At 37.3% G+C, this 243,793-nt stretch overlaps 1 protein-coding gene and 1 long non-coding RNA gene across 3 annotated transcripts; one reads left to right on the plus strand and one right to left on the minus strand.

The window, feature by feature from the left end:
• Positions 1-24,194: 24,194 nt before the first annotated feature.
• On the plus strand, positions 24,195-28,209 carry LOC130831929 (uncharacterized). Its single transcript, XR_009048144.1, has 3 exons — positions 24,195-24,328; positions 27,275-27,382; positions 28,077-28,209. It is a non-coding gene; the product is annotated as an uncharacterized LOC130831929 (long non-coding RNA).
• A 434-nt stretch (positions 28,210-28,643) lies between these two features.
• On the minus strand, positions 28,644-240,972 carry COL21A1 (collagen type XXI alpha 1 chain). Of its 2 annotated transcripts, XM_057700407.1 has the most exons (30): positions 240,843-240,972; positions 178,838-178,963; positions 173,180-173,731; positions 146,373-146,541; positions 146,065-146,281; positions 142,907-143,080; positions 141,739-141,816; positions 140,045-140,053; positions 139,664-139,747; positions 132,275-132,337; positions 115,538-115,591; positions 115,393-115,446; positions 103,099-103,152; positions 102,656-102,711; positions 102,014-102,065; positions 101,836-101,889; positions 72,797-72,850; positions 49,284-49,328; positions 47,072-47,125; positions 45,418-45,471; positions 42,515-42,568; positions 40,843-40,914; positions 39,125-39,160; positions 36,048-36,092; positions 33,037-33,069; positions 32,298-32,444; positions 32,154-32,208; positions 31,448-31,648; positions 30,590-30,667; positions 28,644-28,831 (listed from the first exon to the last, which is right to left on the minus strand). In XM_057700407.1, exons 2-30 carry the CDS (start codon positions 178,923-178,925, stop codon positions 28,644-28,646), a joined length of 2,874 nt encoding a protein of 957 aa, XP_057556390.1. In that variant the 5' UTR covers positions 178,926-178,963; positions 240,843-240,972. The 2 variants fall into 2 exon arrangements, with proteins under 2 accessions (XP_057556390.1, XP_057556389.1); XM_057700406.1 differs by lacking the exons at positions 140,045-140,053; positions 141,739-141,816; positions 142,907-143,080; ... (3 more) ...; positions 178,838-178,963; positions 240,843-240,972 and having other exon boundaries at positions 132,283-132,337; positions 139,664-139,955.
• Between the last annotated feature and the right edge of the window lie 2,821 nt (positions 240,973-243,793).

Here is a 243,793-nt window from a genome sequence, read left to right on the forward strand (position 1 = left end):
AATGGCAAGAGACCAATGAGGAGGGATATAAAAGCTCTTAATTATTCTCCTCTTAAGTCTTAAATAGGTTGTTTCTCACATAAAGTCCTTGAGCTCACTAAGAGAAAGATAAGGCATCTTTTCTGGAGTTGTTCTGACTCTAAAATGCAGAATTTCTCCTCTCAAGGAAGATTAAATGGTAACTGATAGTATTTGTAGATTTTTGCACAAGGAAGAAAATTGTATACAGGTATTGACATCTTATTAAATCATTCTTTGTATACAGTTTTCAAAAAGTCCCTTTGGAAAAGATGGCTGGTTTTCATTAAAATCTATTCATTCTTTCTTCCACAGCAAGAAGGTTGTAGCTCGGCTCGTTGCCGGGCTGGAAAGACACTTCCCAGATGCCCTTGTGGTCTGCTCTGGCCATGGGCATCCATTCTTTCTGGTCTGGGTCTTATTTTAACCTTGCAAGTTCATGGTCTTTTCTCTACTCCTGTGAGCTGGAGTGGACACACCTGTGACCCAGTGTACACTGTGTGATGGGGACAGAGTCCTGTAGGAATAAGGCCCTGAATGACTCTGTGGAGCAGAGATTCCCCAACAACCTGGATTGTTTTTCTAAGTATTCTTATGTGAGAGAGGAATAAATTAATTTTTCTTTAAACTGGGGCATTTGGAAGCCAATTTGTTCTAGCAAATGAGATTTTGTATTATAAGATTTTCTGCAGGTATTTTTGTATGTATTGAGCAATATCATATATATGATAAAATAGTGACTACCCCTACACCCTTCACTCTTATAATCAATAAAACATTACCAATATATTTATGGTTCCTGTGTGCTCTTTACCAGTCAGAATTCTTCCTTTACCCAACCTCTGAAGTAACTATTAAGTAATCCTGAATTTGATGTTTATTATTATTATTTGATGTAATCTTAATAGTTTTACTAAATATGTCTGTTAAACAATATATAGATTTATTTGCATTTTATAATATTATGTAAACAGTGTTTTCATCAGCTGAGAATTTTAGTTGCAAATGTAAAAGAACCTACTCAGGTTCATTTAAGCAGACAGGAATTCAGGTTGAAAATTAAGTAGTTCAGATTCTTCCAGAACTCTCAAAAATGCAGAGTGTGAAACTACACAATCTAACCACATCACAAAACCTTCTTTAATGAAAACATCAATGCTTCTAATCAGCCTCTGTGATATTGTCGGTGTAAAGAAAATATTTTTTTGTGTTTCTGCATCATTTGGGCTTCCTGAATACATTTTGCTGAAAACTTGGAATCCTGGCATATGACGATGAGAGAATTCCTGAAAGATTGACCTAACCCTGAAGGTATGTGTTTACATTTCAGGAGAAAATGAGGCTCAGGACTTTGAAGACATCTGTGGGTCATAAAAAGTCAGAAAAATACACAAGGCTTATGCGGTCCCTGGAGAGATGTGTGTACATTCCAGAAGGTTACAGTGAGAAACTAGGGTCCTCCCCAAATCATCTCCACAGAGCAGATGTTTCTCTCCCTCCATTTAGGAGAGGAAAGGGAAGGCAGCTGTCCTGTGTATAAGGAGAGAGTCTACTCCACTCACCAATGGAGTGTCCAGCTGCTTTTGGAGGAGGATTTTCCATCTGGCTCCCATCATATCTTCTCATGGGTAAGGACTGAAGTGAGAAAGAATCACAGCTGTGTTAATGGTAAGGTAATAAATATGAAATCTGTCTCTGATCAAAAATACCTCATGTACACATTCAGAATTAATAAACATGAATATTAAAATCTCAGCAAGTGCCCGAGACTAGATTCTAGAAATTCCAATGCGACTTCCCACACAACACTGTACACAGCTGCTGTACTAACGTGATGCCTTAGGTTTAGTTATTGGGGAAACCTTCTTGATCAGAGACTTTGGTGTAGGAATTTTATTGGGAAAGACACTCAGGAACAGCACCTATGAGAGAGCGAGGGCAGTCACATCGGGCAGAGGGAGAAGTTGAACTGTAATAAAGTTGTAGCAGAAGCCTCCCTTAGGGAGCTCTGGACATTCCAAGTGGTCCCAGATTCAGATCAAGAGGTTAGACCCCTAGAATCAACCAGTCATTGCATACAAGCTGTCTCTCGGGAGGGGCATTTGGCTGCCCTCTGTGGCTAATTCCTGGAGACAGACTCAGCTGAGAACTATCAGCAGCGACATCCTGGCCACTTGTGTTACTGGGTCCAAGCTCGTACTGCTCATTGCACAAGAGGCCAATAAACTGAGAGATAAGTTGTTGGGGCAAAGAATAACAATTTTATTTGGAAAGCCAGCAGACCGAGAAGATGGTGGACTGGTGTCCCAAAGACCCATCTTGCCCAGGTTTGGAAGCTAGTCTCTTTTATCATGGGAGATGGGCCATTATGTATACTTCAAGCTATAGGCAGCATCACTTTAGTGATTAACTTGCAGCAAAAGCAATAGAATACAAAGGTTAAAGTAAAAGAAAGGGATGCAGGATGGAGTCAGATCTGTCTGTCCCTGTTAAACTTAGAGATGAGTGCCTTAGTCTTCAAGGATGGGATCTGATCACTTCTTCACACTGCTCACTTCTGAATCCAAGGCCTGCGTGAACGTGTCTGATGGGAGGAAACTTTCAGAAGTATGGTGGTCAGGAAAGGCGTACCTAAATCCAAGTGTGTATTCCATTAAACACAAAGTGCTTTCCTGTCTCTAATAGAAGATGTCATTATACTCAGCCTGCCATTTGTTGGCAGCCAGTCCTCCACGGTATGCGTAAGGCAGGGCAGAAGCAGCAGGGACAAGAGGGAGAGGGCTGGCGTCAGGGTTGGGTGCTGCTGCTGGAAACCTAGGCACTTCGCAGTGCCAGTGGCTTGGCCAGCTTTTACGGAGGAACATCTGTGTTGAGCAATGAAACCACCATGTTAGCAAATATTAATAATAATTTCAGATGGATGAGGAGAGCAGACACAGACATGACATAGGAAAATAAAATGAGGTTTAGGTATCTAGCAAAGTTGACTCATCTTACCATAGAAAGAAGTTAGTGCCATCAGAATATTGCCAAGAAATCAGTAACATTATCTGTTAATAGATTTTGGTATGAATTCCCATGATGTCCTAAAACAGTGAATAATTGCAGGCGAAAAATCTGATTGATAGTTGTGCCAAATTTCCTGAAAGCTCAAATGCTCCCCTTTATCCCAGTGTCATATATTTAAATCTGGAAAAGCTCTTCACATAGGCTAGTCTGGATATGTACCAGGAACTGCATCATCTGAGCCAGTCAGACTTCATTAGCGTGGGTGCTACACAGTATAAAACCTGATCATGGAAAAGAGCAGAGTTCATTTAGGGGGTTCATTGTCACCTTTTTCATTCATCACCTTTGGCCTCCCTGGTTCTCTCCCAAAATGAGAGCTAAGTGCCGGGGTCCAGCCCAGGCAGGATCCAGGGAGTCCCTTGGGAGGGGTAGAGTCGGCGAGAAAAAAAAAGAGACAGAGACAGGAGAGAGAGAGAGTGAGAGTGAGAGAGAGAGTGACTTTAATTTTTGCTCGGGTCTTATATATCTTACATCTTGCTTTGTGGATTTTTCCATTAGGGGCCCCATATCCCTCCCCCAAATGTCCCAATGACTCCGCCGGGGACCTGTCCTTAGTCAGGTGACGAGTCTTCTATGTAATCATCAGTTCTCATCAGTTCTTCACGTTCTTGTCCATAAACAATCGAACAATTTTTTTCCCCATGCTTAACATTACCATTCTTGTTTTAACCCTCCAGTGGTTACAAGGGGGAGGGGAACACAGGATAACAATCTCTAAGGGCAGGCCTCTCAGGCGCCCAGGCTTGAAGTGACAAACATTGTTAGCAGGTTAAGCTTAATTAGTGAGCTACATTCTCTATGCTACGTGACAGCAGACATACAGGACATGGACATAACATAGATACCCGTAATATTCCGTTCTTATAAGGGAAGGGTGCATGGGATATTTTATAGGCAACTTTGGTTTGACGGACCCTCACTTCAGAGGTTTGGGATAATTGTGATTGGGTGAGGCAGCATTCCTGATCACAATGCATGGCCCATTACGGCCGAATTGCCAGCATGGCCCAAGGGTGGGGATAATAAGTTTAAACATTCCTCCATTACCCGGGCCCCCTAAGGGTCTACATGTGATTTGTTTGTGGCCCATAGAATTTCCACAACACCAAGAAAGTGGGGGGTAGCCACCATTCTTGAAGGCAGCGTTGGCGCCCCTCACCCAGAGAGCTCATCATTCCTAGAAAGAGAAGTAAACAGAGGAAACTCATAGTGAAACTAAATCTCGGAGAACTCCGGTACTTCCAAGATGCCTGCTTTGCAGCTCTCCCGAACCGAAGATGCCTTCATCGGAATTCCCGCCTTGCAGGCCATTCCCGAAGTGCTCGGCCTTGCCTGAGCCTTTAGGCAATCCCCGGACGGCTCCCGGCAGCTAAGAAACAATGATTATTATTAAGAAGCAAAGATTATGTCTGAGCGTCATGGTACCAGAGCCTATTCCCGTTGACCTTGAAGTGGTACAGCTGTCTCTACAAGGGGAAAGCCAACTGTTTCTGGTTCAGTTTTTGAAATGATGCAGAGGAGGACGTATTTCCAGATCAATAGCTGCATATCAACTACCAGGGGCTGTGTCAATTTGCTCCAGTAAAATTCCGTCTTTGGTGGAACCCACACTTGATTAAGCTTACGTTCAAACCCTTATTCTCCAAGGCTCAAGTACAACAGGAAGTGAGCCTGTGATAAGGATAATCACACCTACCTGTTTCAAGTTTTAATAGAGCATCTAATCTCTAGGATTCCCCAGGGATTCAATATTCCTTCAGTTTATATTTTGGCAGGGAACTAGTATTCCAGTATTTACCACTTGACCCTGTGACAGTCTTCAAGCTATTTTGGAAATCTGCTGAATATACCTAGTCCAACAATATACTTAGGAAATGGGATGAATGATGGAAAGCTGTGTTTTCACATCTGACTGGTCCACTGGGACATGGTCCTGAGCCAAAATTCCATATATCACCTAAACTCTGCTCCCCTTTAGCCCATGATGACTGGTGAACCAAAAAGATGCTCTGGGTATTGGTGTCAGTTTTCTTTTGTTGATGTAACAAATGATCACACGTATTTAGATGCCTAAAACAATGCCAACTTATAATCTCACAGTTGAGTAGGGTAGAATTACGACAGGGGTCTCAGCAGGTAAAAATCAAGATGTCACTTCCAGGTTCTATTCAGTTGTTGGCAGAGTTGAGTCCCATGCACTTGTTGAACTGAGGTCCTCAGGTCCTCACTGGCTTTCACGCAGGGGTCATTCCCAGCTTCTAGAGGCCACCTACACTCTCTGGCTTATGACTCCCCTCATCTCCAATGCCAGCTATGGCTGATCAACCCTTCTTATACTTTGACTATCTCTGACTCCCCCTCTGAAGCAGCCCTCTCCTGTCTTCCTCTTGCGATGGTATCACAAGTGTACTTTCTCAAGGATGGCTGATCTTTTTTCACTACAGAAGCTCTGAGTTTTTTAACTAACTGTGGGCTGGGAAACTGGTAAGAGGCCAAGCCTACTTTATGTGGTTAAATGGAGTTAGACTATTGGAAAGTGGCACAATATAAACTTGGCTAAAATAAATCTCTAATTCTAATAAAGTTTTAACAGCAGTTTCCTATAATAAAGCAGTACCTAAAAAAGGTTTATAATTTGTAGTAATTTAAGTGAATTGCACACTTTGTCTTAAATGAGGGTTGTATGGCATCATATACAGAAAGATAAGACTATAAGCTATTTAAAATTTGGTGCATATGTATGTAATACTATATGGTGTGTGTGTGTGTGAGAGAGAGAGAGTACGTGTGTGTTACTGTATGAATAACAAGTAACAGGTACAACAGAGGACACAGAAAATGTGTTTAGTGTCATATGCAAAGTGAATAAAGTAATGACATATTTAAAATGTGCACATGTATTATTGTACTTCATGTAAAAAGGTAGTTTGGTTCACATAAAAGAACAACTAGTATTATTTGTATATTGACAAACCAAATATTATGGTAGTTAATGTTTATTAGAATACACATTTGGGAGTATACAGTAGATTTCTAAACTAAGCAAGAAATTTATTTCTCTATCTTGGAACATTCTAGCCATGAACAGTCCAAAGCTGGCATGAAGAATCTTTTTCACCAAGTCATCTGTTGGTCTGCTGCATATCGGGCCTGATCTACATATCGGCCTGATCTACATAGTCTGAGGACTTGCTGTTATGTCCACATTCCAAGAAATAGGAAAGAGGAAGGTGAGGGCAAGTTCTCCCCCTGTGTGAACACAACCTACAAAGAGCCCCATCACTTCTGAGCACACTCCAGGGGGCAGAGCTTGGTCACATGGCCACACAGAACCACAAGAAGGGCTGTGGAATATAGTGGACGCTGAGATCTGCATTTACGAAGCACCTGCTTCGTTACTATACTAAGCCCTTGATGTGGAGTTTTGTTTCTTTTCCTTTAATCTTCACAAGGAAGGTCCATATTACAATTGGTTTGTCTGGAGTCACAGAGTTGAAAAATTAGTACCAGCACTCAAGTTCCCTGATTCCTGGTTCTTTCCCCTGTTGCTCTAGCCCACATTGGTGGCAATGTGATACTTTTGGAGCCTAGAGCAGAAGGGGTGTATACACACACTATGGTGTAGCCTCAAGTACCAGGAAATCCAACATGAAATTACATGCTTGAAGCAGAACACCAGTTTAGATGTCTCTAGATTATTCCATTGAGAAGAATAATAAAAATGGAAGGCTCTTTGAGCTACAACTGATGTTCAGCCTGAAGATTTTTGCAACTAAATTCCACACAAGGGAATGAGCATCTCTAAGTTTCAGGACCAGCTGTTGACTGGATGATGTCAACTAAATCATCATGAAAATGCAATTGCGTGTTTTCAGTCTCTGTCTGGGGCTTTCTCTCCAACACAAGAGCCTTTAATAAACACCCTGCTGAGAATCTGAACCCAAAGATTTCCCTCCTCTGTGCCAATCAAGCTTCCCCTTAAGCAGCTCTTTCCATTGTTGATTAGTGAGACATTTATCAACAACAACAAATACTTTATTAGCATCATGATACAGAAAGAACAATGGTCCAGAAAGTCATTTGTGGAGAGCATGGTGCAGCTTAGGAGATGAATTAGGACAAAGATGACAGTTTATAAAAGTGATGTTGGATTTTGAAGACCTTTAAAAAAAAAAAGCCTTGAGCAACAGCAGTTTATTAAGCTTGCACCTTTCATAAGGACAGAAAATTTAGCCAAACATCAAGGGTCAAAAACTCACCCCGGAAAGCTCGGTAAAAGAGAAATAGAAAGCTCATGATTCTGAGTAGGAAAGCTGATGTTACAAACAGGTTCAGAAGCAAATCGTCCTGGTGACAGAGCTCTATCATCTTAGGTGCCTTTAAATGCAGAAACAGGTCATACTTCCCAGTGGCTCTTTTCTCTACTTTTAAAAAGAGAAGCGAGAAGAATGGAAAAGTGCTAGCAAGCTGGGACAAACTTCTTTCCAGGGAAGGAGCTGTCTCCCCTGACATATCATTGCACTTGGGTGGCCCTTACCTCCTGCAGCAGAAGGGAATGTATGTAACTAGAAGCAAAGACAAGATTTCTCCTGCTGTAGCTACTCATCATTCTACTTCATGGGAGCAATTCCTTCTTTTGCAATCCTTACTCCTCAAGTAGCAAAAGTGGTGAGCAGAGTTAGAAATTCAACCAGGGACATGAAGAGTTTGATCTGAGCACAAAAGCATGGAACATTTCACGCCCCCTGGCTCCTCCGAGTGTACTGGCCTCTCGTGCAAGAGGCAGAAACAGACTGAGGAGATTTTGTGGTCTCTAACACAAGATCCAAAAGTGTTTTTAAGAGGGGGGGAAATGGATAATTTTGTCATGAGCAAAACATGCTAGAAACCTTCAGATACACAAATGGCTACACAAAATCCTTGTGTATTGTGGTTTTACATTTTGAATTAAAATGTAAGTTCAGCATTCATCTTCAGAGAATGGACATGATCTATCCTTTCATGCCAAGTGCCCTTCAGCAGACAGCATGTGGACAAAGGGTGAAGTGGCTGAAGCTGAGGTGCTGTGACATTATCGAGATGTCTCTTATCCCAGTGTCTCCTTTCTTTTGAGGAAATAGGAGACCCCCTTTTCTCTCGATGACTAGATGAATCATTTTGTCTGGAAGAACTGTCTCCTCTCCTGGACAAACACAAAAGAAAGGCGGGGAGAGGGGCTGGGGAGGAAGCAGTGGGAGCGGGGCTGCCCCAGGGAAACACACTTGGTTAGTCTCTGCCACCTGGCCCCGGTGGGGGGTGTAGTGGCCAGAGGGCAGCCAGGGCCAGAGGGCCCCTCCTCTGGTCTCAAAGGCAACTCCTGGCAGCCTTAAAAAGCTTACATTCCTGGTTATTTTGGAGGCAATGCTTTTGAAGACTATGGCAATGTAGACACTCAAAGTGAACCTGGTTGAGGTTTGCACACCTGTCTTCTGCAGCAGGACATCCTCCTGGCTCTGCACCACGCATGAGCCGCTGTGGGGATTCCTGTCAGCTGTGCTGACAGCCCCGCCCATCTCCCCAGTTATCTTGTTGGGCTCCATGATGGGGATCTTCTTATTACGTGTGAAGTGTAGTGAGCACAGGTAGCCTCTGAAAACTCCTTTCTTTCAGCCCTCACCTGTCTCCCTCCCTCCCTTCCTTCCTGCCTTTCTTTCTCCTCCCTCCCTCCCTCCCTTCTTTTCTTCCTTTCTCCTTGCTTCTTCCCTCTCTCTCTCCTTCCCTTCCTTCTTTTCTTTCTCCTCCCTTCTTCCCTCCCTCCCTTCCTTCCTGCCCTTCTTCCTTTCTTTCACCTCCCTCCCTCCCCCTCGCTCCCTTCCTTTCTTCCTTTTTTCCTCCTTTGTTCCTTCTCCCCCACCCCATCATTGTCTCAGCATTCACGGTGTGAGGCTGGAGCATCTCTATTGGTCTCTGCTTTCAGGTTCACTCAGGTTCCTTCTGACAAACCTGATACATAGATTTCTGGGTTTAAACTTGAAGCTGAACTTGTTGAAGGAGCTCCCAACAGCCCCCTGCCAGGCTTGGCTGTTGTCAGAGGGAGAGAGTGGGGTCACACCACAGGGTAAATCCTGCTGGTCACTCACCTGTCTCAGCTGCCCTCAGTGAGGTCACTTCGGTGAGGTTACCCTTGGCAATATTCTTGAGAAGTCAGGGGCTGCCTACGAGGGTCTCCTCCTCAGCAGACATGGTAGCTGAGAGGCACTGCAGACTGTTGGACTTACTGTTGGCCTTGGAGTCACGTTTCCCAAGGTCATCTTAAAAGTTGAAAAAGCTGGTGAAAAACTTGGTCCAAATCACCTTGAAAGAAAATCACTTCCAAAGCCCACCTGATGAACTGATCTTCATAATGGAGTCAAAACAAAATGCACCAGCAAACTAAATTTAAAAAATGAGAAAAATGAAAATAAAAGATAAAGGAAGCAATTAGAAAAAGAATGAAGAAAAAAATAAAAAATAAAGAAGAAAAGAATAAAGTGAGGAGAAAAAAAGAGTAAAGGAAAAACACAAATAATAAAACAGACAAAAACCCCACCATACCAAGGAGGAGACAAGCTGACTTGAATCAAATTCCCTCAGGTCCCCAAAAACAGCTAGAAGGATCACACACTTAGGCCTAACCAGGGACTTAAACAGGAATTCCGTAACAATGGTCTAAAAAGGGCAGGAAGTGGACCTTTCAAGGCTGGGATAATCCACAGTGGTGTTCTCAAATTTTGGTCTCAAGGACACTTTATTCTTAAAAAATCAAGGATCTCAGATCTTTTGGTTTATGTGGGTTGTAGATATCAGTATCTCCTTTACTGGAATTCAAACTCGTAGGATGCTCAAGTGGGCTTTTCATTTCTAGGTTGAAAATCTGTAATAATAATTTTTGACTCTCAAAGAGCTCATGATATCTATACTTAAAATTTTCCATTTTTTTCTCTGTAAACTCTGAGTGATTGGTGTCAATGATGCTAACATTTCACTGGCATCATGATGCCATACAAGAATGTTCTGTTGCAGAAGGCACATGGTTTACATCCATAAAGCTGAGGGGAAGACAGCTTTCATCATAGTTTCATTTCTTATTTATAGATTTGCCCAGTTGCTTTGGAATAGATTACTCCTTTCCAAGAGCCAAAGAACTCACTATGTATGTACATTTCAGTGTCTTTAAATATAGAGTTTACAGCTGTGGGTCGGGAAAGCGAGTCTTCTACACTTTCTTCTTTAAATGAACCCTCCACCATGATCCATGTCCCTTTTATTCAGCATGGGTAGCAGGGTCATGGACATGGCACCATTACCTCAAGGGAGGGAACCAAGACGCTCCTACATGATTTTTTAACAACTGTTTATTGACATATAATCTAGACTCAGAAATGTGCACAAATCACCCATACAGCTTGATAGCTGTTCACACATTGAACTCCCTATACGACCAGCATCCAGATTAAGAAATAGAATGGTACCAGCTCCCCAGCTTCCCCCAGCCTCCTTATCAATCACATCCTCCCCAAGAGTAGCCACCATGCTGTTAACAGTATACATGCTTAGTTTTGCTTGTTTTTAAACTTTACACAAATAGAATCACACAGCATTAAGTTCTTTATGTCTGTTTCCTTTGCTCACTATTTTTGTGAGACTTATCTATGCTGTTTACTTGGCTATTCTCAATGCTGTGTAGTAGCCCATTTTGTGACCGTAACACAATTCATTTATCTGTTTAGTGGTTCCTGGGCATTTGAGTGGTTCTCAGTTTGAAGGTATTAAGGATAATATCACTGCTCTAAGCATTCTTGTCCAGCTCTTTCAGTCTGCACATCTATTCTTTTTTGTTGGATATACCTAGCAATGGAATCGCTAGTTTATAAGCATGCATATTTTTCATTTTAATAGATGTCGCAGCTTATACCAATTTAAACACCCAACACCGATGTGTGAGAGCTGTTTCCTGTCTAATATCTAGTATCGCCTGCTCTTCTAATTTTAGCTTTTCTATGTGTGTGTGTCCTGATGTAGCTTGTGGTTTTAACTTGCATTTCTCTAATGTCTAATGAAGCAGAGAATCTTTGCATGTTTTTATTGGCCATTTCCTTTCTGTGAAGGATCTGTTTACATCTCTTGCCCATTTATTGTGTTGGGTTGCCTGCCTTTTCTCCCCCTAGGTTTGGAAATGCTCTTTATAAACATTGCACGTGCACTCTTTGTTAGATATAACCTTGCATGCACTTCGTCCCCCACTCCCCCCACCTCCACCCTCACCCCCCGCCCCAGTGGCTCTCCGACACCACCTCCTACTATTTTACCCATTGCTTGCTCCTGTCCAGCCACTGGACTTCCTGTTTCTGGAATGTGATGGGCCCATGCCCACCTCAGGGCTCTGCACTAGCCCCTCCTTCTACCTGGAACGTTCTTCCCCAGAGATCCACATGGCTCCCTCCTTCAAATCTTTGCTTCAAGGTCACCTTCGGGAGGCCTCCCCTGATCTCCCTACTTGGTCTTGGAATACCTCTTACCCATCCTATCCATCACCCCCATTCATTGCCTTTTACTTTTTAAAAGGCTTTGTATTATGGAAATTTTCAAACATATACAAAATGAGAAGGAATAGTATAAATGGTCTCCCTCATGTATCTATTATCCAACATCAATAATTACAAACACTTATAATTCTTTTTAATTTTATCCATAAATACTTCAGTTTGCATTTTAAAATAGTACTTAAAAAAAATCAGACACCAGGACATTGCCAAATTTAACACATCAACAGTGTTGTGTAACACCAGTCTGTATTAAAGTTCCCCACTTGTCTCAAAGATGTTTTGTTTTAGTTAGGTTTTTGAATAAAGGTCCAAACAAGGTTTGAAAAAAGCAATCAATGAATACCTTTTTAACATTTATTCTAGCCTTCAAGCTCTACTCATAGTATCTTTTAAATTTTATTTCAAAATCCTGAGGAATTATATGCATTTCAGAGGAATTGTGAATACATGTTCTGGAAAAGCAGAAGCCAAAGTAAAAATTAGTTCCAAATATGATCTTTCTTCAATATCATGATTAGCCAGACTATTTATTGGAATGCAGAGCTACAGATGATGTGCCAAGACTCTCAATTCCTGAAAATCCAAGTAAAAAAATAGTTGTAATCCCCATAGTGGATAGCTTCAAAGTTCATACAAATGTGCGACAGTGTCAAAAATATGTCAATAAAAGTAATCAAATATGCTCTAATCCTCACATCAAGAAAGAGCAATATAATGAAGTTCACAACTGGGAAACACGACTATTTCAAAAAATTAACTTGCATGTATAAAAGATATGTATTAAGTTAAATTATTGTTCAAATTGAAGTTCTACAGTATGTGCAGCTATTCAAGGACTATTAAAACTAATAAAATGTTTATTGATATTGCCTTAGACTGCCTTAGAAGTAGATTTATGCAGGATTTTTAAAGATTATTTTGATATGGGCACAAGAGAGAGGCAGCAGAGATGAGAAGAAAGAAAATACATTGCACTGAGAACTAAGAGATCAAAGCATTGGCATACTCTCTATTTTTAACCAGATACCTTATATTCATGAAGTCGACAATTTTTGCCTCAGCGTCCTTCTCTAAAATGAGTTTAAAATACTCACCCTATTTGTTCATAGGTTGCAAGCTTTCTTTGTAAAGGAGACTTCTAACAATACCAATAACATTTTCCTCCCAAACATACCATCTTTTTGACAAGCTGTTTTCAACAAATACAAGTACTTTCTATCTTATTCCTTTCCTTTCCTTTTCTTTGCAAAAACTATAAACATGCACATTTAATTTTGAATTGAAAAGAAAAGCTTGCAAGGTGGAGTTTTCAGTACATGGTACGTTTGGTGGCTATAAACATTGAGGGAACCATGGCCTTCCACACGGGACTAAGGTCAGTCTTTCCAGCCATGGCTACATCCAAGTGGATTTCACCACTCTCTACACACACCAATTGAAATACAGTATTGTGAAGCTGCAGCAACTTTAGAGACACCCAGTGTCCTCATTTCAAAGTTCAGCCAACTCCCTTGCTCTTAACCGAAATCCACAAACAGAATGGTACTTCACTTGACTTTTGAAAGTACTTCCACATAAATGTTTCTCTCTCCCCTCTTTCTTTCAGTCAATTTTCTTTCTTCTCAGGACTTCCCTGGTGGTGCAGTGGATAAGAATCCACCTGCCAATGCAGGAGACACAGGTTCGATCCCTGGTCCAGGAAGATCCCATATGCCGCAGAGCAACTAAGCCTGTGTGCCACAACTACTGAGCCAGTGCTATAGAGCCCGTGAGTCATGACTACTGAGCCCAAGTACCACAACTACTGAAGCCCACGTGCCTAGAGCCTGTGCTCCACAACAAGAGAAGCCACTGCAATGAGAAGCCTGTGCACCGTAAGGAAGAGTAGCCCCCACTTGCCACAACTAGAGAAACCCATGCACAGCAATGAAGACCCAAAGCAGCCAAAAATAAGTAAATAAAAAATTAATTAATTAATTTAAAAAGTTTTCTCTCTTCTCCTAATACCTAAGAGAAATGAAAGCATCTCCATCCAGACTTGTAAATGAGCATTCATAGCAGTGTTACTCGGAATAGTCCCACACTGGAAAGAACCCAAATTTCTATAAACAGGTGAATGAATAATCAAAATGAAATGTAGTCATACAAAGGAATAGTATTCAGCAACAAAAACGGGAATAAACTATTGGTGGATACGGCGTCATGGATGAATCTCAGAAACATTATGCTTAATGAAAGAAGCTAGAAACAAAAAAGAATGTAGTGTATGATTCCACATATATGGAACTCTAGAAAAGAAAATTCTCAATCATCAGTATCAGAAAGCAGATCAGGGGTTAAGGAAGCTGGAAGAGGGGTAAATTATCTGGAGAAAGGCTCATGAAAAGGTTCTGGAGGTGATGCAAATGTTCTATTGTTTGACCGTGGTGATGGTTTCACAGGCGCAAACATTTGTCAAAACCTATCAAAATACACACGTAAAAACAGATGTATTTTATTGTATATAAATTATGCTTCAATAAAGGTTTTTTTAAAGTTAGCCTATATCTATTAAATATATACAGTAAATAAAATCAAGTTTTAGTTTACATTTTGGACTTAGGAAGAAAAGGAGAGAAAAGAGAAAGGCAGGAGCTTAAAAAATATAGAACACAGATCAGTTTTAGGCAGTTTTGAAATTGTGAAATGAAGGGGGGGAAATATTTATTTGATTTATGTATTTTTATTTGAAGCATCTTTTGTGTAATTGGAAATACAAAACCATTGCAATTATTTTTGCCCTCAGAATTTTCTTTCCCTTGGGTAATATTATATACAAATTTCATTTCATAGGCATTTATGCAGATTTTCATATAAATACATATATTTGGGAAACAATGTTTCTTTGCCAATTTCCAATACAGAAATTAGATAATACTAGGCATAAAAAGTTAAATGGTTGAATACTTTAATTTCCATGCCAAAAGACCAGAATCTCTAACATTCAACAAACTCTTCTAATTTCCTAAGCAGTTAGTCTTGTGGAATGTAGAATTTGGCACCAGAAAACCACATTATTCCACTGACAATTAGATAATGTGGTCATGTCCTTAGAAAGCACCAATATTAAATTAAACTTCAGAAAAAATAAAACTGGGAATTATGATTTTCCTTAACAGCATGTGTATTTTTTTTCCTATTATACACTCCCCCCCCACCTTTTTCCCCAAGCTGACTAATTTTCTAAGCAGTGTTCAATGTTTCCAAGGCATTTAATTAGCCTGAATGCTTAAAATTCTTCAAAGCCTTATTTTCCTATTGACTCTAAGACAATATGGGATTTGGGGATGTTAACAAAGACATCACAGTGCTTTTTGTTTTTCACGAGATTTCAAATGGAAAAAATATGTTTGAATACATTTTTTGTTATCTAGATACAGCAAGTTTGACTCAAATAATAAAAACCAGTTTCACCAGAAGCACAGAAGAAAGTATGTACTCTAATTTACTTCCAAGGAGTTATTTAATGAATGAATTGAATGAGTAAATGGTGAAATAGGAGACATAGTGGCAATTATCAACAACAATGAGGTTTGATTCCACAAAATCTTAGTCAAGTCAGATGGATTCTTTTCCAGGAAAAAATGTTATCACCTCTTCCAGGAACTGTGCAGCATTGCACACTTGCACTGTGGACAAGGACCATGGAAGCCACAATCTAGACCGCAGGCAGCTTGTTAAGTTAGTGCAAAAAGAGAATGGTTCCCTAGTTGGCTAGGGTAACAGGGGTGCTATCAGTGGTGTTGCTGGCATTAAAACAGCATGGATGAAAAACAGGAATTCTGTTCTATACATTCAGTTATACGATGGCAGGTTATTCCTAGGAAGCCTGTTTCATAAGCCCTCACCTCCTTGGGGTCACTGAGGACATGGTGGGTAGATTCTGGGAGTTTTCCATGATCTTAGAAGGACTGATACTGAAACAGAGCGGGACTCTGTGGGGCTGCTGGGCACAGAAGCCTTTCTGTGTCCCCTATTTCTTGTTTGTAGGGAATAGGCTTCATCATCCATGACCTTCCCTGAGTTCCAAAGGGCAGGTTCAAACAGCTGCTAATCAGGGAAGGGAGGGGATGCAGAGACAAGGGAGGAACAGCCAAGAAACAATAGTGCAGCCTTGGGGCAGGATCCTGGTTCCCCCTCAAGGGATACACAGAACAATATCTTTGAGCTCTTCTGCAGAAGTAAAACCCCCAACAAATGGAAGATGTTAACTACTTGATGAAGCCCTCTTCATTCCAGAGGGAAGGTCACAGTTTGATAACCTCAAGAACCACAGCTCATCGGGAGACCACTTGAGGCCAGATTAAAGGAATGCAGGCCCTGCACACACCCTGTTCCTTATTAGCAACCCTGACCCTGAACCACTGCTATTGAACGCCTCACCAAATTCCCCCAGGTTGGGACACACAGTTTTTGAGAGCACAAGCCCACTGTGGCCCCCTTTGCCTGGCAAATCAATAAAGCTATTCTTTTCTACTTCACCCAAAACTCTTTGATTTCTATTCGGCACTGATGCACAGAGGCCAAGTTTCCTGCTTCAATATGTTGATGGTCTTTTCCCCATCCCCTCTGATTCTGTCTTATCCTTTTATCCCCAGGGCCACCGGAATGGGTGTTTAATTAGCTTCTCTGCTTCCATTATTGCCTGGGTTCATCTATTCTCACTGCAACCAGAGTGATTTATCTGCAGTGCACACCTCTTCCTGCTATTTCCTCATTATAATCCTGCAAGATCCTTTGGTATCTGCTTTTTCCCTCTCCAGCTCATTTCCCATTCCCTATATCTCTACTCCCATCTTTTGCCACTCTCAACACCAGCTTTCCAAAGCCTAAAAATATAGAATGACTATCACTCCCATGGAGCTGTATTCTCTGGCTTAAAGGCAAGGCAGTAACCCTAGAATACCTGGTAGAACCCCAGCAAGGGAATTTTTTAAAGCTCTCCTGGTGATTCTAATGTATAGCCAGGGTTAAAAAAAATGCAAGAACTTAAACCCTTTGTTTTAGAGATTAAAAACAAATTCCGGAAAGTTACCAGATTTACCCAAGGTCACATATCACAGGCCTCTCTTTAACTTTTTTTTTTTTTTTTTTTGGTCAAAATGATTTATTTCAAAATTTCACTTTGAATTTCACTCTATAAGATCTATAGACACTTTTCAATTTTGATTTAATATTATTTTGAAATGACAACTGAACTGGGGACACGATGGAAAAACCCTGTTGCTGCCTGTCATTCTCCCTTATTCAGAATGACACTCCAGTCAGCTACTTCAAGTTGTCCTTTTGAAATCCATCTATTTACTCAAAATTTCTCTGTGAAAACCTACTTTGGGGAAGGCAGAACCCAGAAATAATTTAGTGAGTAGGAACAGTAACGTTTCTTATTTTAAATGTGTTATGTGGGGCAAAATAAAATTTTCCATGTAGATTTTAAGATAAAATTTCGTTAAAACCTTTGCAGCTCAATTTGTCTGGGTTTATTTCTGGTCTGTTTAAACTACTGACAGACTTTTTTTTAGAATAAATGTACTTATTTATTTATTTATTGGCTGTGTTGGATCTTTGTCGCTGCACACGGACTTTCTCTAGTTGTGGAGGGCGGGGGCTACTCTTCATTGTGGTGCATGGGCTACTCATTGGAGTGGCTTCTCTTGTTGCAGAGCATGGGCTCCAGGCGTGTGGGTTTCAGTAGTTGCAGCACGTGGACTCAATAGTTGTGGCCCAAGGGCTCTAGAGCATAGGCTCAGTAGTTGTGGCACACGAGCTTAGCTGCTCCACCTCATGTGGGAATCCTCCCGGACCAGGGCTCGAACCCATGTCCCCTGCATTGGCAGGCGGACTCTTAATCACTGCGCCATCAGGGAAGCCCCTGACAAACTTTTAACTTGAGTTTCCCTCTGTCTCCCCATCATACCTCACAGCCTTCGAAGATTAAGTTCTGGATGTTTTAGCCACAGAGCTGACAATTTGTTGTGTCAACAATTTACACCATGTACTGTACTAGATTATAGGATGTGTGGTTTGACTATTTACTGTAGTCTCTAGATGTTGATAAGGACAGTTTCCTGCCTCCCCCGCAGCACAACTCAGCTAAAGAGCAGCCAAAGGGCCGGATCTATGACTGAGGAGTCCCAGGCATGAGCTTCAAACCTCTCCCTGACAAGAAAGTCATCACTCTGAAGATATAGTCAAAGGTCTTTGCCACAGCACTTTAATTGGATAAACTAAATCATACCCAGGTAAAGTAGATAGGCAAGACATCAAAATATAAATGGCTTCATTAACTCTGGCTTAGGTGTTCAATTTATAAAAACCCTGTGATTTTTTTTTCTCCTTTGGAATGATTAAGTTTTAAGGATATAAATCTATCTATGCTTACAAAACTGAGGAGATGTTCAGGCTAAATATACACAGTGATAGTTTATATGGTTAATATAATGAGAAGTTCTCAGGGCTTGTTTCTGTGGATGTGGGTATGTATGTATTTTGCTGCCCTCTACTGGGGAAAAAAAGGATGATCTGCAGCTCCATCTCAATTGAAAATCTCATGATGATGGAAATGAAATAATTACCTGGTAAATTTCTAAGAAAAAAGGATAAAATACAGTTGATATAAATACAGGTAATAGAATAAAATACAGATAAAATACCCTAAGACTATAAACCCCAAGGGTTTGTTGACTTTCCCCCCTAAATTGTTCCCACTGTACGTTTTAGACCAGGATGAATCAAAATCTGGTCAAGAGAGCCTTTACTGAAAATTGTTTTTACCCTTAAGACTGAGAGTTTCATTCTTAATGGCAATGAATCAAATTAACTTTATCAGCACTAGTTGCACAATATAAAATGTTTTGAATAAGTTTTTTAAATATTTCATCTCAAAATTTGCTAATCCCATATTTTCTGTGTGCCTCTGGTAAATGATTGGATTTTATTCCATGGATTAATTTATTTTTTGTCTTATCTCATTGAATTCTCATAATCTTAATCCTTACTATTAGCTAAGTACTATTAATATTCCTCATTTAATATATGAAGAGACTTAGGCACAAAGAGATAAATACATTTTCTGAAGACTCCTACTAGAAAAAAAAATGTGGGAATTTGAACTACACTAAAAGGCGTTGTGTGTAAGATGCTTGTACACCATTATGGTCAAAATGTATTTGCAGGTCAAAATGATTCATCTATTCATTTTTTTTTTTTTTAACAAGGAAAATAGGATGTGTTTCTTTTTTTTTCTTTTAAGAACTTTTATTGAGATACAGTTAACAGACAATAAACTGCATGTATTTAGAGTGTACAATTTGGTATCCCAATCTCCCAATTCATCCCCCCCCAACCCTCCCTGCTTTCCCCACTTGGTGTCCATATGTTTGTTCTCTACATCTGCGTCTCTATTTCTGCCTTGCAAACTGGTTGATTTGTACCATTTTTCTATAGTCTGCATATAAGTGTTAATATACGATATTTGTTTTTCTCTTTCTGACTCACTTCACGCTGTATGACAGTCTCTAGGTTCATCCATGTCTCTACAGATGTGCCAGTTTCATTGCTTTTTGCAGCTGAGTAATATTCCATTGTATATATGTACCATATCTTTTTTATCCATTCATCTGTTGATGGACATTCAGGTTGGTTCCATGTCCTGGCTATTGTAAACAGTGCTGCAATGAACATTGGAGTGCATGTGTCTTTTTGAATTATGGTGTGCTCTGGGTATATGCAAGTGGGATTGCTGGGTCATATGGTGACTCTAGTTTTAGTTTTTCAAGGAACCTCCGTACTGTTCTCCATAGTGGCTGTATCAATTTACATTCCCACCAACAGTGCAAGAGCATTCCCTTTTCTCCACACCCTCTCCAGCATTTACTGTTTGTAGATTTTCTGATGAGGCCCATTCTAATGGGTATGAGGTGATACCTCATTGTCGTTTTGATTTGCATTTCTCTAATAATTAGTGACGTTGAGTAGCTTTTCATGTGCCTCTTGGGCATCTGTATGTCTTCTTTGGAGAAATGCCTATTTAGGTCTTCTGCCCATTTTTGGATTGGGTTGTTTTTTTGATATAGAGCTGGATGAAATGTTTATATGTTTTGGAGATTAATCCTTTGTCTGTTGATTCATTTGCAAAATTTTCTCCCATTCTGAGGGTTGTCTTTTCATCTTGCTTACACTTTCCTTTGCTGTGCAGAAGCTGTGAAGTTTCATTAGGTCCCACTTATTTATTTTTGTTTTTATTTCCATTACTCTAGGGGGTGGATCAAAAAAGATCTTGCTGTTATTTATGTCAAAGAGTGTTCTTCCTATGTTTTCCTCCAGGAGTTTTATAGTGTCTGGCCTTACATTTAGGTCTTTAATCCATTTTGAGTTTCTTTTTGTGTATGGTGTTAGGGAGTGTTCACATTTCATTCTTTTACATGTAGCTGTCCAGTTTTCCCAGCACCACTTATTGAAGAGGCTTCCTTTTCTCCATTGTATATCCTTGCCTCCTTTGTCATAGATTAGTTGACCATAGTTTATCTCTGGGCTTTCTATCCTGTTCCATTGATCTATATTTCTGTTTTTGTGCCAGTACCATAGTCTTGATCACTGTAGCTTTGTAGTATAGTCTGAAGTCAGGAAGTCTGATTCCACCAACTGTGTCTTTTCTTCTCAAGATTGCTTTGGCTATTCGGGGTCTTTTGTGTCTCCATACAAGTCGTAAAATTTCTTCTTCTAGTTCTGTAAGAAATGCCATTGGCAATTTGATGGGGATTGCATTGAATCTGTAAATTGCTTTGAGTAGTATAGTCATTTTCACAATGTTGATTCTTCCAATCCAAGAACATGGTATGTCCCTCCATCTGTTTGTGTCTTCTTTGATTTCTTTCATGAGTGTCTTATAGTTTTCTGAGTACAGGTCTTTTACCTCCTTGGTTAGGTTTTTTCCTAGGTATTTTATTCTTTTTGTTGCAGTGGTGAATGGGATTGTTTCCTTAATTTCTCTTTCTCATCTTTCATTATTAGTGTACAGAAATGCAAGAGATTTCTGTGTGTTAACTTTGTATCCTGCAACTTTACCAAATTCATTGATTAGCTGAAGTAGTTTTCTGGTGGCATCTTTAGGATTTTCTATGTATAGTATCATGTCATCTGCAAATGGTGACAGTTTGATTTCTTCTTTCCAAGTTTGGATTCCTTTTATTTCTTTTTCTTTTCTGATTGCTGAGGCAAGGGCTTCCAAGACTATGTGGAATAGTAGTGGCGAGAGTGGACATTCTTGTCTTCTTCCTGATCATAAAAGGATTGCTTCTGGTTTTTCACCATTGAGAATGATGTTTGCTGTGGGTTTGTCATATATGGCCTTTATTATGTTGAGGTAGGTTCCCTCTATGCCCACCTTCTGGAGAGTTTTTATCATAAATGGGTGTTGAATTTTGTCAAAAGCTTTTTCTGCATCTATTGAGATGATCTTGTGGTTTTTATCCTTCAATTTGTTAATATGGTGTATCACATTGATTGATTTGCATATATTGAAGAATTCTTGCATTCCAGGGATAAACCCTACTTGATCATGGTGTATGATCCTTTTAATGTGTTGTTGGATTCTGTTTGATAGTATTTTGTTGAGGAATTTTGCATCTAAATTCATCAGTGATATTGGTCTGTAGTTTTCTTTTTTTGTAGTATCTTTGTCTGGTTTTGGTATCAGGGTGATGGTGGTCTCATAGAATGAGTTTGGGAGTGTTCCTTCCTCTGCAATGTTTTGCAAGCTTGAGAAGGATGGGTGTTAGCTCTTCTCTAATTGTTTGGTAAAATTCACCTGTGAATCCATCTGGTCCTGGACTTTTGTTTGTTGGAAGATTTTTAATCACAGTTTCAATTTCATTACTTGTGATTGGTCTGTTCATATTTTCTATGTCTTCCTGATTCAGTCTTGGAAGGTTATCCCTTTCTAAGAATCTGTCCATTTCATCCAGGTTGTCCATTTTATTGGCATAGAGTTGCTTGTAGTAGACTCTTATGGTGTTTTTATTTCTGCAGTGTCCACTGTAACTTCTCCTGTTCAATTTCTAATTTTATTGATTTGAGTCCTCTCCCTCTTTTTCTTGATGAGTCTTGCTAGAGGTTTATCAATTTTATTTATCTTCTCAAAGAACCAGCTTTTTTATTTTTATGGATTTTTGCTATTGTTTTTTTGTTTCTATTTCATTTATTTCTGCTCTGATCTTTATGATTTCTTTGCATCTACTACCTTTGGATTTCGTTTGCTCTTCTTTCTCTAGTTTCTTTAGGTGTAAGGTTAGGTTGTTTATTTGGGATTTTTCTTGTTTCTTGAGGTAGGATTGTATCGCTATAAACTTCCCTCTTAGAACTGCCTTTGCTGCATCCCATAGGTTTTGAATAGCTGTGTTTTCATTGTCATTTTTCCCTAGGTATTTTTTGATTTCCTCTTTGATTTCTTCAGTGATCTCTTGGTTATTTAGTAGTGTATTGTTTAGCCTCCATATGTTTCTGTTTTTTACAGTTTTTTTCCTGTAATTGATTTCTAATCTCATAGTGTTGTGGTCAGAAAAGATGCTTGATATGATTTCAATTTTCTTGAATTTACCAAGGCTTGATTTATGACCCAAGATGTGATCTATCCTGGAGAATGTTCCATGTGCACTTGAGAAGAATCTGTAATCTGCTGTTTTTGGATGTAATGTCCTATAGATATCTATTAAATCAAGCTGATTTATTGTGTCATTTAAAGTTTGTGTTTCCTTATTAATTTTCTGTGTGGGTGATCTGTCCTTTAGTGTAAGTGGGGTGTTAAAATCCCCCACTATTATTGTGTTACTGTTGATTTCCTCTTTTATAGTTGTTAGCATTTGCTTTATTTATTGAGGTGCTCCTATATTGGGTGCATATATATTTATAATTGTTATCTCTTCTTCTTGGATTGATCCCTTGATCTTTATGTAGTGTCTTTTCTTTTCTCTTGTAACATTTTTTATTTTAAAGTCTATTTTATCTGATATAGTATCACTACTCCAGCTTTCTTTTGATTTCCATTTGCATGGAATATCTTTTTCCATCCCCTCACTTTCAGTCTGTATGTGTCCCTAGGTCTGAAGTGGCTCTCTTGTAGACAGCATATATATGGTTCTTGTTTTCATATCCATTCAGCCAGTCTGTGTCTTTTGGTTGGTGCATTTAGTCCATTTACATTCAAGGTAATTATCAGTATGTATGTTCCTATTATCATTTTCTTAATTGTTTTGGGTTTGTTTTTGTAAGTCTTTTCTTCTCTTGTGTTTCCCACTTAGAGGAGTTCCTTTAGCATTTGTTGTAGGGCTGGTTTGGTGGTGCTGAATTCTCTTAGCTGTTGCTGGTCTGTAAAGCTTTTGATTTCTCCGTCGAATCTGAATGAGATCCTTGCTGGGTAGAGTATTCTTGGTTGCAGGTTCTTCCCTTTCATCACTTGAAATATATCATGCCACTCCCTTCTGGCTTGCAGAGTTTCTGCTGACAAATCAGCTGTTAACCTGATGGTAGTTCCCTTGTATGTTATTTGTTATTTTTCTCTTGTTGCTTTTAATAACTTTTCTCTGTCTTTAATTTTTGTCAGTTTGACTACTATATGTCTTGGCATGTTTCTCCTTGGGTTTATCCTGCTTGGAACTCTCTGCACTTCCTGGACTTGGGTAGCTATTTCTTTTCCCATGTTAGGGAAGTTTTCAACTATAATCTCTTCCACTATTTTCTTGGGTCCTTTCTCTCTCTCTTCTCCTTCTGGGACCCCTATAATGCGAATGTTTGGTGTGTTTAATGTTGTCCCAGAGGTCTCTTAGGTTGTCTTCAGTTCTTTTCATTCTTTTTTCTTTATTCTTTTCCGCATCAGTGATTATCACCATTCTGTCTTCCAGGTCACTTATTCGCCCTTCTGCCTCAGTTAATCTGCTATTGGTTCCTTCTAGTGTATTTTTCATTTCAATTATTGTGTTGCATATCTCTGTTTGTTTGTTCTTTAATTCTTCCAGGTCTTTGGTAAACTTTTCTTGCAACTTTTCGATCTTTGCATCCAGTCTTTTTTCAAAGTCCTGGATCATCTTCACCATCATTATTCTGAATTCTTTTTCTGGGTGGTTGCCTATCTCCTCTTCATTTAGTTGTTTTTCTGGGGTTTTATTCTGTCCCTTCATCTGGTACAAAGTCTTTTGCCTTTTTATTTTCTTTGTCTTTCTGTGGCTGTGGTTTTCAGTTCCACAAAATGAAATACTGCTGATACTGCTTGATACTGCTGTCTGCCCTCTTGTAGAGGAAGCTATCTAAGAGGCTCATGCATGTTTCCTAATGGGAGGGATGATGGTGGGTAGGGCTTGGTGGGTGGAGCTCAGTAAAGCTTTAATCCTATTTGGTGGGTGGAGCTCAGTAAAACTTTAATCTGCTTGTCTGCCAATGGGTGGGGCTGTGTTCCCACCCTGGTGGTTGTTCGGCCTGAGGCTACTCAGCCCTGGTGCTTACAGGCTCTTTGGTAGGGCTAATGGAGGCCTCTGGAAGGGCTCACGCCAATGAGCACTTCCCAGAACCCCTGCCACCAGTGCCTCTGTCTACTTGGTGAGCCACAGCTGCCTCCCACCTCTGCAGGCAACCTCCAATACCAGCAGGTAGGTCTGGTTCAGTCTCGTATGGGGTCACTGCTCCTTTTTCCCTGGGTCCTGGTGAGCATACTTTTTTGTGTGCCCTCCAAGAGTGGAGTCTCTGTTTCCCCCAGTCCTGTGGAGGTCCTGCAATCAAATAATGCTGGTTTTCAAAGTCTGATTCTCTAGGGATTCCTCCTCCCGTTGCTGGACTCCCAGGTTGGGAAGCCTGACATGAGGTTCAGAACCCTCACTTTAGTGGGTGAACTTCTGTGGTATAACTGTTCTCCAGCTTGTGAATCACCCACCCAGAACTTAAGGGATTTGATTTTAATGTGATTGCATCCCTCCTACCATCTCATTGTGGCTTCTCCTTTGTCTCTGGATGTGGGGAGCCTTTTCTGGTGAGTTCCAGTGCCTTTCTGTTGATGATTGTTCAGCAGTTAGTTGTAATTCTGGTGCTCTTGCAAGAGGGAGTGAGTGCACGTCCTCCTACTCTGCCATCTTGATCTGCCTCACCTACCCATTCTTAAACATCATTGTTTGATGAGTTTGTCTCAAATTTGTACAAGGCAAAAATATGTTAGGACATAACAATTGCCATGATAAATTACAGAAATATTTCATCTTGAGATACTAATTTTAAAAGCACATACTGAAAGTAAATATAATTTATATTCCCTAATGATGCCCCTGTGCACTGGTGCCAAACCGAATCTCAGGGACAGAGTTTTGGGTGAAGTAGAAAAGAATAGCTTTATTACTTTGCCAGGCAAAGGGGGACACAGTTGGCTCCTGCCTTGGAAAACTGTGTGTCCCAACCTGAGAGGATTTGGTGAGGAGTTTTATAGCAATGATTCAAGGGTAGGGTTACTGATAAGATCAGGGTGTGTTCAGGGCCTGCTCTCCTTTAATTTCATCTCAGGTGATCTCCTAATATTTTTGAGTTTCTCTAGTGCCCTTAATCTGGCCTCAGGTGGTTTCTTGGTTGTTCCTCTCCTGTCTCTGCAGCCCCTCCCTTCCCTGATAGCAATTGTTTAAATCTGCCCTTTGGGACTCAGGGAAGGGCATGGAGGCTGGAGGCTGTTCCCTACAAACAACAAACAGGGAACACAGAAAGGCTTCCCTGCCCAGGCGCCCCACAGGGTCCTGCTCAGTTTCACTAGGTTTGGTTCTCATTTCTCTAGACCTTTTCTAATCCCCCAGACTTTGCTCATTTTCATTCCCTTGACATGACTTGGTGGCCTGCTAATGCCTTCTGGCCTTTCAAATCTCAGTTTATAACTATTGCTTTAGGGAAGCTTTCCCCATCTGTTTTATGACTTGTGCTCCCACTCAAAACACCATACATGGGGTGGTTTACACAACAGAAATGGATTTGCTCTTAGTTCTAAAGGCTGGAAGTCCAAGATCAGTGTGGGTGATCTTCCTGGCTCTTTTTTTTTAATGCAACTTTTAAAAATTGAAGTATAGATGATTTACAATTTTGTGTTAGTTTCAGGTGCACAGCAAAGTGATTCAGGTATACATATACACAGCTATTCTTTTTCAGATTCTTTTCCATTATAGGTTATTACAAGATATTGAATATAGTCCCTTATACTATACAGTAAGTCCTTGTTGGTTATCTATTTTATATACATTTGTATGTGTATAGGTTACTCCCAAACTCCTAATTTATCCCTTTCCCCACCTTTCCACTTTGGTAACCAAAAGTTTATTTTCTATGTTTGTGAATCTATTTCTGTTTTGGAATAAGTTCATTTGTACTACTTTTGTCTTTCTCTGTCTGGCTTACTTCACTTAGTAGGATCATTCCTGGCTCTCAAATCATCACCTTATCACTGTGTGCTCACGCGGCCTTTCCTCATATGTGTGTATGTGGAGAGAGACAGATTTCCCTCTTCCACCTTTTATAAGGCCACCAATCATATAGAATTTGTATCCTTACAACCTTATTTAAACTTAATCACAGTCTAAAAGCCCTACCTCCAAATAGGGCCCCAAGGGGGTTAAGGCTTCAATATATGAATTTAGTCCACAGTATCACCCTATAGCAATCACTTGTTTTCCTACCTGTGCCTTAGACATGAGTGTCCTCAGGCCAGACCACAGGACTATGTCACCATTGTATCCCAGTCCTGGGCATTACATGGCCATGTGAAACCAAGTAGGACCCTGTGGGGCTCCTGGGCATGGAAGCCTTTCTGCCCCGCACCCCCCACCCCCTTTTTTGTAGGGAATAGGCTTCAGCATCCATGACCTTCCGAGTTCCAAAGGGTAGGTTCAAACAGTTGCTAATCAGGGAAGTGAGGAATGCAAAGACATGGGAGGAGCAGTCAAGAAACAATGCTGTAGCTATGGGGCAGGGTCCTGGTTCCTCCTCAAGGGATACACATAACAATATCTTTGAGCTCTTTACAGAACTAAAACCCCCAATAAATGGAAGATGTGGCATTCTTCATTCCCGAGAAGATCACCTGAGGCCACATTAAAGGAACCAGAGAAGCTCATCAAGAGATAACCTGAGGCCAGATTAAAAGAATACAGACCCTGCACACACCCTGATCCTTAGCAACCCTGCCCTTGAACCTTTGCTATAAAAACTCCTTACCAAATCCTCCCAGGTTGGGACACACAGTTTTCCAAGGCAGGAGCTAGCTGTGTCCCCTTTTGCCTGGCAAAGCAATAAATCTATTCTTTTCTACTTTACCCAAAACTCTGTCCCTGAGATTCGATTTGGCACCAGTGCATAGAGGCAAGTTCTCAGCATCACATGTGCTCAAAGCTGATTGAATGGACAAGGAGCAGAAGGAAGTTCCTACTCTACCAGTTCACCAGGTCTACCAGGAAATGCTGTAATTAGCAGGGGGAGGAGGTTGGTCAGGTCTAACAGATATCTGGGGCTTTGCTGGAGACAGAACATCAAAATAAGCCTTAAGCTAATTCAGCTGCTGACTGTATGGGCTTCAGTTCCCTCCAAGGCTCTCATCAAAGTCACGGAAAGACACATCATCAATTAAGCTAAACTCTGATTACCAGCCATTTCTGGGCCAGGAAGCAGGTGCTGTACCTGTCCAGGTGAGTAGCACACAACCCAATTTCTAAGTTCTTATTTTATATGAATCAGTGATTTTAAAAATAGGTAAATAATTTAATAAATTATACCCATTGAATAAATGACCATGTCAAATGGATTATATATTCAACAATCAGTTAAAATTAAGTATTAAAAAAAGATGCTGCATTCAGGTCTGTACAAAACTTTATTGTACTTTGAATAACAAGCATGTAACAAAATTTAGAGCATGATAAAGGATGGAATATTTCAAATTATGTTCCTTACAAAAGCATGAAGTACAGTACACAAAGACTGTTTATAATATTTTAAAGTCTGCTAAAAATATCAAGACATCCTAGGATCTATGGAGTTACCTTTCCTGTCAACTAGAGCATTGATTCGCATAAGCTTTGCTACAATAAAAGTTAACATATATGAACATACACATATAATAAATGAAATGGAAAATGAAGGCATGCAACAAACATTCCAATTACTAAGCAAGCATGAAGAAGAGAGTCTTTTCAGTATTTCTGAACTTATGATTCCTTTGAACATATCAACCAGGCCCAGTAAAACTTTTTTTCCGGGATGTTTTTAATGGTACGTATTTAGACCTTTCCCAATGTAATCAATACTCTTTCTTAGCATCATCATTTATTGAATCATTTGAGAATTTGCAAATGGAATAAGAAACACATTAATCTCTTTCAGAGGTGATATTCAAAACACTGAACAACCAACAGTCCATCACCCCGGTCTGGTAAGCACAGACATTGGAGTAAGTGCTGATGTGGCAACACAGTCTGTTCCCAAGCTGAATATCAGCCCTGATCTCATTACCCCTGGCCAGAGGCACGTTGGGCTAATGTAGAAGCATAAGCTATGAGCTATGAAGCATGAAATTCACACAGACAAGAAGTTGAACTCAAATACTCTGCTGCATGGAGGCTGAATGTGAAATTTTTCACAGTGACTGAAATTGACTGGCTGACAGGCAATGGTGGTTTTTTATATTCGATTTTGATTAAAATGAATGGACTTAGAAGAAACCCTTGAGATTTAGTTAATGCTACTAATCAAAAGGCTCTGAAGAATTGAGGAGCCTTTAAAATCAGTATACGTGACCTTTTCTATATTTTTCCGTAAAGAAAAAAACAATAATAAAAACACCGAGGTACTTGAGTTTCTTTTCAAGGGATTACTGTTGTTATCTTCCTGAGATGCAAAGACCACAAAAGAAGAGCACCATGCCTAGACTGCTGAGTGAGGCATCAGACACTAATAGTTTGGTCCTTTTCTAAAGGGATCTCTTCCGACAATGACACTAAAACACAGGGATGGATCACAGATGCCTGGAGGTCCTGGCTGCCCTTGGATTCCGGGTTTTCCGTGGTCTCCGTCTTTGCCGGGGAGACCTGGGTCTCCTGGAGGACCTTCTTTGCTTATTCCAGGGGGGCCTTCTGGACCTAGGATGGGACATTAGCAATATATGAACAGAGGAGTTTATTTTTGGCTCTGACACAGCTGAATCTGCAAAACATGTAAACTGGTAAAAAGACTCCCTTGAAAATTTTACATGTTTGCACTGTTGTAAAAAGAGGAGATATCCTCTTGGTAAATCTATATACCTTCCATTTTAAAAAGAACTATCCAAAAGTAATTTTTGTAAAACTGGGCCAAGCTATGTTAATGCAGTAATCATGTTGCTGATAAAGACACAGAGCTAACATTCTAATATTTCAATTTGTGGATTGTCCAAACCATTTCTGCCTCTCCGCTTATCTTTTGTCAATATTATTATAAATTAGTAGGTAATATATCAGTAACTTGAAACTCTAATAAAGTCACTTTTGTGCCATATTTGTAGTCAAAATGACTATTTCTGTTTTATATATATATATATACACACACATACATATATATTTGTTTCCACATTGAAATACATTGGTCATTACCATAGTAATCAATACACAAAGGTATTATGACACTAATTTGTGAACCATAACTTAGTTCAATTAGCATGTTCAAAGAAAAAAAATTAACTCAAGATATTGGCCTAAAGAACTACAATCTGTCATACAGAGTGAAGTAAGTCAGAAAGAGAAGGACAAATATTGTATGCTAACTCACATATACGGAATCTAAAAATGGTACTGATGAACTCAGTGACAAGAACAAGGACGCAGATACAGAGAATGGACTGGAGAACTCGAGGTATGGGAGGGGGCGGGGGGTGAAGGGGAAACTGAGACGAAGCGAGAGAGTAGCACAGACATGTATATACTACCAACTGTAAAATAGATAGTCAGTGGGAAGTTGTTGTATAACAAAGGGAGTCCAACTCGAGGATGGAAGATGCCTTAGAGGACTGGGGCAGGGAGAGTGGGGGGGACTCGGGGTGGGGGGGAGTCAAGGAAGGGAGGGAATATGGGGATATGTGTATAAAAACAGATGATTGAACTTGGTGTACCCTCCCCCCCCCAAAAAAAACCAAAATAGGCCAAAATATGACCCAAAATAACAAAAGCAAAATATTTAGGTTTGGGGATGGAGCAGAGTGGACTAGGCACTTTCTACCACTAATACTTCCTGATACCACTACTAATAAACATTTATTCAGCACTTAACTACAATTGTAGGTATTGTTCAAAGTGCTTTACACATAAAGTATTAAATCATTTGATCTACCCAAAAGCTTCCAGCAGTAATAACATCTAAAATAATAATGACAGTACACATGTATTGAAAACATAACTTTGTCAGGCACTGTTCTGAAAGCACAACGTGTATTAATTCATTTAATCTTCCAACAATGTCATGATGCAAAAGACATCTCATCACTATTTTACAAATGAGGAAACTGAGGCATGGAGAAGTTAACGCAGCTAGCAGAGGTTGGCTTACGAGTCCACCTCAGCATTATTCTGCTTCCCTGAGAATCATAAAGATTAAACAGTGATATACACTAGATAAGCCTGGGTGACTGAAACCATCTGAGAACTATTCTAAGGAGTGGTATTCGAAGGCATCTAAATGATAAGTGAGAGAGAATCCTGAATGATTCATGAATATAATATAGGATAAAATTTCTAGTAGTTAGAGTTCAATGCGTTGAATATGAATCACTCAAAAAAGTCTTGATTTCAAATCTTTAGACAGATATTTATGATGATTTTCTTAAAGCAAAATGTGCAGCAACACTTATGAGTATCACCAGTTCATACCTTGGGGACCAGGAGGACCTTGTGTTCCAGGGTACCCAAGCCCTTGGCTCCCCTTTGCCCCATTTCGTCCTGGTAGGCCTGCAGAGTGTCAGAGAGGGGAGTAAGCTTACTTTTCCCATAAAATCACTTCCTGCTAGATTGTTTCTTTCAAAGCTGTTAATACACACATTAAAAAATAGCCTGCCACCTACTTATTATTATTAACGGGACACAGAATTTTTTAAGCAAAAATTTCTAAAATGATCAGCGGTCTAGAAAAACTTAATAAAGAATAAATATTAAGAAAGGAAAATGGTTTGAAATTATTAGCCCTTTCTGTTACTCATCGTTGTTCTTTTATTACTTTGATGAAACATCTAAATTGTTCCCATAATATTAAAAGGAAAGAATTATCAGCCAACATTTCACAGAAACATTCAAAAGCACAGAGCAGTAAGTTGTGGGCTATTAGGAAGTTTGGTTGCAAAACATTTTTCTTATAGAAATTTATACAAAACAATTTTGAATACTGTTACAGAAGTTACCAAAGTCAAAATAAAGGAAATGATGTCTGTGATGTTCTATGTAAGGACTTTATTAGACTCAAGCAAAATTTCTAAGTGCATTGTCAACATTTTCTGATTTACAAGTTCACATGCTTCATAACCTTGACCTCTCTCTCTTGACTTTAGAATATTCTTTCAAGAAATAGAATAATTGTTCTTTAACTCAGTTGACAAATTATTTAAAGACAGAGATAGAATTTTTTTTTCTTTGAGAAAACAAACACGAACTCTTGCCAGTTAAATCAGATTTGGATGTGAATACAAAAAATACTCTTTTCTGTTGTTTATTTGCTTACGCATACAAACTAAGTACCTTTTAATCCTTTGGCACCTGGGCGTCCCGGAGCTCCCATTAATCCAGGAACACCATCTCTTCCTGGCAAACCAGGGAATCCTCGGGGACCTTCTGGGCCCATGGGACCAGGTGGCCCAGGAATACCAGGGGAGCCGTGCTGGGACTGGCAGTGATCACAGCTTTGAATTCTTCCACTTTGAAGTAAGACAGGTAGCTGGGCTTAAAAGCAAAGAAACCCCATCCCTTATGTTTAAATGGTGAATGGGCATTAATAATCCCTCACATTTTTTAAAATTTACAGATGCATATCTCTTGGCCAATAATTTCACTTCTAGAAATGTAACTATGGAAATATCCATTGCTCTGTGCAATAATTTTATTGTGGCAACTGCTTCCAGTAAGGGAAAAAAGGAAGTGCCCCTCTAAAAGAAACTGGTAAATTAAATTATAGACATCATATTATGAATAAAATTACCAGAATTGTGTCAGAAAAGAAAATTTAATCAACGGTGAAATAATGACAACTTGCTTTGTTAAAAAGATTACAAAGGGTACATAAAATATTTTATCTGTATAAAATATTTATCTAAAAAAAAGAAACAGAGGTTGATAAATGTCCTCTATTTTCTTCTTTATCTTACTTATATCTTTTATAGTTTCTACAAAGGATTTGTATTACGTTTGAAATTTGAAAGTTATTAAAATCTCTATGTTGGAGACTTACCTCTTAATACATCAGTGCAAACTTGTCGAATAAACTGTTCTGAGAATTCTCTCCCCTGCATCAAATTATTAACGGTTATAACATGGACGTACCAAGTAAAAAACAATGGAAATATGAAAACTGGGAAAGAAGCAGAATACATACGGGCTTCCCATCCAGTCCTGGGGGTCCCTGAGGACCTGCTTCCCCGGGTTGCCCCTGGGGACCCGCAGGCCCCATCAGACCATCCACTCCAGATTCTCCTTTGGGTCCAGTGGCACCTCTGGCACCAGGCTCTCCCTTTTCACCTCTCTAAAAACAAAAGAAATCTTCAAAAGTTCCATTTATATATTTCAGGAGGTATAACTGCATCATAAAAGTCTTAAGGATATGGATATGAAAATATACAAACGTATATCTAAGTTACATAGGAATCTGCTGGGAAATACTGTAATTGATCAGGAAGGAAATTTTGTATTGTATTGCACTGTCATTTATCCATCCATCCGACCATCCATCCAACCCTACACATAACCACTACTTAGTATGTATATTGATTAAGCAGTATTCACAGTGCCAGAGATACAACGGTGAACGTGACACAGTCCTGTCCCCAAGGAGTTTAAATCCTAGAGAGATAGATGTAAAAATACACAATATTCTTCACTGAAAAACATGCAGAAAAACTTAGCTCCTAATTTAGAAGACAAATCAATTTTACTGGCAAATATGTAACATTTCATACTTAATTCAATGAATCTACGTATTCCGAAAATCTCTATTTAGGAATTACTAAAGAACACGAAAGATATTTCTTGCTTGTGATGTCAATAGCTAGATTTATACAGTATTGAAAATCAAGCCATGAGGACTGAAAGACAGCATAACACATGAAGAAACATACCTCTCCTTTTGTACCATGATGGCCTTGAATTCCCTTTGAAAATTAACAGGGAAAAAATAAAAAAATAAATAAATGTGCAAGCTACAGTACTAGGAATATGGCATGCACCCTTTACCACACATTTAATCAAACTTTAATTTTCAGTTTGGAAGATAGTGATAGAAATAGTGACAAAATTACACATACAAGAGACTTTTTTTTTGCCTTTTTAAAGGAGACTAATGACTAGGAAATATGCTAACTGGATAATACAAAAAGGTTTATTTGCATAACTATTTCATTCTCTATATGAATATTTTCATATGCTGCAGGTCAAATATGTAGGTTAGAATGGCATTCTATCTGAATTCTTTTAAAATTCTATTCTGAATTTAAAATACATTACTATTTTAAGGAAAGTTAAAACTCAAATCAGGGAGTATAGCTAATATTTCATAGTAACTATAAGTGGAGCATAGCCTTTACAAATTGTGAATCACTGTTGTACACCTGTAACTTCTATAATATTCTACGTCAGCTATACTTCAGTAAAGAACTCAAATCAGTAAGATAAGGTATATTCATTCTTTTATTCTGTGATTGAGTATTCTGTTTTTTTCAAGTTTATATTCTTAAAATTAAATCTTGTTTCAGTACTAATGATAAAAGATTGGTTACTGAATTATCACTCGGCTGATAATTCAGAGATTGGAAAAGCAGCATGATGTCCAATGTGGGATTTTTTTCTCCCAGTGATATAAACACTGGGAGCCCACACATGAATCTCTCACCATCACAATGATGGGATACATCTCGATGGTTCTATTAAATTATTCCCAGTCATCTTTTACACAGTCATTCCAATGACATATATTATAGATGATGAGAACTTTCAGGGAAGGCACTAAAATTCTCCATTGTTGAAATGCATTGCACACTCAGGCTCTAAAATTACCCAATATCAGTTTAGAACAAAGGGTATAGCTTTCACAATACACAGGTAGGATTTCATTAATCAACTTTATTATTTTTTATTGAGGTATGGTTGATCAGTAATAACTTTAAAATTAAAAATTGCTGTCCTGCAATTAACTATGAAGTATAACATTTCAATATGAAATTTAGTGTATAACAATGAAGTTTCAGGATTTATTTTTATTTATTCTAGGTTCCTTCAACACATGAGACAAAAGGGAAGAAAAAATTAGGTAAAATCAGTGCGTAGCACAGAGAAAGGTAGATTTTTCAAAATGTGAGCATAAAAACCCTAAGTTTTAGTTTTCATACAAAAATCAATCAGTGAGTAAAACACTCTCTGTAAGGCCATTCTTTAAGTATGGAGCTTTCTGAAGAAATGCAGGCGTTTCTACCATACAGAATCTTACAACTGGATCCAGGGGAAGAGGAAAGATAAAATAGCAAGCTCTCAGGACTAGAACCAAATTAGAGCTAAAACTGAAAACAGCTGTCATCTGAGAGTCCACTAAGATGATCTCATGAGAGAAATATCGTTTGGACCCCATTCACAACACAAAGGCCAAAAAAATCACACACGTGCAGCCCTTGGTAGGATGACAGGTAACTAGGACTTTGTTTACTTGGAGAGGTTGGGACAACTACCCAGCTGCTGAGAGGTAACAGCTGCCCTGCTCCCCCACCCCACCCCCATTCTCCCTGTAGACTCAGTTGGGAAATGCAGCTTCCAACCCACACCCAGGACAGAAGCTTTCTAGGGAACCCAAATACTCCCTTGGGGGGGCAGACTTGCTCTTTTCCTTGAGATGTGAGATGTGAAAAAAAAAAAAAGTTAGGGGAAGCTTGCAGGGAGTGTCGTCTGTCAACCAGTGAGCTAGCCAAGTTGTGAACTCAAAATCCAAAGGAAATATCCTTCTATCAGAGAGTTACTGTGAGCAACAATTTGGGGTAAAAAGACTGGGTTGTGGAGGGTGATGGATGAAGGGGTGAGGGTCCTCCTATGAGAAGAGCTGTTTAAAGATGCTGTGTGATTAACTCAGGGGAACAGAGCAGGTTGGAGGGGAATAGGGACAGAGCTGGTTGTCATCCAGTGGTGTGAGTGGGGTGAAAGGGCACGAAAATGAAAAGGCCTTTTTATTGCACATAAATATATATACTCAGGCAAACTCTGTCCATTTCTCCTTTCAGTGACTCTTACTCTGATGTTCACCTTCTAGGTTCTCAACTTCTTGACATGTAACAGTCACCCTCCATCTTAGACAATCTTGGACCCACATGCTTTCAAAGAACCCCCCTCTCCCCCACCCCAGTTTCTCCCATTCCTCCAAATGAGGGACCCAGAGACCCCTGTCCTTGAAGACGTCACCTCACAGTTTTATCCCCCACCTCCACAGTCAGTGTAATCACTGAATCTTTCTCCCACCCACACTCCCTAATCAGTGGGGTGCTTTTATTTGTCCAGTTTGGCTCTGACTGAACCTATAGGCCACGTGGCAATCTCACCAAAACATGGCTTCATGAGGAGAGTTTAGTCAAGGAAGAAGCAAGGCAATCTTATTATGTATCTATTCCACAACATAGTTCCTCAAGATAGCATTGTAATACATCCCTACGGTAGTAAATGATATCTTTGAACAAACTAGAGGGAAACAAGGACACTCCTTCACGATGTGTGGCCTCAACTGCCCACATTTCAAGAAGAAAATCAAAACTGCACAGCAGGTACAGAGATGCTGCCACGTACGGCTGCCTTGGGCCAATACTCTTCCCAGAAATGTGTGGAACTGTTGACCTTTAGCCATTTATTTGGTCAGAAAAAAAGCACTGAAAATCAAGTTTCACAGCCACCGAGAGGGTCAGCATGGGAAAATGAAAATAAAATTCAGACAATTAAAGCAAGCTGTGATCACCATCACGGCGAGCACTGTCTTCCTTGTGCACTTAGAATGCATGCTACCTCTCCCTCTCTCCCCACCCATGTTTATGTGCAAGTAACCCTCTCTTGCTATTGTTCCTTATGTGATTCATTATTTCATTTTCCGTAAAAAACAAAATACCTGTGGCCCTGGAATCCCTGGTCTTCCATTTTCTCCCTTTTGACCCTTTAAAATTGAATAAATGTTATTCATTAGTTTGTACACATATGACACAATCGCATATACAACACAAACCATGTACTGTGCTGTCAGCTAGAAGAAAGGTCACAAGAGTAGTGATGCAAATATGTGAAATGGGGTAAGAGAAGAAAAAAAGAAGTGAGAGGAGAGTCAACTAAATCCTACAGTTAAAATGGACAGAGACAGGAACAAACTACTGACTTTGGGGAACATGTAAATAACGTAGACAGTTGAGGATGTTCTGCTGAGTTCATGGTCATGGCATGAAAATCATTTAAAAATCCAGTGGCTGTGGTCATTTTCTTAATTTCAATGACATTATTTATGTTCGATGTTGACTGCACACATGTGAGGGCAAGAAGAACACTTTAAAGACTTTTTTTTAATTAAAAATATACTGTAAAATACATTTTGAATGAAGATCTTTAAATTAGAGAACAGATTAATAAAGATATAAACACATTTGTCCATTCAATTAATATTTTGGGATATCCACCCTGTATAAGACATTGATTGGGCCAGACCCTGATCGGGTCACTACTATTTCGTCCCTATGTTGAAGAGGATAATTAGCAGTTTCCAGGAAAACATACACCTAGATATACAATCAATTAAAGATCTAGTGACTGAAATTTTAAATCCCTGCTACCCAGCCATTTGTTCATCTACTTACTTACATGAATGAATTCCCTATTTGCTGTAGAGACACTGCTGCAGTGTCCCTATGTTGCCTTCAAGTTCTTTACTGTTTGGTGCAAAAGCTAAGCAATTAATCTCTTTAATAAGCAGTTAAATTCTAAACTTCAAAGTGGCTAAGATATGAAATCCTAACTGTTCTCAACACAAAAATGAACTAACATGACATAGTAAAGGTGTTAGCTAACCCTACAGCAGTAATCATTGCAATATATAAATTGCACCTTGTGCACCTTAAACTTACACAATGTTATATGTTAATTACATCACCTTAAACATGTATACCTTAAACTTACACCTTGTACACCTTAAGCTTACACAGTTATATGTTAATTATATCAATAAAAATATATTCAGTTAAATTTTATTGGAATTCTATTAAAAAAGAATGATGAAAACACTGTCTGATAAGGATGCAGTATATAATTATCAATATATATCTGGCAAGGATACTATTGGGACATAGGGTAGGACTCTGATAAAGAGGGTAGGAAAAATGACTCCACCTTGAGTGCAGCCCTCAGGGATATGCAAGTGGTACCCAACGGGAAAAGACAGCAGGATGTGACGGGAGATCAGACACAGGACAGAGGCGAGTAATTTCTTCTGGCTGACACAGCAGGGCAGGAGCGGATAATGGTGGGCCGAGTGGCAAAGAGATAAGACTAAAGCAGAAGATTCAGTACAACCAGGAGGCATTTTATGGGCCAGACTTTATCTTGAAATGTGTGTGGAACATCACTGAAGGATTCCTAAGCAGTCGTGTAGCTTATTTATTTATTTATTTATTTATGTTATTGGCTGTGTTGGGTCTTTTTTTGCTGTGCATGGGCTTTCTTTAGTTGTGGTGAGTGGGGGCTACTCTTCGTTGCGGTGCGCGGGCTCCTCATTGCTGTGGCTCCTCTTGCTGACGAGCACAGGCTCTAGGCACGTGGGCTTCAGTAGTTGCAGCACACAGGCTCAATAGTTGTGACTCACGGGCTCTAAAGGGCAGGCTCAATAGTTGTGGCACACGGGCTTAGTTGCTCCTCAGCATGTGGGATCTTCCTGGAGCAGGGATCGAACCCGTGTCCCCTGCATTGGCAGGTGGATTCTTAACCACTGTGCCACCTAGGAAGCCCTAGCTTAGTTTGTTGATGCTGGTAAAAGTGTGAGGGAGGGATGGATTAGACTCAAGGAGACCAGTTAAAATCATACTACAGTCACCCAGGACCCAGGACAAGAAATGATCAGGACAGTGGGATGGGGAGAAGGGGCTTAGTTCAAATTTCATTGTCTGAAACTGTTCAGACTGTGGCCTTAGCAGATTTTGACTGTATTATAACCTAAATTCAAGTTTCCTCACTCACCACCAGACATTCTAGAGCTTTCAAAATTCTGCAAAATTTTGCAAAGTGGTTCATATAGCAAAACTCAGCCACTATAGCTGAGCTTTTGTGGGTTTTGTTTTTTTTTTTTTTTTTTTGCAGCACCACACAGCATGTAGGGATCTTAGTTTCCCGACCAGGGATAGAACCCATTGCCCCTGCATTAGGAGGGCAGATTCTTAATCACTGGACCACCAGGGAAGTCCCTATAGATGAGCTTTGTAATCTTAAGGACATCGTTAAAGTACTGTCTGGACACTAGATTTGTTATTGATGGTTGGAAAAGTCTTATATTTCTAGAACTTAAAAGACTGAAAGACCAACAGTTACAGTTTATTCCTGATTCGTGTGTCACTGATTTAGCCAGGGGCGCCCTACTCATGGGTCAGGGTTCAGTTAATGAAAAAACCCTTTGAGGGACACTTGGACTGAGGTGAAACTGTCCTTATCTCCCAAATGTAGCACGTTTCTCCTCTTTGCCTTTGTTGCTAAGATACCCCAAACCAAATGTCCTTCTAAATCACCCTAGATTTCCTCAGCCTGATCTAATTTTCTGGTATAATTCTCCTTCTGTTTATTAGCTTGAACATGTTTTATATGTAGTGTTAACAGTATCTTATCAAATTTGTGCAATAAGCCATGTGAGAGCATTTGTGTAAACCATCACACCATAAAATATATACATAAATAGATGTTACATGTGATAAAATCCGCGTATTTATTTTGTCGAATCACTTGGTTCCCAAGTTTCCTACAACAGTGATGTGAAGAATGTTAAAGTTAGCTTTGATGTGTTTTGAGAAGTTTAGTAAAAGGAGAAAGCTGAGATTTAACAGATACTGATGGTGAAACAGGAAGGAGCTGGACAAGCCATGTAAGAATTAAAAAAGAACAAAGCCCTGATTTTATTGCCAAGCCCAAAATAAATATATAAACAAAAAGCCAGTAACATACCTGAATGCCCTTTTCACCTTGATTTCCTTTGTCCCCCTGCAAAAAGGCAGTTTTACTATGTATCATAATGTAATATATTCTGTATCCTTTCAAATAAACATGTTTTTCTTTCGCCAAGAAAAATACATGGTCTCATGCAAATTCCACAAGTGCCTTATATACAGAAGCTGACTCCGACGTGATATTTGGGAAGAGAGTAAAACCACATTATGTCAAAATGATGTTTTAAATGAATACTTTCTTGTGCTCTGACGTTCAAAGGAAATTTACTACAATTTCTATTTTGTAAGGAAGAAGGAAACTTCTCTATATTGATCACAATCTGAGGTTAAACAAAGAGAGGACTTATTTTGACAAATCTTGTTTTATGAAATCAAACTGAAAAGTCTACTATTAAGCTGATAGTGGCCGCAAATTTATGGGAAACAATGAAATAAAACAATGCTGAAATAATATTTTAGAAAACATATGCTTCAAAAATTAACTTTTGGGGGAAAATTCATATTCCATAACATTGTTTCCTGGAATTTCTCAGCTAGAAGAGATGTGTGAAACCAACCCGTTCACTGTCTTTGTTCCTACAATGAATCCACAGATCAGGAAAGGTAAGCATTTGCCCAAAGTAGAACCTGGACACTGTTTCCAAATTTCCTTTCGATCATGTCATCTAAACTTAAAGAGTAGAGTTTTGTGTTTACAGCGAATAACATACAGATTTTCTTTTAACTGGCAGGTTTCTGAACAAGGAAATTCTCTAAATCCAAACATATTCACAGTAGATTTACTTAATTTTCACTGAGGGTCTAACACTTAATGGCTGTTGTGAGTGAGGGTCATTCCTGTGTCAGCAAGTACTGCCCCCTGCTCATCAGAGCAAAAAGGATCACACTAGGTACAGCAATCTAGGGGCTGAGCAGAAATACATGAGGGATAGAAAAATGAAATGGTAGAAAAACTGAAACAGCAAGGGATACAAAGACTGAGACATAGGAGTTTGTATCCTTTCCAGAGCAAAAGCCGACATATTCACTTTTAACCTGAAATGTATGTATCTGCAGGGGCATGGAGTACTCTGACAGGTGGGCAGTCAGTTCTTGCTCAGAACCTTCAAGCCAACAATAATATTTGTACAGACACAACTCACAGCTCCTTTACTTAATAGGAGAGAGGGAGAACCCAAAGCGATACTGTTTTATCTTACCAAAACATTTTATATGAGTATAAATGCTTTGTATTTTAAATTCCTCAAATTGATTTTAACTGAACTGTTATGTAATATAATTATTTCATAGATAGGAACGTCATGGTCAAGCTCTCTGGTTGGTTGTAATTTTTATTATTTCAGACTTTTCCCCAGTTTTGATAAGAGTGATATTCATATTTTGGTAAGAATGCCTCACATTGAATACTTTTCCTAAAAAATTCTTGACTCACCTGGACTGACCACAGAACAATCTGAATTTTCTGGATATTATTTAATTGTACATTTATATTGTTTGATCTGTTTCTTCGAAGGTCATCTAGGAGATAGTACCCATGTGGGGACATGAAAGATGCCACAGCTCTTAGCATGGAGTTGAACACATTATATGTACATCAAATACGTAGGTCAGCCCATCACTGAATCCATAACTGGTCCTTCTATGCTACTTGCACAAAAGGAACACTTACATGGTAATAGCTGATTAACATTGAGTCAGATGCCCTAAATATCATACCTTTTTCCCTTGAATTCCAGGTAAACCCAGGTATCCCGGTTCTCCTGGGGGACCCACTGCTCCTGGTTCTCCCTAAGTAACACAGAATTCACATGAAGAGCACAGGTTTACTGCTTGGGAAAAACCCCACTGTTTTTATCTCTGCATACATCTCTAATTTAAAACTGATAGTTAAAAATTTTGTTGACATTTAGAGTTATTACTATAGAAATAGTAAAGAATGAAAAGTTCACTGAAGTCCCAGCTAAACTTATATTTTTTATCTTTGCTAGTTAAGAAATTCTGAGATCATATCATATTTTAAAATTTGATAAACATTTGGTATTTTTTATTATATTTATAATGTCAACAATAAATAATAAAGTAGTGAAAATAATAAACACAGGTATATCTCTTTGTATTTACTAATATTTTTCCTTCCTCCTTGAAATTGCTTTTTCTCATAATCATTCTTTTAAAAAACTTAGTTTGTTGTTGCAAAGCTAGTAAGTAAATAGAAGTAATAAAATTACTGAAAATCTCATTACCCACTTTTTATTTGGTTATACATTTTCCCCCCGTCTCTCACAAACACATACACAACTTAGATACTAAAAGGTGCTATGCATGCATAAGTTTATAATATACTTTTTGCTTCAAAATATATTAATATTGTAAGTTCTTTATGCCATTATATGTTTTTAAAACTTTTAAATTACCGAATGGTATTCAACTATGCCGATTTACCATATTTAATAAAATTTCTATTGTTAAACATTAACTTTCACAATTTTTATTTTTATAAACAATATTGGGGTGAACATCCTTGTAGTTAGATATGCACATTTATGATTTTTACTTTATATATGTGGAATATTATTTTCTTAGACATAAATTCCCGAGCTGTTTTCCGGACAACTTAACTGAATTTCTCTACTGCCTGTCATGTCACAGGGATTATTTCCTTTCTTTTAAAAGTCTTAAACAAGAAAGACTTACAATGTGAAAGCACATGATGATGTATCAACAATATTTACGTTAAAATTGTAAGAAATCAGACGTACTCCTAAATATGACTCATGGTGTTTTGGTTTTGCTTTCTTTGTTTTACCATTAGTCCCAAACTCTGTCATATTAACTAAAGACAACTCTATTCTGTGGAAACTAAGTTCTGTTCTCTTTGCTCACTGTGCACTATTGAATATTACTCTAGATTTTTAAAGGCTAGAAGAGAATTGAAAAACGGATTGAAATAAACATCAACTATTTGGTTTGGAGGAAACTGGTAAAGGCAACTATGACTCCCAGACTGAAAACAGAATTCCATCAATCAGCGAACAAAGAAACGGCACCACCAGGGGAGACACACACTCATTCAGTCACATAAGAGTGTGATAGTCTCTGGACCAGAGAAGATGTTCATATTAGCATCCAACTTTTACCAATTCTAGACAAACCAAACCAAAGCATATTTCATGCCTTTATTACCCAAACTATGATAAAATATCCAAAAAGAAGAAATGAAATTGGCCCACATTCACCACTGGCTTTCAGGTATCCTAATTTTATGATAATAGGTAACCCTTCATTTGATGTATCTTTTAAGGATACAAACGTTAATCTCATCAAACAATGAGAGGAACTCATACTTCTTTGAAAACATTTCTAAATGCACCAAAAACAAATTAATTACCTTGAGCCCAGAAGCTCCAGGCAGCCCTTGAAGTCCAGGTTCACCTTTACTTCCCTGTCAATGCATCAAAACCATTTGAATGTTTTTGAATTTAGTCACAGTATATCTGATACAGACACCTAAGAGAATATATTTTAAACAATTTTTACATTTTCAATTTTCCAACTGTTTGAAACATAGAATCTATACCTTAAGGCTGCTTATTAAGAAAAGCTCTTTTAAGCAAGGAAGTGAGTCTGCATGTTTTATGAAGCTCACTATAAGCCTGTTTGAAGCTGGCAGCTCCAACTAAAAAGAGAAATTCCAATCTTTAGGGACTGGCACTAATTAGCTAGGTCTCTGCTGCACAGGCCAGACCCACATATTTTAATAGCATCCTCTAGGTTGGAAATCTTCTCTTTCTCTGTTTTGCTTTCTTTGTACAATTCATTTTCAATATGCAACTGAAAAAAAAGAAAATTAGCCTCAAATGCACTTTTGAGTGGCTTTTGGAAGAAGCATGACTCAGAAGATGCTTAGTTTGTGTTCTTTTTCAGGATTCCCATGCAATGCTTGCTAACAGACAATTGGAAAGCACGGAAAGCACAACCAAGTTGTCAGAGCAAAGAATGTAACATAGGAAAAGAGGACTGGTTATAAAAAGAGAGAACCTGCCTCCTGGATCACCAGGAGAGACTGTCAGTGGTGGTTCTGGCTTTCAAATATACTTGGACACCTGAAATTACAACCCAGTCAATGTCTGGCAAAAACCTGTAATTAAAGAGGTTGGTGTGACACCTGGGACGGGGCGGGGGGCGATGATCACCCAGAGCCAGGTCAGGGCTCACTGATCAGCAAAGGGAACCACCTTCATTCTCAGCTCACGTTAAGAATCACGTGAACATAATACTTGGACTTAATTCAAGTATTTAGCACATTACAGCATGATTAGACCATAGAACAATGATTCCTTAAATTTTCTAATTTTACAAATGATTAAGCTGAAACTCACAGAGGTGACATGACCTGCTGAAAGCTACATGACTTGATTATGTGAATATACCCTGGTGTCATTTAGATAATATTTTATAAAACTGGAATATATGCTAGACTTATAAATGGTTCAATGGCTATTTTAAAAAGAGGTATTATTATCTAAATTGGAAGTTTTCTAAAGATCTACCACAGAATTTCAGCCTCATCCCTGCCTTGCATAATAGCTTTTTTTGTCCTACTCTTGAACTTATACCAAGGCATGGTTCACAGATATATTAGCTGACAAAACCAGAGGGATAAGGTAATAATATAGAGGCAAGTAAATATGGCCCATGGGCTAAGTCAGCTCATTGCCTGTTTTTGTAAATAAACTTTTACAAGAACATGGGCACATTCACACAGTGGCTGCTTGTGCATTCCAATAGCAGAGTTGAGTGGCTGCAACAGAAACTATTTGGACCTCAAAGACTAAAACATGCCCTGTCTCGTCCCTGGCAGAAAAACTTTCTAAGGCCTGAGGTAATATACTGCGTGAAAAGACGCTGAAATACTTCATTGAAAAGATTAACATTTAAGAGGTATAATTTTAACACCTTGAATCTATTTTTAACAAAATAGTTGTAGAAGGACAAGATGAGGGAAATCAAACTTTACAGTAATTCATGTAAAATCAAACAAACTGTGATGTTAGAATCAGCCACTCGACTCTCCAGCCACACCAGCAGACCTACCCAAGTGGTGGATGCCACACGTATACTGTTCTAAAATCTTGTATGGAAAATCCAGCAGGTTTCATCGACCTCCAGCTCAGTGTGAGCCAATGATGCTAAGTGGCTAATTTAAAAAGCTGATAAAATCTTAGGCTGCGTTCTTAAGAATTAGACCATCCAGAACATCATGGGAGAGTCCACTGTACCCCAGTTATTTAAGGAGCATACAACTACTCTATTTTTCTTACCAAATGACCTTGCGACATGATAGAGACCCTCCACCTGGCAAGTGCACTCTTACTACCGCTAGGACTCACCATGTTCCAAGGACCCACAGGATCCACCCCTGGTCAGAGGGCAGCTACTTTTCCCTAATCACTGGGCTCCCATGACATTTTATCCTATCTCTTTCTCTAGGTACTTTAGAAATTAAAAGTAGAATAGATTAGGCCATCTCCTCATTTTGTATGCCAGGATCTATTTCCCTGGTCTAGTTAAAGGTTGAATGCTTCCAAAACAGCAATTTCATCACTTCCTTTTGGAAGGCTATCCTAGAATCTACTTATTAAATAGCCGAGAATAGTTTCTTGAGTTGATCCAGAAGGCACAATCTGATCCTCTAGTAAACCAAGAAAGAAATTCTCTTACACATGACTCTGTATACCTAGAATGTGGTCGAATCATAGTACTCAAAGAGTTCCAGTTCTACCTTAAGAATAACCTCACCAGACACCTAAATATATTGTCAGGCTTGCCTTACTTTTTGCAAATGTGAAAGTTAAGATAACGTGCCATCTTATCCACAGTCCCGAGGGAGGATAAAACTCATGACAACGTATTTTACAAATAAAAGTTCCATTCCACTAAATAAAATACCAAGAAGAGGACTTGCAAGTTGTTAAAGTTACCCTCAATCGTCACTACAGATGGTGGGTTGGGTACAGAGCCCCTGGTATTCCTCAGTCCCCTGAGCTGCCAGTAAGGGAAGAGGGCTGAGTCTTGCGGGATCGTGGACCCTTTCCAGCTTAAACCAGGCCTGCTTCACATTCCTGTGTTTTATATGCTTAGTTTTTGCCTAAGATTTCATCCCTATAAGTGCTTGTTCAGAGAATTCAAATCACATTCAAAATAAAATCTATGTACTTAAAACTTTGGCTGAAGTACCTAAATGGTCATTTTGCACAAAGCTCTCAATGTTGTTAATTTCATCTTCTTTACCTTAGATCCTGGGGCTCCAGGCTGGCCTGGTGAGCCATCGCTTCCCATCAAACCCTATATTTTAAGTGGGAATTACAAGAGCAATTTAGAGAATAATATTTTTTAAATATTCAATCAATTTTCAACTTACACATTACCATAATAATCAATCCACTAAAGGATAATGCAATACATGGGAAACTTCCCTACATATATCCATATAAAGGGTAATAAAGAATCAAACTATGCAAGATAACATGAAGGTCGGCAAAGCCCTTATAATTTGGTTGCTTAAATCACCTACAAATAGCAAAAATTGCTAGAGAGCTAGTAAGAGATAAATGTAAAGAAAAGTTTCTTTTTTCTACGCTCTTACTTTCTTCCTTTTTCATGAGAGCCAAGAATTAGATTTCTTCATAGATGTTATTTTGGTCAATTTTACTTACATTTCTATTTTCTTGAATAATGTTTTTAAAGAGTTAAAATCTAATAAATTCTCTGAATCTAATAATGTCCATTCAAGTTACAAATGGCTATATTTTTACTAATCATATGATTCAAAATAAGACACTGATAACTACTCTAGCAACAAGGAACTAATTTAATTTAGATTCCATTTAAATACTATTACACATATTAAACACATTTGCTTTCTCTTAATCACAGCAAAGGAAATGTGATGTGCAAAAAAAATCTTCAATTAGTATCAGAAAACAGAATCTCAATACAGTCACACTGAAATTAGCTTGTCATCACTACTATGCTTTGCTATCAGTTTAGGATTTATTACAACTATAAAATGTAAAGTATACTAGTTATAGCATAGTGTTTGAAATCTTAGAAATATTAGATATAGATATTCTTGAAGTTCAATGAAGTTCTATTCAATGCCTTCATTTTCTGGAGGCTAACTTAAATACTGGTAAATAATCAAGCTTAACTTAACATTTCAACAAAAAAATAATTTGGTCATGATGACAGAAGTTGAGGAAGAATATTCCATTCAAGTCTTTCACCAAGATTTTATCAAATCTTTTCACTGGGTAAAATATCTGCTTTTTTCACTTACATAATTAAATGAAAAGTCATAAACTGTCAATTTTTGTTTTTACTTAAAGAAAAAGCTATTACAGGCAATTTGATTCGTAAGTTAAAATACACACCACTTCTAGTGATAACTTTTAGAAATTTCTTATGGAGTTTTATACACCATAGGATTGTCACAATTTCTAATATCAAACTCAAATGTCCCTTTACTCCCAAAACTTCACTAATGTACGATCTTCCTATACTACCTGTTCTGAATATATTCTCCCTCATTAGTGTAATAAATTTGTAAATTTTCTAAAAAATTAAAAAAGAATATTTATTGAGTTTTAGACCTTCTCATGGTACTTGGTGTTTTTTTCTTTTAATAAATAGCTAGAGTATTTGTTTTCTGGTTTATTTACAGTAAGTGTTCTTAACCTTTACTTGGGTAGCCAACTTTTTGAGAATCTGAAGAAATCTAGACTCGTCTAGAAAAATGGACATAATCTTTTTCACATAAATGGATGGAATTTGTGGTCCCCAAAAATCTCATTGCTGAATTCCCCCCCCCCACCCAGTTTTGTGAACTTCAGAATAAAAACTCCTGGTACATAATAACAATATTTCAATAATGACATTAACATACAGGTATCCCTGGAGCTCCTTTTTTTCCTAGTGGTCCTGGAGGCCCAATTTCTCCCTAAAAATCAAATAGAGATCAAGATTGAAGTTGTAAATTATTAATTCATCTTTAGAAATTTCCTACCAAAGCATTATGGAATGAAAACTCAATACCAATCAACCCAGCATGTCTGCCTTTTCTTCCTCTACTACAAGACAGAAGCAATGCAAGGTAAAAAATCAGGAATCTAACACCTTAATGACCTGGGCCTAGGGTCTGTGGAATTACTAAGGGAAATATTTTCATTAGGAAATCAGGAATGGTACTGTTATTCTTTCAGAGGAAGACCTAGCAATTCACACAAAGTTGGTGAGGTGAGACAACAGAAGGAAAAAAATCAAGTGAAAAAAATTTCTTATTTATCATAATTGAAGAGCTACGGTAGTAAGCACAAATTAAGAAAAATTAGGACACAGTATAACAGCATTTAGACTTTAAATTTGGGGATTGTGGCTGACCTAATGTTCCAAGGAATTCTCTGATTCCAGACAAAAACCCTGGAAAGAACATCCTCTTTGAGAAGCAGGGGAAGTCTTAAAAGATCCTTCATTTTAATAAAATATACTCTGGGTTAGGATTGCAATTATGAGGATTTGGAAGCGAGCAGAAACTGCGCCAGAGGTAGAGCTGCAGGAATCAAGTGGGCTGGAGGTGTCTGAGGGGACATGCTTAGCTTTTAGGAAACTGAACACTGGGCCAGCCACAGGGAGAGGGCAGGAGTCTTTAATACCTACAATGGCTCAGGACTCTCAAAGGGCACTGAAATGGTACCCAGGGCTACCAGCAGGAGGCTTTCCATGCCCCAGTTAGGCTGACAGGACACCCACTAACTAAGATGAAGCAATGAGCTCCTCATCAACAGTTAAGACAGGAGAGGCAGAAGCCACCAGACTGAGCGTCAAGAAGAATAACAATGAACCACAGCTGTTAGTATGGCTAGAAACAGAATTTAGAACTATATGTGAAATCTTCACAAATGGAAGAACGGAATCATGAAAGACTATTAGGACTGAAGACAGAGCAAGAGACTATCAAGAATAGAAAGATGTTATAACACAGGCAACTATATTTAATATCTTATAATAACTTATAAGGGAAAAGAATCTGAAAAAAATATGTGTGTGTGTGTATATCTGAATCACTTTGCTGTACACCTGAAACTAACACAGTGTTGTAAATCTTCAATTAAAAAAAGAATAAAAAAAGTTATTAAAATCTGAAATTCTGGAAATGAAAAATATGATTAGATTTTTTTAAAAAATCAATTAATTGTTTAAACAGCAGATTAGACAATGGAAGAATAAATAGACTGGAAAATATATCCAAAAAATTTAACCAGAATTTAAGAATCAAGGATATGAAAGTAAGCAATTTAGAGATGTAGAGGACAAAATTAGAATGAATAAAATATGTCTAATTAGAATTCCAGAAGGAGGGAACAGCAGAGGATGAAGAGAGGTAACATGGAGATTAACAGCTCATGTCTACCAGAGGTAATGGAAATAATTCCACAGAGCCACAAAGCAAACTAAATTCCCTCCCAGATGAATAAAGAGAAATCCATATCTAGATACATCATGGGGAGTTTTAAGAACACTAAAAACAAATAAAATACCGAAAAGAATCCCAAAAGAAGGAACAGATCATGTACAAAAGAATGATGATTAGAACAAGAGAAGATTTTTCATAGCTAACCATGGAAGCCAGGAGATGACAGTAGAAAATCTTCAGTGTATCAAGAAGAAATAATCATCAACCGTGAATTACATACCCTACAAAATCCTCTCTCAAAAAACAACAGTAAAATAAAGATATTGGTAATTAAATAAAAACTGATAGTTTATAACCAAGATATTCGTACTACAGGAATTTCTAAACATATAGTTCAGGAAGTAGTAAAATTATCCCAAAAGGATGGTCTAAGGGCACAAGATATAAAGCAATCAAGTAAAATAGAAAGCACATACATAAATCCAAATTTATACTATCTGTATAAGACAACAACAAAAACTAATTGCAAGGTCAAAATAATAGCTACTGAAATTATATCATTTTTGCACTATTACCTGTTGCCATGAATATGGTAAAATGTATTCTATGTGAAGAGACATCACTACTTTGCCCTTTTCATAATCAGATTCCAGGCCCAAATCTTTCAACTTTCATTAGTACTTACTTTTTGTCCCATTAATCCTTGGTTTCCAGGAAATCCTGGGATTCCCTAAAAAGAAATAAAGTGGATTTTTAATTTACAAAATTTAGATGGTATCAATAAAGAAGAAAAGGCCACAACTGGAGTTTTAACTTGTACAGCATGCAAATCATCAAACATATCTCTTAACTATATGAAACCACTACTAATATTAATCAGATTTTGGAAAAGAAAAAATTTATGAGATTTAATATTTTAGGAACATCTACTGATATTTAAAGTTCTAAATACAGGCTTTAAAAAAAAAAGAAGCTATGAGAATATTAACCTTGGCTTGTTTATTCAGACCAATGTAAGTGATAAAATAAGAAAGATATATCATTTGAACACTTTCTTATGTTACTTATAATGATTAATGCAAAAAAACTGTTAAATCATAGGAGTTCAGATTCAGTACAACAGTTCGAAAGGCCCTCACAGTCTCACAACCATAACTGAAAACTAATGAAACTAAATAATTTCCTCCAAACTGAGCCTTGAAACACCCAGGAACCTAATTCCTTGTATGAGACACAGCAATCTTTCTTCTAATGATTCTGTTGCTGATAAAATCGTGGAGCACATGCAGACCATTTTGCAGCGAGACAAAAAGAAAGAAATAAAGAGAACTCTTTCACACGGCTCAATCCCAATGTATGAATTTTCTAGCAAGATTCAGAGAAAATTAATGCTAATTGCCTGAATTTGAGAATAATGTGAGCACATTTAATAACAGGAAAGCAGTTCTATTGTCATTCAATGCATTTTCCAAAATGATCATTTATCACCCCAAACAAACAGTGATGGTACTAATTAATTTTTATTTCATATTCATTTTTTCTTAGTTCCTATTTTGATGACACTTTGATTGAAATAATAATATTTGTTTTTATATATATATGTATTGACTTGGCAGAAAAGGGAATTTGAAAGGCAGGTAAAATGGTCCACCAGTATTTCTTTGAAGCCCTCTGCATCTTCAGGACTTTCAAAGAACAGAAGTGGTCCTCAGTATATCAGGGCAATGAGATCAATTATCTTCTACTACAGGGAGACTCTGCCATTGTTTTAATTTTCACATCTTGACTATTAATACAATACTGGTCCATGTGGTAGCCACAATTATGGTACAAGATACAGCACAAATTCTAGTTTTAAGATCCAAAGTTAAATCATAAATTAGAATTCAGTTTGATCCTATTTGGCTCAATTCAGTTTGCCTTGGTACTACCTCCTTTGCAGTGAAAACTTGTATGAGAGCAATGACCACCAACAAGGGACTAGCATACTGGTTGCTTTATAAACATACTAACTAGAGAATAACATAGAATCATATAAAAATTTAAATAACATCATAAAACATGAGCACAGTGTACCCTATCAGCACTCTAAACATAAAGCAAGAGTAACTAATTGAATTATGAGAATAAAGAAAATGGAGTGATATGAATGGTATCCTTTCTAAGGCAGAAAATGCATAGTTTCAACACAAGCAATTTAAAGTCAATATTAATCAAAATAAAGGCTTCCATTTCAATAGACCAAGACTTACCATGAAACCACCCAGAACCAATTCCCATTCAAATACACACACAAACTCACCATATTGATTAAGTTCTGAATTTAAATGAAATTCAAATAAAATCTGTCTGTAAAATCTTATCAGATGCAAGGTGGGCAAACATTGCTCTGCAGCTGTGTCGATGCCAAGTCGCCTGGCCCCAAGAATTCCTAAAGAGATCCTGCAACTGCCCCAATACTGTCAGACCTGAGAAGCTGAATTTTGTGCTGCACAGAACCTTTGTTACTTAAGGTTTCACCCCTATTCAAGTCTCTATGCTCTTAGACAATTTATATTAGTAGGAATTAGTTACTCCTGTTTCTGCAGCCAATCCCACAGTCAGCAAAGCTATATTCTCACTGTGGGGGAAAACAAAATTATGCCCAAGCAGCGCCCTTGTCCCCAGGAGGTCTTGAGAGTCCCCACTCAACCCAGGTCACTCCTTAGATTTGATCTAATACCTCTTATGTGAATAATTCTAATTCTGAGCATGGTCTGCATTAGGACATAGCCACAAACCTTACATTATTTCAACATATCAGATATTGAGAGTATTTAGGGGATTTCAGATCAGGAAAAAAAATAGATTCCTTTTCCTATTGCTTGCCTTCATAAGTTAGTAAAATATGAATACATGTCATAGATATGAAAAGAAGTCATAATATCTTCTAGGTCCAACTATACCAAGAATTATTTACTTTACAAATACCAAGCAAAAGATACATAAAACTAATAATATTAAAAAATAAAATGTAAAACTGATTTAGAATAGCAATTCTTGGCAAAACTAATATAATACCATGAGCATGCATGGAATAAAAACTGTTGAGAGAGAGGTTCACCAGAAGAACTGAAATCACTTGGAGCTATATTAGTTAATAAAATTCTCCTAGACAATATTTCCCTGGGCTCCCAATATGTTCACTGAAATTAACTAAACTTTGCCAATTTTACATTAGTAGAAATATTATTCAAAACCATTTGAAGGTTACCAGTTTGTTGATCCAAAAGTATTTAGTAACAATTACTTCATTGGGTAAATGTTTTTCCAAGCAAACTTATTTTATATTTCATTTTCAGCCTGTGTGGTTTTGGGTTCAGGCAACTGTGAACTGTATAAGTAAAGACAGAAGCAAGAATTTTATTTGGTGAGAATAAAGGGGCATCTTTCCTCCACTTCTGTGATTTCAGTTTGGGTTTGAGGAAGAGCAGAAAATCAAATGGAAAATCCTGTGTAATGCTGTGGTGAAAGAATGTTGACATGAAAAAATGTTCTAGAAGCTTCTCTGTAACCATTAAACCATTGCTATATAATGAAAAAAGTCATTAAAAATAGAAATGCATAATTTAGAGGAAAGGGTTTGGCCCCTATTTCCTACAGACCACTTTATAATGAAGGAAATGTGTCCATGATGCATTACTTTAAAAAGATAGGATATCACTTTATACTTTTCCACATGCAATGGAATGATTTTCTCCTGAAATTAGAGCATTTTGGGTCAAATCTGCTGTAAAGTCTTGCAATAATTTCAATGTATGAAAAATGAATCTAATCAATCATATTTTTAAATCAAAAATTTCAACCTTTCTACACAGTTGTAGAGATATTTGATATACAGTTGTCAAAATATTATAACCATATTATGCTTTCTTCTATTATATCAAGAAGTGATTTGATATAATAGGAGATGCAATGAATACAAAACACATATGTTGCATTTGTTACATTCACTGCATTTCTAAAGATGCAATGAATACAAAACACATATGTTGAAAGTATCATTCTTATTAGCTACAAAGATTACAATGATTATTAATCAAGAGCATAGTAGAGGCAGTTAAAAGTTTAGATGCTGGAGTCAGCTAGCCAATTATCTCGTGCTGATCGACTCCAGGACAGTGATTTAAACTGACATCTCAGTTCCCCATCTTATACATGGGGAAGAATAACAGAACTTGGTTCTAGAGTTGGTACATTATAGGAACTAGCTCTCGCAAGCACTTAGCTTAGTGCTGGGACTAAAATGAACAAATTTTCATGACTTTTCATAACTCCTTCCTGAACTTTGAAAGTCACAAAATAGATGAAGTCAATTCTTTCCCATGTTTCAAAATGTGTCCTCCTCCATTTTGAGGATTCTTTTTTTTAATGTCTTTCCACCTTGTCTTTGTCTAACTCATTTCCCCAAGTTTACACTGTGTTCAAGATGACTCAGGCAATCTAAGGCTTCCCACTAGGGGGTGCCAACAGGTTTGCATTGCCCCTCATTCATTGACTTTGCCTTTTCATGTTTGGCTGACTTTGATTATAGAAAATTCTACAATGGGGTTCCAGATCAAGATGGAAGATTAGGAAGATCCTGAGCTCACCTCCTCTCACGGACACACCAAAACCACAACTACATATGGAACAAGCATCTCTGAGAACAACCTGAAGACTAGCAGGCAGACCTTCTCCAACTAAGAACAAAAAGAAAAGGCCATATGTTGAGGGGCAGAGCAGCAGTCTAGTTAGAACCCACATCCCCAGTGTAAAGACCCACAAGCAGGAGGGGTGTCACAGCTGGAGAGGAGCCCCTGGGGAGTGAGGGATGTGAGCCCCATGTCAGGCTTCCCAGCCTGAGGCCCTGCACTGGAAAGATGAACCCCATAATGTCTGGCTTTGAAAGCCAGCAGGGTTACACTCACTCTAAATTCCAGCACAGATGCAGCAGCTTAAAAAGTACCTGGGTCATAGGAGAAGGAGATTCACTGACTAATTTTAGGGCAGGTGCTGGAGGGACAGGGATCTGGTAGAACTTACTCTAGAGACAGAAGCGCTGACAGGCATCATTCCTTTCTTACTCTCCTCTTACCTAGGTGGCCTGGTGGTGGTGGGCCCCACTTCTATCATTCTCTACCAACCTACCTAACACTATGCATCCCAGCCCAGCATTCCCCAGAGGCCCTGCCCAGCCTGGCTCCTTTAAAGGAGCTCCTGTCTCATCCTACCCAGCAGACTGCCCCAGCATCCCTCCAAAGCATCCCTGCTTCAGGGGGCCAGCCCTGCACACCAGGGTGCCTGCAGCAATCGTAGCCCAATCACAATAAGAAGGCACATGTGACCCACACAGGGGATACACTAGGAGCACCTGGCTCTGGTGAACAGAGGGGGCTGAACCGTTGGGCCCCACAGGACATCTTGTACATAAGACCACTCTTTCAAGACTGGGAGATGTGGCTGTTCTACCTAATATATAGAAACAGACATAGAGATTGAGGCAAAATGAAGAGATGAAGGAATACCTTCTACATGAAAGAACAAGACAAAACCTCAGAAAAAGAACTAAATGAAATGGAGATAAGCAATTTACCAGATAAAGAGTTCAAAGTAACAGTCTTAAAGATGCTCACTGGCTCTGCAGAAGAATGACTGAACTCAGTGAGAACTTCAATAAAGAGATATAAAATATAAAAAAGAACCAATCAGAACTGAAGAATACAATAACTGAAATGAAAAATACACTAGAGGGAATCAAAAGCAGATTAGAGGATGCAGAAGGATGGATCAGTGATCAAGAAGACAAGGTAGTGGAAATCACTCAATAAGAACAGCAAAAAGAAAAAAACAAGCAAAAAAATGAGGATAGTTTAAGGGATCTTTGGGACAACATTACGCATACTAGCATTTGCATTACAGGGGTTCCAGAAGGAGAAGAGAGAGAGAAGGGGATATAGAATTATATTAAAAAAAAATAATGGCTGAAAATTTCCCTAACCTGGTGAAGGAAAGAGACATCGAAGTCCAACAAACACAGAGTTACAAACAAGATAAATCCAAAGACACATTATAATTAAAATGTCAAAAATTAAAGAGAGCATTGTAAAAGCAGCAAAAGAAAAGCAAATAATTACGTACAAGAGGAACTCCATAAGACTATCAGCTGATTTTACAACAGAAGCTTTACAGGTCAGAAGGGACTGGCACAATATATTCAAAATACTGAAAGGAAAAAACTTACTACCAAGAATATTCTACACTGCCAGGTTATCATTCAGAAATGAAGGTGAGAAAAGGGTTTTTCAGACAAATGAAAGCTAAAGGAGTTCATCACCACTAAACCAACCTGACGAGAAATGCTAAAGGGACTTCTTTAAATAGAAAAAAAAGAGGTTATCACTAGAAACAAGAAAATTATGAAAGAAAAAAAAACTCACTGTTAAAGGCAAACATATAGTAAAGGTAGTGGATCAACCAACTATAAAGCTAGTATGAAATGTAAATACAAAAGCAGTGAAATAATAATATCTAAAATAGTTAAGTGATACACAAAATAAAAAGATGTAAAATATGACATCAAAAACATGAAACATGGTGGGGGGAATAAAAATGTAGTGCTTTTTGAATCTGCTCCAACTTAAGCAACTATCAACTTTAAAACAGACGGCTATATCCATAGGTTGTTATATATGAACCTCATGGTAAATACAAATCAAAAACCTCCAAGAGATACACAAAAAAATAAAGAGAAATACAAACATAACACTAAAGAAAGCCATCAAATCAAAAGGAAAGAGACGAGAAGAAAGAGAGAAGAACTACTAAAACAACCTGAAAACGATTAACCAAATGGCAATAAGTATGCCTATCAATAATTACTTTAAATGAAATTGAGTTATTTGCAGTGAGGTGGATGGACCTAGAGTCTGTCATACAGAGTGAAGTGAGCCAGAAAGAGAAAAACAAATACCATATGCTAAAACATATATACGGAACCTTAAAAAATGGTACTGATGAACCCAGTGCAAGGCAAGAATAAAGATGCAGATGTAAAGAATGGAGCTGAGGACATGGCGGGTGGGAGGATGGGGGGGAGGGGAAGCTGGGATGAAGTGACAGAGTAGCTTTGATATATATACATTACCAAATGTAAAATAGCTAGTGGGAAGCTGCTGCATAACACAGGGAGATCAACTCCATGATTGGTGATGACTTAGAGGGGTGGGATAGAGAGGGTGGGAAGAAGTCACAGGAGGGAGGGGATGTGGGGATATATGCATAAATACAGCTGATTCACTCTGTTGTACAGCAGAAACTGGCACAATAGTGTAAAGCAATTATATTCCAATAAAGAGCTTAAAAAATAAAATAATTAATTTAAAAAAATGTAAATGAACTAATATTCCTATCAAAAGACACAAAGTGGCTGAATGGATTTAAAAAAAAACAAGACCCATTTATTTGCTACCCACAAGAGACTCACTTTAGATCTTAAAGACACACAGAGACTAAAAGTGAAGAGATAGAACAAAAAAAATTCCATGCACATGCAAACAAAGAGAAAGCTAGGGTACCAATACTTAGACAAAATAGAAGACTGTTAAAAGTAAGACTGTAATAAGAGACAAACAAGGGCATTGCATAATGATAAAGGGATCAACCCAATAAAAAGGATATAACATTTGTAAACATTTATACACTCAAATTAGGAGCACCTAAACACATAAAGCAAATACTAATAGACATGAAGGGAAATATTGACAGTAAAACAATAACAGTAGGGGACTTTAATATCCCACTTATATCAATGAGTAGATCATCCAGATAGAAAATAGTAAGGAAATTTTGCCCTCAATCAACACATTAGACCAAATGAGCCAAATATATACGGAATATTGCACTTCAAAACAACAGAATACACATTCTTTTCAAGTACACATAGAACATTCTCCAGGATAGATCACGTTAGGCCACAAGTCTCAATAAATTTAAGACAACAAATCATATTAAGCATCTTTTGCAACAACAATGGTATGGAACTAAAGATCAATTACAAGAGGAAAACTGGGAAAAACACAAACATATGGAGGCTAAATAACATGCTGGTAAACAACCAATGGATTAACAAAGAAATCAAAGAGGAAATCAAAAAATACCTGCAGTTAAATGAGAAATGGAAACACAACATTCCAAAATCTATGGGATGCAGCAAAAGCAGTTCTAAGAGGGAAGTTTATAGCGATACCAGCCTACCTCAGGAAATAAGAAAAATCTCGAATAAACAATCTAACCTTACATCTAAAGGAACTAAAAAAAGAACAAAGAAATCCCAATATTAGTAGAAAGAAGGAAATAATAAAGATTAGAGCAGAAATAAATAAAATATAGACAGCAAAAACAGTAGAAAAGATCAATAAAACTAAGAGCTCATTCTTTGAAAAGATCAACAAAATTGAATCTTTAGCCAGAATCAGCAAGAAAAAAAAAGAGAGAGAAAGAATCCAAATAAATAAGATCATAAATGAAAAAAAAAGTTAGAACTGACACAATGGAAATACAAGGATCATAAGAGATTACTACACACATTTATATGCCAAAAAATTGGACAACCGAGAAGAAATGGATAAAAACTTACAAACATACAGTCTTCTAAGACTGAATCAGAAATAAATAGAAAATATGAACAGACCACTCACTAGCAATGATATTGAATCAGTAACCCCAAAACTCCCAACAAACAAGAGTTCAGGACAAGAAGTCTTCACAGGTGAATTCTACAAAACATGTAAAGAAGAGTTAATACCTATCCTTCTGAAACTATCCCAAAGAAATTGAAGAGGAAGAAATATCTCCAAACTTATTCCAGAAGGACAGCATTACCCTGATACCAAAAGCAGATAAAAACACTTAAAAAAAGAAAATTATAGGCCATTATTTCTGATGAACATAGGTGCAAAAATCCTCAACAAAATATTAGTAGACTGAATTCACCAATATATTAAAAGGATCACACACCATGATCAAGTGGGATTTATCCCTGGGATACAGGATGCTTCAATATCTGCAAATCAATCAATGTGATACACCACATGAACAAAACAAAGGATAAGAATCATGTGATCATCTCAGTAGCTGCAGAAAAAGCATTTGACAAAATCCCACATTTTTTGTGATAAAAACTCTCTACAAAGTGGTTATAGAGGGAACATATCTTAACATAAGAAAGGCCATATATGACAAAACCCACAGGTAATATCATACTCAAAGTGAAAAGCTAAAAGCTTTTCCTGTAAGATCAGGAAGAAGACAAGGATGCCCAATCCCTCCACTTTTTTTCAATATCGTACTGGAATTCCAATTAGGTAAGAAAAAGACATTAAAGTATCCAAATTAGAAGAGAAGTAAAACTGTCACTATTTGCAGGTGACATACTATATAGAAAACCCTAAATCTCCACTGCAGGAAAAAAATAGCATTGCAGAAAAAAAATTGCAGAAAAACAATTGAAAAACAATTGCAGATGACATACGATATATAGAAAACCCTAAATCTCCATTGAAAAACTCATCAATGAATTCAATAAAGTTGCAGGATACAAAATTACTATACAGTTACCTTGAGGAACACAGGCTTAAACTGCACAGGTACACTTATATGAAGATTTTTTTCAGTAGTAAGTATTACATGATCTGCAGTTGGCCGAATCCAAGGATGCAGAACTCGGATATGGATACAACAGAACTGAGTATGTGGAGGGCCAACTAAAAGTTATATGCAGATTTGTGACTGCATAGAGTGTTGGTGCTTCTAATTCCTTCATTATTTAATGGTCAACTGTACAGAAATCTGTTGCCTTTCTTTACACTAATAATGAACTAGCAGAAACAGAAATTAAGAAAACAATCCCATTTACAATTGCATCAAAAATAATAACATACTTAGGAATAATTGTAATCAAGGAAGTGAAAGACCTGTACTCTGGAAACTGTAAGGCATTAGGGAAGTAAATTGAAGATGACATAAATAAATGGAAAGATACACCATGTTCATGGATTAGAAGAATAAATATTGTTAAAATGTCCATACTATCCAAAGAAATCTATAGATTCAATGGAATCTTTAAGAAAATACCAAAAAGCATTTTTCACAGAACTGAAACAAATAATCCTAAAATTTACAGGGAACTACAAAGAGCCAAAACAATCTTCGTAAAGAAGAACAAAGCTGGAGGTATCCTGCTCCCTGATTTCAAACTATAATAGAAAGCTATGGTATTGTGTGCTACTGGCACAAAAACAGACCCATAGATCAGTGGAACAGAACAGAGAGCCCAGAAATAAACCCACACTTACACAGTCAATTAATTTACAACTAAGAAGCCAAGAATATAGTGGGGAAAAGAAAGCCGCCTCAATAATTGATGTTTCAAAAATTGTACAACTACATGCAAAATAATCAAACTGGACTACTTCCTTATACCATAAATTCAAAATGGATTAAAGCCTTAAATGTAAGACCTGAAACTATAAAACTCCTAGAAGAAAACAAAGGCAATAGGCTCTTTCGCATTGGTCTTAGCAAAAAAAAATTTTTTTTTTGGATCTGTTTCCTCAAGTAAGGGCAACAGAAGCAAAAATAAACAAATTAGACTATATCAAACTAAAAAGCTTTTGCACAGAGGGAAACCATCAACAAAATAAAAATGTCACCTACTGAATGGGAGAAGATATTTGCAAATTACATATCTGATAAGGGGTTAATATCCAAAATATACAAAGAACTCATACAACTCAACCTCAAGAAAGCAAATAATCAAATTGAAAAACTGGAAGAGGAACTGAATAGACATGTTTCCAAGAAGACCAACAGACACATGAAAAGATGTTCAACATCACTAAACAACAGAGAAATGCAAATCAAAATCAATGAGATATCACTTCACACCTGTCAGAATGGCTATTACCTAAAAGACAAAGATAACAACTGTTGGTGAGGATGTGGAGAAAAGGGAACCTTTGTACACTGTTGGTGGGAACGTAAATTGCTGCACCTACCATGGAGAACAGTATGGAGTTTCCTCAAAAAACTAAAAATAGATTACCATATGAATGGTAAAAATAGAATACCTGCAATTCCATTTCTGGGTATTTATCCAAAGAAAACAAAAACACTAATTTGAAAAGATATATGCAGCCCTATGTTCACAGCAGCATTATTTACAATCAGCCAAGATGTAGAAGCAACCTAAGTGCCCATCAATAGATGAATGGATAAAGAAGTTGTAGCATGTTTATACAAAGGAATATTACTCAGCTACAAGCAAAGAATGGGATCTTGCCATTTGCAACAACATGGGTGGACCTGGAGAAGATTATGCAAAAGTGAAATGTCAGACAAAGACAAATATTATATGACTTCACTTCTACTTAGAATCTTAAAACAAATGAACAAACTAAACAAAACAAAAAGTCTCATAGAGACAGAGAAGAAAGCAGTGGTCAGTAGAGGGGAGAGGTGGAGTCCTGAGCAAAATAGGTGAAGGGGATTAAGGGGTCCAAACTTTGAGTTATAAAATAAATAAACCACAGGGATGTGGCAATGTATTGTACAGCACAGGGAATACAGCCAATAATGTTATAGTAACTTGGCATGGTGACACATGGTTACTAGACTTATTCTGGTTATCAACTCATAATGTACATAAATGTCTAATAGTGATATAGTACAGTGATACTGTATACCTGAAACTAATGTAATATTCCATGTCAACTATATGTCATTTTTTAAAGGGGAAAAAACACTACAATGACTTTTGCTTTTTAAACATTTAAAGTATATTTCACTACTATTTTTTCAGAAAGAAATAAGGCTAAAAGCGTCAAACATGTTAGCATTTGAAGTCCACAATGTTTACTAATTTTTTTAAAATTCCACACTGACAGATCATCATGAATGATGTACAAAAGATTATTTTGTGGTAAGATTAAAGGGAAGTAATTCACAATCATAGCTGCCAAACCTAAAAGAAACCAATATAAAAGTACTTGCAATAAACCCTTAATAAGGAAATTACCAGTTTTACTACTCCCTTTAATAATTTAATACAATTTTACTACTCCCTTTCATCTTTAAGGGAAAAAAAGTAATCTAAGTAGAAATGGGTGCATTTATGCTCCTCAACCTACAGACCCGGACTCACATGAGACTGGACCCAAATTACCCAAAGATAAATAATTTCAATAGAAAATGCCTTGGTAAATATATTTGATCTACTTGTGTTTATAGACACCAGAAAATACCACCGGTTTGACATAATAAGTTACAGAAGGAGACCAGGACTGTCATAGGAAGGAAGACTATCTGAGAGCCCATGCAAAGTTGCTTCATGTTACCTGCATTTCTCTTCTGCACCTAAAGTCATCTCCACGTTCTTTTTTTTTTCTTTTAAAATTTTTATTGGAGTATAGTTGATTTACAATGTTGTGTTAATTTCAGGTGTACAGGAAAGTGAATCGGTTATACATGTATATATATCCATTCTTTTTCAGATTCTTTTCCCATTTAGGTTATTACAGAATATTGAGTAGAGTTCCCTGTGCTATACAGTAGGTCCTTATTAGTTATATATTTTATATATAGCAGTGTATAAATGTTAATCCCAATCTCCTAATTTTTTAAAAGCCAAGAAGATATTCTAATCAATTTTGCTGTTATAAAAGTATCATTTTTTCAAGAAAAGAAAAAAATAAAGATGTTTAGCAAATTAAAATAACATAACTGAAAACCTAGAGGATGTGGGAAGAGGACTGAGACAGCCAGGGACAGAATCTGCACTGCCACACCGTGGGAAAGTCACATAACTGCCCTGAACCCCCAAATCTGGGGAAGTAACCTGCCCTTCTACCAAGATCATGCACATGACGTACATTAGTGAGTTAAAGGAACATATGCATGTAGATGTATATAAAACTGAAAACTAATTCCACTTGAAAGAAAAAGATCCAAAATCATACCAGAGTTGTTCTAAAGTGATCTCTGATCCTCTGAAACCCTAAAAAAGTGCAGACTATACTTTTCGGTCCATGGAATGTTACTCTATAAATCAAGACAAATTGTGGTGAATCTCTCCTTAAGGAGAAAACTGAAAATGGGTGTTTCAAAGATCTTTCTGGCTGACTCAGTGGCTAAGTAGAGGCTGTTCACCACTTTTCAGAGACGTCTGAAAATTGTATTGCTTTTTGCAATTTCACATATAAGTCATCAAACAAAAACATTTGAAAACACCAAATCAAAGGTGAAGCTAGTCTAATGAAGAAAACATAAATTTTTAACCTTAGTTAATTTATAAGGTAAGAAGTAAATAACCAGTTATTTGAAAATTGTATCTAATTTGCTATCTTCTATGTTTCTTAATTATAACCTCATATTTTTGAGATATTATGTCTATACTGTTACATCTAAGTCACTGTATTTTTCATTATGTAACGCAGTTCATTGTGAATCTTTTTGTTTATATAATGCATATTTCCACTTTTCCTATTGAAAAATAATGAGATGATAGATTAATTAACAGTTACTAAAGAAAAAAAAATTTAAGGAAATCACATTACTTTTCTCTTAACCCATGACAAATTACTACAACGCACATTTATTATCTTACAGTTTTGTAGGTCCCAAGCCCAGCACAGAGCTAAATTCAAGGAGTCGGCAAAGCTGCATGGCTTTCTGGAGTCTCTGGGAAGAATCCATTTCCTGTCCATTCAGGTTACTGGCAGAATTTAATTCCTTGCAGTTGAAGGGACCGAAATCTCTGTTTTCTCGATGGCTGCAAGCAGAGCGCCATTCCCAGCTTCTGGAGGCCTCCACATCCCTCCATCTTCAACATCAGCAACAGCCAATCAGGTCCTTCTCAAGTTGTATGTTTCTGACTCATTCCTCATTCACCTTCTTCCACTTTTAATTATTCATGAATAGTTTGGGCCCTTAGATAATCGAAGATAATATCCTCATCTCAAGGTCATTAACTTTAATTATATCTGCACAGTTCATTTACCATATAGGGTAACATATTTATATGCTCCAGGGCTCCAGGGATTATGATATGGATATCTTGTGGGGGGGTCATTATTTTCCCTACCACAGAAATATTATCTGATATCCTAGGATCACATAATTTCCATGTTATTTAAACTTATCCAGGGCATTAAAAAAGATGGAGCTCATTGAAATCCAAATTATGAGGCCATCATAACCCCAATAACAAAACCAGTCAAGAATAATACCTAAAAAAGAAATCTACAAACTAATTTGTTAATACAAATGCAAATGGATTTACTATAATGTTAGGAAATCAAATAGAGCAGCACATGAGACAAAGTAAAGCATGATTAAACAGGGCTTGTTTCAGGATGCAATGAGTGTTCAACATTAAGAAATATATCCAATTAATACATTGTGTTCATGCAAGTTACTGTATTAATAGCTTAGAGGAAGAACAATACACAATCTTCTCAAAAGATACTAAAAATGCATTTTGTAAAACTTATCATACATTATTTAGTAAAAACTTTCTAGCATTAGAATTTTGTAAACCTGAATCTGAGTCAATCAGAAACCACTTGTAAACATCATACTTGATTAAACACTAGACATTCACTTGCAGGAATACATCCTTCCCAAAAATACTGCATAAATTTTTTATGCAATAAAACCTTAACCCTAACCTTAAAAGAAGAAAAATTTGGGGGCTGATTGCAGCCTCAGACAGGGAAAACAAACATAACATCAATAGGAAAGGTTAGATGAAATGGCTCCATGCTACAAACAAAATGAGATTGATTTTATATTCTCTTTTATAACCAGATACAGTAGAATGTCCATAATATTGTGAATTTAAAGTTTCAATGGACACAATTTTTATTTTAAAAATGTGTGTTTTGCTTAAGTATTTTTAAAAAATGTTTCAAATTTACTTCTAATCTTTTTTCATTGTATATACAAAGAAAAAGTTTAGGAAGAATCTCTTTGAGTAACAGTTACCGTCTTTGGGGAAGGGACTAATATTTGGGTAAGTGAAGGCAGGTTTTCAAACTAACAACACAACTTCTTTATTTTTTGCCCATTTAAGAGCAGTTAAATAAATAAGAATGTATAATAAATAATATAAATAATGAATAAAAAGAATAAATATAACTGACAAAATATAATTAAAATATACAATAAATAATAGTTAACCTGTGAAGTTTTTATATTTCAAAAAATTCTCAGAAAAAATTCTAAAATTTTTTTCTCACGCTTGAGTCATCCAAGAAACTACAGTATTGTAAAACATCAGTCCTTCAAGTTTTTTATGGCTGTAGCTATTATTTGCTTACCAAAAAAATAACAAAAAATCCTAAAACAACAAGCAAGAAATACACTGCAAACTGGAAGCCTCTTAACATGACACAAGCTTGTGACCTCACAGAGTAGTAACACACTTGCTTAGTTTTCATGCTCTGGGAGGTTATTTCCATGGACAGTTTTTCACACAGTTGCTAAGGATACACTGTTAGACAAAGGCATCGATATTTCTTAGGAAAGGACAACACTGTGTTTAAGAAGCAATTTCTTTGATAAAAAGGCTAGGAATTTGGCATTTGACAAGATTAGGCTTAGCAGGGAGCATGCCCCATTTCCCTACAGTAAGAGCAGTTAACTTTTCCAAAATAAAAATGTTAATATACCAGATATAAAGATTGTTTTATCTTTACATACTACAGGCATCTTTAAAGTAAATTTCCAGGAAAACTGATAGCCTAAAAATTTCATGTAAAATTGAAGATATAATAAAACAAATTTAAATGACTGAATTTCCTATCTTTGTAAGGTTTTATCTCTCTTCATATAAACAAGTTTAGTCACATTCAATTGCATATAGATGCATCTTTGTTGTACAAGACAGAATTGTGATTTCATCAAAAATTAATAAAGTATTATAAATATACCAAGAGAACTGAATCTATTCGGAAATATAATTTCTTAGTCTTGTTTATGGCAATATTAAAGTTTATTTAGCCAGAGGAAGGCATTAAAGCACATATGACCTAAAAGGATAATAAGATGTCATGATTCCATTTTCCTCTACCAATGTCACTAAAAAGTTCTCCTCAAGTAGGTGACTTCTGTCTTTGTACTACCTCCACACCCCTCTTTTTTGATCACTCTGTAACATAGCTTCTATTTCACTAGCTATCAAACTTTACATCAGACCCACACAGGGAAGCCATAAACGATGCAATTTCCTGGGATTCAGCCCCTGATTCTGACTCATTAGGATGGGGATGGGCCCAGGAAAATGAATTTTAATAGCTGCCTCTGGTGATTCTGGCTAAGGTTCTCTGGATCACAGAGCTCTCTCTATTTTTTTTTAAGACTCTTGAAAATTATTTGTGTTGAGGGTTAAGCTGGGATGGTTATCAAGAAGTTTTCTTATTTGATTTATAATTTTCTACCAGTTGAATTTTCATATAATCCATGTAAGCCTCTGGTTAAAAACTACTACAGATCATTTCCCTATCAGTCTTTAAACCTTTATCAAAAATCTTAATACTTTGCTTTTCATGATTAACCTCACTTGTCTTTAATGGCTTTTAAGAGTCTTAAACCACTGTAGGATTTTGATATACACCTCTGTATAGTAAGTTTCTTGAGTGAATTTTCTATTTCCCCAACTGGAGAATAAATGTCCCATCCAAAACCACGTGGTACAATGTTGTACATTCTATGATTGCTCAGCAAATATTAGCACTTGACTACACACCTCAATAAGAATCTGCAACAATTTTAAAACTCTCTACTGGGGGTTTCAATCCATTTTTGAGATATATTCTTCAGAAGTTCTTCACATTTCACCTAAATCCACCAATTAAGCGCCTTCTTTTAATGTAGAAAGCAGAAAGGAAGAAAATTCTATCACAACAAAGAAATTCCTCATAGTTCTTAGAACAAATAAGTCATCATTAAACTCCTTTACCCTGGTTTAATTTTAATTTTAGTTCATCAAATTACTCTTTATACTTCATTTGCAAAAAATATTTTCATTGAAAAAGCCTACTTCCTATGTTTTAATTAAGTTACTAAAGGAAATTTATATTCTAATAACTTGTGTTGATAACTTCCATGGGATTAAATTCATTGTGAACCATTAGAGTCGTACAGGACTTCTGGAATGTATTCATAAATACTAGTCTACTCAGGATTAATATAATCTTTTGTTAAAATATACCAAGCTTTTTTTCTGCAACCCCCAAAGTGTGTATCTTTGACAAAAGCATTTCAAAGCCATAATCTTTCAAAGAAACAAAATTAAAGCTGAGCAACACACTTAACTATGACTTAACTATTTCTATTTCAAACAACGGAACACTTCAGTATTCAAAGTTACAAAAATCATTTTATAAACTAAGTATCTAGAACTATTGGCAATCAGTTACCTAATTATTATTAGTATTATGCTACCCTGATTCTCAAAAATGAAAATGCATTTTGATATAAACAAAAATTTTCAAGTGCTTTCTCAGAAATCCCTCATCTGTGTGTTTACATCCCTTAAACACACCCAGAATATCACTGATTTTCTGGTGCCAACTTTCAAAGGCATCAAACATTTGTGTAATGTTCAGTGTGGTACACACTCAAGCATTTTGAAAATATTTTTTAAACAAAAACCAAGAAAGAGATCTTTAGAATGAGACAATCTAGTTACCAAAGGTGCATTCATTCAATTCATATAAAAATACAGTTTCCACACTCATGAAAGTAGATGGAATGAAAAACTTTCTCATTTCATCTACTAACATAGCCATCTATATAGCTCATGAACCAAGTATTAAAAGAAAATATGCCTTGTCTTGAACAACACTGAATTCTGTATTTTCATGCTTTGAAAATGGAGAACGTATTTGGACTAATTCAAGAATATCATAAAATGACCTTATACCAAAGGTTTTTAGTGAGAGTATGCAAAAAACCACCCCTGGCCCTCATATGACTACAGAATATAATTTTAAAGTCAAAGTCCTAAACGCTTGAAATCTAGACTCGATATCTCATGCCAGTGGTGGTGTAAGTTTCCTCTCACCCACTCTCTTCAAAACAGAGATGGGCATCATCAGTCCCCACGGCAGCCGGCGGGAACACAGAGCCCCTGGAAGCAACAACGATGTTCTGTTGACTCGGAAGGTATGTCACTCGTTCTGAGAATTAATCACGCATCATTACACATGCTCCATTGAATGAATTCCTCTTATCATTTCAGGGGTCAATAAAGCCTCTTTCAAATTACAGAGAAATGAATAAAGAAGAAGATTCATGTGAGTATTCTTTCAATGCTTATTAATGGTCTTACAATGATCATAGTTAAAAAGATTTCTTCAGAGTAACAGTAAGGAAAATGATCAGTACCATGGGCACAGAGCTTCTAAATTTAAAATCCACGATGTTGCTTTATAAAGTCGTTCGATGGTGGTCTAGTTTTACTATGTCAATAAAATCATTCACAACAGAAAAGAAACAGATCCATAAGTAAACCTAGTGGGATCTGATTAATTTGTAAGCATAATGGGCCACAGTTTCTTAGCAGGGTTAAAGAAAAAGATATAATGTTTTTGCAGTCATGCCCATGCCAATTCCATGCTTTGGGAGGCCAAAAAGTTGTAGATATTGCTTACAAACGTAGTCACTCTTGTAGATAACCTGGACACTTACATTTTTTAATTTAAAATGCATTCTAAGGGTTATCCTCAATCAGGTTTTAAAACATAACCCCGGAACCAGCATTATGACAATAATAAATACAACTGAATTTTCCAAATTTTCTTGGTTGTTAAATGTGGGCTACCTTCACACTAAGTGCCATGTGAAATTCTTAACAGCAGATATCAGGTTAAGGTTCTTTCACTCAACACATACAGAGGATGTGCCCCTCCTGCTTCCTGAAAGAGGAGTGGGAAAAAAAATCTTACAATTATGTACCAACTTTAAAAAGCTTGCCATACAATTGCAATTCAAATAAGAACAACATCACAATTAGTGGGAGTTTTTCCTCTTACTTTCTCCTCAATCTCAATAAAAAATATAGTCTAGTGGGTAAATAACGACACCTCCACGAAGCTAGTATAATGAAGTGGATTATTCCACTTGGGAAACCACCACAGCAATTCAACATTAACTTCCCCCAAGGATTTTACGCCTTTGACCTCTATGAATAAAATGGCATGTCACATAATTGCACCATAGAAAAGGTAATTAAACAAAAGACCTACTTGTCTCTTAAGTAAATGACAACTTGAATGGCCTCAGCAGTTAACACCCACCACAAAGTCAAGCATAAGATGTGGTTTAGCAAGAATTTGAAAGGCATGAGGAAAAGGAAACAAAAGCCTCTATGAGTCATTGTCCTCAAATACAGTACAGTGATCCCCACATCTTCATCCCTGGAAAAATGATACAGCAAAAGTGTCCAGAATAAAATGACTTAGGGCATCCTTAACTAAGAAAGATGGGCTCACCTCTGTAGTTCCAGAAAATGTGGCATCCTTTCTTTCATCTTCGTGGGGCTCCAGGGATCTTGGCTTAAAGAGTAGCACCCAAGTCCTGCCTACAAGCCTGCACCATAAGTCATCGCGCCCCATGCATGATCAGAGAACTAGGGATCTGATGCATCAGATGCCTGAGAAGAAATGCTACACTAAACACAGGACATCACTGGGCTGCGACCAGCACCGAACAGCCATGATGAACAGCAGGGGAAATGATGACAGTTCAGGTAACTTGGTCAACAACCATGGCAAGTAGCTGATCAGCGTGATAATTTGGTCTTAAAGCTGATTTGGTAAAACAATGAATGTGTCCAGTTATTGTTTTTCAGCTATGAGTAAATGTGGCATGCTGCTGCTCCTGCACTGCCCTGACTCCCTGCCCACCTAGCTGCACAAAGTGAAATTGGAATGATTTCCCAAGAAGTTAGGAAAACACATCTCCAACAACAAAAGATTCTTTGAAGCAATCTGATGGTTCTGCACTCCTTGGCACAAAAATGGAAATGCAGTCTGACAAGCTTAATATGTTTGGAAAACAAAGAAACACAGCACAACGCTCAACAGCCAGGCCTTAATTTTTTAATAATGTATTACAAAAATAATAACATGCTCACGGGAGAAAGTAAAACACAGACAAGCAAAAATGGAACATAACAGACATCAAAAAACTACATGGGGGGAAATAAGCAAAGTAACCAAAACATGATTAAACCACACATTTGCCATGTAGATAGAGCCTTCCTTATGCACACATATTCATAGAGTGTTATATTTTTACACTATGGTTTACATACATAATACATTAAGTATCAGACATTTAACGTGTTCCAATTTTGCAATATGATGAACAGTACAGAGAAGACATATGGGCTAAAAGTTACTAAAGAGAATAATACAAAGATGTAGAAAAATATGAAGTGGACAAAGGAAATTCTGCAAAACACGTGAGAGTTTAGCAAAATGGATGAATCAGAAAATAGTAGTGATTGAGGAGTCTCGCTTTTAACCAAATTGTCATTTAAACCTGCTTATCTACTTGCTTTAAGCCCAAATGTTCTTGATCACTACACATGCAACTAAGAGTTTGGTATGTACCAGTATGGACTCACAGGCTTTTTACATAGATTCATTACATAAATGATTGTTAAAGATAAGACTAGATGAGAAGCAGTCTCCCATTGCTGCCGTAAAAATTTATCAGAAACGTGGTAGCTTAAAGCAACAGAATGTTATTCTCTCACAGTTCTGGAGGCCGGAGATCTGTACTCCCCCCCAGGGCTCTGGGGGAGAATGCATCCCTTGCCTTTTCTGCCTTCTGCCAGCATTCCTTGACTTGCAGCCACATCACTCCAATCTCACTGCCTCCTCTGAGAACATCAATTCTGCTTTTAAGGCCTTTCAACTGATTAGATCAGCCTCCCTTCAGATAAATCAGGACAATATCCCCAAGATCCTTAATTCAATCACACCTGCAAAGACCCTATGTTCAAATATGAAAACGTTTATACATTTTAGTTATTAGCATCTGATATCTTGGTGGGGGGAGCACTTTCAACCTACTACACCTAGTAGTCTCAGAAATTCTAAAATTGTCTTGAATCTGACCCACAATTTTTTTTTAAGCTCTTTATTGGCATATAATTGCTTTAAACTCTTGTACCAGTTTATGAGGTACACCAAAGTCAATCAGCTGTATTTATACACATATCCCCATATCCCCTCCCTCCTGCGACTCCCCCCCCCCCACCATCCCCATCCCGGCCCTCCAAGGCATCACCCATCATCGAATTGATCTCCCTTTGTTATACAGCAACTTCCCACTGGCTATCTATTTTACAGTTGGTAGTATATATATGTCTATGCTACTCTCTCACTTCATCCCAGCTTCCCCTTCGCCCCCCTGCCCCCCCAACCCCATGTCCTCTGGTCCATTCTCTGCATCTGCATCCTTAAACTTGTCCTGTCACTGGGTTCATCAGTACCTTTTTTTTTTTTTTTTTTTTTTTTTAGATTCCATGTATATGAGTTAGCATACAATATTTGTTTTTCTCTTTCTGGCTTACTTCACTCTGTATGACAGACTCTAAGTCTATCCTCCTCATGACATATAGCTCCATTTCATTCCTTTTTATGGCTGAGTAATATTCTGTTGTATATATGTGCCACATCTTCTTTATCCATTCATCTGTTGATGGACATTTAGGTTGCTTCCATGTCCTGGCTGTTGTAAATAGTGCTGCAATAAACATTACGGTACATGTGTCTTTTTGGATTATGGTTTTCTTATTGGAACTATATTGGTCCCCATGTTTCCAGGTCTATTCTAAGTATGCAAAGCATAGGCCTCTTATTTAAATGCCTTTGCTATTGTCCCATGTGAAAATATCATAGGATCACCTCTCCAGCTGAAATTAATTCTTCTTGCTCTATTTCTTGTTTATCGTTTGGTCTTCCTCTGCCTCCATTCACGCAGTATGACACTGAGAGTCATCCTTTTTCATGTTACCCATTTCATGTTACACATTCAATTGATCCCTGAGCTCTGCTGATGCTTTTTTAGTTCATTTCAAATCAGTCCCACTCTCCCCCTCCTGACTCTGAATGTTCTTGCCTTAGTTGGAGGTGGAGCTGGCAGGGCTCAGCTGGCCTGCTGCTGGGCTCTGTCCTCCACCTCTGCCCCCCTTTACCCATTCTCTATTCTGCTGTCAAGTGACCTTTCTAAAACTTTCTAAATCTGAACACCTCGCCTCCCTGTGTAAAACCTTTTAATGGCTCCAGTTACTCTCAGATTTAAGTCCAAATAGCAAACACATACAAGGCCCTTCTTGATCTGGCCTCTACCTATCCCTGCAACTTCATCTAGTATTTCTATCCCATCCCCTCCATCTGTCCTAAGCAGTTTGAACTCACGTCAGTTTTTCCAAAGTATCATGATTTCTTTTATTTCTATGTTTTAGAGGCCAAACAACTAGACAACTCCTATTTACACTCCAGAATCTGGCCAAAAGAACATCTTGTTTAAGAATGTATCCTTACACTCTTTAAATAGGTAAATTTTATATGGTAATATGTGAATCATATTTGAACAAATGGTTATTAAAAAAGAAGAATGCATCCTTTTCAATGATGTCCCAAAACTCACTTAGCATCATATACATCTCCTACAACTTTCTAAGCACCCCCCCCAAACCCCACACATCCCTCCATCACATTTATACAGCGTTTTTATCTATTGGCTCATCTGACTCCTTGAGGGCAGGACCAGGACAAATTCATCTTCATTTTCTCCTCAACTGATACAATGTCTGGCACAAAGCAGACAGTAAATGCTTGTTGAATGAATGACTAAAAGATTATAATCCTTAAACACAGTGATACATGGTTGAAATAAATTCTAATAAATCCAGTAAGTGTTAGAACCAAATTTATCACCTGGATTGAAGTTAACTGGGTATCATTTGTCACTTACAAAGTAAATTACCCTAAGGACTAAATTACTCTTAGGATTGACCAATACCAGCCTTTAAATTTCAAAGCATAAGCATGTGCGCATGATTGTACTTTAAAGCAATATAATCATATCCCAATGAAATACATCCTTTGTCCTCAAGTTTGAATTCCAAGAGTTAGTGTTCATATTTATCAGTCTGCATGCAGGAATGAATTACCATCTGGCTCCTATAAGCTGTGCTTAATTAGCTTTAAAGCATTTTTCTAAAAGCATCTGTCCTTCCAACTTAAGTACCACTAATTTTCTTGGCTGGCACATTATAGAACAAATAAAGTAAACATATCCTTTTTAGTGGGGCCAAAGCATTCAGTACAAATACTCAAAACCAGCATCCACACGCAACACAAGAGTCTTCATTTCTCTGCATTACCAAATACATAAACTTTCTTTTTTTTTTCCTGTTTTCAAAGCTTTTTCAAATGGTAAAGATCAATCTTCATGAGATATATTACTAACAAGTTTTCATCAATTGTCAAAATAACAGAATAACATAATGCTATATGTTCTTAATTGGAAGAGAATACAGACCAGAAGAATTATATCCAGATAACACAGGCAAACTTTAGGTACTTAATCTACTAATTACTTTCCTAACAAAGCACATCTTCTGGCACAGCAAACCTGGCTTCCTCTCCACCATTCAGCAGGAAAGACAGAAGAGTCAGAGAAAAAGGAATAAAGGATCATTTCTTGCCTTCTCTGAGCTGATGGGATGGGGTGGGAGAGAGTATGAAGTCTCACTCAGTACTCCCAGTTTTCTATCTGCTGGCTCAGGAGAGACTGCATCTAAACAACCTCCACTATCCCACTGCCATGATTCCTTGTCTCAGCACCTTGCTCGTCTCTTTGTAGAACTTTATAATTTAGACTCACTCATATAAATTTCCTGCCAGCAAAACTCTTCCCAGTAGAAGAGGACTGAATATTTTAACATTTTACAGTATTCCAAAAAGAACTTCTACAACATCCAAGCCTGGAAGTCACTGAACAAGCACAGGGCATCTGGGAGGAGACTTTAAATAGTCAAAGGATTTCATGGCAGGAGAAGAACCTCATCTTTTATAACTGAATCGAGAAGGTACTCACAGGCTCTCCCCGTGATCCATCCTGCCCCGGAGCACCTGGAGGTCCTGCTTCTCCCTTTTAATGATAAAAAGAAACAGAGAAGTGAGAGAGTAGCATTGACATATATACACTACCGAACGTAAAATAGATAGCTGGTGGGAAGCTGCTGCATAACATAGGGAGATCAACATGATGACAGAGGGCTGGGATAGGGAAGGTGGGAAGGAGTCCCAGGAGGGAGGGGATAGGGCTATATATGTATAAATACAGCTGATTCACTTTGTTGTACAGCAAAAACTGGCACAACAGTGTAAAGCAATTATATTCCAATAAAGAGCCTAAAAAAAAAAAGAAATAGAGAATTCCATTTGCAGGTAGGCTCACTAAAATAATAATATGTGACATTACATATTAAAGCACATTAGATACAAACAAAAATAAAAATGACTTCTGGATTTTTTTTTCTTTTTTTTTAATTGAAGTACAGTTGATTTACAATGTTGTGTTAGTTTCAGGTGTACAGCAAGGTGATTCATATATATATATTCATATATTTTTTTTTCAGGTTCTTTTCCATTATAGTTTATTACAAGATATTGAATATAGTTCCTTGTGTTATATCATAGGTCCTTGTTGTCTGAATTATTGATATCAACTTTTCCTGACATCAAATACCTCATTCTGAAATTCATAAGGTGACTATATAAATATGAAACCTACATGACAGCAGATAATTGAGTTGTTATAAAATAACTAGAGTACTTGTATACTCATTCTTATAAGAATAGGATTATTCTTATCGTTAAAGTAAATGTGACTTATCACATTTATATCAGTCTTTTTTCATATTTATTTTTATTTTTACTTTAAAATTTTTCACCCTGTTAGACGTAATGTGACCTTGCCTCTCAGGAGTTGTAACTTAAAATCAAAACAAAACTTTCATTAAGAATGCAGCTATTCATTCTTTGCACTTTAATCCAGTATCTATTTAAAAGAAACATCTAAAATGTGTATTTTAGATAGCTGTTAAAATTATAATAGTTTTCAGTTATATATCTTTACATTATTCTGCTCAAATTATTTAGGCACCTTATTTTACACCCACTTTTTGGCATGCTGTAAATTTTTTCCAAGTGAATCAATTGCTAGCATGTAAAAAAAGTATCTGACACTATGCTTAATAAAACAATAAGTATTAGTTGAATTTAGTCTTAAAATGTGTAAGATCCACAGATCAATACAGCTATTAAACTGCCTGGACAAAAATAAAGGGCAGCTGGGGAGAGTCCCTTGAAATAGACATACACACACACCCTCAAACATTTAGAATTTTTGAAACCTATCAGTCATCAAGAGCCATGATGTTGTGTGTCTGTTCAGCAAAGTATTACATCTTAACAAGCAAAGTTCTCTATAAACAATTATACCACACTTATATCATACCAAAGAGAACATTTCATCCTACAGCAGAGCAAGAGAGAAAGTAAAACAAAAATGAAAATATTTTTCTTGTAAATCATTCAAATACCTGAGTCAAAATAAGTCTAAGGGGGAAAATGTCTCAGAATACACGTACTGAAGCATATGCCAACACCATTTTCCATAGTTTCATACTCTAATGAACTGCCTAAATTGTACAAAATGAACCACAGAGGGAAGAACCAATAACTCTTGGCTAACACAATCAGGCCTTAGGGAAAAATCTAAGCATATCACATTATATAAACACTACCTCCCCACTTTTATGAATTGTTACATTTCATTAGCACAGTGAAATACCAGTTAAAGCCAAATATTTCATCTGCTCCAACTGTATTTACAAACACCAGATGACAGTTGAGGATAGAATGGAAAAGGGATAATGTTTTCCTGTAAATTAACCAAACTAGAGGGCAAGGAGGTCCAGCTGACCCAATGGTTCTACAGAAAAGCTTATGAAAATATCAGAGAAACAGAGATGGATGTTAGAGTCACAAAAGCCACAAGTTAAAAAGCCTGAACGATTAGAGAAAAGGGCTGTCAGGTCCTAACACTAGAGGGAAATTAAACATTAACAATCCCGAACTTGACACTCACAGCAACAGCCAGAGTAAGCAGCTCTGGGCAGGAAAAAGCTCTTTGCAGGAAAGAGCTTTCTACAGGGGCACCTCTGTCTTGACACTAACCTTACACCAGGCACCCCCGTGGTCTACTCATCTCTGGCCCTAGCACACCTTTCAAATCTTTTGATCACACAATACTTTGCCTAACTTGCTGGTTCTTTCCATAGATCAAAGAAATAGAAATGAAAAATAAGTAATTAACAAATGACCAGAACTCTTCCCTAGCTTCCCATTCAGTAATCTTGCAAACAAACTATGTGAACAAGATAGGATCTAAAGAAAGATCACAAGGAGCCTACAAGCCTGCACTCAAGCCTGCACGCAGTGGGGGACCGCAACCACTCTGACCCCCTATCCCAGTGATTAACTGAGATTACTTCCTGTTTCCCTATAAAAGCTTTCATGGCCGAGCAGAATCTTCGGAGGTGGTTTTTGGTGGGGGGACACTGAGTCCACCATCTCCTCAGGTTGCCGGCATTCTGATTAAAGGCAACTATCCTCTCTACCAACATTTTATGAGTATTGATTTTGTAAGCAGTGAGCAGTGGGACCGATTTGATACCATCAGGTGGAACCACCCATGTCAGTGGTTCTCAGGGATGGTCCCCACCCCAGCCAGATCAGTTTCGCCACACTTGGGAACTTCAAAACACAAAATTTCAGGCCTTGTTGCAGACCTACTGAGTCAGAAACTCTAGATGGTGGGGCCCAGAAATTTCTCTGAACAGCTAATTCTGATGATTTGAGAACCATGGCAGAGCTGGAAGTCATTAGGTCACTTAACTTCTCTCACCTCCAGGTAGTGTCATATGTGACTGCCATACTTAAGCAAATCTATAGTTTAGATCATCTGTATATAAATTAAAGGTGGAAGGAGAGTTGTCCAACAGCGGAAACAACTAATTTGGGATTACGCGACTACTTCGGTTGGTAAAAATCTCTCCTTTTACTTTTCTGACATTAACCTAGTCTTAATATGTTATTCTAATTAGGAAGTTTCTAAAAAAAGGAACCATCAGCAACATATATCAATAATGAAGTTCCACAATTATTTGAGAATTTCATTTCTTCTTATTCTGCTCCTTGTTAGGAGAGATCATCAGAATGATACAGAATCATATGAATAAAACAGCATCTACTCTTTATAATGTACAGCAGTGATTCCCCAACTCTAGCTGCATCAGAATCACCTGGAGGGTCTGGTAAACTGCAGATGGTGGACCCCACTCCAGAGTTTCTAATTCAATAGTCCTGGGGTGAACTCCAAGAATTCACATTTCTAACAAGTTTTCAGGAGGTGCTGATACTGCTGGTCTTGCAACCACAGTTTGAGAACCACTGTTCTAGCCCAGATCTCATGAAAGAGACTCCATACCCTTTCTGCCCTCACCCACCCCTCTGCATGTGAACCACAGTGGCTTTGTATGGCTTTACATTTGCCACTGAGTTTTACAATAGCCAGATTGTTCAGTAGGTGTCTCTATGTAGGAACTGTTTTCCTGGCTCGCACATTCTTTAAAGGTAAGAAACACAATCCTATATGAGATTTTTTTAAATCATCCAGAATACTTAAAATGGTGCTGAACACAATATATGACTATATGTAAAACTACATGTTCCCTGCTTTACAGCCACTGGAGCACATCAAGGAAGGAGGAATGGATGATTTATTCTTAATAAATTGCATATGCTGTTGTAAGATTATGCAGTGTAATTATGACAAGATAATGGCCAGTAATCTTTGCCTAGGAATGTTCTCTTCATTCTTTTAATAATGTTTCATTGGGACCTGAAAGGATGATTTTTACTTAGTCATTTTCCATAAAATTATCCAATGTGATACACAACTAGTGTATGAAATTCAGTACTGTAACCAGAATTTAATCTGATCACTTGATTGCTTTCATGACCTGGAGATCCTGGTATAGACCAATATGTCTGGCTGGTGGAAAAAAAAAAAAAGGCATATAGCATGTCTCGACCTCTAATTTACCATTTTGCTATTCTATTATTAATTCTGTCTTGATATAAGATAATTGAGAAAATGTCATGTTAAACATTATTCCTCAATCCAGTCTCTGCAGCTAATGTCAAAGATGATTTATTCCACAGCAAACCAGTTATTTTTAAAAAACAAATTTAACCAGAAACAGAAATGTGAAACTTGCATTGCATGTGTATTTCCTTTCATGTGGTGGTCCTTGGTACTTACCCACAAAAAAATAAAAGGACGGAGAGTAATTTAGTTTGTGGCCATTGCAGTTCTCAAAATCTGGTGGAAGGTGTGTGACCATTAAAATATAACTGAATTTGGAAAAAGATCCTTACTTTGTTATTAAACACTTTAATTGACTTTGATCTTACTGCATGGTTTACTCTTAGTATGTAAACAAATCTCTAGCATGCCAGAGAATATATTGAAGATGTAAGACTGGAGAAGCTTGTCCTGGCTGACCAAATAAACAGACAAGAAGTTTGGAAAGCAGCATGCATAAAGGGGATCACACAAACCAGGCCTGGAATTCAGGCCCTGCCTTCTATCTGACTGCACTTTGGGGTAAATTCTTTAATCACGCTTTATCTGATCTTAATGTCAAAATGACACTGATATTCCCAACTTCATAGGGTTTTGTTTTTTGTTTGTTTTTTGTTGTTATTGTTGTTGTTGTTTTAGGAAAACAAAATAAGAGCCTTTGTGGAAGTGCCTTGCATAGCTCTAGAAGCAGAAGGAGAGATCCAGAAAGTTAGCTACTCTGCTGCCAGCAAAGAGTGGGAGTTTTAACAGTTCTTTACTCTTAACGATTTGTTTCAGGATACACTAAATTCAAATAATATGTTATTTTTTAATTTGTACCCCTATGGTTTGGCATAATAATTTAGGCAGAGCGAATTATTTTTTAACTGCTTGAAACAACACACATTGATTATTTCATAGTTTCTGGGGCCAGAAGTCTGGGCATGGATTTACTGAGTTCTCTGTGTAGGGTCTTATGGTAATTAGGAGGTCTGCTGCGCTGTGTTCTCATCTCTCAGACGCTTGACTACAGAAGTGTCTTCGTCCACATTCACTCATTTTATTGGCAGAATTCATTTCATTGCCACAGATGGCTACTTACTTCATCAAGCCAACAAGGAAATTCCCTACATCAAGCAGGCTCTAAGGGGAGCCTTTCATAATGTAACATCATTATAGGAGTGACATCTGTTGATTAGAAGCAAGTCATAGGTCCTGGGCACACTCAAAGGTAGGGAATTATAAAAAGGCTGGAGCACCAGGAGGTGGTGGCCACTTTCAAGTCTGCCTAGCACAATTATTGTCACATATCCCTGTAAGGGTTGTACTACTTTTGCTTTGCTTCCAGCAATGTATGAAAGCACCTGTTTACTCAAAGCCTTGCCAAGCAGAATACTATCAAGTTTTTGAAATTTTGGCAATCTAATGGGTGGGTAATTGTATCTTGCCATGGTTTCAATTTGTATTTCTCTTATTGTGAGTGAAGTTAAACATCTTCATACATTTAAGAGCCATTTTACATCTATTTTGGTTTTGAGAATTATATATTTATGTCTTTTTCCCACTCATCTATTTATTTTTATTGAAATATAGATGATTTACAATATTATATTAGTTTCAAGTGTACAGCATAGTGATTCAATATTTTTATACTTTATACTCTCTTTAAAGTTATTACAAAATAACAGTTTTATTTCCCTGTGCTGTACAATATATCCTTGTTGCTTATCTACTTTATACAGAGTAGTTTGCATCTATTTATCCCCTATCCCTATCTTGCCCCTCCTGTCTTCCCTCTTCCCACTGGTAACCACCAGTTTGTTCTCTATGACTGTGAGTCTGTTTCCATTTTGTTATATAAATTCTTTTATTTTTTTAGATTCCACATAAAAGTGATAACATATAGTATTTGTCTTCCTCTGACTTATTTCACTAAGCATAATACCCTCTAGGTCCATCTACACTGTTGCAAATGGCAGAATTTCATTCTTTTTTATAACTAATATTCCATTGTATATATACACCACATCTTCTTTATCCACTTATCTGTTGATGGATACTTGGGTTGCTTCTATATCGTGGCTATTGTAAATAGTGCTGCTATGAACACTGGGGTGCATGTATCTTTCTGAATGAGTGTTTTCATTTGTTCAGATATATACCCAGGGGTGGAACTGCTGGGCCATATGGTAGTTATATTTTTAGGTTTTTGAGAAACCTCCATACTGTTTTCCAAAGTGGCTGCATCAATTTATATTCCCACCAACAATGTACAAGGGTTCCCTTTCCTCCAAATAATCTCCAACATTTGTTATTTGTGCTCTTTTTGATGATAGCCATTCTGACAGATATGAGATATCTCATTGTGATTTTGATCTGCATTTCTCTAATAGTGATGTTGAGCATCTTTTCATGTGCCTGTCATCCATCTGTATGTCTTCTTTGGAAAAATCTCTATTTAGACCTCCTGTCTATTTTTTAATTGTCTTTTTTTATATTGAGTTGTTTGAGCTGTTTTTGTATTTGAGATATTAACCTCTTGTGCATCATCATATCATTTGCAAATATTTTCTCTCATTCAATAGGTTGTATTTTCATTTTGTTGAGGGTTTCCTGTGCTGTGCAATAGCTTTTAAGTTTAATTAGTTCCCATTTGTTTAGTTTTGCTTTTATTTCTTTTGCCTTAGAAGACAGATCCAAAAAATATTGCTATGATTTATGTCAAAGAGAGTTCTGCCTATGCTCTCTTCTAGAAATTTTATGGTTTCAGGTCTTAAATTTAGGTCTTTAATCCATTTTGAGTTCATTCTGTATATGGTATTAGAGCATGGTCTAACTACATTCTTTTACATGTAGCTGTCTAGTTATCCCAGCACCACTTATTGAAGAGACTGTCTTTTCTCCATTTTAAATTCTTGATTCCTTTGACCATAAGAGTGTGGGTTTATTTCTGGGCTCTCAATTCTGTCCCATTGATCTATATGTCTGTTTCTGTGGCAGTGTCATGCAGTTTTGATTACTGCAGCTTTGTAGTGTAGTCTGAAGTCAGGAAGTGTGATACCTCCAGCTTTGTTCTTTTTTTCTCAAGATAACCTTGGCAATTCAAGGGATTTTGTGGTTCCATATAAATTTTAGGATTATTTGTTCTGCCTCTGTGAAAAATCTCATGGGTATTTTGATAGGGATTGCATTAAATTTGTATATTGCTTTGGGTAGTATGGATATTTTAACAATATTCATACTTCCAATCCAAGAACATGGAATATCTTTCCATTTCTTTGTGTCATCTTCAATTTCCTTCATCAATGTTTTATACTTTTCAGACTACAGTTCTTTAATCTCCTTGGTTAAGTTTATTCCTAGGTATTTTACTCTTTTTGGTGTAACTTTAAATGGGATTTTTGTTTGGTTTCTCTTTCTGTTAGTTCATTATTAGTACATAGAAAAGCAACAGGCTTTTTATGTGTCAATCCTGAATCCTGCAACTTTACTGAATTTATTTATTAGTTCTAATAGCTTTTTGGTGGAGACTTGTGGGTTTTCTCAATATAGTATCAAGTCATCTGGAAATAGTGACAGTTTTACTTCTTCCCTTCCAATTTGATTGTCTTTTCTTTCTTTGTTTTTCTGATTGCTGTGTCAAGGATTTCCAATACTATGTTGAATAGAAGTGGTGTGAGTGGATATCCTTTTCTTCTTCCTGATTTTAGCAGGAAGGCTTTCAGCTTTTCACTGTTAGTGTTATGTTGCCTGTGGGTTTGTCATAAAAGTCCTTTATTATGTTGAGATATAGTCTCTCTATACTCATGCTGATAAGAGGTTTGTTTTTTCTTTTTTAAACATGATGGATGTTGAATTTTTGTCAAATGCTTTTCTCCATCTATTGAGATGACCATATGATTTTTGTCTTTCCTTTTGTTAACATGGTGTAACTACATTGATTTATTTATATATGTTGAACCTTCCTGTGACCCTGGAATAAATCCAGTTTGACCATAGTGTATGATCTTTTTTATGTATTGTTGAATTCAGTTTGCTAATACTTTGCTGAGGATTTGTGCATCTACAATCATCAAAGATATTGGCCTGTAATTTTTTTTTCTTTTTTTTTTGTAGTGACTTTGTCTGATTTTGGCATCAGGGTAATAGGCTCATAGAATGAAGCTGGGAGTGTTACCTTCTCTTCAATTTTCTGGAATAGTTTGAGAAAGGTATGAATTCTTCTATATAGATTTGCTAAAATTTCCTTGGGAAGCCATCCAGTCCTGGGCTTTTGAGTGCTGGGAGTTTCTCTTTTTTTTTTTTTTTACAGATTCAATTTCACTTCTAGTGATCAGCCTGTCTGAATCATCTGCTTCTTGACTCAGTCTTGAGAGACTGTATGTTTTAGAAATTTGTCCATTTCTTCTATGTTGTCCAATTTGTTGGTGTATAATTGTTCATAGTATTGTCTTAGGATTTTTTGTATCTCTGTGGTATCAGTTTTACTTCTCCTTTCCTTTCTTATTTTGTTTATTTGGATCTTCTCCATGTTGGCAAGCCTGGCTAAAGATTTATCAATTCTCTTTATCTTTTCAAAAAACTAGGCCTTGTTTCCATTGATATTTTCTGGTATTTTTTTCTTTCTTTCTTCCTCTTTCTTTCTTTCTTTGTCTCTATTTCCTCTTGATGTTTTTTTATTTTCTTCTTTTTGCTGACATTGGGCTTTATTTGTTCTTCCTTTTCTTTTCCTTCTAGGTGGTAGATTAGGTTGTTCATTTGAGATCTTTTTTGCTTATTGAGGAAGGCCTAGATACCTATGAACTTCCCTCTTAGAACTGCTTTTGCTGCATCTCACATCTTTTGGAAAGTTTTGTTACCATGTTCATTTGTCTTGAGGTAAATATTTTCTGATTTTCTCTTTGATTTATTCATTGATCCATTGGGTTTTTAGTAGAAGATTGTTTAGTCTCTCTGTGTTTTTCCCATTTTTTTTAATGTAATTGATATCTTGTTTCACACTACTGCGGACAAAAAAAATTGTTTGATACAATTTCTATCCTCTTAAATTTGTTGAGATTTGTTTTGTGGCCTATCATGTGATCTATCCTGGAAAACATTCCATGTGCACATGAAAATACTGTATATTCTAATGTGTTTAGTTGAAATGTCCTATAGATATCTATTAAGTATAAGTGGTTTATGGTGTCACTTAAGACTAGTGTTGCCTTATTGATTTTCTGTCTGGATGATCTTACATTGATGCAATTGGTGTTAAAGTCCCCTAATATTGTAATATTGTCAATTTCTCCCTTTGTCTCTCTTAATATTTTCAGCTAAGAAAGAAATAAAAAGGCTCAGAAAGTGATAGTGGTAGAAGACAGTCAAAGAAGTTTCATCATGTCTATAACTGGAATCTGAAGATATAAACCAAAATAATGTAATAGAATGCCTATTTAAAATTATAATTGAAGAGAATAATCCAGAAATAAAAGTCCTGAATCTGCTTATTGAGAGGATTTTGGAAAACTGAAATTCTTAATTCTGAGACACAAATTATACTATTAAACTTTAAATATAAAGTATTTTTTTAACCCTATGGACTTCCATACAAAATACAAAGCCACTTACAAGGAAAAGACAATTAGGTTGGCCTCAGCAATGTACAGGACAACCACAGAGGAACATTTCAAAGAAATTCAAAGAAAAGCAGTGAAAAGCAGCAAGATAAGGGTTTAGGGTGATAATGGCAGTGACAAAACAATGACAGTCAGGCTATTATTCAAGTAACAAGAATATAGAAAAACATGTTAAAATACAAGATTTCAGAGAATACTGTATTCACAAGCCTTCCCAAGGAATATACCAGAGGAAAAGCTTCATCCAACCCAAATGATGTCTATGGGTTGGTGAAGGGGCTGGTGATGAACACTGCAAATTTGAAACAAAGGTGGGGAAAGAGTGGAAAAATAGTTTATAAATATTATATGATCTGACAAAGTAGAAGTATGATTAAACAAATAAGACAAAAGGAAAAGGGAAAGAAGAAAATAGAATAAATTGATTAACTGCCCCATAAATGATAGGGTGCCATTTGAAGTTAACAAAATAAATAATATTTGCCTAAGTAAGGCAAAAGGGGAAAAAGGAACTCTAAAATGTATTTTTGCAGCCTACTAAAGGTATTAGTATAAAGACCATTAGTAATTAACATTGCTATATAGTATATTTGAAAGTTGTTGAGAGTAGATCTTGAGTTCTCATCACAAGGAAAAATTTTTTTTTCTATTTTCTTGTATCTATATGGGTTGATGGATGTTCACCAAACTTATTGTGGTAAACATCTCACAATATGTAACTTATACAGTACTGTATGTCAATTATCTCAATAAAACTGTAAGAAAAAAAGAACACTGAGAAAAATATACAAATTTTCCTAAATCCCAAAGAAAATAAAAGCAAAAATGAAAAACAACAGATCACATTAAGAAAGAGGTATAGTATGAGGGTGAGTCAAAAATTATCTGCACTCTGGCTGTAGAATTTATTTTAATTACTTTTAGAAATGACAAATACATCATTTTTTGACATAATCCCCTTGCTTTTCAATACACTTTATCCATCTGTCAACAAGTTTTCATATTCCCTCATTAAAAGTTGTTTTAGGCTGAGCTGCAAGCCATGAATGCACTGCTGTCTTCACTTCTTCATCAAAAGTGAATCTTCATCCCATAGGGCTGCTTTCAGGGGACCAAAGAGGTGAAAGTCCAATGGAGCAAGATCAGGACTATAGAGAGGATGCTTTAACAACTCAAAATGAAATAATCCACAACAGACTTAGGTTTCAAAAAGTTTGTGTGAGATGGGTACCAAAACAACTCATGGAAGAGTGTAAGCAGAACTGTTTGGATATCTGCAAACAAAATTTAGACCAATACTCTAAGGAAGGTGAAAGTTTCTTAATGAGAATCATTACTGGTGATGAGACATGGCTTCATCACTACAAGCCTGAGTAAACAGAAGACTATGGAGCAGAATCATCCTCAATCATTAACCAAGAAAAAGTTCAAAAGTCAAACACCAGCTGGAAATTTGATGCGTACAGCTTTCTGGGATTCTCAAGGGCCAGTACTGGAACATAATCAGGAAAAAGGTTCAACAATCAACAGTGCTCATTATAGTGAGATGCTTACTGAAGAGCTGAAGTCTAAACTTCGGATTAAACACAGAGGACTGCTATCCAAGGGCATTGTGCTCTTTCATGACAATGCACATCAGCATGCTTCTGCCAACACTGTCGACACTCTACAAAAACTTCATTTTGAGATGTTAGAGCATCCTCCCTGATCTTGCTCTATCGGGTTTTCACCTGTTTGGTTCCCTGAAAGCAGCCCTACGAGAATGAAGAGTCACTTCTGATGAAGAAGTGAAGGCAACAGTGCATTCATGGTTCACAGCTCAGCCTAAAACATTTTTTAATGAGGGAATATGAAAGCTTATTGACTGACAGACAAAAATGTACTGAAAAGCAAGGAGATTATGTCAAAAAATTATGTATTTGTCTTTTCTAAAAGTAATTAAAATACATTCTACAGCCAGAGTGCGGATAGTTTTTGACTCACCCTCGTAAATACAGCATAATGCAAAAAGTAAGTATAACAAAATTATAACATAAGCATTACGACAGAGATAAGACCAGTCTTATCAGTCAATAATAAAAATATTTCAGATTGCTTTAGAAAGTAAAGACCAATTCTATGCTTGATAGAAGAAAAGCAACTAGAACAAAGTGATTCAAAAACTAAAGCTACACAACAGCAGGATGGGCAAAGATTCTGCAAACAAAACAAATAACCAGAAAAGAGAAATGTAAACCTGGTAAAGATAAGGCAGAATTCAAGCTAAAAATTATTGAAGAAGACAAAAATGACATATTATAATACTAAAGCCACAATTCAAAATGAAGATATAACAGCTACGAATACCTATACAACAAGTAACATAAAAACCCCCTTCAAGAAACAAAAGATAGAAGAAGAAATAGATGGAAATGCATTAAGAGGGACACTAACAAATCACACTCTGCCCAAAGCTTGTCAAACAAACCATAAATTAAGTGTATAGATTACCTAAAAAAGATAGTCAGTGAGGTAAATCTTAAAAATGTATACTGAGTTTCAACATCTCAAAATAGAGATCCACTTTCTCATATGCATAGGGAACATACCTGAAAATTGAATATATAATAGTTCAAAGAATAAAATTTAGTAAATCTCATAAAGAAGAAATTATACAAATAATATTCTCTGATGCAATGTAAGAAGACAAAAAATTGACAACAGAATCAAAATTAAAGGCCTTTCAACCTAAACTTTTTTTAACTTTTAAATAACTCTTGGAAAAAGAAAAAAAATTGCAAAAATTCTAAAAAATAATATTAATGGAAACACCACACATTAAAATCAAGGGGGTATAACTGAAGCAATAATCAAAAAAATTTATAATTTAAATACTAAGAGCAAAAAATAGTGAAAGGATGATATTAATAAATAAATTTAATTCCCAATTATGAAAGCTAGAAAAAAATATAAGAAAAAAAGAAAGAAGTAATATAGATAAAAAGTTAAAAAAACTGGAAATATCAATGAAGTTATTAATAATTAAATTACATGTTAGATCTTTAATAAAAACTAACATAGTAGAGAAACCAAAAGCTTACATGATCAAACAAACAAAATAGAGTAGAAAGGAAAAGCATAAATATTCAAAGCAACAACAGAATACTCACTGAAACAGAGAAAACTTTTAAAATATCATGAGAGGAATTTGCACAATTAGATAGAAGTCACCTGAAAAATCTGAATGGAATGGCTAATTTTCTAAGAAAATGAAGTTTACTATTATTGCTTAAGCAAAGCAATTTTCAGGTAAGAAATAAGAAGAAGTTATCAAGGAAAAAATTCAACAAAAAACACGAGGCCCAGATGAGGGAAAAATGCTATGGTGCTTGATTTCAACTTTAACTATCAATGAGTCATTATTACAAAATGTATAATATCAGGAATGAAAGACAGGACATTACAAATCCTACATCAAAAGGATAAGAATAATGCAATGTTAAAAACAAAATATGTCAACAAATTTGAAAATTAAATGAAATGGACTATATTCTTGAAAGGTACAAATAACCAAAACTTAATTGAGAAGAAAGAGAAACTCTAAATAGCCCAATATTTTGCAATGGAATTTAGTAATTGAAATCTTCACACCTACAAAGCCAGGTCCAAATGGCTTCACTGATGAATTTCACCAAATAAGGAAGAAATGATACCAATTCTATAAAAACGCTTTCAGAAAATAGAAGCCAGTATTATCTTGATATCAAAGCCATACAAAAATATCACAAGAAAACTACTGACCATATATCTCATGAACATAGACACAAAAGTCTTTAAAAAATATTTGCAAATGGAATCCAACAATATATCAGAAGAATAACATAAGATGAAAAATTGGGGTTTATTCCAATGATGCAAGGTTGATGTAACATACAAAAATCAATATTATACATCATATTAAGGAAATAAGGGAGGAAAACAATATAACCAACTCAATAAATGTAAACAAGGTTTTGATGAATTTCAACACTTAGTCATAATTAAAAAGAGGAAAAGCTCTCAAGAGACTAGTAATAAAAAGGAATTTCCTTAAACTAATATAGGGTTTCTATGTGAAACAAACAACTAACACTGGTGAAAGATTTAAGGTTCTCCACCTTGTCAGAAACAAGGCAAAAAAGTACATCCTCACCACTTCTGATTGAGTAGAATTAATTGAGTAGAATTGTATTTTGAAGGCTGGGTCATTGCAATAAAACTATTAAAGTCATATCAATATAAATTTCTTCTTCTATACCAACTTATATTGGTATAGAAGAAGAAAACTATCTTGATTTGCAGACAATGTGATCCTCTATGCAGAAAAGCTTACAGAATTTACAGAGTTATAGGAACTGATAAATGGATTTAGCAATATTATAGGATATATGATCAATCTGCCAAAACTAATTGTATTTTCATATGCTAGCAACAAACAAAAATAAATTAAAAATAAACTATCCATAAGAGTATAAAAAAATACCCAGGTGTTAATTTAGCAAAAGACATACAAGATGTGAATACTGAAAACCATATAACATTGCTGAGATAAATGAAAGAAAGGTTTAATTTAATATGTAAGTGGAGTGATACACCATGCTGATATTTCCCCATCTTGAATAGGGGCTGGATTTGTGGACTCACTTCCAAATAGAATGTGGAAAGGAAAAAGCAGTGGAGAAACCTGACAACTACATTTGGCCCTTGAACAACATGGGTTTGAAATGCAGGAGTCCACTCACGTGTGGATTTTTTTCAACAGTAAATACTGCAGAACCATGTGATCCCTGGTTGGGATCCACGGACTCAGATCCATGCATACTGAGGAACCTCATATACAGAGGGCCAACTATAAATTATACTAGGGTTTTCCACCATGGGGAGGGTCAGTGGCTCTGACTTCTGTTCATGGGTCAACTGTAATACCATAACTAAGAGACCAAGGTTAACATGCCAGTGATCAAACATGTGGATAGTATGTACTCTCTTATTAGAGATGAGATGCACTCACCTTTGTGTTATCCTTCTCCACCACCCCCAAAATAATTCCAGTCTACTCAGATAAACCCAAACTGACTGGACATTCTACAAAAGACCTTGTGCTCCGCAAAAAAATAGCAAAGTCATAAAAATGAAGAAAAGACTGATAAATCATCACAGATTAGAGGAGACTGAAGAGGCATGCCAAAAAAAAAAAAAAAAATGCGATGTGGTGTATCCTGGATTGGCCCCTGGAGCAGCAAAAGGTCATTAGTGGAAAAATTAATGAAATCCAAATAAAGTATGGAGTTCCATCTATAGCAACTTGACAATACTGATTTCTTAGTTTTGACAAATGCATCATAGTAATATAAGATGTTAACATCAAGAGAAAGTGGGTAAGGTGTATAGGAAACTTCTCTGTACTATTTATCTACAACTTTTCTATAAATCTAAAAGTATTCCAAGCTAAAAAAGTTTCTTTAGCTTCAGAAGGCTTTCTTTGTAAGAAAATTTCAAGGTGATACTAAAGCTTATAAGAAATTTATATGGACCTAGACTATCTATTACAATTTTAAAAAGAAAAACAAATTTAGATACGTACACTACCTAATTCCAAGACTTATTTTAAAGCTATGGTAATCAAGACAGTGTGTTGCTGACAAAAAGACAGAGGTAAACATGGGTAGAACAGAACCAAGTGTCCAAAAATAGGTTCACACATATATTAATTGATACTTGGCAAAAATGCTCATGTAATTCAATGGGAAATGACAGTCTCTGAAATAAATGGTGCTGGAACAACCAGACCTCCAAAAGGGGGGTGGGGGGGAAGAACCTTAACTTTTACCTTACACCATTCACAGAAATTAAAATCATCAAAATGGATCATAGAGCTAAATTTGTAAGGTAATATAATACAATTTTAGAAAATATGATGTTCTATATATGCATTTAGAAAATCTGAAAATATTTTCTTTTAGAGGAAAAGATAGGAGAAAATCTCTGCCCCTAAGTTAGATAAAGATTAAATAGAATACAAAACACATGAATCAAAAAATATTTTAAGAAGTTAGGCTTCATTCAGATTGAAAACTTCTTCCCATCAAAAGATACCATTAAGAAAATGAAAGGCAACCCAAAGGTCAGGAGACAATACTCACAAATATGCATCTGCTAAAGGACCTATATCCAGAATATACAAAGAATTATTACAACTCATTAATAAGAAGACAAACAATCCAAAGTTTTTTAAAAATGGTCAAATGTTTTGAAAAGATACTTCACAAAAGAAGATATACAAATGGCCAACAAGCCCATAAAAAGATGTCAACACTGTCAGTTGTCAGAAAAATGGAAACTAAAACCACATGAGATACCATTATGTACCAACAAAAATAGCTAAAATAGAAAATATTACGTGTCGGCAGGATGTGGTAAAACTGGAATTCTCTTGAATTGCCGATGGCAATAGAGAAGAATGCAACCACTTTAGAAAGATAGTTTGGAATTTTCTTAGGAACTTAAATATACACTCACCATATAATCCAGCAATTCTCTAGGTATCAACCCAAGAGAAATGAAAACATGTCCAACTCAGATGTGTAAAAGAATATTCATATCAACATTATTTAGAGTCCCTTTTGAGAGAGCACCAGAATCACAACTAACTGCTGAACAACCACTGATAGGAAGGCACTGGAACTCACCAAAAAAGATAACCCACATCTAAAGAAAAAGGAGAAGCTGCATTGAGATGGTAGGAGGGGTGCAATTGTGATAAAATCAAATCCCATAACTGCTGGGTGGGCGAATCACAAACTGGAGAACAATTATACCACAGAAGTTCACCCACTGGAATGAGTGTTCTGAGCCCCACATCAGGCTTCCCAACCTGGGGGCCTAGCAACAGGAAGAGGAATCCCCAGAGAATCAGATTTTGAAGGCCAGCAGGATTTGATTGCAGGACTTACACAGGACTGGGGGGAAAAGACACTTCACTCTTGGTGGGTACACACAAAGTAGTGTGTGCACCAGGACCCAGGGGAAGGAGCAGTGACCCCACAGAAAACTGAACTAGACCTACCTGCTAATGTTGTAGGGTCTCCTGCAGAGGCAGGGGGTGGCTGTGGCTCATCGTGGGGATAAGGACATTGGCAGGAGAAGTTCTGAGAAGTACTCATCAGTGTGAGCCCTCCTGGAGTCTGCCATTAGCCCCACCAAAGAGCCTGTAAGCTCCAGTGCTGGGTTGTGCCATGCCAAACAACCAATAGGGAGGGAACTCAGCCCCACCCATTGGCAGACAAGTGGATTAAAGTTTTACTGAACTCTGCTCATCAGAGCAACACCCAGCTCTACCCACCACCAGTCCCTTCCATCAAGAAGCCTGTGCAAGCCTCTTAGATAGCCTCATCCACCAGAGGACAGAAAGCAGTAACAACAAAAACTATAATCCTGCAGCTCATGGAACGAAAATGACAGCCACAGAAAGATAGACAAAATGAAAAGGCAGAGGACTTTGTACCAAATGAAGGAACAAGATAAAACCCCAGAAAAACAACTAAATGAAGTGGAGATAGGCAACCTTCCAAAAAAGGATTCAGAATAATGATGGTGAAGATGATCCAGGACCTCAGAAAAAGACTGGATGCAAAGATCAAAAAGATGCAAGAAATGTTTAACAAAGACCTAGAAGAATTAAAGAACAAACAAACAGAGATAAGCAATATAATAATTGAAATGAAAAATATACTAGAAGGAATCAACAGCAGAATAACTGAGGCAGAAGAACAGATAAGTGGTGGAAATCATTGCCATGGGACAAAATAAAGAAAAAAAAAATGAAAACAAATGAAGAGAGCCTAAGAGACAACAGTAAATGCACCAACATTCATATTACATGGGTCCCAGAAGAAGGAAAGAGAAAGGACCTGAGAAAATATTTAAAGAGATTATATTCAAAAACACCCTGGACATGGGAAAGGAAATAACCACTCAAATTCAGGAAGTGCAGAGAGTCCCAGGCAGGAGAAACCCAAGGAGAAACATGCCAAGACACATAGTAATCAAACTGATAAAAATAAAAGACAGAGAAAAATTATTAAAAGCAACAAGGGAAAAATGACAAATAATATACAAGGGAACTCCCATAAGGGTAACAGCTGATTTCTCAGCAGAAACTCTGCAAGCCAGAAGGGAGTGGCATGATATATTTAAAGGGATGAAATGGAAGAACCTACAACTAAGAATACTCTACCCAGCAAGGATCTCATTCAGATTCGACAAAGAAAGCAAAAGCTTTACCGACCAGCAACAGCTAGGAGAATTCAGCACTACCAAACCAGCCCTACAATGAACGCTAAAGGAACTCCTTTAAGTGGGACATACAAGAGAAGAAAAGGACCTACAAAAACAAAAACAAAACAATTAAGAAAATGGTAATAGGAACATACATATCGATAATTACCTTGAATGTAAATGGATTAAATGCTATAACCAAAAGACAGACTGGTTGAATGGATACAAAAACAAGACGTATATATGCTGTCTACAAGAGACCTGCTTCAGACCTAGGGACACACGCAAAATGAAAGTGAGGGGATGGAAAAAGATATTCCATGCAGATGGAAATCAAAAGGAAGCTGGAGTAGCAATACTCATATCAGATAAAATAGACTTTAAAATAAAGAATGCTGCAAGGGACAAGGAAGGACACTACGTAATGATCAAAGGATCAATCCAAGAAGAAGATATAACAATTATAAATATATATGCACCCAATATAGGATCACCTCAATACATAAGGCAAATGCTAACAACTATAAAAGAGGAAATCAACAGTAACACAATAATACTGGGGGACTTTAACCCCTTGCTTATACCCATGGACAGATCATCCACACAGAAAATTAATAAGGAAACACAAGCTTTAAATGACAAAATAGACCAGATACATTTAATTGATACTTAAAGGACATTCCATCCAAAAACCGAACATTACACTTTCTTATCAAGGGCACACAGAACATTCTCTAGGATAGATCACATCTTGGGTCACAAATCAAGCCTTGGTAAATTTAATAAAATTGAAATCATATCAAGCATCTTTTCCAACCACAACACTATGAGATTAGAAATCAATTACAGAAAAAAAAGTGTAAAAAACACAAACACATAGAGGTTAAATAATACAGTACTAAATAACCAAGAGATCACTGAAGAAATCAAAGAGGAAATCAAAAAATACCTACAGACAAATGACAATGAAAACACAATGATCCAAAACCTATGGGATACAGCAAAAGCAGTTCTAAGAGGGAAGTTTACAGCAATACAATCCTATCTCAAGAAATAAGAAAAATGCCAAATAAACAATCTCACTTTACACCTAAAGAAACTAGAGAAAGAAAAACAAACAAAACCCAAAGTTAGCAGAAGGATAGAAATCATAAAGATCAGAGCAGAAATAAATGAAATAGAGACAAAGAAAACAATAGCAAAAATCACTAAAATTAAAAGCTCATTCTTTGAGAAGATAAAAAAAAATGATAAACCTTTAGCCAGACTCATCAAGAAAAAGAGGGAGAGGACTCAAATCAATACAATTAGAAATGAAACAGGAGAAGTTACAATGAACACCACAGAAATAAAAGGTATCATAAGAGACTACTACAAGCAACTATATGCCAATAAAATGGACAACCTGGATGAAACAGACAGATTCTTAGACTGCTGTAAGCTTCCAAGACTGAATCAGGAAGAAATAGGAAATATGAACAGACCAATCACAAGAAATGAAATTGAAACTGTGATTAAAAATCTTCCAACAAACAAAAGTCCAGGACCAGATGGCTTCACAGGTGAATTCTATCAAACATTTAGAAAACAGCTAACACCCATCCTTCTCAAAGTCTTCCAAAAAATTGCAGAGGAAGGAACACTCCCAAACTCTTTCTATGAGGCCAACATCACCCTGATACCAAAACCAGACAAAGATACTACAAAAAAAGAAAACTACAGACCAATATCACTGATGGATTTAGATGCAAAATCCTCAACAAAATACTAGCAAACAGAATCCAACAACACATTAAAAGGATCATCCACCATGATCAAGTGGGGTTTATCCCTAGAATGCAAGGACTCTTCAATATACGCAAATCAATCAATGTGATACATCATATTAACAAATTGAAGGATAAAAACCACAAGATCATCTCAATAGATGCCGAAAAAGCATTTGACAAAATTCAACACCCACTTATGATAAAAACTCTCCAGAAGGTGGGCACAGAGGGAACCTACCTCAACATAATAAAGGCCATATATGACAAACACACAGCCAACATCATTCTCAATGGTGAAAAACTGGAAGCATTCCCTCTAAGATCAGGAACAAGACAAGGATGTCCACTCTCTCCACTACTATTCAACATAGTTTTGGGAGTCCTTACCACAGCAATCAGAGAAGAAAAAGAAATAAAAGGAATCCAAATTGGAAAAGATGAATTAAATTGTAACTCTTTGCAGATGACATGATACTATACATAGAAAATCCTAAAGATGCCACCAGAAAACTATTTGAGCTAATCAATGAATTTGGTAAAGTTGCAAGATACAAAATTAACACACAGAAATCTCTTGTATTCATGTATACTAACAACAAAAGATCAGAAAGAGAAATTAAGGAAACAATCCCATTCACCATTGCAACAAAAAGAATAAAATACCTAGGAATAAACCTAACCAAGGAGGTAAAAGACCTGCACTCAGAAAACTATAAGACATTCATGAAAGAAATCAAAGACGACACAGACAGATGGAGGGATATACCATGTTCTTGGATTGGAAGAATCAACATTGTGAAAATGACTATACTACTCAAAGCAATCTACAGATTCAGTGCAATTCCTATCAAATTACCCATGGCATTTCTTACAGAACTAGAACAAAAAAATCCTAAACTTTGTATGGAGACACAAAAGACCCTGAATAGCCAAAGCAATCTTGAGGGGAAAAAATTGAGCTGGAGGAATCAGACTCCCTGATTTCAGACTATACTACAAAGCTACGGTAATCAAGACAATATGGTACTGGCACAAAAACAGAAATATAGATCAATGGAACAGGATAGAAAACCCAGAGATAAACTATGGTCAACTAATCTATGACAAAGGAGGCAAGGATATACAATGGAGAACAGACAGCCTCTTCAATAAGTGATGCTGGGAAAACTGGACAGCTAAATGTAAAAGAATGAAATGTGAACACTCCCTAACACCATACACAAAAAGAAACTCAAAATGGATTAAAGACCTAAATATAAGGCCAGACACTATAAAACTCTTAGAGGAAGACATAGGAAGAACTCTCTGACATAAATCACAGCAAGAGCCTTTTTGAACCACCTCCTACAGTGACACAAATAAAAACAAAAATAAACAAGTAGGACCTAATGAAAAAAGCTTTTGCACAGCAAAGGAAAGTATAAATAAGATGAAAAAACAACCCTCAGAATGGGAGAAAATATTTGCAAATGAATCAACAGACAAAGAATTTATCTCTGAATTATATAAACAGTTCATGCAGCTCAATATCAAAAAAACAAACAATGCACTCAAAAAATGAGTGGAAGACCTAAATAGGCATTTCTCCAAAGAAGATATACAGGTGGCCAAGAGGCACATGAAAAGCTGCTCAACATCACTAATTATTAGAGAAATGTAAATCAAAATTACCGTGAGGTATCACCTCACACCAGTTAGAGTGGGCATCATCTGAAAATCTACAAACAATAAATGCTGCAGAGTGTGTGGAAAAAAGGGAACTCTCTTGCACTGTTGGTGGGAATGTAAATTGGTACAGTCACTATGAAGAACAGTATAGAGGTTCCTTAAAAAACTAAAAATAGAACCACCATATGATGCAGCAATCCCAGTACTGGGTATACATGCAGAGAAGATCATAATTCAAAAAGACACATGCACCCCAATGTTCACTGCAGCACTATTTACAATAGCCAGGTCATGGAAGCAACCTAAATGTCCATCCACAGAGGAATGGATAAAGAAGATGTGGAACATATATACAATGGAATATTACTCAGCAATAAAAAGGAACGAAATTAGGTCATTTGTAGAGACATGGATGGACCTAGAGACTGTCACATAGAGTGAAGTCAGAAATGGAAAAACAAATATCATACATTAATGCATATATGCAGAATCTAGAAAAATGGTACAGATCAACCAGTTTCCATGGCAGAAACAGAGACACAGATGTAGAGAACAAACATATGGACACCAAGAGGGAAAGCACGATTGGGGGGGGGGGACGTTGGGGTGGGATGAATTGGGAGATTGGGATTGCCGTATATGCATTACTAATAAGAAAAAAATCAAATTGTATATTTTAAACATATGCAGTTTTTGTATGTCAATTATATTTCAATAAAATTCTTTAAAAAATGCGAGTCATATTGTATCACTCCTCAATTTTAAGTGAAAGTGAAAGCATTTACAATAAATGGCCTATAAACTATGGAAAAAGCCATTATTCATAAATGACAAATATAGGAAAGAATTCAAATATTCGTCAGCTGATGAATGAAAAAAACTAAGTCTCATATATCCATATGACTAAATATAGTGTGATTATATTTAATTGACATTGTGAGAATGGTAAAACTGTAATGACAGAAAATAGAGTCTCCAAAATTGCATGAGAGAACTCCTTTGGATTAATGAATCAATTAATCAGTCCCCATTCCTCCCTCTCCCTCACCATTTCCCTCAGCAAAAACCTCTTTACCCTCTCTCTACATATAATATATATATAAATATTTATTTTGATATATATGATGTATAAATATACATTTATATATTGACATATATACTATAAATAATATAAATACACACATACCTACACACATACACATATCCTACTGGTTTTGTTTTCTGGAGCAACCCTGACTAATACACAACCAAATGCAATGCACAAATCTTGATTGTATCAGGTAAAAAAAAATAGCTATTTAAGACACTTTTTAAACAATTAGAAAAATTTGAATATGGGCTCATATTAGAAAATAATATTGTACTGATATTAAATCTCTTGGGCATCACAATGGAATTAAAGTATTCTGAAGAGATACAAGATAAGTGTTTAGGAAGGAAATGTACAGTGTCTCATTTACTTTCCAGTGGCTCAACAAAAAAAAAATTATAGAAATAAATGTTCATAAATTTATCTGGTTTAATTTTCTGTAGGACTGAAAAATTCCAAAACAAAAAGCTGAGTGGGAGGAAGAAAATAGATTTTAATAAGGTCAGAGAAAATTAGGTATGATTCATTATTCAAAGATTCCAAAAAGGAAATATAAACTGTATACTATTCAGACCAAAGAATATTATTTACCAAAAAGAAATGAGTTATCAAGTCATGAAAAGACATGGAGGAATCTTAAACACATATTACTAAGTAAAAGAAGCCAAACTGAGAAGATTATATACTGTATGATTCCAACTGTATGACATTCTGGAAAAGGAAAAACTATAGGGATAGTAAAAAAGATCAGTGGTTGTCAGAGGTTGGGGGAAGGGAAATATAAACAAGCAGAGAACAGAGAATTTTTAGGGCAGTGAAATTAATCTGTACAATACTATAGTGGTGGATACAAGTCATTATACATTTGACCAAACCAATAGAATGTACAATACTAAGCATGAACCCTAATATAAACTATGGACTTTGAGTGATAATGATGTGTCAATGTAAGTTCACCAATTGTTTTTAAAAAAAAAAGGCACCACTCTGGTGAGGGAAGTCAATTGTAGGGAAATCTATAATGGGGAGGAGATAGGAGGTACATGGGAACACTCTGTACTTTCTGATTAGTTTTGCTGTGAACCTAAAACTACTCTAAAAAATAAACTCTACTTTTTTAATTAAATAGATTTTTTTAAAAATTGTTAATCACTCCAGTAAAAAATTACAAATAGACGAGAAGGAATTCATCTAATTGTATTAGGAGATACACACTAGTTAGAAAATAAGGGACATAACCAAGGTTAAATATGAAGGGTAGAATGAAAGCATCAAGAAAGCAAATATCAAGAATGAACTAACCTCAAAATATTAAACATAGTTATGTGCTGCAGCCATTCCACTACTAGAAATACACTTATGAGAAATGGAAACACAAGTCCACACAAAAACTTGTACATAAATGTTCATAAAGCACTATACATAAAAGCCAAAAATTATGAACAACCCAAACATCCATCAACTGATGAATGAATAAAATACATATATTCATACAATAAAATATTACCAGCAATAAAAAGGAGCAAAGTACTAACATAAGCCAAAACATAGATGAACCTCAAAAATGTTATGGCAGGCCAAAAGACCACATATTGTATGATTCAATTTATATGAAATGTCCAGAGTGGGCAAATCCATGGGGACAGGAAGTAGGTTAGAGGTTGAGTAGGGCTGGGAGGAAATAGGAAGTGATCGCTAATGGGTACATGGTTTCCTTTCAAGGTGATGAAAATGTTCTAAAATTAGATTGCAGTGATGATTAACTCTGTAAACATATTAGAAACCATTGAATTGTACACATTAAATGGGTAAATATATGATGTGTGACTTATCAATAAGCTGTTAAAAAAGTGTGAACTGAGGTTTACATTTGTGGGTATGTGCATGCCAGTGTGCCACATAGATTAACATCAGAAAGGGCAAAGGAACGAGAAAAACAAGAACAAATTAAACCCATGTTAGCAGAAGGAAGAAGATAATTACAGCAAAAATAAATGAGACAGAGAATAGAAAAACAACTGAAAAAATAAGACAAAGCTAGAGTTTATTTTTTGAAAAGAAATGGACTAACCCTTAGTCACACTAATTAAGGAAAAGGAAAAGACTCAAAATAAGAAACAAAAGGGAAGACATAACAATTGATGCCACAGAAACTTTTTAAAAGATCAAAGGGACTACTGTGAATAATTATTTCCCAACAAATTGCACAAATTAGAAGGAACAGATAAATTCCTAGAAACAATCTACCAAAACTGAATTAAGAAGAAATAGAAAGCTGAATAGACCAATCAAATAAAGGAGATGAAGTAATAAAAAACCTCTCAATAAAGTCCCAGGACCAGATGATTTTACAGCAAATTTTATCAAACATTTAAAGAATGAATACCAATCCTTCTTAAAATCTTCCAAAAAATGGAAGAAGACAGAACACTTCCAAACTCATTTTATTAGGCCAATACCAGCTACAGCCTGACAAAACACTACAAGAAAACCACAGGCCAATATCCTTGATGATCATACATGCAAAACTTCTCAACGAATATAAGCAAACTGAATTCAACAGCACATTAAGGGACTTCCCTGGTGGCACAGTGGTTAAGAAACCACCTGCCAAAACAGGGGACACAGATTCAATCCCTGATCTGGGAAAACCCCACATGCCACAGAGCAACAAAGCTCGTATGCCACAACTACTGAGCCTGCTCTCTAGAGCCCATGCTCCACAACAAGGGAAGCCACCACAGAGAGAAGCCTGAACACCACAATGAAGAGCAGCCCCCACTAGTGGCAACTAGAGAAAGCCCACGTGCAGCAACAAAGACCCAACGTAGCCACAAATAAATAAATAAATAAAATAAAAATTTATTTTAAAAAAAACCCAGCACATTAAAAGGATCATACATTATGATCAAGTGGGATTTATGGGATGCAAAAATGGTTCAGTATATGCAAATCAATGTGATATACCACATCAATAGAATGAAGATAAAAATCACATGATCACTTCCATAGATGCAGATATAGCACTCGACAAAACCCTTTCATGATAAAAGAAACTTACCTCAACACAATAAAGACCACAGATATGTGAAAAGCCCACAGCTAATATCATAGTCAATGATGAAAACCTGAAGGCTTTTCCTCTAAAGATCAGGAACAAGGCAAAGATGCCCAGTCACCACTTCTATTCAATGTAGTACTGGAAGCACCAGCCAGAGCAATAATGCAAGAAAAATAAATTAAAAACATCCAAATTGGAAAGGAAGAAGTAAAACTGTCTCTGTTTGTAGACAACATGATCTTACATGTGGAAAACACTGAAGACTCCACAAAAACTGTTAAAATTAGTAAATAAATTCAGTGAAGTTGTAGGATACAAAATCAACATACAGAAATCAGTTGCATTTTATATACTAACAATGAACTATCCAAAAAGGAAATTAAGAAAATAATCCTATCTATAATAGCATCAAAAATCATAAAATACTTAGGAATAAACTAAACCAAGGAGGTGAAAGACCTGTACACTGAAAACTACAAAACACTGATGAAAGAAATTGAAGGCACAAATAAATCCCTCGTTCATGGATTGGAACACTTTATATTGTTAAAAGGTTTATACTACCCAAAATGACCTACAGATTCAATGCAATCCCTAACAAAATCCCAATGGCATTTTTCTATATAAATAGAAAAAAAAATCCTAATATTCATATGTTCAAACATTGAACTAAAAGCACAGATGACAAAAGCACAGTAGACAAACTGAAAAGCTCCTGCACAACAAAGGAAACCATCAACAAAATGAAAAGATAAGGCAACCTACTGACTGGAAGAAAATATGTGCAAACCATATATCTGATAAAGAGTTAATATAAAAATATATAAGGAACTCCTAAAACTCAATAAAAAACCCAAATAATCCATTTAAAAATGGGCAAAGGAATTGAATAGTCACTTCTCCAAGAAGACACACAAATGACCAGCAAGTATATGAAAAGGTACTCAATATCACTAATCATCAGGAAAATGCAAAATCAAAACCACAATGAGATATTACGTCTTACTCGTTAGGGGCTATCATCAAAATTATCTACCCATCTATCTGTCTGCCTATCTATCTATCTATCTATCTATCTATCTATCTATCTATCATCTATCTACCTATATTTTTCTGTATGTGTGTGTGTGTGTGTGTGTGTGTTGGTGAGAATTTGAAAAAAATGGAACCCTTGTACACTGTTGTGGGGATGTAAACTGGTGCAGCCAGTATGGAAAACAGTATGGAGGTTCCTCAAAAAATTAAAAATAGAACTATCATAGTATCCAACAATATCACTTCTGGGTATATACCAAAAAGAGTGGAAATCTTGAAGAGATATCCAAACTCCTGTGTTGACTGCAGCATTATTCACAATAGCCAAGGTATGAAAGAAACTTAAATGTCCATTGACAGATAAATGAATAAAGAAAATGTAAGATATATAGACACAGATATACACATATAGAGGAATACTTTTCAGCCTCAAGAAAGAAGGAAATCTTTCCATTTTCAACAACATGGATGAAGCTGCAGGACATATGCTAAATGAAATAAGCCAGATGCAAAACAATAAACATTACATGATCCCACTTTCATGAGGAATCTGAAATAGTCAAACTCATAGAAGCAGGAGCAGGGGAAGGGAGAAACAAGGAAATATTGGTCAAAGGATACAAAGTTTCAATTACACAAAATGAATAAGTCCTAGAAATCTACTATACAGTACAGCTTAGTGCCTACAGATAACAATACTGCATTGTAAACTTTAAAATTTGCTAAGAGGGTAGATCTTATGTTGTGTTTGTATCACAAAAAAAAATAATAATAAGAGAGAGGAAGGAAATTTTTGGAGGGGACAGATATGTTTATGGCATTGATTATGCTGATGATTCACTGTATATATTTACGTACAAACTCACAAAATTTCCTACATTAAATATGTACAGCTTTCTGAGTGTCAATCATACCTCAATAAAGTGTTTTCTTTTTTAAAAAGCTCAAAAAGGTATCTTAAGGCTATGTTCAAATCAAAAATAGGCAATAAACTAATTCCTCATCAAACACATTCTTTTATCTTACTCTATCTCTACCATACCATTCTAAGTAGGTAACCTTTACTCCCTTTTTGAAATGGAGAAAACGGAAGATCAAAGAATTTGGCAATGATATATAGCTAGTTAGAAAAAGTCATTGAGAGGTGGAACTCCAACTTGCTTCTATTCTCTAAACGCTACCACCCCAGAAAGTATAATCTCATTGCCTGGGTCACAAGGCCTTTTGATAACAGAAGACAAAGAAAAATTAAACTAGATGAATCCCTAATCGGCAGGTAAGGAGAAGAATCTGTGTTCTCTAACATCAAGAAACTAGGTTATAAACTCCATGAGAGTTTTGTTCTCTTCTATATGTTCAGCACCAAATATATATTAATTAATATCTGTTTAATCAACAAACAAGCAGGAAATAAAATACAAAACCAGTGACATATAATTAACAACACATGAGTGAGCTCTTAAAAATGGGCCTCCATATTTTACATTCAGGAAGCACTATCTATAATCTTTAAGGAATCATTGATATTTGGAGAACTTTCATAACCTTTAAGTGAAAAAATGGACAATGTTTCCAAAGGAAGAGAAAACATCTACAGACTAAGAAAATTTGGACTGAATTTCTGAGCAAGTTTGGCCCTCAAAGTGTTGACTATTAGGAAACATGATGACATTTCTAAATCTAATGTTTGACCAAGTAGTCTCACTGGCTGATAGATTTACACAAATTCTCTCCTTGGGGATCAAAAAAAAAAAAGAAAGAAAAGAAAAGACAAACAACAAAACAAACAAACAAAAAACTTACAGTAGGACAATGATGTGGATTGTTGGCTCATTCCAGATACACTGACTGAATACATATATATGCCTGGTGTCTTTTTATTTAATAAGCCATGCTATAGAAAACCTGTTTCTATTTGATAATTGACCAAAAAAAGTTTCTTTATGTAAGAATAAGATGGTGCTAACCCACCATCATAGAGCACGTGCTTTTGAGTTTTTTCAGGATTGATGAGTGATTGGCACTTTGCTGCTCTTCTTGCTCTAATTCTCCCATATTCAGACCACACAAGTTGTCAGGGTTAAGGTTGAAATTGTTAGGGTTAACGGTTCAGTCCCTACTCTCTGAAAACAAAACAGCTAAGTACCTCTGCCTCTAATCCACCAAACAAACCCATCTGAGTGGCTCATCAAAGAAGCTCAACCTTCTAATATCCTGGGATTTTATTTCCAACACAGAAGAATTCATGATAGAGTCAAAATAAATTTAGTATCATTTTAAAATTACTCCAAAACAACTTTTACCTCATTCATTTTATACCAGTCATATGTACAAAATGTCTAATATCTGTACATTTTTCTCATGTTCACTCCCAAGTTACAAAAAACTTTTTTTTTTGTAAATACCTTGTAACCAGGGCTACCCATTAATCCATCCTTTCCATGTCTTCCTGGTTCTCCCTGAAAAAATAAATACAAGTATTTTAATATGTTTTTTGCAGTAATTTTTCTTTTTAAAAGAAGATAATATAGCATACATTTTATTTAAAGTAAAATACTTAAGAACTTTTCCTATCACACTCACAGCACGTCCAGGAAGGCCAGGAAAACCAGCATTCCCCTTTTCACCTTTTGCACCCTGTATTAAAAACAAACACTTAAAAATAATACTTACAATAATAAGGCTTTAAAATTCTAACTTGAACTTAAGCAGGAAAGTAAGCTAACTTCCTTACGTAGTGACAGAATTCATAGAACCACAGCTTGTGTTGGCCCTGCAGCTTTCAGCAAAGCATTATTTTACCAGGACACAACATGACATTGAGGATAAAATGGATGCAGAATTATTACAAGCACCTAAAAACAGAAACCACTACTTGGCAAAAGTAAAAAGCAATGCACGTCTTAAATGTACAGACTGTACATTTCCTTCAATGTGAAAAAATAGGATTCTCAACGGATGCACTGTTTAACAGCTACCACTTCCAAGGGATCTCCGTAAATATTTTTAAAGTTCAGAAGGCTCAATAACGCAAAGTATCCTTATAGAATACCATGCATAACAGTCAACAGTTATTTTTCCATTTTTTCATTGTTCTGAATAAATCCCCTGAGAAAGGTAAATAAAGCTAATTGCTATATCAGTGGGCTGGGACTGAAACTCAAATGTTCTATTTCCATTATATTGAAAGTACAATATGGATACTTTGTTTTGGGATCTATACTTCCCTTTTTGCCATAAAATCCAGGTGATCCTGTATCTCCTTTGGGGCCCATTTCACCCTAAAAGATAAAAATATAAATCCTGAATTTTGGAGAAATATTAATATTTCTCTTATAGATTAAAGAAAAAACACCACCAATTATAAACAACATAGTTTAATATGCCAACATCAAAATAAAAGAGAAATAAAATTACTTAAGGTTTATAGTTAAGAGAATTTCTATATAAAGTTACTCATCAATTTTTACATACTACAAGATTTATGGCTGAAAATTTTAAAGGAAATTTGTAAATGCTTTATATAAATTATGATATTAATCTTAACCCAGTCATTTAATAACTTTATATATCAGCATTTATTTATAACCCATTTATAACCTAAAGTACTTTCAATTTGAAATAAAATATGGCATTGTTTAATTTTAAGAAGAACAGATTTCTTCAACCTTTGATCCTGGCATTCCATAAAGCCCAGGAAAACCAGGAAGTCCACGGTCACCCTGAAAATAAAACAAATTAATTAAAGAAAACACATTTCAGCCTAAAAAATATCAACATATATTATTCCACCTCATTCTTGTCAAAATTCATTTGAATTAAATCTGCAAACTGTGACATGCACATCTACATTAAAACCCTACCTCTATGAAAGACCAATTCTCATTTATCAGGGTTTCATTTACGATTGGAGAAGGAAAGTATTTTGGGCCAGGGAAATATCATCAGCAATTCGGACCCCTTAGAGATCAGCCGTCTCTTCTCAAAATATTGAGGCTCTTAAAGTGGCAAGGCCTAGGAGTTAGTAGGAATGATTGAGTGCTAAGACTTCCTGGAGAGAGCCATCCTCTGAGATCCCAGCTCAGTGAGGACAGACCCTGAGCTGAAAGTCTCAAAACACTCTAGGATTCTGTGGAGATTTTTTTCCAATTGCTGATCTTAGGAAATTGTTCACAGTAAGTATCTATTCAGGTGAGTTTATGAAGCGGAAAGGCCATCTCTCCAAAAGAGGAGAGATGAAGAAAATCACAACAGCTTGATATTTAGTGGACATCGTTTTAAGACATTTCTGTGGGACATACTGGGTACTGTTGCCTTAGCTTCAAAAATCTTAATTGTCAAGACACAGTTAAGAGAAGCCCAATGGCTGGCATGGCAAGATTTGGGTTGATTTACTTTTATTTAGGCAAATTAAGACACTACATAAAAATAATTCATGATCTTCTTAGCTTGTCTGGTAGGGAAAGAAGAGGATGGGACCAGTTATCTATGATGGATGTGATTCTTAAAAATCTTAATTTTAATGAAGATATTTATGCACATGTTTTAAAGAGTGACACAGGTATTCAAGGCATAGAACCCTTTAAAAGCAACTCTTTTCACTCTAAACTTCTGTGTCTCTGTGAGATCAAATCACCAAACCACATGGTTATATTACTACTCCATTTTCAGTTTCCAGCACTATCTAATAAAGGTAAGAGAACTACCTATGCTAACTCAGGTTGAAATGAGATGAACAGTTGAAGGCCAGATCGACTAAGATACACTCTTGATAAGATGGAACTTAGCTGGGCAATGAGTACTTGATAAAAGTAGAGAAGAAAGGGGCAAAGCAGGATTCCCTTTAAAGATGAACCAAGTCCCAGCTAAGATTTCACTTCTTGGGCTACAGGTTACAGAAGACATCACCTTCAAACTTTATTTTCCTGGAGATAAGACATAAACTCATCTCAGATAAAGTGAATAGACCGGGATCATTAACCCACATTGGGACCAAAAAAATATAAAATCTGGACAAAACTACCCTCAAGGGCATAAGCAAGATTTTTAAGTTAGCATCCATGTTAAGTTACAGCAATGAAATGGGAGAGGGGCAGAGAAATTTAGCAAAATGCTTGGGGAATACTTATATCTACAAAATACAAAATACAAGAAAGTATGACCCAAACACAATATACTCAGTCAAGTTGTGTCCAAGGTTTAAAAGTCATGGGTAGCAAAGAAGTGGTAAATTTTAGCCAACATCTACCTACAACAGGCACATAACATGAAAGACAAATGCTCTTGTGTTGGCCATTGAGCCACTGAATCATCAGTTACTGCAGTACAGCTTAGCCTAAGTTAATTAATATAAAAATTAGTATACTAGGAAAAAAGAGGCTGCCAAACAATAATATTAAAAAAATACACATGACAATGGCTTTGGGGCTGGGTAGTGGGCAGTGAAAAACAATTTTTGGAGGTTAAAATTATAGTGATTCATGTAATGCAGTGGTGAACATTTGATAAAAAAAAAAAACTTTGCTTTTAATAAACTGCAAAAGCAAGTAATGCATCCAATAAACATAGCTAGAGAACTGAGAAAACAGAATGTTGGTATGAATCGATTGGTACTGGCTGTATGTGACAAGGTAAGTATAAAAGAGATGAGCTTAGAAAAGAATTAGCCAGTTTGCAAGTCACAGTTAGAAGGAACAGACCAAGTCCCAAAATACTGGGATTGGGAAGAATTACACCTTTTTTCCCTCATCTCTAACAGGTAAATAATGAAACTGGAGAAGGCCTTTAAAAGAAGTTCAGTCATGACTCAGCCTCTGGGAAGGACCAAATCAAGACTGTGGCCATAAACACCATTCTAAAATTCTCTAAATCAGTTAAGGTGGGTCCAAAACTTTCTCTCAAGCTGGACATAGTGGCTCAAGAAAAAGAAATTATTAGTTATTAGTAACTAATTAATCAATGTAGAAAGGGCCATGACTAAAACAGGACTGTGGATGATGCTACTGGCTGGAATCAAAAGTCAAAGATACAAAATTACAACTATGTATTTGCTGTTGAAATAATTTTTCTACCAAAAGAGCCACAAACCTGGACTAAAAGAGATTGTGACCGTTTGAAACTTAAAAGCAAATTTGCCCAGTATCACCACTATTTGTGATGTGTTCCTAGTCAGTTTTGACTAGTCTGTGAATTTAGACAAAATATAAAAATGAGAGGCAAAGCCTAGAAGGAAAAAAACAAATTATCTTATGATTATACATCTTATATGCCAATATACCTAATACCCTGAAATAATGAATAAATCAGTTACTGTCTTAAAAATTAATATACAAAAATAGTTTTTCTTTGTATAAAAAATAACCAATATAAATATATACTAAAGAAAAAGTTCCACTTATAAGAACAAAAGAGACAAAAAAAAAGTCCTACATATAATCGTAGCTAATGTTGAGAACCAATATAAAATAAAATATTAATATTATTCCATTGAGCTTTAAGTTTGAAATAAGAAGGAATCATAATCTTGACTAGGAAAATTCAGTATTGAAATTATGTCAGTGCTTTGAAAATTAATCCATATATTCAAAGGAATCCTAAATAAAACATAAACAGGAATTTCTAAAAAACTGAAGAAAAGATACTGAGCTTTATCTGGAAAAATAAGCATGCAAGAATAGCCAGGAAAATTTTGATCATAAAGAATAATGAGGAAGGACTAGGCCTGCCAGTATTAAATCATATTATGAAGTGACAATAATTAAAACATTTTTGCAGTGGAGAAGATGTAGACAGATAAATGGAACAGAATGGAAAGCCAAAAACACCGGACCCAAATGAGAATGGAAATTTAGTGATAATGATGGTTTTTCAAATAAACAGAGAAAAAAGTGCAACTTCATAAATACTGTTGTAGCAACTGGCTATCCTTTTAGCAAAAGAAAGGAAAAAATAAGAATACTCATCTAACTTTACTCCAAATATCAAAAAATTTTAAGATTAAAATATAAAATAATAAAAATTCAAATCATGAGGAACTTTATTCAAAATGTTGGAATGCTGACCCTCTCTAACAGATACAAACATAGGAGAAAAGAAGTAAAACTTTATATACATGTAAATATTTAAAATTTCTGTATGGCTAGAATTCTAAAAACCAAATCAAAACACGTAATATAAGCCAGGAAAAATATTTTCACACAATTTACAACATGCATATAAAAATCAATTTTTAAAAAGATGAACAGCCAAGTAGGGAAGAAAAAGGATATGAATAAAAAGCAAATTACAGAGAAGTAACAATATTTCCAAAAATCACATGACAAGGTACTTTACCTTAATCACTAACAAAGGATTGCAAATCAAACCAGTACCATTTTTAACATATATTGATGAAAATCAGAAACTTTAATGAAATTCAGTGCTGATAAGAGTGTGAGGAAAGATATTTCACAGACTTGTTGGGGGAGGACACACTTTCTGGAAGGTAAATAGGAAATCTGCATCAAAGTTTAATTATGAACTTAACCCTTTGATTCTCTAATCAATTCTACTTCTGGGAAATTTTCCTATGGATATACTCAGAAAAATGTACTGAGAAATATACACAAAGATGTTCATTACAGTCTTATTGATAATAGACATACACACACACACCCACACACACGCACACACACACACACACACACAGAGTATAGTAAGGAACCACAGCCTCCCCAGGTTAGAGGTTTCTTAAATTGGATAAGAACAGCCCCTTTAAGTCTGTAGCTGTGATTAACTTTCTGTTTACAGTTTCCTTCATGAAGCTTTTTTGAATTTCCAACTTTCCTCTAAACTCCTAGGGAGTTTTATTCAACTCTCATGTTTGGCACTTAACATTTGCTCTCTTAGGATAGTTACTTTGTATGTGTTGTGTGCTTTATTAGACCCCAATCTCTTTGAGAAAAAACCCATTCTTGATGTATTCCTATTTTGTCTTAGTAGACATGATTATTTTTTATAATATTCAGATTCTCTCTACTTCTAAGCAAATGGGGGAATCAGACTTTCCTGACACTTAAAGTTAGTGCAATTTACAAAATTTGCTCTGGCTAATTAAAGATGAATGAAAGTGGTTTATGAGCCACTGTTTGATTCTCCAGGGACCTGCTACTGTAATTAGTTACAATCTAGAGGGTGAAACTTCTGCTAGCCTGAGTCTGCTAATAAGTGTGAAGTTTGATGAGCAATAAATCTTTTTTTGTTTTCAGGCATCAGCATTTGGGACTTGCCTGTTATTGCAACATAACCTACTCTATCCTAGCTGATGCCTTGCCTGTGATTAATGATAATTCACTGAATATGCAAATACTTTCATTTTCTAAACTATAGTAAACACTCTCAAGTCCTCCAAGAAAATTCCAATAAAAAATTATTTCAAGGAGTCACACTCTTGATTCCCACTGAGTTTACAAGAGATTAGAATCAAAGAGAATCCAAGATTTGCAATAAGATGGTTCTATTTTCCCCAGGTCTTCTCCAAAGCTTCCTGACTGGTAAGAAGCCTTTGATGAGCCTGTCAGTCTCACAGGTTGATCTAGAGTCCCAGTCTCCAAAGTTACATCAAGGTTATTTATTTGAGTAGCAAAAGATTATGAAAATTAATGTTTTAAAAATCTCATTCTTTCAAAATTTCTCAATGTGTCTGTGTTTTCAGTGCACATAGATCTTTATTCAGTAGCATAGCACATAATTCATACATATACATTGGACTACATGCCCCAAAGACTTTCACTGCAAAGATTTTGCAGTTTAAAAGTTTGATGATCTATGATCTAGAGTGAACTATCCCTGCTCCTTTGAGAGAGATTTTTTTTCTTTCTTAAAGCCTTTATTTTTGAGACATGGAGGAAACATTTTACAGGTACACATGGAAAAGTAAGACCATGAATCCACTCTCATGGCAAATCAGTGCAAACTATCAGTCATCCATCTAGCCTCCTCCTCCCTCCCCTCCTCTCCCTCCTTCTTCTCCTTCCCCCTCCTCTTCCCCCCTCTCCTTTCCCTCTGTTCCCTCTTCCCTTCCCCTCTCCTCCCCCTCCTCAGCTGCTCATAGGCATCAGGCTTTCTCAAGGGTGCAGACAATAGAGCAAAAGAGGAACAAAACACAGAAAAATACTGTGAAAAATACAAAGCACAGAAAAATACTGTGAAAAGAAAGCCAGAGTGAGATCCAGACATTTTATTTCAATCCCTGATCCTTGAGTAACTTTAGGCAGACGATTGAAGTTCCTCATTTCTCAGTTTTGAAACTGTACAATAGGGATCATTCACTTTACAATTAATGTAAAACGGGCCGAGTATGACTTTACTAACCTCACAGGACCTTTTTGTGAGGATGGCATGTGATAAGGAATGCACGTGGATAATATCCACGCGAGATATGTCTAAAAATAAAACAGAAAAATGTACACACAACAGTAAACTCCTTGAGCACCCAACATATCAACAGCCTTACACATCTTCCTGTTCCTTCTCCTCTATAAAAACGAACACTAAGTAAGTGTCACACAGGCACAGGCCACAATGACCTCCTGGGAAATGTTTACATCTACTAAAATGTTCCCTAACAGGTGATGGGCCTTCCTCTTGGGTTTGGGCATCACCGTTAGACTACTCAGGTCTAGGGAAAAAGTCAGTTCCCAAGCTCCTACCATATGGTCCCTGTCACAGTTTATCATGACCATAAAACAGAGCACGCCCAAACTGCAGAAGAGAAATGAGGCCAAGAAAAGATGAAGTGTCCTGTAAAAAAATCAATAAAAGTTGTAAATTTCTCAATGATGCCAGTAGAGAAAAAGGAAACAGGACAGAAAGCAGCAGAGCAGCCAAGAAATGAGGCAGGACATAGAATGAATGGTTCCTCACGGAGATGCTGAATCCATTGTAGGGCCCTAAAAGGAAAGAAGGTGAAAGATCAGGAAACAATCAAGACTTTGCAAAAACATCCGCAGAAGTAGTAAAAACCTGAGCACACAGAGGGCAGCACCACATGGACAGACGGGAGGGATGCTCAACCCAGCCAGACCTTAGAGAACATTTTGGGAAGGCCCTGCTGCTTTGGAAGAAAAGCCTCTGAGGAAAAGAGGTAGGAAAGAAGGAAACTGTGGTACCACTCCTTCCATAAAAAGGGAGGAAAGTTTTCTGAAAAATCCTTCTTGTAACAACTTCATGATTTCTCCAGATTCAGATGAAACAAAATATTTTATTAGAAAAAAAAGAGGTGCAGGGACTTCCCTGGTGGTGCAGTGGTTAAGACTCCACCTGCTAATCCACCTGGTCTGGGAAGATCCCACATGCCACGGAGCAACTAAGCCTGTGTGCCACAACTACTGAGCCCACATGCCACAACTACTGAAGCCTGTATGCCTAGAGTCTGTGCTCTGCAACAAGAGAAGCCACCTCAATGAGAAGCCCACGCACCACAATAAAGAGTAGCCCCTGCTCACCACAACTAGAGAAAGCTCGCACGCAGCAACAAAGACCCAATGCAGCCCAAAAAAAGTGTGTAGATATTTATTTAATAATATTTTAAAATTTATTAGATGAATTATACCATTAATTATACCAATATATCAATTATTACCATGCTTATCACCAATATGTATATATATTTGACACATACATTTATACTCATATATACATTTATATTTAATAATATTGCAATAATAAACTCTATTAAGGGAGGAGAGGAAGGGCTTGAAACCAGGACTCCACAACATCTAGAGAACGGAGAGAAGAGAAGACAACAATTAAGTCATGAAAAGGGAACCAGTGAAGGCAAGAGAAAACCTAGGAACATGTGGTCCCAGAAGCCAGGAGAAGAAATATTTCCAAAAAGGGAATAGTCAATTGAGTCCAGTGCTGCAGAGACACAGACCAAGATGAAGAGATGGACTGAAAATATCCACTAGTGACTTTTAAAGACAGGAGACACTGGTGATCTAAACAGCAGAAGGTTGGGATGGACGTCCTGCTGGAAGGGGTTCAAGAGAGAAAGAGGAGTGAGAACGTGCAGAGACTAAAGGCAAACTTTTTTCAAGTACTTATACTGTGATGGGAAACAGAGAAACAGGGTGGGTGGCTAAAGGAAGCTCGGTGGTGGGTTTAGTTTGGCTTCAGATGGGTCATCCCTTGGGCTATTGGGAAAATTTAATTAAAAAAGAAAAAACTAGTCATATGATCCAGCAATCTCACCCCTGGGAATGTATCTGGATAAAACTATAATTCAAAAAAGGTACATGCACCCCTATGTTCAAAGCAGCACTATTTTCAATAGCCAAGCATGGAAGCAACCTAACTGTCCATCAACAGATGAATGGATAAAGAAGATGTGGCTCATACATACAATGGAATACTACTCAGCCATAAAAAAGAATGAAATGATGCCATCTGCAGCAACATGGATGCAACTACAGAGTATCATACTCAGCGAAGTAAGTCAGAAAGAGAAAGACAAATATCATATGACATCACTTATATGTGGAATCTGAAATATGACACAAATGAACTTACCTATGAAACAGAAACAAACTCACAGATATAGAGAGCAGACTTGTGGTTGCCAAGGGGGGTGAGGCAGGAATGGATTGGGAGTTCGGGATTAGCAGATGCAAACTATTATATATAGGATGGATAAACAACAAGGTCCTACTGTAGAGCACAGGGAACTATATCCAATATCCTGTGATAAACCATAATGGAAAAGAATATCGACAAGAATGTCTGTATATTTATATATGCATGTATAACGGAGTCACTTTGCTGTACAGCAAAAATTAACACAACATTGTAAATTAACTATATTTCAATAAAATAAATTTTAAAGAAAGAAAGAAAAAACTAGTGACACGGAAGAAAAGGGCTCATGAATAACACGAAGTAATGGAGAAGGATGAGACCTAGAGCACAGAGGAGGGCTGGACATTACCCATGGACAATTCATCCACATTAACAGGAGAAAGGGTGGAATACAGCTACACACACACGAAGAGGGTAAATGGGGTGGGAAGAGGTCTAGGGAATTCCTGTCTGGTTGCTTCATAAGGGGCACTTCAACACTGAGAGAAACAACAGGGGATAAACTAAGGATATTTCCCAAACATTTACAAGTCGCCATCCTCACCATCACTAATTTACAGTGTTTAATTTTGGCCAAGCACACACATGCATGATCTAATTTAGTCTTCATAACAAGGCTATGAAGAAATACTTAGAGTCCCACTTTCTAGATTTGGGAAAAAGCATTTTTAAAGAGACAAGCAGGACTAGAAAGGTTAAGAAGTCTGAAATCAGGGCACAGCCTGGAACATGTCACTGCACACACACACACACACACACACCCCATGTTTGGGCCACGGTGCTATCAGAAAGCTACATGGGTAGATTACTGTGCCTACGTGAGAAATAAGAGAAAGGTGGTCGCTTTTCTAAGCTAGTTTTGTTTCTCCCTCTTATGTCACTACTGGCTTTGTTTTAATTTTTTAAACTTTGTTTTTTGTCTTCAGGAATACTGAAAGAAATAAAGCCACAAGCATGTTAAACTTTAACGTATTATTCCCTAATAACCCTTTTCAGCTTGGTCCTTTACTACTGTTCTCTCAACATATATATTGGAGTTCCTTGATTATGACCGACTAGGTAATAGATATTGCTGTGACATCACTTCAGCTTGCCTTTCAAAGTGCAGATAATGGGGTTTATTCACTTAAGAAAGGCTCCCTCATCACATGATACTCTGTCCTGGATGCTGAGAGCAATGGGACAGTGAGATCTCAAAAGCACAATTCAAATGTTCAACGCTCTAACGAAGAAACTAAACAAAATGTATAATTGGTTTTATAAGGATACCTTAGATAGAATTAACATATTTTATTTCTTAAACCCAGAGAAAGCAAGTGATGAGTCTGTACAAAGTCTGGCTAGATTAAAACAAATTATTAGTACTTCCTGTGTCTCCAGAATTGCATTGCCATAGAAAGTTTCACATTCAATTAGAAAACCCATAAATATATAGCAGTTAACCAACCCAGCTTAGTGTAAGTTTTAACGAAGTACATTTTTCCACACAATTTAAATATACTAGGTTTCCTTAAAGCTTGAGGAAGTGCTCTGAGTAAAGTATTTCTTAGAGTCCAAAGAATATCTTTAAAGCATGTTATAAATGTTACCAATTGAAGACCGTTTGGTGGATAAGGGGTCCTTTAATTTTGTAGATTCAGGGGGAAAAAAAACCCATGCAAAATCTATACACATTCTATTTTCTGATAGGTGAGGAAGAAATGTTACAGTCAGCCAGAAACTGCATATAATTTTAATTATCTTCAGTGGAAACTCCTATGAGAGTTTTCAGTGGAAATCCACAAAATGGAAATTATTCTGGGAAAATATCCTAATAGAGAACAGTACCGTGTTGAGCAATTCCCCAAAGGCCATGGGTGATGCCTGGAAAAAATGCCCTGAGCGACCACAAGCCATCCCAAGGGTATGTTTTCAACCTTCCCATTTCTGGAAGTAACAAACTGTATTCTAGAGGAACAACCAAGGAAAAGCCTTTAACTAACTCACTAAATTATTGTAGCTCTAGATAAACAAGTTCCTGAAGCCACAAGGAATGTACGGAGGGAATTTAGGGGCAGTATGTGGTGATTTTAGGTCCACAATGACCACGTCAATCAGAGCTGATGGCCGAACAATGAACTTCAGAAAACAACACTGAATGAAATCACTACCGGACTGAAAACAAAGAACTTTACATAAACATACATCTTATTCATCTTATCTTCTTCAATAGAATGTATGGCTTTGTAAAAGTCACCCACTTCTATTTCAAACATAGTGAAATGACCCAAAACAATAGAGCAGTTACCTTAAGATGTGACTAACAAAATTATTGTTCTTTTTTTAAAATTTTTATTTTATTGAAGTATAGTTATTTACAATGTTGTGTTAGTTTCTGATGTACAGCAAAGTGATTTTATATATACATAAAATAAATTCTTTTTCATATTCTTTTCAATTACGGTTTATCATAGGATAGTAAATATAGTTCCCTGTGTTATACAGTAGGACTTGTTTATCCAGCCAATACATAATACTTTGCATCTGCTAATCCCAAATTCCCAATCCATCCCTCTCCATCCTGGCAACCACAAGTCTGTTCTCTATGTCTGTGAGTCTGCTTCTGTTTCGTGGGTTATTGTTCTTTGTTTTTAAATAAGGTATTTTTCTCCAATTTTAAGATAAACAAATAAAAAGCCTTCTTCTTATATTTGGTCTCTAAAACCCAAGTCAACGCAAAAAATAAATAAATGTATTCAGTCATCGATTCCCAAATACACTTATTCACACATGCATACTTTTACATATTTACCTCCATCCCCACATCAGGCTACTTGTGAGAATGTTAAAGAAACAGCCAGTGAGCTGCCTGGCATGTGGCATCCTAGGAACAGGTAGCCACACCTTCCCAGTGGAATCCCCTGTTCTCCTAGAGAAGGTCAGAGGTCTCTCTCATGATACCCCCAGAGCACACAAGTATAAGGCATCCCCATTCCTGTGGGCTTGGCCTGCTCTCCAGCACCTCTTAAGGTGTATCTCCATCATTTTAAATAGGCAGAGATTGCCAGTGGCTAAAAAGATTCAGAGTCCCAGGACCACTGAGGAGACAAGAGGATTTTGTACCACCTCTTCCAGAATTCTATCAATTGCTGCTGTTGTTCTGCCTTTCCTGACTCTCCCCACATTATAGAACTGCCCTGATCTATTCCATCTTCTCTGTTTCTTTTCCAGCCACTAACCCTCCTGTTTGCTCTAACATTTCTTGCTCATGACACATGCCAGCCCACCTCATGCAACATCCCAACCACAACCTCGCTCCTTGATAAACAAAACAGAACAAAAAAAAAAAAAATAGACATTTATTCAAGGAAAACCCTGTACCAGGAAACAAACTAAGTATTTTTCATATATTATTTCATTTAATCCTTACAATAAACCTATAAAGGAATCCCCATGGAGTCAATGAAGAAAATAAGATCCAAAGACATCAATTCATGTGCCAAGATCAAACAGCTTGAAAGCAGCAGACCCATCATGAGATCTGCCAAGGGTCCATCCAGAGATGGTACTTGAGCAGCTACAATTTTCTATAACCAGCATGGGCAACCATAAAAACATAAAACAGATGAAGTTTAGATCAGTGTTTCTCAGGTGTGCATGCCACACACACTATTTTTAAAAGGCAATCATTTTGCAAGGATTGTAGCTAGAAAATTAGTGCAGGTTTTTATCAGGAACAAATAGCAGAAGGCCTTCAAAGAACTTTGAAATAAGACTGTGCTTTAGGAATTAAGCTAACAAATCATCATGGGGATCGGAGCAAATTCCAGTGGGCATCTTGGATGTGGACCAGCTACTAACTGGATCCAGGACCGGATCCCTGGGGAGGTACTGAAATATTGAACATATTTAAAGAACATGGCAAATCTCAGAGCTGTAAAAAAAGGAAAGTCAGACAAATGTTGTCTGTACCCATTGAATCCCTGCAGGAGAAAGAAGTCCAGTAAGGCTAAGACAGGTTTCTGCCGTGGAGATGGACACATGGCTGTCTGCGGCTAACACGGGAACACACTCCATTCACATTCTCTTCCCTCTAAGAAGGTAGGTCCCTGAAGAGCTTAATCACAGAAGAGAACATGGTGCCAGGGCAATGCCAATACCTGTGCCATCTGACAGTGATAACCACTTTGATCTAGTGATAAAAGCCTCCTGTGAGCTTGATCAGCCAAGGGTCACGGACGTATTTCCGAGCTGACATCTTAGAATTCACCACAATGAACACTACTGAATGGGAGTCATCACAGATTGCATCCTCTGTCTTTGAGTGACTAAAACAACCAAACACACCTTTGTTCGTGTGTATTTACCTTTTCTCCATCTCTCCCTGGTTCTCCTTTGTAACCTGGCAGTCCTCGTACTCCCTAAATTAACCACAAAATAAAATTCTGTTAGTGATGTGTTTTGGTTCACTAGAAGTGACATTTCTAAAATACGTATACACAGATTACATACTTGTATTCCTGGGGATCCTGGAACACCTGGTGACCCTGCCATTCCCTGATATCCCTGAAGAAGAATAAACAAGAGATAATTAATATTTCCTCATATTCTCCTGGAGCGGCCCTCCATTGTAGAGTTCACTCCTTCTCAGGTTTCTCACACCTACAACTTCACTTCGTGACTGTTTAAGAAACCAAAATAACAAAGTGGCAAAATGCTTAACAAGGAATTCACATCATTCAGTTCTTTAGGAAGAAAAGTCTTAAATACCTCTAGTTCAATAAAATTATCCAAAAATGCTTTGATTAAAAGGACGGCTCTGGGCGGGAAACACAGAGCCAGCGTTCACAGGCCTGGAGAAATGTTCTGCACATTAGAAACATATTCAATGTATTCAAAAGAAAAACATCTAGGATTGGAGAATTAAACAAATTTAATACACTTTTTAAACTACCTGATAATAGCCATCTGAGTTAATCTCTGGAATAAATTACACCTGGATGGGTGTTATCTTTCAAGGTAAGTCTATAACAGCCTCTGGGTTGCCCATTTTAGAAAGTTTCTCCCCCGAACACGGCTGTGACATTTCCCCCCACCTCCCAAGGCTGAGCCGTCTGCTGAGGTCGCTTTCATCTCCACTGCTTTCTACACCTCCCTCCAGAATCTGGAGCTTCGGTAAAACAGCACAACTTTTTCAGACAGGGGCAAACTATTCAATCTTCACTCAGCACATGGCAACTAAACTCCAAAACAAACCTGCAGGCCCTCAGCATTCATCTAGATTTCCCAGGGTCAATGTCAGGTTGACTTGGACCACTTGGCACCTGCAAACATTTACCTCTCTTATTCACATCCCATCTTTCTTGGATCTTACTGTTTGGGTACAGTTGTCTGTTGTTAAATCTCATTAATGTTTCCAAAAACATCTTCATTCTTAAATCTAAAAGCTTCATTTCCATGTAGCTAGTCATGGGTGTCTGCGTAGATCTTTGTATTCACCTACTCACTTGTCAATACATTTTCAGCTGTAATTTCAGAAACATCAGAATTTCCTGCTTTTCCAGTCCCATTTAAAAATATTCCTTTTACTATTCTTTGCTAGCTCTACTAACAATAATAGCAACAATAATGGTTGTCTCAGAAAGAGCAGTCCTAGATTACTGTTTTTCTCCTTTTACATGCACTTGCATTTCTCATTTTGTAAAATGCTCTCAGCTACTCCCAGAATGAGGATGACTATATAATTTCTACCAACCATCAGCCATTCCCCATTCAGTTGCTCACAGAATGTATCATTATGTTTTCTCCAGTACTCCTCAAACTCAAATGTTTCTCTTGAGTTCACTGGCCCCATCCTTAAACATTCTACTTCACTGTGAACAAGTCTCATAACCAACCTATTCATACTGCATACAAAACAACCTGCAATTTTCAAACCCATCATCTGCTCTATGGGCAGGCAGTGTCTCTTTGTCACTGGATTATGCCTCCTTGAGATGAGGGACCAGGTATCATTTATTTCTATACCTCTAGCACCGAACAGAGCATCTGCCACATATTTTGTTAATCAAACGTTGGAAGAATTCGCCTCCAAGTCATCCACACTGCATGCAATTGTGAAAAAAAAATCTATTTTCCCAAGAAACCATGTTTATTTGAGCTGCTTTCAGTAGCAAACTGAAACTGTTAGTAATACCATGTGGTTCACGTTCTCAGGATCAATGAGAAGAGAGAAGAAAGTCAATCTACACAGTTTGTCCAGGCTGGTATCTCTGCCAGTCTAGTTATCACTGAATCTCCTTCCCTCAATCACTCTGGGATCAGATGGGCCTAGAATTGTATTTCAGCTGTCACTGCTAGCAGATGCCTACACAGAACCAGGTTACTTATAAATGCCACCACCTAGGATGTTCTTTAGATCCTTCAAAACCCTGTGTGCACCCTCTGGATAGTCTGACATGACTTACAACGTTATTGTAATTGGAATAAATAATGGTACCAATGATTTATATAGTACTTATCATGTTCCAGACTACATACTTCATATATGTTAATTCACTTAATCCTCACAGCCACCCTTTAGTATATTGGGTTGGCCAAAAGTTTGTTCAGCTTTTTCCATAAGATGTTACGTAAAAACCCGAACAAATTTTTTGGCTAACCCAATAGGTTCCACATTATCCCCACTTTCAGATGAGGAAACTGCAAACTTGCCAAAAGTTGCATAACTAGTAAGTCGAAAGAGCAGGTGGAAATACCCTCTTATTGGAAAATGCTTCACGGCACATCTGATCTTAGGATTCTAGAACAATTCATCAGATTCAAGGAAGTCCATTTCCCAGACTAGTTTTAAACTGCTTAGAATTCTGAAGACCCAGAGGAAAGGAATGTTCATAACATTCCTCAAAAGAAAATTACCATTGGGCTTCCTAGGTGGCGCAGTGGTTAAGAATCCAGCTGCCAATGTAGAGGACACAGGTTCGATCCCTGCTCTAGGAAGATCCCACATGCCGCGGAGCAACTAAGCCCATGCGCCACAACTATTGAGCCTGCACTCTAGAGCCCGTGAGCCACAACTATTGAGCCCAATGTGCTGCAATTACTGAAGCCCACATGCCTAGAGCCCGTGCTTGGCAACAAGAGAAGCCACGGCAATGAGGAGTCAGCACAGCACAACGAAGAGTAGCCCCCGCTCACCGCAACTAAAGAAAGCACGCACACAGCAAAAAAAAAAAAAGAAGAAAGAAAAGTTACCATGGAGACTATGTATCAAGATCGTTGGTCATCAGCAAAGTTCACATCTAATGAATTATTTGCTTTCATGTTTTTTTCAAAAGTTAAGCCAAATGTCATATCTGCTTTATTACTTTTTTTAGAAAGTTAATCTTTTGTGGAAGATCAAAAGCTGCCAGCCATCTCTCCCTTTCGAAGAAGTGAATGTGTTGCATTTGTTACAGAGGACACATCATATTTTAATGGATTAACGCAACATGGAGATGCCCCAGACAATGTTCCCAGCTCACCTCTGACTCATAATGTGACCTCAGGCAGACTCCTCACATCCCCAGATCCTGGGAGGCAACACAGTGAAGTGGAAAGACAATGAATTTTGAAATTGGAAAAGACCTGAGGCTGAATTTTTGTTCCTCCCTTGATTTTCTGTGGGACTTGGGCTGTCATTTTGCCTAGCTAAGCCTCAGTTTCTCACCGTAAACCAGGATAATAATACCCACTTTGCTTCCGAGAAGAAACAAATGGACTCACAGGTGAAAAAGTCTGGCAGGTGTTAGGAACTCAGTGAAGATGAGCTTCTTTCTTTTCTTCAGAGTTAGTGACCATTGTACAGAGCCATGAGAACACTTCTGCAGAACAGTATTCTGTGGTCTTTAACGGCCAGCATTAGAGCATGAAGAATGGCATGGCCGGGCATCACATCATGACTTAACCTTTCTTCAGCAGGCATACAGATCTAATGCTGAACGTGTAAACAAGGCCTCTGTATTTTTTAATGGCCCTGTTTGCTTTGTCTTTAGAAGAATTGAAATACAGGAGTAATCAACGCTTCCCACAATATAAGAACCAGCTTGTTGTTGTTTTCTTAACATACAATGAGATGCATTCTTGAAAATTTAGTTGCACCAAGAAATTCAAAGATTATTTTAGAAGCTAGAGGAAGCATGATTAGCAACAAAATGAAGAAAAACCAAAACCACATCCAAGCTGGGAGATCCCAGGGCAAATCACCAGAAGAAATTGGATGAAATTCAGAGAAACAAATTTTGGACTAAAAATCAGGAAAATAAAGGTTAACAGGGAGGGATATTACAACAGAACACTTTCCGAGAGAAGCAAGAAATAAAATGTTGGTTGACTCATAGCGGGGTACATTAAAACAAGAAAAATGCCCTGAAACAGGAAAAATGATAAGCTTTTTATATAGCTTACTGAGTTTTTCTTTTTCTGAATATACAAGTGTCTGTGTTTTCTTGTAGAACTGTAACTTCCACATGATCATGGATCAATTAATACTGTTCAACATTAATTTTGCCATTTTGCAATTATTAGCAGGTCCAAATACCCACCCTACCCTCAATTGCAAGATTTCTGTGAGTATGTAAGTCTTTTCCACGTTCATACAAAGTCTCTTTGTAAATGAGTCATTTTTAGGAAAAAAATATTCTCACTGCCAAATTGTAGGGTTGAAGAATACAGAATCAATTTACTTTCTTCCATGATTCAGAGTTCCGATGCTCCAGGAAAGATGTATAGCTTTGAAAAGGAAATTAAGAAAATAAAATCATCAAATATGCAAGGGTCACAATCTCTTCTGAGCCCAATTCTAACCATACCATAAAATATTCTGCCGATCTAAATGTATAGATTTGTTTCCGTAGTAAGGATAGAGTCACTGGTTTCCTTTAAATATTCTAAACTTAAAAATGAGAATGAAATCTAGAGAAACCTCTTTGGATGTCACTCTTCTTTTTAAAATGTAAGAATATGATTTAAATTTTATGCTATTACATACTTTTCTTCAATGTTCCCCAGGTTCCAACAGAGTCTCTTAGGTATCCAGCCAGGGTAACTAGGTAACCAAAATCAAGTGTATGCTTTTAATGGGCACTGTGGATTCTTCTAGGCATTGGCAGAGTTTATAACTCTACGCAACTAAATTCTAAGAATATTAATAAATCTGTCTTTCCAGGTATATCTACTATAGAAACTAGTTTGTTTGTCACCTAACTATGAGTCAAGGATTTTATATGCTTTAACTGATTGCTCAAATTACTTGAGTAATAGATCACATGAATATTTGTAAAATTTCACCTGCCCTGAGATCTGAAAGAACTGTGATGCTATGGAGGGCAAAGGCTAGGCAGTCAGAGGAAGCTTCCGGGAGAGATAGGCTCAAAGGAACAGTCAACGAAGCACAGTGCAGCAGCAGGAGTCCTTCAAGGTGCCCTGCGGTGTGATGGCATGAGCCACGTTTGTGGAGAAGAAAGAAGAGAGAGAGCACGAGGAAGCCGTCTGCAAAACAGGATGGAAATGGGAGGATGAAGGCTACTTGCACAGCATTGTGGGTCTGAGGAAGGGCTTTGATCTCTATCCAAGCCACTCAACCAGGAGGTCACACAATCAGACTTGAGCTTTGTGAAGCTCACTTGGAGGATAGATTAGAGAGGGTAGGAAAAGCATGAAGACGAAGTGGGAGAGTCCTGCAGGGGAGAGAATGAGAAGTAGAACCTGAATCTGCTTGCGGTATTTAGTCTAACCTGATGGTGGGTAACAGGAGGTGAGGAGTTTGGAGCTGTGGAATGATGCCCAGGCTGCTGGCTTGTGCAGCTGGATGGCTGATGCTACCACTGACTGAGAGACAGAGGCTCTGGAGGAAAATACAGTTTAACTGGTTATCAAATATGAAGTAGTACAAACATTTGAAACACATTTTTATGGACTATTATAAACATTTAAAAAAAGAAATTAAATGACAGATCCAGAAAGAAAACCTAGAGATTGAAAAGGTTATTTCATTTAGGTAGTCACTTTCTTTTATAGTCCACCTACTTCCAGAAGTATTTTTAGTAGGTTAGTGGGTAGCATTGAAGGGCATAGAATCAATGGAGCTTTTTAACAAGGGGCAGAAGGGAATAAAGATTGCAAAGAGGCACAGGAGAACGTTTTAGGGGAACAGAAACATTCTATAATCTTGATTGAAGTGCTGATTGCACAGGTGTATACATTTGTCGGGACTTGGGTACATTTTGTATTTTATTATAAATAAACTGTATCTCAATAAAACTGACATAAAAAAGAAGCTATATGCTTCTGTGGAATAAAAAACAGAATTTCTACTTCAAATGAAAGCAAACTATATTTACTATATGGATCCTCTTTGACTTACAATGGGGTTACATCTGGAAAAACATATCTTAAGTTGAAAATATAAGTCGAAAATGCACTGAATACACCTAACCTACTGAATACCATGGCTAAGCCCAGCCTGCCTTAAACATGCTCAGAACACTGCCGTTAGCCTACAGTTGGACAAAATCATCATGCTGCATGTCGCTAGCCCAGGAAAAGATCAAAATTCAAAATCTGAAGTACAATTTCTGCTTAATGCATATTGCTTTTGCACCATCTTTTAAAAAAAGCTGAAAAATTGTTAACTCAAAACATCCAAAGGTGGGGCAGGAGGCAGCATCCGTAAATGAAATTTAATCTAAATCTAATTCTCCCTACCTTAGGTAAAGGGATGGGTGATGACTATAAAACAACATCATCCACTTTCCCATAATAATTTTCCTTGAGCTAATAAGCACATGAAAGAAAAATACTGCCTTCCTTTGACAAGTAATCTCTGCAGATACAGCTCTGTTCTCAGATTCACAGATTCAATTAAACTTAGGAAAATTGCCTTATTCCCTGAGTGAGGTTACATTCAAAGTTATACTAAGTTTATTTCAAAAGGAGAATGCACAGCTTTTTAAGGTACCTGATATCATCTTAGTAATTCTTATTTCCCACCCTAAATATCTACAGTTATGCTTTCTGTTCAAAGGGCAATGACCAATAAATAGCTAACCTCATTCCCTCTCTTGCTGTCCTGCTATCTTTTTTTCTTTTTTAAGATCTTTATTGGAATATAATTGCTTTACACTTTTGTACCAGCTTTTGAGGTACACCAAAGTGAATCAGCTGTATTTATACATATACCCCCATATATACCCCCATATCCCCTCCATCCCGCGACTCCCTCCCACCGTCCCTGTCCTGGCCCTCTAAGACGTCACCCATCATCGAGTTGATCTTCCTTTGTTATACAGCAACTTCCCACTAGCTATCTATTTTACACTTGGGAGTGTATATATGTCTATGCTACTCTCACTTCGTCCCAGCTTCCCCTTCGCCCCCCACCCCCCAACCCTGTGTCCTCCAGTCCATTCTCTGCATCTGCATCCTTATTCTTGCCCTGTCACTGGGTTCATAAGTACCTTTTTTTTTTTTTTTTTGAGATTCCGTATATATGAGTTAGCATACAATATTTGTTTTTCTCTTTCTGGCTTACTTCATTCTGTATGACAGTCTCTAGGTCTATCCACCTCATTACATATAGCTCCATTTCATTCCTTTTTATGGCTGAGTAATATTCCATTGTATATATGTGCCACATCTTCTTTATCCATTCATCTGTTGATGGGCATTTAGGTTGCTTCCATGCCTGGCTATTGTAAATAGTGCTGCAATGAACATTATGGTACATGTTTCTTTTTGGATTATGGTTTTCTCTGGGTATATGCCCAGGAGTGGGATTACTGGATCATATGGTAGTTCTAATTTTAGTTTTTTAAGGAACCTCCAAACTGTTTTCCATAGGGGCTGTACCAACTTACATTCCCACCAACAGTGCAGGAGAGTTCCCTTTTCTCCACACCCTCTCCAGCATTTATTGTTTCTAGATTTTTTGATGATGGCCATTCTGACCAGGGTGAGGTGATACCTCATTGTGGCTTTGACTTGCATTTCTCTGATGATGAGTGATGTTGAGCATCTTTTCATGTGTTTGTTGGCCATCTGCATGTCTTCTTTGGAGAAATGTCTATTTAGGTCTTCCACCCATTTGTGGATTGGGTTATTTGTTTTTTTGGTATTAAGCTGTATGAGCTGCTTGTATATTTTGGTGATTAATCCTTTGTCCATTGTTTCATTGGCAAGTATTTTCTCCCATTCTGAGGGTTGTCTTCTTGTCTTGTTTATGGTTTCTTTCACTGTGCAAAGGCTTTTAAGTTTCCTTAGGTCCCATTTGTTTATTCTTGATTTTATTTCCATTCTTCTAGGAGGTGGGTCAAAAAGGATGTTGCTTTGATGGATGTCATAGAGTGTTCTGCCTATGTTTTTCTCTAGGAGTTTTATAGTGTCTGGCCTTACATGTAGGTCTTTAATCCATCTGGAGTGTATTTTTGTGTATGGTGTTAGGAAGTGTTCTAATTTCATTCTTTTACATGTAGAATTTCATTCTTTTACATGTGTCTGGCCTTACATGTAGGTCTTTAATCCATTTGGCGTGTATTTTTGTGTATGGTGTTAGGAAATGTTTTAATTTCATTCTTTTCCCAGCACCATTTATTGAAGAGGCTGTCTTTTCTCCATTGTATATTCCTGCCTCTTTGTCAAAGAGAAGGTGCCCATATGTGCTTGGGTTTACCTCTGGGTTCTCTATTCTGTTCCACTGATCTTCCTTTCTATTTTTGTGCCGGTACCATACTGTCTTGATCACTGTGGCCTTGTAGTATTGTTTGAAGTCAGGAAGCCTAATTCCACCAACTCCGTCTTTCCTTCTCAACATTGCTTTGGCTATTCGGGGTCTTTTGTGTTTCCATACAAATCATAAGATTTCTTGTTCCAGTTCTGTGAAAAATGCCATTGGTAATTTGATAGGGATTGCGTTGAATCTGTAAATTGCTTTGAGTGGTATAGTCGTTTTCACAATGTTGATTCTTCCATTCCAAGAACATGGTATGTCCCTCCATCTGTTTGTATCGTCTTTGATTTCTTTCATCAGTGTCTTCCAGTTTTCTGCATACAGGTCTTTTTCCTCCTTAGGCAGGTTTATTTCTAGGTATTTTATTATTTTTGTTGCAATGGTAAATGGGACAGTTTCCTTAATTTCTCTTTCTGCTCTTCTGTTGTTAGTGTATAGGAATGCAAGAGATTTCTGCGCATTAATTTTATATCCTGCTACTTTACTAAATTCATCGATTAGTGCTATGTCCTGCTATCTTTTTTCATAGTACTTCCCACCATCTGATATTACTTACTTATTATTCTTTAACTGTGAATTTATTATCTGTCTCTCCCCAATGGAATGTGAGCTTCAAAACAGCAGGATATTTTTTTCTGTTTTGTTGACTGCTATATTCCCTTAGCCTAGAAGAACACCCAACAAATATCTAGTATGTGAGAGATTGAATGAAAGAATAAATAAATAAGCAAACATATAAATATTGAGTCTAACCAGTCACCACTACCTAGGGCTCTAAAAATAACAGTAGAAACTGCATTCACGCAGATTACAATCAAAAGAAGGCACAATGTAGGCATGAATGGACCTTTAAAATCACAAGCGCTAGATGCACCACCAAACAATTGCTTGAATAATTTAATTAAATATAAAAATAGCATTCATATATATTATATATAATGATTATGCACACATTATCGTGAATGTATATACTACCTATAATATATAAAATATAATGTAATGTATTTAAGAGACGTATGAGATAAACATGGAAAAATCCACATATGAGATTTACATAAGGGGAGTGTCGAAGAGAAATGAAGTAGCTAATCCATTAAGCTTTGTCTGCAAAACTTTATAGAAGAGATGAGTTTTAAGTAACATTTTATTAGAGAAAAGGAAGATAAACTGCCCAAGCAGTGGACACTTTATTTGAGGCAAATGGTCCACATTTTAGTTTATCAGTGAGACTTTTATGAGGTGTTAAGCACGTGTGTGTGTGTGTGTGTGTGTGTGTGTGTGTGTGTGTGTGTGTGTGTAATGGCAGGAGGAGACAGTGAGACCTTAAGCTTTTTTGGTAAGGAACCCAGACTGAGGACAAGTGAGAGTTCAGGTAGAAACTGTTCTCTCTAGAAGGATGTTTCATATACTTCACAATGATGCTGCTTCTTTTCATTCTTTTCCAAGCTACATCATAGCCATCCCTTTGGCCTGTATCCTAATGTATCCCATTTTCTAGGTCCTTCATCTTCATGGTACTTGGCCCCCAACCCCCCACAGCTCTTAAAAGATTGAGTCCACAACTGGCACCGTATTCAGTTCAGAATCTGAAAAGAGGAAAACATGAAAAGTTTGTCTCCTGGGTCCTATTGTTCTATTACTAATTATTTGCCCCCCCATTAAGCTTACTCTGCAAGCCTCGTTTTCCTCCTTTTCTTCCTATTCTCTACCACCATTCTGGAGGATTTTAGAATATGAGAAGAGCATCTTTGCTCGAATTACACCTGAAGCTCAGAACTCCCTTCTGCCCCCCACCCTGGCTGCCTTCTGAGTTTACTCTCTTCTGAAGGAATTCCAGATCCTATGTACCCCTAAAGTGTAGTATTCCAAACCAAATCCAATAATCCTAAAGCAGAACTGTATCTTCCTTAATACAGACATCACATATTACTAACAAAACCAAAACTGCATTAACCTTTGAGGCCACACATTATACATGTTAATTCCTCTTTTGACAAGGTTAAATTTAAATACCATCTCCCAGACAAATATTCCGGTTGAATTTCAGTTTGTTAGAATGGCCATTCTCCAAGTTCACCAGAGCTTTTTGGATCTTCATGTCACCCCAAATGCCAAAATAAATTCCCCAAATGAAATCAAGAATCAAAAATTCTTGAAAATCATATTAGGTCAATGAACATAGAGTATTGAATGCTCAAAGAAAGAACCCTGGAAGAAACAGCAAGAGAAAATATTTAATTTGGGGAAATTTTACTTTTCTAAAAATTGAAACCAAATAAAGGGAACTATTGACAACATCTATAACAAAGGAGTGTAAGAAGTGCATTACTGTATAGGAAGAGCGTTAATCGAGGTGCAAAATACGAGAAAGGACAGTTCACAAAGAGAACTCCCTCTGAATGCCAGACATCTATGCCCAATCACCCACTTACAACTTCTACTTGAACATCTAACCTAAAAATCTGATCTATGCAAAAGCAAACTCCTGACTCCCCTTCCCCAATTTTCTCTACCACAGCTCACTGGAATTGCCCTTAACTGCTCTCTTGCGAACTCACATCTGAGACATCAGCAAATCCTGGGGGCTCTAACTTCAAAATATCCCTGGAACATAGGCAGTTCCCTTCCCCTTGCTCCTACCATCCTGACACCAGTCGTTCTCGTCTCATTCCTGTGTTATGTCAAGAGCCTCCTGTCTCATCTCCCTGCTTTTTCCCTCATTGCCCTAACATCTATTTTCAACTCAGAAGTCAGAGTCATTTCTTTTACAACTAAGTTATATCACATCACACCTTTATTCAAGACCCTCCTGTGGCTCCTGAGTCCACTCTAACTGAAATCAAAGTCAAGTGGTCACAAGGTCCTGAAGGCTCTAGGAGACCTCTCCTTCCTCCTGCATACCTTACACCTTCATCTCGAGTACCTGCCCCACTCCCCTATGTGTAGTTTGAGAAGGTCCTGTAACTCTGAAATTCCCCACCTATGCTGACTACCACTTCTGCAAGGTTTAACCTCCTGCAGAAAGCAGGCCCCTTCTGGTATCTCTGACCATCCAGGGGCACAGTGAGGGCACTATGGGGGGATGGAGGGGGGCACTGCATCACTGAGGTTGACCTGTTGACTAGTACCCTCTTGTCTGTTGGAAATAGTGCATGATCAGTCTTCCTGAGGCAGTTCTTAAAGTCAATATGGAAAATCATCTCCAGGATTCTGAAGTTTGGTCTAGCTCACCTTTCTCTCTTAGCAAATATGACTTTAATGAAATCTTAAAAAATCAGCATTGGAAAGAATCTTCTTATTTTCCAGATGAAAAATCTGAGGCCCATGAAAGCAAAACAACTTTCAAAAGCAAAGCAGAGGGCAAAACAGCTCTAGATCTCTCCAAGTAGCTAGGGCTTTGAGTTCAGGGAAGAACAATTCCCTCAGGAAGAGTAATTAATGACACCAAAGAAGAGACAGAAATGAGCACCATAAAAACACAAACTTCAACAAAATCATAAAATAGTCCTATTATGTTTCCATAAATGGCCTTCTTTAAAAATAAAATAAATGTCAGCAGTGCAGTGCCCTTAATAGCTGTACTGTTCCAAACTACCTAACAGGATATATAAATATTTCCTCTACCTCTCTTTTGATAATGATAAAATAGTAAAATAGTAATATGCTCAGACACTGTGCTGAGAGAAGTTATTTAACTGATAGAGAAATTAGAAAGCAGTGGAAGGATTTGAAAATAGCTCCTTAATTTTGGTTGAAAGCATTTTCCTTATGAAAATTAGTATTTCTCCAGAGTGGAATAATTTCCTATTTAAAGCTTCAGTTGACTTGGCCTGGTTATGTGAAAAAGATTCAAATTGCTGATTGAGGGGGGTTGCACAGAACCAAATCCAAACAAAGCAGAATTCCCTTCAAATTGTTGCATCCAAGTTTCCTTGGCCAGATGGCTTCAATCACCAGCCAGAGGCCCCACCCACACAGCCCCACTCCCGCTGTGCTGGCCCTGGACACATGCTAATGACCCTCAGCTGTTCTGGCTCCCAGGCTCACATTCTCTTCCTGCCTGGCCACCCAATCTCATATCTCCTGCAGAGGGAAAAAGGGGGAAAGGGAGATATTTAAGATAAAAAAACATCCCTTTGGGTAAACAGGACTGGGGGTTGTGTATCGGTTTCCCATTGCTGCTGTAACAAATTACCCCAAACAGAGTGACTTAACACAGCACATACTTATGTTTCTGGAGGTCAGGAGTCCATAATGGGTCTTAGGGAGCTAAATTCTTGGTGTCGCTGGGGCTGCATTCCTTCCAGAAGCTCCAGGGGAGAATCTGTTCCTTCCTTTTCCCAGCTTCTAGAAGCTGCCTGCATTCCTTGGCTTACGGCTGCTCCCTCTGATCTCTGTTTCCATCACCCACTGTATCTCCTCCTCTGACTGATACTCCTGCCTCCCTCTTATCAGAATCCTTATGATGACACTGGGCCACTCAGATTAACCAAGAAAACATCTGCATCTCAAAGCCCCTTTTGCTATGTAAGGTACCATATTCACAGGGCTGGGAGTTAGGATGTGGACATTATTCTGTCTACTACAGTCGGTTTCTTCTTTCTCTAACATCAGATATTACCTAATACCATCTAACATCTAATGTCAGATACTACAGAGCTATATATATACATACACACACACACACACACACACACACAAATACAAATATACATGTACTGAATGAGATGAGACAATAGGCCTATTATAGCTTAAATGAGAGTCACAGAGTATAATATCCATGATGACTGTATCAGGCTAATTATAACTAATTCCCAGTACTTCATTTGTGGCAAAAAGGCCAACTAGAGCTGATAGCCTGCAGATGATACTTACCTCTCAATATTGCCCAGGACTTTGCAGCACTAAAAAGACAAAAGCCTAAATAACTTGTCAGCTCTGACAGGGGAGCTCTGTGTCATCATGAGAGGACAGCAGGTGACACGTCGGCATGTGAAGTGTCTCTGCTTTGGAGTTGAGACAGCACTGCAGCTGTCAGCAACAGAGAGAGCATGTCCCATGGGAGGGGTATCCAGGCAGAAGGCTCATCTTCATAAAACCCATCCCCCACAGTGTGACCAGGGAAGAACAGAGGGATGAAGGGGTTGAAGTGAGGGGATGCACCAAGGTCACATGACACCTGCAGTTATCACGAGAAAGGGATGGGTTATAAGAGAAAAGACAAGCTGAGTGCTGGCACATAATGGGAGTTGAGGATAACGGCAAAAGGGGGAGATGTTAGGTTTGGAATCTATTCATTTCATCAACTCAAATAGAATGAGTCTGATGATAAACTTCTCATCCTTGCACCTAGCAATTTCTGTATTTATCGGCTTGGCCCTCTAACTCCCATTTGAAGGTTTAACTGCCCAGACTCTTACCCACACTTTTCCTCTTTGACTGGAACCAATGCCCTTCTACCTACACAAGGATTTTCTTCCTGCAAATATCCCTTATCTCCCAAATCACTGAATTTTCCCTTTATGCCTCATTTTCATCATAAAAACATGCTCTAACATCTCCTATTGTTTCAAAAACCACTTTATCCCACATCCTCCCCCATACTACTGCTCCAGCTCTCTGTTCCCTATTACATCCCTCAGAAGCATCTTTATTCCCTGTCACCATTTTATCTCCCACTGTCTCTCTTGAACCCATTTTTCAAGCCCGCTTTTCCCAGAAACCCCATTTATCAAGGTCCTCAATGATGTCTATCAAGCAAATCCAACAGTCTAGGCACAGACCTCATTTTTATCAACCTCATGGCAACAGGGACACAACAAATGGCTCCCTTCTTCAAATGTGTTGTGCACTTGGCTTCTGGGATGCCACACCCTAGCTGTGTTCCTCGTACTTCGCTGACCATTCTTTCTCAATTTCCTCATTTGGATCCCCCTCCTCTGTTTCCCTGTAACAGAGCCATAAGCTCAGCCCCCTGCCCCCTTCTCCTCTCCCGTTATCTGTACTTCCTCCCTGAATGATCTCATTGGCTCTGGTAGGCTCAGATACATCCACATGCTACAGAGTTCTGTGTGTTTTCATTCTCCAACACATTCCTGACTCAAGATTCCTGTCTGTAATATCCTAGGAGACACCTTCAGCAGGTCCACAAATGCATTCTCAATGTCCCCTCAAAAAACTCACATCTCCGCCCGTGTCGCCCAGCTCAGGAAATGGCACCTCCATTCACCCTGCTGGTCAAGCTAAGATCCTCTGAGGCTTCCCTGGCTCTTTCTCTCTTTCTCACATCTAACTCGACAGTGATTCTGCTCAGCTTCACATTAAAAAATACTCCAGACTCTGACCACTTCTTCCCTCCTTCCAGCACATCACCTTAATCCAGGTCACCCTTACTTCTCACTCAGAACCTTGAAATAACCTCTCCATGGTCTCCTGCTCCCACTCTTGGCCCATGTGAATGAAAAATGCGCCCTGTCATATCAGTAAACAAAGGATGTTGCAGGCTTCAAGCCATCACATTACAGCCGCCCAGAGCGTGAGCCCTGAGGGAACTCAGGATGGAAACAGGATGCTGGCCATCAAACCATCTGTCACTGCAGCCACCCTGGACAGTGCATCCTGAGGAAACTCAGGATGAGAAAGCACAGGATACTGGCCCCAGATAGCTGAGGTACATATCAAAGCAATGACTTCAAGGAGCCCAGACTCTTGCATCCTCCCATACATAGAAACACACTAAACTCCTTGAGATGTCTGGTTTTCTTTAATGAATGGTCATTTTTAGATGTTTGGACTACCTGGTCTTTGTTGCAAAACCCCCTATATATCCTGGCTCCTCCCTTACCTCTTTGGAGCTGTTCCTCAGAGCTGTCTGAGAGGCTGCCTCCCAGGGTGAAGTCTCAGAAAGTCCGCCAAATAAAATGTAATTCTCAACTTTTAGGTTGTGCTTATTTTTTTTTTTTTTAGTTGATATCTATATAATCTGATCTCCACAGAATATTTGTTTTTATCTTTCTAAATAGTGAGTCAGACCACGTCACTTCCTTTCTCCAGGCCCCCACCTGGACCCATCATTCTCAGAGTGAATCCCGGCGGGTCGGTTCAGCAGCAGCACCACTACCATCTCCTGGCAGCCCCTCAGCTCCAAGCTGGACACCACTTTGTCACCTCTTCAGGCGCTCCTCTTTGACATCTCTCTCAGAGAGGCTCACCGGCATATTCAACCCCTTTCCCATGCAACACGGATGTGAAAGGCACCAGCACATCACCACTTCAAAAGCTGGCTGTATTTTTTTGTATTCCATTTGTCAGCAAACCTCTCTCAGGGACCGAACAAGTTCCTTTCTATTCTGATGCTTTGGGTGTTGGTGGTTTAACAGGAGGCCCGTGGTTCTTTTGTGCCTTGAAAACTATGGATGCACGGTACAAACCTTCCCATGCTTCGTGGCAAGAGTTAACATCTTGTGATAAAGTCTTCCAGGAGATACCATTTTTGGCAACAATTACTTAACATTCAAAAGCTATTTCCTCATGTTTATTTACTGTGATAAGCATGCTGACAGGTGACTTACCTGTAAAAATTTGCCTATGTTGCTTTAAAGTGGTTTTGCTTTATGTTTCCTTAATTCATAAATATCCCTAAAGTCGTCTTGAACCTTAAAGGATATTTGTTTAAGTCAGATTATAGGTATACTGCAGCGCATATATTCTTAGGAAAATAACATCACCTTTAAAAAGATTTTTAACTCAAAAACTTTAAGAAATGAATTAAAAAAAAAAAGGATTTCTGAGCCCACATATTCATTGATATTGAGAACTCACTGGGCAATTTTTTAATGTAGCAAAGATGTATGCAGTTGTGAAGAAGGCAACTAGAACACTAATTCTACTGACCAGGCTAACCTTAACGTTGCCCTCAGCTTGACTACACGTTAGATGGCCTTCTTCCCAACTCTAGGCCTCTGATCTCGCTTTTCTTATAGTATTTACTTTACAAAACTGATAATCAATCGTAAATATTTCTCTGCCCCTTTGAGACGTAAATCTTTTAAAAAGCTTCTTGCCAGTTTTACAACACAGGTCTTTCTCCAGGATGTGAGATCCACCCCACGGAAGTGGAACCATTAAGGAAACCGCACCCCATCATCCATTATGGAAACAGAGGAGAGGAGCCTAACATGGACAGGTGCCAATTAGTAACCACAGCTGGGCTAACCAGGAGGAAAACGCTTGCCGTGCTCAGGAATAACTCCATTTGCTCCATCCCATTGATCAATCTCCCCTCAAAGTCCTCCAGTACTTCTCTCCCAGCTCACCCAGCGCTCAGGAGCCCTCCCTCCCCGTTTCAGCTGCGTGGAGTTGACCCTCTCTCCCCTAGTACAACAGTTTTGAATAAAATCTTCCCTGCCTGTTGAACTTCGCCCAGTGCAATGTTACATTGACCCTACAATCCCAGTACTGGAGATGACTAAGCTTTCAGTACTCACAGGCTTACCATCTTGACCAGGTTGTCCAGGGTAGCCAGGGTTTCCAGGCTGTCCGGGGTCACCCTAGAGAGGAAAAAAGTTCTCAGTCCAAAACAACCAACCACATTGATTCAGCCAGAGCCCATCAAGGTTCAAAGCCAATTCCATTATTTGCAGCTTTTTGCATACTGAAAAACAAACAACTAATATCCCAAAATAGGGTTTTAAAAATGATACCATATCTACCTTAAAAATTAAAGGCTTTTTATTATGTAAAACTTTCAGGGATTTAATTCTGTGAGCACAACGGATTTAACAAGGGAAGTACTTTTCACTGATGTAAAACGTCAATATTTACAGGAGACATTTTGAGAATTCTGAACAAACTGTACAATGTCATGGCAACTATGATTTCAATGACAGTAGTATCTCACTCAGAAATCTAAAGATTTAAGTCTATTCTAGATGTTACACTACAGATATCCATGACCTATGATATAATAATTCAATTTATAATAATTTATAATTTTGACTTATAGGTCAAATCTAAAATATGACACCAGTGAACTTATCTATGAAACAGAAAGACTCACAGACATACAGAACAGATTTGTGCTTGCCAGGGGGAAGGGGGGTGGGGGAGGGATGGATTGGGAGTTTGGGATTAGCAGATGCAAACTACTAGATATAGGATGGATAAACAACAAGGTCCTACTGTACAGCACAGGGAACTATATTCAATATCCTGTGGTAAACCATAATGGAAAAGAATATGAATATGTTTAATTGAATCGATGTGCTGTAGAGCAGTAATTAACACAAAATTGTAAATCAGCTATACCTCAAAAAAAAAAAAAAAACAAGAATAATCTCTACCCTAAAAAAAAGAATTTTTAAAAAAAACAGCCCATAGCTATGTGATCTTCCACGTGGGACTCAAGTTTAAAGCTGCACAATAGTTATTTCTTTCAATCCAGTCAGTGTGGCTCTGCCTATATTTATAATCTCATTTTAAAATAATGAAAACTCTAGATTAGAATATTTTCATGAAAGCGAGGCCCAAGCCAAACTACTCTGCCCAACCCCCAGAGTCCTTGAGGACACATCACACCTAAGAGATGACCTTTGTCCTCACAAGCCAGAGACCTTCAAGGAACGTTATTCCATACAGCCTGGCAACGAGCCCAGGCACATTCTGTGGAACTGTAGCATGTTGCCCAATGGTCACCACCCATGAAAAAAGGCAATGAAAGCAACATTTTTTGTGAAGTGAGGGTGTTTTATAATTTCATTCTAAGAAATGCTTCAAAAAATAATGAGGGAATTCCCTGGTGGTCCAGTGGTTAGGACTCTGCACTTTCACTGCCGAGAGCGTGGGTTCAATCCCTGGTGGGAGGACTAAGATCCCACAAGCTGCGGGGTACAGCCGAAATAATAATACTAACAATAATAATATCGTATTCATGTATTACGGAGTCCATGAGGTCCACGTGGGGAATCTCGCTGAAAAACATCACGTCTCAGCCATCAGTACTGGTAAATGACTACAGAGAGACAACTGATTTCAATTCAACAGTGCTTCATATCTACATCAAGAAATCATTCACACGTACCACAGTGATTATACATTAACTAAACATCAGTGCTAAGGGTACTTGCATGGAGCCAAATATGCTGGTCTGAAATTCTACTTCAGGCTACTGGCGAGAGAGGTTTGTTCCTGAAACATAACAGGAAAAATGGAAAGAACTGTGCGAACTCTATCAAGGAGCCAACGAAGAAAGGATGGGCTTTTCACTTATGACTGTCCAAGAGGTTTAGCATGTGGAAAGGCTGAGAAGAAGGGAAATGCCATTTTTAAAAGAGATAGAAAAAGAATAGCTGTAAATCCAAGGAGGAAAATAATGCAGGAACATGTAATTTCTCGCTGAAGAGGTACAATTTGTAATCCTAATCCAAAGACACCCATTGTCAGCCGGGCATTAGGGAGCAACAGTCCTGGTCTCTAGTGTTTTAGATTTTTTTCTTCTTATTTCGAGAGGTTCCACACTAATTTCTGGCCTCCCTACCATCTTTCTTCAACCATGTTCAGATTGGCCTCACTACCTTTCAACAAATTCCAACTCTTTTTTTTTTTTTCTTCCTGGGAGGACTTTCTTCCTTTTCCATTTGAGTCAATATAACAAAATTTCCAGTCACTACACCTTCCTTGTTACTGTATTTTCTCTTGATGTCTTTTTCTACTGAAATGCTACAGCAGCTCCCATGTCACTGATCACTTACTCATAACGAGAGTTTTCTCAAAATTTTCCCTCGATTGGTCTTCATTTACCATTTGGATTGAGAGTCCTTGAAAACATGGTCAACATTTTCTCCTTTTTTTGGACAATGCTGAGTACCAAGTAGAAAAGTTCAATAACTATTTGCTGATTATTTCCAATCAGATCTAGTCTCCTGGTTAATGATCTCTTTACTTGCAGGATATTAATTATCAGCAAAATCTGGGACATCAAAAGGATCTGAGAGGGTTTAATTTCTGGGATGATGAGGCTGAAATAAAGCTTTGGCACAAGAAGAAACGGGATTTGTGTTTTTATGCTGCATAAAAGTATAAAACATACTTAACAATAATATTTTAAATGAAGCAAATCTAAGTTTTCAAGGGAAAAATAAATCACCCACGAGATAAATCCAATGTGACTTCTTAAGGCACAGGTCAATAGCCCCAAGAGGGAAAATAATCTCTTTTTGTAGGATCTATTATTTCTGGTAGGTTTTACTGGTTATTTTGACTATTGTCCTACTGGTTTTTTTGCAAAACCTCAGGTAGGTTTGCTGTTGTTTCCATAAGATTGGAAGAATAAAGTAAAACCCTAACTGATTTTCAAAGAGAAGCCCAATTAAAATAAAAATTCAATTTCATTACTGGAATAAAATCTGACACCCAACTTTACTGATTGTTTATTACACGCTAAACACTGCTCTAAGAGACTTACATGCATTAAATTACTTAATCCTCATAATAACATCATGAAGCTGGTAATCTTTCTTGCAGGCCCTATTACTGCTGGTAGGTTTTACTGGTTATTTTGACTTTTGCCCTACTGGTTTATTTGCAAAAACTCAGATAGGTTTGCTGTTGTTTCCATAAAATCAGAAGAATAAAGTAAAACCCTGATTTTGGAAGAGAAGCCCAATTAGAATAAAAATTCAATTTTATTACTGTAATTAAAGCTGACACCCAACCATTACTGATTGTTTATTATAGGCTAAGCACTGCTGTATGAGATTTACATGTACTGAATTACTTAATCCTCATAATAACCCCATGAAGCAGGTAATTTTACTATTCCCATTTTATATATAAGAAAATGAGGCCCAGGAAGGTTAGGTAACTTGCCCAAGGTCACAAAGCAGCGATAGAGGTGAGAACTCAGCCAGTTCAGCTCCAGACTCCATGCTCCTAAACACTGCTCTCTCTGCCCACATTAAAATGCAGACACTGATCAGAACCCAACCCAGGGAGAGCTAGCAAATTTAACATGGAAAAAATTTTACAAATACATCAAATTAGACGCATGACCTATAATTACATAACTGTGACTAAATTCTCAATCTACTTTCTTCTAATTTAGTTGAAATATTTGCAATTTTTAAAAATACGTTTTCAGCTGAAAAGCCGCTCTTACTTATGATGAATTGATTTTGTGCCATGGGTCTGCTGAGCTGCTGACAGGAGTGGAAATATGGACTAAGTTAAAACATCCCTGCACACTGCCTCGCAAGTGTGCAAATATGAATAATTAAAGTGAGAGACAGTTGTGCTTGCAAAAGTAAGCTCATATTTTAAGTCGCTCATCTAAACCAAATGTTTCCTAGGCCCAAATCCCATGTTTTCAAGCTCTCTCCTCAAAACCCTTGAGCCTTCAGACTACCCACTGGCCTCCACAGAAGTATCTGACCTAAGACCTATTCCTTTCTCTAAAACCAACCTCTTACCCTCCCTCAAAACTCAAACACTCATTCTCTTCAGCTAGAAGGAATCCACTTAGTTTGGGAAAATTAACATAAAAATGTGAATGCCCAGTGGCTCCTGAAATTTTCAAAGGCTTTTGTATTTTAGACAGAGGCTACTTTGATAATCCAGAGGAATTTCTAATCAGTAGAATTATCAGGGTGAAACAAAGGGCAGCAATATAGTGGTAGAAAGAATGGTCTTTCAGAGAAAATAAGTTAAGAAATTGCTCCTTCCTAAAAAAAGGGGAAAAAAATGCTTTCTTTCCCCTTCTGCACTCACAGATCTAACATTTAAGATTAGATCAAATGTGGGGAGTTTGTCCCCAAAAATGTTCCTCCTGCTCTGAAGTGGGAGAAGAAGCTGCCATTGGAATGGATAGGTCTTTTGGAAGGAAGTTGTTTGTAAACTGGGGATGGCCTGGATCTTTCATATAGAACAAAGGCGTTCCACATTGGTTAATCAGGAGGAGGGGTGAATTTTATTTTATCAATGATTTCATAATTCATCAAATTTAAAAAATTACTATTAAGCGCTGTGCTAGACACTGGAATTCCAAAGGAGAATTTAATTTGTATTAACCTTCATTGTGAAGTGCTTGCATATAAAAATCTTTACCAGAGAGTCATTAATCACTCCCTTTGACATTAGGGACACAGAATGAATAAGCCAGCCTCATTCAGGGGCTCACAGCCCCGTGACAGATACATTTCTCTATACTTATTTAAGAGTTATTATGCCATAAAAAGTCCAACTATGAGATACCATAGTTAATTCAACCTGGTTTTGCAATAGGCATGTCATATTTGTTGGAAATTGAGAGAACTTGAAGCAGATGACTGACTTTATCTTAGAGTGAGCACTTACCCACCTATCCACACATGAATTTCTCCTCTGTTTCAATTTCATGACCCAACTCTCAGCTCCCAGAACCCGATTTCTGGCTAATGGGAAGACTAGATTCTCCTGCACAGGTAAGTCTGCTTGATGGAAATCTAAAACTTTTCAAACAGCATCTCACAAAAACAGCCAATACGTCTCAGTTGGATCTACAGTAAAATCACTTCATCTGTTTTAGTTCTGATTCTGTTGAACTAATTAAAACCGTATCAATTTTCCAGGCCAGAAATTCTCTAAAGGAAGAACAACTCAGAGTGTTGCTAGGGATTCTGTTTTTCACACACAGGTCCCCGATGTGGGTAAGGAACCACCTCCAGGGGAAAGAGCCCTAAAAGGATGGAAGAGTGTGTGTGTGTGTTCCTGTCCTCCTGCCAGATTTTCTGAAGAAAATGGAAAGCAGATTAAGAAGGCACGCCAACGTGAAGATTGGTGGAAAATTGAAGTTTCACTTAAAGTAGTAGGTGGCAATGGGGCTAGATGATGACTAAGAAGAGAGAATGAAAACGAGGAACACATGAAACTTCGAAATACTGAAAATCAGGAGCTTTACCAGATAAGACAAAGGGTGTCCTAAAAATCTGCTATAGAAACATACACGCATAAAAATTGGTGTCACTTCAAGATGCCTAGTGGATCACTAATGAAGAACCGGGAAACACCAGACACATTGGGTGCCCCCCATCCCAAAAAGTGGACAGCCCCTTAGAGCCCCTGGGGTGGCCTGAGGGGCTGGAAGGTCCCCCAGGCTTGGAGAGGTCCGATATCATGGGACTATGATGTCCACATTACATCTCCTGCAGATCAAATTATTTCTATGTATAACATACCAAGTTGAATAAGCTGTATAACTACTTTTCAAAAGACAGTCTGCTGGTAGTTCACACCATGCTGCCTTGGAAGGCAAATTCTCCCAGAAGCATCTTACAGGTATTTTTCCTTTGTATCAAGGCATCCTAAATAACATGGTTACTTTAATAGAAGAACACTTGCATTAACTTTCCTAAATACAATCTAAAAATTGTTCATAATAATAAGTTGATTAAAATAGATTGAAGTCAAATTCTAAGCCAAACAGATTTACTTTAAATGAAGTATTGAATGTATCCCTTTTTTTTTTAAGATTTTTTTTTTGATGTGGACCATTTTTTTTTTTATTGAATTTTTTACAATAATACTTCTGTTTTATGTTTTTGGTTCTTTGGGCCCAAGGCATGTGGAATCTTAGCTCCCCAACTGGGGAATGAACCCACACCCCTGTACTGGAAGGCAAAGTCTTAACCACCGGACTGCCAGGGAAGTCCCATCCTTTTATTTCTTAAAGTGCATTCCTTTCTTGATTTTAACAGCTAGGTTTGAAGTAGGTAATGAACTATCACCTAAAAATGGATGGGAAAACATGCACAAAAGAGGAAGAAGTCAATTCTCTAAGATCACCAGTCTAAAAGCTGAAAATTTTTTGTTGTGATGATTGAAACGCTCAGAAAATTCCATCTAAATGAACATCACAATTCATATTTAATAATATTTATTATGGTCACTTCACGTAATATATGATCAATACACGAAACATTCTTTCTGGCCAGGAAGTCATTGCTTTCAAGTTAGACACTATTTTTATCTAGATGATATTTTTAAATAATGTTAAATAAACAAGATTTATCTATAGTGGACAAACCACTTACTTCTTGGTATCTTAGGCTATGTCTAAGTGATGCCACAATCAGTATTAACTTACTTAAAAAAATTTAGTCATTCATATTTAATAACACAGAAACATATTCAGAACATCTTTTATGTAAAAAAATGACCAGTTATAAAATAGTATGCACATCATGGTTCCAATCATACACAAATGTGTACACAGATGAATATGTGTTTATATATATATACACACAAACAAATAATACATAAACACACACAAATAAATACGTAAATGCAACTGGGAGATATGCATGTATGAATATGACTAAAAGAATATACTTCCTAAAAGTAATTATTATATGATTAAGTAAAATAAATATATACATATACCCACACTTGCCTCTCTTTTTAAAATTGGACATCAAACACAACATTCAAACCAATTTTAAATTTTTTACTTCATTTTTCTATCTGAAAATCATTTTGACAGAATAAGCATTTAGACATTTAAGAATTTAGAAAATATCTTCACAAATGCCCTTTCTTCATTTTTTATTGAGTTGTAAGGAGGTATCATTCTGGTGATACAGTAGCGGTATTAGGGGAAAAACAAACAGACAAACAAGCAAACTAATAATGCTCCCTCACTTTATTGTGGTATCAGTTTTAGGTTCAAAGGCAATTACAGACTAGACTACACCTTTCTTGAAAAAAATCACTAAACTTGCGTTTTAAACTCTTCTAAGGTATTAGGCAGACATTTCACAACAAAGTCAATGGTAATAAGGAGTTTTGTGTCTGTTCAACTCTTGTTCGTGTGTTTTAACAAAAGTAGCATGTTAGGATTTACTCACTTTGGGGCCTTGTAGTCCTGGTTTCCCCGGAGGACAAACACAGGGAGCTGCCGTTGAACCTACATCACTGGGACCATTGAGACACTAAAAGACAAAAATGGAGATAACCACACGGCAAGACACATACATACGTGCACATATGCATGTGTGTCTGTATGTGTGTGTGAAATGGTAAAGATATCTTACATTTACTTTCTGATTTTATTTAGCGCAATCCAATAAGAAATTCAGAATCACCGAAAAAGCTATGAATACTAGATACACTCAAACTACATAAAAGTGGGTTCTGTTTATCTAGCATACTTACAATTGATGGAAGGAAGCTAAACAGTCCCACCATGTAAATATTACCTTAAGGAGAATAATAGTATCCAGGCCTACCTCACCATTCTGAAAGAAAAAGAACAACAAATGTGTTTTAAGACATGCTTTTAATTAAATTTCTCAATTATCTCCCTAATTTACAGATATTTCCTTGTCCAGGGTAGAGATAAATGAAGTAGCAAAACCAGCAAGAGCTAAAATATTTGCTTGCAACTGTCTTAAAAAATTACCTATTTGTGTTATTCCTACATTTAAAATAGGATAAAGGAAGGAAACTAGCAATGATGGAGAATGCACTTGGTATTAGCGGTCACACAGGAACAAAAATACCTCAAGGTGGGGTTTATATGCTCTCTTGAGTTTTCTGGGAATCACTTGAGAACCAGAGGAAAAGCCAACACAGAATCTAAGCAAGTCACAAACTGCATGCATTCAATTTACGTGATTTACTTTAGGAAAGCTTCTCACTAAGCAAGCTGTTTCTTACTGAATGACACACAGTTTTAAAATAGGTTAATAATCTTTCCAAACAATAACAGATTAGATCAGAAAATGAGAAGGTAGGAATGAAGATAAAAAGAGTAAACAAGCCTGAAGAAGTCACACCTGAGAGCCATAAAAACACAGAAAGGTGGATGTGAGAACTCAGAATCTACAATCTCATGCTGTGCTTCTATTATACCCAGGGTCATGGTCACGGCATAACGTCAATGGAGAAATACCAATACATCGAGTGTGTACACTGGACTCTCAAAACGCAACAACTTCTTAATGCTTTTAAGAGAGATTTATATTCCAAGTTATAAGTATATAAAAGTTACAGTGTTTAAATAATTACTTAAGTAGAAAACCCAGAATAAGTCATTTCTAGAAGCTTCCATCTTTGATTTTATCACAGATCCTTCAAATGTGCTGCTCTATGTCCCCAAATTTTCAAAACATGTGGATCCGTAAGTTAATCAGTTTGATAGAAAATGAGAAAATGATGACAGTGTGACTATACACACGAAAAGAACCACACAGGCCTCAAATGCGACTTGAACTCCACATTGTCAAAAAGTTTTACAACACTTTACCTTATTTGCACTAGCAACAATATACCGTTTCTTGACCAGGGGAAAAGGGATTGATCACACACACACACACACACACACTCATTCACATACGTATATGATCAGTCTATAACCTTTTAGCTTATAATCTTTTTCTTCCTAACACATTAATGAAAATAAATAAATAGGAAGTTGCTTATATCCTAGAATTATAAGAAAATCCTACTTGGGTAACAACAACAACAAAAAGAAAAATATGTCTTCATTGTGGTTTGAGAAAACATGCTTGTAAACAAGAAAATGAATAATTTTCCACTCTTCAGAATTGTGCCACGTGAGGTATTTCACCTACACATTTAATGAAGTATAGAAATGCATGGACATTCAGACAACGAATTCTATGTTTTTCCTAGAGCAGGTCTACCTCTGCTTTGCTTGAGTAGTGGAACAATCACAATCTGAGATGATAAAAAATACTTCCTGTGGTCTTCCATTTACACTTGTACAATCATACACTATAATTTTATTTCAACTATGAACCTCAAAATATGTTTTAATCAATGTCATTTTATTTGCATTGACAATGAAGAAACAAATTAACTCCATATGTTAAAGCTCACATATCATCTGCGTTTTATTTTGTTCTTGCTTTGAAAGTACTGAAGCAACCCTTGGGAAAAAATAATCCAGCCTACTCACAAATCCAGGAATTTCACATGCTGTCTCCCGGTTGTTCTGCTCTGGGTCACAGTAGATTCGTAACTTTTGGACATCAAACTAGAAACATAAAACCAAATGAGTTAAAGTTGAGGCCCAAGCAAACTGTTTTATAAAAGCAACTCAGATACACATGAGCAGCCACTGTAGTTAGCAATCACATAAGATATAGACCGAGGCACTTAGCTTTGATAACAATAAAAGCACAATAAACAATAAACATACAAAATTCGGATAATTAACATACAGTATAAAGATGTGACACAGCATAACTCCTAAGAAAAACTTCTCCCGCACCAAAAACAAATCTCTGATTTCTTCGGGAAACCCAGTGGAGCTTTTGTAGTATCCTTCTATTAAGAGCGCGTCTAGACAGCATTTCCTAGACCACTTAAAGGTTTTCCCAAGCTTTCTGTGTTTACCCTACATCTCGCCACATCCTGGATTGCACAGAGTGGGCTCAAGAAACGATATTTAGTTTCAGAGATTTACTTGTTGGCAGGGAGTGTTGTGTGATGAGTAAGCCCAGCACCTGTTACTCTTTAAATATTTACTACAATTTGACATGTGACGTTAATACACAGAGACCATATATATAATCACACATTTGAATGTGACACGGTCTTCCCTTAATAGAAATAGAGTAGGAAAGATATACCTTTTCAAATAAAGGATTTTTCAAGAAATGGCTATTTTTTATATACACACTTCTCAACCCGCACACAGATACTCTAGTTTAAAGAGATACCAAAAAAGTCACAGTTTTGTTTATAAAGAACCCTGACACACATTAATCTAATTTTATCCTCACAGCTGCAAAGAAATGTTTATAACCCCCACTTACAGCTCTAATCATATTCTCTTTTCCAAATTCATTATATAATCTATGCTTCTCCCGGGAAATATATAATTGATGTTTCCTAAGAACACAGCATTCTACCCTGCTCGCAGGGGAACAAATTTCTAAGAATTATTACATTAAGTTTGATTTTTCATTTTCATACACACATACAAACACAATTTCACTAACGAACTGACCAAATTTTCATTAAGCCTCTTAAAGGAATAAGTGAAACACAGTTAAATATCATAAATACTATCACCAAAGCTACACGTTATACAATGAGAAAAGCAGATCATTTTTATCCACCTGAACGGTTTCTTCTTTTCCAGAGTATTTTCCAATTTGGGTTTGCCCACTGATAAATATCCCTAAAACTGGATGTAAGGGCTTATTTTCAATTTGTTGATCGTCGATATATAGAGTTACATCTTGTTCAGTTACTAAGAGACGAATTTGATGCCAGCCTTCATCAAATAATGTCTGTAGGAAGAAAATACAGAAGATTCATGAATAGACTTCCAAACAATCTTTTCTTTGTTTCTATTCCTTTGTCATCAAGCGTAAATCCACACCACACACATTGGTTGTGTCATATCCTAACTCATCCTGACCCAAGCTGGGTCTCGAAGGCCACCCACCAATTATTTTCTTTCTTAGTTGCATTTCCATTTCACATCCCAAAGTAGCTGTACCAAAGTATTTACTGAAATGACTCCCTCAAGGTCACAGATAAGTTCCTAATGTCCCAATCCAAGTGGCTTCTTTCATTCCTTCATCTTATTTACTTCATGGCAACTGTGGACCCTGTAACTAGTCCGTCCACCTGGATGGTCTCACTTAGCTTCTGTGATTCAAACCATCTTGATCACCTTCATTCCTTCTCCTCCAACTGTCCACTCTCTATCTCTTTGAGGACTCATCTTCCTCAACCTGCCCTTTAATGAGGGCATTCTCCACAGGTTTGTCCTTGACCTTTTCCATTCTCGCCTTGATGACCTCATCCATTCTGACAGGTCAGTTATGACTTTTATGGAATATCTCCTATATCCACATTGACAGCCTGGACCTCCTTCCCACATATGGTACCTATAATTCTAACATTGGCTAGAATAATTTTACCAGGAGTTTCACAATCAGTCTGACAGAGTATGTAACAAAGTGAACTTCAACTAACCCCTAAACTTTCTTCCTCTCCTGATTTCCCTGGGATAATAATATCCCCATTTTCTAAATCACACAAGTACCTTTACCTCCTTCCCCTTCCCTCATCCACCATAACACAACAAGTAGATGCAAAATTCTACCAAGGCTGTGTCTTAAACATGACCCAAATTCACTTCTCCAATGCCATTTTCATTGCCATAATTTAGGCTCATAGATGTCTTGCTTTATTTGAATAATTTTCAAACACATCACAATCCCTATCTGTTCCCTCTCCAAGCCAACCTTCTTACCTCTACTGGAACTAATCTTATTAATTTCTGTAGTTCCAGAACCTAGTCCAGTTCCAGGAAAAAGACAAAAGTATTCTTTACGAAAGAAGAAGGGAAAGGAGAGGAGAGAGCTACTTTAAATCATGGCATGCCTATGATCAAGACCTTTTGATGGAATCCCATCATCCACTGAATGAAATGCAAATCCCTTTGCGTGGTTCCCAGGTCCATGCAAATTGAGCATATACTTTGCTAGCTTTTGCTTTCATGTATCTTATATTCCAAACACAGGGGGCACCATGTTCTATTCTCTAAATAAAAACCCCGCATTTTACCACACACAACTACTCAATAATGAACCATTGACTTCCGTGTCCTTCTCTCTCTCCATCAAAATCCTGTACATCCTTCAAGGTCCATTTCAAAAACCATCTCATTTATGAAGACTGGCCCACATTTTGTATTAGAATCCACTTTTCCTTCCACACTCCAGTAACTTTTTGTACTACTATTAGATACCAGAAGCACTGAATATCCCATTATAAATAAATTCCTTGAAGATTAGAAACATGCCTTATTCATTTGTCATTTCTTACAGAACCTAGCACATTGCCTTTAATGAAAATGGTAGACAACAATTTTTTTAAAAAATTTATTCTGCTTACCAAATGAAGAAATGGCACAAATGCATAATTTCATGGACAGCCTTGTACATTTCCTAAATTATATAATGTACCATTTGACTATCATAATTACAGTAATAATCAAAATGTAATTGTTTTCATCATGGCATCTATATTCTGAACACATATGACTTGAAAAATACACTTTTAGTTTATGGATTTTATTAAATATATGTTCCTTTCGGGGATATAAACTGTCCTCAAAATAAATGTGAATTCTGTAACCCATTATCTACCTGCATTTAATGTTCTGACAAATATGACTTTATCTCAATATCCTGTAGGACACAGCAGTACAAAACAGACCAACACAGACTTTGAAATTGACCAGATCTAAATTAAATTCTTTATGTCACCACTTACTAGCTGTATTACTTGGAGGGAGAACTTAATATCCTTGAACTTTGGGTTTCTGTCTTTAAAATGAGAGCAATAGCTTCTTCCTTGAGTGATTATTATAATTAAATGTTCCTGGTACCTAAAAGCAGACACTCAAAAATATTAGTTCCCACACCCCTTAATCTCATAAGAATTAAAAAACAAATTTTCACTAAAAATAGAGTTGCCATATATGATCCATCAATCCCAGTCCTGGACATATATCCAGACAAAACTATGATTCAAAAAGATACATGCACCCCTATGTTCATAGCAGCACTATTTACAATAGCCTGGATGCAACCTAAATATCCATCGACAGATGAATGGATAAAGAAGATGTGGTGCATGTATACAACAGAATATTACTCAGTCATAAAAAAGAATGAAATAATGCCATTTGCAACAACATGGATGGACCTAGAGATTATTATACTAAGTGAACTAAGACAGAGAAAGACAAATGTCATATGATATTACTCATATGTGGAATTTAAATATGACACGAAGTTATCTACGAGACAAAAACAGACTCACAGACATAGAGAACAGACCTGTGGTTGCCAAGGAGAAAGTGGAGTGGAAGGAATGGACTGGGAGTTTGGGATTAGTAGATGCAAACTATTATATATAGAATGGATAAACAACAAGGTCCTACTGTATAGCACAGGGAACTGTAGTCAATATCCTGTGATAAACCATAATAGAAAAGAATATAAAAAAGAATGTATATTTATGTATAACTGAATCACTTTGCTGTACAGCAGAAATTAATACAATGTTGTAAATCAACTCTACTTCAATTAAAAAAGAAACAAATATTCTTCTTTGTTCCTTTTAGTCAGTGAAGCAAAATTAAAATATGAAATCAATATTTTTTCAGTCAGGTTACAGTTATGGCTCTCCTCCCCCAAAATACACCTGATGGTAATTCCCCATGAATACCATACTCACACCCAAGCATCTTTACCTTAACTCGAGGGTCAGCAAAAGTGACCACTTGTGAGCCGTTAATGAGGCTCGTTGTTGTAAATAATAATGTTTTATCCACTCCATTTAAGGTAACTGCTATTTGTGGCCTTCCATCAATGGTTAAAATTCTCCATAAATCCCACATTTTCTTGACCTTAAATCTCTGAGTGGAGACAAACACATATGATGGAGGAAGACCTTCTGGGAAAACATTGCTGGAAAAAGAAGAACGTATATGAGTTTAACGAATTCTCAACACATCTACAGACACATCAAGAAAATGTGGTATCAACACACAATGTTTACCTTGTGAATTCTGATAAATCAACTTTTGATGTCACTTCATATCCTTTTATCTTTGTTGGTGAAAGCTGAATTCTTTTCTTAGCCTTTTTCTTTACACCCAAGCCTAAAAGGATATCAAACCCCTTCTCATCACGAGCTGCCACTGGAATTCGTGTTGGACAGACAGATTCTATAGAGCAAAAGCAAAAGGGGTAAAAGTGGATTAATCGTGGGTTGCTTCAACAAAAGGAAAGTCAAGGGAGGACTATTAAAGAACATAGAATTATAAAATCTCTATATGACACAAAGGTATATAAATGTATTTCTGAGAAAACATGCGGGAGTGTTTTTGGTATTTGAGAATGAAATCTCAACTGTCTGCTTTCTCCCTAAAACAGGATGAACGAAAACAGAAATGTAAAAGGCACATTTGTTCCTGGATTGTTTTAAGGGCAACCATGCTGACATTCACACTTCACTATTTTGAATATGAGGCAACCTAACACCTGGCGGGTAGGAGAGGGTTGGAGCAGGATTCGTGATTCTCATCCAAGAATTGCTGGTAGTCACGCGCCCTTGGATAAAGCTCTTAAATTTCTTGGATCTAGGAGATGAACTCTGATTGCTTTCTTGCATTCCCAGCATTTGAGGGGTCAAAAAATGTGTTGTTCCTGATGTTCTTTCCAGTTCTAGCAGTTTATAATCCTACAGTTCAAAAATCTTAGTTTTCTCACTGTGGAAAAAACTTAACTTGTGGGTCTTTTTTGTTCATGGAAATTCTTCAAATGGGCCTATTATCTCATCTGTGATTAATCAGATTATATATTATATTAATCACATTTATAAATGAATAAAGACTTTTTCCTTAAGAAGAATCATTAAGGTTTGCATTATACAGTTATCTATATAAATTATAAAAGCATGATATGCTTTTCAATTATCTGGGAAACCAGTGTCTCAAATTATGTGGAAAATCTTGTAGAGTTGAAATGCTATTAAACTGTTATACTGTCGGAATGTTACAACATGTTCGGATTCTTCCAAGGCCGTCGTATAATATACACATTGAGCCTGATTGCTTATACTTTATAGAGCAGCTAAGAGAATAAAACAAGAACAAACTCCACTAAATGTACTTTAAGATAATCACTCTCTCACAAAACATTAAGAAGAGGGAAAAGTATCATATTTATAAAACAGTAAAAAGTAAGGAGATGAATTTTATTAGCCCAACAATACTGTCATAACTTGTACCATAGAATACTGGAAATTAAATAAAGGTTTGATATAAATAAAATTAGCTGCATTCCTGGGAAGGGAGGGGTATTTTCCTCTTCAGGTCTGAGGATGCTGAGTTTTGTCTGTTTGGTTTTTGCTGTTTAAGTAGCTTTATTGAGGTAAATTGATATACAATAAACTAAACACAAAGTTTACAATCTGATTAGTTTTGACATATATATATATATATATACACCTGTAAAACCATCACCACCAACAGGATAATGAACATAGGCATCACCCCCAAAAGTTTCCTCCTGTTCCCTGCTATCTCTGTCTGTGACCACTCACGACCCCACTCTTATCCCCATTTTCAGGCACCACTGATATGCCTTCTGTCACTACAAGTAAGTTTGAATATCATATAATTCTATAAAAATGGAAGTGTATTGTATGTACTCCTTTTTGTCTGGCTTTTTTCATTCAGCATGATTATTTTAGATTCACTCTGGTTGTGTGTTTCAGTAGTTCATTCTTTTTTTTGATGCTGATGAGTAGTCCATTGTACAGATATATCACAATTTATCTGTACACTTGTTGATGGACATTTGGATCATTAATACTGGAAATAAAATAAAGATTTGATATAAATAAAATTCGATGTATTTTCCTGGGAGGAGAAGGGTATTTTCATCTTCAGGTCTCAGAATGCTGTGTTTTGAAGGGACCTGTTCAATCACATTCTTCTTCCTCTGGGAAGCTTAGAGCTAACTGATGGGAAGGTACAGGAACTAGGAAAACTGAAGATGCTGGTTAGAGGTCTGATCCAGTGAGTCTGATGAGACTGTGCACTGTAATTAACCACCCCTGCCTGGCAGCCCAGCAGGGCTGATTCATTCCCTGCCCACCTCGGGAACAGGACCTGCCCTCTAAGCTCACACATGATGTAAAGAGGAAAACAGAACACCCGCTCCATAGACCTGCTGATCCAAAGGGAAGAAAGTCTAAGGCACTTTGCCAACTAGCACCAGCTGCTTTCATCAAACTCCCTTAACCAAAAATGCATTTTTCTCATCAGTGGTAAAGAGGGAAAGAAGGTGGGGAGAGATAAGAAAAGTCAATCTATATATTCATTGCAGCATTGCTTTTAATTTTGAAGAATGAGAATTAAAAAAACAAAAAACAAAAAGAGCCTGAGTCAAGAAAAAAGCCAATTCAGGTGAATTTTGAGTAGAAGACTGACAAATCGGACTTTGCTATTAAACCATCTTTGTATTTTGAAAGAATCCCTATTCTGACAAGTACTATTCCTTTACTACATTACTGGAGTAAATTTGCTAGTGTTTTATTTAGCAAACCTTTCAACCTCTACTTAAAACTGAGATTTGTTATAATTTTAAAACGTTGTAATATAAAGCCAAGATGACATTAAAAACAAAGCCAGTCTCACTGAAGTCCCTCCACATGAAAACATAAGAAGCAGAGAATAAGTGTCCCAATAACACTGTATGACAGAGTTGAAGTCATAAATCAGTAAATTAAATTAAATTCTTCCTGTCATTATGATGCAGGGTTTGTTTCTGACAGGGGGCAGGGTAACATAGAACAATATGAAGCCTCACTTCAAATGCACTTGATTTAAAACTGCAAAAGAAAGAAGTCCAGCTGAAAAGAAAATGTGTTAAACATTATGTCATAAGAATATTCAGATTTGAATTGCTCCTTTGATTTGCTTTACAAAAGATAAGTTATAAGATGTTAGACAAAGAGCTCCAACTGAAGACCAGAACCTGAGGTTTAGACCTCAGCCTCCTCTCTCTTAACCTCTCAGGAACCTCTGGCTTTCCGTCTGTGAAGTAAGAATAATGATCTCCTTCACAGGGTTTTTTGGAGGATCAAATGTGATGATGCATGTGAAAATGCTTTGTAACTTCAAAATAGCGTGCAAGTGCAGGGGATAAAGCAAGTATTGTGTTCATCTTTTTCCTATAACCAGATCTTTTGCACTGTATTCTAATCCCCAGAATTGTGTAGGAAACAGTGTGGCACGGTTCGTGAAATCAGGAATGTAAATTAATCATTGCAATACAGCCACATTTTCATTACCACTTAGCACATCTCATTAGGAGAAATGTACTTAAATAATTATATTTTCTTTTTATTCTTTTGGCTTTCAACTTTTTTAATTGTAAAATACACATAACATAAAATTTACCATTTTGACTATTTTTAAGTGTACAATTCATTGCCATTAACTACGTTGAAATGTTGTATAACTATCACCACTATTTCCAGAAAAGTTTCATTATTTACAAACAGAAACTTTGTACCCATTAGACAATAACTCCCCATTCCTCTCTCCTCTCAGCCCCTGGTACCCCCATATTTTTTTGAAGGAATCATTTTTCTTCCCAATTTGCTCACCTACAAGAACAATAAAATATCCTTACACATAGGAACTGAAAGGTAAAATGTAGTTAAGATGCTCAAATAGAGTTTGTATGTTTGCATATACCTAGCTATGGGAAACAGGTAAAAGAAAGTTTCCATATATAAAAAGTCACTTTGATTGCCAACCAACAATTTTTCCACAAATTTCTAGGGAAACAGAGATCAATAATTAACTTTCCTATTGTGTAGAATAAAAGAAATATATGTATAAGTATACAACCACATCCAGAGAGGGGAGTGGAAACTGGAAATAAAAACTGGAATTTGGAAGCTGTCATTTTAAGTACCAGGAAAATCAAATGCTAAGAGAGAGTCATTTGGGACTTGCTATAACACCTACAACAGGTAAGTAGAACAATCTAGATAAAGCAAGTTAGTTTAAAGGAGAGCATTCAGGAGCAAGGACCAAAAAAAACTTCAAAAGCCCTAAGTTCACAAATGGTTTCCTACACAGACTACACAGTTATAATTTTATTTTTACTCCAATATGTTCAGAGAGCATTCAGAAAAGGAACACTTTCTGGGGTGGAGCACAGATTACTCCACTTATTTTAAGCACTGGGGTCCAGTAATAATTGCTTTTCTGTTAAATCTCAGGGCTTAGTAGTATAAGTAATTCAGTCTTATCAGCATCATAAAAATGTGTTTTATTTAAAATCCTGCCATGGACAAGAACACAAAAACTGTGTATCTCTTGAGTCTAACCAGGGCAATCACATGTATCCAACTACACCTTTCTACTTATAAGTTAATATGATAGAGGGACTATCATATTAATTAATAATGAACACATTATTCCATATTATACCTAGCCTAGTTTATCAGTGCCTATTCAATCCAATTCTACATTTGAGACTGTTTGTAAGTCAGCCCTCTGCAGAAGTCACATATTTTACTGACAACTGGGGAATTTTATAAGGAGATTTGTGGTCAGAGGCCAAAAGTAATTTTAATGATCCAGACCCGACAGTCCAATAAAACACAGTTGTCTATGGTGCCCCTGGTACAGTTCAGGTCTATGCAAGCCAGCTTCTTTAAAATTTCCTGGACTGAACTTGGTTTTAATGTAAGGCAAACATGAGTACCGGTGCCAAGGATACACACCTCTCCTTGGTGTTCAATGGCAATTTAATACCTTTGTCTTTCTGAAGGTCTATTATATCACCATGAACTTTAACATCACGTGCAAGTTCATAAAAAAGGAGGCACATACACCGTAGTTTCACTTTAGTACTAAGATTGTGGTAACGTGGACTCCATCCCATCATATTGGAAATACAATAAAATAACAATAGCAAATCTGAAATAAATTATCCAAGCAGAAGTCCTCTTACTAAAGCCCAGCTTCACAAAATTTATTTTCTCATCACATGACTGAATGATCTCATTCTCTTTTAGCAGCAAGTAATCCCATTGTCTAGAAGTATAGGTTGATTTAGAGTCAACAGTCCTTCATCAGAGGAAGATGTCTGCCAAACACATGGTGGACAGACAGTGGGACAAAGTAAGCGTAGATTTTTATAACACTCCTTTCAGTGGTGAGTCAATGGGATCCGCAAACTTCAGTTAGCCTTAAGAACAACTTATGTACAAACCAGAAAAGTCAAAATGTTTTTCATCAGTAAGTAGCCTCACCAACATAGACTATATTATTTCTCAGCAGCAAGAAAAATATATAAGAAATGGAAATCCATCCTTGGCTTAGAAAATAGCTAAGAAGAATACAATTTTAAAGGCTTACAAAATTACAAAAATAACTTATCTGGTTTTGCCATTTTTCATTTTAAAAGCATTGATTATGTGGTGAAATATTTTTAAGTTATTCTTGCCTCTGACCAAATACCATAGATGGAGAAAGGTAGTGTGTTTTGCCTTTACAAATATCTAGACAATAGTCTGTGTCCAATTCCTGTAACTCATTCTTTGCTCTTTTTCTTTTTCATTTTTAATTTGAATGGGAAGAACTTTTGTCAGCTATTACAGTTATTTATCATTTTAACATATAAACTCTATTTTTTTAAACAAACATCCATGCATCTTAACATGTCCCTTTGCTGGTCTAATATCTAGCACACTGATATTAACATTCATTAAATGCAGTCTCTCTCCTCTCACACCGACAAGGCTGGCCTTTGTAATCAATAGGATATTGTAGAAATGGTGGGGTGTGGTTTCCAAGTCTAGCCCATGAAAGACGCTGCAGCCCCTCCTTGCTCTCTTGCACCACTCACTTTGGGGGAAGCCAGCTGCAGTGTTGCAAGGATGCTCCAGCAGCTCCTTGGAGACGTCCATGTGGCCAGGAACTGAGGCCTCCTGCCAACAGCCAGCACTGACACGCCAACCTTGTGAGTGGGTCATCTTAAAAGCAGACCCTCCAGCCCCAGTCATGCTTTCAGCTGCCTGCTGCCCTAGCTGACATCTTGACTGCAACTCATTGGGAGAACCTGAGTCAGACCATTCAGCCCAGCTTCACCCATGCCCCTGATCCACAGGAACTGTATGAGATAATAAATGTTACTATTCTTTAAATTGCAAAAAAATAATAATAATAATGACAAAATAATATAAAATAAGGTCTCTATCACCAAGGTTGGAGTAAGTCATTTAGCCTAAAATCACGCTTTAAGAAAGTGATGTTGACAAAGTCAGGAACCAAACCCAGATCTGGTTCTGACTCCAGAGATTGGGCTGGACCACCATATTCATATGGCTTCAGGTTTATAGAAAAAACTATCAAATGCTTTACTTTAATAGACATTGTGCTTACCGAATTTTTCTAAACGTTTTTACTAAGATACAACCTACATGCAGTAAAATGACTTAATCTCCAGTATACCATTGCCCAATTGGCACGCATGCCTACACTCACATAGCTAGCACTGCGACAAGACATAGGACTCTGTCTCCACCTTGAAAGCAGCCTCACGATCCTTCACAGCGGATAACCACCACCACCAGAAGCCACCGCAGTTATGATTTCTGTACCCATTGATAAGTCTAGTTTTGTCTGTCCTTGAACTTAATATAAATGAACCATGCGGTATCTTTTTTTTAAATCTGACTTTTCTGACTCAACATGATGCCTGTGAATTTATCCATGATTTAGCACATAACAGTGATGTGGTTTTGGTTGATGGTATTGCTGTGTAGTATTCTACTGTATGAATTACCCTATGATGTACTTATCCGTTTTCCTGTGGGCAATCATTTGAGTTGTTTCCAGTTTGGGTCTATTTTAAATAAAACTTCTATGAACATTCCTGAATAGCCTTTTCGTGAACATAATGAACTTGTTTCTCATAGTTAAAAACCTAGGATAGAATTGCTATTTCAAAGGATAGCAGTACATTTGCCCTAACAGATAATGTCAAAGACTTTTCCAAAGTGGTTGTACCAATTTTCACTCCTACAGGCATGCCAACTGTCATTTAAAAAGGATGCAGCTGTTATGAGCATAAGATACATAATTAGATGATAGCTATTATACATAATATTTTAGAGCAAGAGAAAGCATGGGAGTATGAGCTATTTATACAAGCTTTAAACATTCCTATGAAAATTATTCTGAATGTTTTCTTGTTCATTCCTTTCCTAGAAATAATTAACTTATACAGCTGCATCTAGATCCAATCATAAAGACTGAGAGCAACGTCTGTATGCTATAATTTGTATATTTTCTGAATCATGCCATGGTCATCCTACTTTTTCCAATTTAATACCCATACATCGCTTTTCACATAAAATATAAACAGATCATATTTCTTTATTTGAAACATAGCTCTAGCTTCTCTAATGAAATGAATGGAAAATTCATATTTTTGGATATACTACAAGCCCTTGACAATGTAGGTTGTCACCAATTCAGATTAGATTTAAATTCTTCTAATCTACAGATAGAATACAAAGCTATTCCCCTGAATATTCAATGAGGTTATGAACTATTATATTCCTTCATATCCCACCTGCCAAACTTCACCCCACCTCCCACCTCTCATTTTTCCGCGTCCCATCTCTATAGTCAGAAATTCAAGCATATGTGTACCAATAGTGGATAGGCAGAAGAGAAGGAAATGAGTTCCATGTGAGAGCAGAGAAATTAATTACATACGTGTTATGAAATCATGGAAGCTAAAATACTAACTAGCTCCAAAAACAACTCAGTTGTCCTGGCCATGGCTCCTGATATGTGTACTTTCACCTTTTGTGTCTTCTATTGAAATGCAAGTGAAACTGAGTAGGGTAGAGTAATATACCAGGCCGTTATTACAAAGTATAATACGACTTAGATAATCAAATTATCCAGCAATCTCCAAGCAAAGAACCATGCAAAATATGAGTAATTTTCAATGAGAGAAAAAGAAATTCAGGAGAAGTCCTGAACATCATTCCAAGTTACAGTGTATCATGGTGTGGAAAGCACTGGAGGGGAAAAAGCCCCAAAGTTTTTTGGGATGAAAGACACCAAAGTTACACGCAGGCAAGTGGTCTCTCTCTTATCTATCTATGTATCTCTATCTCTATCTCTTTATTTCTCTATCTCTCAAAGTAGATATGGCTATATTTGCACAGCTAATTGCCTCTGACCTCTGGTCCCTCTTGGGTCAACACCATACACTCTTTTAAGAAATAGATAAGTTTCCTGCTTCATTCAAATAAGTGAAGATGGTAGAAAATGGAACAGTGAGAATATACAGGCAGTTTTCTAGGGCCTGCTCTTTTAACTACCCTCACCTGTGCACAGGCAAGTTCAGCTCACCAGAATCAAAATATGGCTCTTGAAACCCAGTCATTAAAGCCACAAGCTGTTGGAAGCCCTTGAAGACACCTAAGGAAGGTATCTTCCAAAGCATAAGGGGGAGTTACTTTCTTTTCCTTCCTCATTCTGTTGCACCAAGCCCACACTTGGTTGACTCATAAAAAGAATAGAAGAGAAGAGTGATGTCAGCAAGATGGCAGAATAGAAAGTCCCAACCCACATTCCACCACTGAAACGCTGATTGGACCAAGATACCTCTGTGAGATTCCAGTTAGGAAGCTAAAGTTTCCCACGTGAGCACAAAGCCAAGAAGAGCCTCACTGAAACAGGTAATTAAGAATAATTTCAGGAGAGAAGAATCAAGATGGCAGAGTAGGAGGACATGTGCTCACTCCCTCTTGCAAGAGCACCAGAATTACAACTAACTGCTGAACAATCATTGACAGAAAGACACTGGAACTATCCAGACAAAAACCACCCCACATCCAGAGACAAAGGAGAAGCCGCAATGGGATGGGAGGAGGGGCGCAATCGCATTAAAATCGAATCCCATAAATGCTGGGTGGGTGACTCACAAGCTGGAGAACAGTTATACCACAGAAGTCCTGAGGGTTCTGAGCCCCACATCAGGCTTCCTAACCTGGTGGTCCAGCAACGGGAGGAGGAATCCCCAGAGAATCAGACTTTGAAAGCCAGCGGGATTTGATTGCAGGACCTCCACAGGACTGGTGGAAACGGAGACTCCACTCTTGGAGGGCACACAAAAAAGTGTGCTCACCAAGACCCAGGGGGTAGGAGCAGTGGCCCCATAGGAGACTGAACCAGACCTACCTGCTGGTGTTGGAGGGTTGCCTGCAGAGGTGGGGGGCAGCTGTGGCTCACCGAGGAGACAGGGGCACTGGCAGCAAGGGTTCTGAGAAGTGCTCATTGGCAGGAGCCCTTCCAGAGTCCACCATTAGCTCCACCAAAAAGCCTGTAGGCTCCAAGGCTGGGTCGCCTCAGGCCAAACAACCAACAGGGTGGGAACACAGCCCCACCCATTAGCAGACAAGCAGATTAAAGTGTCACTGAGCTCCACCCACCAATTCTGATAAAAGTTTTAATGAGCTCCATCCACCCAGCCCAACCCACCATCAGTCCCACCCATCAGGAAGCACCCACAAGCCTCCTAGATAGCTTCCTCCACAAGAGGGCAGACAGCAGAATCAAGCCATATCAGCACTATTTCATCTTCTGGAATTGAAAATCACAGCCACAGAAAGACAGAGAAAATTAAAAGGCAAAAGACTTTGTACCAGATGAAGGGACAACATAACACACCAGAAACACAACTAAATGAAGAGGAGATAGGCACTCTTCCATAAAAAGAATTCAGAATAATGATGGTGAAGATGATCCATGACTTTGAAAAAAGATTTGATACAAAGATTGAAAAGTTGCAAGAAAAGTTTACCAAAGACCTAGAAGAATTAAAGAACAAACAAACAGAGATATGCAACACAATAACTGAAATGAAAAATACACTAGAAGGAACCAATAGCAGATTAACTGAGGCAGAAGGAAGAATAAGTGACCTGGAAGACAGAATGGTGATAATCACCGATGCGGAAAAGAATAACAAAAAAAGAATGAAAAGAACTGAAGACAGCCTAAGAGACTCTGGGACAATGTTAAACGCACCAACATTCGCATTATAGGGGTCCCAGAAGGAGAAGAGAGAGAGAAAGGACCTGAGAAAATACTGGAATAGATTATAGTTGAAAACATCCCTAACATGGGAAAGGAAATAGCTACCCAAGTCCAGGAAGCACAGAGAGTCCCAGGCAGGAGAAACCTAAGGAGAAACATGCCAAGACATATAGTAGTCAAATTGACAAAAACTGAAGACAGAGAAAAGTTATTAAAAAGAACAATAGAAAAACGACAAATAACATACAAGGGAACTACCATCAGGTTAACAGTTGATTTCTCAGCAGAAACTTTACAAGCCAGAAGTGAGTGGCACGATATATTTCAAGTGATGACCGAGAAGAACGTACAACCAAGAATACTCTACCCAGCAAGGATCTCATTCAGATTCGACGGAGAAATCAAAAGCTTTACAGACAAGCAACAGCTAAGAGAATTCAGCACCACCAAACCAGCCTTACAACAAATGCTAAAGGAACTTCTCTAAGCGGAAAACATATGAGAAGAAAAGGACCTACAGAAACAACAACAAAACAATTAAGAAAATGGTAATAGGAACACACATATCGAAAATCACCTTGAAGGTAAATGGACTAAATGCACCAACCAAAAGACACAGACTGGCTGAATGGATACAAAAACAAGACCCATATATATGCTGTCTACAAGAGACCCACTTCAGACCTAGGGACACATACAGACTGAAAGTGAGGGGATGGAAAGAGATATTCCATGCAAATGGAAATCAAAAGAAAGCTGGAGTAGTGATACTTATATCAGATAAAATAGACTTTAAAATAAAAAATGTTACAAGAGACAAGAAAGGACACTACATAAAGATTGAGGGATCAATCCAAGAAGAAGAGATAACAATCATAAATATCTATGCCCCCAATATAGGAGCACCTCAATAAATAAGGCAAATGCTAACAACTATGAAAGAGGAAATCGACAGTAACACAATCATAGTGGGGGATTTTAACACCCCACTTACACCAATGGACAGATCATCCACACAGAAAATTAATAAGAAAACACAAGCTTTAAATGACACAATAAATCAGCTGGATTTAAAAGATATCTATAGGACATTACATCCAAAAACAGCACATTACACATTCTTCTCAAGTTCACATGGGACATTCTTCAGGATAGATCACATCTTGGGTCATAAATCAAGCCTTGGTAAATTCAAGAAAATTGAAATCATATCAAGCATCTTTTCTGACCACAATGCTATGAGATTAGAAATCAATTACAGGAAAAAAAATGTAAAAAACACAAACACATGGAGGCTAAACAATATGCTACTAAATAACCAACAGATCACTGAAGAAATCAAAGAGGAAATCAAAAAATACCTAGAGACAAATGACAATGAAAACACAATGATCCAAAACCTATGGGATGCAGCAAAGGCAGTTCTAAGAGGGAAGTTTAGAGCAATACAATCCTACCTCAAGAAACAAGAAAAATCCCAAATAAACAATCTAAACTTACACCTAAAGAAACTATACAAAGAAGAGCAAACAAAACCCAAAGGTAGTAGATGCAGAGAAATCATAAAGATCAGAGCAGAAATAAATGAAATAGAGAAAAAGAAAACAATAGCAAAATCAATCAAACTAAAAGCTGGTTCTTTGAGAAGATAAATAAAACCAGTAAACCTCTAGCAAGACTCATCAAGAAAAAGAGGGAGAGGACTCAAATCAATACAATTAGAAATGAAACAGGAGAAGCTACAACGAACACCGCAGAAATAAAAAGCACCATAAGACATTACTACAAGCAACTCTATGCCAATAAAATGGACAACCTGGATGAAACGGACAGATTCTTAGAAAAGTATAACCTTCCAAGACTGAATCAGGAAGAAATAGAAAATATGAACAGACCAATCACAAGTAATGAAATTGAAACTGTGATTAAAAATCTTCCAACAAACGAAAGTCCAGGACCAGATGGATTCACAGGTGAATTTTATCAAACAATTAGAGAAGAGCTAACACCTATCCTTCTCAAGCGCTTGCAAAACATTGCAGAGGAAGGAACACTCCCAAACTCATTTTATGAAGCCACCATCACCCTGATACCAAAACCAGACAAAGATACTACAAAAAAAGAAAACTACAGACCAATATCACGGATGAATTTAGAGGCAAAATTCCTCAACAAAATACTAGCCAACAGAATCCAACAACACATTAAAAGGATCATCCACCATGATCAAGTGGGGTTTATCCCTGGAATGTGAGGATTCTTCAATATATGCAAATCAATCAATGAGATACACCACATTAACAAACTGAAGGATAAAAACCACATGATCATCTCAATAGATGCAGAAAAAGCTTTTGACAAAATTCAACACCCATTTATGATAAAAACTCTCCAGAAGGTGGGCACAGAGGGAACCTACCTCAACATAATAAAGGCCATATATGACAAACCCACAGCAAACATCATTCTCGATGGTGAAAAACTGCAAGCATTCCCTCTAAGAACAGGAAAAAGACAAGAATGTCCACTCTCGCCACTACTATTCAACATAGTTTTGGAAGTCCTTGCCACAGCAATCAGAGAAGAAAAAGAAATCAAAGGAATCCAAATTGGAAAAGAAGAAGTAAAACTGTCACTGTTTGCAGATGACATGATACTATACATAGAAAATCCTAAAGATGCCACCAGAAAACTACTCAACCTAATCAATGAATTTGGTAAAGTTGCATGATACAAAATTAACACACAGAAATCTCTTGCATTTCTATACACCAACAATGAAAGATCAGAAAGAGAAATTAAGGAAACAATCCCATTCACCACTGAAACTAAAAGAATAAAATACCTAGGAATAAACCTAACCAAGGAGGTAAAGGACCTGTACTCAGAAAACTATAAGACACTCATGAAAGAAATCAAAAAAGACACAAACAGATGGAGGGACATACCATGTTCTTGGATTGGAAGAATCAACATTGTGAAAATGACTATACTACTCAAAGCAATTTACAGATTCAATGCAATCCTGATCAAATTACCAATGGCATTTTTTACAGAACTAGAACAAGAAATTTTACGATTTGTATGGAAATGCAAAAGACCCTGAATAGCCAAAGCAATCTTGAGAAGGAAAGACAGAGTTGGGGGAATCAGGCTTCCTGACTTCAGGCTATACTATAAGGCTACAGTGATCAAGACAGTATGGTACTGGCACAAAAACAGAAATATAGATCAATGGAACAGGATAGAAAGCCCAGAGATAAACTATGGTCAACTAATCTATGACAAAGGAGGCAAGGATATACAATGGAGAAAAGGCAGCCTCTTCAATAAGTGGTGCTGGGAAAACTGGACAGCTACATGTAAAAGAATGAAATTAGAACACTTCCTAACACCATACACAAAAATAAACTAAAATGGATAAAAGACCTAAATGTAAGGCCAGACACTATAAAACTCCTGGAGGAAAACATAGGAAGAACACTCTTTGACATAAATAACAGCAAGATCGTTTTTGATCCACCCCCTAGAATAATGGAAATAAAAACAAAAATAAATAAGTGGGACCTAATGAAACTTTAAAGCTTCCGCACAGCAAAGGAAACTTTAAGCAAGATGAAAAGACAGAATGGGAGAAAATATTTGCAAATGAATCAACAGACAAAGGATTAATCTCCAAAATATATAAACAGTTTATCCAGCTCAATATCAAAAAAATAAACAACCCAATCAAAAAATGGGCAGAAGATCTAAATAGGCATTTCTCCAAAAAAGACATATGGATGGCCAAGAGGCACATGAAAAGCTGCTCAACATCACTAATTATTAGAGACATGCAAATCAAAACTACAATGAGGTATCACCTCACACCGGTTAGAATGGGCATCATCAGAAAATCTACAAACAGTAAATGCTGGAGAGGGTGTGGAGAAAAAGGAATGCTCTTGCACTGTTGGTGGGAATGTAAATTGATACAGCCACTATGGAAAACAGTATGGAGGTTCCTTGCAAAACTAAAAATATAACTACCACATGACCCAGGAATGCCACTGCTGGGCATATACCCAGAGAACACCATAATTCAAAAAGACACATGCACTCCAATGTTCATTGCAGCAATATTTACAATAGCCAGGTCATGGAAGCAACCTAAATGTCCATCAACAGATGAATGGATAAAGAAGATGTGGTACATACATACAATGGAACATTACTCAGCTCTAAAAAGCAATGAAACTGGGACATTTTTAGAGACATGGATGCACTTGGAGACTGTCATACAGAGTGAGGTGAGTCAGAAAGAGAAAAACAAATAATGTATATTAACACAAATATGTGGACTATAGAAAAATGGTACAAATCAACTGGTTTGCAAGGCAGAAATAGAGACACAGATGTAGAGAACAAACATATGGACACTGAGTGGGGAAAGCGGGGAGGGTTGTGGGGGGAATGAATTGAGAGACTGGGATACCAAATTGTACACTCTAAATATATGCAGTTTATTGTAAAAAAAATAAAAAGTTAGAAATAAGGCAAAAAAAAAAAAAGAATAATTTCACCTTACCCACACCAGTCCCTCTCCAAGCCAACTCAAATAAGTGCCAGGAGAGATGCCCTAGCTCATAATGCCTCCTTCAGGAGGGAAAAAGAAAAGTGGAGCTTGAGACACTGGTTTCTGTCTCACCTCATCTGCAGCACTGAAGGAACCAGAATCATTTGGATACCTGGGGACTGCTAAGAACAAATAAAAGTGGGAAGGTGGTTTCTTATGGCTGGCATGCCTCAGCATGATCAGGAGGAGACACACAACTTCAGACTTCTCCTTCAGGAAGATAAAAGAGTGGAGCATTCTAGATTTTCAAAGAGCTGCCTGAGGGAAAGATATTGGTCTTCCTGACTAATGGAGCTGACAGGGAACCAGCATACCTGGACACCTGGTGGCCACTGAGAACAAAGGAGAGTGGGGAAACTTGTGGCTACAGAACTAGAGAACTTTAAGTATTACAGACAGACACCAAAGGGAGTGAAAGATTATGAGCTCCTGAAAAAGAAGCCAGTCTCTGTAATTAATGAATTGCTCACACAATTCCAGGGAAATCACATCCCTCCAAAAAAGATTTCAGAATCTCTAGCCAGAGTGATTGCTGAGGGATTTCCCCTGTGCAAAGCCAGTTGATAAAGAATGAATTGCTGGAGAAAAGGATGGCAGCAAAGTAGAGGGATGTGGAATGCATCCCTCTCCACAGATGCATTGGGAATGCACCGAAGGACGCAATAATTCCCACAGAGAACCAGCTGAACAACAGCAGACTACCTCAGACACCAGAAAGGACTGCAAGGATCCTGACATAACCAGTAGGGAGGCATCTACGATGGCTCAAAGAGGGTGAAGCGGAGGAGCTGTGGCAGACGGGAGGGAGTGAGAAACATACAGAGGGTCCGCACCGCAGCTCATCGTTCCCGGACCAAGATGTCAATTCACAGCTGAACAGAGGGTCCGGGAGTGGGAGCGTGGGAACTGGAGAGCTGGTTCAGGGTGAGAAATATTGTTGCCACTAAGGTGACGGACCGAGAGGACAGGAGGGAAGAGGTCCACTGTGAGGAGTGCCCGCCCCTGAGAGCTGCCCGGCCATGATGGCGGCTGGATGCTGCAGGTTCACGGGCAGGGGAGAGGAACCGCGGGAATAGCCTCTCTTTCTCTTTCAGCGCCTGCAGCAGGTAGTGGAGAGACGCCCTGCAGGCCACCTAAGGCACTCAGGGATAACAAGGACCCTCACGCACTCAGGCGGGGCTAGATTAAAACCCCTTGGAATGCCTGCAGCAGGGAGGCTGCCGAGAAAAAGAAAAAAAAACAAAAACCCGAGAGAGGCCCAACTCTGAGACTTTCTGTTTACATCTGAGCCACTGGCGTCCCTCTGCAACAGGCACCCCCAAGCCCGACTGAAACAACAGTGCACCACTGCTCACTCACACCCAGGGGAAGGAGCCACTACTGTACCCTCTCCCTCCCCACACACCAACGCTTACAGACGAACAATAAAGGAAGCTCAGCTGGTCACAGAATAATGCAAAAAAACCCAAGGCGAGGAGAAGGACACTTATAGCTGAGACTCTAAGGAAACAGAAACATTAGTATCAATTCTATTGAACTGGTCCATTCTGGGATCAGTTCTGGATTTTTTTTTTCCGTTAAAAATTACGATCTTAGTCCTGAGGGATCTACAAGTTTTATAACATAATTTTTTAATGCTATTTTTTATTCTATTTTTATTTTTTTGCCTTTTTATATACTTTTATTTCTAGCTAAGTTTTTGGTAGTACGGACAATATATCTCTCATACTTTCCTTTCATCCCTATCTTTTATACATTTCTATTCCTTTCTTTTTATTTGCATATTTCCAATCACACTACGCTCTTCTGTTCCCCTTTCTTCCAGCCATTTTTAGTTTATTTTATCTTAACATACTTATAAGCAACACTATCGATCTGCTCAGACTCAGTGCTCTATTCTCCAGATGACGCACCACCTTGGGATTTAATATTAGGGTTTTGTCTTTATCTTAGTTCTTCGTACAATTGTCTAATTTCATTCTGAGAATCTCCATTCTGTCTGCTGGTACTCTAGCTCTTTTCTATATTTGATCCTAGCTTCCAAAATCTCCCTGGATTAGTGTGTGTATGTGTAAGGTATTATTTGTTTGTTTGCTTGCTTTTGCTTTTGTCTTTGATTTGTTCTGTTTCAGTTGTCAATTTCTGTTGGGTTTCTCTTTGAATATCTGATAGCATACTGGGGTTCTGTCAGGTCTTTCCAGAGCCTTATGTCCTAATGGATTCAGTAATTGTGTGTCTTATACACGTATGTATTTCCTAGACTTAGTATCTGTTTAACCCAACACTTGGACATTAGTCTGAGGCTTGGACAGTCTTCTATAAACACCTCTATCACCAGGACAAGCAACCCCAAAAGTCTGGACAACCATGAGAAAACAAAGAAACACCATGCAGGCAAAGGAGTAGGAAAAAACCCCACAAGACCAAATAAATGAGGAGGAAATAGGAAAAATGCCTGGAAAAGAATTCAGAGTAATAATAGTAAAAATGATACAAAATCTCGATAACAAAATAGAGAAAGTACAAGGAACAGTTCATAAGAACTCAGAAAAACAAACAGCAATGGATAACAAAATAACTGAAATTAAAAATATTCTAGTTGCTATAACCAGCAGAATGACTGAGGCAGAAGAACGAATAAGTGAGTTGGAAGATAGAATGGGGGAAATAACTGCCATAGAGCAGGAAAAAGAAAAAAGAATTAAAAGAATAGAAGACAGTCTCAGAGACCTCAGTGATAACCTTAAACGTACCAACATTTGAATTATAGGCATCCCAGAAGAAGAAGAAAAAAAGAAAGGGTCTGAGAAAATATTTGAGGAGGTTCTAGTGGAAAACTGCCCCAACATGGGAAAGGAAATAATTAACCAAGTCCATGAAGCGCAAAGAGTCCCATACAGAATAAACCCAAGGAGAAATACACCAAGGCACTTATTAATCAAACTAACAACAATTAAACACAAATAAAAAAATATTAAAAGCAGCAAGAGAAAAGCAACAAATAACATATAAGGGAAAACCCATAAGGATAACAGCTGACCTTTCTACAGAAACTCTGCAGGCCAGAAGGGAATGGTAGGATATACTGAAAGTCCTGAAAGAGAGAAATCTACAACCAAGAATACTCTACCCAGCAAGAATCTCATTCAGATTTGATGAAGAAATCAAAAGCTTTACAGACAAGCAACAGCTAAGAGAATTCAGCACCACCAAACCAGCCTTACAACAACTGCTAAAGGAATTTCTCTAAGTAGGAAACACAAGAAAAGGAAAACACCTACAAATACAAACCCAAAACAATTAAGAAAATGGTAATTGGAACACACATATCAATAACCACTTTAAATGTAAATGGATTAAATGCTCCAACCAAAAGACACAGCCTGGCTGAATGGATATGAAAACAAGACCCTTCTATATGCTGCCTACAAGAAACCCACTTCAGACCAAGGGATACATATAGACTGAAAGTAAAGGGATGGAAAAAGATGTTCCATGCAAATGGAAGTCAAAAGAAAGCTGGAGTAGCAATACTCATCTCAGACAAATTAGACTTAAAAGTAAAGACTATTACAAGAGACAAGGAAGGACACTACATAATGATCAAGGGATCCATTCAAGAAGAACATATCTCAATGGTAAATATCTATCTATGCCCCCAACATAGGAGCACCTCAATACATAAGGCAAATGCTAACAGCTATAAAAGGGGATATCGACAGTAACACAATAATAGTAGGAGACTTGAACACCCCACTTCCATCAATGGACAGATCATCCAAACAGAAAATAAATAAAGACACACAAGCTTTAAATGACACATTAGACCATCTCGACTTCATTGATATTTATAGGACATTCCATCCAAAAACGACAGAATACACTTTCTTCTCAAGTGCACACGGAACATTTTCCAGGATAGATCACATCTTGGGTCACAAATCAAACCTCGGCAAATTCAAGAAAATTGAAATCATATCAAGCATCTTCTCAGAACACAACACCATGAGACTAGATATCAATTACAGGAAAAAAACTGCAAAAAATACAAACACATGGAAGCTAAACAATTCACTCTTAAACAACCAAGAAATCACTGAAGAAATCAAAGAGGAAATCAAAAAATATCTGGAAACAAACAACAACGAAAACACAACAACCCAAAACCTATGGGATGCAGCAAAAGCAGTTCTAAGAGGGAAGTTTATAGCAATACAGTCCTACCTTAAGAAACAAGAAAATGATCGAATAAACAACCTAACTTTACACCTAAAACAATTAGAGAAAGAAGAACAAAACAACCCCAAAGTGAGCAGAAGGAAAGAAATCATAAAGATCAGAGCAGAAATAAATGAAAAAGAAAGGAAGGAAACAATAGCAAAAATTAATAAAACTAAAAGCTGGTTCTTTGAGAAGGTTAACAAAATTGATAAACCATTAGCCAGACTCATCAAGAAAAAAAGGGAGAAGATGCAAATCAACAGAATTAGAAATGAAAAAGGAGAAGTAACAACAGACACTGCAGAAATACAAACGATCATGAGAGACTACTACAAGCAACTATATGCCAAAAAAGTGGATAACCTGTAAGAAATGGATACATTCTTAGAAAAATACAATCTTCCAAGACTGAACCAGGAAGAAATAGAAACTATGAACAGACCAATCACAAGTACAGAAATTGAGGCAGTGATTAAAAATCTCCCAACACACAAAAGCCCAGGGCCAGATGGATTCACGGGTGAATTCTATCAAACATTTAGAGAAGAGCTAACACCTATCCTTCTCTAACTCTTCCAAAATATTGCAGAAGGCGGAACACTCCCAAACTCATTCTATGAGGCCACCATCACCCTGATCCCAAAACCAGGCAAAGATGTCACAAAAAAAGAAAATTACAGACCAAGATCACTGATGAATATAGATGCAAAAATCCTCAACAAAATACTAGGTAACAGAATCCAACAGCATATTAAAAAGATTATACACCATGATCAAGCGGGGTTTATCCCTGGGATGAAAGGAGTATTCAATATACGCAAATCAATGTGATACATCATATCAATAAATTGAAGGATAAAAATCATATGATAATCTCAATAGATGCAGAAAAAGCTCTTGACAAAGTTCAACATCCATTTATGAAAAAAGCTCTCCAGAAAATGGGCATAGAAGGAAATTACCTCAACATAATAACAGCCATATATGAGAAACCAAAGCCAACATCATTCTAAATGGGGAAAAACTGAAAGAATTCCCTCTAAGAACAGGAACAAGACAAGGGTGTCCACTCTCACCACTATTATTCAACATAGTTTTGGAAGTTTTAGCCACAGCAATCAGAGAAGAAAAAGAAATCAAAGGAATCCAAATTGGAAAAGAAGAAGTAAAATTGTCACTCTTTGCAGATGACATGATATTATATATAGAAAACCCTAAAGACTCTACCAGAAAACTGCTAGCACTCATTGATGAGTTTAGTAAAGTAGCAGGATACAAAATTAATGCACAGAAATCTCTTGCATTCCTATACACTAACAACAGAAGAGCAGAAAGAGAAATGAAGGAAACTCTCCCATTCACCATTGCAACCAAAAGAATAAAATACCTAGGAATAAACCTGCCTAAGGAGGCAAAAGATCTGTATGCAGAAAACTTTAAGACATTGATGAAAGAAATCAAAGATGACACAAACAGATGGAGGGACATACCATGTTCCTGGATTGGAAGAATCAACATCATGAAAATGTCTGTACTACCCAAAGCAATTTACAGATTCAGTGCAATCCTGATCAAATTACCAATGGCATTTTTCACAGAACTAGAGCAAGAAATCTTACGATTTGTATGGAAATGCAAAAGACCCTGAATAGCCAAAGCAAACTTGAGAAGGAAAAATGGAGTTGGTGGAATCAGGCTTCCTGACTTCAAACTATACCACAAGGCCATAGTGATCAAGACAGTATGGTACTGGCACAAAAATAGAAAGGAAGATCAATGGAATAGAATAGAGAACTCAGAAGTAAGCCCAAACACATATGGGCACCTTATCTTTGACAAAGGAGGCACGAGTATACAATGGAAAAAAGACAGCCTCTTCAATAAGTGGTGCTGGGAACATTGGACAGCAACATGTCAAAGAATGAAATTAGAACACTTCCTAACACCATACACAAAAATAAACTCCAAATGGATTAAAGACCTACATGTAAGGCCAGACACTATAAAACTCCTAGAGGAAAACATAGGCAGAACACTCTATGACATCCATCAAAGCAAGATCCTTTTGGACCCACCTCCTGGAATCATGGAAATAAAATCAAGAATAAACAAATGGGACCTAAGGAAACTTAAAAGCTTTTGCACAGCGAAAGAAACCATAAACAAGACTAAAAGGCAACCCTCGGAATGGGAAAAAATAGTTGCCTATGAAACAATGGACAAAGGATTAACCTCCAAAATGTACAAGCATCTCATGCAGCTTAATACCAAAAAAGCAAATAACCCAATCCACAAATGGGCAGAAGACCTAAATAGACATTTCTCCAAAGAAGACATACAGATGGCCAACACACACATGAAAAGATGCTCAACATCACTCATCATCAGAGAAATGCAAGTCAAAGCCACAATGAGGTATCACCTCACACCGATCAGAATGGCCATTATCACAAAATCTGGAAACAACAAATGTTGGAGAGGGTGTGGAGAAAAGGGAACTCTCTTGCACTGTTGGTGGGAATGTAAGTTGGTGCAGCCACTATGGAAAACAATTTGGAGGTTCCTTAAAAAACTACAAATAGAACTGCCATATGATCCTGTAATCCCACTACTGGGCATATACCCAAAGAAAACCATAATCCCAAAAGAAACATGTACCATAATGTTTATTGCAGCACTATTTACAATAGCCAGGACATGGAAGCAACCAAAATGCCCATCAACAAATGAGTGGATAAAGAAGATGTAGCATATATATACAATGGAATATTACTCAGCTATAAAAAGGGATGAGATGGAGTTATATGTAGTGAGGTGGATAGACCTAGAGTCTGTCATACAGAGTGAAGTAAGTCAGAAAGAGAAAGACAAATATTGTATGCTAACTCACATACACAGAATCTAAAAATGGTACTGATGAACTCAGTGACAAGAACAAGGATGCAGATGCAGAGAATGGACTGGAGAACTCGAGGTTTGGGAGGGGGTGGGGTGGTGAAGGGGAAGCTGAGACAAAGTGAGACAGTAGCACAGACATATATATACTACCAACTGTAAAACAGATAGCCAGTGGGAAGTTGTTGTATAACAAAGGGAGTCCAACTCGAGGATGGAAGATGCCTTAGAGGACTGGGATGGGGAGGGTGGGGGGACTCGAGGGAGGGTGGGGGGAGGCGAGGGAGGGAGGGAATACGGGGATATGCGTATAAAAACAGATGATTGAACTTGGTGTACCCCCCAAAAAATAATAAATAAACAAATAAAATTTTTAAAAAAACAATAAAAAAAAGGAATGAATTGCTCACACAATTTCAGAGATGACGCTTTTTTCAAATGTGTGAATCTTGAAATAAATTATGAGATACATGACCCAATGAAAGGAACAAAATAACTCTCCAAATACTGACTCTAAAGAAAAGGAAATATATCATCTGATAAAGAATTCAAAATAAACATCATAGGATGTTCTATGAGCTCAAGAAAATGATGCATGTACAAAATGCGAAAGAAAGAAAACACAAAGAATCAAACAAATTTTGGAGCAGAACACAATAATTGAACTGGAAAACTGACTACAGGGGTTCAAAATCAGCCTTGATCAAGTAGAAGAAAGAATCAGCAGACTTGAAGACAGGTCCTTTGAAATTATCCAGGCAGAGGAACAAAAATTTTAAATAATGACAAAGATTGAAGAAAGCCTAAGTGTCTTATGCCCACCATCAAGTAGACCAATATCTAGATTATGGGAGTGGCAGAAGAGAGAAAGAAACAAGCTTGTTTAAAGAAATAATAGCCAAAGACTTTTCAAATCTAGGAAACAAAATGGACATCCAGATTAAAGAACCCAAAGAAATCCACATCAATACTCGTTATAATCAAATTGTCAAAAATCATAGACAAAGGGAGAACTTTGAAAGCAGCAAGACAAAAGCATGTACTACGTACAGGGTAGCCCATGAGACAATCACCAGATTTCTGAGTAGAAATCTTGCAGGCCACAAGGCAACAGGATGATATATTCAAAGTGCTCAAAGAAAAAAAAAATATGCTAACCAAAAATACTATATCTGGCAAAACTGTCTTTCAATATAGAAAGAGAAATAAACACTTTCCCAGATTAAAAAAAAGCTGAGGGAGTTCATTAGACCTGCCTTACAAGAAATACTAAGGAAGTCCTTCAAATTGAAAGGAAAGGATATTAAACAGAAACACGGAAGCACTGGAAAGTATAAAACCTGCTAGTAAAAGTAAATATACAGACAAACTCAGAATACTGTAATACTGTAACAGTGGTATTTAAATCACTTTTAATCCTGATACAGAAGTTAAAAGACTAAAGCATAAACTATAACTGTGAAACTGTTTTAATGGGTACACAATATAAGATGATGTAATTTGTGGCATTGATAAAAAAGTGTAAAGGGGGCAGGAATAAGCAAAAATATAGACCCCTGAAAGTTATCAATTTAAAATAGATTGATATAACAATATGATGTTTTACATAACCCCCATGGTAACCACAAAGAAAATACCTATCGAAGAAATACAAAAGTAAATTTAAAAGGAAACAAAGCATGTCATTACAAACAAATCAATGAAACACAAAAGAAGACAGTAAGAGAGAAAAGAAAGACAAAAAAGCTGAGTCAGAAAACAATATTAAATCCTTCCCTGTCAGTAATTACTTCAGAGGGGTTTAATCAAGATGTGAGTTGATTAAAATCTCTAATAAAAGGCATAGAGTAACTAAATGGATTTTTTTTAAAAATCTATATTATCTACAAGAAATTTACTTTAGAATTAAGGACACACACAGGATAAAAGTAAAGGGATGGAAAAAGATACTCTATACAAATGCTAACCAAAAGAGAACAAAGGTGGTGATACTTACAGCAGACAAAATAGACTTTTAATTCAAAAACTGTCAAAAGAGACAAAGAAGGACAGTATATAATGAAAAATGGTCAGTTTGCCAGCAAAACATAACAATTATAAATACATATGCACTCAACATTACAGTGCCCAAATATATGAAGCAAACATTGACAAAACTGAAAGGATAAATAGACAGCAATACAATAATAGTAAGGGATTTCAATGCTCCACTTTTGATAATGGATAGAACATCCAGACAGAAGATCAAAAAAGAAACAGAGAACTTGAAAACACTATAGACCAAATGGATCTAACCCACATATATAGAACAACCCCCACCCAAGCAGAATACATATTCTTCTCAAGCACAAATGAAACTTCTCCAGGATACATAACATGTTAGGTCAAACAAACAAACAAACAAAAACAAAAACAAAAAACAAAAAAAAACAAGCCTTAACAAATTTAAGAAGATTTAAATCATACCAGGTATATTTTCCAACCAAAATGGAATGAAACTAGAAATTAATGCCAGGAAGAAAACTGGAAAATCCACAAATAAATGGAAATTAAGCAATATGCTCTTGGACAAATCATTAAGTCAAAGGGGACATTAAAAAATATCTTGAGACAAACAAAAAGTAAAACACAACATACCAAAACTTATGGGCTGCAGCAAAAGCAATACTAAGGAAATTCATAGCAATAAAAATGTACATTAAAAAATAATAAAGATCTCAAATAAACAGCCTAACTTTACAAGTCAAAGAACTAAAAAAGAACAAACTAAACCCAAAATAGAAGACTTTCAGATAAAGAAAGAAATCAGTGCCCATCACTTTTAGGTGGTCCTGAAATAAGGAATGTATTGCAGAATACACCTCCAAGGAAACAGTAGGCCCATGAAGATGAAATAGTCCACGTGGGAACAAAGAGGTGGATAAAATTTTGTCCATCATGGATCAACCACAGTAGAGTATAAAAGGCAACAATATTAAGAAATAGTAATTCTATACACTAAGCACCTCAACGTAGAAGTTAACTGTTTATCCAAAAAGAAAAAAGTGAATTTGTTAAATAATCAAACACAAATTACATGATTTGAAGCAGCTACAATACAGCTGCTTCAAATTAATGAATTGCTATTCATTAATTTAGTGCATTAATCATAATCTAGGACATTATGAAAAGTCAAGTGCAACAAAGCCCATATCTTCCACAAGTACAATTTTTAAAAGTACATTTTAAAAGATGTCTATTGTACAGTGAATACATGAACTGAAAAGACACAGACATTACTTACATTTTTTTGTGAGTGTGGATGAAGAAATATTTGGCAAGATTTCGAATTTGATTTCTTTTTTTACAGATCATACATTTCAGCTGAAAGAATTTTTACCCCTTTTCACACAGCTACTCTTTCATGTGTATTTTGAAATTTTTAAATAGAGACAATACATTTAACAAAATACAGATTTACAGAGGAAGTCTCGGAAGCAACTACTAAACAGACATATTTAATCAAATTTATACTTTAGGATTAAGAGAAATTTCACCATGAAAAGTCTATTTTAATAATGAAATATACCTACCCTCCAAAAGCAAAGAATTCTAATTAATGTAACAACATACTAAAAATGAAAATCCTTTTGACCTGTTCAACACAACAAAAGTCAACAGTCTTACTGTTAGAGATTCATAAAAACAATAACTGTAATGACCATTTGTACTTACTTGTTAGTGTCCTTTTTAAAGTTTTATTAAAGAAAATGTCTAATTTTCTGTGCTTATTTTTTCTTTCTTTTGAAGTAGTTTTTTTAAAAATTTCTATGCTTTTTAAAATAATCTAAAAAACCTTAAAATGTTTTTCTCTACTATAACCCCCAAAATATGAAGAAAATAAAGGAATTAATTTTTCTAAGCCACAATCATTTAGAAATTTTTCTATCAAATGTGAACCAACTTACTTGTGGATTTTTTTGTAGGTAAACTGAGAAAAAAGCATTTCCATCTACATAAACACTATTTTTAGGTATATGGTATGTTAAATGCCTATAATGTTAAAAATAAAAGATACGAATAAATTATCTCCCCCCAAAATAATGTGAACACAGCATTTCTATACCCTAACAGGATTAATGTTCACCAAAAACTGGAACTTCCCATACTGGGGACCCATCATACACATGAAGTCAGATTTTATGAAATGATATAAACATAATTAATAGACTGGTAAGTACTATATTTTCAAATGTTGCCTCATTGCTCGTGGGAGTTTAAGTTTTTCTCAAGTGGAATTTTTAACATTCTTCCAAAGTTTTAAAAATGTTAGTAATTTGACCCTTGTTTTCTGAAGAAATGATGAAAGAGTCCCATTCAGAATTAGGTACAGGAATATTCAGTTATTTGTATTAGGAAAACTTAGAAATAAACCAAACATACAAAAATGGAGAAATTATTAAATAGATTATCTTAAAAGAGTGTCTGCTATCATACTAATAGAGTATTAAAATTTTACACACAATAATAGAGCATAAATAATATGAAAACAGACTATGAAATTATATATATAATATCCTTATTTAGGCACATGAATAAACTCTCAGACACACTGAAATCAAAAAAGGAAAAGACTGCAATGAAAAAGACAGAAAAACTTGTTAATAAGAGTGATATGGTCATGTGTACTTTACATATATTTTTATTCTTTAGGTGTCTTTATTTTCTACCATCTCCGCAATAAACACATTGTAATTGAAAGGAAAACACAAAAAAATTACAAAACACTATATTTTCCAACTGTAGATTTTATAAGAAAACAATTGTTCCTAAAAACAAAATTTATCCAGAATAAATATAACATAAAAATGTGTGCTCATTTCAATTCTAACTTAAGTAATTTGACATTAAATATAACCATTTTCCCCAGTGCAAATGAACAAGTTATACCAAAATGTAAGAAAGCATCATCATTACTTGTTTCCACATAATATTAAGGCTTACCTTCGCAAAGTTTCTGCTTCATCACCTCCCTTATTTTGGATATTGCAATATAGTCTTCCACATAAAACACATACGTAGACGAAGGCTTGTTGGCAATAGCTCTAAGTTCTGCCTCTTCTGTTTCTGAACCAACACCAATGGCAAATAACGTTATTTTACTGTCTCTTGCTGCTTCTGCTGCATCCTTGACTTCATCTTGGGATTTACCATCCGTAAGGACTACTGCTATCTTAGTCAGAAATCGTGAAGACTTGGCAAAAAGGTAATCAAGGGCAAACTGGATGGCCTTTCCAGTCCTTGTGTTTCCTCCCAAGTAGTGTATGGACTCCATGGCTGCCATCAAATTCTCTCCAGATTCATGGCTCCCGAGCGGAATCTCCAGGACGGGGTAGTCACTATACTGAACCACTCCAACCTGAATAAACTTCGGTCCTATGTCAAAGTTTTTTGTGATATTGACAAGCCACTTTTTCACTATTTCAAAGTTTTCTGGGCCAACACTGTAAGAACCATCCAAGATGAAAACTAAATCTGTTGGAGCAGTACGACAACCTAAGTGAAAAGAGAAAACCATCAGAGTATATGTGTTACATAAAAAACAAAAATGGGAAGTTTTAAATGCATGAGTTTTTAATTAACCAGATGGGGGGAATCCTTTCACATGTATATACACAAAGTCACCACAATGTGTAGTTTAAATATCTTATAATTTTATATGTCAATTATACCTCAATAAAGCTGAATTTAAAAAGAAGATAACAATAACCAGTTCATAGGAGCTCTGTGAAGATTAAATAGGATATACCACTTAGCTTAAGAAAATTCTTTATAAATGAGGGCTATGATTTTTGTTGGTATTTTTGAATTGTCTTATTTTAAGTATTAATGATTCAGCTTTAAAAACAGGGAATAGGGACTTCCCTGGCGGTCCATTGGTTAAGACTTTGTGCTTCCACTGCAAGGGGCACAGGTTTGATCCCTGATTGGGGAACTAAGATCTCACGTGCTGCACAGTGCAGCCAAATAAATAAAAATAGAGAATAAAAAACAGAGCCATATATGAATATGATATCTAGATATCTCTTTGTAGGGGCATGGATTACTATAAGGCAGCATTTTATTGTATTCCTCCACCAAATAAATGAAAACACAAAAATTTAAATGCATGATTTTCAGCTATAGACTAACATCATTGTTTTGTTATCAATGAAATATGTTTCGTTTAATGCTACCCTGAAATATTTATAAAAATATGTATAAACCAATGAATGGGGGAGAGAAATTAAAAACAAACTTTCTGCCAGCTTCAGGGCTAAACTAGCCAGCAAAGATCCACATTCTTGTTGAGAAAATTTTGATGAACTGAGATTATGAAAGCAGCCACTCTTGCACTACACGCAAGATGAATGTTTAAAGGTCTGATCTCTCATCTTCAGCTAAAAATGTAGTCAAAACAATAGCTCCCGCAAAGTGAATCGATGATCAAGGGGATGAAGATATTCCTTTTTCTGTACAGATAAAGATTCTTGTTTCAAGATACCAGGAAACGTGTGATCAGCACATCTTAGAGTTCTACCAGGAAAAAAAAAAGACTATCTGTGGTGTAAGTTATACCCAGACAAGTTCTAAGCACGTGTGGAAAGAAAAACAAAAGCAAAAAATCTCTTTTGTAACCACTATGGAAAACAGTATGGAGGTTCCTCAAAAAACTAAAAGTAGAGTTGCCATATGATCCATAAATCCCACTCCTGGGCATATATCTGGACAAAACCCTAATTCAAAAAGATAATGCACCCCTAAGTTCATAGCAGCACTATTCACAATGGCGAAGACATGGAAACAACCTAAATGTCCATCAACAGATGAATTTGATAAAGAAGATGTAGTACAAAAAAAAAAAAAAAAGAAGAAGATGTGGTACATATGTACATATATTACTCAGCCATTAAAAAAGAATGAAATAATGCCATTTGCAGCAACATGGATGGACTTAGAGATCATCATACTAAGTGAAGTAAGTCAGAAGGAGAAAGACAAATACCATATGATATTATTTATATGTGGAATCTAAAATATGGCATAAATGAGCTTATCTACAAAACAAAAACAGACTCACAGACATAGAGAACAGACCTGTGGTTGCCAAGGGGGTAGGGTGGGGGAGGTAAGGATTGGGAGCCTGAGCTAAGCAAATGCAAACTATTATATACAGAATGGATAAACAACAAGGTCCTACGGCACTGCACAGAGAACTATAGTCAATATCCTGTGAAAAACCACAATGAAAAGAATATAAAAAAGAATGTATGCATATTTATAGTTGAATCACTTTGCTGTACCGCAGAAACTAACACAACGTTGTAAGTCAACTATACTTTAATTAAAAAAAAGTCTCCTTAACTCTCTTTTCCACAGTACACAACATGACTCTAACCCCATCTCACTCTTTCAGTATGTATATATTGAATACTTGCTCCATCCCTGATATCATGCTAGGTAGTGGCTTTAAACATACCTGAAATATCTCAAAAAGCTCCCAGCCTAGTTAAGATGGACAACTGGCTGGTTCAAGTACAAAGAATTATGAGAACACTGAGCAAGGGGTGGCCATCTAACTATGTAAAGTCAGGGGTGGTTTTGTGGGAAAGCTGAGATCGGAAAGCAGGGCTTTAACCAGGTTAAGAGGACAACATTCTAATCAGAGGGTGCAGCAAGCGCAAAGCTCCAGATGTGAGAGACAGGCTCAGCCCCAAACACAAACTGGTTTGTTTGGGTAATTCCAATGGTTTGGAAACTGCACTCCTTCTCGGGACTTGAACCCATGATCCCTGACTAGGAGGGGACTTGAAGCCACTGTCTTTTGATTAAAACCGCTCACCTGATGTCAGGACTTACTGAAGCTCAGGTTCCTTTGTCTAGTCACAGAAGGTATTCAGTGTGAGGCAAAGAGTGAGTTTATTAGCATAGGATTCTTGTGAGAGATTCAAGAGGGCAGGCAAGGGGGTGCAGCCTCAGCAACAAAGGGGGCTACATTTTTATAACCAAAGAAAAAGTGGGGAGGGGAGAAGACCACCTCCTTCCTCGTTCTTGGGCAGATGTCAAGACTCACATCACTAGTTCCTCCTTTGTCTCTATATGGTCTAACCAGGTCTAACTGTAATGGCACTATTTAAATCATCATGTATATTAGCAAAAGGGTGGTGACATACACTTAAATATGGTAATTCATCTCAGCTTTGGGTATAATGTCCCCTTCACCTAGCTTCTTTCCCTTTTCACCTTCTGTCTTGGTTACATGCAGAAATGCTACTCTGCAAGGACTATTAACTCCATGACTTCACATAATAAGATTCAGACCCCATATCTATTGTCTTGTATTTTAACTATCAGGGTTTGTGGCTTGAGTGTGCCTGGCATTTGGATGCAGCTGGTCTTCCTTCAAGGTAGGGTAGATTGTTGCTAGGTTACTGAATTCTTTTCTTGAGTAGTCATTAGCTTACAGCAGTCTCCCAAACTCCCTTAAAATTTCCTTTCTGTCTTTAATCCCCTAGTGGGATTTCTAAACTCACTCTTTAATTATCCTACTCTATCCCTATCAGTTTGAAGCGGCCAACAGAGAACATAGGAAGGAACAGCTGTACTTGCTGCCTTCTTCTCAAACTTCTGCACTGAAAGCAGCAAAAATACTGCTGTTTATGGCCCAGAGGACAGAGATCCCATGTCCTTGGAGATGATGAGTTAGAAGAGAATGAGCTGAGTCAAGGTAATGAGACAGCAAATTTTACATTCTGCGGTTTTACTCAGGTTAATGGTGTCCCTTAAGTAGTGTTTGGATGCCCAATGTTGCTTTTTTTTTTTTGGATGCCCAATTTAAAGTTATAATAAGGATGGTTTATTTTCTATATATGTTGCAAATAAGATACTATAATTGCAAAGAATAGTGTTAGAGAAAAAAATGGTGACAATTAGCATTTTTGCATCTCCTTGGAATAAATCAATCAATCAACCAATCTCTCCCTCTCTTCACCCCCCTCGCATCCTCCTTTCCTCTCCTTCCTTTCCATTCTTTTCCTTATCTTTGTTCACGTACATATCTGGGATGATGACAAAGCTTCCATGAAGAGGCTTCAATTTCACAGCTAACTCACCCATCACAGTAACCAGCAGAAGTAAACACTATTGTCAAGTGGACGCATATCACAGTCAAGAAGTTACACTCCCTACAAAAAATGGCCAAAATATGGATTTGTCTCGCAAATGTAACTGTGATTACGACACCACCCTAAGGTGCTATAGGGCAGGTGGTGTCGCAGTGCACGGGGTGTGAGGGACACTACTCCAACAACCTCTGTCCTGGTGACCACCGCCAGATGTCAGGGTAGGGACAGCAAAAAATGGGATTCTGCCCAGAGGCATATTTTCTAACCCAAGGGAATGCAGTTCTCCTGTTATTTTTGGGAGCTGAACAGGGATGACAGGGTTATGCTTTTATTAGGGTTTTGTGGGAGAGACAAAAGGACAGGAGGTTGTGTTTGCAGGACTCATCGAGGTTGCCCTTCCTCAATGCTATGAGGCTCATTATTGCTTGGACCTGTGAGTGTTTGTGTACCACTCGATTCAGTGGCTATAAACTCTTACAGGGTTATTCTTGGCCCTTTCTACCCCTTTCCAGAGCTATGGGGCATATATTTCATAACTGCAAGAGCAGTTAGCCAAGAGCATGGACACAAAAGCAAGTACTGCCAATTGTAAACCCCAGACGAAATACCACTCCAAGAGGCCTCCTTCTCAGAGAGGTGAATCACCGGTGTCATAGGAAAGGAATGCACTGAAGATGAAAAGCAGGGTCCAGATACTAGCTACAGCTCTAATCAGATGTATGACACTATGCAAGGCTCGTATATTTTATGACTCTCTTTTTCCCACTCAAAAAACAAAGAGTATCTACCCCATAGAGCACTTGAGTGGATTAAACTATAAAAGTGCTATGCAAACATTAAATATTATTGTTTTAATAAATTTGAAGCCAAGTTGAATCAAGCTGTCAAATCATCTGATTTAACTGTTAGAGAAACCATTTATAGTTAGGGGGTTTATGTTTATGAGTTTTAAAATACGAATATAAGCATACTTTTTAAAAGAAGCAGGATGTCTATAAAGGATGGCCTGGGTTGCAGAACTACAATTAACACAGCCTTCCTTCTCTCATGCAAGCTTTCCTACAGGCAATCAGAATAATAGTCACCACTCACTGAATGTCACTGTGCTGTCATTTACATGCCTTATCTTATTTACATGAATTATCTTACCTCTATGAGATAAACTCACAGGATGGTCCTGATAGCCACCCTGTGAGGGAGGTACTTTCTTTATCTCCATATTATGAAGCTTATATAAATGGCTGAACATGGACTCAATACCAATTGCTTATTCCAAAGCCTGATGGGTCAATAAAAAACTATTAACACATAATTTTCTCAAAATGACTTCTGATAGCTTTTCCTCCCAATTAAGGAGTAACATAGCAATATATTTATTTTAAGGAATCACAGCATCAAAGACAATCAGAATAAGATCCTTAAAGCCATTGCTAGAGCTCCTCTAATTTGATTTCCACAATGTGTTCATAACAAAAAAGACAATGCTGATAGTTCTTACTTGATCTTATTTCCCCATCTTCAGCTAATACAGAATTCTGAAGAAGCAGGACCAAAATCATCCAAAGAAATGTAATATGGAGAGCCATGTTTCTGTTTTTGTTCTAATATTTTGGCTTTAGGATTCCTAAAAAGAAAGAGAAAAAAAAAGTTACATATATTTTAGAAAAATAAGGCAAATACCTAACAATTATGTGTGAATTTTTAAATTGGAATACCCAGTTGAAGCACAGTTAATTTTTACTAACCTTAGAAGTAACTTATGTGTCCAAAATAGCCACATTTCAAATATATTAATCCAAGACAACAGTGAATGGGAGTTAAGGAAGAACATGGTAAGTTTTTTAATTCATAATCACCTTGGAAAAGCAAAACCTTTTCCAAAACTTTAAGCTTTGCTCAAAATATCTACCAGAATCCCCCCTTTTAGCATGGCCTGCAGAGCCCTATCACATTCTTTTATTATCTCAGTGGTAGCACACATCCTTCTTTTAAATGTGGATTTGCATTTAAGAAACACTCAAAGGGTAAAAAAATATCTATATGATAAAGCTGAATGATAGGATTTAATTTTTTTAATGGGCTGTATTTATAAACATTAAGATCTATCTTATTTAATTCATCAACACTCAGTTATGCAACTTTAATATGTGTTCGAAGTTAGTCCAAGGACTTTCCTGGTTAGAATGTGGAACGTCACCAAAGACTGTCACTCCCAACAATGAGAGCATGCCAGATAAACTATAAAACTATAGGCTTTTAAAACCCAGCAGAAAAGACAGGGTTTAAAGAAACCTAAAAGAGCTAAATTCCAAAAGTTATTAATACTCTATAGGACAGAAAAAGATTCAAAGCTGCTTTTGTCCCTAGCAGAAAGGGAACCCTCCTCAGGAGGAGGAAGAATTTGCTGCAGTACAGAAGAAACCAGTCAAAGCTGGAGTGAGAGATTAGGATCCTGAGGGACCCCATCCACAGGGCAAGGATGCTGCTAGCCAGCAGTTCTTCCCCAAAAGCCTTAAACGGATACACAGAACAGACAAGTAATACAGAGAAGATCGAAAGCAGTATAAAACAGTCTAGAGAGATCCTCCCCCTCCCTCCCCCTGTTCAAGTCCCCAGGCAATTCTCTAAATACAAATCCTTGTCTTGCTGAAGGTTAGGGGAGAAGCAGCAGAACTGAGAAAAGTCCCTCCAAGGCACTCCAGTCCTTCACTACAGTGGAGAGACAGATCTCAAAAAGCAGAAAGACGAAAAAAGGACAAGAGAGAAAAACAGAACTCAAATATAAAAAGCTAGAAATCATACTAACAAGCTGAGAGAAATCTCCCAAGGGTCTCCCAAAATATGAGAAGAAACAAAATTTTATATATGAGCAGAAGAAAAACACTCAGTATAAGCAGATCCAGAGATTATCTAAATATCAGAAATATCAAGCAGTTTTATAAAATGGCTATGATAAACATGTTAAAGGATCTAATGAATAAGATGGACAACAATATACAAAAATATGTGAAATTTCAAAAGAGGGATGGAAACTCTTAAAAAAAGATACAAGTGAAATGCTTTCAATGAAAATGTACATCAGAAAAGAATTCATGCAGTGAACATGCACATATCAGAGGGAAAGATCAGTAAACCTGAAGATAAGTCAATAGAAATTATCCAAAATGAAACCCAAAGACAGGATAAATAATAAAAGGATCAGAGCATCTGAAATCTGTGGGACAGTATCAAGTGGTCTTGATTTAGCTTCTCAGATGGAAAGGAGAAAGTGAATGAAGAAATATTTTTAAATATAATGGCCAAGAGTTTTCCAAATTGACAAAAGCTACTGACAATCAGATCAAACACACCCCAAGCAAAATACAAAGTTAAGTCACACCTAGGTACATTATAATCAGTTGAAAGTCAAAATAAAAGAGTAAATTTTTAAAACAAACCAGAGAAAAATGACACATGACATACGGAGGAACAACATTAATAATTTTAGATGGAAATTTCATGGTAATAAAATGGGCAATGGATCAGAAAGATACAAAAATCCTAAATGTGTAGATATCTAATAATAAAGCTTCAGAATACATGAAGAAAAATGGTGAAAAAAAAACTGAACAAAAGAAATAGACAAATACAAATCAAATTGTGAAATTTTAAACATCCACTTTTCAATGATTTTTGAATTCGACAAAAAAATCAGTAACAGTACACAGGTTAGAAAAACTTTATCAACGAACTTCACCTAGTTGACATTCATAGGGTGTGCCACCTAACAACAGCAGAATGTACATTCTTTTGTAATACATGTGAAAGTCACCAAAACAGGCCATATGCTGGAGAACAAACATGACTCAAATTCCAAAGAAATGAAATCATGCACATTATCTTCTTTGACCTAAATGGTATTAATTAGAAAAGGAAGAAAAACCCCAAATACTTGGAAATTAACCAATATACTTCTAAATAATTCATGATTTAAAAAAGAAATTCAGAGGGGAAATTTTATAATATCTCAACTAATAAATAATTGTTTTTTAAAAATCAAAATTTTATGATGCACTACTAAGAGACAAAGTTTGGCTTTAAAAGCATATTAGAAAAGAAGAAAAACAAAAAAACAATACCTACGCTTTCACTTTAAGAAACTAGAGAAACATGGCGGCATGGGTAGATGTGGAGATCGCATCTCCCCATAAATTGATAGGTTGCCGGAGGCCAGAGGGGGACCTGAGGCCCAAGCAGACTGCAGGAACCCCGGAGCAACCGGATAGGACTTGGGGGAAGTCAGGGGGGTGGGGAAGGGGAAGGTGGATGGGACAGGTGCCCCAGGGGGTGGCTGGGTGAGGGGGGAGGTTCCTGCCTGGAAAGACGGCAGGGGGCTGGGGAGATCTGAAACCGCAACTGGGTTTCTCCCACCCAGGAAGCCAGGTGGCCTGATGAGCTCCCTGGCTTGGGAGACTGCTGGACTCCCCAGTGGGGTCCTCCACCCTCCAAAGCCCCCTCCAGGCTGCCTGGGTCCTGGGGATGCAGGAAGGAGGGAAGAGGAGCAAGGAGGTAGAGAGGTGGACAGGTGGGGGGTGGGGGCTTTGAGATTGGGGGATGGGGAGAGGAGAGGGCACTTCGCCTGCCCTCTTGGCCGGGGAGGCCGACTGGGCTCCTGGGCCTGGTCCTTCCCTCTCTGGGCCCCCCTCGGGCTGGAGGGTCCTGGGCGTGTGGCAGGGAGGGGGACAGGGGGAGGGAGAGAGGCAGATGGTGGGGGTGGGAAGGGATCTCTCCAGGTCAGAAGAATAGGGGAGGTGCTGCTGGGTATTTCTTCTGGGCAGGTCCCCCACCTTCCAAGGCTCCTCCCGGGCGTTGGTCCTAGAAGTACAGGAGGGAAGCGGTGGGGGGAGAAGAAGAGAGGCGGAAGAGGGGAGGGACCCTCTGGGATCAGAGGATCAGGGGAGGAGCAGAAGGCATCTCCACTGCCCACTGGCACGGGAAGCCTGCTGGGCTCCCGGACCTGGTCTCCAACTCTCCAGGGTCCCCTCCCAGATGCGTTGGTCCCAGGGATGTTGGAGAGTGGCAGGGGAAGAGGAAGAGAGGCAGAATGCTGGTGGGACATTCCAGGAGCAGAGGACCAGGGGAGGTGCGGAGGACCTTTTCCCTGCCCACTTGGGCCCGGTGGGCCTGCTGGGCTCCCGAGTCTGGTCCCTTGGTCTCTCCAGCTGAGTGGGTTGTATAGGCATGGGAGGGAGGGAGGAGAGGAGAAGAGGAAGGGAGGTAGACAGTGGTGGGGGGGAACTTGCAGGACCAGAGGATCAGGGGAGAGGCTGCAGGAAATCGGGGAGGCCTGCTGTGCCCCCAGGCCTGGTCTTTGGTCCTCCAGGGGCCCCTCTAGGTCTCACTGGTCCTAGGGGTGTAGAAGGAAAGCAGGGGAGAAGAGGAGAGGCGAGCAGGGGAGGGGGGTCCTCTGGGATTGGAGGATCAAGGGAGGCGGAGAAAGTATTTCCCCTGCCCACTAGCTCTGGGAAGCCTGCTAGGCTCACGGACCTGGTCTTTCACACTCCAGGGCCCCTCCCAGCTGCTTGGGACCTAGGAGAGTGGGGGCGCGGAGGAGAGGAAGAGAGGCAGACAGGGACCCTATGAGACTGGAAGATATGGGGAAGTGCCACAGGCATTACCCAACCCCAGCTGGCCCTGGGAAGCCTATTGGGCTTCAGAGTCTGGTGTCCTGCCTTCCAGTGCCCCCTCCAGCTGTGAGGGTCTTAGGAGAATAGGAGAGGGGGTGAGGAAGAAGAGAACCCAAGGGGGAGCGGCCCTCTGAGATTGGAGGACAAGGGGAGGTGCCTAGCATTTCTCCCACTAACTCGGGCCCCGGGAACCTGGTAGGTATCTTGACCTGGCCCTTTGCCCCTAGGATCAGAGACATTCCTGGGCCCCTCTGCCTCATTGGGCCTAAGTCCCATTCCCCACCACCCCCAGGGCCTTTTCTAAGCGTAGGACCTGCCCGTTGCCTAAGCTCCCCCACCCCCCCACCACTGTCTAAGCCCCATCCCCACAGCCAAGGCCTTTTCTGGCTTTTTTTTCTTTTTTCTCACCTCCTCACTTAGACTATTGAAGTTGTTTTACCTTCCACTTGTTGCTCCATCTTTATTTTTTTTATTTTTTCTAACACATCTGTTAGTTTCCTATTATCATATTTCTTATCTTGCTATTGTTCTGCTGTTCTCCAACTTTTTTTTTTAAATATTTTTCATTTTCCTGCTCCACACAGCTTGTGGGATCTTGATTCACAAGCCCAGGGTCAGGCCTGAGCTCCTGAGGTGGGAGCTCTGAGTCCAAAACATTGGACTAACAGGGAAACCCAGTTCCCAGGGAATATTCTTCAGAGTGAGGTCTCTCAGAGGTTCTCACCTCAACACCAAAATCCAGCTATACTCAACAGCCTACAAACTCCAGTGCTTGAAACCTCAGGCCAAACACCCAGTGGGACAGGAACACAATTCTGCCCATCCAAAGTGGGGGGAATATGAGATGACAAAAGAATATGTCACAGGTGAAGGAACAAGGTAAAAATACACAAGACTAAATAAATGAAAAGGAAATAGGAAAAATTGCCTGAAAAAGAATTCAGAGTAATGAGAGTAAAGATGATCCAAAATCTCGATAACAAAATAGAGAAAATACAAGAAACAGTTAATAAGGACTCAGAAGAACTAAAGAGCAAACAGTAATAGATAACAAAATAACTGCAATTAAAAATACTCCAGGTGGTATAAACAGCAGAATAACTGAAGTAGAAGAACGAATAAGTGAGTTGGATGATAGAATGAGAGAAATAACTGCCATAGAGCAGGGAATAGGAAAAAACAATAAAAAGAATGGAAGACAGTCTCAGAGACCTTGGTGACAATATTATGCACACCAACATTTGAATCACAGGCATCCCAGAAGAAGAAGAAAAAAAGAAAGGGTCTGAGAAAATATTTGAAGAGGTTATAGTGGAAAACTGCCCCAACATGGGAAAGGAAATAATTAACCAAATCCAAGAAGCACAGAGAGTCCTTTACAGAATAAACCCAAGGAGAAATACACTGAGGCACATATTAATCAAACTAATGAAAATTAAACACAAAGAAAAACTATTAAAAGCAGCAAGAGAAAAGCAACAAATAACATGTAAGGAAAAACCCATAAGGATAACAGCGGATCTTTCTGCAGAAGCTCTGCAGGCCAGAAGGGAGTGGCAGGGTATATTGAAAGTCCTGAAAGAGAAAAATCTACAGCGCAGAATACTCTACCCAGCAAGAATCTCATTCAGATTCGATGGAGAAATCAAAAGCTTTACAGACAAGCAAAAGTGAAGAGAATTCAGCACCACCAAACCAGCCTTACAACAAGTGCTAAAGGAACTTTTCTAAGCAGGAAACACAAGAGAAGGAAAAGGCCTACAAAAACAAACCCAAAACAATTCAGAAAATGGTAATTGGAACACACATGTCAATACTCACCTTAAATGTAAATGGATTAAATGCTCCAACCAAAAGACACAGACTGGCTGAATGGATACAAAAACAAGACCCTTACATATGCTGTCTACAAGAAACCCACTTCAGACCAAGGGACACATATAGACCGAAAGTAAGGGCATGGAAAAAGATATTCCATGCAAATGGAAGTCAAAAGAAAGCTGGAGTAGCAATGCTCATATCAGACAAATTAGACTTGAAAGTAAAGACTATTACAAGAGACAAGGAAGGACACTATATAATGATCAAGGGATCCATCCAAGAAGAACGTATAACAGTTATAAATATCTATGCCCCCAACATAGGAGCACCTCAATACATAAGGCAAATGCTAACAGCCATAAAAGGAGAAATCGACAGTAACACAATAATAGTAGGAGACTTTAACACCCCACTTACATCAATGGACAGATCATCCAAACAGAAAATAAATAAGGACACACAAGCTTTAAATGACACACTACATCATCTCAACTTAATTGATATTTATAGGACATTCCATCCAAAAACTACAGAATACATTTTCTTCTCAAGTGCACATGGAACATTCTCCAGGATAGATCACATCTTGGGTCACAAATCAAGCCTCAGTAAATTCAAAAAAATTGAAATTTTATCAAGCATTTTCTCTGACCACAACGCCATGAGACTAAATATCAATTACATGAAAAAAACTGTAAAAAATACAAACACATGGAGGCTAGACAATATGCTATTAAACAGCCAAAAAATCACTGAAGAAATCAAAGAGGAAATCAAAAAATGCCTAGAAACAAATGACAATGAAAACACAATGACCCAAAACCTATAAGATGCAGCAAAAGCAGTTCTAAGAGGGAAGTTTATAGCCATACAATCCTACCTCAAGAAACAAGAAAAATCTTTAATAAACAACCTAAACTTACACCTAAAAAATTAGAGAAAGAAGAACAAAACAACCCCAAAGTGAGCAGAAGGAAAGAAATCATAAAGATCTGATCGGAAATAAACAAAAAAGAAATGAAGGAAACAATAGCAAAGATCAATAAAACTAAAAGCTGATTCTTTGAGAAGATAAACAAAATTGATAAACCTTCAGCCAGACTCATCAGGAAAAAAAGGGAGAAGATGCAAATCAACAGAAATAGAAATGAAAAAGGAGAAGTAACAACGGACACTGCAGAAATACAAAAGATCATGAGAGACTACTACAAGCAACTATATACCAATAAAGTGGATAACCTGGAAGAAATGGATAAATTCTTAGAAAAGTACAGTCTTCCAAAACTGAACCAGGAAGAAATAGAAAATATGAACAGACCAATCACAAGCATTGAAATTGAGGCTGTGATTAAAAATCTTCCAACAAACAAAAGCCCAGGGCCAGATGCATTCATAGGCCCATTCTATCAAACATTTAGAGAAGAGTTAACACCTATCCTTCTCAAACTCTTCCAAAATATAGCAGAAGGAGGAACACTCCTAAATTCATTCTACAAGGCCACCTTCACCCTGGTACCAAAACCAGGCAAAGATGTCACAAAAAAAGAAGATTACAGGCCAATATCACTGATGAATATAGATGCAAAAATTCTCAACAAAATTCTAGCTAACAGAATCCAACAGCACATTAAAAAGATCATACACCATGCTCAAGTGGGGTTTATCCCTGGAATGCAAGGATTCTTCAATATATGCAAATCAATCAACATGATACATCATATCAACAACTGAAGGATAAAAATCATATGATAATCTCAATAGACACAGAAAAAGCTTTTGACAAAATTCAACATCCATTTATGATCAAAACTCTCCAGAAAATGGGCATAGAAGGAAATTATGTCAAAATAATAAAAGCCATATACAAGAAACCAAAAGCCAACATCATTCTAAATGGTGAAAAACTGAAAGCATTCCCTCTAAGAACAGGAACAAGACAAGGGTGTCCACTCTCACCATTATTATTCAACATAGTTTTGGAAGTTTTAGCCACAGCAATCAGAGAAGAAAAAGAAATAAACGTAACCCCAAATTGGAAAAGAAGTAAAATTGTCACTCTTTACAGATGACATGATATTATACATAGAAAACCCTAAAGACTCTACCCGAAAACTTCTAGCTCTAATTGATGAATTTAGTAAAGTAGCAGGATACAAAATTAATGCACAGAAATCTCTTGCATTCCTATACACTAACAACGGAAGAGCAGAAAGAGAAATAAGGAAACTGTCCCATTTACCATTGCAATAAAAAGAATAAAATACCTAGGAATAAACCTGCCTAAGGAGGCAAAAGACCTGTACGCAGAAAACTATAAGACACTGATGAAAGAAATCAAAGACTACACAAACAGATGGAGTGACATACCATTTTCTTGGACTGGAAGAATCAACATTGTGAAAACGACTATACTACCCAAAGCAATTTATAGATTCAACGCAATCCCTGCTCTCCAAGTGTATCTATATAATAGCAACAAAATGGGGGGGGGGGGAGGGAGATGTAACATACTCAATAGCATCAAAGCATCATAAACTTAGAAATAAAGTGAATGAAAACTGTGAAAGACTTCTACACTAAAATATATAACATATTGTTGAGAGAAATTAAAGAAAGCAAATAAGCAATCTATATTCCTGGGTTAAAAGACTCAATACTGGTTACTTCTTCATCTTCCTCAAATTGATCTAAGGACTCAACCAATCAAAATCCCAGCAGATTCCTAAAAGAAACTGACAAACTTTTTCCAAAATTCTTATAAAATGCACATGATTTTGAATTAGAAGAACAGTCTTCAGTGAAGAACAATCTGAATAAAAAACAATCACGATTAAGAAGAACTAAGTGAGAGACTTTACACTATCTGATTTTGACTTACAGTCATCTAGCTACAGGAATCAAGAAAGTGTGTATTGGTGTAGGGATAAATATATAAAATGCAACACAATAGAGTTCAGGAATAGACCCATACTTACATGGTCAGTTGATTCGCAATAAAAGTGTCAGGGTAACTGAATAGGAAAGGACAGTCAGTAAGTTGTGCTGGAGCAACTGAATAAACAATAAAATGAGCCTTGACCCCATCTCATTCCATTTGCAAAAATTAGATGAAGCATAGGTCTAAATGTAAAAGCTGAAATTATAAGGCTTCTAGAAGAAAACATGAGACTATTTTCACAATCTTGGGATTAGGCAAATTTTCTTAGGACACAAAAACCACTATCAATTTTAAAAAATGGATACACATTAGATTTCACCAAAATTGTAAGATACCATTAAGAAAATAAGTCAATATTCACAATAAAAGACTTACAAAAAAAGGACTCGCATACAGACAATATATATTTTTTAAAACTCCTACAAATCGACAATAAACAAGAAAACAATCCAATTTTTTTAAATGATTAAAAGTCTTGAACAGACTTTTTAAATTCTTACTTAAAAAAATGCAGAAATGGCCAATAAGCATATTAAAGGGTTCTCATCATTAGTCTTCAGAGAAGTGTATGTTAAAACCACAAGATATCATTTCACACCCACTAAAATGGCTAAAATTAAAAGACTGACAATATCAAATGTTTATGAGGCTATGTGGAGAAATTGGAACTCATACATTTTTGGTAAGAGTGAAAAATGATGTAACCACTTCAGAGAAGTGTTAGGTTCAGTTTCTCACAAAATTAAACTATGACCGGCAATCCTTCTGCTAAGTACATAACCTAGGGAAATGAAAACACGTGCCAACAAAAAGACTTTAACAATGTTTATAGTAGTTTTATTCATAATAGTTCCAAACTAAAAATAACTCAAATGCTATCCACAGAAAAATGGATAAACAAGTTGTGTGGTTATATTCACACGATGGAACATAGCAACAAAAATAATAGTAATAATAATAAACATTTGTTATACCCAACAGCGTGAATAATTTTAAATACGTTCTGTTTAATGAAAAGAGCCAACCACAAGAGAATATACAGAGCATAATTGCAGGTATATGGAGTCCCATGATAGAAAACTAATCTGCAGTGTTAGAAATCAGGAAACGTTTGCCTTTGATGGGAGAAGTCGACTGGAACAATGGCACAAATAAACTTACTGGGTGTTAGAAATAGTCTACATTTGCAGTGATGATATTTGGGTGCATAAATTGGTCTAAGGCCATTAGGTTGAAGGCTTAAAAACTGTATAATTTGTTGTATATAATTTATATCTCCATGAAAAACAATAAGTCCAAAATCATCACTGTCATTTTCTATATTAGGCTGGCCTCTGGACAAAGCGCTATAAAGGTCAAAAGATGTCAGTAAGAAGCATTTTTGGTGAGTCATCACCAGGATGTACTGTTTTATGACAACAATGTGTACTAATAAATATCGACTAACTTCCTTCCCAAAAGCCTCAAAATTAAGTTATTCTGCTCCTCTACCAAAAATATCCTCATTATTTCTATGCAGTATCTAATTCCTTCAGACTCCTTGGGCCACAGTGAATTGTCTTATTGTATTATATTCTAGATTGACAACCATTAACATGGACGATGTGAAAAGGGCCTTAAATAAATACTGCCACCATGTTATTTCACCTTTGAAACAGAACTTGCATATTTCATAAATATACTTTACAGCTATTTAATTGTACATATGCTTACCATGAAGCATACAAGTTTTACCATTTACTTCAATCACCTGGGAGCTTGTTAAACATATGGATGCCTTAGCCCTACCCATTAGCTTCAAATTGCAGGGCAAGGAAGGGGCCAAACATTTATTTAAAATAAAATAAAGTAAAAAGCTTCCCATAGGCTAATGTCCACCAAAGCTCTACAAATTCTGGTATAAGGCAATGCAGAAATAAGAAAATAACAATAATAATAATAATAAAACCACCTCCTGTTCCCCTAGTAGAAAAGTAAGTTAGCAAGCCCAAATAGGAAAGCATACCTCAGAGAATCTCTAAAATCAAAAATTTCTAAAGATTGGCTACTCAAAGAGTAGTCAGGCAACTTTAGCATCCCCAATTCTTCAAATGTTAACATGCACACAAATCAGCTGGAAATTCATTAAATCCAGATTCTGATTCAGTAGGTTTGGTTTACCACATAAGATCCTTCATTTGCATGAAGGCCTCTAAGAAATATAGGAACATACACCATCTTTCAACATGGAAAATTCTGTTTTGGAAAAAATTAACTTTCTAATGCTACATAGATAATGAAAAAGGAAATTACTTTTAACAGAATATAGGAATGTAGGAATTTAAAACTGAGCTCACCTGCATATGTGGAATATACACTAGGCTAACTATTCACCAGGCAATCCAGGTTACAGATTTAACACTGCCCCAACCCACTATACTTTCATATCTTTCTTTTTTTTAATCTTTATTGGAGTATAATTGCTTTACAGTATTGTGTCAGTTTCTGCTGTACAACAAAGTGAATCAGCCACATGTATACATATATCCCCATATCCCCTCCCTCTTGAGCCTCCCTCCCAACCTCCTACCCCACCACTTTAGGTCTTCACAAAGCATTAAGCTGATCTCCCTGTGCTCTGTAGTAGCTTCTCACTAGCCATCTATTTTACAAACAACCCAATCCAAAAATGGGCAGAAGACCTAAAGAGACATTTCTCCAAGGAAGACATACAGATGGCCAACAGACACATGAAAAGATGCTCAACATCACTAATCATATCTTTCTTATAGTGTTTCTAGTGTTAAAAAAAAGAGATGAAAACGGTGATCTGTAATCTTCCTTTCAACTACAGAGTTGATAATCCATAGTCTGTAACCCCATAGGATTATTGTGATAAAGGAAATTTACAATGTACAACGCATGAGACAACACTGTGTCATTTAATCTTGGCAAGCATTGAGGAAAACAAGGCTGACTTAGAGGACACAGCTTGCCTCTAAGCCACAGCTGCACAACTCGCAGTCCGGTTCTCTCACTCCAGCACTCTTTCCACTCTATTCATTCAATGACAAATATGTATCAAGTGCCTATTATGTGAGATACTCTTTTAGGTGCTGGGAATTCAGATGTGACCAAACTAGGTAAGGAATCTGATTTCATGGAGTCTATGTGCCAGAGATTAAATATATGATTGAGTGAGATCATTTCAGATAGTGGTGGGTGCTATACAGTAATGAAAACAATAATGTATACCTTGGGCCAGGAGCAGAGGAAGAGCCATTTTAAATGTGGAGTTCAGAAAGGCATCTGAAAGGATGACCTGTGAGCTGACACTTGAAGGAATGTGCCCAGAACTGAGCACCAACTTTCCTTCTGTGGATGAAGCAAGTTTGCCTGTTCTAGGAACAGAAGGAAGATCAGTGAAGCAGGAGTGAGGGAGGAAGGGGAGGAATGGCAGGAGTTACAGGGAGGTAGCAGGACCCCATTAGGTATGTTACATTTTGAACTGTTTCCCTTAAATGCAAAGTGAATCCATGGAGGGTGTGAAGCACGTGTGCATCAGGATGAGGTTTTTACATTGAGTAGAGCATCCCACTTTCAAAATCAAAGAGCTCTCTAAAATTTAAGAACTTGTTAATCCGCAGAGAAATGAGATCAATTGATGATTATCCTCTTTTAATTTTCATCTCTCTTCCATTTCCTAAATTTATCTGTCATATCATATTCCACTGCCACTGTCGCTAATATTTTATTAAAATCTAAATAAATATTTATAAGTAAATTTCTGAGAACAGTGGATACAAATGAAAACAACTTCCTCCTCTCCTTGCAGTGAATGTGTCTTTCATTGGGTTCTGGCCAGAAAGGTGTGGGAATTCATGTGAGGAGCCACCAGGAATGCATAAAAGTTTTTAAAACAAGAGACTGTCAGGAAAAATGCCATCTCAAAATGTGGTTTCTGAGCTTGGTTATAAAACCTTCAAATAAATTTGAAGACTAAAAATAGTCCCCTCTTGAGACACTAACACTCATGCTTATTTATATGCTCTTTCTTTGAACTAAATTGTAAAAGAGGTAAAGGTGGGAAAACTGAAATCCTGGCCCCCACGTTTTTATAAACACACACACACACACCTCTATTGTGTTCTATATTTTTAACATTAAGGTGGTAAGAGGAAGCATCGATTGGAACGGATAGAATTGAGAAAGGCAAAATGCTGGCAAACCAGTGAAAGAATTAAGAGTGGGTTCATGTATATATGTATGTATGTAAAGTTTGGTTTGTTTCAGTGATCATTAAAACAATACAACTAAAGTTATAACTTTTGGACTTTTATAAATCAAATTATGCCCCCCCAAATATGTGATTAATCAATGCCACCTTGATTGTGTAAATAGTTTCTGGTTAACTAAACAACTGACATTTGTTGTCATATTTCTCTAAACAAAAATCTAGTATGGTAGGCAGACAGGTGATTATAAATCCCCATTTTATAGAAAGGATGCTAAAGGAGTCCAAGAAGCTATTATTTTACATTTCACAGAGTTTGCTTTCACACTGCAGAGTGGATGACTGCTTTCTTTGCTCCATTTAGAGTATATCACATAGCATCCGTTAAAGCTGCACAAGAAAATGAATGGCCGTAACTTGGTGGAATTATTGTAGTTTGGTGGAGATATTTAAAATCCCATCTGATCATAGCAGCTTCTAAATATTCAAGCAATGAAAGGATATATATGTCTGTGCAGTCATTCAAAATGAGACCAGTAAAAGATAGCCAAGGAACATGGAGTTCAGCATATTTTATTTGCCTATGCCAGCAAATCCACTAAAATCAGGCCATCAGATTCTGTTGGTAATTTTAAGCTGTGCTTATAAATGTAGCCCTTTTTCCTATCCCTAACTTCCTCTTATGTTAACATATGTTAACCTAATTTTTTTCTTAACTCAGCTCTGATTTTTACAATAAAGTATCAAAAAAGCAAAGACATCATTCCCAAAGGGAAAGTTAATAAAATTTTGAACATCTAACTCCAGTCAAATTGTTCTCCAACTTCCTAATCTTCCAGTTCTTCCATGATACACGAAAAAGAATGCTGGATAACAAATCATGCAATGTGAGTTCTGATCCTAGATGTACTTTGTTTGCCTGCTTAGAATATAAAATGTAAAGCATTTGCAAAGCTAAATAGCAATACAGAATAATAAATAGAAAATAAATGCACAGACAAAAGAGGAGCTGGGGTGAAAGAAAATGGGTGGAAATAAGCAATTAATGTTCAAGTGATATGAAGAAAATCATCGACAAACAATGCTAGCACCCCAATTATGGTTTCTAAATACCATTTCCCATCAAAAGAGATGAGGGCTGTTTAGGGAGAATAGCAGATTCCAGATCTGGGGGACATGAAGCATGAGACAGAGAAATCTTATTTTAAAAACAAGGAAAGTCTCAAAAGCCATTGGGATTAGATCAAAAGGACCCAAGAGCTAAGTTGAGGGGCTCCTACTAGCTAAAGATAAAACCATCTGATCATTAAAAATAATAATTACTACAATGGATTGACATACAACAATTTACTAAACCTATGAGTTCATGATGATAAATAAAAAAACAAAAACAAAAACCATAACCATTGGTCACCTTTGGAGGTTGCTAGGGTACAAATAAAGAAAAAGAATCAAGCATCCCACCTTTCCTACATGGATAATATTTCAGGGTAATAAAACAGTTAATGAGGCAACAGTTAATAAATGCCAGAAGAATATAATAGAATTAGAAAATCATATTTTGCAACCACTAATGAAATAATGGATGTAGGCAAGGATCACCAGTGCTGCCAATATGACTGGGTGAAAGGTCAGAGAGGAAATCAGGACAGATGCATTACCTGACTACACCTGAACCTACTCACCTACCTTAGCATCATTAAAGTAGAATAAAACATACATTCCTCCAGACGTGACCTAAAAGAAGCATATGTCCAACTGTGAATTATTTTTGGTCAATAAAAAGTAACACCTGAATCTACTTGATTCTCTGTATCTGCCCAATTATAAGAAATTCAGGCATGTATTAAATGACACCAAGAGGATGAAATCAGCAAAAGCGAAAACTTGTACAATTAATAGATGAGTGGCAAGAAAACGGAAGAAAAGGGACTTAAATGCAGTTGTGGACTTTGTTGGAATCCTGATTTAAACAACAAACTGTAGATATTTTTGACACAGAGAAAACTGAATATGAACTGGGTATTAGATGATACGCACCATTTAAAATAATTCATTGGGTGTGATAGAAGCATGGTGGTTTGTTTGCTTTAGCTTCTTAAGCATTTGGAGAAAAAAAGACATAAGTATAATAAAAGTATCAATACTTCCCACCCAGTGGGAAAAAAATATTTGTAACAGATATAATCAACAAAAATTGTATCCAGACACAAATTTTCTATTTTAAATGTTATAGTAAACCCAATTTGTTTTGTCTTTTTCTTACTTTAAACCTTTTTAATGGCCAGAGTTTACTAAAAAAATGTCACAAAATTCCTAAGAGAGCATGTGTGATAGTAATGCAAACACCAGCCATGGCAGGGAAGAAAGTAATATATTGAAATATTTACCTCCATTAAAAAAAAAAAACAAAAAAGAAACAAAAAACCTTCATCTGGTTTGCAGTGTTTCTACTTTAAACTAATTAACCAAATTGGGGGTGGGCGTTGGGAGGGCTGTAGCTTAAATGTATTGTGATATGCATAGTAATTAGTGCAATTATCTGCCCCTCCCCTTTAAAACAAATGTTATTTCAGTGGGTCATTCTCTGAAAATTCAAATTTATTTTTCTTCATTAAGTTGCCCCCCTCTCAGTTTCTAGTTTCAAATTAAATTAATTTAAAGCTGCCTGATTAATAAAATACCTCTACACTTTTATCACAACTCAATGAATGTTTATGCCCACATCAGCAATCCTAAGCACAGTGTTATATGAGTAGCTATTTTTCTGATTTTTCTAAGTTTGATGAATTTCAAAGATTGTGAAATGGTCAAGTGAACACTGGAGAAAAGGGTGGCACCAATTAAAATTTCCTGGAGAGTTTAAGAGACTTGGTTTAATCTGAATAATTTACTCCTAAATCTTTCTTGATTCTAAAAGAATTAATGCTAAGCATTTCATTAACATTCCTTATACTCACACTGTAGCTATGATACACTAGAGGGTTTCCTGGAAATGCTTTATGGTAACTTGGGGCCTCATATAATTGATATGTACCATGTACTTAGGTTCATTTTTAAAGGTTTAGATCATTATTCTTCTATTTTGAATTATCATGGCTTTGTGACTGCTGTTGAGAGTTAACCACTGACATTATTTAATATTAATTGCTAGTCAGAAACAGAGCCCCTCACAAAATAATAAGATTTCTATAATGAATATGAACCACTTAAGTGATTTTACACTATAGTTTTGCTACAAATACAATAAATGATCCTACTCTGAGCTATTCTAGGTTTACAGGGGAAATTCTAGTTTTGTCAGACAAATAACACATTGACAAAGACAACATTTAAGTACAATATGATTATAATTACTTCTCTGAACTTGTAACTTTTCCCTTTCAAGAAAAAAAAAACTAATCATGGAAAATAAAAATGCATGGCACTTAGCATGGAACCCAAGAGAAGACACAGGGAAAAACTAAAATTTAAAGTCATTGACAAGGAAACAAAATATCACCAAGGAAAAGGCACACACAAAAAAATAGGCAAAGGATAAATACAAAGCATCATTATCATCTAATTTTACACTGTACTTAAAGTTCTTAGTGATCTCTAAGGATATTTTGTACAAAGATGTTAAATGCATGGTTTCCATAGTTAGATATTTCTACAATAGCTTATCAAAGCATGAGAAAACAAAGTATATATACTCAAACATTATGAGAATTATATTTAACCATTAATGATGCATATCTATCTGCCACAAATCAATGAGTGAAAGTATTATGTGGCTTAAAACTACTAGAATGGGTGTTGGAAGACAATATTTAGCCTGATTCTGCTAGCATAAGAATTTAAGCAAGAGAGAAACAAACAAACAAACAAAATCAGCTGGGACTGCTCTCTGGGACTTGGTTTCCTTTCTATAAAAAGAAAATGATTGACCAATCTGAAATTCTGTGAATCTGTGGCAATCAGCAAAATCAATTTACATGTATTCTTTTGTGTATAATTATACCACGGCATTGCAGCTTTTTAAAAAAACAAATCATGGACATTTCAGAAACAAGTATCAGAGCCAAGATAGTATATTCCAGTGGGTAAAATACAAATATGCCATGCTGATTAGAATCTGTTTAAAGTTCACCATGTAGTAAATAGTGCTTTCATTTACAATTATTCATGACTACTCTCAATCACCTCATCGTTCCTTGCCTGAGCTCCTCCCAACCAATAACATCTCCTACTTCACTAATGGTTTCCTGTGTAGAAGAATCATCTGTTCAACTAGAACGTGTACTCGTCAATGCAGGGCTGGTATTCAAACCCTGATCCACCAAACACCAGCTTGGGCATGCTCTCAAACCTACCTTAGTCAGTTTGTTCATCTGAAACAAGAAACAGCCCTTCTAGGACTACTGTAAAGATTAAATGATATAGTAAAATTCTGACTCATGTGAGGTTAGTGAGTCGCAAGCACTTTACATTTCACTCTTTACCCTCCCTAGATTCCTAATTACAAACACGAAAGTATTTTACACGTCTTTTGTATCCTGCAGAGCCCTCAACAATGCTAAGTTCCCAGAAGGCACTGAAATATTTGTTGCGTCATTGACTCGATAAGAATGTATTGAGAATAAACTTGTGTCAGGCTTTGAGGTAGGCATGGGGAGAAAGTAAAAATGAAGAAGGTTACAGCTCTTTCACTAGAGATTTCTAAATCAGCTAGATACCAAATAAGGATATTAGAAGTATGAAGTAATTCTCCCATAACTTGGAACAATTGTAACTAGAGGTTGACCAAAGTATTTAAAAATACAAGACAAAAATAACAAAAATGCATGTTAATACCTAAATAGGAAAGCTTTTAGGCTATGGCCATTGTTTATCTCCCTAGATGAAAGTCCCCTGGAGTTAAAGTCTAATGGACAAAATGTGAATTTTTGTCTAATTGGAAACCTGTTTTCTTTTTCTTGGAGCGGGACTCACAGGAAAAACATTGCAGAGATTCAAGTTCCATGATAAAGGAGAAAAAACAAAATGGGTTTTCATAGATGGATGAAATCATGTTTCCATAGAAACCCAGAACTAGTTTGTTACAGCCCAACTTAAGTTGGCAATTTTGGCTAATTTCAACTATAAATATAAACGTGGCAACTTAAAACACTTTACCCCATCTTATCATGAATATAATTTTCAAATGACAGTTAAATACATGGAAAGCATCTCACTGCATTTAAGACATATTTTGAAATTTCTTTAATCATTACCAACTTCACCTGGCAAAGATATCATTTAAATTGGAAACAAATCCAATGAACTAAGTTGTGCCAGAATAAACAGAATCTAGAATATGGTTCTCTGATTCCAACATTGGAGCAAGAACAAGGACAAAGACTTCCTCTGTTACAGACTAGCAGAGTCTGTGGGTTTAACAGCTTTTACTGAATCATGATAACCAAAATAGATTCACAATCCTATCCCAAACAGCAAGGCTACTTTTTTTCATTTAGATTATTATTTTCAAATTAGAGATCCATTTGATCACAGGCATATTAGGCCACAAATAAGACACAAAAATGTTTATGTTTTACAGTAATGATTTTAAAAATATTTTTGTCCTATGTTTTACTTTCATTAAAGGCTTTACCCTTATTTAAGGACTTCATGGTCATAGAGGGATTAGATCCAGCCTTTGAATTTGCTTCTTATGAATTTCTTTTGCAGGACTCCTCGCTTTCAGATGTAAGTCAGAAGAGCCAAAGCCCAGGCAAATATGTACCAAACAATCAACTCTGAATGTACACACTGCCATATATAAAATAGATAACCAACAAGGACCTACTGTATAGCACAGGGAACTCTGCTCAATATTCCGTAATAACCTAAATGGGAAAAGATTTTGAAAAAGAATAGATACATGTAGGTGTATAATTTGCTGTACACTTGAACACAACATTGTTAATCAGCTATACAAAAACATTAAAAATAAGAAAGAGAGAGGGAGGGAGGAAGGAAGGAAAGAAGGAGGGAAGAAAGAAAGGAAGGAAGGAAGGATGGAAGGAAGGAAGGAAGGAAGGAAGGAAGCTGTCCATTCATATACCTCGCTCAGCTCTTCACCACATCCAGTAACTAGCTAACAATCACATGTAACTAAAGTTGAGACTTCTAGGCTTTATCCATCCAACAATTTCAAAGCTGGGAAACTTACAATTAATTCTCAAATGATCACTCTTCCCCTGACCCTGTTGTGTGATGCTCCTTTCTCTTCTTCCCTTCATGGCCAAGTGTCATGATCAAGGTTTTCCTCCATCTCCCCACCTCCTGCTAAAGCCTCACCCACTACAATCCAATGTCTGACTCCAGCGTGCTACTAACACTGCTGCTGTCAAGGGCACCAGTGATTTCCTAATTGCCAAAATAAATCAACTCCCTCTGGCCATCTTTCTCTGTGTTAGGCTCATGCAGGTGGCTTTTTTTTCTTTTAACTTTATCCCTAAGTCTTCCTGACATCATTCACCCTGGGAGTGACTTATTTTCAGACTTCTTTGAGAGTCGCTGCTACTATCCACTGTGTAATAGCAGATTCCTGGGGTTTAGCCAGAGTCTCTACTTTTCTTATTCTGCAAACTCTCACTGGAGAAATTTATCCTCCCCTACAGCTTTAACTTCCACTTTGATACCACTGGATCACAAATGTTTATCTCCAGAGCACACTTCACTCTTTCCTTCATGAGTCCATTTCAAAAAAATTATATCCAGAAGTCTAGTGAACATCAACTTTTATACATCAACACGTATCTCAGTTTCAAAGTTTCAACAAATCTTGAAGTGAGCTCAAAATCTATTCCTGGAAAATGACTATTGTCTTTCTATTCTCTATTCAAGTAATGACTCTGCTATTAACCCAGCTATCCTAAATCCTATCCTAAATCAGAACCACGAGTGTCTTCCCAAAGCTATTTTCTGTCCATCCTCTCTCACAACAAACAACAAAAACCTAAAGACTTTATATTCACTGTCACTGTTGTAGGCTTGGGGCTTTATCATTTTATATCCACCCATAGTACTGACATAGACAAAGAAGAAACATGTGGGAATTTCAACACATTCATTACATTGAAATATACAATACCCATTCCTTATTTTAAAAGTAAAAAGAAAGTTTTTTTTTAATATGACAAAGCCGAAAACCATTAGGAAACATAATAATTAATGGTAATATGTTAGAAGAATTCTCTTTGAATAAAGTCAGAAATAATACGAGGAGGCCTGCAATCATCTATCTCTATTTAGCACTTAATAGACATTCTATCTAAGAAAATAAGATAAAAATAAGGTGTGAGGATTAAGAAAGAAACAAAATTGTCAATATTATCAGGGAAAATTACCTAAATTAAAAATCTCCATAAAAATAGTTTAAAATAACAGATTTTGGCAAAGTTGTTGCATACAAAACTGAGCTTTTTAAAAATCAAATACCATTCTCTTATTCTAGCAGCAAGAAATTCAAAAATGCATTTTTGAAGATCTTATTCACAGTGGCAGTAAAAATAAAGGCATATCTAGGGTGACTAGGATAAAATTATAATTGAAGTACAAAATGTTCTAAATATATGGAAAAATAAATGCATTCATATGGCAAAACTTAATATCATAAAGGTGACAGATTTTCCCACAAATTAATCTATAAATTCAATGCAATTCTCATCAAAACCAAGATGTTTTGTGTTTGAGTGCCAGTGTGGAAATTGATAAGCTGATCAGGGTATTTAAATGGAAGATAAACAGGTCAAAATTAGCCAAGACAATTTTGAGGAAGAAAAATGAGGAATGGATTTGCACTACCAGATACTAAGTTTTATTTAAAAACTATCATAATTATAAAGATTCAGTACTGATAAAAGTTTAGACTAGAATAATAGGTCTGAAGAAAGATTCTAAAAACAAACCCGTCTATGTATGGGAAATTGTTATAAGAGAGAAGTGGCATTATAAAGGAGTTGTGAAGAGGTGGACTGCTGGATAAATGTGAGGTCATTGGTAATCATGGAGGAGGGTAAACTGAATAAAACTGTACCACTATTCACACTATATAAGTGCTCCTCCCCTTTCCCTCTCCCCACTGGGAACCACTAGTTTGTTCATGAGTTTCTTAAGGACAGAAATATATCCAATTTTCTTTCCTTCCCAATATGTTTCATAATGCTTTCAAATAGCAGAAATTCAATAAATGGGGGGTGGATGGAGACATATACAGACACCCATTGCTAAATGTTGGCCTTGCTTCTCACCAGCTTGCAGTTATTGGTGAGATGTCCTTTGCCAAGAAAGTATTGGACACACACACTTGTCCAGCCCTGGGGGACTCTGAGAGTTTGAGTGGCCTTTTTCTTTCCGCCTACAAACTCAATTATCCCAGACTTCCAAGACTGATGCTACCACTTCTGCTGCACTTGAACTTTCTTTGGGTGCCCACTCCTGACCCACACAGCCTATCTGCAGAAATGCAATTACTTACAGATCAGAATGGAAGGATTTTAGGAGATTTGCCCAAATCTCGACACTTCTGTATTTTCCCGCACATACTTCTAGAAACCATAGCATAGTTGATAGAATATAGGCTTTCCATTAAAACAGATTTAAGTTCTTCATCTACCACTTACTGTGCAGCTTAAAGCAAGTTTCTTAATCTTTCTGAAGCTTACTTTTCTCCTCTCTAAAATCAGAAATAAATCTACCCTTTCTACCTTGAAGGCTTGTTGGGAATGCTAAATAAAAGGGCATAAAAGCACCTTGTAAAGTCTCTTGCCCATTGTCAGAACTCAGTAAATAGTATTTTTCTTCCCTTCTTGCCTTAAATTTTTTTTTAACAGGATTTGCAAAAATATGAGTGGAAAAGCAATGATGGCCATAGTTGAAAAGAATTCCCCTTCCCTGAATACGCACATGTCATTATCTGCAAATTTTAAGCAGGCATCTCTCACTTTCCTGTAAGGTAATATACATTCATGTGTATGTGTGTTTTCTGGTTTCTGACTCTATGTTAGATCTGTTCCTTTTGCCTTAATCTTTGTGCTTTTTTGCCTGTGCTTAGTCATGCTTGCTCTGCACCTTTTGTAAAAGAATGCTGCCTACAGCCTGAAATATTCAGGATAGCCTGTTCTCAGAGCTCTGACTTTTTAAGGGTCCATTCATATAGAGATAAAAAGTTGCAGAACAGAGAATAATATTTGTCTTGTTGGAGGTTTACAGGAACATTGTGACCTGACTTTCATGGACAGCTGCAAGAACAAAGGATTCCTACATCAAGAAGTCTGCAACAACCAATCATGCCCCTCCCTCACCTGGCCTTTAAAAATGCTTTGCTGAAACTCTTGGAGGAGTTCGGGGTTTTGGGGGCATGATCCACCCATCTCCTTGCATGGCCCTACAGTAAACCTTTCTCTGCTCCAAACTCAGATGTTTTAATTTGGCTTTACTGTGCATTGGGCACAGGAACTTGCATTCAGTAACATGAGTTCCTAGAGGGCAAGGTTTAAAACCACTAATTCCCTAAGGCACACTATGCTTTACATGTTAGGGCATATCGGTTAAATATTTTCATGGCTCGTCCTCCACTGGTACTGAGTTTTGTTTGTTTTCAGAATGGTGATAGATTTATGCTAATACCTCTGCACCTTCTGAGATGACTTCTTTTGGGGTCACACATCCATAGAACGATTGACTAGGACAGAGTGTACAGAATGCGGTTGTGGAGGGCTACAAAGTCAACTGGCACATGAGACATTTTCCCACACCAGTGGCCATGTTCCAGCCAACAAACCAAGCCAGCCCCACAAAGAAGACCAACATTATTATTTTTGGAGAAGAACTTATTTTTAGAAAGTTTATATTTTAGCTTTGAAATTGTAAACCAAGTAGAGCCAAAAGGTAATACAACAAAATATAAAAACAGCAAAAAAGATATCCATTCCCTATTCACGTACACGCAAACTTCCTTTTCGGCCTAGGATGACTTTCAAAACCCAACCCACACTAGGATGACTCAAAGAGATGCTGAGAATCCCATTCTTTCTCCTTCTACTCTTTACTCTGTTATCCCAATAATTCCCATCGGAATAATTACAGAGCCTCTTGACTGCAGTCAACCTCACACAGATGTGAGGGTGGACAGTTGGACGTAGCCAGTGCTGGGTCAGCATTATTCACTGCCTCTGATTACAGGAAGATTCCAGTTCAAGTCCCATCCCTAACCACCTGCAGAGTCTTGGAACTATATTTTCTTGACATTGTCTTTTTACCAGGTCAAAACTTCTTAACACATGAGAACTAGGCTGGATTTTTCCACATCTGTTTGCATTTGTAAACAAAAAAAGTTTTTACATTATGAGATCATTTGCCTCAACATTTTTCATATTTTTACTTTTTTATTTTTTAAAATTTTATTGAAATATAGTTGATTTACAATGTTGTGTTAATTTCTGCCATACAGCATAGTGATTCAATTATACAAATATATATTATTTTTCATATTCTTTTCCATTATGGTTTATCACAGGGTATTGAATATAGTTCCCTGTGATATACAGTAGGGCCTTGTTGTTTATCCATCCTACATATAATAGTTTGCATCTGCTAATCCCAAACTCCCAATCCATCCCTTCCCTACTCCCCCTCCCCCTTAGCAACCACAAGTCTGTTCTCTATATTTATGAGTCTGTTTCTGTTTCATATTATTTTAAAAATTACAAGATAATTACAGTCATTTCTTTCTGAAAATTAAGAACATGAGAAAATAAATTTGTGTATTTAGAAGGAGAGCCCGAATTACATATTCCAAAGCAACTTACAAGTATTTCCTATATTAATCAAACATATCATATTCAGTGGTACACATATTCTTCAAAAGTGTGAGTTCTTATAAAAATATGCCCAGTCCATTTTTTAAGGTGAAGAGTTTGAGTCCCAATTACAAAATATATTAAGTTCCAAAATAAGAAGAACTAGTGTTGGAGAGTAATACTCTCAAAAGCGATCAAAGTATGATGTTAGCTTTTTAATTAAAATGAGATTTCTATAAATGGACACTATATGAGTTTCACTGAGTGGTGTCCTCTATCTGGACAACTGGACCAGCAAATGAAGAGGACTCCATTTGGTGGGGTCCCACGGCTGGGTTACCTGAAGACAAAATACCAATGAAGCCCAGGTTTTATCTCAGTTAACTTAATCACCAATTTAGAACAGAAATCCAGCCCAACTGTGGGCACCACAGCAGTGACAACCAAGAACTGACGTTTCTCAGAGTCTCAGAAGAGTATGCATTACATACATTGAATGAACAAGAAATTCCCTAGGAAGGGAATGGCCCTTAAGAAAAATTAACCAAAGGACTGAAAGGTACTAGAAAGTCCTTCTGACCCAATTTCATCCATTTAAAAAGTTGGAACTCAATGAGGTTAAATATTCTAACCATTATTAAATGCAATGACAGAGTCAACATGAGAATCTGTGTTCCCAAAACAGTGTTCTCCCCCATCAACCATACTGCCCCCCTTAATTGGGAAAAGATTCAATGTTCTTATTCCAGAAGCAACCTGTAGGAGTCACACTATGATTTACACACCTACACCTCAAGAAAACTCCACCCACTCCCTAAGACCTAGAAGAAACATCGCACTCCAGCCCCAGCTCTGCTAAACATCAGCTCCCTGATCCTTCTGGTCACCAGGCCTCTCTAAGGGCTGGAGGCCACAGGTGCATCCAGAGATGGGAGGCCAATCCTAGTTCATGAGGACAAAAGGTGATAATTTTAGTTCCTGATATAGCGACATGTTATACAAAGTATTAAAAATTCTGCATTCTCAAATGAGAAGATATGCAGTCCTTGATCTGTACTATAAAACTATCTGAATACAATTTAGTACCTTTTTCTTTAAAGAAGAATGCATTAAAAATATTTATAGAACACTAGCTTGGTACAAAATATTAGAAAGTTACCTAAGCTTTTCTAAAGTATCATGCTTTCGAAGAACACAGAAAACATACTTGATGAATATTCAGTAGTTTTATATGCCTAACTGTTCTCTAATATTATTTCCAGGCATAAAAATTTTAAAGAAAAAGTAGTTGCTTTGTAAAAAAAGAAACTATAAGTAAAACATTAGAATAACTTCATGAAAGTTGTTCATCATATCATTATTTTGTTTTTAGTACCTTTCCCAACACCTCTTAAAATCAAAAGCTTTTCCTTAAATTAACTGTGTAATAAAATCACCATATGGGTTGTCATTGCTGTAGATCTACAAGGCAACATCTTCCTCTTAGATGGAAATAAAATGCATCCCTCATCCATTTCAATCACAGAGAAAACACCCAATATATAGTACTCTGTAGTTCCTACCGCATGAACATCATTTGAAAATAATTCTGATTTCCTTGTGTGAAGTGAGGGTTGTTACAAACGTCTTGAAATGCCTTTTAATTCTTGAAGTAGAATGTCTCCTTTCTTTATGCTGCATATAGTATAAAATATTGAACACATCCATTTGGGGGTTTTGAACTGGCATTTACTATTTCCTACTTGTTTTTGAATCATGGAACTGTATTATTTTCAGAAGCAAAATTAAGTGGATTCTCCTTCTTGTGCTGTTTTCATCTCAGACATAATTTTAGTATTTCTAACTGTTCACATAAAGCGGGAAGAAAAAAATTAAATTGGTCTAGGTTTAAATAAATATTTAATACTCCAAGTGACTAACGAAAATCGGTGATTAGGTTAATGGCAGGGCTATCAAACTAACACTTTACTCTTGGAGAAAAATCATTCTAGAGGATGGAGGTTGTCCCCATTATAATTTTGTATTGAAAAGTCAACTTACATGGGCAGAGTTTGCAAGTGACAGTGGTGAAAGCTGTTACAAACTTAAATCATTTAAGATAAAGAAAACTGATTTGGTTTACAAAAATGTAATTAGCAAAAATTTCAATAAAACATCTATTGCTTTAATGAACCATATCTACCCTTTGTGGTATTATCAGGATAAATTCCATTTCATTATGCAATTAAGATACATAGTTAAGATTTGCCAAGCTGCTGACTTTGATTGCAATGAATATTTTGCTGATCTATCCCCTAAATGGAACTTTATTCTTTTTTTTCTTGAGCAAACATTTATTGAGTACCTTATTTATTTAATATCTGACATTTACTGAAAGCCTGATAAGCACTAAGGTATTATGAAGATGTAGTAATCACATTTTAATCAAAGCACTTAACTGTGTAGAGGAAGTTATTATGAATATATCCTGTTTCTCCTATAAAATTAAGAGCTTTTAGGGTATGGGCTAATATGTATCTTATTTTTTTATTTTTAATAATACTACATAATACATAGTAAAAACAATTAATATTGCCCTTACTGTTAATATATGTGTTAATTTATTCATTCAACAAACATTTATTGCCTGCCTGCCTAATGATACAACACATGTACAGTGCACTACATGGCACCTGGCACAGGGGAGTTAAATAAATGTCATGTTAGATGGTGAAATAAACAGCCAGCCATGACTTGTATCAATACTAGGCAAGGTGTACACAATAGATGTACAAAAAAAATGTGATAATGTAGAAATACAGAAAATAGCCTAGAGGAATCCAAGCAAATAACTAACACTGGTTAGCAGAGGACACTCAGGGAATGTGTGCAAGGAATGAGAGTCATCGTCTCAGTATCAAAATAAAAGGCAAGTTTAATATCACTGTGTATTATTGTAATAGGGAAGAACAAATCTGACTCCATATTAGATCTGTTCTGTTGCCTGTGCTTAGTCATGCTTGCTCTGCACCTTTTGTAAAAGAATGTTGCCTGTAGCCCGAAATATACAGGATAGCCTATTCTCAGGGCTCTGACCTTTAAGGGTCCATTCAAATAGAGATAAAAAGTTGCAGAACAGGGACTAACATTTGTCTTGTTGGAGGTTTGCAGGAACATTGTGATCTGACCTATGTAGACAGCTGCAAGAACTAACAATTCCTACACCAAGAAGTCTGCAACAACCAACCATGCCCCTCCCTAACCTGGCCTTTAAAAGTGCTTTGCTGAAACCCTTCTGGGAGTTTAGGGCTTTAGGGGACAGGATCCACCCATCTCCTTGCATGGCCCTGAAATAAACTTTTCTCTGTTCCAAACTCCAATGTTTCAGTATCGTTAGGCCGCCCTGTGCGTCAGGCACACAAACTTGCTTTTGGTAAAAATATCAGTGCTGTCTATGCTTATTTGATGTCAACTATACCTAAAATTTCTTAAAGACTCAAGGAAAACCATCAATCATTTTATGCTTTATTTAGGAATAGTCTTGTATAACTAAGAAAAATGGAACATTTTATAGAGTCAGAAGGAACACAAGATGTTGTCCATAATCTGCTTGAACTTATTCAAGAACAGGCAGGACATCTTTGTCTAGTTTTGGTGTCAAGGTGATGGGGGCCTCATAGAATGAGTTTGGGAGTGTTCCTCCTTCTGCTATATTTTGGAAGAGTTTGAGAAGGATAGGTGTTAACTCTTCTCTAAATGTTTGATAGAATTCACCTGTGAATCCATCGGGCCCTGGGCTTTTGTTTGTTGGGAGATTTTTAATCACAGCCTCAATTTCAATGCTTGTGATTGGTCTGTTCGTATTTTCTATTGCTTCCTGGTTCAGTCTTGGAAGACTGTACTTTTCTAAGAATTTATCCATTTCTTCCAGGTTATCCACTTTATTGGCATGTAGTTGCTTGTAGTAGTCTCTCATGATCTTTTGTATTTCTGAGGTGTCCGTTGTTACTTCTCCTTTTTGATTTCTAATTCTGTTAATTTGCGTCTTCTCTCTTTTTTTCCTGATGAGTCTGGCTAATGGTTTATCAATTTTGTTTATCTTCTCAAAGAATCAGCTTTTAGTTTTATTGATCTTTGCTATTGTTTCCTTCATTTCTTTTTCGTTCATTTCTGATTTGATCTTTATGATTTCTTTCCTTCTGCTCACTTTGGGGTTGTTTTGTACTTCTTTCTCTAATTGTTTTAGGTGTAAGTTTAGGTTGTTTATTAAAGATTTTTCTTGTTTCTTGAGGTAGGATTGTATGGCTATAAACTTCCCTCTTAGAACTGCTTTTGCTGCATCTCATAGGTTTTGGGTCATTGTGTTTTCATTGTCATTTGTTTCTAGGCATTTTTTGATTTCCTCTTTGATTTCTTCAGTGATTTCTTGGCTGTTTAATAGCATATTGTCTAGCCTCCATGTGTTTGTAATTTTTACAGTTTTTTTTTCCTGTGATTGATATATAGTCTCATGGAGTTGTGGTTGGAAAAGATGCTTGATATGATTTCAATTTTTTTGAATTTACTGAGGCTTGATTTGTGACCTAAGATGTGATCTATCCTGGAGAATGTTCCGTGTGCACTTGAGAAGAAAGTGTATTCTGTAGTTTTTGGATGGAATGTCTTATAAATATCAATTAAGTCGAGATGGTCTAATCTGTCACTTAAAGCTTGTGTTTCCTTATTTATTTTCTGTTTGGATGATCTGTCCATTGCAAAGATGTCACAAAAAAAGAAAATCACAGGCCAATATCACTGATGAATATAGATGCAAAAATCTTCAACAAAATACTAGCAAACAGAATCCAATAACACATTAAAAAGATCATACACCATGATCAAGTGGAGTTTATCCCTGTAATGCAGGGATTCTTCAATATACACAAATCAATCAATGTGATACATCACATCAACAACTGAAGGATAAAAACCATACAATAATTTCAATAGATGCAGAAAAAGCTTTTGACAAAACTCAACAGAAAGTGGGCATAGAATAAAATTACCTCAACATAATAAAAGCCATATATGACAAACCAACAGCCAACATCATTCTCAATGGTGAACAACTGAAAGCATTCCCTCTAAGAACAGGAACAGGACAAGGGTGCCCACTCTCACCATTATTATTCAACATAGTTTTGGAAGTTTTAGCCACAGCAATCAGAGACGAAAAAGAAATAAAAGTAACCCAAATTGGAAAAGAAGTAAAATCGTCACTCTTTGCAGATGACATGATATTATACACAGAAAACCCTAAAGATTCTACCAGAAAACTGCTAGCTGTAATTGATTAATTTAGTAAAGTAGCAGGATACAAAATTAATGCACAGACATCTCTTGCATTCCTATACACTAACAACGAAAGATCAGAAAGAGAAATTAAGGAAACACTGCCATTTACCACTGTAACAAAAAGAATAAAATACCTTCCTAAGGATGCAAAACACCTGTATGCAGAAAACTATAAGACACTGATGAAAGACATCAAAGACGATACAAACAGATGGAGGGACATACCATGTTCTTGGATTGGAAGAATCAACATTGTGAAAATGATATACTACCCAAAGCAATTTACAGATTCAACATAACCCCTGTCAAACTACCAATGGCATTTTTCACAGAACTAGAACAAGAAATCTTACGATTTGTATGGAAACACAAAAGACCCTGAATAGCCAAAGCAATCTTGAGAAGGAAAGACAGAGCTGGAGGAATCAGGTTCCCTGACTTCAAACTATACTACAAGGCCACAGTGATCAAGACAGTATGGTATGGGTACAAAAACAGAAATATAGATCAATGGAACAGAATGGAGGGCCCAGAGATAAACCCACGCATATATGGGCACCTTACCTTTGATAATGGAGGCAAGAATATACAGTGGAGAAAAGACAGCCTCTTCAATAAGTGATGCTGGGAAAATTGGATAGCTACATGTAAAAAAATGAAATTAGAACGCTTCCTAACACCATACACAAAAATAAACTCCAAATGGATTAAAGACCTAAATGTAAGGTCAGACAGTATAAAACTCTTAGAGGAAAACATAGGCAGAACACTCTATGACATATATCAAAGCAAGATCTTTTGTGACCCACCTCCCAGAATTATGGAAATAAAATAAAATAAATGAATGGGACCTAATGAAACTTAAAAGCTTTTGCACAACAAAAGAAACCATAAACAGGAAGACAACCCTCAGAATGGGAGAATATATTTGCCAATGAAGCCAGTGACAAAGGATTACTCTCCAAAATATACAAGCAGCTTATGCAACTCAATATCAAAAAAGCAAATAACCTAATCCAAAAATGGGCAGAAGACCTAAATAGACATTTCCAAAGAAGACATGGAAATGGCTAACAAACACATGAAAAGATGCTCAATATCACTAATCATTAGAGAATTGCAAGTCAAAGCCACAGTGAGGTATCACCTCACACTGGTCAGAATGGCCATCATCAAAAAATCTAAAAACGATAAATGCCGGAGAGGGTGCAGAGAAAAGGGAACCCTCCTGCACTGTTGGTCGGAATGTAAATGGGTACAGCCCCTATGGAAAACAGTATGGAGGTTCCTTAAAAAACTAAAAATGGAACTACCACATGACCCAGCAATCCCACTACTGGGCATATACCCAGAGAAAACCATAATCCAAAAAGAAACATGTACCACAATGTTCACTGCAGCGCTATTTACAATAGCCAGGACATGGAAGCAACCTAAATGCCCATCAACAGATGAATGGATAAAGAAGACGTGGCACATATATACAATGGAATATTACTCAACTATAAAAAGGAATGAAATTGAGTTATTTGTAGTGAGGTGGATGGACCTGGAGTCTGTCATACAGAGTGAAGTAAGCCAGAAAGAGAAAAACAAATACTGTATGCTAACGCATATACATGGAATCTAAAAAAATGGTACTGATGGGCCCAGCGACAGGGCACGAATAAAGATGCAGATGTAGAGAACGGACTTGAGGACATGGGGTGGGGGGTGAACTGGAAGCTGGAACGAAGTGAGAGAGTAGCATTGACATATATACATTACCAACTGTAAAATAGATAGCTAGTGGGAAGCTGCTGCATAAAACAGGGAGATCAACTCCATGATGGGTGATGATTTAGAGAGGTGGGTTAGGGAGGGTGGGAAGGTGTCGTGGCAGGGAGGGGATATGGGGGTATATGTTTAAATACAGCTGATTCACTTTGTTGTACCGCAAAAACTGGCACAACAGTGTAAAGCATTTATACGCCAATAAAGAGCTTAAAAAAAAAAAAAAGAAAAAGAAAAGAAAAAAGAACAGGCAGGAAACTTGCTGCCTCCTAAACATCAATCTTTAGATAGTTCTAATTGCTACAAGGTTCTTCCGGACATTTCCTGAATAATAGCTAACTTCACTGAGATCCTATAGGAACCAGGCAATGGACTAAGCAATTAGATACGTTACTTCACATAATCCTACAAGCCCCTGAAGTAGGCACTATACTATTGGTTCCATTTACAAAAGCACAGCATGCCTCAGAGATTTTTAAAAAGCTGGTCACACAAAGGCAGAACTAAAAGTTTGAGTAAAGTCCCCCTGAGGCTATATGGCCCCTAATTTCTACCACACCCATCAATGCTGCATTTGAGGCAAAAGTCCGCCTCTTGTTAATTGAGATCCTGTGGTTCCTCTTTATGCAGTAAATGCACTGCTATTTATTTAGTCCAGGGATTCTCAACTATTGACCTTTGGGACCAGATGAATCTTTACCATAGGGTCTGTCCTAGGCATTTAAGATGTTTGTGGCATCCCTGGCCTATTACCCACTGGATGCCACTAGTACTGCCTCCCAGATGTGACAACCACAGGTGTTCCCAGACATGGCTGGGGCACAAAAATCAACCCTACTGAAAATCACCAATTTAGTCAATAGAAGCTTGCCTCAAGGACTGGCACTTAGAAGACCTTGATGAATGAAACTGCATTTGAACTTTGTAAGCCTAGGTTTCATACTAGAAATCAACTACTATGTTCATAATCCTTTGCCCAAAGAATAAAGCAACAAGGTAAAAACAACAGTTTGCTTAAGACATTAAAAAGAATCTGTTGGTTAGCCTTTCTGTTTCAGACTTAACATAAGCTCTGTTCTTTTACTATCAGGGTTTCTGGGGTTTTGCTCGTATTTCAGAATCAAATTGTTCGTAAAACAATAGATAAGATATTTCAAAAAATAATAATAATTTAAAAGGAAATAAAGAAACCTACCACACACATTTCATTACTTGTATTTGCTTTTCATTTTTTGACCATGAACAAGACAGTTCTTTTAAAACTGAAAGTATTTTCCTTCTATTTTTATCCTACTTTCACAGGCAACTAATTGTAAAACATTATAATAATGCTGTCTATGAGAATTTTTATTATACTTCACTCATTCACATGATAATGGTGGTTATAGTTTTCATATTTCTCAATCCATACATCTGCAAAGCTCTAAGATATCATGCCTAAAATAAAACTGTTATATCATCTGAGTCTTTAGTACATTTAAAGAATATAATACAAAAAGAGGTACTGCTTCTCTAGGAAGTAAAGTTTAAGGCATGTAATCCATCTCTGTGATGAAATGCAGATTTCCCCTTAGAAGACATATCATTCATTTAAAGCAGTTGGGTAGGGTAGTACTAAATGAAAATTCATCTGGTTACACTTAAAGTTCAGAAAAAATCATGTACAAAAAGATTCTCTGGCTTTGAGCCGAGAGGGTTTTTGTGTGATTGTCAATTTGATATATTTTCACTCAGTTTAAGCCCATCTTTTTTTCAAAAAAAGGGACTCTCAGAGATTTTGGAGGAATTTCAAAGTGGATCACAGAGATTAGAACTCCCAGATTTCAAAAAGTTTACTTGATGACTTTGGCAATGGTAGGTGAGTGAACTACAGTAATTCTATGTCCTTTCCTTTTCCCATCCTTTACATTTTTGTTCTCATACCAAAGAGATCTCATGTGAGTACCTCATATTTTTATTTTTTATTTAATTTATCTATTTTTTAACACTTGTGTTTTATAATTTATTTTTTGAGGGTTTTTTCCTACTTTATTTATTTATTTTTGGCCACACCACGTGGCATGTGGAACTTTCCCAACAGGAGATCGATCCTGTGCCCCCTGCATTGGAAGCATCAAGTCTTAACCACTGGACCATCAGGGAAGTCCTTTATTTTTTATTAAATGCTGAAAAGGTACATATTAAGGAAAGACCCATCCTTGGTCTATTCAGAATAAAAACTTTTACAATCCCTAGCTAAGCCATGGTGGGACCATACCAGTCACTTCTGGAATAAACAGCAGTCCTACCAATATTACTTTCCATGGTAATCAATCTGTGTATTAGCTGTGTTCATTTGAAGAACGGCTGATGGTGACAGAAACACAGTGGAAGGGAGGACAGGGACAGTAACATGTCTTTTTTCTATATTCTTTTCTTCTTTAATTATCATTGTGATTTTATCTTCCCTTTCCTCCATATAGGCAACATGAAGGAAAAGGCCTGTAATTTCTTATTTCATATTTATTCATGCTTTATTTGAATGCCACAGGCAATATTCTTCATTCTATAACATGCTATGCAGAAACACCAGTTTATTTGCTTTTCCAAATAACTAAATCATTAAACTTTAATATAAAATTACATGAAATTCTTCTAGGAATTTAGGTACTAGATTTATGTCATTTTCTATATATGTTGGCAAACAACATGCATTAAAATTTTCTGGAGGCCACCAGGAAGTGGTTTCTGGTACAGTTATTACATTGGTTTTCACAGGTAAAGGAATAATTCTAATTTCAAAACTATATAACATTTTTAATCAGTGTAAAACTATAGTTGCATAATGTATTCATGGTAAACTACCTTTAAATCTAAGATACTCAGGAATATGAAATCATTAGCTAGTGCCAGAGTAACAAAATGCACCATGGTTCTTCTGGACAATCACCAAAAACATTTCCACCTGATCAAAACTAAATTAATTGATGTATATTAAATTTTTGAATTTTAATTTTCAACTATAAACATTGGAAGACAATTCTGCATGGTGTTTCTGTGCCTGTTGAATCAGCTTTTGTCCAGACTATTTCCAAGGATGCTGGGAATATCCCAAATAGCCTTGGGTGATAGATAGTACCTCCCTCCTGAGATGAGGGATTTGTTTCCTGACTGGTTTAGTAAAGATGATTTCTTCCTCTAGTACAAATGTTAGGCAAGTTTTCTAGCACCCTTTTTATAAAAAGTATTTCTTAAGCTCAGAGTTCCTCATCTGGGGCATAAACCACTGTGTAAGCAGCATCCACCTGGGTCCTTCCACATCGCTGTCATGGGACTCCATGGGGCAAGAGGAACCAATGAATTACAAAGCTCATACTGTCTATGTGTTGTAAATAATAAAGTCCTTTTTCTCTGACCCAAGAGTCTCTGGTCTGCCAATCTGAAACTATGGCAGGCTAACTTCTTGGATTGCAAATAGGGTAAAACCTCCGCTTCTTCACAATTTTTGATGTAAGCAGAGTAGATGCACAATAATTATTAGTTAAATAAAGAGGCCAAATCACTGTGTCTAACTGAACTCCATTATTTATTATGTAGATTAACAATGTTCTTTAGCAAAGGTATATATTACAGTCTATACTTTTAGACACAATTAAAACAAAATACTAATTATTTTAATAGCTTTCATTCTGACATCTACACACTTTATTTCAATAAGTGACTGGTACTTAACAAGTCTCAATCTCTTTGGAACATGATAGACATAAACAAAAAATCATATTTAATACTCAAAAAAAGGATTGTGTTTCTAAAAATCAGCAGATTGGACTGAATCAAAACATAAAAACAGTGACACCACGGGCTGTTGTTTTCCTAACATTGCTCTATTTTACTAAATTCTTTACTGGAAAAAAAAACCACATCAGTATGAGCCATTTGATGAAAATAATGACATATTATTGATAGATTTCATTTGGACGACTATGCTGAAATGTTATAGTTGGACAATATCCCATTCTATGTAACTCCATCATTTAAATAAATGTATTTAACAAAAATTACTGCTTTCACCATCATGACTAGTGAACCAAATCATGCCAACCACTTTTCCTAATTCTCTTGGAACTGACAGTGATGGAGGATCACAGGCTCTTGAGTAACACACCATGCAACATAAATTATAGCATAAAACAAATACTGAAGTCAATAAACAGGGAAAGAAAGACAAAATCCTGACCCTCCAGGAAAAAAAATCAGAAAGATTTCCCTTTTCTCAAAACTCTAAAAATGATCATTCTAACCACTAAACTCATTTAAACACCACTGACTCCTTCAAAGCCACAATTTAAAAAATTTCCCCCCACAAAACACTTAAAATATTCCATTTTTCTTTAACATTATGCAAGTTACAATAAGGCTGCTATTCAAGCAAACAACTTCCTCTGTACTAAATGACCACTTCTTTAAATCATTTTGAAACCCTGAACTGACAAGAAACTATCTCGCCACTGGGTCAGCTGATCACTATTGCTTCAGAACACCTGCTGTTGAGTGAGGCAATGACTCAAAGTTTCTGAAACCCTTTACAGAGCTTCACTTTCAGCAGATGCTACTGGTTCATCAAGTAAGAAAACTGGAAAGCTTTAAGTAGCTAAGTTCTCTGTTCAAGTACAGAGAGAACCTGCAGTAATTGGTAGAATGAGGGCAACCAAAACCTACTCTGACCACAGAGCCCTGGCACTTGGCCGCCTCAAGGTTGCCACTTGGATGAATTTTCAGCTTGTTCCTGGCCGAAGGAGATACCGTTTTCAGGTACTCAATGAAAAGAAACTCAACTACATTATAAAAGAATCTGGTCAAGACTCAGCACAAAAAGATCATTATTTTAAAAAGGACTTCAGATGGTAAGACTGTATCACGAATATGAAACACAGGCAAAATTTTGAAAATTTTAAGTATATTCATGGTTTTAATGTTCAAATATATTAATCATTTAACAGAGCATCTTATATTTTTCAAGATGTGTGTATTTATACAAGTTAGCATCAGTGCCTATTCTGTGCTTTTTCCATCATATTTTAAATACTCTTCCTAATAATAGAGCACAAATACTAAACATAATTGTTTATATAGGACAAATACTAAACAGAATTGTTTAAAGACTCCATATGTCTTGACTTTCACTTTTCAAACCCAACAGCAAAAAAGTTACCCATTGTTAATTCACTCACCAAATAGAAAAGTACTGAAATGATCAAGCATAGCAGAATACCCAACTAGGTAGCTTCAGTCAAGTCTACACCAAGATCAGTCACTTTGATTCCCTCACCTGGAATAATAGGAATGTCATATTATTTCTTTCTAGAAACTAGAGAAAGATACCTTTCTATCAAATTTTCCTCATCCTAGAATTTACACAGATCCATCTACTAAATGATTCTGCTTTTCAAGAGGTAAGTATTTGTCCTTCTCCTCCATAATCCCGGAGGAGAAAAGATAACTACTGTGAAATGTTTTAACTGCTTTCTAAATTAAAACAATATAAAATAAACCAGTTCCTCAATTACATTGATGTTATCTGGCTTTTCAGGACAGAATTCATTGGGGACGTTGACAGTAAAAACACCACCAAAATGTAAGCCTTCCAGTTTAACCAGCAGACTTGCTAACTAGCAGGTCTGCTTTGAGTCACACTGTATTCAGAAAACCCCATTTTCCTAACTTAATTTAGCTTGGATTGTTTTTGTGATGGTGTTCTTTGGTTTGCTTTGCTTTTATGGAATAATGTCCTGCTGGTATCTCTAGTATTGCAGTTTTATATGAAAATCAGATGCTCTTCACATCCATGAAGTACAGAACAAGGTATCAAAGCTAAAATTAGGCAAGACTGAAATTAGTATTGAGAATGAAACTTTTTAATTTTTATTGGAGTATAGTTGATTCACACTGTTGTGTTACTTTCTGCTGTACAGCAAAGTGAATCAGTTATACATGCACTTATACCCACTCTTTCTTAGAGAATGCAACTTTTGATGAGACGATCAGACGTGAAAATGGGTCAGTGAGAAAAACTGGGAAACATCTTCTGGGAAGAAAAGAATTTTTTAAGGAGACAGGATTCTCATCCCTGTGGAATGGCTTCAAATAGTTGAATGGACTTTGAATCACCCAAGTGCTTTTCCAAGCCTATAATAGTGACACGGAGGGTCTTCAAAGGAACTAAGAGAGCAAAATTCTCAATAACTAAAAGCAAAACGCAGTTCCAGATCACCAAAACTCTGTAATGCTGGTTTTGTGACCTTGACTCAGAGCCACTGGGATGTACCAGGAAACCACAATGCTTGGCAGATACACATTTCATGTGCAAACATTTACCAGATGTGCAGTGCATCCGATCCATGCTGAGCAGTAGAAACGAGAATGAATTTGCTGTGTAATCTGACAGGCCAGCTCCTCCGTGAGCCAGCAGGTGACAAGTCTGCTCTCACATTTAAGGTCTGAACTTGGAGCAAAAAAAATTCTTAAGCCCCACCCTCAGTCCAATTAAAACAATCCCATATGCTTGTTAAGCCTGAAATTCCACCAAGAAAGATTTATTTTTGTAGATTAAGAATTCTATTCTTGTTAAAATGGAAATTCCCACGGGAGACATAAACCGTTAATCAGTTATTAATACTTCAGTGTAAATGAATTTTAAATCCTATCTTCACAGCTGGTTTTGGTAAGGAGAACACATGAAGTTTTTGGATTGTAAGAGAGAGGAAAACAAATCTTCAGGAGATAAAAGTTAATAAATGAATAGCTCCTTTACCACTATTATTCATCTATTCATTCAATAATATTTATGACCATCCCATTTCAGGCAACGGAGCATTCATCCTAAGCACTGGGGACACAAAGATGGAAAAGCATAATTAATGGCCTTTAAAAATGTACGGTTTGGGGACTCCCCTGGTGGCGAAGTGGTTAAGAGTCCGCCTGCCAATGCAGGGGACATGGGTTCGATCCCTGGTCAGGGAGGATCCCACATGCTGCAGAGCAAGTAAGCCTGTGCGCCACAAGTGGAGAAAGCCTGCGCACAGAAATGAAGACCCAACACAGCCAAAAAAATTAATTAATTAATTAAAAAATGTAGGGTTTACCTCCTACATTGTTGATGGGTGTGGGAAGACATTCGGGAACCTTTCTGAAACCTTGAAAATGTTGAAGTATGTGGGCCGAGCAATGGGATTCAGAATGTCCTGCTTGAGCAGTGGAGGAACTGAGGGTGCGGGGCGTGGAGACTAATATCACCCTGTTTGGTCCTGAGGGATGGCTGGTTAGCCAAAGACGGGTAAGATTCCTCAGAGGAGGAACAACCTAAGACAGGCACAGCTGCAGAGGGGCCAACAGGGGTGGTGCATAGAACCTTCCTTATATCACCGTGTTTGGCCCTAGAGGATGACTGGTTAGCCAGAGACGGGTAAGATTCCTCAAGGGAGGAACAACCTAAGACAGGCACAGTCGCAGAGGGGCCAACACGGGTGGGGCACAGACCCCCAATATCTGAGAGAGGTCTCCTGCCCCCAGGGCTGTTTTGCTCTCCACCCCCAGCTCAGATCCACACCTGCTCAACTCGGACCCAGGAAGTAAACAAAGATAATTGCCTCAGTCATGTGAGGCCTTTGATTGTTTATGAGTGTAACCTGAGAATGTTAGCCCACGAACTCAATAAAAGCAACCTGGGATGAGTCAGCAGGGCTCTTGATCCGAGAGGTCTTGAGCCCCCTGGTCCCACTTTTCTCTTCAGTCTGTGTCTGTGTCTTCTTCAAGCTTGCGGCACCCGTCACTCACCTCGAGTCGCCGAGCTGGTCTCGGCAGATGGGAATGTATACTGGTACAACCACTATGGAAACAGTATGGAGGTTCCTCAAAAAACTAAAAATAGAGTTGCCATATGATCCAGCAATCCCATTCCCGGGCACATAGCCAGACAAAACTATAATTCGAAAAGGTACATGTACCCCTGTGTTCATAGCAGCACTATTCACAATAGCCAACATATGGAAACAACCGAAATGTCCATCAACAGATGAATGGATAAAGAAGATGCAGTACACATATACAATGGAACACTACAGCCATAAAAAAAAGAATGAAATAATGCCATTTGCAGCAACATGGATGGACCTAGAGATTATCATACTAAGTGAAGTTAGTCATAGAGAGAAAGACAAATACCATATGATATCACTTATATGTGGACTCTAAACTATGACAAAAATGAACATATCTATGAAACAGAAACAGACTCACAGACATAGAGAACAGACTTGTGGATGCCAAGACAGAGGAGGGGAGATGGCAGAGGGATGGATTGGGAGTCTGGGACTAGCAGATGCAAACTATTACACATAAAATGGATAAACAACAAGGTCCTACTGTATAGCACAGGGAACTCTATTCAATATCCTGGGATAAACCATAATGGAAAAGAATATGAAAAAGAATGTGTGTGTGTGTGTGTGTGTGTGTGTATATATATATATATATATATATATATATAGCTGAGCCTCTTTGCTGTACAGCAGACGTAAACACAAATTGGTAAATCAACTATATTATATTTCAATAAAATTTTTAGAAAATGTAGGGTTCAGTGGAAAGATGTCAACTATGCACTTGCCACAGAAGAGGAGAGATGTTTATGGAGGTGTGGGTAAAGGGCCAGGGGAGCTCAGAGAAATGAAGACCTAACTCCACCTAGGAGGCGAGATGGGAAAGCTTTCCAGGAGGAGGTATAGTCTGACCTGTGACTTGAAGGAGAACCAGGATTTGTAGGTAACCTTAGGAGGAGAGGAAGATAGTACCTGATTATGCCTGGAGCACGATTAAAGAGCAGGATGTACTCAGTGAAACAGCTTTCCTGGAATGAAGTACTTGTAGGGAATGAGGGGCAGTATCTTCTTCAGCTCTGGTTGCTACTACAAAATTCCAGAGACTGAGAGGCTTAAATGACAGACACTTATTTCCTCACAGCTCTGGAGGCTGGAGGCCTGAGACAAGGGTGCAAACATGGTGGGTTCTGTTGCGACCCCTCTGTAAGTGGGCTTCCATCTTGCTGGCTGGCTGTGTGTTGGGTGGTGGGAGACCAGCCCTCTGGTGTCTCTTTGTTTAAGAACACTAATCCTATATTCTCACCCTTATGTCCTAATTTAACCTCAATTCTCTCTCCTTAGAGACCCTACTTCCAAATACAGGTGAGAGCTTTAACACATGAATTTGGAGGAGACACAATTCAGTCCACAGCAGGTGGTGAGGGCAAAGAATGACAGCGATGGAGAGGGTCCTCAGGAAACAATCCATGAAGCGCCTTTCAAATCAAGTGAAGAGCGTTAGATTTTGTCTCTAAAGCTCACTCTGGGATTCTACAGAGAGATTTTCACTAGAGATGGTCTGGTTCACATTTTAGAAAGTTTACTGCAAGCAGCAAAAGAGAGAATGATGTACAAGAAAACAGAAAGGCCCCTGAAAGGCAGGAGGGCCTGAGGCAGGAGGTGAGGTGGGACTGGAGTTGAGAAAAATTCAGGAGTTGAGACAGATCACGTGTGTCGGGCCACTGATGTGTGAAGGGAAAATGAGAATAACCCCACCTCTGGTCCTTTCCTAAGAGAAAGAACTCAGAAGGGGAACCAAATTGTTTGCTAGGAGATGGAGGAGAGGAAATGAAAAGCTTCTTAGTTTTTAGAAAATTAAGTACAAGCATCATATGAGGTACATACATATGGAACTGTTTACTTGACAGCTAAATATGTCCCACTCCTTGACTCACTATGTGCCAGGAGTGGGATTATGAGAAAATGCAATTGAAGCAAAGCAGCGTTAGTGAATGCAGGTCCTACTCTGGCTTTCTATTTGCTGTTGGGTGCCCATGGCTGAGATTTTAGCACGTTGAAACTCTGTATTAAGCCAAATTAAAATGTCTTAATAAATCCTGGTCCATCTATAGGATGGATGTACACACATACAGAGGCATGATATTTGTGTGTTCCAAGAATATTTAATGACAAAAACAAAACAGTAAGAGAAAAAACAAAACTACATAGTAAGCTAATTGTGTAAATATATACATATGTGTATATATATATATATATATATATATATGTTTCATAAAAATGTGAAAATTATTTTCTAGGTAGTAGCATTAGGAATATGTAATTTTTTCATTACGTTTCCCCATGTTTTCACAATTTTTCTATAAAGAATACATATTGTTTTAAAATAAGAAATAATTAATTTACTTTTAAACTTCTAATGTGTTTTTAGGCAAAGTTAATATTTCAAATGGAAGTTCTTTCCCACCAGCAGAACACGTAACTGAGTTATCATCTACTGAACAGGAAAGGTTAAGCTATGCTGAATGCAAATATCTCCAAAAACTGTAGTGCCTTTTAACAACAAATGTTTATTTTTTTGCTCATATTTTATGTCCACTGTGGGCTGGCCTCAGGCTCTGCACCACATTACTTGTTTTCAGACCCATTCTAAGGAGTATGGCCATTTTCCATGACAGAGGTAAAGAGCTCTGATTGGATCTCAGACCAGCATTTAAATGTTCCAGTCCAGAAACATGTTGGTTTCCACTGAACTCACTGAGCAGAACTAACATGGGGTCAGGAGATGTCAACCGATTATGTACCTGAAATATATTTGGCAAACAAAGTTAATAACGATCACATATAACTACAAATTCAACACCCTCTCCCCCAAAATTATGGATGGACGTTTATGGCAGTTGTTCAAACTGCAAACCATGACCCATCAGTCGATTGTGAAAACAATTTAGTAGGTCATGACCAGTGTTTTTTTTAATAGAATGAATGGAAGAGGAAATGTCAGAACATCATGCATGTAGAAAAGGTAGATATTTATCATAAAACAATATTTGATATACATCTATCAAATAAATACAGACGTGCCACAATGTAAAATATTTTCCTGTGGGTCCTGTTAAAAAAAAAGTTTTAAAGCCATTGTTCTATGGGAGCCCCAACTAAGCCAGATACATAGAAAATAATAATATCCACACTGGGCTCTTCTAATCCAATGTTGTATGACTATCACCGAAGATGGAGGGAACCATGGTATTATATCCATAGTATCAATCTCAAAGAACTGAGTCCAAGTTTTACTCTTTCTTTAATATAATGCTCTCTCAATAATAAATCAATTAAGAGATACCATGAACCATGCGGGATGAAAGGATTGGGAGTTTGGAATTAGCAGATGCAAACCATTATATATAGGATGGATAAACAACAACATCCTTCTATACAGCACAGGGAACTATATTCAATATCCTGTGATAAAGCATAATGGAAAAGAACATAAAAAGGAACATATATATGTAAAACTGAATCACAGCTATACAGCAGAAATTAACACAATGTTGTAAATCAACTACACTTCAATAAAATTTAAAAAAAAAGAAATACCACGAAGTGACATATTTTAAGCACCTTCCAAGGTTCAAGAATTCCATGACTTTCTATTTCTCCTAAAATAAAATATTTCAAGCTTCAAAAGATTTTCCTTAATTCTACAGAGCCTAATTTTATTGGTGAGGAATACATACAATTCTTATATTAATTTAAATGGCACCCTTGACCAAGATGAATAGTAATAAAAATTCTTTTACTTTGCATTGCTATTACCTTATTGTCATGTATGATTTTTATAAGGCTTACTTATGTCTGGATGTTGAAAGGCAGAACACATATTTCAAAACTGCAAAATACCTACTGCATCGCACTCCTTGTCACAGACTTAATATTCCCGATTTCCAATATTCTACTTTTTATCTTCAGCTAAGAAAATACAAATGTGAAATATGCACATTCTATGTATTTGCTTACAGGAAAAAAATGCAGTATTGATCAATTTAGTTTCAAATTTCTCCTTTCCAAAATAAATTCATCTTAATTCTTACTTTCCATCTTCCACGTGAAATGTTTGTAAGTGCTTATGTAAATGCAAGAATTTCAACAAATTTCAGTGTTTCCTTACCCTTACCCCAAATACACTGTCATGCTTTTTCCCTATCTACTCTTCACAGCACTGCCAGTTCAAAAGCCAGCCTTTTGTTCCTATGGGGGAAATGCCTGCTAAACAGCCAAGAATAACAAATAAATATCTCATGCAGCACAATCTTATTTTACCTCCCAGATGGCTCCACTAGCTCACTAGGTATGCCAGAGATGTTTCCTGAGAAAAAAGAAGCCAACGTGAACAATCTACCATCCTGATATTCAAGAGAACCAATTAAAGCATGACTAACTGCGTTAAAAGAATGGAAAATGAAAAGCCCATCCTCAAAAATACACTGATGTGCAATTTTTTACCATATAAAAGGAAGCTCTGGCATGGAAAATGATGAATATCCTGCATTTGTTAATTAAAGAAGCTTTATATTCAGTTCAATAACAGTAACTTGGTTAAAAGTGATGAGTCATCAATATTCAGTTCCTTCCTGGCCTTATTCAGCTAGGTGTGGGGAAAAAGGGTTTGTACTGGAAGTAGGACCATCTGCATCCCAGACCCAGCAAGGCCACGAAGACACAGGAATCTCAGCAAGAAAACAAGGCTGGCTGGACTTCCGTATCCCCTCTATCACACCACGGGGGAAGAGGTGAGTGAGCTAGAGGATCTCTTCCATTTCAAATTTGCCACAGTCCTGTTCTCTTAAGTAATTTATCGAGTTATTTATTCCATTAAATACAAGGTTAACAATTAGCTTCTTAAAACAAATCCTCCCAAAAGGTTATTTCTTTCCATTATTCCAAACTAGATCTACCAGATCTAATACACTATGAATTTTCTCTAAGTTAGCATTTTGTAATCAAAATTAGCATACCTATTTCTATTACATTCACAGAGCTCCAGAGATAGAAGATATGCACAATATCACTCTGATCATTCTCTTCCCATGAAAGTTTTTTTTGTTGTTGTTATTGCTAAGCTATCAGACCAAAAAATAATCCCTTGAAAACAGTCATTCTTTTAAACAAATGACAAGTACTACACAAATCCAACTGAATGCTTGCAGTAGGGTTTTGAATCCTACAATATGGCATTTCTTAAACTATCTTACATTGTTCTCCTCAACACACACACACACACACACACACACACACGAATGTCAGCAAACAAATACCAGTCGAATTTTGATTTTCTGCCAACTGGGATGGGGGAGAGAACTAGCCCAGATATTCTTAAATGGTGGAGAGTGGCGGGGCAGGAAGGATGTGCAATTGGGCATTGAGATGTGTTTTATTCTTACGGTTGAATAAAACTATGCCTGGTATTCTGAAAAGTGACAATACTGTACTTCAAACTGAGTAAATCACGAGCCTTTCCTAGGAAAAACCAACCCAAGCAAACTAGAAAACATTCTACTTTGTAAATATTCTGGTCCACACTTTGGCAAACAAGAACAGTATACAATGTTTTAAAAAGATATCTTTAATCCCTGTTATGTGATACAAGTGTGATAAAGAGACTGAATTATAGGAGGTGACACTGTCATTAAACATTTATAAAAATTCTTACACAAAGGAGCCCTAAACAGTATCATAATACCCAAACTCAAGATAGCATCATTACTCTCAAATTTGCCATCTACAATGCAGGAAAATCATGAGGTGGGAAATTCTCATACCTCACTCTTCATTCCCAAACTGGTTGGTTACAATCTCTTATACAGACTTCCAGATTCCATGGTGAAAGTAGAAACAGCTGCACTGGACTTTGTTCCTGCTGGAAAACTAACTTCTCTAGCAAGTGCCAAGTGCAGGCTCAGAATTACAATATGTCAGACATTATCTGAAAGGAGATGTTCTTATTTTTCCATAGCATCCAAATGCTGTTCACAAGAAATTGCAAATGATATCCCTAAAGCCATATCACCCAAGAGCCCAAAGGAGCAATTATGGCTGTCCAGATATTTGCTTGAACCAGAATGTTCACTTCAGAGCGGAAGTAATAAAGCAGGTGCCAAAATGATTTTTGCTCCTTTCTGCAATTACAGATACTTTAGAATACTGTCACTGGACGTGACCCTTTCAGAACTCCATGGCCTATACTGCTGGGGAGGTCAGAGAAGCGGAATTGCTCAGAGCTGGAAGAAAAAGAATTCTCAGAGCAGGAGGAGGAAAAACACCCTGACAGAGGTGGATACCTCTCAGACTAAGGAGAAAGTGATTTGTGGGAATGAGGAAGAACCATGGCTTCTTGGACATTACACAGCTCTCTTCTTTTGGATCCCTGAGAAGTCATGAGTCTGGGCTCTTGGGCTGGATGGGCAGAGCCAGTCTCAGTTAGGTTTGCCCTGAACAAACCCAAGATGAATAGGAAACAGCCATGACCACATGACATGGCACCAGTATGTTGCCCAACCCACAATCATTAGGGTTAAGCTACAAAAAACAGAAAAAAAACCCAAACAGTAGTAAACACAAAACTGCAGACACAAAAATGTAAACAATAAAAACCAGCACTGTGGAGGAAGCCCACAAACTCAGCAGATGTATTACCTAACACCCATAGAAATAGAGTTAATCACAGTCTGAAGAAGACTGGCTTAAATGTCATTCATATATTTAGAGATATGTGTAAGAATATTGGAATATGGATATTAATATATTCAGAGATGTACATGGAAACAATTCAAAAGGGAAGTAGCTAGATGGAAAACCAAGCTGAAGAATTCTACCAGACCACGATGCAAAAGGACACAGATCTTACAAAATATTAAAAAATAGTTTTCATAAGGAAAAAATGCAATGATACATACATAGAAATAATGGAAGAAAAGCTAAAATAAAAGCTTTTGGAGCTAAATAAACTTTGAACCTTCAGATTCAGAGGGTCTCACAAGTACCAAATTGCTTGAATGGGGAGTAAAAAGACCTTTTATATAAATATTGGTGAAAAATCATAATTCAAAGGATAAAGCAAAAAAAATCCTAAGAGTTTCTGTAGGGCTGTGTGGTAGGGGGCAGGGATGGGGAGGATATCTAAAAAGAAATAAAATTCAGATTTCAAGAGGCCTCTTATCAGAAAAGTGAAGCTAAAAGATAATGGATAAAAATCTTCAAAGTTCTGAAAGAAATAGTTTTTGTTGTTTTGTTTATTGGAGTACAGTTGCTTTACAATGTTGTATTAGTTTCTGCTGTACCTGAAGGAAATAGTTTTGGACTTAACCAAAGAAACTTTCATTTTTGAATATTTTGAACACTTGAACTCTTCAAAAGTCTACTATCTATTTACTCTCTCCAAAAAAACTACAAGAAGATAAAACTAAGAGCTAGGGACTTCCCTGGTGGTGCAGTGGTTTAGAACCTGCCTGCCAATGCAGGGGACACGGGTTTGATCCCTGGGCTGGGAAGATTCCCACATGCTGCAGAGCAAGTAAGCCCATGCACCACAACTACTGAGCCTGTGCTCTAGAGCCCGAGAGCCACAACTATTGAGCCCACGTGCTGCAACCACTGAAGCCCGCTCTGCCTAGAGCCCGTGCTCCGCAATAAGAGAAGCTGCCGCAATGAGAAGCCCACAAGCAGCAACAAGGAGTAGCCCCACTTGCCTCAACTAGAGACAGCCTGAGTGCAGCAACAAAGACCCAACCCAGCCAATAAATTAATTAATTATTTAATTTAAAAACAAAAACAAAAAACAGCAACAAGAAAAAAATAAGAGCTAGTTGTGGGATAGAAATTTTTTTTAAAAAATCAACAAAATTTGCTGCCCTCCTTCAAAATAAACTTTAGTCTAAAACTGTTACTGGAAAAATATTAATAACATTCTGGAAATAAAACACAAGCCCTCAAACTGGGAGCTGGCTGTGGAATGGGGGATAGAGGGCAGTGAAGGTGATAGAAATCATGTAAATACGACAAGTAAGTTATCTTGGGTGAGGGGATAGATACCAACTAACTATTAGTAGGAAAATACAAGTTTTAATTGATATACAGAAATGTAATAGTAATCGCTATTATATAAATAAGAATATAACCTCCAGAAATAACTGGTAGGGGAAGAAAATGAAGTAAACGTAATTCTGAACACTGACAGAAAAACTAAGAGTAACAATTATAATAAAGAATAAGAAAGCATGATAAACATGGAAAATATAAAGAAATGCAGAGAGAGTTCAAACATATTAGCAATCATAATAAAATGTAATGAGTTTCATTTGACTATTTAGAATTCATAAATATTTCAGATTGTGGTTTTTTTTTAAGTCCACCTATATACTTGTTACAAGAAACCCACCTAAAATTCAGTGACAGCAAATATTGAAAATTAAGAGGCAGAAAAATAATTCATTCGTCGAATGCTAATAAAACAACAGGTATACCACGTAAAATAGAACTTAAGGCAAAAAACTATTAAACAGGACCAAGAAAGGAATATTTCATATTTAGAAAAGATCTATTTCCTAAGAAGTAAGTTCTAAAACTGTATGCATTTTTCTCTGAATATTTTGACATGAACATTTCTGTATATAAATTTGTTTACTCTTTTCTACCTAGTATATCTAAAGACACATTTACTGTTAAATATCATTTCTAATGCTGTTGCATCATCAATGCAAATATCAAACTTCTCTCTGGTGCTGAACATTTTGGATATTTTCTATATCTTATTTATATAAGTAATAGGACAATAATAAACACTTCTAGAGATATTTTTTCTTACAAAAAAAAAAAGATAAACAGGCAGTGAAATTGATAACCCAACTGACGGATTCACCAACCAACTGAACCTCAGACTCTCAGACCCTCAGGCCATCAGACAGAAAGAGAAATGAATGCTGGTAACACAGGGACTGATATCATGCAGCTCGACACAGACACTTTTGGGCTTGGAACCAAGACATGCACACGAACCCGCGCACAGTTAATGCCAGATTCTGCCCTCCCCCGTGAAAGGTATCATATCTGTGAATAAGCTGACAATAACCCAAATAATGTGTTATAAACCTTTGTCTTCCTTCAGTATTTCTTTTAATTTTATATAGCATGTCCTTGTTGGTTCTCTACTATATATATAGCAGTGTGTATATGTTAATCCCAACCTCCTGATTTACCCTCTCCCCACCCCGCTTCCCCCTTTGTAGCTCAGGTATTAAATGAGGTATAGTGATAGCCTAGTACCATCCGGAAGGTCATATTTGGAATTCACAATGGCCCACAGCAAACTTTTCACAGCTCCTCCGGTGTATCTTCATACCTACCCTCCCTCTTCCTTATATTCAAAATCCCTTCCCCTTCACAGATTCAGAGATGGATAGGACTGAATATTTCTAATATTGCAGGGACACAAATCTTTGTACTTTTACTTGGAGGATATTCGGCAAATTAATCAGCATTTGAATAATAGAGCCATAAGGCTCTTCCAAGCAAGGTATGGTACTAAAGGGGAAAATGTGCATTCACACTGACATTAATTATTCTATTTAATTAAGGAATATCTTGTAACAATGAAACTATAATGATAACCAGAGGGCAGAAAGGTTACATTTCTCTGCTTAAATCTGCCCCTTCTAGATTTTTCGCTACTGTTCTCCACTGACCACACGTTGCAAGCAGTTATTATACACCTTATAGCTTCAAAAGCTCATTATTCACTTTCTTCTAAAATTCACTAAAATTGGGCTTACATCCTCATCACCAATGGAAATGCTCACCTGAATATCAATGACCTCCTTATCTCCCAAATGAATGTCTTCCCAGGCCCCATACGCTGCTTCTTTATCTCCCTCTGCTTAAGATCATACCCTCCATGAGAGTTATTCTTCTTTGAGATAACCAATTTTTTACAGTGCCCTTGGCAATTTTCCTTCAGTTATCTCTTGAAAGATGGCCCTTGTCTTGATTGGTCTTCTTCTAGATTTTTTCTTTTTGGCCTGTAATTGAAAGACCTGTGCTCAGCCAGCTGGCCACTGCCCCTCACCCAGAAACAAGGACACGCTCACTGCTTCAGTGACTACTTTCTATGGAAGGGCTCCAGGCCCCATGTACCAAAATATCTCATTTCCTACTCTCCCCACTTTAAGCCATCCCTTCCCATCAAGCCCCTTAAACAAGCTACACCCCATTCCCAGTTCTAAGCCTCTTTCATGACACATCTTAACTTGTGAAATATAGACCAGTGCTCAGGGTCTGAGTAATAAACAGCAGAAACTTACACAAAGAAGCAAAGAAATAGCTCTGGAGGTCAAGAGCACATGTATCTCTGCTGAACACCCGAGGCTGAGGGTTTAAAACAGTTGTCAGCTGGCACAAAGCAGTGCTGCCCTGCCATCCTTTCAAGACCGCTCTGTGCCCAAGCTGGGTGGTTGACGCCCTGGCTTTTCTGGCTGTTAAATATTCTAAACCTCACTCCTGTTTGTAAGCACTTACAAAAACTTACAAAAGGAGTGAGTCCTAAACACTACACAGTGTTTGTCAAGTACCAAGAATAAATCACATCAAACTGAACTGTACTTTTTTTTTTCCCATGTTATTTATTTATTTTATTTTTTTAATTTTAGTGGCATATAGTTGATTTACAATGTTGTGTTAGCTTCAGGTGTACAGCATAGTAGTCACAGTGGTCAGTTATACAAATATATACATATTTTCATTCTTCTTCAGATTCTTTTCCCATATAGGTTATTACCAAATACTGAGTAGAGTTCCCTGTGCTATACAGTATGACCTGTAGAATACTGAACTTGCAATATTTTAAAAGTGAAAGCACATAAATGTAATCTGGATATAAAATTTATCAAATGGCTCCCCCATGGAGAATAACAGCAGATGCAGGAGGTTTCTAGTGAGAGGTTTTAGAACACTGGCATGTGCCCTGTCCAGTGTATTGGCTATTCACAATTCAAGTGAGGAAAATGATGACCTGCAACTCAAATTTCTAGACTAAGCAAAGCTGAGAAAGACTTCTAACTGACTGAATGAAAGCCTGTGGATAAGATCTCACCTGGATGAATAACGGGACAACGGCTATACGACAAAATTCAAAACAAACACAAAAATCCTGGGATCCAAAATCTGGATTGTGGAATGCTTAAAAGGAATCTGTTGGCCTAACAGCAGGAGGGCTGCACAGACAAAAAGGCCTTAGCTAATGGTAAACTGAAGTCATTAGTGTGAGCTGGTTGCCAAAAATTAGTTTGCTGTTGGGCTACAGCAAGAAAAGAACAGGGCTACATCCGTTCTACTCAGCAACCAATGGTCAGAAAGAATCAAAACTCAGTTTGTCCAGGGTAGGCTGACCAGACTAGAGATGTAACTCCAAAATATGCCAAAAAAAAAAAAAAAAAAAAAAAAAAACAGTTTTAGAATACCATGTTCCACTTGTCTTCAAATCCTGGCAAGACTGCCACATTGAAAAGATTTTTTTGTCCCTGTCACTCCTAGAGCACAGAATTAGGACCAGTGGGTGGACACCCTAGGGAGAAATTTTCAGTTTAATTTAAGAAAATTATTTTTAATAAACAGGGATGTTTAAAATGGAGAGTTTTCCATCCCGGACGTGTCTGGCATTGGATCGTGTGCTCATTAGTTATAGGAAAAGGTAAACGCATCAAGCATCACTGGTATAAACAATATTTGTATTATAAACAATAATTACTTCTAAGATAATTTTCAGCCCTATGATTTATGCTGACTATTGTGTGTGTGTAAACTGAACCACAATTCAAGAGTAGGTTCAAGCCACACCTCCTCCATGAAGCAAATCATGTCAAAAACAGACCATATCTTTCAAGGTGCCTACCTCCAGTGTTAGACCACTTGAAGCTGAGTTACAGAGTCTTATTTTGCTTCCAAAAATTATATTTGAAATAGTCCATCTCCCAACCATATTATAAGCAACCTGGGACCATGGCCAACCTCACTCTACTAGGTACCCAGGGAGTCACTGAAATTTAACTTGCTGACTCCTCACTTTTTTCCCATCTAGCACAAAATCAACATTTTTTTACAGTTATCAATAGCTCCCTGTTGTGAATGGGATGAAAGACAGTAACAGCTTCCTTGGGAATTCTTGTATCACCTCTGCCCTCCTGATATATCAAAATTCCTTATTTTGCATTTAAAATTTCCCAACTCCCTAATGAGGACTATGGTTACAGAAACTGAAATCCATTTTTGCTGCTTTTGGTGACAATAAAATGTGCCATCTTCCCTTTTGCCTTAGCACATATCAATTGATGGCTCTGAGAAAACAGAAATCCCAGGAGAAAGATTTTGAAGGAAAAAGAAATCAAAATTTGAAATCCTCTAGAGTCTAGAGTAATAGCAGCAAAATCTTACACTCTGGAGAAGCAGGGTTATGTCTCCTCTGCACGGTATTTTGGGAAGATGGCAGACCTGTAATAATCAGATTCCTTGAGGACACTGTCTTGAGTAAAACACATTGGCTTTGCCTAAGGATTGGCAACATGAAAACAATGAAAGAAAGGAAAAGGAAAAAGTTTCTTCTTGCAGCTACCTTTACGACATGTGCTCATCTTCGGGGAAAAACTGGAAGCGGGGATAAAGTGGAAAGCATGCACACATTTATTTTTAAATTAAAGTGATTAGTATTCAAATCAATTTTGCAAATATGAAATTATAATTACTTCGCTAGTCTTACATAAACTGCTTTAGGCCCAAAGATCGAAAACATGGCAGATTACTAGAAGAGAGATGTGGAATTCAACTTGGCAGCCTTATCCAAGACAACGCAGAAACATTCAAAATGCACAAACTCATTGCACTACTCAAGCTGAGCATTTAATGATGTAATAGTTCTGGCCAAAAACTGTCCGATGTGAAATTACACTATCCAGCTAAAAATTAAAAATATTTCGAGGCACAGTTAAAGAAACACAGATGTACAAATGGCTCTCAATATCCTATACTGGTAACTGGCCAGATATTCATTTAATTAACTAATTGAGAATGAATCAGAGCTCAAAAATATTTACACTTTTTTCCAGGGCTCTGACATGTGTAGTCTAAAAATATTTGAGTCTGATTTTTCCCAATGTCTCCATAACTTCCTTCTTTCAAACCTCAGTCAATTCAATTCAGTTCATCATGGTTTTTTGTTTAGTTTAGTTTTTGGATTGGTAGACTATGTGCCTAGTGTAAACACTGTGTAGAAACTCACTGATGTGTATTATACACGTGGAATTCATTGTAATTTTGAGGAAAACATAGATCCAACCAGGGACCCTAATAGTAAACCTTCAGATTAGTGGGTGTGGGAGCAATTAACATATGAAGTCAACTACTTCACCTCCTTGAAGCACTCTACCGCAAGCAGCAATGGACTAGGGATAGGAGCTGGACGGCATGACAACCAACCCTGACATATTAAGCAGCAATGGGGAAATTCACAAAGAGATTGTGAATCCTTGAGGACAGGGACCCATATCTCATTTATTGCTGCATCCCTAGAATCTAGATTAATCTACAGAAAGAGATGGAAAAAATGTTTGCCAGATGGAGGAATTAATTCATGTCCTCTACAGATGCTTTAAAGTCTGGGCTTCAGCTGCACAAAGGCCCCTAGTTGAGGAGGCAAATGGATACTGAAAACCAGGGCTGCATCTGCCCAGAGACAAAGCAATCTTCTGATTTTCACAGAGCCGTAACGTGGTCAATCCTGGGCCCTGACCAAAGAGACCTCTACAATTGCTAAAATCCAGGAGCTCGTAACAGACCCCCTGCAGCCCCAAGACAGACCTGAGGACACCTTCAACTCCACCCAACAACCACAGTGACCGGGCACCGTGCTGTGTGGCAAGGATGCCAGCCTCCCGGACTGCAGAATCAACGCTTAGAGTCACAGGAGTTGCTCTCCAAAGCCCCTGTTATCGCCCCTAGCACACTGCCAGCTTCGGGAGAGACCCTCCCCTGCATCTTCCAGCACAACGTGGAGAAGGGTGAAAATCTGGATTTGCCTCTCCTCCATGACCCAGGCTGCCCGGAGAAAAGCCTTATCAAAAAGAAGCAACCCGCTTTCCACAAAGTAGATATCCAAATCACATGTGTGAACAAGCTTAGAAGTAGGGTGAATAGTTGTGATAATAACTAATTTGAGCTAATTTGAGTACTTTTACCTGCCAGGCTCTATACTAAAGGGTTCATGTGTGTTATTCCACTTAATCCTCCTGACCAGTATGAAGTAGGTCCTATGATCCTCTCTTAACAGATGGGCAAATTAAGCTTTAAAAGGTTAAAAACCATTTTAAAACCACAAGGTCACACAGGTGCTAAGTGTCAGGGCCACGACTATGAACCCTGCGCCCCCCCAATCTCAGCTATAATCTTCCATGGCTTTAAGTTATTAGAGTACATAATATTCTTTTGGCGAGTAATAAAGTGATGTACTGATATTAAGAAAAATCACTTGTGTCATTTTAGCCAGATTTTACTATCTGTTATTAGGCTGTCTGGTATTTCAAAGTACATCTGGCACAATGAGTACTTTGTGAATTACAGGAACATAAATGAATCACACTGTAACATCATTATCTCTCATTTATATGGGAATTCAAAATTACCATTTCATATGTTTCCTTCTACAAAGCATGTAGGTATGCATTAGGTATGCATTTATTTTTGCATTATAAATGTAATACCTGTGTATTTAAAAATAGAGAGAACAAAGAAAAGCAGGAAGGAAAATATCTATCATGCTACCTCCCAAACACAACTGTTAACATTTTGGGAAAAATGCAATTTCAAGCTCAAAAATATAATTTGATTGTTCATATAAACATGATTCCCTTTATAAAACCCATAATTAAGAAAGAGAAAAAAATTTTTTCAAGTGTTGAAAAGACCAATGAATATTTTTTATATAATTCCCATGTGGGGGTGGGATAGAGAGGGTGGGAGGAGGCTGAAGAGGGAAGGGATATGGGGCTATATGTATAAATACAGCTGATTCACTTTGTTGTACAGCAGAAGCTAACACTGCAATGCAATTATACGTCAATAAAGACCTAAAGAAAAAAAAGTATACTTGATTTACAATGTTGTGTTAGTTTCAGGTGTACAGCAAAGTTATTCAGTTATACATAAATATATATATAGTATATACATACATAAAATATATATATAATATTCTTTTCCAGATTCTTTTCCCACATAGGTTATTACACAATAATAAGTATAGTTCCCTGTACTATACAGTAGGTCCTTGTTGCTTATCTATTTTATATTAAATTGACATTTTTTAAACCGCTAGTTATTAACTATGTAAAAAAAAGCCCACAAACATTTTAGTTTAATTATTCCCTAATCTTGGGGGGGCGGGGCCAGAGGCATCTATGTACCCTTTCATGTGTTTTAATTTGTTTTCTATACGAGATTAAACAGTCCAAATGACACGTGTCTGAGTTCTGTGATTTTTGAGACTGTTTTAAAAATAGATTTGTAACTCTCTTAATTACCAGTACAAATTACTATAAGGATATTCACTGTCATTTTCTGTCCCCACATCCATCTATTTTGGGCATATTCTTTGAGTTATGGGCAGTTAATGTATTTTATTTTTCTTCATGGAAGTAATATTTCCACTTACTTCCTTTACAGAATTCTTCCTAATAAAGCATGTTTTCATACTTATATTAAAAAAAATTCCCACATGAAGGCCAAAAAAATTTTGTTTAGGCATCATGAAAAGGAAAACACAATTTTATTGAAATAAAAAAATCTGTTATTTCATTATTTCTCATTCACAGTAACAGCCATCTTCAGTGAACACTCAAGAACGTTGTTATAGGAATTTGAGGAATGAATGCTACATTTCTCAGGAGACTAATTTCCTAAAAGATGCCACTCCACATGGACTTAAACTCTGGGCACAGATGCTCTAGGCTGCTATTCTTTACATGTCCCATGATGGTCTCAAGTGGTGCTCTTCAACAAGAAAAAGAAAAATGTGTAAACGGCAAAATGAAAGAAGACTTTACAATCACACCTGCCCAGCTCTCTCCTACTCCAGGCTTTTCTAATAAGCTACCAACTTAGTGCTGGGCTGGAATGAGAAACGAGGTTTCCCATTTTCCGGTCCATAGACTTCTTGGAAATAATGAGTGTGTCTATTTATTTAGTACTTCACATATAAATACTATTCTACCATACGATTATTCATATGGTAGAATAGAAACGACACAAAATTAGATTGTAGGTACCTCCTTGCTCACACTCCACACTGACATGTTTGCTGCCACTAAATATATAGGAGTTTGAATAAGGTTCCAATGTGCCTCCACATCCCATCAAGAGCTCTGAATCCCACCTTTTCTTTTCACCTCTGCTCCCTCCTCATTCCAAAGGGACCAAAGCAGGAAATGCCTGGATCATTCTAGCTAAGACAGTTACCATGGCATCTCTGCTCCCCACAGTGCATCTTTCATTCTCTCTCATTTCAAACCTCAGTCCAGAGGTGCTGGCTAACAAGTGATTTGAACAGGGACTGAAAAGCGAAGGAACTGTGAAAGGATGGAAAGGCAGACTGCCAGAGGGAAAGGGAGAGTTTCTACAGGGAGGTAGCGGAGTTGTCTGCATTTTCAGGACCTTGGGTGTTTCTCTTCTCGGCAATGCCTGTCTCTGGGATAACCTCTCCACTTCTTGCCAGCATACAACTTCAAATCATATTCATCTGCCGACAGACACTTATGCTGCTTCCACGTCTTGGCTACTGTAAATACGGCTGCTATAAAATTGGGGTGCATGTACTGAGAGATAAAGAAGATGTGGTATGTATACACAATGGAGTATTACTCAGCCATCAAAAAGAATGAAATAATGCCATTTGCAGCAACATGGATGGACCTAGAGATTATCATTCTAAGTGAAGTAAGTCAGACAGAGAAAGACAAATATCATATGATATCACTTATATGTGGAATCTAAAAAAAAATGATACCACTGAACTTATTTTACAAAACAGAAATAGGCCCACAGGAATAGAAAACAAACTTAAGGCTACCAAAGGGGAAAAGGGGGAGGGATAAATTAGCAGTTTGGGATTAACAGATACACACTACTATACATAAAATAAACAACAAAGACTTGCTGTATAGCACAGGGAACGGTACTCTATATCTTGTATTAAAATATAATGGAAAAAAAATCTAAAAAAGAACATGTATATATGTTTTATATATATACATATATATAATTTTCTTTTAAAATTATATATATAAATTAAAATATAATAAATTTATATTTTAATTTATATATACAAATCTTTTTAAATTTATATATATATAAGTGAATCAGTGTTGTACGACTGAAACTAACAACATTATAAATCAACTATATTTCAATAGATTTTTGTAAAATTCATATTCAACCCTTTATAAAGATTGATTTAGGACATTGTTATATGAGAATCAAAAATGGTTTGAGAAGAAACAAAGTGATACATCATGCCATGCTTGCTGATTTTTCTAAACTTAAATCAAAACTATTTTTGCCTTATACATTTTTTTCACTTAAAAATATGTACCAGATGTTATTTTTATATAATAAATTAAAGGGAGTTTTCCATTTTAAAAAAGAAAACTGCCAATTGGCTATTAATAGACTTACTAAACCTAACATAGCAACTTCTCTGAATCCCCCTGGGATCGTCAAGCACTGGGTAGGTACTTCATCACTATGTGATGATTGGCTGAACACTTACAAAGATTATTCCTCCCTGCCTTACCTTTAATATTCTGTCTAATTCTGGGTACTGATATGCCTAGACACGCCCTTGAGGTAGAATCAGACTCTCTCTTCCTAATCAAGTAGAATAATAAATATACAGCAAGGTTTAGCATTTTTTAAAGTACTGAATTATAATTCAATAAGTTGTTTCAATCATTGAATCCCTATGGATTTGAAAGTTACCGTAAAATATGACATATCGTGATTACCTAATAAAAAGTTAAAAGACTAAATTTCCAAAGAATATATTTACAAGAACTTCCTGTAAATCTCAAACTTCATTATAAGTTCTTTTCACTATGAATTTAAAAAGAAAATTTTGTTGGTCCTTAATCTTTTCTTCTTCACACCAATAACTATAAAAACAAACAACACGTAACAACAATCATGGCTACATTGACCTAGATCAAAACAAGTCAAAACAAAAATTAAACAGTGAATCAAACACAAGCAACTGGCAGGATTCCCAGAAGGTCACCAAACTTGGACTTGAGAAAAATGTCAACGTTTCCTGAAATTTTCAAAGATTATCTCTGAGGTTTTCATTAGTAAAAGCCAAAATGCTAAAGAAACAGCAAAGAGGAAAAACTCAATTGAATCCTCAGCAATGACAAACCTAGTGGCAAAAAAATCATCCTTTTCATAACTGATAGCTATAGGTTTATTTTCTTACACATTGGCCATGTTGGTATCAGTGGTTTTTCATTTAGAAAAGCGTTTCACTAAATACCCCTGAAATCAAACTGGGTCAAGGCAGACATGCAGGCCCACAGCATTCCCAGGACACCATATCTTGGATTATGTGCTACTGTCACATTACCTGATTTTTCAGAAGACAAGGTAGTTGAATGAAAAATGTACAAAGCAGAACTCAGGAACGCTGTTGTTATCTAGTGCCACCACTGACTATTTCTGAGCCCTTAGCCAAGAAGGAGATTTCTAAGACTCTGTTTCCTCATTTAGATTAGACAAATTCTAATATCCCTAAAAATTCTATGCGCATACGGGAATTCCATGTATACAGTTAATGTGCAATGTGACACAGCCTCTCTTTCTCAAAGCACATGATGGCTACCTTTCACAATAAATTAACCCAACGGATTAACTTTTTAATCAGTTTGGGGATCAACATGCTAGAACACTGAAGCAGTGATTCTCAAAGTGCAGTCTCAGGCCAGCAGCAGCAACATCTGGGAGCTTTTAGAACGTTGTTCCAAAGCTTGCATTCTTTTCTGAGAAACTTGAAGGACTTCACTTATTCAGAAACAAATTCTCCTACTAGCTAAAACAGAAGAAGCATCAAATGAACAGAACCTAAATTAGGACTGCCTTTTCAGGATCCAATTTTCAGAGGTGAAAAGAGAAAAGAGAGCTTGAGCTTAACCCATTCATTAATGTGCAAGGTGAAATAATAGCAAATTCTTATTAAGCTTTGACTGTGAGCCAGAGCCAGGCACTGTTGGCAGAACTTTATATACATTAACTCCTCATGATAATCCCCCTGAAGTAGGTGCCATTACCTCAATTTTACTAATGAGGAAACAGAAGCAAAGAAAGTTTACGCAACTTGCCCAAGCTCTAACAACTAGTAAGTGACAGAGTCAGGGTGCAAGTCTTGGCATGGTGGCTGGAGAATGTGTGTCCTAAACCAGGAGATGCAGAAAGTTCGAGAGCTCAGCCTCCACAGCTGATTCTCTTTGCGTGAGACTAGATCACTTGCCAGAAATAAATATTTCAACTTGTTTCCCATACAAATGCTCATGAATCAAACTAAAGAATTACTACTGCATGCTGAGAAATACAACCCAAAGATAAGAAGTGCAAATTGAAAACATATATCCCTTTCCTGTGACGTGTTTTTACTCACAAGGCTTTCCAGGTTGGCCTTAATAGTAAAACCATCAACTTTGGAACAAATGGGGCCCTCAGAATAAATGAACTGAAATGAAGGGCATCAGGACCTTTCTAAGTGAGCCGATTTGTGAAAAACACATGCAATTAAGCTAACTTCTTTATGATTAACTCTGCCCCGGGCCTGGTGCCTACAAGTGGAGAATCAAGAAATCATTGTGGGCACTGCAGTAATGATCATTCCTAATTGGCCACTCACTGGGCTACCACATCTTGTCGCTGAACTGCAACATCACAGAGGCTCAGCTCTTCAGCTAAATTATCCATCATACATAATTTGATTACTGAGCCTTTGAATTTGCTTTCCACACGCCTTCCTTTTTGCCATGAAGAGATGTGCCTCTGATCATCCCTTTTCACGCCCAGAGCCACTCCTCATTTCATACATGGTGAGCCAAAGAGAAAACCCTACTTACATTAAGTTGTAATTGCATTTAATTTAATAACCTTAAATTCTAATTATATTCAATTTAATAACATCACATTGTAATTTTACAAGTGTCCTAATGAAGACCTAATTTCCTGACTGGAGGAGTTACTAAGATGTTTATACACTGAAACTTGCAATGTGTTTAGTCTTCTAGAAGTCACAGAAGATTGGAAACAGGAACAGTACAACCTCTCACATTTAAATATGTGAGATGAGTCCTAAAAAGACACCCTAAATTAGAAAGCTAATATTCAATTTATAACTGAAATTAAAGGTGAATCAAGACTCATTTCAAAGAACAGAATCATTTGACATCTTTTTTGGAATTAATATCCATAAATCTTTTTTTACTAGTAGTATTTGGTCCTAAGAGGATTATCTAGATCAGTTCCAATCAACATGAAAGGAACTGCTTTTTCTGTATGCTGTTTTGAAGCATTTGAAATTGCTGCAGTTAAGGAGGAAAAGGACATTTAAATTACCTCAACTACCCTTTTTGCCAGTTTAGGCCTGTCCTTGCTGTGTCCTCAATTTGCTTTCTCTTACCTTGTCTTGAACAAACCTTAATGTAACTGGATAAGGTTTCATTTTTTCTCTCTCTCAAGTACCTAGGAAACACCAGATAGTACTGGTTCTCTTGGGGGATACAGCATGCCATTCCTACCATTTGAATTTTCTTTTATGAGGAATGATATTCTGGAGAGCCAGATTTTAAGGCTATTTAAACCTGAACGTGACTAGATTATAAATTCCACCAGGTGGAATCCTTTACCACAGACAGTGAGTAGATAAAAAACTAGGCTGTTGATTTGAAGATAACCTGCTAAAATATTTTTTCCAGACAGTTCTATATAAAACATGTAATAAAATTAGGAAGATAATTGGAGGACGTCCATATGTTCACATTCTAGTAAGAAGGAAAAACTGTGGATTCTAAGGGTGAGGTTGGTATGTAAACATGTGTAAATAAAAAATGTGACCATGTTATCCGCATAGTTTTCATTCCAGAGTGTTTGGGGATTAGGTTGTTGTTTTGTTTTTAGTTTGTGTGTGTGTGTGTGTGTGTGTGTGTGCCTGTGCACACATTTTGAACTAATAAATATTTCATTGACTATGTTGGAAGCATTATTTCCTTTAACTCTGACAGTATGCACTGTACTACTGCAGTCCCCATTTTACAGATAAGGAAAGTGAGGCTTGCAGAGTTACGCCACTGCCCTCCATTATGCACAATGGTGCAGAGAGACAGAAGACTAGGCCTTGAACCTGCAGCTTGGGCCTCAGATCAAGGCTCCTAGTCCTCACCATTACCTTTACTTTCCCCCTTCTCTAAACACGAGCTTAGGACTTGTTCCTTAAAGGTCTCTCTACCTCATCATAAATTGGCCCTGAAAATAGCAGCTGGGAAAAATAAATGTCCTCTGTACAGAAAGTCTTGGTACACTGAGCAGTGTTCACCCCAGCACACATGTGCTAGGGTCGCAGTCATGCCTATTCTAGCTTTTGTATCCAATGTCAGACTTTTGAATCCACTTAAGCCTATTTGCAAACTCACTCTATTTCTGTACTAATGACTTAGGAACAGCTGGAAATTTTTTCACCAAAATTTTGAAATCTCAGATCTCTGTTAAAAGAAAAAAAGGAGCCACTCAGAGAACCCAGAGACCTGCAATGCTGAATTCCCTTTCATTCTGGAGAATTGGCATGAATCCCAGAAACCTCCCAACTGCTTTTTAAAAAACTACTTCATATGAGTCCTGTAACACGCACTGATGACAGGGATGATAGGGGAGCATCCGACCAGGAGCCAACCATTCATGTTATTACAGCCACGAGATTCTCAGGTACATTTCTTCTTTGGCTTCCTTCCAACTCTAAAAAAAAGAAAAAAGTTCTCTAGGACAAAAAATTGCTCGAGGTGATGGCTAAGTCTCTGCCCACAGGATCCTCCAAAGTCCACGGTATTTTCTTTAACATGGGCAAAACCCTATTGCTGAATACCTAAGATTTTCTGAAAAGGGGTCTGTTTCCTCGTTGCTCTGGAAGGGAATTTGAAGGTGTCTGCCCTTCCTTCCACTGAGATCCAACCCGGAGCCGTCAAAAGTGAACGAGCGCTGGCATCACTTGGAGGGTCCATGCAAACACAGAGGGCTAAGTCCCTACCCCCAGAGTTTCAGATTCAGGAGGTGTAGGCCTCCCTAGCCGGGCCCCAGATTTTGCATTTCTAAAAGTTCGCAGGTGGGGCTGCTGCTGCTGCCCAGAAACCCCGCCCCCCCAACCCCCCCACCCCACGCACCCACTTCCTCAGAGAACCACTGCTGTCACTCACTGGTTCTCAAACTACTCCACCTGGCAATCAACTGGGAAGATTTTAGCCCCACTCCTGAAGGTTCTGATGTATTTGATCTGGGTGCTGCCCCAGCACCAGATTTTTTTAAGCTTCCCTAAGTGAGCTTCCTGGGCAGCAGCCTCAAAGAGCCTCGGGGGCACCGCGCACAGCCCACCGCCCCTAGCGCTCGTCACTCTCCCGGGCGCCGCACGTGCGGACACCGGAGCCCCTTCCAGAAAGACCGAGGCGCAGGGGGATGAGCTCAGGGGCGTAAATCACCGCGCATTATTCCTTCCCAGAGGCCAAACACTCCAAGCACAAATCAGAACCCAGAGAGGCTCCCAAGATTATCTGACCACCCAGAAACTTTGCAAAGACAAATCCTGGGTCCCAGCCTCCAGCCTGGGCGCGGATTCTACCTCGCGGTTCACCCACCGCTTCCGCGCGCACGGGAAGAAACTGCACCCTGGGGATTGCGAACTGCAAACTGCAGCCGCTGTTTGTCATTCCGGCGAGGAGAGGGGAGGAGGAGGTGCCACCTTACCTGGCGCGCGTCCCGGGTCAGGGGTGCTGTCGCAGCCGCTGCGCGCTCCGCGAGGGCCCGGAGTATCCCGAGAGTGACCGGTCGCTGCCCAGACACGACCCGGGCTGGAGAGGGTCAGCCGCCCTCCCGGAGCCCGGAGCCCGGAGCGCGTCTGCCCGCGGCGACCGGTGCAACGCGCGAAGGACGCTCCCGGCCCCTGGAGGCGGAGCCCGAGATAGGGTTCGCGCCCCCACCCGCCCCCTTTCCGGGGGCCGAGGCCAGAGGGTGGGTTTTGGATCTGGATCCCCAGTGCGAGCTGCTAGGGAACCCTGGTAGGAGCCAGCTCAGATCACGTCCCGCTAGGACTGGGGAGAGGCAGGCTGAGGCATTCCGGGGAAGCAGGAGCGGTCAAGGCCACTCAGAGGTGGAAAGGACGAGGGCGAAGGGAGGCAGGACCTGAGCGCATCACCCGCGCGGATCCAAGGAGGCTCCCCTGCCCAGCCTCTGGATTCCAGGGTCTGTCACCTGGTCCTCCCAGCAGCTGTCGGGTGGACCTGCCTTTAACTTAAGCTGCTGGAAAACCTGAGGGAAGTTCATGTTCAGATAGGGAATTACGTTAAAAGATTTAGGAGTGACAGGGAAGGTCTGGAATAAGGTGACTGATAAAGGGATGCTCTGTGCTCTGCCCCTTTTAGTCCATCGCTCACCGAGCAGAGTCAGAAAGTCCTTTAGCAACCATGTGCATAGACCCTCCCACCCCCACTCTCAACGTGTTCTGGCCCTGGCTGGCTCTCACCTGTCACCCGTCCCTTTTCTCACCCTGCGCAGTCCCCACCCCCCAAGGGACCTTTTTGCCCGTCCTTATCCACACCAGTGAGTTCTACTCTCGCTCGCTATGTCTTCTGCCTCCAAAGGTCTGTTTCAGACTCTTTTACAGGTGCCTGCTTCTCTTCATTCAGGTTTAAATGTCCCTTCCAGTGAGTCTTTCCTGCCCCTCCCACCCAAACGGAGCCACTCACAACCATTCCCAACCCCTGACCCCACTTTATTTTAACAGATCAGTATCTGAAATTTTACTATGTGTTAGTTGTTCCTGTGTGTTGCATCCGTCTCAAAGTGAGCTCTCAGAGGACAGGGTATTGGTCTCCCAGCTTTATTCTCTGCAGCTAGAAGGACACCTGGAATATAGTAGGTGCTCAATAAATCTGGGCTGAATGAATGTGTGAATTAATTTCTCCACAGGGGAAAACCTTCACAAAGAAATGCCTTCCTTTTTATCTATCTTTATGTCTTCTTTGGAGACGTGTTTAGATTTTCTGCCCATTTTTTGACTGGGTTGTTTGTTTTTTTGATATTGAGCTATATTAGCTATTTGTATATTTTGGAGATTAATCCCTTGTCGGTTGCTTCATTTGCAAATATTTTCTCCCATTCTGAGGGTTGTCTTTTCATTTCGTTTATGGTTTCCTTTGCTGTGCAAAAGCTTTTAAGTCCCATTTGTTTATTTTTGTTTTTATTTTCATTACTCTAGGAGGTGGATCGAAAAAGAGCTTGCTGCAATTTATGTCAAAGAGTGTTCTGCCTATGTAAGCATATGAAAAGATGCTCATCACTAATTATTAGAGAAATGCAAATCAAATACCTCATTGTAGGTATCACCTCACACAGGTCAGAATGGCCATCATCAAAAAATCTACAAACAAATCTACAAAAATAAATGCTGGAGAGGGTGTGGAGAAAAGGGAACCCTCCTGCACTATTGGAGGGAATGTAAATGGTACAGCCACTATGGTGAACAGTATGGAGGTTCCTTAAAAAACTAAAAATACAGCTACCATATTATCTAGCAATCCTACTCCTGGGCATATATCTGGAGAAAACCATAGCTTGAAAAGACACATACACCCCAACGTTCATTGCAGCTCAATCTACAATAGCCAGGACATGGAAGCAACCTAAATGTCCATCAACAGAGGAATGGATAAAAAAGAGGTGGTCCATATATACGATGGAATATTACTCAGCCATAAAAAAGAATGAAATAGTGCCATTTGCAGCAACATGGACAGACCTAGAGATTGTCATACTGAGTGAAGTAAGTCAGACAGAGAAAGACAAATATCATATGATATCACTTATATGTGAAATCTGAAAAGGTACAAATGAATTTATCTACAAAACAGAAATGCAGTTACAGATGTAGAAAACAAACTTACAGTTACCAGGGAGTAAGGGGAGAGGGATAAACTGGGAGATTGGGATTGACATAGACATACTCTATATATAGACTAGAGAACTAATAGGGACCTACTGTATAGCACAGGGAACTCTACTCAATACTATGTAATGGCCTATATGGGAAAAGAATCTAAAAAAGAGTGGATATATGTATATATATAACTGATTCATTTTGCTATACAGCAGGAACTAACACAACGTGAATCAACTATACTCCAATAAAATTTTTTTAATAAATAAATTAAATAAAATACAAACCAGAAAAAAAGAAATGCCTTCCTTCAATAACTGAATCCTACTGAATTCAGGTCACACATGAACATCTCAGGATGGTCACCGTTTCCCACATTCCCTCATCCATTCATTCAGACATTCCTGTTAGAGTCCGTTGTCATGTAAATATGTTTCTTCATGGGCCGTATCAATGAAAATATAATAATTTTCCAATATGAAGGCCTGGATAGCAAAGTCCATTCCCATGGGAAGAACAAACAAATATTTACTTCATGAAGGAAGGAACCTAATGCAAAAGGACCAAGGATCCTGAAACTAGGCTTACTGCCAGGTTAAGCCCTATTGGGTTCATTAAGCTCACTTGGCTTGGATTTCTGTTTCTGTCAACTGGAAGAGCCCTAAATTGAACACCCAAAGCAATTTTGGAGCTGAAAGACCCTTAATAAAACAGAATATCAATATAAAATCTTTTTGGGTCTTAGGTCCTGCTTTACATTTAT

This window comes from Hippopotamus amphibius, chromosome 11 (genome assembly GCF_030028045.1).
Source record: "Hippopotamus amphibius kiboko isolate mHipAmp2 chromosome 11, mHipAmp2.hap2, whole genome shotgun sequence".
NCBI classification, from domain to species: Eukaryota; Metazoa; Chordata; class Mammalia; order Artiodactyla; family Hippopotamidae; genus Hippopotamus; species Hippopotamus amphibius.

What these genes read in the sequence shown, in the direction of transcription:
- COL21A1 (XM_057700407.1), bottom strand. Translation starts at nt 178,925, where the DNA reads ATGGCTCTCCATATTACATTTCTTTGGATGATTTTGGTCCTGCTTCTT. An exon ending in CAGGACTACAAGGCCCCAAA is followed by an intron (nt 132,338 to 139,663) that starts GTGAGTAAATCC and finishes TTTCCTCTCTAG; the next exon opens with GGTGACCCCGGACAGCCTGG. An exon ending in CAGGGAGAGATGGAGAAAAG is followed by an intron (nt 103,153 to 115,392) that starts GTAAATACACAC and finishes TTTTATTTTCAG; the next exon opens with GGTGACCGTGGACTTCCTGG.